A 288,358-nucleotide genomic window follows, 5' to 3' on the forward strand; every position below is an offset into this window, starting at 1 on the left:
ACAGTACCGGCAACACTGAAGGGAGTGCCCGTTTTGCTGCATCTTCACCAGCACTGGGTATTAACAGTAATTTTCGCTTTTTGACGTTGTGCCTGGTGACTAGCGTGTCTGGCGGTGGCTTTAAGTGGGTGTCGCTCACCCGTCCGCTCCCTCCTCTCTCACTCACTCCTCACCGTGTCTTTCAGCCCGGCAGCTCTACCTTGGTCTCCACCATGAACGGGCCCACCTTGCAGTCCTCCTCGGCCTCCTCCGCATCCTCGGCGGCGACGGCCCCATCCCCGCGAGGCTGGAGCGAGTTCTGCGAGCTGCACGCGGTGGCCGCAGCCCGGGAGCTGGCCCGGCAGTACTGGCTTTTCGCCCGCGAGCACCCGCACCACGCGCCGCTGCGCGCCGAGCTCGTGTCGCTGCAGTTCACCGACCTCTTCCAGCGCTACTTCTGCCGCGAGGTGCGCGAGGGCCGGGCGCCCGGGCTGTCGGGCACCCGGGCCGCCGCCCCCGCGCGCGACTACCGTGAGACTGGCCGCGGGACCCCGGCCAAGGCCGAGGCGTCCCCAGCCGAGCCGGGCCCCGCCGCCCCCGCCCCCGCCCCCAGCCTTCCCAAGGCCCGCAGCTCGGAGGAGCTGGCCCCGCCGCGGCCGGCCTGCTCCCTCCAGCACCTGCGCCACAGTCTCCGCCACATCTTCCGCCACCGCTCGGCCGGGGAGCTGCCCGCGGCCCCCAGCGCGGCAGCGGGGGAGGCAGGCGAGGCCCCGGCCAGGCCCGGCCTGGCCAGGAAGCTCCTGCCCTGGAGCCTGGCCCGGGAGCCGCCACCTGAGGCCCTCAAGGAGGCGACGCTGCGGTACAGCCTGGCCGACGAGGCCTCCATGGACAGCGGGGCGCGCTGGCAAAGGGGGCGGCTGGCGCTGCGGCGCGCGGGCCCCGACGGCGCGGACCGCCTGCTGGAGCTCTTCGACCCGCCCAAGGTAAGACCCCGCGCACGTGGTTACGGGGGTACGGGTGGTGATACTTTTCCAGCAGGCGGCCACAAAGTGCCTGGCGGAAAGCGCGCCTTCTTAGAAGTGAACTTTTTCCTCTGAGAATCATTTTCCGTTTACAGGTAGTACAGAGTTCCCTTATACACTGCACCCAGCTTTGCCTCATGTTAACATGCTACAGTACCATGTACATCCGTCTTATAATTAAGGGACAAACATTGGTACATTACTGTTAACTGAACTCCGAGGTTCCTTTGGATTCCACTAGTTTTCCCCTAATGTCCCTCTTCTGCTTCAGGACACCATGTTAGATTTAGCTGTCATGTTTCCCTAGGCACCTCTTGGCTGTGACAGTTTCTCAGGCTTTTCTTGTTTCTGATGGCTTTGACAGTTTTGAGGAGCGCTGGTCAGGGATTTTGTAGAATGTCCAGGGACACCATACATGGGCATCATGTGGGCTAGTGGCAGCCTGGTCCAAGGTCCTTGAAACCCCTGACCCAGATTGACCCTGACAAACAGGAGGGTTTCTCCTAGGGATTTCAAAACGTCGTGGAATTCCTGGGAGCCTCCCATGCTTTGTGGATGTCTTATTTTCTTTCAAGTTTAAATCTTTTTGTCTTTTTCCTTTGCGACCCACTTAATTCCGGCCGTGCAGTTGAGGCTGAAGGTCACTGTGGTCTACACACCTGCCGGACTCCATCTTTGACCAGATGTGTCAAGTTGATGGGACCATGTGGTCTTCCTTTCTCTTCTCTTTGTGGTTCTGTTATGTCCTAGGGCCTTGGTCTAGAGAGTGAGCAAAGCAGATCCCAGCCCTGAGGGGTCACGGTCTGGGTGGAGGAGACCAAATGATTATTCATTCATTCAGAACATACTTGTTGAGCACCTACACTGTACCAGGCACACACTAGGTGCTGGGGGAGCTGGCGTCTTGGTGGGGCTATTGAAGGACTAAACCTACAGATGAACATGGAATCAAGTGTTTTTTGTGCTCTGAAGGAAAGCAGTGAGGCCTCTGGGAGGATAACTGAGGGGCCCTAATTTGGGGGTTGGGATGGGGTGTTGTCAAGGAACCCCCTTATGTGAAGTACCTTTCCTTTTAGACTTCATTGTGGGGTCCCATGCACATGCTGAGGCGTGTGAAGCGTGTCTGAAGCTCCACGAGTGTCCCTGTGTTAGTACACGCGGTGGCCCAGTGCCCCAGGGGCTCCCTCATGCCTCTTCCACGTCAACACTCCCCCCCTCCCACACATCGACTCCCACCCGCGCGGATTGCATTTCTCTGTTTCGAACTTCATATAATGGAATCGTATAGTATATTGTTTTTTGTGTCTGGCTCCCTTCACCCAGCATGTTCTAGAGATTTGTCCATGCTCTTGGGGGCATCAGAGTTTGTTTCTTTTTATCGCTGAGTAAATCCAGCCTGTTGTGTGAATGTACCACAGTTTATTTATCCATTCACCGGTTGATGGATATTTGGGTTGTTTCCACTTTGGTACTTTTGCAGATCATGCTGTAATGAAATTTGCTCTTAGGTCTTTGTATTGACATACGCTTCCATTTCCCTCCGGTAGATTCCTAGAAGTGCTAGGTCATATGGGAAGTGCAAGTTTAATTTTATATGAAACTTCTAAACATTTTCCAAAGTGGCAGCACAATTTTGCATCCCCATCAGCAGTGAATGAGTCTTTTTTCTTTCCAGCCCTTCTAGTGGATGTATACTGGTATCTCAAATCTTGGCTTTAATTTGCATTTCCCTTATGACTCATGAGGTTAAGTACCTTTTCATGTGTTTATTGGCCATTGGGATTGACTCTTTTTTCAAGTGTTTGCCATTTTTATTGAGTTGTCTGTCCTTCCCTTATTGATTTATAAAAGTTTTTATACCTGAATGTACTTCAGCACACTTGAATGCACTTTCTTTGTATCATACATACGACCTCCTGCTCTGTGGTTGTCTTTTTTTGCTTTTTTTTTTGCGGTACGCAGGCCTCTCACTGTTGTGGCCTCTCCCGTTGCAGAGCACAGGCTCCGGACACGCAGGCTCAGTGGCCATGGCTCACGGGCCCAGATGCTCCGTGGCGTGTGGGATCCTCCCGGACCGGGGCACAAACCCGTGTCCCCTGCATCTGCAGGCGGACTTTCAACCACTGCGCCACCAGGGAAGCCCCCTAAGTTCTTTTTTAAAAATATTTTATTTACTAGTTTATTTATTTATTTGGTTGCACCCGGTCTTAGTTGTGGCTCACGGGCTCCTTAGTTGCGGCTCGTGGGCTCCTTAGTTGCAGCATGCGAACTCTCAGTTGTGGCATGCATGCGGGATCTAGTTCCCTGACCAGGGATCGAACCCGGGCCCCCTGCATTGGGAGCGCAGAGTCTTAACCACTGCGCCACCAGGGAAGTCCCATGAACCTAAGTTCTTAACTTTAATGAAGTCCAGTTTATCGGTTGCTTTCCTGTATGGTTAGTGCTTTTTGTGTCCCATTTAAAGAATCTTTGCCTACCCAGGGTCATGAAGATCTTTCTTGTCTTTTCTTTTTTTTTTTTTTTTGCCTGCGTTGGGTCTTTGTTGCTGCACGCAGGCTTTCTCTAGTTGCAGCAAGTGGGGGCTACTTTTTGTTGCGGGGCGCGGGCTTCTCATTGTGGTGGCTTCTCTTGTTGTGGAGCACAGGCTCTAGGTGTGCAGGCTTCATTAGTTGTGGCACGTGGGCTCAGTAGTTGTGGCGCACGGGCTTAGTTGCTCCATGGTGTGTGGGATCTTCCCAGACCAGGGCTTGAACCCATGTCCCCTGCATCAGCAGGCAGATTCTTTTCTTCTTTTCTATTTTTGGCTGCATCGGGTCTTAGTAGCAGCATGCGGGATCTTCGTTGAGGTGTGTGGGATCTTTTGTTATGGCACACGGGCTTCTCTCTAGTTGTGGCCTGAGGGCTCCAGGGCACGTGGGCTCAGTAGTTGTGGCACTTGGGCTTAGTTAGTTGCCCCATGGCATGTGGGATCTTAGTTCCCCAACCAGGAATCGAACCCGCATCCCCTGCATTGGAAGGCAGATTCTTCACCACTGGACCACGAGGGAAGTCCCGGCAGGCAGATTCTTAACCACTGCACCACCAGACACATCCCTTGTCTTTTCTTCTAGAAGCTTTATTGTTTGGGCTGAGTCATATTGATGGGCCTTCACAAGATCCATCCTGAATTAGTTTCTGTGTATGGCGTGAGGTAGGGGTCACACTTCTTTCACTTCTGGCACTACATGCTGATGTGACTCTCTTTTTCCTATTGGATTGCATGCAATGCTACTTTCATCCTAAATCTAGTGTCTATCTGTGTGCTTCTGGACCCTCCTTCTGTTCCACTGGCCTATGTGTCTATTCTTATGTTAACACCACACTCTCTTAATCACTAAAGTTTAACAGTGAGTCTTGCGGAGGTGACTTTTCTTTTTTTTGGCTGCACCACACAACTTATGCGATCTCAGTTCCCCAACCAGGGATTGAACCTGTGCCCTCAGCAGTGAAAGCATGGAGTCCTAACCACTGGACCACCAGGGAATTCCCACTGAGGTGGTGACTTCTGAACTGAGATCTTAATACTGAGATAAGAACCTCTGGGCAGCAGGAACAGCATAGGCAAAGGTGCTGAGATGGGAAGGCATTTTGTATGTTTTTTTAAAAAATGTATTTATTTTTATTTATTTATGTATTTATTTGTTTGCGCCGGGTCTTAGTTGTGGCAGGCAGGCTCCTTAGTTGCGGCTCGCTGGTTCCTTAGTTGTGGCACGTGAACTCTTAGTTGCAGCATGCATGTGGGATTTAGTTCCCTGACCAGGGATTGAACTTGGGCCCCCTGCATTGGGAGCACGGAGTTTTAACCACTGCACCACCAGGGAAGTCCCCAGCATTTTGCATATTTTTAAGAAAGAAAAACAGAAGTGTGTTGGGAGCACAGATGGGGAAGATGGGGCGTGCGGGAGGATGTGTGGGTAGAGGGTCCTGTGAGGAGTCAGTATTTTATCCCAAGTGTAACACGAAGCCTTTGGAAAAACGCAAGTGCAGATAAAAACTCTACTCATTTTTAAAATGTCTCAAGGCTCCGACACCATGAAAGGCAAATAACGTCCCAGACACATGATCTTATCTGCATGATAAGGTGGGGTTCCCTATAAAACTTTAAAAACAACTGCTGCTGCTTAAAATAAACCATCTTGGAAAACCTAGTGTCAGGAGTCGGATGGACCCAGGTTCAAACAATGAATTAGCTTCTTTCTCAGCTCTGGGGCCTTAGGCAAGTGACATCACCTCTCTGGGCCTCAGTTTCCTCCTCTGTACAGTGGAGCTACTCAGAGTTCGCACGTTGTGTGGCTGTTGTGTTAACTGGGAGGGCACATCTGCTGAGCGCCTGGCGCAGGGGAGGCTCACTGTTACTGGCCCGCCTTGTTATTTTGGTTGCCATGGTAGTGAAATGATTTGGGGGCTAAGGATGCAGATTTACTTCTAGTGCTGGTTTGGGCCCTCATTGCCCAGCTGGGATGCATGATCAAGGCTCCTGTTCTTTGGGAACCCTGAGGGTGGGCCCTGGTCAGAGTCCTCAGGGCTCAGAAGTGGTGTCTGGCCTTGGAGAAATGGGACCCGGAGGGGCAGCTGGGTCCCTGAGGCTCGCCCCTCCCTCCAGGCCGCCTGGACCTCTGCCATAGGCTTGGTGGTCGCTGTGTGACCTGGGGTGTCCCCTACCAAGTGAGCAGCCCTGGTGGGGCCTCTCCTGTCCCCTCCACAGAGTGCCTGGCCTGACAGAGCAGGCCCCGGCTCCGTCAGCTTCTGACAGCTTCCCTTTGTGCTTGCAACAGTCTGGGGCTCTTCCTGAATGTTTCCTGGAGTGACTTGGAGCCTCCAGTCTCTGGGCCAAGGATACCTAGACTAGAAGTCCTGAGTGTGCCTGCCTGGAGGGTAGCCTTGACCTCCAACCTCTGACCCTGGAGTTGTCTATGGGAGCAGCTTTAAACATAGGCAAAGGAAGGTTTGACAGCCAGGGCTTGAGCTCTGGGTTCATACCCGAGCTCTGTCACTCGAACGGTACTCAGCACCTGTTTGGAGAAGCCCTTGCTGCCCAGAGTGGGGAGAGGCTTGGAGGACGAGAACTGAGAGTGGGCAGCTGCCCAGGGATATCACTCGGGCCTCAGCCAAGCTAACGCCACCCAGAAGTCTGAGGCCAGGTGGCCAGCTGCTCATGGGTCAGCCTCACCTGGACTTGGGTCACAGCTCCGCCTCTGACCGGAACCTCTGACCTTGGGCCGGTCACTTCCCCACTTGGAGCCTCAGTCTAGTCATCTGTAAAGTAGGGGTGATAGCGGCAGCCAAGGGTCAAGGGTCACCGTGCGGGCTGTGGTGGGAGGGAGCTTGCCACGACAGGCAGAGTGTAAGCGGAGGCCACAGGCTGCTGCAGTGGGTGGCTGGAGGGCGGTTGGAGGAGACATGTGTGACTAGTTCCCAAAGTCTGAAGTCTGGTTTCAGTGGCATCACTGCAGATGGACGGGAGGTGGGGCAACCCTTCCTTGTACTACGCGCTGGCCCTCGGGGGAAGCTAGGGATTGCCTCGGCTGGGGGGTGGTCATCAAAGGTCCCTTGGCAAGAGGTGACATCTGGGATGAGCGCAGGTGACGATCCTGGAAGATCTGGGTGAAGGAGTCCCAGGCTGAGGAAATGGCAAGTGCAAAGGCCCTGGAGTGAACACGAACCGGGAGACTTTGAGGAACAGCCGGGTGGCCAGGGGCTGGAGTAGAAGGAGGAAGGAGGGATGAGGTTGGAAAGGTGATGGGGCTGGATTATTTGGGGCCTTCTGGAGCATGGTGAGGATTTTAGGTTTTACACGAAGAGCAGTGGGAGCACTTGGAGGATTTAGGGCCAGAGGGGCTGGGACACCTATCCAGCAGCAGGAATGGGCTAGAGGAGCCCTCTGGGGCTGCTCTGGTCTTCTGGATTTTGGGAGAGTGTGGCTTGAGTCTTCTCCTAGAAGACCCTCTGGTCCCCATGTCCGCTTGTCCTGTGGCACCTCCCTCTCCTTGGGCATCTCTGAGCCCAGGCTGGGGTGCGGGAACAGCACGTTTACTGCCTTAAGTAGGCACCGACTGTGCGCCCGGCATTGCCCTAAACACTTGGCTTCAAGTCCTTCCCATGAGGCCAAGCTTGCTGGCCCATTTGACAGATGAGAAAACCAAGGCTGGGAGAGGCAAAGAAACTCGCTCAGCATCATGCTGCTAAGGAGATCGGAGCCCCTGATCCAACAGGTCCCTGCTCCCGAGCCCCGAGCCACACTGTGAACGGCCTCCCTCCAGCCACGGGGTGCAGAGTAGTAGCTTCCAGCCGGCCAGGCCTGAGACGTACCATCCCACTCAGCAGTTAAAAACAAGAAAGTTGGGGCTTCCCTGGTGGCGCAGTGGTTGAGAGTCTGCCTGCTGATGCAGGGGACACGGGTTCGTACCCCGGTCCGGGAAGATCCCACATGCCGCAGAGCGGCTGGGCCCGTGAGCCATGGCCTCTGAGCCTGCGTGTCCAGAGCCTGTGCTCCGCAGTGGGAGAGGCCGCAACAGTGAGAGGCCCGCATACCGCAAAAAAAACCAAAAAAACCCCAGAAAAGCAAGAAAGTTGGATTGGTTGCCAATAGTTAAAAACCATAAAATGGAAAGATTTCATATAAGAACCCAGTTTCTGGTTTCTCTTATAAATTGGTGGACTTGGAAGTGCTGGGCCAGGATCACTTGACGTGCATCCCAGCCTGGCCCCTGTGGAGGGAGAGCCTGACTGGGAGGTCAGGGGGTTGTCCCAGGGTCAGGGAGAGATCACAGGACCAGCCACCAGGCCCGGGGTGGCTGGCCTTAGGGCAGAGCTTTGCCGGGAGCTGGGGGTCCATTTTCAAATGGAGCACATCTGGGCTGGCCATGGCCTTGGGGCCAGCCCTTTGCTCTTTTGGGCCTCAGTTTCCCCACATGTCCAAGCCTGGTTTGGCTGAGATGGTCTCAAAGCCCTGCCAGCCCTACTGGGTCCGGGGGCTGAGCCTCAGCTTCTCTCATCTTTAAAGTGGGGGTAATGATGAAATTCTAGTAGCTGTTGTTGAAAAAATGCCTTTTTAGCCAGCATCTGTTTGGCACTTGTTACATACTAGGCACTTTACTGCCTTGGCTTCATTTAATCCTCACAGCAGCCCTGTGAGGGTGCTGTTGTGATTACCCCCATATCACAGATGGGGAAATTGAGTCTAAGAGAAGGTAGGTGACTTGCCCAAGGTCACATAGCTCTGAGCAGCTGAGATGGGGTTGGGACCCAGGTATTCGGGCTGCACCTGGTGCCTAGCAGGTCTCCAGAAGGATTTATTATCATGGGTAGTGGTGCTGGTGGTGTTTAGCCAGTGGCCCTACCTGGGAGTGGGGTGGGGGTGTGCGTCTGTTTTGAGTTCTCAGACCAGGAAAGGCTCCTTTTGGCCATCTTGTCTAGTGCCACCAAAGATGGGGACACTGAGGCCCAGAGGGGGCTGGCCAGTGCCCCTCTCACCCAGCATGTAAGACTTGGTGGACCCAGTGTGCTCTGCTCTTGGTCTCTGCTGCTCAGCCCAGAGAAGAGGTAGAGGAAGGAGGGGGGGACTCACAGGGGATTCAGCCCACATCCCTGAGCTCCCCTCCTGCATCACAGGCCTCTAGTACCCCCAGGAAGAAGTGGTCTGGTTGGCAGTGGCTGGACCTGCTGGTCCTAGGGAGAGCCTGACCTAGGCTGACCTAGGCCGGGGGCCAGTCGGGCAATATGGTTCAGAGCTGTTCCCCCTCTGCTCCTTCTGAGCTGTCCTTGGGCAAGTGACTGGGCCTCAGTTTCCTCATCTGTAAAATGGGGGTGGTCCCAGTGCCTGCACGTGTAAGGGAGGCTGTGGATACAGCATATGCTGACTGGGTAGGTGAGGGGCCTGGGTATGAGTGTGGCCGGGCAGCCTGTGGGCAGTAGGTGCTCCCGGCAGCCCGGCTGATGAAGGGGCTGAGTGTCCTGAGCACTGACCGTGGGCGAGGGCGATGCCGAATTAGCCCCCTCAACGCTCCCCTGACTCTGCAAAGTAGGCATGGCCACTGTGCCTGCCTCACAGATGAGGACACTGAGGCTCTGAGACACAGAAGGAGACACTGCTGGACCCTGGGGGCCCGAGCCTGGAGCCCATGCCCCAAGTGTGGGAAAGAGGAAGCAGAAAGAAAGGGACGTCCGCCGGGGGGCCTGGCGGTTTCCTCTCGGAGGCAGGAGCGTGAGGAGGAAGAGGAGTGCTGGGCAGGAAGCGGCCGGGCGGGCGGGCGGGGCAGCCTCCTGGGGCCCGGACAGAGCTGGGCCTGAGTCCTGCCTCTGCCCCTTCTGAGCTGTGTGACCTTGGGAAAGGCACTTCACCCTCTCTGTGCCTCATTTTCCTCAAGTAAAAAGAGCTGAGTGACGGCACCCACATCAGGGCAATGGTGAACTAGCTGCTGTCCGCATGGTGCCGGGTGCCGGGAGCCGTGCCCAGCGCAGGTGGTCTCAGCAAATCTTAGCTGCTGTGGGGTTTTTTTGTTTTTTTTGGCTGAGCGGCATGTGGGATCTTAGTTCTCCGACCAGGGAGCGAACCCGTGCCCCCTGCAGTGGAAGCGCAGAGTCCTAACCATTGGACCTCCAGGGAAGTCCCATGTAGTTGTTGTTATTTTTATTAGTCATTTTCAGCATGATGGGCACTACATTTGACACATCCCATGCAATTACCACAAACCCTGGGAGGCGGGAACAGTGATGAAGGCATCTTATAGATGAGGAAACAGGCACAGAAAGGTAGAGAGACCTGCCCAAGGCCACACAGCTGGGAGATGGAAGAGCAGGAATGGAGGCCGGTGTGGGCCTGCCAAGGCCAGGGGGTGTGTTTAGCCCCCGAGCAGCCCGAGAAACCGCCCACCTTCTGCCTACAGCCCGGTAGATCTTCGTGGGCTGGCGAGAGCCCTGATGTCCCAGGGGGAGACAGGTGCGTCAGAGGCCAGTGGCTCCCCGATCCCATCCTCTCCCAGGGGGACCAGGGGCTGAAGGCTCCCAGGGTGAGAGTGGGGTTTCAGTCCTCACTCTGCCCGGGGCTGCTTAGTGACCCAGGTTGGTCCCTGCCCCTCTCTGAGCTGTGAAATGGGCAACCAGGGGGCTTGATCCGGGCTTTCCGGGGCTAGTGGGGGGAGGGAGGAAGGGGTGGTGGTGGGCAGGGCTCCCGTGGCTCCTGTGGGGCCCCCAGCTGCGCACACACAGCCGCCCCATCTGCCCCTTATTGGGCTTTTGTGTAAGGTCGTGTTTTGAAAAGTACTTTGCTGCTTAGAAGAAACCCCCAACCATGCTGAAACCACGGGCAGATGATATCGGCGTGCTTCCTTTCAGCTCAAATTCTGTGAATCCAGAGACTGGAAGGTGCCCCCGAATCCAACAGGGGGAGGGTGGCGAACGACAGTCATTTATCATCACACCCTGCCCCCCGCCCCCCCCGGAGCCTCTGGGGGCTGCTTCCACCCCACGCCCTTGCTCCTTGGGGCCTGTTAGCTGTCGCCAGCTTCTTGGAAGTTGCTTTTCTGTTTTCCTTTGTTTGGGGGACTGGGTGTTGGGACATACAGCTGCAGAGTCTGGGCCATGGGCTTGGCGGCCGGGGAGAAGGGCAGATGGACAGGTTTGGGTTCAGATCTTGGCTCTTGTGTCCTTATTACGTGGCTTTGGGCTGAGAACTCAGCCTGTCTCAGCCTCAGTTTCCCATTCTGGAAAGTGGAATGTCAGTACTGGCCTTGCTGGGTGATTGAGTCGAAAATAGGCTCTGGGAGGGCCTGACACGATGTGTTTCCTCCCTGAGAAGCAGAAGAAGGGGCTTGCTGCGTGGGAAGTCACCAGACCCCAGGGGTGGGTCCCCAGATGCCCTCCCTGGGATGGGCAACAACCTAGCCAGCTCTCCCGGTAGCCTGGACTGGGCACCAGCCGCCGGCGGGCTGCCAGGCGGGCCCGCTGGAAATCCCCCACCCACTCCTTTGCGAATATGGAAAAGGAAAGCAAAAGGCACAAGCAGAGGTCTGCGCTCAGAGCGCTGGCCCCCCCGGGGGTGGAGGCGGAGGTAGCTTCCTTCCCCAAGGCTGGAGGGGCCGCCTCAGCTTCCTTTTTGGGGCCCCACACCCTTTTTTCCTCTCTCCCCTCTGGGCTGGGGAAGAGGCCACTGTTTTCCTCAGGCCGTGGACCCCGCTGACCGCTCAGCCTCTGGCACCGGCGGGTGATGGCGTACGGGGGAAGGGGCCCATCACGGCGGCACCTGGCCTCTGGGTTCTCCCTCACCGTGGCTGACCCTCCCCTCCTGGGCCTGACCTGAATCCTGACTGCGCCCCAGTCTGAAGTCCGTGGCGCAGCAGAGAGAGAAACCTCTCTCCAGGGAACCGTCTGGAATGGGAGGCCCCGCTGTGTCTCTTTTCAAATCTTCGTGTAATCTAGGAAACTGTCTACCTTACCGAGGGCCTCCACGTTTGAGTTCCTAGTGTTTCTGGTTTTGATTTTTCAATTAATAAAGCTCATGGCAGAAATTATGGAACAGTAACTGAAAAACCACCCACAATCCTACTACGCAGAGAGAACGAGCATTTCCATTTCACTTAGACGTCTTTGTAATCTTCTGTCTTGTATTTCTTTCTCTAGCTTTTCCCCCAAATTGCAATTCCGTCCACATTCACTAATTCTTCACTCAGCAGTTTAGCTAGGGAGCCCCCTCTGTGTGCCAGGTATGTTGGAAACATAGGCAGAAACTTTTGGACAAAACCCCCAGCCCTTGTGGGACTGACACTCATCCTACCTTTTTGTTACCTGCTTTTTTGTCACTTAACATGTCTTGAACATTTTTCTGTTCTCTTATTTTTCAAGAATGTCTTAAAAATAAATACTGGCTGCACGATATTTCATTTACACAGATAGGCCATGATGTATTTATCTATGCTTATCTAGACTCCTATTTCAATCACTTCTAATTTTTTTGCTCAACTGGACAACCTTGTGACAAACATGTTGTACGTAAATCTTGCTGCCCATCTCTGATTATTTCCTTAGAAGCATATTCCTAGAAGGGAAGTGCTGGGTGGAAGGCTTTGTGAGCACTTCTCATGTTTTCTCTTTCTCTCAAAGCTTTATTGAGATATACTTTACAAATTATAAAATTAACTCGTTTAAAGGGTACAGTGATTTTTGGTATATTTACAGGGCTGTACAACTATCTCCACGATTTAATTTTAGACCACTTTCATCGTCTCAAAGAGACCTTGTGCTCATCAGCAGTCACTCCGCGTTCCTCCTCTCCCCCACCCCCAGGCAACCACTAATCTATCAATACTTTCTGTCTCTCTAGATTTGCCTAGTTTGTTCTTTTCATATAAATGGAATCAGACAATATGTGGTCTTTTGCGACTGTCTTCTTTCACTCAGCATCACATGTTCAAGGTTCGTCCGTGTTGTAGCTTGTGTCAGTATTTTGTTCCTTTTTATTGGAAATAATATTCCATTGTATGAATAGATCACATTTTGTTTATCCATTCCTCAGTGATGGACATTAGGTTGTTTCCACTTTTGGGCGATTGTGAATAGTGCTGCCACGAACATTCGTGAATAAGTTTTTGTGTGGACATACGTTTTCATTTTTCCCTGGGTATATACCTTAGGAGTGGAATTGCTGGATCATATGGTAACTCTACGTTTAACATTTTGAGGAGCTGCCAAACTGTTTTCCAGAGTACCGCACCATTTTATATTCCCATCAGTAATGTATGAGGGTTCCAATTTCTCCACATGCTCACCAACACTTGTTTTTCTTGTTTTATTATTTATTTGGCTACATCGGATCTTAGTTGCAGCATGTGGGATCTTTCATCACGGCACGCGGGCTTCTCTTTAGTTGTGGCGTGTGGGCTCTAGAGCACGCAGGCTTAGTTGCCCCGCGGCATGTAGGATCTTAGTTCCTTGACCAGGGATCAAACCCGCACCCCCTGCATTGGAAGGTGGATTCTTAACCACTGGACCACCAGGGAAGTCCCACCAACACTTGTTACTATCTATCTTTTTGATTGTAGCCACCCTAGCAGGTGTGAATGGCTTTGATTTATGTTTCCCTGATGGCTAATGATGTTGAGCATCTTTTCATGTGCTCACTAGCTATTTCTAATGCTTCTGATATATCCTTTCCAAATAGTCTTCTAGGAAGGTTACACCCATCTATCTTCAAATAGTGGTGCAAACACTGGCTATTATTTTAAAAACCTTTGCCAACTTCTAGGTGAAGTGGTTATCTTGTCCTTTCTGCTTATGAATGGAATGAACCATTTTTCTTTTTTAAAAACAATGAGATATAATTCACATAACATAAAATTCACCATGTTAAAGTGCAGTTCGTTGTTTTTAGTATACTCACTGTGTGTGCAACCATCACCTCTATCCAATTCCAGAACATTTCCATCACCTCAGAAAGAAACCCAGTATCTGTTAGCATCGGTCCCCATTCCCATCCCCGTCCCCGTCCCCTCAGCCTCTGGCAACCACTAATCCTACTTTCTGTCTCTGTGGATTTTGACTCTTTCTCCAGTGTTTCTTGGTCATAGACATTTTCTGTGACTTACAGGCCATTAACTCTGTGTGCTCCTCTCCTGCACTGCCTGCCTCTTTCCTGTTGACTTGCAGCAGCTCTTTACACTGACATTAGCGCTCTGTCACACGTTGCAAATATTTCCCTAGTTTGCCATTTGGCTTTTCGACTGGTCCTGAGTTTCTTGGCCTATGGAGGTTTCTAAGTCTGGGCAGTGAAATACAGTGATCTTTTCCTTTATGATTTTGTTCTTTGCTTTTTCTGCTTAGAAGGGCCTCCCTGACCCTGGGATCAGATAATTATTTAGGTTCTTCTATTCCAGTTTTGTCTTGGTTTTATTTTTCACATTTAGTTATTTAATCCAGCCAGCTTTTATTCTTTGTGGCTGGTACAGTTTCCTGTTGTTTTTTGGTGTCAGTGAGATGCTGTGTGTCAAGGCATATCACTAAACGTGGGCTAAGGATAACGACAACAGCTCACGGCAGATTGAGCTTGGAAGGGTGGAGATTCCTGGGCTCTCGCCCTGGTTTCCCTGTCAGCTCAGCCCAAGGCTCTGCTCAGCCGACTCTGAGCCTCCCTGGCATCCCTGAAGCCCCTTGAGCCCCAGAGGCCCTCGCTTTCACCTCTTCTTCTGAATCATCATTCTTCGAAGGCAGGCGGTGGCCACCATCGGGGCTTTTAGGGATCTTGGTGGTGACGAGACCCCCCTCCCTCCGGTGCACTCCCCTACCGGAGGCCGGTGACAGAGGTTATCTGTTGTTTCTTAACCACATCTTTTTCCACTCTCCCCAGGCGTGGAACAGACACGGGGCCCAGGGTGCAGCTGAGGGCTGTGCTGCAGGGGCAAGGGGCTTCCCCCACTGGGCTGGCTCCACAGAGAGGCCGGGAGGTGGGCCCGCCGCAAAAGGCCCTGGGGGGCCGGCCAGCTCCAGGACCCCTGGCCCTGTGAGACTCAGGTGCTCCTCTGCTTTCCCGTCGAGAGCACTGAGCACACCCTCCCGTGCAGCAGGAGAGCCCAGGGAGCAGTGCCAGGTTCGGGGCCGGTGTGCCCCCTCCTGCTCGGGGCCTGGGCACGTGGCAAGGAGCCATGAATTCCTGTCTTGGGGGCTGACCACAGCCCAGTACGCGAGGCCTGGGGTGTCCTGGCACCGAGGTAGCCGGAGCAGCACTACGAGAGGAAGGCGTAGCCTGCATGAAGGTGGATGGGGACAGGGTGCACGGGCCTTGCAGCTCTTCGGCCACGCGGGGCAGGGAGGATTCCTGGCGCGATACTGGGAGCAGGATGCGGTCGCCCAAGGCGTGGGCTGGTGGCAGCTGCTTTGCAGCCGGCGGGGGGCTGGGGTGGGGGTGGGGTTCTGGCTGGGCCCCGACCCTGCTCCGGACCCACGGTCGGCCCAGGCCCAAGTGCCAGTCAGCGCTCCCAGACAGAGACACCGCTCTGTCCTCAAGACCGTCTCAGGCAGGGCGACGGGTAACTGACTGAAGGGGAGCTGATGGAGGCTGGCTGCTGAGCAGCTCCAGGCCCTGGAAAGTGGTTGATCCTAATTTGCCAAAGGTCTTGGCCCGGAGTGGTGCCCCGCGTGGAGGAAAGGTGTGGCGGGGAGAGGCCTAGGAGGTGTGGACAAGTGGCCTGGCTGGTGAGGGTGGTGGCACTGGCTCCTCTGTTCCCGCCTGTGCAAGGCCCCATCCCAGGACACGCCTCCCCAGGCCGGGCCATGTGGCCTGGACCACTGTCACCCCGAGGGGGGAGGCGAGGTCAGCTAGCGAAGGTGCCGGGGGGTCCGTAAGCTCCTTAGTTTGCCAGTTCATCCACGCCTGTGACGGGGTGCAGGGAGTGGGACTTCCAGGTGTGGTGCCTCTTAAGCCACGGACCCCCCCACCCAGCCGGCCTCAGAGCGGAAGTGCCTGCCCGTCTTCACAGCGGGGTCATCCACACTCAACCACTCGGCGTGAACTAGGACACCCGCGTCTCAGGAGGGGTTTGAGTGGCTGTCAGGGGGTCCCAGACTGGTTGTGTGTGTGTGTTCGGGGCTGTCTCTCTCTATGGGGGGTCTCTGTCTCTGGGAGTTTGTCTCTGAGGGGATGGTTGCTCCAGCATCTGAGAGGGGCTTTGTGTCCCAGTCTCTGTGATTGTGTGTGGGGGGGGGGGGGTCGCCATCTCTCTCAGAAGGGGCTTTGTGTCTGTGTCACTGAGAGTCTGTCTTTCGGACATGTCGGGGTGGGGGGACTTTTACAGGCTTGAGGGGGAGCTCACTGCAGGTGGGGTTCAGACGAGCCCCCAGCCGCTGTCTGTTTCAGCATCTCTGGCTGGTTACCCCTCCTACAGGGCCTCTCTGGGTCCGATAGTGGGGGCACAGGCCCCCACCCTCAGGCTTGGTCGCTCAGGGTGGGATCTGGGGCTGCCACCCAGAGGAGGGAGGCGAAATGCTGGGGACTCCGAGCAGGGTGGTTATGCTTGGGGGATGTCTCACCATGTCAGTGTCGGCTCTGGAGAAGCTCTGCTTCTGGCACTGGCAGGCTCTCACTTGCCAGAAAGGGGAAACTGACTTGATCCATGTGGCTTTTAAGGAAGCTTCTCCCATCCCTTTCCTGCTCCCCCGCGGGGAGAGGGAGCTTGAGGCAACAGGGAGCAGACCAAGGGGGAGACCTGGGAGACTCCTGTGTACTCAGGGCGACAGGCAGGTTCACGTACAGAAGCCCTGAGGTTGCACTCCAACATCACCCCCATTTTACAGATGAGAAAACAAAAGCACAGCGAAGTGAAGTGATTTGCTCAGGCTCACGCGGAGAAAAAGCGGCTGAAGCAGGCACTCGAAGGGCCTGTGTGTGTGTTGCGGGGCTCTGGTTGGGGGCAGAGGAAGGAAGTGACCTGGGGCCTGTAGTTCCAACATTTGTTCAGCCCCTGGAACGGGCTCATTGCCTTCGCTTTGCCCCCTAGGGAGCCGGGGAACAAGGGGGTGAGATAACTCACCACACCCCCTGCATCTGCCCCTGCTCCCGAGACATGAGGGCTGGGGCCCCAGGCACTTAGCAGCTACTCACCCATCCATCTGACAAACCCTTTCCAAGTACCTCCTCTGGGCTGGACCCAGTGCTGGGCCCCAGCTGGGAACAAGGCCTGGTGCCCTGTCCCCACCCCCCGAGGAACTCCCAGGCAGGCGGTGGGGGCAGCTGCACCTTCAGGAAATTATGGCCAGGGCTGATAAGCCCCGTGACGAGGGAGAGGCACAGGAATCGCACTGACCACGACTTGGTGATCAGAGAAGGCTCCCTGGAGGAGGGGAGGTTCTCTCTGCTGAGACCCGCAGTTTGGGTCAGGCCTGGTGGTGGGAGAGAACATGAGCTGGGAGGAATGGGCTGGATGGGGGTGGGTGGTGTGGGCTCTGGGGCTGGGCAGACGAGGGTCCGAGCCCCAGCTCTTCTTGGCTTCTTTCTCCGTGGCCGGGGACAAATGATTTTGCCTCTCAGGGTCCCCGTTCCTCCATCTGTAACACGAGCCTGATGTGTTCCGTGAGGTGTCCAGAGCGTTCCTCTCAGCCAGTCCTCTCCCCTGGCCGGCTCGAGCCCCTGGAGGCCCAACCTCGCGTCCTCCGTCCTCGCCCCGATCACCCTGCTTTGACGTATCCCTGCCACTCCTCCAGAGCCCTCATGGCGATGGGCGGTCTGCAGTGGGGGCCATATCCTGGGCCCTACTTATTATCCCCAGCACTCACAATACTTGGCGAACAAGGGGCCTGTGATGAATATCTGTATAGGAATGAAGTGAGCATCTACAACCTACCAGGCACCGTGGTCGGTACCGGGGATGCCACAAGAACAAGTCCCCACAGAGAGCATTTCACAGGTTGACAAGTGCAGTGAAGGAAGTAAAGGGGTTCTGTGATGGTGACTCTGTATTTAGACACCTGGTCAGGGAGGGCCTTCCTGAGGAGGTGACCCTTGAGCTGAGACCTGAATCCGAGAGGAGCCCGATTTGTGAAAATGTGGGCAAACTGCCTTTCAGACAGAGGGAACAGCAGGCACAAAGGCCCCAAGGTGGGAGTGTGCTTGCTACATCGCAGGAACAGTGGAGGCCAGTGTGGCTGGATCGGAGTGAGAGGAACAGTAGATGAGATTGAGGAGGTAACAAGAACAAGGTCATGCAGCGTCTCATGGGCCACGGCGAGGACCAGCAAGATGGGGCCCACAGGAGAGTTGTGAGCAGAGGAGGGGGATGGGAAGTAGCTGGATTCTGGATGTGTCTGGGAGTAGCAATGGCGGGACTGATGGACAGCAACTCAGTTTCTTTTTTCTTTTTTTTTTTTTTTTTTTTTTGCGGTACGCGGGTCTCTCACTGTTGTGGCCTCTCCTGTTGCGGAGCACAGGCTCCGGACGCGCAGGCTCAGCGGCCATGGCTCACGGGCCCAGCCGCTCCGTGGCATGTGGGATCTTCCCGGACCGGGGCACGAACCCGTGTCCCCTGCATCGGCAGGCGAACTCTCAACCTCTGCGCCACCAGGGAAGCCCAGCAACTCAGTTTTGATGCTGCTCATCTCGCAGGGGGTTCAGGGTGTCACCCTGTTTTCTGACGCCTCATGCTTTGTGGGGGCTCCCTGTGAGCGCCCCCTTTGACCCCAGGCCAGCTGGTTCCAGAGCCCTTGCCCCAGCATCCACCATTCTGCCGCTGTGGGATGGACTGAGCCCTCCCTCCTCCAAGTCTCTTGTGCCTGGGGAAAGGGGGGCAGGGGAGGGAGGTGGGTGTGGCCCCTCTGTCCAGCCTTCCCCTCGGATGCCGTGGGTTCCAGACGCACCCAGGGCCCACGTTAAACACGGATCCCGGGCTGACTTCCAGAGGACCCAGGCCTGCTGGTTGTGCATCCTGTGTTGTGACCAGCCCCTCCAGGAGGTTCCCTTAGCCTTGGCTCCTCATTTGTCAAGTGGGGATAAAAACACCAGCCTCATGGGCTGTTGGGGGGGGTCATGGGAGGCGCCCACCACTGTTCTTCAGACAGGTGCCCCAGAGCAGGGTGGTCTCAAAGTATCACCATAGTCATGTCAAGGATTGCCCTCCACCCTGAAACAGTGACCTTCCTACTTCTTTGGTCCTGGCACCTCCGTTCCTCAATATGATGCTTTTTTCTTTGAAATTTGAATTTTCTGGAAATGGTGCTGGCCTGTGAATTCAGCAGTTCAAAGGGGTCCTGGATGGATAGCCCAGGCCCCAGTGCCTGGTACATAGTAGGTGCTCACTAAAGGGTGGTGTGAGGGGGTCTGTTAGTACCATTTCTAGCCACAGCAAACTCCCCTGCCAGCTTGTGGATTTGGCTGTACTTTCTGGTCTCTGGACGTTAGCTCTTGCTGTACCCTTAGCCTCCAGTGCCTTTTCCTCCACCTTCTCCACTTTGGAGGGTGCTCAGCAAACATTTAAAGCCGCTAACTCTATGCCCTGCAGAGGACACACAAAGATGGAAAGGGAGCAGGGAGGCTGCCTTGGGCTCATGGTCTTGTTGTGGAAAAATAGCTGTGAAAGCTGAAAGCTTCCTCAGGAGGAGCTGTTCGCTTCTGAGCAGATCAGGTATTCCTTCTGTTCACTTCTGAGCAGATCAGGTATTCCTAAGACTGCATTCCTAAGGCCCTGTGCTCATCCCCACCTTGTACCGTGTCCCCAGGGACCTTTCCATACCCTGCACACACTGTATTGCCAAATTCTCACGGAAGGTAGGGGCACTATTACCCCACCTTACAAAAGTGGAGACTGAGGCTAGGAGAGGTGAGTCACTTGTCCATGGAAGATGAGGCAGAGCTGGGACTCAAAGCCAGGACTGTCTAATTCCCAAAAACCAGGATGGCAATGTTGCTTGCGGTGGTTGTGCAGACCCCAGAGAGGCTTCTGAGCAGGACACAGGGTGGCCAAAGTCTGGGGAACACATGGGTTCAGGTTTCTCTGCTTCAGGTCTTCTCAGAGCCTTTAATGTACTACTGTGCACGTGATTCTCCATGCACAAGAGGCTGCCTTCTCTTGGGGAATCCCTCTTTGCACTGGCTGCCAGGAAGCTCAGAATCAAATTGGTGGCAAGTGAAACTCTGGTCTGTGTTCTAGCAGTTGTCTCCCTTCCCACTCTGAGTATCCCTATAACCCGACTAAAATTTTTGGAACAAGACAGAGTATTTTCTTTTTTTTTTTTTAAGGTTGTTTTGATACAATCAGTAAGACATGATTAAGCCTTTCCCATAATGTTTTTTCATCCATTTGTTCATTCATCCATACAGGCAGTATCGATTCTGGGCTGTGGCCTGGGGTTGGGGGACTCAGTTATCCATGACTGGGATCTAGAATTTCTTCTGGGCCTTTAAGTTTTCAGGCCCCCATCAAAGACTGCACTCTCATCCTCCTCCTCCTGGAGTCTGCTTACTGTTCCCACGCTACCAAAGAGAAAACTGAGGCTGCCAGTTAGTGCCACGCCCAAGATCCCAAAGGTAGTAAGTGGTGGAGCTAGGGCTCGTCTAACCTTGCCTCCAGGCCACGGGGATGCTACCTTGAGGGCATGAGGGCCATGGCAGAGGAGTGTGGCTTGGACCTAGACCTTCGGGCTGTATACTATGTCCTACTTCCTGTCCCATTGCTGCTCTTTATAGGACAGGAATGAGGGTCCCAAAACCCTGGGAGAGGCAAGACTTCCAAGGGGCTGGTGTGGCCTGGGGGATTCCAGATGGTGGTGGGAGGCCTCCCCTCAAGGCTTTCCCTTGAAGGATAAAGGCCCCTACAGTGGATGCAATCAGGCCATTGTGAGGGCTCGGCCTGCCATACCACGGGACCCTCCGTGCCAGGCCCTTTACTGCTTGGGTGTGAATTGGATGTTGTCTTCCCCTCCAGCCTCCCACGGAGGCAGCGGGTAAGAGCAGGGTCGGGCCCAACTAGCTGGCCTGCTTCTGCCCAAGTATTTAATGTGAGCGTCAGCTGCCCACCTCCACAGCTCCACCTTAGAATAAGCCGACGGACTCCCACAGCCTCAAGGTCCCGTGGGGACTGCCTCACTGCGTGCCAGTCTCACTGTGCCTTTGTGCTTCCCCACCTCAGGGCCTTTGCCAGGGGTCATCCTGGCACCTACCTGGGAAGCTCACTCACTGCCTTCCCACCCGCCTGTCCTGGCCCTTACCGTCCCCTGCCTGTTGGGTGTCTGTCTCCCTTCTCTGGGAGCGCTCACAGCTCTGTGATCCTGTGTGTATTTTGTTCCTGCTGGGGCACCGGCACCTCTGCCGGGGTCTTGTGGGTATGAATGGCCATGAGTACACGGCAGAGCGGGGTACAGCCCAGTACCCTGGAAGACTCTGGATGGGCCATCCCCGCCCCTGAGCACACAGGGAGCGGCAGCAGGTTTAGGGAAGGCAGGGCCTCCAGAGAAAGGCCAGGTCTGGTCCCAGTCATCCTCTCATCCCCTCCAGGCAGATTCGAGGCCCAAAAGGCCGCCCGCCCCCGGCCCCCTGCCATGGGAGAAAGGAGTCCTTGGACAGTGGGAGCTTAGGAGGACCGGATGAACCCGTGGGCTAGGCAGAGCTGACCAAAACGCCCTCCAAAAGCATGAGAACAAACCTAGGGCCAGAATTTTGCTCTGTCTGTCTTATGTAGAAGCACATGGAACTTCCTGCCATGTCCACTGAACAGACTAATTGTCCTTTCAGGGATCACCCTACCCACCCTCTGGCACCTTCATGTCCTTGATCTCTTCAAACCCAGAAGCACCTGAGTAGTTCACTGTGTGTTATATGCATAGTCACAGTGATATATACATTTTATTTTAGTATCAATTACATTCCATTACTCTCCCCTTTTATCCTACTTAGGGTATGTACGTAGGGAGGGAGATTATAACTTCGTTGCAGGTAGAAAGGGAGCACATTACAAACAGGGTCTGTAAGGTTGAGAGAAAGCAGGTGTGTGCTCAGGGGAAGCTGTAGTCCTGTACGTGACACAGGAGCACTGTAATGCTGCCGTACTGCAGTCCTGTGACACGGGAGCACTGTAACGCAGCAGTCAACCCAAGCAGGCTTTTCCCATCTTGGCTGGCCCCAGCCTGGAAATTTAACAACAGCTGTTTATCAGGTACAGGTATTTCTTTCACTTGCAATATATAGTTCACCCATCACCATACCAACCCTGTGAAAAGAGAGGGACTATTAAATATTTCCACCATACATACATATGACAAGACTAAGGCATGGAGGGCTGAGTTGCTTGTCCAAGGTTATACAAGAAGGGTAGGGTCAAGACTGAACCCTAGTGCCTAGAGGAATAAGAAAAATTAAAAAGCCTGGATAAAGTTAGCTCTAGAAATGCAAGCCCTGCTGTGAGGACAGTGTCAGAGCCGGTCTACAGCTTTGTCTTTACGCTTCCTAGCAGCCAGAGCAAACAAAGAAATGGATTACCACTGGAGGCACAGTGGCCACTGGAGCTAAGAACGAGAGCTCCCCAGGAGGGATGATGCAGGATGTGGTGGGTGACAGTCTACTACCGCCTGTAGGATGTGGCGGGTGACAGTCTACTACCGCCTGTACTGCAAACACTGGGATGGTCTGGTCATTTTGATCACCCAAGCACAGTGTGACTCTGAGGTGGGTCCAGGGAGCAGCTGCTGGCCTGGCTTGCTCTGCATGGCAGGTGGAATAGAGGGTGTGTGAGAGGAGGGGAACCTGAAGCCCCAAGTGTTCCTGCGGCTGCGGTTCGGGCTCGGCTCTCTCCAGCAGAGCTCTGTTCCATCACATTGTTCAGTCAGAAAGGCACCCACTGGTCCATCCACACAGTGACCAGCGCTCACAAGTCCTGCTCTGGACTGTCCAGCTAGGGCTGTGGCCATAGGTGGGGATGTCTGTCCCTGTGCTCTCAATTGCCCCTCCAATCTGGGCAGAGCCCCTCGCATCTCCCCCACCAGGCAGCATGGTAGTTAGATGCACTGGCTCTGGTCCTTGGCAGGCTGGGGTTCAGCCCCCGGCTCAGCCTCTGGGGTTGTGTGAGCCTGGGCCACCATGAAGACACCAAAGAACCCGTATCACGCTCAGCCAGCAGGCAGAGGGGAGCCAGGACGTCTGTGCGGCCAGGGTTGGCTGTGGGGGGAGGAGGGGAATGCTCTCTTCACTGCCTGTCAGGTCAGCAGTTCCTCAGCTGCTGGGGGTGAAGCTGGCATGGAGGGCCCCACTTCCAGAGTGAAACCAGGCTCTGCCAGTAATCTGGGCACTCACACTGGGGGCAGGGCCCAGGACCCAGAGCAGAACTGAAAGGAGGATGAGGCCTGTTACCATCTCGGCCTGGCCCGCTTCCTCCCAGTGATGCTGAGGGCCTAGAGACAGTGGGGAGGCTGGGGGTCCAGGCAGGGCCGACTGCAAAAGCAAGAGAAGGAAGGAGCCCTCTGCACCTAACCCGTTTTGCAGACGGGAAATAGAGACAGAGGGGCTGGCTGACAGTGAAAGCTGCTGGGAGAGCAGAGGCCCTGCTTCCCATGCGCTCCAGCGTGTCCAGTGCTTGTGTAGGTGCCAGGCGAGGCTCCCAGGCTGAGGAACTTGGTCGTGGGGAACATATAAGAACTTGAAGGGTGAAGATGCCCTGGCTAGTGCTGATCACGTAGGGCTGGGATTTACTAGCTGTGCAACCTCTCTGAGCTCGTTCCCAGAGCTGTTCTCCCCAGACTGCTGTGTCCAACAACCAGGGCAGGACTGGCAGCTCCAAGACCTTCTGGGAGTGGGCCTGGACCAGGAAGAGCCCCAGTTTGACCAACCCTCTCTTGCCAGGCTGCCCAGTCCTGGGGTCACCATCCTTCTATCAGAACCCTGGCACCTGTGTGTCTGGAGCATGCTTAAGCGTATGGCTTTAAGGACTGACTCTTGCACCACCTTTTGAAAAGTCAGCCCCTCACGGAGGTCAGGTCTGCCAAAGCCACTGTGCCTGGAACTCACCTTTGTTCCTGCCTCTTGTTTCCTCCTCCCCAGCTGGCACTGCCTTGGTGAGAGCTGTGGTATCTCCAGGTGCGCCTTGCTGTCTGTCTCCTGGCTCTTAGGAAAAGCTGCTGGAGGGAGGAGGGCCCAGTTGGGTCTTCTCTGTCCATTTCCCACATCTTGCTCCTTCCCCCACACTCTTATCTTCTTTTGGCCTCTGCTGGAAGCAGCCATCGATCATCTCATGACCCCAGAGAAACAATCTTACCAGTCTTATCACAGGAGGAAGTGGAGGAGATGGGGGCAGTGAAGGGGTGATCTCCTTTCCGAGAAAACGATGAGAGCTCCTGGGCCCCGGGAACAAGCATCTGCAGGGTCAGCCAGGTTCAGTCAGGACCCTTTTGCTGGCAAAAGGGTAGGGGGTCATCTCCCACCCACTCTGAGCCCCACGTGTGTTGAATGTCATGGGAGACTGCTGGGCCCCAGGTTTTGTGTGGGCTTCTGGCTGGCTGTAATTGAGGCCAGCCATGCCAGGCTTTGCCCCTTTGGGTACATTGGCAAAAGAGCCCCAAGAGCCCATAGCTAAGCTACTCTGCCAACCCCCTCCTTGCCCTAAGACTTGAAGGCAGGACAGATTAGCTAGGTGTGGGGCAAATGACTTTACTTCCAAGATTTGAGGTTCTTTTTAAGATGTGGTGATAGCATCTGCTTCCTAAGGCTGCGGAGGAGCGGAGCTAAAGGTATGATAAAGTCCTGGGCCCCCAGGCAGAGTCAGCCAGCACCATTAGAGGGAACTTGGGTTGGATACCCTCACGTCCACTCTCTGGGTTTACTGCGATGAGGTGGCCAGCAGCCACTGTGACTGGCAAGGGTAGGGGGTTGGGGGGTTTTGCTCCACCAGTGGGAAGAGAAACAGGTGTCAGCCAACAGACATGTCAGAGCTGGAATGTCCACAGGTCCAGGTGAAGCAGAGGTTGGCCCTTAGGCCACATCGGGTGCTGGGGAGCTCAATGTGTGTGTGTGTGTGTGTGTGTGTTGGGGTCGGGGGAGCTGGTGCTGTGGCTACAGGCAGAGGGCCCTCTGCAGGCTCCTGCAAGGCAGAATGCTAGGACGCACTCCAGGCTTGGGGTGCCTGCTCAGCAGCACCACGAGCATGCACTCAGCAAGCTAGCCCCTGGGGAGGCCTGGGTGGGTGAAGGGCCATCAGAGACAGGCCTTGAATGTCTGCCTTGGTCTCCTAGAGTTCAAAGCCCAAGCTACAAGCAGCCTGCTCCAGCATCCAGGAGATTCGGCGATGCACACGTCTCGAGATGCCTGACAACCTCTACACCTTTGTGCTGAAGGTGAGTGACAGCTTTCCACACCTGGGAGGAATAGACACAGACCTCAGGGATCCCACCCAGCTCTCCCCTCCCTCCCTGCCAGGTGAAGGATCGGACAGACATCATCTTTGAGGTGGGAGATGAGCAGCAGCTGAACTCATGGATGGCCGAGCTCCGGGAGTGCGCAGGCCAAGGGTGAGACCCTAGGGCCCCACTCCTGGCACAGCTTTTACTGCTCCTCCTGACCTACCCAGACTCTTAACCCCAACCCTTCTCCAGCAGACTCAGCACAGACCCAGAGATGCATATTCCCTCAGCCTTAGAGCCCGGCACATCTAACTCTCCAAGGGGAAGCACAGATTCCTTGAACCAAGGTGAGGGGTCAGGGCCTTTGTCCTCCGGTGTGTCGGAACTCAGCCCAGGACATAAGGCACACACAAAGGATCACCGTTACCTGTCTCCTTCTCTTATCAGGTGCTTCTCCTGGGGGGTTGCTAGATCCAGCCTGCCAGAAAACAGATCACTTCCTGTCCTGCTACCCCTGGTTCCATGGCCCCATCTCCCGAGTGAAGGCAGCTCAGCTGGTTCAGCTGCAGGGTCCTGACGCTCATGGAGTGTTCCTGGTACGGCAGAGTGAGACTCGGCGTGGGGAGTACGTGCTCACGTTCAACTTCCAGGGCATAGCCAAGGTATGGGGCGAGGCAGGTGGGCTGCACCCTGGCCAGGTTCAAGGCCCTTAGGGGCCAATGCCTGAGCCTACCGTCCTCCTCTCCTGCAGCACCTGCGCCTGTCACTGACTGAGCGGGGCCAGTGTCGCGTGCAACACCTCCACTTCCCCTCGGTTGTGGACATGCTCCACCACTTCCAGCGCTCACCCATCCCACTCGAGTGCGGGGCTGCCTGTGACGTCCGGCTGTCCAGCTATGTGGTAGTCGTCTCCCAGCCGCCAGGTGTGACCCTAATGCCCCTTGATAAAGGGGGTGGTGGCACTGGGAACCGAGACCTCGTGTTGTGTCCTTCCAACACTTGCCTCCACCCCGTTAAGACTGACAGTGTGGTCTCTCTCTTGGTCACTTGTCCCCCAGGTTCCTCCAACACTGTCCTGTTCCCTTTCTCCCTCTCTCGCTGGGATTCAGAGCTGGGCCTTCCCCACCTTAGCGCTTCTGGCTGTCCACGGGGGCTCGGCCCAGAGGGTCTCCCAGGCCGGTCCTCTCCCCCAGAGCAGATCTTCCACCTGGTGCCTTCGCCTGAGGAACTGGCCAACAGCCTGCGGCACCTGGAGCCCGAGCCCACCAGTCGAGCCCGGGACTCGGACTATGAAATGGACTCCTCCTCCCGGAGCCACCTGCGGGCCATAGACAATCAGTACACGCCTCTCTGACAGGCCTCCCAGAGGCCCCTGAGAAGCACAAGCAAGTAGAGATGTGAACTTCTGAATGTAACTTTCTTTCCTTCCTTCCAGAGAGAGATTTAAGGGACACTGTTAACTGTTCATTCCAGTTTGGATGTGACCCTTCAATTAGGCCTGTTAAAGGGCCTCCTAGAAGTTCCATTCTCACCTGGCTTTCTCCTTATTGTTTACAGATGTAGTTCTTGTTCGTGGATGTCGCCAGCTCCTGCCCTGGGTCCCTAGGACCAGGCCCCATCACTCTTAGAGGGGGCAGTGGGGTGAGGGCTGGAGTTGGCAGTGGAAACTTGTTCTCTTTTTCACTGACACTGTCCCAGCTGGCAGACTTTCTACTTGGGGAGGGGGGAGGGGGGCCCATCAGGAAGCCCAAAACACTAACAAGCCCTGGATTCTCCTGTGGTTTTTTTCCCGTTATAGCTTCAGTCCACGTGGCGGGTCTGCTGTACCCAAGCCACAGGTGACCACACCTATCCTGCTTCGACTCTCAACTTTAGGACAAAGTTCTGGCAGATGGACAAGCTAAAGGTCAAAAATGATTTTAAACATTTTTACCTCAGATTAATTTTTCAAAGGATTCAGGTTTCAAAATTAAACCACTGCTTATTTCATTGCACTGTTTGAACTAATACCCATGCGATTTTTGTAGTCAGAGACAGCTATGCAAATCCTACTTGACCAGTTCCTGGTTCGAGCCAGCATGCCTGGCTTCCTTGTCTATTGCATCCTCAGGACAGTCACCTGTTGCTGAGGAGCCACTGTCCTTCCTAAATGTAGAGAAGTGAAGTGTGTCACCCTTTCAGGGAAATTCAGGCAATTACTGAAATAGGAGGGTGGCAAGGAACAATTCCACCCTGGTGCCTTATGAATAAAAAACTGGATTCTGGTTTACAGCAGCTTTATGGTGAGAGTTAAACTGAGGGGTAAGGGAGGGGCAAGGAAAAAGGAATAAAGGGCTGCTGGGCCCTTTCTAGTAAATCCTTCACCAACAGGGCTGGCTCAGAGCCTCCAAGTGTCTAAAGGCTTATTAAATTATCCCACAAGGTTTTAGGCTCATTCTTGAGCCAAAATGGAAGCTAGGAATCTGGTGCCACAGCTAATGAGAAACTCCTTTAATAGCCCACAATCAGTGTTCTGTTCCAGCAGTAACCACTGCTTCATCTGATGAAGCATGTGTGCATGTATACATAGGCACACATAACCTCTACCATGCAGGGAGGTCCTGCAGTCAAATCTCCATCTATACTTGCCTTTCACAAGTGATACAATTCATGGGGGCTGGCTCCTCCCAGAACTTTCATGCAGAGGCTCAGAAACAAGGGAGGCAGTGACCGAGTGGAGTCAGCTGCTTGTGGGTGCGAGCAGAGCCGTTCAGTATAGCCACTGGGCTCCTTGAAGTGGCTTCTAGGAAACTGGGAGTTCAGCACAGCTTAACATTTATACATACATCATCAGTCAAAAGCTAAAATTAAACCTTGGCCTAAACTAACTACTTGCCTGCCTTATCTGGGGTGAGGCGTGTGTCTGTTCCCTCCAGCCGTTCTCCACTCCAAGAGGTCAGAGGTCAGACTTTGGGAGAAGCAGGGAGGTCAGGAGCCACCTCTCTTCCACTTTTAAAACCAACACTCCTGGGACTTCCCTGGTGGTCCAGTGGTAGGGCTCTGTGCTTCCCCTGTAGGGGGCGTGGGTTCCACCCCTGGTCAGGGAACTGAGATCCTGCAAGCTGTGTGGCGTGCCCCTCCCCCCACCTTATATATACAGATAAAACCAACAGTCCTGGGTGTTTTCACAGACGGTAAAGCATAACCAACCCTGATCTAGAGTTGTCTATTTCTAAGGGCCACATTTTCTACACATCAAGCAGGTCTGATTAATGAATGCTAAGCAAAGTGTAGACCAGGAGTAAGCACTGTTTTGGATTTCTCTTTTACAAGAGAAAGCTCATCATAGAAAGTAAATGCTGACAAGTCACTGGTACAGATTTTCCCCTGTCTGCACAGGAAAGGGGCCAAGCAGACAATGAACCAGACAAGTAAGTTCCCCCCCTCCAACCAGAAGGGTAAACAGACATCTGGGATATGATATCCACAAGCCAGGGGCACTCACTTCTTAACAGCCGCTCAACATACAATTCTCAGGTAGTGCCAAGAGGCAAGCCAAGCACAGCAAGTCAGCAGCTCTGACCGACTGGCTACAAAGTACAAGCTCAGAATCTGTGACACAGTCATCCACTTCCAGACTGCATCAGTGTAAAATGTTCAAGAAAAACATTTATTTACTAAATGTGTCTGAGTTACCAGGACAGCTCAAATACATTCCGACAAAAAGGCCCCTCATGGCCTGGGAAGAAGCGACACTAAGTCAATGCCTTTTCTTTCTGCTAGAGCAGGTTGAGCTGGAGGAACGGGGGCAGTGGGTCCCTGGGCTTGATGCTGTCACAGGCAGTGAGGCAGCAACCCTGACGGCTGCAGCCAGCCCACCGCAGTCATAGCACATTCCACCACCCTCTTTCCAGCCTCAATGTGACCACTGCTGGCGGCAAGAGGCCAAGCCAGCAGCCTCTACTGAGAGCCAGACTCTTGAGTGCCAGTTGGACAGTAAGCATCACAAGCCCTCCAGTTATCTCTAATTACAGACAACAAGGATAGCTTAACTGCTCCCAGCATCATCACCTCCTTCGCCTGACTTCAATGAACTTTTACAAACTAACAGTCACCAGCACCAAAGAATTAAGTCAACTAACCTGCCTTGAATTTTAGACCAGCAATCCATATGGCTTTATCTGGTATAAATCTTCTGCCTTTGATCATTTCTGGACCGTGTAGGAGAAAGGAATAGCAATCATTAAAATCTTAAACCAGAGAACACTATTTTTACATAACAGTTTCTTAACTTAAAATCAAGGCCTTGAACCCTTCCCTAAGGGTTGCCTTAGATTCCTTTATGCTATTATTCAGGGCTAAGTCTGTTATCACAAATGTCATGTGAACGCTAACATCTCCCACAGGCTAGAGGAACTTGATAGTTTATTATCCACTGACTCTTAACAAGGACACATCTGACATCCAGTGTTTAGCGGAATAAGCAGCACGTTGTAATGACAACACAGAAAATGGATTCATCTGGTATCATTATAGGCAGAAGGTATTTGGCAAATCTGTATGTATTGTTTATGTACTGTATAAGTAACTTATTCTTGAAGAATGCAAATTTTGCTAAAATGTACAAATTGCTACATGTGAATTAAAACAAAGTTTTCAGAATCTTGATTTGGTACCACAGTATTTAAAGGCTCTATCTATCTATTATGACTGTAGTCTCTGCAAAATACTTGCTTTTCCTGTTTGTCCTGCTCCCACAAACTGAAGACATTAACGAATGCTTAGGGGTCTACAGGAGTATGCTATTTTGTACATCGCTGCACCTTTTCAGCCCTCTGGATTTCTTTATTACAGGTGTGTGTGTGTCTCCTGCCCCCTACTGGTAAAACAGACAGATGCCTGAATCAGGACAACTTCTGACTAACTCATTTGGGTTCAGGAGATATTAAAAAGGAAGCTTACAGAATCAGCGTCAGGGTGAGGATGTGGACTTTCGGCACTGCCCAACTCTGGCCAGCCTTCCTCCTTCTGAAGCAGACCTCTAGCCACCAAAGAGAACATCTCTCAGTCTTGTCTTTTTCTAGAGATACCTTGAACCAGAACTAAAGGTGAAGAAGAAAAGTCATTTGACAGCTAACCTTCGAGGTATTAAGACAGCAGAGTCAGCCCTCCTGCCCTGATATTCAGTATCCTACAATGGAAATAGCTCATACAAACACACATTAACTTGATATCAGTTTTTAAAACTTTTTTTATTTTTTGATTTTTTTAAAGTTTTTATTTTATATTATCTACAAAGTAAAAGTTTTTCCCTTAACTTAAAACTTGAACCACTGTAGACAGTGATTACTTCATCAAACTTGATTTATAAATAATAATCCGTCAGTTTGACGGTAAGAATTTACTGAACCTTTGTCAAGTTTAGTAAAAGGGCGTTCCAAGTCTTGATTTTTTTTTTTTTTAAAGCAGTAATAGCAGCAAGAATCACTCTTGTTACTTCTTTTGCTAGCTGATGTGTTCATGACTTTCAAGGGTCATTAAAAAATAAATAACTTCCAGTTTCAGCAAGCAGAGCTGGGGTACTTGCGGGACTTGGAAACAGCGTATGGAATTATGGAACAGCCCACAAGTTCCTAAATGCCTCTACTCGGTCCAAATATCTTCCACTGCAAGTGAACTGTTAGCATTCCTATTGGATGTTACAAGAAATCAACATATATTTTTTAAAAACAAAATAAATGAAATTCTAGTTTTCTGTGCTTCCAGTTGGTAGAAGCAGTAGAAGGGAGGAGGGAATTTGGCCTTTCGGTTCCTCCAGGGCAGCCTTACAACTGCTGTTGGTGGTGGGCTTGTACTGTAAAAAAGAAAAGTGAATATTTAAACAGAAAACTGGCAACACCGCACATTAGCCTAGTGTCTCTGCAGCACATGTCTGTAAAGCTATCCTTGTGCTACCTGAACAAGACTCAAAATTTAATTCACTCTTTACCCTTCCCACCCCCCCGCATCTGTACCAAAAGGGGGAGAAGGTAGGTGGGTGGGTAGAAACAAACCAGTCAGACATAAAACCATTTCAGATAAAACTCCCAGAAGAGTTGTTGCTCATGGGGTACAAAAAAGGCCTTAACATATCCCCTCCCCAAATAATAGCCAAGCACCAATATTGCTTTCAGAATAACAGGTTAGACTGTGAAATATCGCCATGGCCACCATCAAGTATTAGAGCACAATCACGGGGCACTCTCTACCTGTCAGGGCATAGACTGGAGCTAATACTATACTCGAAACCAATCCATACACAGCACTTATCTCATCAGTGGTAGTCTCCAGAGCTACAATCAAACTCTGCCATGGTAGTAACCCCCCACATGTCAGACTGTTGGGACTCAGGAAGGAAAACACTGCCCTGTCCAACCTATCATAACAAGGAAGGCCAACTGAGTCCTAAGCATGCATCAGCTACACAGAATGCTGCTGCTGCTTCTCATCAAGCCAAATCCTGTATACCATCAGAACACACACACACTAGGCTCCCGGAAGCCTCAGGCCCTGACACTGAACTGATCATCACAGTCCCTACTGTGTACACTCTGACGGGTCTTGCTAGTTCTCAGATGCGGGGCTTGAAGCGCTGGCCCGGCCTGCCATTCGACCTGTGCGAGCAGAATGCTTTGGGGTGCCCGGCGGCCCCTGCACACACACGCCTCACCTGAAGGGTGCGTCATATAGGGGAAATGCGCTGTTGTCGAGACTGGAATGGGCTGTAGTGCACTTTGAGCGAGGGCGGCCTGGGGACCGCCGGGTGGCTGTGTCGTCATTAGCATCATTGGCGCATGGGCAGTTGGATGAGAAGGAACCATTCCTGACTGTACATGAGCCTGAAACAGAGAGCTCTTTTACGCATACAGGCAACATCTCCAGCTTAAACAACATGTCAACTGTGTCCCTTTCACTGGGTTGGGGCTCTCAGGAAAGGGCAACAGTGGGCCCTCAGGGCCCTTTCTTTCCTCTGGGGACATTCCCTAGTGGATCCATCAGTTGACCTATAGACGTGCTTCACCCTCTGGCAGATCCTGCAAGGCTGAGGGAGCAGGCACCCAGCGAGCCTGGGTAAAAGTCAGGGCTGCAGTGTCCTAGCCTTCAACATTTCTGAGGACTGGATTCTATGTATGGGGCAAGGTCTTCACAAAGATCCCTGATCCAAGCGCAGCTTTCTCAAATTAATAGGAGGCTACCTGCAATGATGCTTTAGACTCTGGCTTCCATGTGGGGCCTGAATTAGTTTTACAGATAACATCTCTTTCAAGTAAGAAAGCAGATTATTACATTATAAGCAGGGACTGTTAACTTTGTTCTAGGTTCTCTTTGCCTTTCCCCCTCTGCTTCTTGCCTGCTCACCAGCACACCTCAGTGAACAATGAGTCAAGGCAGTAAGAAAAGCCTCTCAGGCCCCTTTGCTCTGCTGAAAGATCCGCTGATAGAGCAGCAGCAGCAGGAGTTGCAGTTGAATGGCTCCAGTGAGGTGGGAAGGGGTAATCTAAAATTATCTGGTCCAGGCCAGTGTCTCTCTGTACCAGGTGATAATGAGTTCAACCTGGTCTCACTGTCAAGTTGGAAAGGTTTTAGTCAGCCCAAATAGCTGGATCGCAGCTCTGCAGGGAATTGGCAGAGCCAGGAAGAGCTCTCGTTTCCTGCCTCCCATGCTGTGCACTGTTCTAGACCAGGATAAGCCTTGAATGAAATGCTGTTTTGATTCTTACATATTCAAAGGGACCCAGGGCATATCTGGGCTTCCCTGCAAATATTAACCTTGTTGCTCTTTCAGCACAAAAGCACAAAAATGAGGTTTTAAGAACCCCAACTTACATGTAAATTCACATACCTACTTAGCCACCAGCCTCTACTAGACATCTACAGGCCCCCTGGTCTCATGAAGCTCCTGGTTCAGCCAAACCATGCTGCCCCACACCTGACCAAACCGACTCCCCTCCCCACCATCAAAAGCAAATCATCCACTGCAGTGCGCCACACTACAGAACCTACACGTTTGCTGGGGAGAATGCCCGAACTTCCCAGAGCTGTGGAACGCTAGTTACAAGGTCGCCTCTGAGAGTTAGCTCCAACTGAGCACCATCTCCAGCCCCACCACGCCAGAGCCTCAGTGGTGCACTGCTTGACATGAAACAGAGTTCAGTGAAGCAGGCTAACAGACCCAGAAGAGTTCTGTTATGAAAGCAGCAAAAAGAGACAACAAATACAGCCAATTCACCCTTAACAGCTCTAGGGAGGGCCTAAAAGGACAGTGTTGGAGCCCAACTTCGGTGCAGCTCCTTCTCATTAAGACAATCCAAATTGGCCCTGGATTGCATTGGACTTTTGTCAGTAGCTGATGCAGAAAGCAACCACACCTTTCAACCCTTAGAAGCTTTTGCTAGAGGTGAGCTCCAAAGGGCTTCCAGGGCTGCTCTTTAAGAAAAATGGGAACACCTGGGTGCTTCCAGCTTCAAGTTACACTGCACGAATGTACAAGGCCAAGCCCTTTCAAGAAGTACAACATATGGTCAAAGCGGATGTAGGAACAGCCAGGGAAAACAAGTACAGATATTTCTTAGGAACTCATGTGACTAACATTCAAGTGGTCAGGCCCAGTGTAGTCACCTCAGAGTTGAGAATTTGTGAAATCCCATCCTCCTTGCTAGACTCGTGTGTATGTGTGTGTGTCTGTGTGTGTGTCTGTGTTGGGGGGGAATATATGTATGTATACGTATATATAGCAATGAAGCTATATAAACATAGCAAAGCAGATACAGCAAGGAAAGAATTAGGTTGCATTCCAGAGTCAAAGATATTTTTAAGGTCTCAGTTGGGAAACGTTAAAAGACTGACCAATCAGCAACTGCACTGATCCCATTACAAAACCACACAAACATTCATTTAGGGCCAGATCACATGTATTTGAGTGGAAAAAAGGAGACAAGCAAATGGCATCACACACAGGGGTTCCTGGCTCGAAGAGCAGCTGGCTCTTTGCTGCTTATCTGACAACCTTCATTTCCTACTTGGTCTTCACAGAAAGTTGGCTAAAGCGGGTTTACCTGAGGTACATGGGCCATGTGGGGTGGATTGGTATAAGCCGGCTGAACATGAGAAGGATGAATCGTAAAGACGGTCTGTTGTGCTGTTGGAAAACTATTCTGTGGCGACTGTGTATTGGAGGCAGGTGTCATGGAAGGTGGGGTTGGTGCAAGCCCTGCATGGTAAATGGCTGACTGCTGCTGCGGACTGGCCAGGTGGAGAGCCTGGGCGGCCTGATGCTGATGGTGCTGCAAAGTAACAGGAAAGAATTGAGAAAATTTTCTTTAAGGAAGAGCAGTTTAAGGGTCACACACAAAGCTGAGTTTTGCATATGACAACAGGCTCCCTCTGGGCCTATCTAAGATGAGGGGCAATGGCAGGTACCAGAGAATACACAGGGAGTAGGAGCAGGGCTGGGGTGGGGGTGCCTCCTGTTCACAAACATTCCTGTCTGGGCTGCAAGCCTGATTCTCAGCCTACAAGCCCTCAACCAGCAGTGGTAAAACAGGACTACTGCTCCAGGGGCCTGACAGATGTCAAAGAGCTCCTTAAGTGCCTCCTTAACAAACATGATTAAAGAAGCTAATAGGAAAAAAACCAAACACCCTCATCATGTAAACATTAGAAATGAGATTTTTAAAAAGTTCCAAGCCAATTTCTTGCTTTATGTTAGATTTTTCAATATTGGTTAAGTTTCCAGAACTTACCCCATCACCTTATTCTCAATATGTACCTTAAGGTGATTTAAACCTGGGGGCACAGCCTGCAGAGCTGTACACTGGCTCCATGAGGCAGGGCTGCTCGGTGTTTTGATCACGTGGTACCTAGCATCTTGCCTGGCACTGAAGAAAACACTCAATAAATAGAACGATGAAGCAGTTCTGGTGAAGGCCTCTCAGTTCCTCCTTACCTGAACAGGACTGGGTGCAGGATGGCTTCCACCATGTTGGCTTTGCTGCTGTCCAGTGGGGGTGGCTGAAGGCTGAGGATGTGGAGTATGAGGGTGCAAGGTAGCATTAGGGTGCGCATACTGCTGAGCAAGGGAGCCAGTGGAAACTAAAGTGAAAGGAAAAGAAATGTGTATAATTGACAGGTCTCATGCTCTTAATCGCTCCTCTATGCCTCATCAACTTTCAGCTCATCCACAGTCTTCTTGATGCTCAATGGCTAACCAATCTCTGTATTTGACTCCATTTAAACCACCCACTTCTTAAAAAAATAAATGGGAAGTTACTGCTTAACAGTCAGGCTAGCATTTTATTCATATAACATAGCTGTACACATTGTATCAAAATCTAATTAAATTTACTTCTAAAACAGTCACTAGGTTTCCTGAAAAGGCAACTTAAAAGCATAGACAGAAACAATTCAAACAATCCCCCGTCTGCGACCTGTCTCTCTGTCTCTCACACACACACATTTAGCTCAAGGCCATCATCTGGCTAGCCTCACCATGCTACTGTCCTGGACCTGATGCAGTGTCCCGTGGGCACAGACTATATCAGGGCTGTAGTAAGGGGCTGGATAAGGTGTGTGGCAAGGTCAGGGCTCTATCTTCAGGGCCAAATGACCACAATCTCTCTCAGCTGATCACAGAAGCCACTCTGCCACTCAGTTCATTCTCTAGGCCTCCCTGCTCAAGATCTGTCACCTTTGCTTTATAAAATCTAGTAAATGGGATTACCTAAACTATGTAGAAAAACGAATTCCCTTCAAAGCATCCTAGCCTTTAAAAAGAATTTTACTAGCTAGAGTAACCTCAAAGGAAATACGATGAGCTAGTTTAAGTAAAAGTGTGTTCATTAAAGCTAAGAACCCAAAGCCAATTCTTTGTGAATCTCAGCACAGACCATACCTTGGCACAAAACAGGGAGATGAGGTATAAATTCATTTGTTCATGTCATCCCCAAACAGCAACTTGAGAATCAAAAGCACAAGATGGGTTCATTGCTTCCAGTGACTACTGATAGCACACTGATACAAATCTAACCATGATGTGGCAATGAGCTGAGGACAATGTTCTCAAGATGTATCTCCTCTTGGAAGTCAATGTGTCAATTCCAGAATAGTTCTTCACATTCTTCATATGGTGTTACATATAGGGGGCTGATGGGGAGAAGCAAGCACTGCTTTGGGATCAGGTACCCTAACAACAGCAGTCTAATAGGCTGGCTGCTGAGAGTTGCCAGCATAGATGACTCTGGATGAATCCAATGTAAATGTTATGCAGAGGGTTAGGCACATGAAACAATTCTATAATGCTTGACATTGTAGGGCCAAGGACCAACATTCCAGCCCAACTGGTTATCTCCTCAACTGTATATGTATCCTTTAAAGAGAGAAGGGTGAGGCAAAGAGCAGTGCTAGGATCACCTGTGCATCCACTGCCAACACCACAGTGGGCATCTATACTAAGTTAACTCCCAGATTAGATTAAACAAAGCATTTTTCTTTATACACTGGGAAAATCCCCTAGCTATAACAGTTAACATACACTGGAACATATTAACAAGGAAAACTGGCAACGTATTCTTTGGGTGTTTTTCAAGAAGTCAGTGACAGTTTTCTGGGACATGGGAAAAATAATGTGCTAACAGCTTTCTTGAGTTTCACAGTCCCATGAATCTACGAAAGTAGTCATTGTCGTTTTTCTAATTCATTGGTTTTTTAAAAGGCCATTCTTCACCATCATATTCATTAAGTTAAGCTTCTGACCCCCAAAACTGTCTGGGCACTGACTTAGTCTAAAAGACTTGAGATAAATCTTGAACCCTTGTTCTTGTAAAAATCTTACACTTATTTTTCAAATTTATTTTTAAATAATTAGAACAGCTACATGTAGCTAGTGGCTACTGACTGGACATCATTATTTGTAGCACATTTCCTTCAGCACAGAAAGTTTTATTGAATAGTGATATCTAGAGTCATTCATGCTCCCTTATTTTCAAACCACTTGCATTAAAATCCTCCCTACTATAAATTCTTAAATGTTTCATTTGTAACAATTCTAATCTGTCTGGGGGAAAGCAATTCCCGAATCCAAATTCTATTTATGAGGTTTCATAGAGTACAGAATCTCAGAGTTTCTATTTATTTAACCTTATTTATTCAAGAAACTTTTGTACCAAAAGTTTTAAATTTCATTTTTAATTACCTTTTAAGCAAAGTATTAAGGAAATAAAAAGTAACAATAATCAACTCTAGATGGGTGCTATTTTATTAATATTCATACATAAAAAAGCATGGCCATCACAAAGAGAATTACACCCATGAAGTTCCATAATTTATTCATCAATTAGAAAAATGTTAAAATCTTGAAATTACTTGGAGAGAATTAAAGATGGAAGTATTTTTTACTATGTATTTAAAAAAGGCATCTCTGTGATAGTTTACCAATACTGAAAGGTTATAAGATAGAGTATTCTAATCTATATGTCATTTGCATTCATAGCATAAATACTTCAAGTAATCCAAGCTGAATGCATCTACATGGGCTTTTGTTTAAAAAAAACACCCTTTCCCTATCTAAACACCAATAAACTGCAATGCATTATAAGAAAAATTAAGCAGATGTAAACATACATCATAGGCTACAAATAAAATGTGAGGATGTTTGATTAGAAATATCTTCCTTTGTTCATCATCTTGCTTAAAGATGTTTGCTAAAGCAAGTACCTTACCCAGGAATTCTTTTCCCCCTTCAAATATGAAAACTGAGTAGCTAATTGGGGAAAATGTGGAACTTATACACTTTAATAGTAAAAACAACAAAAATATACTTTGGTTCCTTGAAAGGCCAGTTAAGAAGGAGACAAAGACAAGTAGGATAAGAGGGAAATTAAAAGGCTGCGGGGCAGGGGGGAAGGCTGGAAGAGGGGAGGGGGGAGAGAGAGATAAGAGAAAGGAACCAAGATAGAGTAAATGAGGGGAAAAATCTAAGAGAATTAGGGAAAGGGAGAAGTGGAGAGTGAAAGGCAGTAAATTCTGGGCTTTCCTGACCTAAGCCTATCATTTAACTGTTTTTATTATACATGCTCATTAGCTAAAAGATTCCAGAGAGGTTAAAAATAAAGTGATTTTTCTTCAAAATTCTGATTTAGCTATCCATCAGTTAAACTTCTATTTATAAAACCTAAGTTGCCTTCATGAAATCTGGATTACTTCAAGCTAATCAAAGAAATAACTATTTTTGGGGCCAGACCCAGTCCAGAAGTTTCCCGCTCACTGTGTTCCTCGATATAAATGTTTAAAACTCTAATTATGTGATTTGTCAAATCCTCCAAACACTAACCACAATCCAAAAATCATTTCCTAAGCCATGATCTTACTGAAGCCAATGTCCATAGAGATGTGCATTTAATTTAATATAGAAGTTATTAAATTAAACCTAATTTAATAACTAGGTTTTGTCATTTTTGACCTTGGATGCACAAGACATGAGAGAACACCAGCACAGCAAAACTTTAAAAATGAAACAAAACAAAATCTTCCAACTTTTAAATCTGATGTTAAATTCAGAAAAAAGGAAGTAAAGGAACATTGAAAACTCTTTAAAAGGGGAATAAAAGGCAACTAGACCAAACAAACCAGGACAAAATGCTTAGAAGGGGGTGGGGGTGGGGTATGAAACAGCAAATTAAATTACAAATAGCAGCCCCACTGTTAGTTTCTTTTAAAAGTACTGATATTCTCTTTTAGGGAAAGTTGTGCTAAGGCAGTTAATGCTTAGGTGTGATGATTAAGGACCTTTTAGCTACTTACCAGGAAACTGACTCCAAAACTACTAACAGAGACAGTAAGATGGTGAGGATAACTACATTTGAGACCTCAAACTGAGTACATAATAGAATTACTGACAGTCTTTTATATACTATACCACATACATAGTTTCCCTTTAACAGTTATATATACAGCAAGACTCCTTTTTAAAGAGCATCTATTAAAGGATTAAATTTGTTAACATTTCCTAGCACCAAATAAATAGTATGTACGCACTTATTTTTGGATACCAAGTCAAGGCACAATTAATGAAAATTTAAGTCAAAATGTTTTCTAAATGCTTTTTAAAATTTGGCATCTAGTATATTCAGACATTCAGTCATTCTACAATAATTTAAAATTTAGTCTCTAACAAAATTTTAATCCTTAATATCCCCTAGAATATAGTATTTCACATAAAGCGACATATATTATACTGTCATACATTTCTAAAGGATTCCTGCAAGTTAGTGACTTTCCCATCCAAATACCAAAAGCCCATGAATAAGCCTTATTTTAAAATTTCCCTACAAATAGAGAAAACAAACCTTACAAGTTCATTTCCAAAAGCAATCCCTGCTCAGACTTTCTCCATTTAGGAGCAATCATTTACCCTTCCGCTGGTGGTGAGAGGGGGCTGGTGTTGCCAAAGACAATCTCTAGTAGCTGCTAGGTCATGCTTTCCTGCTTAAACTCAAGACATCCATGAGGTGTCTGCTACCTGAATATCATAAACCTGTAGTCATGCAAAGACTGAAAATACAGAAACGTTCCTCCCCTAGTATTTCAACCCTATTCAATTAAAAATCCTTGTAAGGATAAATGTTTTCTTACCAGGATACTAAAAAAAACCCTAATGTTTTAAGCTTGTGGCTTGCTTTGCGCTTTGTTTTAAAAACGTCTGTTCAGGGAAAGTTTCTCTGAACAAGGAGAGTATTAGGCATTTCCAAAACAGTCACATGTTTGCTTGGTATGCAAAAATTAATTTCTGAAACAACTCAATTTTTAAATTAACTCCAGCTTTCTTAAGCTGGGTTATATTTCCTTTTTAAAAACTCTGAATTATTTTCATATATATATATATATATTTTAAATGATTTTGTCTGGCACAAGGAAAAGATTGCTCAACAAGTCTACTCCCTTAACATGTATTCTTTAAAAAGTGTTTTACTGTTCAATTAAAATTAGTATAAAAAACCCAACTCACTGGCAAAGTAGAAAGAAGGGCTTGTCTCCTTGTTGTATGGTAATTTGGGACATGCTGAATTTGGGAAATAGAAAGGTTAATTAGCCTTTTAAGGTGTGCATTTTCCTAATTTTCTGGAAAGGTTGACATATTTAGTAATTTCTTTTTGTATTCATGCATAACTCATTTTTCTTATTTTACAAGAGATGACAAGCACTTTAAACATCACTACAAAATTAAATAAGATAGGGCTGAAGCAAAAGACACTTTTCTTCTGTATTGGGTTGTCAAGTACCACATGCTCACTTAGTTAAATGAAAGGAATAAAGTTATTATCTAATAAAAAGACCAACATTGCATTCCACTGAACACCTTGATATAAATAATGTACCAAAACAAAATAATATTTACCAAGTTTAATTTAAAAGACTAATCCAATTTTGCAAATCATTAATAGAAATGTCACCTTACACCTTATTCTGTAAGATGTTTACTAGGCATCTGGTAATGGATCCAAAAATTCAGAAACAATAATATTAAACAAGGGTACAATATCATTTCTTATTAAACTGTCTACATAAAGGTGTGTGCGTGTGTGTGTGTGTGAGTACACTTGTAAGGATATGCACCAAAATGTTAACTGGTGATTGTAAGGGAGAAGATTAATAGGTGCATTTTAAATCTTTTTGCCTACTGTATTTTCGAATTTATCCGCATTAAACTACCGAAAATAAAGCAAAAAAAGGATTCTGGATTTAACTCTTTCTGAATAGAGAAAACTTCATTATTACTGTTTCTAAAAGGGAAAACAAAGTTAGATGAATGAAACAAAATGAGATGAATTATAAGACCAGATGTTAAGGAAACAAAGAGTAACTTATTAGGAGGAAGAGGGCAGAGGCAATGATGAAAGTGAAGTTAAAGTTAAGGTCAAAGAGATGAAGTTTGTGATCAAAGTCCTTCCTAAGATATCTAGAAAGAGTACAAGGTCAACAATTCTTAGAATGTATCTCCTAATAATTTAAATGTTCAGTGATCTGTTAGCATATTTATATTAAATACATCAAAAAATTAAAAAACAATAACCAGCCTTTCATCTTGTAGTCATTTCTATTCGCAAAGGTTTTTGCTATGACCATAACAATTAATGAATGACAAAAAGGTGACATATAATTGTCATTAACATCTGGGTGCATATTCTTTTGTTTGCATTAAAAGTTTAAAAAAATCTAGATAGAATGTAGCTTAAGAATAAATATAATTCATACTCAAACTATTTGGTTCCTTTTGGAATATAAAATATAAACTGTTCAAGGGAAATGAAAATAAAATTAGCATTTCTATGCAAGTTTTGTCTTACAGTTTAAAATAACGTATTTAAAATTTGTCTATATTCAGCATAATTGTATTTGGAAGATCTAAAATAACTGAAATGAATTATTGAAGAATTAATGAACTTGCTAAAGCAGATTAAATTATGGCTTATTGTGGTAAAGAACAAACCAATTCATTTCCCAGTGTTCTCTTTAGGGTATGAAGTATCCAAAACAGAACCAGCAACAATCATACCAAATCTACAGCTTTGCCCCTAGCTGCCCTCATCAACACACATCAATGAAATATAATGCAATCTGTGTAAACTGCAGGAGAGTAATTCAGATTTGGTTGAGCAACTTTCTCCTGGTATCAAAGAACTAGCTTTGATGACTAATTCATTCCAGATTTCACTGGACATTAGGTCTAGTATTTTGTTTCTTTGCAATATTTACTATTTACCCACACTTGAATGGACTTCAGGGTCCAAGATCAACTGCTTTTCAAATGGAAATATTCTGGGAAGGTAGTTATAAAAACCATTAGTGCCTCAAATACAGTATTTACTGTACTGGCTGTTTCAAACCAATAAACATCCAATCAGCAGACAAAGTCAGATGTTGGTAGTGAGTGAATATACACTGAGGAGAAAGATTCTGCTTGACATCACAGTATTACTACAATGTCTCAAAGGTGTGGGCACACAAAAAAGCAATGGAAATTTTAGCTCAAGTTTCAGATCTTATTCCAAGGGGAGTATCCCAGAAAATGGGAAGAAAGAAATGTTTTTTCCATTTGTTACGTCAAGATGTATTCAGAAATGTATAATATGTACAATAAACAATCATAATAAACTGTGTCACCTAAGACTTTAGCAAACTGGAAAATTATTGCAATGTATACAAATTGCATAAAAGTTAGTGTGATAAATCAGTGGTGCCTTTTCACACATACTTATTCCTGGTTAAGACAACTAAAGACAAGCCAATGATAGGAGATCACAACCAAAATCATAAGCCAAATCAGTATGTCAATCTTTCAATTAAATTATAGATGGGCTTCTTGAAAGAAATGTTTTTCAAAATTGGAGCAATCACATCATTTTAATTTAAAGAGCATAGTCAACAAGAGAAAATTTTAAGTGCGGAAAATTAAGATCTGACAAGTATTTTATTAAAAAAAAAAAGCCTTTAATCATGTAAAATTCCTCTCATTTGTGAACCAGTGGTAAAGGAGCATGCCTCCAGAAAGAAAACATTAGCAGTGGGTTCCCGGTGACAAGAATGATTGTTGCTGCCTGAGTCCTATATTCCTATAAACCTACAAAATGTTATAAACTGTTATCTAAAGTTAAAAAAAAATGAAAGCCTTTATATTCTTATTAGTCACTCAAAAAGTTGAAAGAGGTTTAAAAAATGACATGTCCTTGTAGTTACATGTAATATTAATTTCATTTTCATAGTGGTTCACTTTTCAATTGTATGAATAAACTTAAATTTCTCTCCCTCTCCAAAAAACTGAAATGCCAATGGGAAAACCTAAATGACAGTACAGGAGTTCTCAGAAAAGTTCAAAACAAAATTTAGATCTTAATAAAACTGGTACTAATTAAAGGTGCATTTTGAAAAACATAATACGGGACGACCCATTAATTCTATATTACAAAATATAAGTGGAAATCTTATTTTAAATTCTAACATTGAAAACAATATTATTACTTTAGACAGTTGCAAAGCTGACTTACACAAAGTTCTCCAGCCACAAAACTAAGATGGTAATTTTAGCTTATTACTCAGATATATCGTTTAATTTTATATAGAATACTTTTCATTTTATCACTGTATACTCATTTAAAGTATGAATCTGTCAAAAGCAGATCTAATATTACACAATTCCAACCACCTGAAATACAGCATGATGCAGAAACATAGTAGCATTGTAACAAATAGCAATAAAATATGCAATGTCAGTGACCCCCAGAGTAAGGAGTGAAGCAGAATGTTTTCTTGCTTTCATTACGGTAAAACTTTCTTGCATGCCTTAGGAAGGGTATACCAAATGATGTTACTGATGAGGAAGAGGAGAAAGATACCTTTCTCCACAAAAGATGCTTTTACACACATTATTACATTTTAGTTAAAGAGAGACAATGGAACAGAGAGAAATTTCAAAGTAGAAATGATTTGCCAAGACTTATAGAGCAGGTCGGAGAGAGAAATGGATTCATCTTTTCTTTAGATTCTTGACTCTCAATGTCATAAAAGGCAGAGTTATTCTTAAACAGAGCATCTTTTCAGAGCTTAAAAACACAGTAAGAATAGTCACACACATTGAAAAAGACAAACAAACTGCTTCCTACCATACATCGCATGCGTCTGCTCATGAGCCCCGTATTGAGTTGCTGAAGAAGATACTAAACCAGGCTGGGCATGTGTTGGTGGTGCCATCATTCTAGCATTACCCTGTATTACAGGACTATAGACATGAGGATGCTGTGTTCAAACAAAAAATAAAGAAAAAAACATTAAAGTACCAGATATAGTCAAGTAGATTTTAGTTATGTCTTAATTCCATGGTTTCCAGGTTTCCAGAAACAACTCCTAAATCCTTATTTGGCTAGAAAGGATTTAGCCTTTGAAACACTTACACTGATCAGCAACTTTCTATTAGGTTAAAAAGGACCCCCAAATCCTTAGCTGCCTACCCCACCGTTAACGCATAGCACAAAATATAAAGGAAAAACCCCTTTACCATACTAAAAGTTACTTCAATGGAACAACAATTAAAAGAGTTATTAGGTCATATCAGGCTTACCTGAGACTGATAATGTGGCACATGCTGAACAAGAGGCTGATTTGGAAACTGCTGAGGACTATAGGCAACATACTGTGTGGAATAAGCTGGTGGGGTGGCCACAATTGGTGGGCCTGCTGCTGAGGCTGGGTGCATCATGGTACTCTGATGATGTTGGTCTTGCCGTTGTTGGGGCATATTTGGTACTGCAGGAAAAAACGACGTAATATTAGAACACAGCAGCTCCTTATTAGCATAAAATATACGAACATGGTCCATAAGGCTCTGCATGATTGGGTCAAAGCCTACCTCTCCAATGCCATGTTATACCACACCCATCCCCCTTCAGCCACTATGGGCTGTTTTCCTATCATATATGCTATTCCTCAGCCTCAAACCCCAATCCCCTACTGCCAGGTTGGAAAACTTTTACTTGTCCATCAAGTGTCAGCTTGAAAGCAACATTCTCAGAGAGATACTCTGTGATGACCCCCAGACTTCATCAAGTCCCTGTAATTACAAGACTCTTACAGCACTATGAAACAACATTTCCCTCATACTTCTCATATACACCCTGTTTGAGACACTGAATTATGCCATTGCTAGAGAAGGGCACTGGATTTTATTCAAAGGAAAACGAAAGTACAACAAAAAAGCCAAAACAGACCCAACACTTAACTCCATCTTTCTAAATTTCTTACCACCGAACTCTTGCTTTTTCAAACATAGCATCACACACTACCATGTAGCGCTTTTAAAAAATTGTAATAGCTCTTTTAAAACATTACTCTTTGTCTTGTATTACTCCACACAAATTTCTGCCTGTAATCTGCTCCATTAAAGCTCTAGTTAACAATTTAGCTCAACTGTCATCTCCTCTGTATCGTCTTTCCCAATCGCCCACAAAAGCGCTAGCTGCATGCTCTGTGTACCTTTTCCTCACATGTTTATTACAGCACTGACTGTTGTCTGTGATGGGTTTATGGTGCTATGTTAACCAAGCCACTTGAGGGAAGAAGTTGTGAACCACTGCTTACAGCAAGACACAAAGAATGTTGTAACTTCGTATGTTCACAAAATCATCAAAACTGACTACACAGGTAACTGCTAATGTAGAGACAGAATTTGTCTTTTTTAAAAAAATATTTGAAGGTTTTGCTAAAAATTTAATGACTGCTGCTGATACTTAGGAGAGCTAGTTACACACTGTGTTATCTAGTCAGAAAAGCAAACTTGAAAACAGAAAAAACCAATTAGGTAATATTGTTCTGAATTTAATCTTGAGATTCCCACATATTGAAAAAGCACACCCTTCTAGTAAAGAAAAGCCACCCAAAACTCAAATATCATTTTTATCACATGAAAGTTTGTCTAATTAAGCTAAATAAGCTTAACTTACTATCACTATTTCTTTTCATACTTTACAACCCTCACATATTAAATTTTTTTTTCAAAAAGCCAGTCAAGTTACTGATTTTTAAAAATAAAAAATTCTAGTTATAAAAACAATGCTTGGGACTTCCCTGGGGGCTCAGTAGTTAAGAATTCGCCTGCCAATGCAGGGGACACACGTTTGAGCCCTGGTCCAGGAAGATTCCCACATGCCGCGGAGCAACTAAGCCTGTGCGCCACAACTACTGAGCCTGTGCTCTAGGGCCTGAGAGCCGCAACTACTGAACCCATGTGCTGCAGCTACTGAAGCCTGCACACCTAGAGCCCATGCTCCGCAACAAGAGAAACCACCACAATAAGAAGCCTGCGCGCAGTAACGAAGACACAACACAGCCAAAAACTAAAAATTAAACAAAACAAAACAAACAATGCTTGAACAAAACCTTAAAAGATAAAATATACAGAGATATACCTGGTTTTATGGTTGTATTACCCCCGACCCACCCAAACTGAATCTATCTGAATCTTAAACCACAGTTTAGACTGGCCATACTTCAGCCATTTCTTTACATCAATGGTTTTCAACTGGGAGCAATTTTGCCTTTCAAGGGGCATTTGGCAACATGTAGGAGACATTTTTGGTTGTCACAATTAGAGAAGGGGAGGATACTACTAGCATCTAATGGGTAGAGGCCAGGGATGCTAATAAACATCCTATAATGCACAGACCCCACCCCTAGTCTAACCCCCCACACGAAGAATATCTGTCCCAAATGTTCCTGACTTCAGCATATTTTCAAATACAACTAAATTTTTCTCACAGGACGCAAAAATGGTAATGCTGCATTATGTACCAAGAAGACAAAGAGGTGGTTTTGTGCAAAAAGGCACTACTATCATGAAGGAAAGATATGCCTTATATGATCTACGGCTGCATTTCAGAAGCAAGTCCTTAATTTTCCCTGTTATTTGAAGAGTAAAGCAGCAGGATATAAGATTAACATAAAGACGGCAAATAGCCTTCATATACATAGAAGATGCAATGGAAAAGATGAACCCACTCTACATTAACAATAAAAAAAGAAAATACCTAAGGCAAAAACTGAAGAAACACATAAAACTTTTAAGAGAAACTTAAAAATACTACTGAAGGGGCTTCCCTGGTGGTGCAGTGGTTAAGAATCTGCTTGCCAATGCAGGGAACACGGGTTCAAGCCCTGGCCCGGGAAGATCCCACATGCCGCGGAGCAAGTAAGCCCGTGCGCCACAACTACAGAGCCCACGTGCCACAACTACTGAAGCCCATGTGCCTAGAGCCTGTGCTCCACAATAAGAGAAGCCACAACAATGAGAAGCCTGTGCACCACAATGAAGAGTAGCCCCTGCTTGCTGCAACTAGAAAAAGCCCGTGCACAGCAATGAAGACCCAACACAGCCAAAAATAAAAACAATTAAATTAAAAAAAGAAAGAAACAAACAAAACAACTACTGAAGGTAGAGAAGCAGATTTAAACAAGCAGAAAGGCATCATTTGTTCATGGATAGGAAGACAATATAAAGATAGCAATTCTCCTCTAAGTTAATTTCTAAATTATATATTTATAAATTTAATGTAGTTCTAATGAAAATCCCAATTGGCAAACTGAATATTAAAACCCAGGAGTTCATTCTAATAGAACAACAACAACAAACCCTCACTGGTCAACCTTTAGGGATAATAGAAAACCAACTCATTATTTTGAGAACTGCCTTGAAATGATGGGCAGTTTAGCTGCCTTTCTATCACAAACTGTACCTCATGGTAACCAAATAGTTTGACAAGGTAAAGTTTTTCTTTATAGAAATAGTCCAGCTGATAATTGAAAAAGAGATGACAGAATGAGAATGCCGTTTTTGCAATCCTTAGTGAAATAATGAATCTAGCGCTAGACAGTGATTGTCAGTGCTGCCAAAACAAACAGAGAAGAGCTGGTATGAAACGTTATCCTGGATAGATAAGGCAGCCAAGTTACTCCTACTATCCAGGAAAAAAAAAAAAAAGACAGAGGTAAGACACTGACTCCTAATAAAAGTACACACATCATCTATGAAACATTCCAGGTTAAGTTTTAAAAAATACAAACTAATCTTTCTTATCTACAATCAGTTCACAAGGATTACAGGGGACAGAGGAACACTTTAAACAATATCACAGGGACACAATCCATGAAATTCAGATGGTGGGAAAGAATACAGGACAAAACAAATTAGATTTAAATAAGATAGAAACGGAAAAAACTAAGAAGAAACCTATAAGAGAGTTAACATTAAGAGAGAGAAACCAATCAAATGAAAAGTGTGGATTCTGGACTGTGGCTCAACAAGCCAACTATTAAGAAAAATTCATAAGACAGTAAGAAAAACTTGTGCTCTACACATTTGATAGGAAGAAATAACTGCTATTTTTTTTAGGTGTGAAAAATTGTATTTTAACTATGGTTTAAAAAAAGAGTCCATAACTCTGTGAGGGTATGAATGAACAAAACATGTCTTTAAAACCGTCATAATAAAAATTTACCACAACATAAAACAATTAAAAAAAATGACTTAAACATGATACACAAATGTAATTTGTAAATCTCATTTGGATCCTAACTGGAACAAATTAACCGTAAAAAAATATATACTTTAAAAATAGCCACAGAAATTTGAGGATAAAAGGGAATTACTGTTAAGTCTTTTTGGTGTGGTAACGATATAGTAATGTTTTATGTTTGTTTTTAAAAGACCCCTTATCTTTAAGAATTTTAAGATAAAGTATTTACAAATAAAATGGTGTATCCGGGACATGCTTCAAAACAATCTGAGAGGAGAGAGGTCCTGTAAATGAAACAAACTGGCCATGAGTTTTTTTTTTTTTTAAATAAATTTATTTATTTATTTTCTTTTTGGCTGCATTGGGTCTTCATTGCTGCACGTGGGCATTCTGTGGTTGCAGCAAGGAGGGGCTACACTTCGTTGTGGTGAGCAGGCCTCTCACTGCGGTGGCTTCTCTTGTTGCAGAGCACGGGCTCTAGGCTCATGGGCTTCAGCAGTTGCAACACACAGGCTCAGTAGTTGTGGCTCGTGGGCTCTAGAGCGCAGGCTCAGTAGTTCTGGTGCACAGGCTTAGTTGCTCCACAGCATGTGGGATCTTCCTGGACCAGGGCTCGAACCTGTGTCCCCTGCATTGGCAGACGGATTCTTAACCACTGCACCACCAGGGAAGTCCTGGCCATGAGTTTCTAACTATTAAAGCTGACTGATGAGTACTTTTACATAATTGTACTAGTCTAACTGCTTACTTGTATATGTTTGAAATTTTCAGTAATAAAAACGTTCTTAAATGCCAACTGATTTTATTTTTTTAGTAGTCAACCTGAATATCAAGTTCATATGGAAAAATAAACAAGAAAGAAAAAAGTCAAGAAAACCTGAGGGGGGGAAAAATCAATGTTGGGAGTGGATGGATGGGAAAGTAGTCTTAACAGATAGACAGTTTAACAGAATGGAACAGAAAATCCAGATATAGATTTAACTACACATGGACACTTAATATATGATGAAAATGGCATTTCATATCAGTCTGTTCTCTGATCATAATGGAATGAAAAATAAAAAACAGAAATACCCAAATATTTGGAAATTAAAAACACACTACTACCACAACATAATAAAGGCCATATATGACAAACCCACAGCCAACATTGTTCTCAATGGTGAAAAACTGAAACCATTTCCACTAAGATCAGGAACAAGACAAGGTTGCCACTGTTATTCGACATAGTTTTGGAAGTTTTAGACACAGCAATCAGAGAAGAAAAAGAAATAAAAAGAATCCAAACCGGAAAAGGAGAAGTAAAACTGTCACTGTTTGCAGATGACATGATACTATACATAGAGAATCCTAAAGATGCTACCAGAAAACTACCAGAGCTAATCAATGAATCTGGTAAAGTAGCAGGATACAAAATTAATGCACAGAAATCTCTTCCATTCCTATACACTAACGACAAAAAATCTGAACAAGAAATTAAGGAAACAATTCCATTTAGCATTGCAACAAAAAATAAAATACCTAGGAATAAACATTCCTATGGAGACAAAAGACCGGTATGCAGAAAACTATAAGACACTGATGAAAGAAATCAAAGATGACACAAACAGATGGAGAGATATACCATGTTCTTGGATTGGAAGAATCAATATTGTGAAAATGACAATACTATCCAAAGCAATCTACAGATTCAATGCAATCCCTATCAAATTACCAGTGGCGTTTTTTTTACAGAACTAGAACAAAAAATCTTAAAATTTATATGGAGACACAAAAGACCACAAATAGCCAAAGCAGTGTTGAGGGAAAAAAAACAGAGCTGGTGGAATCAGACTCCCTGACTTCAGACTATACTACAAAGCTACAGTAATCAAGACAATATGGTACTGGCACAAAAACAGAAATATAGATCAATGGAACAGGATAGAAAGCCCAGAGATAAACTCATGCACATATGGTCACCTTATCTTTGATAAAGGAGGCAAGAATATACAATGGAGAAAAGACAGTCTCTTCAATAAGTGGTGCTGGGAAAACTGGACAGCTACACGTAAAAGAATGAAATTAGAACACTCCCTAACACCATACACAAAAATAAACTCAAAATGGATTCGAGACCTTAAATGTAAGACCAGACACTATAAAACTCTTAGAGGAAAATATAGGCAGAACACTCTATGACATAAATCATAGCAAGATCCTTAGTGACCCACCTCCTAGAGAAATGGAAATAAAAACAAAAAAAACCAAATGGGATGTAATGAAACTTAAAAGCTTTTGCACAGCAAAGGAAACCATAAACAAGATGAAAAGACAACCCTCAGAAAGGGAGAAAATATTTGCAAAAGAAACAACTGACAAAGGATTAATCTCCAAAATATATAAGCAACTCATGCAGCTCAATATCAAAAAGACAAACAACCCAATCCAAACATGGGCAGAAGACATTTCTCCAAAGAAGATACACAGATTTCCAACAAACATGTGAAAGGATGCTAAACATCACTAATCATTAGAGAAATGCAAATCAAAACTACAATGAGGTATCACCAGTCAGAATGGCCATCACACCAGTCAGAATGGCCATCATCAAAAAATCTACAAACAATAAATGCTGGAGAGGGTGTGGAGAAAAGGGAACCCTCTTGCACTGTTGATGGGAATGTAAATTGATACAGCCACTATGGAGAACAGTATGGAGGTTCCTTAAAAAACTAAAAATAGAACTACCATGTGACCCAGCAATCCCACTACTGGGCATATAGCCTGAGGAAAACCATAATTCAAAAAGAGTCATGTACCACAATGTTCACTGCAGCACTATTTACAATAGCCAGGACATGGAAGCAACCTAAGTGTCCATCAACAGATGAATGGATAAAGAAGATATGGCACATATATACAATGTAATATTACTCAGCCATAAAAAGAAATGAAACTGAGTTATCTGTAGTGAGGTGGATGGACCTAGAGTCTGTCATACAGAGTGAAGTAAGTCAGAAAGAGAAAAACAAATACCGTACGCTAACACATATATATGGAATCTAAAAAAAAAAAAAAGGTTCTGATGAAACTAAGGGCAGGACAGTAATAAAGACACAAACGTAGAGAGTGGACTTACGGACACGGGGAGGGGGAAGGGTAAGCTGGGATGAAGTGAGAGAGTGGGACTGACATATATACACTACCAAATGTAAAATAGATAGCTAGTGGGAAGCAGCCACATAGCACAGGGAGATCAGCTCGGTGCTTTGTGACCACCTAGAGGGGTGGGATAGGGAGGGTGGGAGGGAGACGCAAGAGGGAGGGGCTATGAGGATATATGTATACATATAGCTGATTCACTTTGTTATACAGCAGCAACTAACAGAACAATGTAAAACAATTATACTCCAATAAAGATGTTAAAAAACAAAACAAAACAAAACACTACTACATAACCCACTGGTCAAAGAAGAAATCATAAGACAGAAAATATTCTGAATGAAATATGAAAATAAAACACATCAAGTTTTAGGGATGTAGCTAAAGCAATGATTAGAAATGTATAGCTTTAAATCTTCTATTCTAATAAAGAAAGTTTTAAAATCAATGATCTAAGCAACTGCCTTAAGAAACTAGAAAAGGAACAGAAAATTAAATCCAAAGAAAACAAAGAAAGGAAATGATAAAGAGAAAAATCAATGAAAGTATTGGATTGGCCAAAAAGTTTGTTTGGTTTTGTTCTATACAATGGCTCTAGTAGTGCTTAGCTGTCTATAACTTCACTCGAAACAATTTTGTTAGATTGTATTGTGGCAGCTGTCACACCAGCGTGCATTTTTAAAAAAACTTATCAAAATTGGTGAATTTTTGTGTAGTCATTTTAATATTGAAGATGGAAGAAAAAAGCAACATTTTCAGCATACTATGCTTTATTACTTCAAGAAAGGTAAAAATGCAAATGAAATGCAAAAAAAAAGATTTCTGTAGTGTACGGAAAAGGTGCTATGACCAATTGAACGTGTCAAAAGTGATTTGCGAAGTTTTGTGCTGGATGATGCTCCACGGTCGGATACATCAGTTGAGGTTGATAGTGATCAAATCGAGACATTAATTGAGAACAATCAACATTCTACCATGTGGGAGATAGCCGATACACTCAAAATGTCCACATCAAGTGATGAAAATCATTTGCACCAGCTTGGTTATGTGAATCGCTTTGATGCTTGGGTTCCATATAGGTTAGGTGAAAAAAACCCTCCTGGACTGTATTTCTGCATGCGATTCTCTACTTGAACATAATGAAAATGTTCTGCTTTTAAAACAAATTGTGACGGGCGATGAAAAGGAGATACTGTACAATAATGTGGAATGGAAGAGATCGCTGGGCAAACAAAATGAACCACCACCAACTACAACAAAGGCCAGTCTTCATCCAAAGAAGGTGATGTTGTGTAAATGATGGGATTGGAAGAGAGTCCTCTATTATGAGCTCCTTCTGGAAAACTAAACGATTAATTCCAACAAGTACTACTCTCAATTAGACCAACTGAAAGCAGCACTCGACGAAAAGCATCTGGAATTAGTCAACAGAAAAAGTGTAATCTTCCATCAGGATAACGCAAGACCACATGTTTCTTTGATGACCAGGCAAAAACTGTTTCAGCTCGGCTGGGAAGTTCTGATTTATCTGTTGTATTCATCAGACATTGCACCTTCGGACGTCCATTTATTTCGGTTTTTACAAAGTTCTCTTAATGGAAAAAAATTTTAATTCCCTCAAAGACTGTAAAAGGCACCTGGTACAGTTCTTTGCTCAAAAAGGTAGTAAGTTTTGGGAAGTTGGAATTATGAAGTTGCCTGAAAAATGGCAGAAGGCAGTGGAACAAAATGGTGAATATGTTGTTCCAATAAAGTTCTTGGTGAAAATGAAAAAATGTGTTTTTTTAAAAAATAAATTTATTTTATTTTATTTATTTTTGGCTGCATTGGGTCCTAGTTGCTGCGTGCTGGCTTTCTCTAGTTGCAGTGAGCGGGGGCTACTCTTCGTTGTGGTGCACGGCCTTCTCATTGTGGTGGCTTCTCTTGTTGCAAACACAGGCTCTAGAGTGCAGGCTCAGTAGTTGTGGCGCACGGGCCCAGCCGCTCCGTGGCACGTGGGATCTTCCCGGACCGGGGCACGAACCCGCGTCCCCTGCATCAGCAGGCAGACTCCCAACCACTGCACCACCAGGGAAGCCCTGAATAATCTTTTTATGTAATTTCCACTTTGAAAATACATATTTCACACATAAAAAATAAGATTAATTTAAAAAACTATCCTTACAAATGATAACGAACTCAATCAGATTAACCTACCTATGTGTCAAACTGTTGACATAACTCAGTAACTATAGAAAATGGTATTTTGGAAGTAACAAGGGTAGCAACTCCTGACTCTGAAAATTGGCACTTAAAGAATTCTTAGTGAAATAGATACTAAAGAAATCTTATATTTTATTCTGTAGTCCAGGAGTTAGACAACAAATAGTTTGGAAACATCTAATACACATTATAGGAAAATGTAAATAAGCCAGCCTCTAAGATGGCCCCCAATGATCCCGCCACCTGGTATTCACACCCTTATGCAGTCCCCTCCCACAAGCACCAGATTCGCTCTGCTTGATCTATATAGCAAATGACAGAAGTTAAGATACGTCACTTCCAAGGTTAGATTGTTAAACAAACTGTAGCTTCCATTTAGGTCAGTTTCTCTCTGAATACTCACTGTGGGAGAAGCCAGCTGTCATGTTATAACCAGAACTATCCTGCCAACAGCTCTGAGTCTGGAAGCAGATCCACCAGCCCCAGTTCAGATAACCACTGCTCTAGCCAACATCTTGTCTGCAACTTCTTAAGAGACTCTAAGGCAGAACCACCTAGCTAAGTAGCTCCTGGATTCCTGACCCTCAGAAACTAAGTGAAATAATATATGTTTGTTGTTTTAGGCAGCTAAGCTTTGTGGTAATTTGTTCAAAGACAGATATTATTAACTCAATAGCAATGAATATATCCAATGACCAGAAAATGGTTTCTAAATACTATTTCCCAGCAAAGAGAATGAGGGTTGCTTGGAGGATTACTGATCCAGGTCTAGAGTCAGAAGAAGATTAGCCTGAGACATCAAATTTGTAGCAGAAAGGAAGCTATCAGAGACAAATGAGTAGTACCCAAAGGACACGGGAGCCAACCTGAAGGGATTACCATCGATCAAAGATGGGACAATGGGAGCAGCAAAAAGAAAATAATTGACTGAAATACAATGAATATATAAAATTATATGAAAATCCATGTATTCATAACTTTCCCATACAAACTATTTCAGGATACCTAAACAGCCCTTGTTAAAAAGAACAGTCCCTTACAGAATGATTCTAGCTAATAAATGGAGAAGAAATACTAGAAACTGAGAAATCGCTGTTTTCAAACTCCTAATTACAGTGATTTCCAAAGTATGGCCCTGTACCAGCAGGATCACTAGGGAATTGGGTTTTTTATAAATTGCACTAGAAAAGTAAATTCTCAGGCTATGCCCCAAACCTACTGTATTAGAAATTCTGGGGATGGGGCCAAGCAATTGGTGTTTTTAACAAACTCTCTAAGTGATTCTAATGTACACTAAAATTTGAGAACCACGCCCAATGAAAAGGTGATGTTACGTATCAATCATTAATGAATTAGATGAAAGACTAATAGAAAACTTTACGATTGGGGAGGGGAGGATCAGGCTATCACCACCTGAGCCCTTAATAAATCTTACCATAACGCAAAGTAGGACCAGATATTGTACAGCTCTCGAATGATCCAATATAGAGTACTCACAAATATCTATCAAGTATTCTTATCTCTTCCCGTAAAAAAGTTAAACCTGAATGTAAACAATGACATCACAAGAAGTAAAGAGACAAATCTAGAATACAGGACATGCTACATAGTAACTGGTTTCTGCCACAAAGCAACAGCAGTGGTAAAAACAGCAGGGGAACTACAAAGACATGTAACAAATATAATAATGTGAAGATCTTATTTTGATCCGTATTCAAAACAAACGGACTGTAAAAATATATTCTTGGCCCAGTCAGGATAATCTGATTATGATGGTTATTAGATGATAAAAAGAATTACTGTTTATTTTTATAAAGTGTGATAACAGACTCTGGCTATCTAACAAAAATGTCCATACTTTTATATATAATACACACGTATGTATGTAGAAATGAAAAAGTATGTAGAAATGAAATGGCAGGTCCTCAGAATAAGATTAACCCTATAACTAGATAACTTTAAATGATCTAAGGTAGAGTTCTTCCAATAGGTTCCAGTGTTCTAAGGAAAGATAAAGGATATCATACTTTTTTTTTGGCTGCACCACACAGCTTGTGGGATCTTAGTTCCCTGACCAGGGACTGAACCTGCGCCCCCTGCATTGGAAGCGCAGAGTCTTAACCACTCGACTGCCAGGGAAGTCCCGGAAGCAACTTAAATTTAAATGTCCATCAACAGATGAATGGATAAGGAAGATGTGGTATATAGATAATGGAATATTACCCAGCCATAAAAAAGAATGAAATAATGCCATTTGCAGCAACATGGATGAACCCAGAGATTATCATACTAATGGTGAAGGAAGTCAGGCAGAGAAAGACAAATATCATACGATATCACGTATATGAGCCTAAAATATGACACAAACGAACTTATTTACAAAACAAATGGACTCACAGACACAGAAAATAAACTATGGTCACCAAAGGGGAATGCGGTGGGGACACATGAGGCGCCTGGGACTGGCTGATACAAACTACCATATATGAGACAGACAACACAGGGAACTCCAGTCAATACCTTGCAATAAACTATAATGGAAAAGAAAAAAAGAAGTGAAATTTGCGTGATGGGGGTAATTAGTGGGCACTGAGAAATGACTTTACTATATAAACCATTCTACTTTCTATTCTCAATAAAATTATAGCAAATAATTGCTCTCAATTACCTAAATGGCAAAAGAGGGGAACCCTTTAGCATTTTTCAACATTAAGAAATTTCCTTTTAAGATAAATATGTGTTTTTTTTCTATGAAGGCTCTTCTACACAGAGAATACTAGATTATACAACACTCTCATTTTAAAGATGAGGAAACATTCCTCTAATAGCATTTTGATGGTTTCTGAAGTGAGCCATCTCTGCTCAAAAAGAAATTCTAAATTTTTGGGAAAAAAATCATATATTATATAAAATAAGAACGTCAGCAGCTAGTTAATTAACGTAGCGAACCCTTTTTCCAAATTTAACATTGAAAACTTCAAAATTAAATCACTTTTTGTGAAGAGGATCCTGAAATTCACGACTGATGGGTATTTTCTCCTCCTGTTTTTATTCATAAAAATGCATCTAAATACCTGATGTAACGTTGAGCAACAGAAGTCAATGAACAGCTTCATTGAAAGTCAAAACTGAACCACAAATATTTATTCATTATAAACTGAGTTATTTAATTCATGCAGCATGCAAACTACAAGCAAATACAGGCAGGATTATTCTCACCTTTACCTGCTCTATATGTCTTGGCTTGATTGACGGGCATGGGCGTCATAGGTATAGGATATAAAGGCTTAAGGGAATAAAAAAAACAAAAACAAAAACTGAAGATTAGGCTCTCAAGATAGTAAGAATGTATTTTATCACTCTCTCTTAGTTGCATATTGCTAGAGAGCTAGCTCTGAGGTTTCCTGATTCTTTATGAGTCATTAAAAAATAAAATCACACCCACAGCTAAAAGGACAAACCCCGAACTACAGTAAATCTGAATCATATTTCTTACCAGAAACATTCTCAGATTTAGGTCCTTAAACTAACAGCACACCACACTGCAAGCTTCCACTTTTTAAATACCTCTGTTATACCATCACTGCCTCAAATCACTGCATACCTACAGAGTGTTTGGTGTCAAATACAAATAACTTAGAGAGGGTAAATGAACACCAAATTCTATGACTTACTTGCACTCCTGGGCTCACTGGGACTGGATACATCATATTTGGTGCAAAACAAACAGGTTGAGTATAAACTGGAGTTGGCTGCTGATGACCCACCATAGATGGGCTAGGTTGTGCTTGAGGACGAGGCGAAGTTGGGGTGGTAGAAGGCTTTGGCTACAAAAACAAAAATCAACTACCTTCAGGTGAAAAGCTAACCATTACTGCAATTTGAGGACTGATTCCCCCCATCTTTCTCAGTTCTACTCACTGTTGATAAGCAGTACCTCTTAATGAAAACACCTCACAGAAAATAAACTTCCACGTTTCAAATAAAAGAAAAAAAATACTTGGTTATGTTACCAATAACCAAGTATTATTGGTTGATTAATGTTACCAATTAATCAACAATGCTATTAAAAACAGCAGTGGTGATTTTTAAGGAACTGGAGACTGTTTTTAAAAATTAAAAAATAAACACATCATCTTACAAAGTCAGTAGAATAATAACTGTATATCTGTGAACCTGAGAGCCTCGTTGGCCAACCATCTTCAAATTCTGAGTCAGAAAGATTAAAAAATTTGCCCCAGACCACATCTAATTGATGACAAAACTAGCATTTATTCCTATGGCTCAAAAATATTCATTAATGACTACAGAACAAAAAAGAACTTAAACTAAAAGTTGTTTTAGCATACTATAACTGAATTTAGATGGCAGGAATGGGAAAGGGAATATTACTACAAATAATTTTTTTTTTTAAGAGGCTAGATTACTTCAAAGAGAGAAAAACTTACCTGAGAAAAGGAACGAGGGTTGAACTCCTTCGCATTGGGATTCAACGTTGATTTCCTCACTTGCCTACACCGGAAAAAAAATAAAGCCCAGTGAAATCTGCATGGAACTTATGCTACTGTAAAGTCTTTTATACCTGACAGTTTTTTTTAAATGGCTAAACATTTAAACAATTCTCACTAGAAGATCACTAACTCTCTTAATTAAAACACACATATACATAATTACTAGCCAAAAAAGGACAAATTTTTAAAAAAGTGCAATACGAATGGTTCTCTCAAAAGCAATCAACAAAACTTAAACTGAAAAGACAGTAGCCCCTTATAAAATATCCATAAAAGCAATCCTTAATATACCAATTCTCTAGCATGCAGTATTTTTTATGTGATAAATTGTTTCCTATATGAAATATCTTGGGAAAAACCATGATTCTAATAAAAAATTTTTGCCTCAAATTAAGAATAAGTGCTCCTTGACTTACCAATATTTGCATTCCAAAAGTTCATCTGTAACTGGGTTGTATGGAACCCAGAACAAATAAATCAATGGTGGTGTGGTTAGGTTCCGAGACTAGCCCACAAAAGCCCATTTAATTGATAATATATTGGATGTGCAGAATTAATTCTATTTTAACAAATCTAACTATTAACTAAAACTTTTTTTTTTTTTGACGGAAAACACGTTGAATTCCAAGTAGGGGCACCAGAGACTTCTCTCTCTTCTTGGCAGTGTAAGTTCTTAGTCGAGTAGCACAGCCAGGAGGTGGGTACTGACTAGCATACAGGGGATATCAGTCCCAAAGCCAGTGATTTTTCAACTCCCATTAAGCCATAATTAAGCCATTCTTAATTTATGCATACGGTTTTTTTGCCACAGGGTGGAAAAACGATGGAGGAGGGAAGAAGAGTATAGGGTGCAATGACCTAAATGACTTAAGACGTCATTTGTTTAGACCAGTTTTTTCTTAAGTTGAGAGCTACTTATAAAGCAGTCTAAAAGTCTAGATAGATTCTTGAGTTGGAAGGCTCTGGACACCTTAAGGAAAAGTTAAGTAAGTAACAGGCGTGCTAAATTCCAGGTTTACTCACTCAGCTGCATCTTTCTTCTCCTCTTTATCATCTTTCTCTTGTTTACATCCTGGACTGGAAGTCTGAACCCCTTGGGATGTGACCTCAGGTCCCCTCTTGTGCTCCGTGTTACTGAGGATTGAAGGTGAAATGCTGGGACTGCTCGGCTTGCTGCTGCCACTGGTGCAGTTGCTGCTATTTTCAATGAAAGAATCCTTAGCATTTGGTTCAATTTTGTCTTTGATCAAATCTCTTGATTTTTCTCCCTCTCTATTTTTGTTTAGCAGTTGATCCATAGATTCAGAAGTAGAACTTGGCTGTAACTAAATAAAGGAAATAATTATACTTAAATATTTTCAATAACTCTAGTAATCAATTTTTTTCCATGAGCACAAACTGAATAAGGCTTTTTTCGAACTTTACGAGTAATGTTTTCATTGTAAGGCAACAATAACAAAATGTCTATACAACACAACTACAGCCATCCAAGCACTAAAATGTCCCAGCCTGAAAAGTTAAATATTTACTGAGTGCATACCATGTGTCAGAAACTGTGTGTGCTAGGAATGGAAATATGAAATAGTTCCTATCCTCCCAAAGCTTTCCATCTGGATGAGATCAAACACTTGACAAACTGGGGTAAATGCTATAGGATCCCACGGCAAAAAGCAACTCACGGAAAGAGAAGGCTTCTCAATGGAAATGTCATCTAGTCTAAAGTGTGAAAGATCTTGGGGGTTTGTGGGGGAGTTTGGAAAAGGGACTAATAGTCTAAGTACAAGAAACAGCATGTTTAAAGACCCATAGGAAAGGGAGAAGATGGCCCCGCTGTGGAACAGAAAAGTACTGGCGGGCACAAGATGAGTCAAGAAATGACAAATTCACCCAGGAGGAGCGAGATGATAAAGGAACTTGAAAGCTAGGTTAAGAACTCTAACTTTTAGTTCTCAGGATAATGAGAAGTCACTGAAGAATTTTAAGCAGGTACAGACTGAGAAGATTTATAGTTCACAAAGATAAGCACAGCAGCTTTGTGGAAAATGAACTGCAGGAAGCCAAGTAAGAGTGTAGAGAGACCATTATGGCGGCTGGACTAAGACCTGGGCTTGACCTTGAGAAGTGGTGAGTTGGAAAGTCTGAAGTAGGTGGATTCAAAGGGAGACCTGGCTAGACATGTAGGTCAGTTAGACCTTGTAACCCATAAAGGAAACCACAAAACAGAAGCACCAACAAGAAGACCAGAAGACAAAAACGTTAGTAAAATAAGTGATGGGGTTTTTAAGTTTGCACACCAGAAGCAGTCAATGCTACTACTGTCTGATGATGATTTAAGATGCCCTACTCCACAGAAGAAAGAAAACAGGAATAGCTGAAGGAAATGACAAGAAAAAGAGAAGAAAAGGGCAGCAAGTAGAAGGAGCCATGGTGGAAATGAGAATAAATCCAAGCAGCAGCCCTAGGCAGTGAGAATAAGCTAAAGAGCAATTGTGCAGCAGAAGGGGCTGCAAGACGAGAGACAAACTACCTCCTCAGCCTCAGGAAAGGCGGACCACTGTCAATTCTCACTACCGGAGCCCTTGGTATCCTGGCAAGCAGCACCACACATCTCAGGGGCTTCTCAAGCTTCACTGCATCACCAATATAGTTATAAAGTAGTTGACGGCAGAAGGTGAAAGCAACATTTGGACACAGTGGGAGTTTAAGTCACAATATAGGTACTTAATGTTTAGTAGAGGCTATATGCGTAACGGACCAATTGTGTATTGCATAAAACTTTAAATATTTGTCACAAGGGTCTTTGAGCGAGGCAAAAATAAGGCTTTTGATGTTGTTATTCATATAATGGCAAACATACCTATAGTACTCACTATGGGTTGGACACTGTTCTAAACTATTTACAAACTCATTCATTCAGTCATTGTAACAGCCCTATTTGATGTACATACTATTAGCGCAATCTTATAAATGAGGAAAATAAGGCACAATTATTCATGCTTTTGAACATTCTTCCGTATTTCCTATCTGCAATATACTAAACAAAAGAAAACTGAGATTATTCTCCTTTTTTTTTTTTTGCGTTACGCGGGCCTCTCACTGTTGTGGCTTCTCCCGTTGCGGAGCACAGGCTCCGGACGTGCAGGCTCAGCGGCCATGGCTCACGGGCCCAGCCGCTCCGTGGCATGTGGGATCTTCCCAGACTGGGGCACGAACCTGTGTCCCCTGCATCGGCAGGCGGACTCCCAACCACTGCACCACTAGGGAAGCCCCTCCTTTTTATTTTTTCAAAATTGAACCACTGTTTTCTTTTATTGAGAAATAATTCACATGTAACATCGTATTAGTTGCAGATGTACAACATTGTGATTCAATATATGTATGTACTGCAAAATGATCAAAATGTCTAGTTAATAGCCATTACCACACAGTTAAAAATTTTTTTCTTATGGTGGGAACTATGTAGACCTACTCTTTTAGCAACTTTCAAATATACCATACAGTATTATTGACTATAGTCACTATGCTGTACATTACTTCCCCATGACTTATTTATAACTGGAAGTTTGTGCCTTTTGACCACCTTCACTCATTTTGCTGCACCCACTGCCTCTGGCAACCACCAATCAGTACTGATGAGTCTGGGTTTTGTTTTGTTTTCTTTCTTTTTTTTAAGATTCCACAAATAAGTGAGAGCATACAATATTTGAACTTCTCTGACTTAGTTCACTTAGCATAATGCCCTCAAGGGCCATCCATGTTGTCAAAAATGGCAATTACTCGTCTTTTTTATGGCTGAAGAGTAATTCCATTGTGTGTGCATATACATGCAGATATCTTGCGAGTTAGTGTTTTCGCTTCCTTTGGATAAATACCCAGAAGTGGAACTGCTGGATCATATGATAGTTCTATTTTTAATTTTTTGAGGAACCTTCATACTGTTTTCCATAGTGGCTGCACCAATTTACCCACCAATAGTGCACAGAGGTTCCCTTTTCTCCACATCCTGGCCAGGACTTTTTATTTCTTGTTTTGTATTTTTGAGAATAGCCATTCTAACAGGTATGAGATACCTCATTGTGGTTTTGTTTTTCTAAAATATTTGTTTATTTATTTGGCTGCATCGGGTCTTAGTTGTGACACGTGGGCTCTTTGTTATAGCGGGCAGGCTTCTCTCTATTTGTGGTGCACAGGCTTCGTTGCCCCGCAGCATATGGGATCTCAGTTCCCTGACCAGGGATTAAACCTACATCCCCTGCATTGGAAGGCAGACTCTTAACCACTGGACCACCAGCGAAGTCCCCTCATTGTGGTTTTGATGTACGTTTCCTTAATAATTTCCTTAATAATTACATTTCCTTAATAATGTCCTTAATAATTAGTGAGGACCTTTTCATGGACCCGTCGGCCATCTTTACATCTTCTTTGGAAAAAATGTCTATTTAGATCCTGTGCTCATTTTAAAATCGATTGTATTTTTGCTATTTAACTTGTATGAGTTCTGTATACATTTTGGATATTAACTCATAAGATATATGACTTACAAATACTTTCCCCATTTGGTAGTTCCCTTTAACTTTGTTGATGGCTTCCTTTGCTATGCAGAAGACTTTTAATCTGATGTAGTCCCAGCTGTTTAGTTTTGCTTTTGTTGCCTTTGTTTCTATTGTCAAATAAGAAAATCACTGCTAAGGCCAACGTCAAGGAGCTCTTGCCTATGTTTTCTTCTAGGAATTTTATCGTTTCAGATCCTACTGTCACATCTTTAATCCATTTTGAGTTGATTTTTGTGTATGGTATAAGGCAGTGGTGCAGGACTTCCCTGGTGGCACAGTGGTTAAAAATCTGTCTGCCAGTGCAGGGGACATGGGTTCAAGCCCTGGCCCTGGAAGATCCCACATGCCACGGAGCAACTAAACCCATGCACCACAACTACTGAGCCTGTGCTCTAGAGCCCGTGGGCCACAACTATTGAAGCCCGCATGCCTAGAGCCCGTGCTCCGCAACACTCCGCAACAAGAGAAGCCACTGCAATAAGAAGCCCACGCACCACAACAAGAGTAGCCCCCGCTTGCCCCAACCAGAAAAAGGCTGCTTGCAGCAACGAAGATCAAACGCAGCCAAAAAATAAATAATTAAAAAAAAAAAAAAAAAAGAGACAGTGGTGCAGTTTCGTTCTTTTGAATGTGGCTGTTCAGTTTTCCCAACACCACTTATTGAAGAGACTGTCCTTTCCCCATAGTATGTTCTTGGCTCTTCTGTCATAAATTAATTGACTGTATATGCATGAGTTTATTTCTGGGCTCTTTGTTGTTTCATTGATCTGTTTCTGTTTTTATGCCAATACCATACTGTTTAGATTACTACCTCTTTGTAATACAGTTTGAAATCAGAGTGTGTGATACATCCAGTTTTGTTCTTTCTCAAGACTGCTTTGGCTATTCAGGTCTTTTATGGTTCCATATAAAATTTTAGGATCGTTTGCGTTATTTCTGTAAAAAAATCCATTGGAATTTTGATAGGATTGCACTGAATCCATAGATTGCTTTGGGTAGAATGGACATTTTTATGGGAAAACTAAAATTCTTATGTGACTCAGAGAAAAAGAAACCTGTGATTGCCAGTACAACTTTGGTTCATCTATGTTTTGGTAATAAAAATTAATATTTATTGAGTATATACTATGTGTCAAGAACTATATTAAACACTTTACAGGCAGTATCTCATTAATTTTCAGAAGAACACGATGAAGTAGTTCTACAATTATCCCATTTTGGCTTGGGAGATGTAGACAACATTCCTCAATGTTGTACAGAGGGCAAGATTTAAACCTAGATCATTGGGACTTCCCTGGTGGCGCAGTGGTTAAGAATCTGCCCGCAATGCGGGGGACACGGGTTCAAGCCCTGGTCTGGAAAGATCCCACATGCCGCGGAGCAACTATGCCCCTGCACCACAACGACTGAGCCCGTGCACCACAACTACCGAAGCCCGCATGCCTAGAGCCTGTGCTCCGCATCAAGAGAAGCCACCACGATGAGAAGCCACCACAATGAGAAGCCTGTGCACTGCAATGAAGGGTAGCCCCCGCTCACCACAACTAGAGAAACCCTGCACGCAGCAACGAAGATCCAATGCAGCCCAAAAAAATATAAATAAATAAATTTATTTTAAAAAAAATAATAAAATTACTCAAAATATAAATTGGCGCAACCACTAAGAACAACAGTATGGAGGTTCCTTAAAAAACTAAAACTAGAGCTACCAAATGATCCAGCAATCCCACTCCTGGGCATATATCTGGAAAAGACAAAAACTCTAATTTGAAAAGATACGTGCACCCCAACGTTCACAGCAGCACTATTTACAACCGCCACAACGTGCAAGCAATCTAAGTGTCCATCGACAGATGAATGGATAAAGAAGATGTGGTGTGATGTGTAGGTATACGTATACACACACACACACACACACATACACACACACAAACTCAGCCATAAAAAAGAATGAAATAATGCCATTTGCAGCAACATGGATGGACCTAGAGATTATCATACAAAGTGAAGTAAGTCAGAGACAAATATATGACATCACTTACATGTGGAATCTAAAAAAATGATACAAATGAACAAAACAGAAACAGACTCACAAACACAGAAAACTTATAGTTACCAAAGGGGAAGGAGCGGGGGCATATACTAGGAGTTTGGGATTAACAGATACACACTATATATAAAATAGAAAAACAACATGGACCTACTGTATAGCACATGGAACTATATTCAGTATCCTGTAATAACCTATAATGGAAAAGAATCTGAAAAAGAATATATACACACACACACACACGTGTTAACTGAATCACTTTGCTATACACCTGAAACTAACACAACACTGTAAATCAACTACACTGAAATTTAAAAAAAAATTACTCAAAATAGATCACAGCCTTAATTGAAACTCTGAGAAGAAAATAAGAGTGAATCTTTGAATCTTTATGAGTATGGATTAGGCAATGGTTTCTTAGATATGACACCAAAAGCACAAGGGACAGAAGAAAAAATCGATACACTAGACTTCATCAAAATTAAAAAATTTTGTGCTTTAGTTGTCAACATCAAGAAAGTGGACAACCCACAGAATGGGAGGAAAAAATTGCAAGCCACACATCTGATGCAAGACTTGTACATAGAATATATACAGAACTCTTACAACTCAATAAAAAGACAACTCAATTTTTAAAATGGGCAAAGATCTGAATAAACATTTCTCCAAAGAAGACATACAAATGGGCAATCAATTATCATGTCTGTATTTTCCTTAATTCATAACTAGAAGTATTTTTTGGCATTTTGCCTGTCCCATTACGTTATAATTAGTTGATTATTTAGTATGTCTAACAGAAGGAAATACAAGGAAAATGACATTCACATAGATATCTAATTATCATTATTTGATAGATGTTGACATTTATGTCCATATTGTGACTATAAATACTGATGTATATTGTGGTAATGTCAGTTCTGTTATATGTAAACATCTTATGTATAAGGCTGAAACTTCTTGTGAAAAATAGCAGGCAATGATCTTCATGAGTGATGGTTTGGGGATACTTTCATCAACATATATCTCCTAATAAAATCAGTAGTTATGAATTACTTCACTAAAATGTGCAGAAAGATAAAAACAAACAAAAAACAAATGGGCAATCAACATATAAAAAGATGCTCAACATCATCGGCCATCAGAGACATGCAAGTCAAAACCACAACATACCACAAGGAAGACTATAATCAAAAAAACAAACAATAACAAGTGCTGGTAAGGATGTGGAGAAGCGGAAACCCTCCCATACTGCTGATGGGAATGTAAAATAGCATAGCTGCTTTGGCAAAGAGTCCAGAAGTTTTCCTCAAAAGGTTAAGGATAGAGTTACCAGATGAACCAGAAATTCCACTCTTAGGTATACACCCAAGAGAAATGAAAACATATGTCCACACAAAACTGTATACTAATATTCATAGCAGCATTATTCATAACAGTCAAAAAGTGGGAACAACCCAGAGGCATCAACTGATGATAAATGGATAAATAAAACATGGTCTATCCATACAGTGGAATATTATTCATCCATAAAAAGGAATGAAGTACTGACACAGGCTACAACATGGATGAATCCTGAAAACATGATGGTAAGTGAAAAAAAGCCACTCACAAAGGGCCATTTATTGTATGGTTCCATTCATATGAAATGTCCAGAACAGGCAATCCATGGAGACAAAAAGCAGATTAATGGTTGTTTAGGATGGGGGTTGGGGGGAGGAGTGTTTGAAAGCTAATAAGCAGTGACTGCTAAGGGCTTATGTGATGACTGTATAACCCTGTGAATATACTAAAAACTGCTAAATTGTACACTTTAAACGGCTAAATTGTATGATATGCAAATTATACCTCAATAAAACTGTTACAAATAACATACTAATATGCTTCAAAGTAAAAAAATTTCTTTTCTTCATAACATAATAAATTCATGCAAGTGTACTATAAGAAGGGAATGAACGACTGTAAAAAATAATGCTGAGGAAATAAAAGTACGGGCAAGAACATGACACTTATATCAAACTGAAGATTATGCAAAATAATACCATCTGTTGCTTAGGGATCTTTTCATCTGCAGTATAAAGAACTGCAAGGAAAGATACCCTTCGCTCTGGCAGGAGGATGCAGCTGAGGCGGGTAAGTACACAGAGACTTTAACTGTGCTGGAGTGCTTGATGTATTAACCTGGTAGTGGGCATCTGGGCATTCAGTCACTGGGCATTCTTTGTATCGTGTCCATGCACTAACTATAGCTTAAAAAATTAAAAATTAAATTTACAACTGCTAATAGCATTAAAGCTGAATAGATAAATGTGCTAAAGTATGAAATAATATTTAATATTTTAAACGGTGCCAAAAAGTCAGGAATGAAGCTACTGGCAAAAACTTATTAATTTTTAGGAAGCTAGAACAACAGGCTAGGAAAAGGCTGCTTTTTGCTTTTGATCCATTCATCTTTTAAGTCTTCTTTCAAAGGCTGATAATCAGATTTTCCTCCATTAAGAAGCTAAGTTTCAGGATGATTTCTTGATTTGGTCTCAAAATATACCTTGATATGCACAATATGTTAACAGTAAATATTGTGCAAAAGGAGAGATCAGAGTACATCCAGCAAGTCTTAAGGGAGAGAAATGATACTATAGAAGGATGTCTACCACAATACATTTGTGCAAATCTGCAACTCTTTTGTAAAACCAGGGTCCAGTACATCTTCCACATGCCACATCAGATAATCAATGCCTTGGCCTTGCTCCACTGTCACTGAATAAAGTAGTCAAATGAATATCAAATAACTTACGTTATGGTGACTTCCAATGTCAGAATTACATTCTCTTTCATTTAATATCTGTATTGTTCTTACCAAATCTCATGATTTTAGTTACTTCACTTAAAGCATATGTAAAGACAACTTTAAGAATACGCAAAGACAACTTTAAGAATGTTTAGGGACTTCCCTGGTGGCACAGTGGTTGGGAATCTGACTGCCAATGCAGGAGATGTGGGTTCGCGGAAAGATCTCACATGGCGCAGAGCAACTAAGCCCGTGCGCCACGACACTGAGCCTGCGCTCTAGAGCCCGCGAGCCACAACTGCTGAGCTGGTGTGCCACAACTACTGAAGACCGCGCACCTAGAGCCTGTGCTCTGCAACAAGAGAAGCCACCGCAATGAGAGAAGCCCGCGCACCTCAACGAAGAGAAGTCCCTGTTCCCAGCAATTAGAGAAAGCCCACGTGCAGCAACGAAGACCCAACGCAGCCAAAAAATAAATAAATTAAAAAGGAAAAAAACAAAAAAGATGTTTAGCTTTCTATACACATGGTTTGATTTTTCTGGGTGTATACATAATGCATTTTTGTAAATGGATGATGTAAGAATTTTTAGTAATGCTTAAAAAAAATTTTTTTTAATTCTAATTCATCAGTCAATACAATACTTACCCTAAAGTCATTCTTAAATTTCTTTAAATCATCAATCTGTTTTCTATGTTCAGAAACAATTGGTGATATACCTGTAAAATTAAGAAGTGTTAGATCCAGATTTATTTCTAATCTTTAACTTAAAATTCTTTTAGGATGGGATGTTAGAAATGAAAATAAACTCTATTATCAAAATAATAAAAATTTCAATATGTTAATTATAGATTTTGACATGTTAAATTATGCATTTAAGTATGCACAATCCTAAGAAAAAGTACTGACCAAAAATACTCTGTATTGGGCATGAGAGTAAGACATATTCCTTCCTATTTCTACAGTTATACCCAAAGACTTTTTAAAGCTCTAACCTTTACTTTCAGCTTTTGAGAAGCTAGGTGATGTCTCATTGGGCTTCATATTTTCTTTATTCCCTGCAGAAGAGGTCTGCCTCTGATCCTGAAGCCTGGAATCTTTAGCTAGAAAATAATATTTTACAAAAACTCAAAGTTAGATAGGAGCTATAGCAGTAAAAGGGGAACATATTCAACAATTTTGATCCCATGTTTTTGGAAAAGAACATTTAAACAGAGGCTTTCCAACTTTGCAGACATATGAAACACTAATAATTTTATTTATATTGACATTTACTACCCAGGAATGTAAACTATCTTAACAACACACATTCAAGAATAACATATGAAATTAGTAGCATTACTTAAACAACTAACTTTATTTGTATAAAATTTTAAATGTACCCTCAAATATTGATACATACCTATGAATAAAACAACATAGCCATTTTTCATAAACTTTTAAACCTCTAACACTCAACTTCACAAATGACATTGTGGATCTGGAAGCCCTTTCTTACATACCCTCAAGAGACGGGGTTACAGCTCTGTTGGATGCAGGACTGGCAGGCGTAGGAGATGCAGCTGGTACAGGCATAGCAACAGCTTCAGCCGGAATAATACCAGCTTGAGGAGAAGCAAGAACTGGCCCACTAGGAGTATTTCCAATACTATTCTGTCTGGGAGACCTGGGTCTGTGAGTTTTAGGAGATAATCTTGGAACTACAAGAAAGAGAAAAGTTACCCATTATATTCTCAGTTCAATGCCACTTCTTCAAAAAGGCTTTTCTGAAGATCTAGGTAAAATAGTTCTATCTGACCTCCTCCCCAATTACTTTTTATCCCATCACCCTGTTTTCTTTTCCAAAGTCTCAGGAATAGCAGTGATGATGGACAATACAAATATCTGAAGAATGAAAGCAATTACTAATACCTATGCCCCACAGTAGTTTTCCCTCCTAACTAATTGTATTAATTCTAAAACGAAGTATTTTAAATGAATTTAGAAACTGGATTTCTAAGGCAGGAAAAATGCTACTTTTTAGGATAAAGATAACATTCTCTACTAAAAAGTGAGACTGTTTCTTTAAAATAGGTGGTGGCAGTGGTTGAGAGTCCGCCTGCTGATGCAGGGGACATGGGTTCGTGCCCCGGTCCGGGAATATCCTACATGCTGCGGAGCAGCTGGGCCCCTGAGCCATGGCCACTGAGCCACAGGCTCAGAGCCTGTGCTCCGCAACGGGGAAGGCCACAACAGTGAGAGGCCCACCAGGGAAGCCCCAGGGAAGCCCCAAAAGCAGTCTTAATTGTAAGATCCTGTCAAAGTGTATTTTTCACACTTTTATAGCTGCCATCAGCATATTCTTCAGACTAATCAGAGATAAAACTCGGGCCCCCGTGTTTGTTATTCCTTAAAAGGGAAATATGGTCAGGAATTAGTGCCATATATTGATGCTAGGAAACACAAGGACCTGCGCCCAGAATACTGCCTGGCATAAAGCAGGATGTCAATAAAAATGTATGGAATGAATGAATGGGGGGGGGGAACACACAGCACTGTAAGTCCAAAATAAATGTTTGTGGAATGAATCAATTAACAAAGTTGCTAAGAAGACACGAAATATGATCCCTCCAAATGTTATGTACTATAATTGCCTTCCCTTTGAGTGATACTTTATAAAACTATGAAGTATATTCTTATTTATGAACCCCACATGAATTTCATCACAAGACCATAAAGTAGATTAGCTAAAGATTACTCACTGAGAAAACTGAAATTCAGAATGATCACATGATTTGCCCTAACATATGGTAAGTGGTAGAGCCCAGAAAAAAAATTGTTTTCCCAATTCCTGGTTACTCCACTATTTTTCATATATATATTTAACATAGCTCAAGCTCAGCCCTTTTTACATCTAGTAGAATAACAAAATGAACTTTGTCATTATGCTCCAAGCCAAGTGTTACCTACCCCCGCTGACCACTGATGACCACGTGCCCCCTGCGGGACTGGTCCTTGCTGCTGGAGGAGCAGTCGCTTCACTTGGTGGGGTGTGGGATACAAATTCTAGGCCACTGGAAATGGAACCCCTCCCAGCAGAAACTCTGTGATTTCGAGGGTGTCGCTGGGCCTTTGGGGACATCCTTGGAGGCCCTAAGAAAGAAACAGTGAACATCACATGAATGCCACAATGTCCATCAGTACTACTGTTTTGCTAAATACACAAAGACCATTCTTTCTCTTTCTTTCTCTCTTTCTCTCTCTCTCTCTCTCTCTCTCTCTCTCACACACACACACACACACACACACACACATTCCCTCTCTCTCATTTCTTCTTGGTTAAGAAAAAGGAAACAAACACCACACATATTTTTGGCCATACTCTTTCAGAATTATTTTGTGGAATGCCATAAAATCTGACAAATAAATTTTATTTTATTTCCCTTTATTTTTTAAAGAAAGGGAGGGATGCAGTTGGTGGTAAGAAATCTAACAATAAGATGTCATTCATATCTCTTCAGAGATCTTAGCAGTTTCTTTAATCTATACCCATTATTTGTAGGCATACAAAAATAAATATAATAAAATATTAACAGAGTTATAGCTACATGAGGCAATAATTTTTATTTTAACACATACTTTTACCTTTTTCCCTCAAATTTTCTACAATATATTACCTCTAAAATTCGGGGAAAAAAATTTTAAACAACGAACTGTTGACCGCGATATGTCTTTGTACTAGTAAAAAGATGCACATTTTCCTTCTTAAATTTCTCCAAAACCTTAATTTATCTACCTCTTCTGCCATGGTGAACAATTTCACGACCCATGTCTTAAAACAGTCCTCACCTGTAGGAAGTGTCTCATACTTAACAGGCTGTGAACTGAAAATTCTACCATTAAGGCATGACTTATAGACTAGAATAACTGACATTTGGGGAAGAAATTTGCACTATACAAATTGTCAAAATTCCACATCAATCAATTCTGTCACCCCATTAGCAATTTCTATTTATAAAGAAGTCTACTGTGCATTCAAACAAAACTGTCAGGCGAAAACAGTGGACACAATGACTCTTACCACAGAAACCTGACAGTGATAACACCTGGCAAAACTCATTCTTAATGCCAAAGCCAAGGCCCCTTACCCTTACCTTGCCAAACTCTTTATTTTTTATTTTATTTTTTTGGCTGCGCCATGCGGCATACAGAATCTTAGTTCCCCGACCAGGGATCGAACCCGTGCCCCCTGCAGTGGACATGTGGAGTCTTAACCACTGGACCGCCAGGGAAGTCCCTTGCCAAACTCTTTAGAATGTCACATTAATTTGTGCCCTGAGTAGGAATTCAATCATGGGCACGATCTTACAAAGAATGTTAATGTTATATAATTTTCAACTGGAGATACAATTTATATTGAAGAATGAGTTAAGAACTGGGTATTTGCATATTTATACATAATTTTTACGTCCCTTTACAGAAAAAGACCAAGAAAGACGGCTGGCATAGCTCAATGAAATCAAACTCTAACTTAAAAAAATTCAGTCTTTGGCAATATGTAAAATACTTTCAGAAACAAAATACAGTCTCCATATTAAACACAGAAAACCACTATATTTAATAGTTTTATTTTGAAGTTCACATTTCAAAAATGCTTCAGTGTCACCTAACTACATGACTAGAAAACATTTTAATTCAAATTATTTAAAAAGAAAAACTGAATAACACAGCATCCCTGAATATGCAGAAGGTGTACTTTTGTGTGAGTCCTTACATCTAACTGTCGTAAACACGCTCACACTCACTAATGAGTTGTATTTTATCTAATATATTCTCACGAACATCACTTATGCAAACAATAGACCACAACAAATATGTCAACAGAATGTAACTTTTCATTTAGAGGGCACCATCACAGGCACTTCTGAGTAAGGAAGTCACCTTGAAAATCATGCCGTTCAACATGCTGTTGATGATGCTGTTCAACAGCTAACAAGGTTAGCTGCTTTAGTCAAGATCACATGACCTCCCTGCCTGGATGACAACAATTTATTAAAAAACAGCCAACTAGTTTTCTCCAGGGAAGCATTTTATGCCAGAAAACTGTGTTAGTCTCAACATAAGCAATATCAACTGCAATTTTAATGAACAAATCAGATTAAAATTTTAACATATCAAATACTCTGAAATAATGTCAAAGGTCATTATCATTCAGAAAAAAGGTTTTTTACTTACGCACGACATTTAGATTAAAATGTGACCTTTCTACAACACATCCATGTATCTGATATGTAGCAATGGTGGATTTAGCATCAATGAATGAGAACTACAGTATTTTATTCTTTTTTATTGACAAGGGAAATAAATAAAACCCTAAAAATTCATACATAGCTTTCTAAGATAAAAATTTTATCTTAGATCAAGAACTTCTTCCACATTAAAGACTTTTACTATGAAATATTACAAAACTATTTTTTTTTAAATTCCCAAAACACAAATTTAAACTCTGTATTGTAATCTAAGAGTAAACACACAAAGGCAGCTACATGTAATGTCCCTCTCAAAAAGGACCCCTAAACCATCACTCCTGCCTATGGCCAACAGGCAAATTCACTAGTACCTTGGCCAAGGAGCTATAAAATGATAGGTTCTACAAAAAGTCCAAGACTGATGAAGAAAGTTCACTGTTTACCATTAACCACTGTACACTGTATGTAAAGTGGAAGGGAGAAGGCCCTGGGCTGTAAAGAGCATCATTACCAGGCAGAGACAAAACCCTCATTCTTACAATTCAGGATAGTTCATAGCTTCACACAGCATTTATCAAATTTCTCTCTAATGAACAAAAGGTTAATAGAAATAGTTTTAATAAACTAAAGTTAAAACACAGAAATTATAGGTTATTAAATAATGAAGAGGAAACTATTTTGTAATTATAAACTCACATAGGAGTTAAACAAAGACAAACAAAAACATGAACAAATTGTGGTATTGTACCTTCTGAAGACATGCGTTTAGGCATAGTAGAGACAGGAGCTGGAGAACCATGAGCAGAGGGGTGAGACGGGGGTCTGGATGGCCGCGAGGGGGGCCTGGAGGGCGGCCGTGTAGGGGTGGCTGCCCGAGGTGGAAGAGAGTTGGGACCTGACTGGTAGCGAGAAGGTGGGCGAGAGGAAGGAGATGGGCAAGGCGATGGCCAGGGAACACCTGACAGAACAAATGATATGAAGGAAAGTATAAAAACTAAAGAAAAAAATGAGGGAAAAAAGTAAACAGAAAAAAAAGTAAAATGACAAAAATGATTTCTTGCACATTTTAACCCTTTGAGGACAGTCATTTGATTTGTGATAAGTTTTAGCATAACTTAACTGACATAAATTCACATTTTACTTTAACCTCCTTAAAATTAAGTCTGTTTAAATGAATACACGTTCCCAAAGGGTTAATTAGGATCTACACATACTACTGAAGAAGACAGTTAAGACTTTGCCTATTAATTCTGCTTCTATAACTGTTTCTTGGTAATCAATTGTTAAAAGGAGTATAACATACACCAGATAATTTCACACAATAAATCACAAAACTCAGGAATAAGATTATTATTAAAAGTTTTAGCTTGACACATCAGCTATTATATCTCATTAAAAATGCTGGTTTCTTATAACTGTCTGTGGTTTTTATCTAGTTTATACTTTAATGTAAGGTTGAGTCTGAAATCTCATTAAGCAGGTACATTTAAGTAGAAATAGAACATTACTTCTACTATTTTCTAGAGTCACAGGAGTGACAGGTTAATATTCATTGCCTTTTCAAAACACATATTTTAATCTTATCAAATTAGAAAAAGGGGACCTTCTAAATAATTTATGCAGTTAAACATTCATCTAAGAGACTGCTTAATAAACAATGCAACTACAAAGCAGTCATCACCAAATAAACCGACACTGAGGGATATGCACAGGTCAAGATACAGCTAACACGTAACATGACATATCACTTACCTTAATCTTAGGAAACAGTCCAGGTCTCCTCTCCATAGGGTTCCACACACTTGAGTATCATACATTTCCCAGCCCCTTTCAGGTTTTTTATTTTGAAAATTCTGTTCATGAACAACTAAAATTCTTTACTCAGTGAGCAAAGAAATTTCACCCCCAATACAAATGTATAGAAAATACTCAAGAGTGTTCATTGGAGAGGAATTCTGGAGAAAGACTCAATGAAAACAAATGAAATTGGAAACTTAGTGTTCTCTATTTTTCTAACTTTCCAAACTTAAATACCTAAAATTGAATGTCCACTGTTAGCCCTGAGTTAGTAACTAACACACCACCAGTATTATTATATTATTATGGCTGTGCTGCACAGCATGTGGGATCTTAGTTCCCCAACCAGGGATTGAATCCACGTCCCCTGCATTGGAGCACTGAGTCTTTTTTTTTTCCATGAGTAATTATAATTTTAATAGTAATATAAATAGAATCCCATGAGTTGGCCTTATAACTACTTTCAAATAATAAGATAAAATTAATTTTAGGCTAATGAATTTTAAAAAGCTTCCCATTTTATTTTTTTTCAGCTATATGTATACATATATCCCCATATGCCCTTCCTCTTGCGTCTCCCTCCCACCCTCCCTATCCCACCCCCCTAGGTGGTCACAAAGCACCAAGCTGATCTCTCTGTGTGATGCAGCTACTTCCCACTAGCTATCTATTTTATATTTTACATTTGGTAGTGTATATATGTCCATGACACTCTCACTTCGTCCCAGCTTACCCTTCCCCCTCTCCGTGTCCTCAAGTCCATTCTCTACATATGCGTCTTTATTCCTGTCCTGCCCCTAGGTTCGTTAGAACCTTTTTTTTTTTTTGATTCCATATATATGTTAGCATACGGTATTTGTTCTTCTCTTTCTGACTTACTTAACTCTGTATGACAGACTCTAGGTCCGTCCACCTAATTACAAATAACTCAATTTTGTTTCTTTTTATGGCTGAGTAATATTCCATTGTATATATGTGCCACATCTTCTTCATCCATTCATCTGTCGATGGACACTTACGTTGCTTCCATGTCCTGGCTACTGTAAATAGTGGAGCACAAGTCTTAACCGCTGGACTGCCAGGGAAGTCCCCCATCAGTATTATTAATTACCATGGTTCCATACAGTCTATGGCACTGCTGTGTCCAATATCCCTGACTTGTATGAGAGATCCATGACCCGTGGGCTATATTTAACCTATATACGGAAGCAGAATAGAAAAAAATATCTTCCTACTAGAGACTCAAGTTTCTGTATTTTACTTAAGCTAAACTACAATATTCACCCTTACACTAAGAGTTGTTTCTATTTTTTTTAAGCACATTTTTTCTTCACCATCTTCACATGACTCTTGATTGTGTCTTGTATTGCAAGTTACCTCAAATCCTTTCTTGAAGTAAGCAGAATATAAATATATAAACAAACAGTTCATAAAAATGAATCTATATTAACCACTCAGTGTCTCACACAGATTGGGATTTTCCATGTAAACTATATCTAAATAATTCTATCATCCAGTATTTTTAAAACTGAGAACCTACCCAAAGTTTCCAATTTCTTCATATATGTGGAGTGTTCTTTTTGCCAAGTGAATGTCTTTGGTTACATTTAGCACTTTATCTTAATACATGAGTATTTCATCATGCTAAATGCTGTATATGCCAATAACATACTAATTTTTACTAGTTTTACTAATTTGATATCCACAAAGGCAAATTTAAATTAAGTGAAAACTACTCCACAGAAATCATTAAAGGTATGCATGTTCTTATCAACGATGTAAAACTAAATATTCAGAAAACTATGTATTTGATCAATGACATTGACAAATTTGGTCAAAATACTTGCCTCCATTAACTACTCTTTGGTCTGAACCAGAATTTGGGTTGAAATCTGAAGTGTGAGAGGTGGATCTCGATGGCATGGAGCCCGATCCAGGCTGGCCCATACGCGGTGAATTCTGTCGCCCACTTCCCCAGGATATGACTTCTCTATTTCTTTGTCCAGGAGGAATATATTTATTTTCCCTGAAAATGAGAGATCCTTTAAATCATTTTATCCTAATAGATACCAGGCCAATGAAACATATCTAAAAGTAATTTAGGCAGAAGGGAATGCTTGTTATTAAAAGGTTAAACACTTAAAACCAAACGGCCCCACTTCCAGACACCCCTATTCTTCCATCTTACTCTAAGCTCTAGCCTCTGGCCTTTCCTTTCCCTCAGATATTCCTGCTAAGGACAAAATATAACAGATGTGTATTCATTCTTATCCACTTGGCCTCTTTATGGCTGTTTCTATCAATCAACATCTGTCTTCTCGAAACTGTTCTTCCTTGGTTTTCTCTACTTTGTTTTCTCTGTGATCTCTTCTCTTGGTGGCTGTTCATTAGTTTTTCATGGCTTCAACATCAATCCCCCAAATCCACACTGTCAGTCTCACAGTCTCAACATCTCTCCCTGAACACTTTAATTCAAATCACGACTCCTAAGCTGTGAGTGCCTTGAAGACAGAATGTGTATCTTATTCTACCAGGTATGTAGCAGCTGTTTCTCAACATGTTTATGAATAAATGCATAAAAGACCTGTGAGCCCCTCAAATGCAGTAAATTGCACAAATGGACTCACTCTATCTCCCCTCAAGATTGCTCCATGTTTTCTACCGCCATTACCAGTACAACCACCAATCTGCTTATCAAATAAAACTCAGGGTCATCCCTGGTTTTTCTAACCTTTCTATCACTGGTTCTGGTCTCACTGGTCACCAAGTTCTCACACTTGAACTACTTCAATACAATAACTGATCTCTATGTCTCAGCCAGTTCTCAATGTCCCATAGTTGGTTCATGCCATCCCCTATCTACAGGGTGCTTTTTAACATGACACAGAAAGAGTTTCACTACCTCAGTTCCTATCACCAGCTGTTACCACTGCAACCTCAACATACACTGTGTATTCCAGACATATGAAACAACTAGGTTTTCCCTGAACTGGACAAGTTCTTTCACCATACAAGGAACTCCTCTGTTTTATGTCTCTCTGAGTGGCAGACAGATCTACTATCCTATCACAAAACATCACCTCCTCTGTTAGACATTCTCTCACCCCACAAAGTTATGCTAGTTCCTCCTCACTTGCATGTTTCTAGTACTCTGACCACCCCTCTAATCTAGGAAATCATAACGAACTGTAATTATATGTACTCCCCCCGCAACCTGTTCATTATTCTTTAACAAGCTCTTCCAGACCTCGACTTGCTCATCACTGTATATCCAACACTTGGCTCCACAGAGGTGATGCTCAAAAAATACTTTCCAAGATGACTGTAATCTTTTCTCTAACAGAACCTGAAACCAACTCCATTTGCATTCTCTACCTAAGCTAGATTAAAGGAAGATGAAATATAATAATAATAATACACCTTCTCACACAGACCTTGAGTTGTGTATCCAAAATACTGCATCATGATTTCCTTTAAATACCTAGTGTTTATGTTGTGGCCCTCACGTTCACTGGAATTTCTCTGAACTGCTGTGTATTTTTCTTCTTCGCTCCTATCATCATTTTCCAGGGCCACCCGGGCTTTATACTGGGCACTTGATTCAATTTCTTCTGCTAACTGGTTTGCCCTTGCTTCTCGTTTTAAAAATTCTTCTGAGTTATCCCTTTCTAAGGGCACCCTGAAACATGAAGAAAAGAAAAAGCAAAGTGAGTATTTTTCAGTCATAGTTTACATATCTGTCACAATCAACTATTAAGAGAGTTCAGAGTTTAAAATGCTGGTAAAACTGTAAGAGAGCTACAGTCATCTATTTATAAATCAAAACTTGATTTTTCTTATTACCTTTTCCCTAGAGGAATATAACATTTCCAAAACTGGTTAAATTGACTATTCCCCCATAACCTCTGCACTTACCAACTTAGAGTTTTTACAGTGTAAAAATGAAACAAAATTTATTTAGAGCAAAAAATTAGGGTATAAGTAAACTATATTTAATCCCTGTTTTAATGGGAATTTATCAGCGTAGGTAGTAAAAGGATAATTCTTTCACATAATCGTTTAACTTAAAATCCAACAGAAACATTTATTCAACATCGTAATTTAGGTTGATGAAAATCAAAGGCAAATATGTATTAAAACAAAAGCAAACTTTTAAAACTTACGTATATGAAGATAGACTGCTATCATATGTAGACACTACACCATAATTTTCTTCATTATATCGAAACATATCATTGGGATCCCATCCATTAGACTAGAAGAAAATGAAGCTCATTTTTCAAAATGACAAAGTATTTGTCTTCTTTAATTCAGTTATAGTCGATATCTACGTTAACAATATCTATTGTACTATTCAAGCAAAATCTAGCAAAATTAAAAAACAGGCAAAAATTTGCTTTAAAAATGTCTTAAGGAAAAACTTTCTTCTACACATCAGCCCCTACAAGTTGGTAAATAACTACAGTCGAACCTTCAACAATTCGGGGGGTGGGGTGTTAGGGTCACTGACTCCAGGCATAGTCGAAAATCTGTAGATTCAACCAATCTTGGATAGTGCATTACTATAGTATTTACTATTGCAAAAAAATGCGTACAAGTGGACCAGTGTGGTTCAAACCTGTGCTGTTCAAAGGTCAACTGTATACGAAACAATTATTTGAGATGTTATTAGTAAAAGTTCAGAACATTTTAGTTACTTCATAAAATATCCTCAGGTCAGGGTTCTCTCCTTTCCCTACTCCCTAACGGTGACCTTTCTACAAGGTATTTACCTGAAACCTTTTTGAGTTGACTGATCATCAGGTCTGACTGATAGAAAGGGGTTATCATTATCCATGTCAGAAGAGGGCACAGCGTCATCTGAGCAATGTTGATGGCAATTTCAAGACTAAAACTTGCCCCTAAGGTCACCCATTAACCTTGGCTCCCTCTGTGCTACTCCAGATAAAACTATAATGTAATTCAATTCCACCACTAAATCAACTACTTCGGCCTAACACATGCGGGTAGGAAATCAGTTACCTATGGAAGCTTTAAAATACGCTCTTTTAGTATATGCTCCATGTAAAAAATTTAAACAGTGCAGAAAGACATCCAGTGAAAAGTAAAATCTGCCAATCCCAGTGTGCACAGATAACCACCATTAACAACTTCTTGGGCATAATTCCAGACATTCTCTGCACATATGTAAGAATATGATTATTATCATCAGCTCTCTTTTTTGAAAATTCTCTGCAACTTGCTTTTTCTTTTTTTTTTTTTGCAGTACGCAGGCCTCTCACTGTTGCGGCCTCTCCCGTTGCGGAGCACAGGCTCCGGACGCACAGGCTCAGCGGCCATGGCTCGTGGGCCCAGCCGCTCCGTGGCACGCGGGATCCTCCCAGACCAGGGCACGAACCCGTGTCCCCTGCATCGGCAGGCGGACTCTCAACCACCATGCCACCAGGGAAGCCCTGCTTTTTCTTTTAGTAAGTTTTAGATATCTTCCCAGAATATCTTTCTTTCCAGTGGACATACAGTACTTCAACTGAACGGAGGTACAATAAATCTATTTAACCCATGCCCTATTGATGGACAGTTAGGATGTTTCCTATTTTTCACTATTAGAATAAAATGCTGTGAAAAACATCCTCATACATAATTATTTTAAAGTCTTATGGATAAATTCTCAGAGGTAGAATTGCTGGACCAAAGTGTATGTGTGGGGACTTCCTTGGTGGTCCAGTGGGTAAGACTCCATGCTCCCAATGCAGAGGGCCCGGCTTTGTTCCCTGGTTGGGGAACTAGATCCCACATGCATGCCGCAACTAAGAGTCCGCATGCCACAACTAAGAAGCCCGCGTGCCGCAACTAAGACCCAGCATAGATTAAATAAAGTGTATGTGTGTTTTAAATTTTGATAAAACATTGCCAGAATACTCTCTAGAAAGCGTCTATCAATTTAACTGCTTTGCTATCAATTAGAAAAAAAAACAAAAAGAGTGCCTGCTTTTCCATATCCTCCACAGAGGTGATGTGCTGCACAAACCTGAGAACCTTCACATTCAGTTATATGTGCTTCTTTAAAAAGTTTGAAAATTAATAATGATGCATTGTCTATGTATTTCCAGTTTTGCAACTAGAAAATGACTTAAACATCAAACGCAGATTTGTTAAATAAGACTTTTCTGTAATATTCAATGAAAGATTCTTCATCCCTTTGAAAATTTTTTTTTTAAAGATTTTTTTGATGTGGACCACTTTTTTACAAGTCTTTATTGAATCTGTTACAATATTGCTTCTGTTTTATGTTTCAGTTTTTTGGCCACGAGGCACATGGGATCCTAGCTCCCCGACCAGGGATCAAACATGCCATCCCCTACATTGGAAGGTGAAGTTTTAATCACTGGACCGCCAGGGAAGTCCCCCATCCCATTCAAATTTTACTATCTAAACACTCATTTTTGGCAAGAAACTTTGCTTCTATCTCCACAGTTTAGAAACAGAATTTACAGAATCCTAATGACAGAGTCATTATTATTTGATTTATAGATGATGTGTTATGGGAAAAGTAAAAATAATATATGCCAAGAGCCTTCTGGAAATAGATTTTTGTTGAGAATGTTCCTAATTTTAAGACAAAGAAATTTACTTATTGCTTTAATTCTAATGTAATCTAACAATATATCTTAATAATGAGTGCCTCTCTGACAGACAAGAAGCCTAAAAGTCACACTTTGACCTCACCGCTAGGTAAAGTCAACAGACAAGACACCACTTTCCTTAGGCTGCCTATTCTGCAGAGTACTCAAAGCAAAACATGCCAGCATTTCTAGTTTCCCATGGTTTCCAATTTAAATTTTTATGTTGCTTATTAGGACTTACTTTAAAAACATACAAATAATTCATAAGCATCCCAAAGAAACATTTTTCTGTATATACTGCATAGGGCAAAGTCTATTTACACAATAAAACTGCTACTTTAAATATATTCACAACAACATACTTAAATTAAAACCAAGTGATAGGATGTCATACCATATCACATGACCATAGCGTTACTAATCGAAAAGATTTTGCTTACAACATCATTTTCCAAAGCCTCCAGTTCCTCACTGGTAGTGAGTTCACCTGCATCCCAGGGCTCCAGGTCCTTCTCTTTGTGTTCACCATTCACTTTAGCACTGATAGCAGAGTCAGTAAAAGCATCTGCAAAGGATGGTTTTGGTTGAAAGATCATACAACCAGACAATGGGCTACGTGAATACATACATGGATTTATCAACAGAGATGTATGCTAAAAAATAATTATGAAAAGTGAATTTCTGATACAGAAAGAATAGCATTCATTAACAGTATGCTTTCAGATGTGTAATGCTTCTAATATTATAACCTTCAAAAAACTTAATTCAGTAAATGGCATCATAGATGATTACTGGTGAAAGTATGTTTTACCCATATAATTTTAAGCCACATGAAATGTTATAATGTAGTCACACAAGTCATAAGTTGTATTAAAAATAATTGCTTTGTGTTTCAGAATTGATCCAGAAATTTTCTATCAATCCATCTAAAACAAGATCTCTTTTGTTTAACAGACCCAGTAATTAGATATGCCCTCAGAGCTCCTTCAGCCAAACGTATGCTGATCTTTTAACTTTCCAAATCCACGTCTACATGCAGAGGTCAGTATCCTAACATACCGTTGCCATTAGTAACTAAAGCCATTCGAAGTGACCCACCCCCACACAGAACCCGTTATTTCCCTAGAGCCACTCCAATACAAAGCTCAGGCCCCACAGTGTTACCTGTCCCCAGAAGGTTCAGGTGGCAGGCCTACCTGGACTTCCTGTCAATACTTTCTCACCTAATGTATCCTCTCCTCCTCTGCTAACGTTACTGAAAAGCACTAGCTTGTGAGAGCAGAATGGCATTAGTATGCTCACATGACAGGAACTATATATATCATAGCTGCTGTCTAGAAAAGAAAATCTCTAGTTGGAAGTTAGGAACCAGCTAAATAAAGGTCTACTTGGGCAATGACAGTGTTCGGAAATGCTTTGGAGATACCGGCTTACATTTAGATGTCCGGACCTATAGGGTATCACCTAGCACAGGGCTGCGGAGTAATACTTCTGCTGATCTGGCTCTCCTAGAGAGTACTGGCTCCCAGTCACCACACCCTCACCCTTACTTCAAGCTGCCATCAAGGAGGAGGAGGAAGGGAAAAAATCAACACCTGCGTCTCCTTCAAAAGAGATAATTCCAGAGGGATTTCTGATTTGGTACTGTTTCTAAAACTGTCATTGGCTCCCCAGTGGGCAAGGTGATGGTGAAATAAGAAACTTGAGCCAGCAAATTTAGGCATGGCACTATAAGCCTAGCTAGCTCTTACCTCCTCTCATCTCAAACTACAGGTGGATAAGTGGATGTGGGTGTGTATTCATGCACACTAGGGAATGAAAGCATAACTGCACCTATGGGCTTAGCTGCCAGCTCTATCAGGCAGCATGGCTCCTGTTGCTAGCAATTATAAGAGCCAAGAGCGTACCAAGGGGGATCCCCAAAGCAGCAGGCCTCAGCTGCGAGTGGGATTAGCATTCACTGGAAGATGACTGCATTTTGGAAAAGCTAAGAGGTTCTAACCACTGATGTTATCTTCATAATGCCATCTTCAGCTGTAAGCCACTGATGGCCCTAAAAACTTGGCTTTATATGATACTTGCCTGAGTCAAGTTCTACTCTACATCATCTTAAAGTCACAGAAATTCTTGGTAAAACTGATTTTGCCATGTGTATTTTCAAGAATGTGAGATGCTCCAAGAAAAACATCAAATAATGACTTACATTAGGTGGCTGAAATTCCCTACTTTAATTCTCACAAAATTAGAACAAAAAACTAGACCACAGAAAAATTACAAACCAGTCATGTTATCTTCTACAACAGGGGTCCTCAACCCCCGGGCCACGGACTGGTACTGGAACCAGGCTGCAGAGCAGGAGGTGAGAGCAAGGCGAGCAACAGAAGCTTCATCTGCATTTACAGCCACTCCGCAACACTCCCATTACCGCCTGAGCTCCGCCTCCTGTCAGATCAGCGGCAGCATTAGGTTCTCACAGGAGCACAAACCTGTGAACTGCGCATGCGAGGGATCTAGGTTGTGTGCTCCTTATGAGAATCTAATGCCTGATGATCTGAGGTGGAGCTGAGGCAGTGATGCTAGCGCTGGGGAGCAGCTGCAAATACAGATTATCATTAGCAGAGAGGTTTGACTGCACAGAGACCATAAGTGCTTGCAGACTCGTATCAATACCCTGCCAGTGAGTGGCAAGTGACAATTAAGCTGCATCCGGTGACAGGCTTTATAGGGGCAAGTGAGTTGTTGTACTTCAATTTACAGCTGTATCTGGTGGCAGGCTTTAAGTCAGAATCCGACACTTATTTTAGTCCGTGCGTGGCCCGCACATTGTTTTAATTACCACTTCTGTCTGCACCTCTTTCCCGCACTGTGCACTTGTCTCAGTCACAGTTTTGGTAAGCCCATAAGCTAACCCTAGCCAAAATGAGTAGAAAACAAACATCACTGGAGAACTTCTTTGAAAAGGGGGAAAGACCCAATGATGAGACAGCAGAAGACTCTGAGACTGCCAACAAAAAGAAAGCTGCACTGAAAAGAAAATACCAAGAGTCCTACTTAAATTACGGGTTCATTGCAACAGGTGATTCACATTCTCCAAGCCCACTTGTATAATATGTGGTGACCAGCTAACCAACAAAGCCATGAAACCTTCAAAACTGCTTTGCCACATGGAGACCAAGCGCCCTGAATTAAAAGACAAGCCTCTGGAGTTTTTCAAAAGAAAAAAATGTGAACACAAAGAACAGAAGCAATTACTGAAGGCCACCACTTCATCAAATGTGTCTGCACTGAGAGCATCATTCTCTTAGCGGCTAACCGCATTGCTAAAGCTAAGAAGCCCTTTACTATTGGTGAAGAGTTGATCCTGCCTGCTGCTAAGGACATTTGTCGTGAACTTTTAGGAGAGGCTGCAGTTCAAAAGGTGGCACGTGTTCCTCTTTCGGCTAGCACTATAACTAGACGAATTGATGAAATAGCAGAGGATACTGAGGCACAATTGTTAGAGAGGATTAATGAGTCGCCGTGGTACACAATCCAGGTTGACGAGTCTACCGATGTTGACAAGGCAACAACGCTTGTTTTTGTGCGATGTAATTTTCAGGAGGATGTGCGTGATGATATGTTATGTGCACTTTTGTTGCCAACCACCACCACAGCTGCAGAACTATTCAAGTCTTTGAATGATTACACATCAGGAAAATTCAACTGGTCATTTTGTGTCGATATATGCACGGACGGAGCGGCTGCCATGACTGGACGTTTTTCTGGTTTCACTAGTCGGGTCAAAGAGGTTTCTTCTGAATGTCAGTCTATACACCGTGTGTCATCCATAAAGAAATGCTGGCTAGCCAAAAAATGTCACCTGAACTTAACAACGTCTTGCAGGATGTGATTAAAATTATCAACCACATTAAAGTACATGCCCTTAACTCACGTCTGCTCAGGCAGCTCTGTGAGGAGATGGACGCAGAGCACACATGTCTTCTCTTACACACAGAAGTGAGATGGCTTTCCAAAGGTAGATCACTGGCCAGAGTTTCTGAGTTACGAGAGCCGCTCCAGAGATTTCTTTTAGAAAAACAGTCACCACTGGCAGCACACTTCAGTGACACAGAATGGGTCGCAAAACTTGCTTACTTGTGTGGCATATTCAACCTGCTCAACAAACTCAATCTGTCACTTGAAGGGAGAATGATAACTGTGTTCAAGTGGGCAGATAAGGTGGCTGCATTCAAAGCTGAATTGGAATTATGGGGGCAACAAGTGAACACTGGGATTTTTGACATGTTTCAAACATTAGCAAAGATTTTGAAAGAAACTGAGCCAGGGCCTTCTTTCTCCTAGCTGATGCATGATCACCTATCTCAGCTTTCAAAAGAGTTTGAGCATTACTTCCCAAACACAAAAGACCCCCGAACTGGGAAGGAATGGATCCGCGACCCATTTGTGAATAAACCAGATGAATCAACTTTGTTCGTGCTAGAAGACGATCAACTGCTTGAGACTGCAAATGACAGTGGCCTTAAAAGTATGTTTGAGACAACTTCAAATCTCCATACATTCTGGATTATTAAAGTCAAGGTGGAATATCCTGAGATTGCCACAAAAGCACTGAAAAGCCTGCTTCCATTTCCAACATCCTATCTTTGTGAAGCAGGGTTTTCTGCAGTGACAGCGACCAAAACGAGATCACAGAGTAGACTGGACATAAGCAACACACTTCAGGTGTCACTGTCTCCCATCACCCCCAGATGGGACCATCTAGTTGCAGGAAAACAAGCTCAGGGCTCCCACTGATTCTGCATTATAGTGAGTTGTATAATTATTTCATAATATATTACAATGTAATAATAATAGAAATAACGTGTACAATAAATGTAATGCGTTTGAATCATCCTAAAACCATCCCCTACCCACCTCCGGAAAAATCGTCTTCCACGAAACTGGCCCCTGGTGCCAAAAAGGTTGGGGACCGCTGTTCTACAAGAAGTAGTGGGATTATTAATTCATATTTAAGATCCTGTTAATGTTTTAATCACACTAGTTTTTGAAAAGCATATATTTAAATGAGTAAAGCATTTACTTAGATGGAAACCCAGCATTAAATATGTTTTTATTCAAGAAATTAAAACCCAGAATAGAAGATTTTTTTTTAACAGATCCACATAAGTGGACTTTTATCATTGTAGGGTACGTGTGCTATGTCAAAGTATTTAGGAAAGACTAGGGACTGAGCCAAGCTGTCCTCAAATTGAAAGACTGAAATATACAATAAAAATAGCTTAAATATATTTCTATCAGTATGATTTTAAACAAAATCAAAAAGAATCCCGAACAGGGAGCCAATGTGAAAAAGCAAGCATTTAAAACTTCACTGAACCAAGTTATACTCTGCTAATTACAATTGAGGTGGTATTAAGAGGCCATTATTAAACAACCTAATTTTTTTAATGCTACATTTTCATGTTAAATCTTCTGTTTACAATACCAACCTTATAAAGGAATTAACTGTTCACAGGTTGTTACTTAGCATCACATTTTCCTTTGAGGGCAGAAAAGCAGGGGAGGGAAAACACAAAAGTATGTATCTATTAGTAAGGAATGATATTCCTTAATTTTAAAATTTCCCCCAAAGAAAGTCCCTTTTTAAAGATGAGCAAATGACTGCTGGTGGGAATGTAAACTGATATAGCCACTATGGAGAACAGTATGGAGGTTCCTTAAAAAACTAAAAATAGAACTACCATGTGACCCAGCAATCCCACTACTGGGCATATACCCTGAGAAAACCATAATTCAAAAAGAGTCATGTACCACAATGTTCACTGCAGCTCTATTTACCACAGCCAGGACATGGAAGCAACCTAAGTGTCCATCAGCAGATGAATGGATAAAGAAGATGTGGCACATATACGATGGAATATTACTCAGCCATAAAAAGAAACGAAATTGAGTTATTTGTAGTGAGGTGGATGGACCTAGAGACTGTCATACAGAGTGAAGTAAGTCAGAAAGAGAACAACAAATACCATATGGTAATACATATATATGGAATCTAAAAAAGGAAAAAAAAAGGTTCTGAAGAACCTAGGGGCAGGACAGGAATAAAGACGCAGACATAGAGAATGGACCTGAGGACACAGGGAGGGGGAAGGGTAAGCTGGGACAAAGTGAGAGAGTGGCATGGACATATATACACTACCAAATGTAAAACAAGATAGTGGGAAGCAGCCACATAGCACAGGGAGATCAGCTTGGTGCTTTGTGTCCACCTAGAGGGGTGGGATAGGGAGGGTGGGAGGGAGACGCAAGAGGGAGGAGATATGGGGATATATGTATATGTATGGCTGATGTACTTTGTTATACAGCAGAAACTAACACACCATTGTAAAGCAATTATACTCCAATAAAGATGTTTAAGAAAAGAGCTTCAGAAGAATCTACCATCATTAGTAAATGTAGTGCTTTGATTCAAGTCTGCTCACAAGAATAAATCAAAGTTAACTGTGAAAAACATGAGGCAGGTTTGAAAGCGATGAAACAATAATGCACATGTCATAAAAAATACGCAAAGTTGAAACAAAGTTGATATAAATCCCCCCCAAAATATAAAGATGAGCAAATGGTTTAGGGAAAGACGTGCATAAGATGTGCAGAAGTAGAGAATCAGCAAAATGAGGCTAAAGTGTCAAGATGGCAGGGAAAAGCCTGATCCTAAATACTGTATTTCAGGTCAACATAGTATCATTAGTTAGAAGGAAGCAAGACCAGGATATTCCATTCTACACTATTACCATTATCTACTACTGTAAATCCTGAATATGTTATTTTATTAACAGCCATGTTTGGATTTTTGAAAAATCATTGTTGGTATTAAATAGTAAAATGTTATTGCCAGGATTTCTGCAAAATTGAGAAAATCAACTGGCTATAATCTAACTGCAACTGTGCGAATTTGTGTGCAGATTTTCCAATGCCATAAAGTCAGAATATATTAATTTTCCATTATCCTCTGCGATAAGAAGCAAAAGCATTATAAAAGCAAGAAGCAAGAATACAATGTGACTGGCAGAAAAACGTTACCTGTTTCTGAAGGAACTACAAGCACAGAAAGAAAAAAAGAAAACAATAAAATGATCAGATAATAAAATATAACGAAGATGTGCTTCATTCCCGGCCTTATGACATCCAATTTAGGGAAAGGGGGAGACAGAGGGAAAGGGCATAATGTTGTCCCCTGCCTCTAAACCTTCCCTTCCTTCTAATTCAGGGCAGAAACCCAGTCGTTCTGAGCCAGTGCTGCCACCTGGTGGTAATCAGAAAGAAATGTCTCAACCAATGCGCAGCCTCTCTCTTAGGCATTCTTCAGCCCCACACCCAGGAAATAAATGTTCTCTGCTCAACTTTTCCTCTTCTATCAATATATCCTCAGTCAATTAGGACTATGAAAAATCAAAGTTGTCTGAGATTTTTTTAAATGGCCAGAATAGTGGTGAAACAACTAATGTGCTAGTGACAGGCTTTAAGTTAATAAAAATAAATTTAAAATTATAACTACAAAATGACATAAAAGTGAATGAAATTAAAAAATCATTATCAGACTTGACATCAGAAGCCCTCAAATGTACTTTCAGAAACGTCTTCACCAAAATCCTCAGCTACCCATTTCATCTCTCAATTAAATCTACTTTTTCTCAAACACTGACATCCCAGATAACTAAAAAAACTTATTTCAATGATATTGTTCTGTTTTGATCAATTATTAATACTGTGACATTTTTCAACAGTTAAAAAAAATATTTTCTCGGGCTTCCCTGGTGGTGCAGTGGTTGGGAATCTGCCTGCCAATGCAGGGGACACGGGTTTGAGCCCTGGTCCGGGAAGATCCCACATGCTGTGGAGCAACTAAGCCCGTGCACCACAACTACTAAGCCTGCGCTTTAGAGCCCATGAGCCACAACTACTGAGCCCCACGCACCACAATTACTGAAGCCCACGCGCCCTAGAGCCCACATGCGGTAACCACTGAGCCCACGTGCTGCAACTACTGAAGCCCACACTCCTAGAGCCCATGCTCCACAACGAGAAGCCTGCACACTGCTACGAAGAGTAGTCCCCGCTCACTGCAACTAGAGAAAGCATGTGTGCAGCAATGAAGACTCAATGCGCCAAAAATAAATAATAAAAAAAATTTTTTAATTTAAAAAAAAAAACACAAAAAACCCAACCAAATCTAGGGACTTCCCTGGTGGCGCAGTGGTTAAGACTCTGCGATCCCAATGCAGGGGGCCCAGGTTCGATCCCTGGTCAGGGAACTAGATCCCACATGTATGCTGCAACTAAAAGTTTGCATGCCATAACTAAGGAGCCCACCTGCCGCAACTAAGATCCAGCGCAACCAAATTAATTAATTAATTTTAAAAATCCAAATCTATACAAGTGATATAAAATTAACTGAATTCTATAGGCGTGGAAGTCACAGATACTGCTAACACTAGTGGTTTGTTGTCTGCATTAATAACAGAAAGAAACACTCCGGGCTTCCCTGGTGGCGCAGTGGTTGAGAGTCTGCCTGCTAATGCTGGGGACACGGGTTCGTGCCCTGGTCTGGGAGGATTCCCACATGCTGCGGAGCAACTAGGCCCGTGAGCCACAACTACTGAGCCTGCGCATCTGGAGACTGTGCTGCGCAATGAGAGGCCGCGATAGTGAGAGGCCCGCGCACCGCAATGAAGAGTGGCCCCCGCTTGCCACAACTCGAGAAAGCCCTCGCACAGAAACGAAGACCTAACACAGCAAAAATAAATTAATTAATTAATAAACTCCTACCCCCAACATCTTAAAAAAAAAAAAAAAAGAAAGGCTCCATTTCAATTAAAGATTAATGAAAATAAAGATGTGATATTTTTTCCCACCCAAGTTCATCAATGCCCTGAATCTGCTCCATGAACCATTTGGAAATCCATGGATCCAGGTTAAGAACACTGGCTATGTGTTCTAAAAAGAAGGAAGAAAGCTGGGCTTCCCTGGTGGTGCAGTGGTTGAGAGTCCGCCTCCCGATGCAGGGGACACGGGTTCGTGCCCCGGTCCGGGAAGATCCCACATGCCGCGGAGCGGCTGGGACCGTGAGCCATGGCCGCTGAGCCTGCGCGTCTGGGGCCTGTGCTCTGCAACGATAGAGGCTACAACGGTGAGAGGCCCGCATACCGCAAAAAAAAAAAAAAAAAAAAAAAAAAAAAAAAAAGAAGGAAGAAAGAGCATTCTGCTGTGGATAAAGGAAATGAGGTAAACAGAGTAAGGAACTGGAGGTGGTACTCATTAATTAGGGTTGCAGAAACAGGCTAGAAAAGGGTCTGGCTGAGCTGAAGCTCCAGCAGGAGCTAGAAACCCTACATTCCTAACTAACCAGCACCACAATGGTATTTTCCCCAGCCACACTCCTTTTTACTTAGCTGAAGGAGTAGACAGAGAGGAGTTTAAAAATGGAAGGCCAGGGAAGGGTCAGAGAGCCCTGTGAGAGGTAACAAGAAAAGGAGTAGAAGAGTAAAGGTCAAGGTGGCTGTGGTCAGAGTAGATCTTGGAGGGCATTCTGGAAGAGAAGCAGTTAGAAGTGATGACAAAATCATGAAAGCAGGCTGCTAAAATAAGATGGAAATGAATGATATTGAAGTAACAGAGCTAAATTTCTGCAGGAATAGTGTTCTGTTCCAAATGATCAACTTGAAAATAAAATTTTGCAAAATCTACCATTTGCAAACTAACATTTGAAGATATTAAGGGTCTTAGCCACAAAACTATGGGAAACTTAAATACATTCCAAATGTATATACCCCTCTGTTCTAAATACCAAGAAGTTATAATTACATTACAATATGAATCAGACAATAGCACTTGCCTATTAAAAAATGCAGAAGTGGATAATGATCGTTTTGAACAACCACAACTATTTTCTAATCATAATTCTGGGCCTATTAAGCAGAACTATTTAACATTTAAAATGTTGGAAGTGGTTTGTTTGATACACCATATGATGACGGTTATGTAACCACACAATTCAAGTCTTTGAGGTTACATCCACAAAACTCAGTTTTTTCTTCAACTTTAAGCTTTAAAGGAGAAAATGAATCAGGAAGAACTAGTATAAAGTGTTGAAAAACAAAACACAGGTCATCCTGACTTCACACATTATAGGGTCAGGACAGAAAATCAGGATCCATCTCTATAGCACATGTCCCCTACAAACAGGCAACAAAGACTTCCCTGCTCATAAAATCTTCTTGTCCCAGCAGCTAGAATTCTTGACCAAACACCTGTCTTTAAAAGTTTCTTGGGGGAATCCCCTGGCAGTCCAGTGGTTAGGATGCCACACTTCCACTGCCAAGGGCATTGGTTCAATCCCTGGTTGGGGAACTAAGATCCTGCAAGCCACAGGGCACAACCAAAAACATTAAATTAAAAAAAAAAGTCTTTTGTGCAAATAAAATAAAAGCAAATAATGGCAAAACCATGACTTTCTAGTAGATGGAGATGTTACAATAAAGAAGAACGCACTGGTGAGCAAATCCATGCAACACCTAACAACATTCCACAGGACAGGACAGACCAACATGACAAAATAAAGAACAATAGGCCAACCACCTGCACCCTGCATTTTACTCAAAATTTTGAAAATTTAAAAAATAATTTCTTATCTTACTAGAAAAGAATGTCATTTTTCCAAACACAGAACTACCTAATCATATCTTTGCCTCTAGGGTACTTGAACAAGGAAAATGAGTTTTGTGACCCATAAGTAGAAAGGGGTTTATTTCTACGCTGGTTAGCACAAAAATAAAATAAGCTAATCTCTAAGGTGTGGGATCTTTTACTCGTATGATTTCAAACTGAACCGAAGTAAAGTTGATTTCATACTGTTCTTCACAAATGAATACATTGTGTCCTTTGACATAAATTCAAGTATGTATGCATTTCTAACATACACAGCAACTAAGGTAAATTAATTACTTTAAAAGACCTTCAAGGGCTTCCCTGGTGGCGCAGTGGTTGAGAGTCCACCTGCTGATGCAGGGGACACGGGTTCGTGCCCCGGTCTGGGAGGATCCCACATGCTGCGGAGCGGCATGGCCGCTGAGCCGTGAACCATGAACCATGGCCGTGAACCATGGCCATGAACCATGGCCGCTGAGCCTGCGCGTCCAGAGCCTGTGCTCCACAACGGGAGAGACCACAATGGTGAGAGGCCCGCGTAACGCAAAAAAAAAAAAAAAAAAAAGAAAAAAAAAAGAAAAAAAAAAGACCTTCAAAATAGCCCGCATGCATGTTCTAATACTTCACACTCCCTTACCTGTGCTTCTGACTTTTCTCACTTGTACCAGAATCATTTGGGTCTTGTTTTCAAAGTTAGCACCTGGGATTTTGTTTTCTGTATTTCAAAAGGGTATTAAAATGCCTACTAGAAGCAACCTTTTGTCAGAAAAATATACTCTGGATATGTCATGTTGTAGGAAAGCTGCTTTTAGTCTGGCTAGGAATAATTGCTTTCTTGAGTTTCCTGGAAATGAGTGGTAATTACCAGTTGTCTATGGCAATGTCTACGTAAGGAAGAAAAAAAAAGAAACACCAAAAACTACTAGTTTTTCCCTGGCTTGGGTGCAGTGTGTGTAAAGACATATAAAACTTTAAAAATATCAATTGAAAGAATCAGTATACATTGAGTACCTACTACATATCTGTAAGGCATTATGCTAGATACCACAGGGTGTACACATCCCTAGGTTCTATAAACATGACGTCTGAACTCCAGAAAATTATAATGCATTGGGAGAGACAAAATACACTCACAAAAAGATATACACTGCTTTGTAAAGCTGAGTGTTCAGTACATGAGGTAAGACAACTGATTTTTCAACTGTGCGCCATGAAATCTGATTTCTTAAGGGTACCTGAGCAGACAGAGCAAAAGCTGAATAAGTAAGGTTCTAGGATAATTCCCAATCCCCTCCCCCACCACTGCCTTATAAGTGGGATTCAGCATGAGATTTCCTTGGGGGTAGGGGGGAACAAACTATTCTGTGCTGAAAATAAAATGTAGTAAAGCTTAGAATACATTGTTATAGGCAATCAAAACAGACCACAGTGAGCTGGGAAGGTCAGGGAAGACTCTAAAGAGGAAAGGAGATTTGAGCTTGGTCTTGAAAAAGTATCTAAAATTCTAGTTAGGAAGGAAGATATTCAGAGTGGAGAATAAATCCAGCAGTAAGATAACCAAGCTCAAAAATGGAGAGAAGAATATCTAGCATGCAGAAAACACCACCTTAGGTCAAGAAGCGGATAAATACTGGGGAATAATGAGAGATGAGGTTGAAAAAGAGAAGTTCCACTGGGGAGGGCCCTGAATGCCAAGGTATGGCATCCCAACTTTATTCCGTAAGCAACAGTCGTCACTGTAGATTTTTTAACAAGGGATGAGATGTCTGACAACAAAATAATATAGCCTAGAGCAATAGTTATTTTGACTGTGATCATTACAGAAAGTTTCTGAGTCCTGTAACTCAAAGTAAATTTACCATTCAAGGAAGAAATGACAGAGCCTTAGCAAGAGAACTGAGATGGAGACTATTGGAACAGCTGAAGTAGGCAAGAGAGCTCAAGGATGTCAGCTTCAAAAGTGCAAATACAGGAGAGGAAAAGCAGCAACAATGAGCTCTAAGAAACACAGTATGCCACATGAAGAAGTTCTTTCCTGAGCAACAAGCAACTTCAAGGAAAAGTACAGTGTATCATGTTAAGAGTCTCTTATTTTCAGTCCAAACATCACTCCTTGTGTTAAAAATAAATTAATTAAAAATTTAAAGAGAGACTCTATGGTTTTCTAGTTAGAATCAAACCAAACCACCCAAATCATTTTCTTTTGTTCTTTTCTGAGATCTGACCTAAGTACCCCTTTGACCAAAGTCTGGAAAGAATCAACTGATGTGGAAAAGCAAATACCTAAGTTCTGTTCTTGTTAAAAATACAATTTACAAATTAATTTGTGTTTCTGTTCCTCTGATGGAAACCAACGGAAAAGCCTAGAATATGACTAAACAACAGGACAGACATCTCGATCAGTGCACCATTCAGCAAGTGCAAAGGATACAGGGCTTCTACAATAAACAACCATACAAATGCTTTTGATGTTACAATATACTTTATCACAAGTTTGAATAAAGTAATTGGACCCAGAAGCTCTATTTAGGCAGCACCAATCTGCACCAGCATGCATCAATAATGAAGAAACCTGATATTCTTCCTATACAAAACGAATTACAAAATTTTATAGTACTATGATAAAATGAGATAACAAAAATATTCCTGAGAGAAAAACATATCCTACTTAAATATTAAAAAGCAGTAGTTCTGGGGACTTCCCTGGCAGTCCAGTGGTTAAGACTCTGCACTTCCACTGTAGGGGGCAAGGGTTCGATCCCTGGTCCGGGAACTAAGATTCCGCATGCATGCATGTGGCGCAGCATGGCCAAAAGTAAATAAATAAATAAATATGCAATAGTTCTTATTTCCCCTACTAATAAACTCTGTTTGTGAGATGTACAAATTGGATTCCCTAGTTAAAACTTTAGGCAAAACATTTTTAAGATAAAATATTTCACCTTAGTTTTACTGGGCCCTTTATGTAACATAAAGGCACTATAATTAGTAATTTAACATCTGAAAAGCAATTTTCTTAAAACCTTAAATTAGCTAAATTAAAAGTTGAGCTGAAATTGTTCAGAAATTTTATCACTTAAAATGCTGCTGGGGGGAGGAGTCAAGATGGTGGTGTGGGAAGACACAGACTTAGCATCTCCCTACAACTAGGGCGCCTGCCGGCCACTGGTGGGGAACTCTGACCCCCAAGAAGACAGGAGGAACCCCAGAGTAAACCAGTGGGATGTAGGGGGACCAAGGGGAGAGAAGTGGAGGCCAAACGAGATTGGTGCCCCTGAGGCCAGGGAGATCAGGAGAGGCAGGTGGGAGGGGCTCTCCAGGAAGAGCAGGAAAGAAGCAGAGGGCGATCACCTGGCCCACTCGGGCAGTGGAGCCTGCTGAGCTCTCAAGCCAGTTCCCCCCGCACAAAGCCCCATCCAGGCCACATGGGTCCTGGGGGCACAGGAGGGAGGCTGGGGAGATCAGGAGTGGCAGGTGGGAGGGGCCGTCCAGGGGGAGCAGGAGAAGGGCAGAGGGCAACTGCCCCGCCCACTGGGGGCAGGGGAACCTGCTGAGCTCCCAGGCCAGTCCCCTGCCCTCCAAGGCCCTCCCCCCACCCCCAGCCAGCCACACTGGTCCTGGGGGCATAGGAGGGAGGCCCAAGAGATCAGGAGAGGCAGGCGGGAGGGGCCCTCCCAGAACTCAGACCAGAGGAGCAGGTGAGAGGAGAGGAGGGCCTTTGCCGTGCCCACTCGAGCCCAGGAAGGCTGCTGGGCTCCCAGGTGAGGTCCCCTGCCCTGAGACCAGGGGTGGGGGGCACACCTGGGCCCCTTCTGTTCCTTCCAGCCCTGTGGGTCCTGAGCATTGGCTCTGCCCACCACCCAAACCTCACCCTTGTTTAGGCCCTGCTCTCCAGGGCCAAGGCCTTCCCCCCCTCCCTTTTTTTTTTCCTTTTCCCTTTCTCTTTTTTACTACTGCGGTACTGATGTACCTTCCGGTTGCTGATTCATCTATATTATTATTTTCACATTCTTTCTAACATCTGTTAGTTTCCTAGTCTAATTTTATTTTTTACTTTGTTATTGTTCTCTTTTTAATTCTTTTTTTTTTTTTTTGCTGCCCCACATGACTTGCGGGATCTTGATTCACGAGCCTGGGTTCAGGCAGAAGCTCCTGCGGTGGAAGCTCCGAGTCCGAACCACTGGACTAACAGAGAACCTCAGACCCCAGGGAATATTCATCAGAGTGAGGTCTCACAGAGTTCCTCATCTCAGCACCAAGACCCACCTCTACCCAATAACCTACCCAGCTCTACCCAATAGTGGTGGAAGCTTCCGGCCAAACAACCAGTAAAACAGGAACACAATCCCACTCATTAAAAAAAAAAAAAAAAAAGAGATGGCAAAAAAACATGTCACAGATGAAGAAGCAAGGTAAAAAACCTACAAGACCAAATAAATAAAGACGAAATAGGCAATCTACCTGAAAAAGAATTCAGAGTAATGATAGTAAAGATGATCCAGAATCTCGAAAATACAACGGAAGCACAGATTGAAAAAATACAAGAAATGTTTAACAAAGATACAGAAGAACTAAAGAACAAACAGAGGTGAACAACACAATAACTGAAATGAAAAATACACTAGAAGGAATCAATAACAGAGGCAGAAGAATGAATAAGTGAGCTGGAAGACAAAATGACAGAAATAACTGCCAAGGAGTGGAATAAGGAAAAAAGAATAAAAAGAATTGAAGACAATTGAAGACAATCTCTGAGACTTCTGGGACAACACTAAACAGACCAACATTCGAATTACAGGCGTCCCAGAAGAAGAAGAGAATAAAGGGTCTGAGAAAATATTTCAAGAGATTATAGTGGAAAACTTCCCTAACATGAGAAAGGAAATAGTCACCCAAAGTCCAGGAAGCACAGAGAGTCCCATACAGGATAAACCCTAGGAAAAACACACCAGGACACATATTAATCAAGCAAAAATTAAATTCAAAGAAAAAACATTAAAAGCAGTAAGGGAAAAACAAAAAATAACATACAAAGGAATCCCCATTAGGTTATCAGCTGATTTTTCAGTGGATACTCTGCAGGCCAGAAGGGAGTGGCAAGATATACTTAAAGTGATGAAAGAGAAAAACCTACAACCAAGATTACTCTACCCAGCAAGGATCTCATTCAGATTCGACAGAGAAGTCAAAAGCTTTTCAGACAAACAAAAGCTAAGAGAATTCAGCACCACCAAACCAGCTTTACAACAAATGCTAAAGAAACTTCTCTAAGCAGGAAACGCCAAGAGAAGGAAAAGACCCATAAAAAACAAACCCAAAACAATTGAGAAAATGGTAATAGGAACATACATATTGGTAACACTGAATGTAAACGGATTAAATGGCCCAACCAAAAGACACAGACTGGCTGAATGGATACAAAAACAAGACCCATATATATGCTGTCTACAAGAGACCCACTTCAGACATAGGGACACATACAGACTGAAAGTGAAGGGATGGAAAAGGATATTCCATGCAGATGGAAATCAAAAGAAAGCTGGAGTAGCAATACTCCTATCAGATAAAATAGACTTTAAAATAAAGACTATTACAAGAGATAAGGAGGGACACTACATAATGATCAAGGGATCAATCCAAGAAGAAGATATAACAATTACAAATGTTTATGCACCCAACACAGGAACACCTCAATACATAAGGCAAATGCTAACAGCCATGAAAGAAGAAATCGACAGTAACACAATAATAGTAGGGGACTTTAACACCCCGCTTACACCAGTGGACAGATCATCCAAACAGAAAATAAATAAGGAAACACAAGCTTTAAATGACACAACAGATCAGATAGATCTAACTGATATTTATAGAACATTCCACCCAAAAGTGGCAGAATACACTTTCTTCTCAAGTGCACACAGAACATTCTCTAGGATAGATCACATCTTGGGTCACAAAGCAAGCCTCGGAAAATTTAAGAAAACTGAAATCGTATCGAGCTTCTTTTCTGACCACAACGCTATAGGACTGTAAATCAATTACAGGAAAAAAACTGTAAAAAAACACAAATACACGGGGGCTAAGCAGTGCGCTACTAAATAACCAAGAGATCACTGAAGAAATCAAAGAAGAAATTTAAAAAATACATTGAAACAAATGACGATGAAAACATGATGACCCAAAACCTATGGGACGCAGCAAAAGCAGTTCTAAGAGGGAAGTTTATAGCAATTCAATCTCACCTCAAGAAACAAGAAAAATCTCAAATAAACAATCTATCCCTACACTTAAAAGAACTAGAGAAAGAAGAACAAAGAAAACCCAAAGTCAGTAGAAGGGAAGAAATCATAAAGATCAGAGCAGAAATAAATGAAACAGAAAACAACAGCAAAGATCAATAAAATTAAAAGCTGGTTCTTTGAGAAGATAAACAAAATTGATAAACCCTTAGCCAGACTCATCAAGAAAAAAAGGGAAAGGACACAAATAAATAAAATTAGAAATGAAAAAGGAGAAATCACAACTGACACTGAAGAAATACAATGACTATTACAAACACCTACATGCCAATAAAATGGACAACCACAAAGAAATGGACAAATTCTTGGAAAGGTACAATTTTCCAAGACTGAACCAGGAAGAATTAGAAAATATAAACAGACCTATCACAAGTAATGAAATTGAAACCGTAATTAAAAATCTTCCAACAAACCAAAGTCCAGGATCAGATGGCTTCACAGGTGAATTCAATCAAACATTTAGAGAAGAGCTAACACAGATCCTTCTCAAACCCTTCCAAAAAACTGCAGAGGGAGAAACCCTCCCAAATTCATTCTACAAAGCCACCATCACCCTGATACCAAAACCAGAAAAAAAAAAAATCACAAAAAAAGAAAATTACAGACCAGTATCACTGATGAACATAGATGCAAAAATCCTGAACAAAATATTAGCAAACAGAATCCAACAGCACTTTAAAAGGATCATACACCATGATCAAGTGGGATTTATCCCAGGGATGCAAGGATTCTTCATATATGCAAATCAATCAATGTGATACACCACATTAATAAATTAAGGAATAAAACCCATATGATCATCTTAATAGATGCAGAAAAAGCTTTTGAACAAAATTCAACACCCATTTATGATAAAGACTCTCCAGAAAATGGGCATAGAGGGAAACTACCTCAACATAATAAAGACCATATATGACAAACCCACAGCAAGCATCATACTCAATGGTGAAAACCTGAAAGCATTTCCACTAGGGTCAGGAATAAGACAAGGATGTCCACTCTCGCCACTCTTTTTTCTTTTTTAATTAATTAATTTATTTATTTTTGGCTGCGTTGGGTCTTCATTGCTGCACGCGGGCTTTCTCTAGTTGCAGCGAGTGAGGGCTACTCTTCATTGCAGTGTGCAGGCTTCTCTTGCTGTGGAGCACAGGCTCTAGGCACACGGGCTTCAGCAGTTGCGGCATGTGGGCTCAGTTGCTCCGCAGCATGTGGGATCCTCCTGGACCAGGGCTCAAACCTGTGTCCCCTGCACTGGCAGGCGGATTCCCATCCACTGCGCCATCAGGGAAGTCCCTCGCCACTCTTTTTCAACATAGTTTTGGAAGCCCTAGCCATGGCAATCAAGAGAAAAATAAATAGAAGGAATACAAATTGGAAAAGAAGAAGTAAAACTGTCACTATTTGCTGATGACATGGTACTATACATAGAAAATCCTAAAGATGCCACCAGAAAACTATTAGATTTGATCACTGAATTTGGTAAGGTTGCAGGATACAAAATTAATGCACAGAAATCTCTGGCATTCCTATACACCAACAATGAAAAATCAGCAAGAGAAATTAAGGAAACACTCCCATTTACCACTGCAACAAAAAGAATAAAATACTTAGGAATAAACCTGCCTAAGGCGGCGAAAGACTTGTACTCAGAAAACTATAAAACACTGATGAAAGAAGTCAAAAATGACATAAACAGATGGAGAAATGTACCATGCTCTTGGATTGGAAGAAATCAATATTGCGAAAATGACTATACTGCCCAAAGCAATCTACAGATTCACTGCAATCCCTATCACACTACCAACGGCATTCTTCACAGAATTAGAACAAAAAAATCTTACAATTCGTATGGAAACACAAAAGACCCCAAATAGCCAAAGCAATCTTGAGGGGAAAAAAAAAAACGGAGGTATCAGGCTCCCCGACTGTAAACTATACCACAAAGCTACAGTAATCAAGACAGTATGGTACTAGCACAAAAAGAGAAATATAGATCAATGGTACAGGGTAGAATGCCCAGAGATAAAACCCATGCACATATGGGCACCTAATTTATGACAAAGGAGGCAAGAACATACAATGGAGAAAAGACAGCCTCTTCAATAAGTGGTGCTGGGAAAACTGGACGGCTACATGTAAAAGAATGAAATTAGAACACTCCTTAACACCATACACAAAAATAAACTCCAAATGGATTAAAGACTTAAATGTAAGACAAGACACTCTTTGACATAAAAAAGTTTCCTATAAAACTTTTAGAGGAAAACATAGGAAAGACACTCTTTGACATAAACCACAGCAAGATCTTTTCTGACCCACCTCTTAGAATAACAGAAATAAAAACAAAAATAAACAAACAGGACTTAATTAAACTTAAAAGCTTTTGCACAGCAAAGGAAACCACAAACAAGACCAAAAGACAACCCTCAGAATGGGAGAAAATATTTGCAAATGAAACAACAGACAAAGGATCAGTCTCCAAAATACACAAACAGTTCATGGAGTTCAATATCAAAAAAACAAACTATCCAGTTAAAACAATGGGCAGAAGACCTAAATAGACTTTTCACTAAGGAAGACATACAGATGGCCAAGAGATACATGAAGAGATGCTCAACATCACTAATTATTAGAAAAATGCAAATCAAAACTACAATGAGGTATCACCTCACGCTGGTCAGAATGGCCATTATCAAAAAAGATAGAAACAATAAATGCTGGAAAGGATGTGGTGAAAAGGGAACCCTCCTACACTGTTGGTGGGAACGTAAATTGATACAACCACTATGGAAAACACTATGGAGGTTCCTTAAAAAACTTAAAATAGAACTACCATATGACTCAGCAATCCCACTACTGGACAATACCCTGAGAAAACCATAATTCAAAAAGAGAAAAAGCCACGGTGGGGTGGGGATGGTGGTGTGCTGAACTGGGCGATTGGGATTGACATGTATACACTGATGTGTATAAAACTGATGACTAATAAGAACCTGCATATAAAAAAACAAACAAACCAAAAAACAACCAATACTAAACTTTCTTTGGTTTATTTGTATGGAAATATGTTAATATAAATGTTTCAGACATTACATGAAATTCCTAAAAATCTTTTATGTTCTGGTATAATGTTATAAGTCATAATTCTAGTTATTACTTTAAAATGTATATCTCAGAAATAACTAAATTTCCTTGTCAATTGCATTATTATGAACTTTCATCAAATCTTTAACCATGGTCATTTTTAAGTCTTTTGTCATTTACAGACAGTTCTGGGTGTACTCTGATGCTTTTGCAAAAATGTTCCTATAAAAGGGTTTCATCTTCAAGGAATTCATGGAAAAGACTCTGACAAGTACAGGTTTCTGGTAACTGACTATACTGCTGAACTGAATGAATAAGCATTTTCAGAACTCTAATGGAAAACTAATGAATTCATAAAAGTGCTAACAAAAGATCAAGAAGAAAAAAAATTAATTACATGGGACTGAGTGAACTGATGAGGATGATTATAGTTTTTGTGACTTTGAATAATAATAATAAAAAAATCCCACAAGGACTCAGAGGCAAAATATATACAAATCAATTTTCACTGCAAAGTAAAGGAGCTGTTACAGTGGAGGATTACTGGACTGAATATCAATATTATGACATAGTACGAGTGTGTTTCATGTTTGGTAATTGCAATCATTGTTGCTTTTGTTGTGGTCATCCATTTAAAATGCTTGGTGTCAGTTTATTTATATCTTGTAAAAATAAGATACTGTGTGTGTGTGTGTGTGTGTGTGTGTGTGTGAAAAAAACAAAAAACAAAAAGAGACATGCACCACAATGTTCACTGCAGCACTATTTACAATAGCCAGGACATGGAACCAACCTAATTGTCCATCGACAGATGAATGAATAAAGAAGATGTGGCACATATATACAATGGAATATTACTCAGCCATAAAAAGGAACAAAACTGAGTTATCTGTAGTGAGGTGAATGGACCTAGAGTCTGTCATACAGAATGAAGTAAGTCAGAAAGAGAAAAACAAATACCGTATGCTAACGCATATATATGGAATCTAAAAAAAAAGGGTACTAATGAACCTAGTTGCAGGGCAGGAATAAAGAGGTAGACATAGAGAATGGACTTGAGGACATGGGGTGGGAGGGTGAAGCCAGAGTAGCACAGACGTATATACACTACCGAATGTAAAATAGTTGGCTGGTGGGAAGCAGCAGCATAGAACAGGGAGATCGGCTTGGTGCTTTGCAATGATTCAAGGGGTGGGATAGGGAGGATGGGAGGGAGGCTCAAGAGGGAGGGGATGTGGGGACATGTGTATGCATATGGCTGATTTGCTTTGTTGTGCAACAGAAACTAACACAGTATTGTGAAGCAATTATACTCCAATATAGATGTATTAATAAATAAATAAAATAAAATAAAATAATTGAAAATATCTTAAAAAAATGCTGCTATATTTGACTTAAAAAATCAACCAAGTACCAGGGAAAAAAATTTAAACCCACAAACCAGATTCCTTTGAAAAATGTGAATGAAGATCAGTAGTCAAGACTCCACACGATCAAATGCACAACCAATTCTACAGCAAAGCCAGATTAATGTAACACAGAAGAACAAGAGAAAAATCGAAGTCCACTTCGCGAGGCCTGCTGTATTTAAAAAACAAGGTGATAGATGCCACAGAACATTAGATTTCTAATTCCTACATTATCTCCAAAATAGGTCAGGCAAAATTCTAACAAAAACCTCAATAGAAAGATACACTTTGTAGAGTGGTATCCGGAGGTGAACATTCTGTTTTCAGCTTCTCCATTAGGCTCCTGGTTCAGAACCCCATTTTGAGGCGGGAGGAGGAGCCTTTAGCCTATGCCATCCGAAAGAATGAAATAGTCTAATTTTGTTTGAGGGTTTTTTTTAATAAAAGGTACTGTTTTCAAGTCAAAAGTTAAGGGAAGACACAGAAGGGAAAGGGGAAAGAAAGTGATTTTATAGAAGATTTAGGGCAAAAAAATCCAAGGTAAATTCAGAAATATTCAGGAATCAGGAAACAGAATGTGGGAAGTGTCTTCCAATACTATTAGCCAATACAGTAGTCTTTTTACAACAACTCTTAAACTTATAGCAAAAGTGTTTGGCAATAGGTTAAGAAAAAGTCAGTAGACAAAATTAATTCCAATCCTTAAACAGCTATACAAACACCATTGTTTCCTCTGAAGATATATAAAACATTTTACAGATTCAGACTGTTGTTCTGGAGTATAAATTAGAAGACCAACTGTTCAAGTGCACATTCTCACTTAAAACTATTTGCCAGGTCTGATCAGAAATTAAGGTGGAGACAATTTATCCACACTCCTTTATTGCCCTGCTGTATTACTAGTTTTTTAATATATCTGGCGTTCATAAGACTCTATTGAGACTCTGCAGAGCAAGAGAAAAAATAAAACTAAAACCAGACAGTAACTGGGTGTACTTGCATTAGACAATACTACCAAGTAAACTGTCTTCCTGAAAATGTCCTGGACTTGTCTGAATTACCTACTAGGGAGTTCAGGAATGCTACCTTTTTTATTGGCACAAAAACAGACATATAGATCAATGGAACAGTATAGAGAGCCCAGAAATAAACCCACACATCTACTGTCAATTAATCTTCAACAAAGGAGGCAAGAATATACAATCGAGAAAAGAGAGTCTCCTCAGCAAGTGGTACTGGGAAAGCTGGACAGCTGCATGTAAATCAGTGAAGTTAGAACACTCCCTCACACCATACACAAAAATAAACTCAAAATGGCTCATAGACTTAAATACAAGACATGACACCATAAAACTCCTAGAAGAGAACACAGGCAAAACATTCTCTGACATAAATTGTAGCCATGTTTTCTTAGGTCAGTCTCCCAAGGCAATAAATAAAAGCAAAAATAAACAAACGGAACCTCATCAAACCTATAAGCTTTTGCACAGCAAAGGAAACCATAAACAAAACGAAAAGACAACCCACAGAATTGGAGAAAATATTTGCAAATGATGAGACCGACAAAGGCTTAATTTCCAAAATATACAAACAGCTCATACAACTCAATATCAAAAAAACAAACAACCCAATCAAAAAATGGGCAGAAGACCTAAACAGACATTTCCCCAAAGAAGACATACAGATGGCCAACAGCATATGAAAATATGCTGAACATCACTAATTATTAGAGAAATGCAAATCAAAACTACCACTTCACACTGGTCAGAATGGCCATCATCAAAAAGTCTGCAAATAATAAATGCTGGAGAGGGTATGGAGAAAAGGGAACTCTCCTATACTGTTGATGGGAATGTAAGCTGGTGCAGCCAGTACGGAGAACAGTATGGAGGTTCCTTGAAAAACTAAAAATAGAAAAGTTATAAACATGAAGAATATAGCAGATAATTTCTGTATGCTCTAAAAACATATAGAGATAAAATTTTAATAAATGAAACCATATATTTTAATAAACATGCAATACTTCCCTATTATGTAGGGAAACTACTACTGCTTAGGTTTCCATCACCTGTTCCACCATACCTGTTTAATTTTTTAAATCTCAATAAACTCTGTGCCACCTCCATACTGGCCTCAGTAAATGCTGATGGATCTCCATTTACTGTTTGGCGCTGGCATGGACATACATCCTTCTCTAACTAGCCCACAGCAAGGCTGAGGTAGTAAACTTTCTAACAGTACAGTTTTAACAGAAGACTATTAGAACATGGACTTACTTAGAAAAGCTACTCCCAAAGCCCACAGGCCCAAGACAACCCCCTGACAGGGCTTTCCTGCTCAGCTTCCTGGACAGACGCAAGCCACAAGACCACCTGCCTATCTATCACCCCACCTGCCTACCTACCACAGGGCCTATCCTACCTCCTGCCCAAAGGGCAGGCTGTCGATCCCAATCACTTCTCCAGCTTTAGAGCTGCCTGCCTGTCCAATGTTAGCACCTCCTGCCCATCTATAGAACCTACTGCACTCCTTGCTCCAAGAATGTGCCTACTCAGCTGCAAGGCTGTGGCCAGCCCCACCATACTAGAGCACCACCCATGAATGAATCTGGAACACAGAATTTAAGGATTCTCAGGCCACATCCTGCTCTGGGATCTGCCTCTTCCTTAGCGACTGACATGGCACTCCTAATGTCATGCCCTTCAGAAAAGATCCCTCTTTGTTACTCATAGGACCCCACCCTATCAGACATACAGGATGACCACATGAAAACAAAACAGTGCAACACCAGAATAAAATAAACTGTACAGTTTTATTTCTCACTGCTCTCTAATCACACATTCACAACCCGACTTCCTCCAACTACTACAACATACACAATTTTTCATGTCTCTGAACTCCATATGGGATTCAATGCCACCAATTTCAACTTTCCATTTTCCTGAATTCTTTCACATGCTTTGGTATCTCCAACTCTGAAAATGCCTACAGCAGAGCTTCTTAACATGGAGTACATGAACTCCCTAGGAAACAGTGAACACCACAGAATTAAATTAGAAGTCTCTGCGTATGTGTTTTGTGTAGGGTGAGGGTATACAGTATCCCTAAGTTCTCAAAAGGGACCCAAAATATATTAGGTCTTCAATTTCTCTGTACTGTCTATAGCAATTAGCATAGCAATGAATACATTACAGAGCTCAGTAAGTATTTGCTGCTTGGCTGTAGACATGAGACCACTTATGGCTTTCTTGTTCTTTGCATGAAACTGCTTCTTTAAAAGTATATGGGGCTTCCCTGGTGGCGCAGTGGTTAAGAATCTGCCTGCCAATGCAGGGGACACGGGTTCAAGCCCTGCTCTGGGAAGATCCCACATGCCACGGAGCAACTAAGCCCGTGTGCCACAACTACTGAGCCTGCGCGTCTAGAGCCCGTGCTCCACAACAAGAGAAGCCACGACAATGAGAAGCCCGCACACCGTGATGAAGAGTAGCCCCCGCTCGCCGCAACTAGAGAAAGCCTGCGCACAGAAACGAAGACCCAACACAGCCATAAATAAATATATTTTAAAAAAAAGTATATGAAGGCCCTAATTTCACACATTCAAAAGACATTTATTGGGACTTCCCTGGTGGCGCAGTGGATAAAAATCCGCCTGCCAATGCAGGGGACACGCGTTAAATCCCTGGTCCAGGAAGATCCCACATGCTGCGGAGTAACTAAGCCCGTGCACCATTAACTATAGAAGCCCATGTGCCATGACTACTGAAGCCTGCACACCTAGAGCCCGTGCTCCACAACAAGAGAAGCCACCGCAATGAGAAGCCCGTACAGAGCAACAAAGAGTAGCTCCCTCTCGCCACAACCGGAGAAAGCCTGCAAGCAGCAACAAAGACCCAACTCAGCACCCCCCCACCCAAAAAAAAAACATTTATATTGAGAGCATATTGTGTGACAAAACACCATACTAGGCTCCAAGGATGAAAAAAATACAGTATACATACACACAGAACTCATAATGGGGGAGACAGAAACATCTAATTATAATACGACATGGTATAAGGGCAATGATGGAGAGATGCTGGAGAGGAGGCTTCTATGTGATAGCTGATATTATGAGAGTATATAAGCGACTGACATGTGGGTAAGAGCAGTGGGCAAAGAAAGAAAGGGAGTTCCCTGGTGGTCTAGTAGTTAGGATTTGGCACTTCCACTACCATGGCCCGGGTTTAATCCCTAGTCAGGGAACTAAGATCCTGCAAGCTGCAAGGTGTGGCAAAAATAAAAAAATAAAATTAAAAAAGAAAGAAAGAAAGAAAGAAAATAAATAAATAAAGTTGTTAAAGAGACTAAACCTTAAAAGCTCGTGTCAGGGAATTCCCTGGTGGTGCACTGGTTAGGACTCTGCTCTTCCACTGCAGGGGGCACAGGTTTGATCCCTGGTCGGGGAGCTAAGATCCCGCCATGTCGCGCAGCATGGCCAAAACAAACAAACAAACAAACAAACAAAAGAGGGGTGGGAAAAAGTGAGAGACACTCAAGCAAATAATTACAATTTAAAAAATTGTTATTATTAAAAAAAAAAGTTCATGTCATAAGAAAAGAAAGAAAAAAAGAAACCCTAGGGGAACACAAACACATTGAAGGGCAGTGTGACAGAAATGAAGCCCAAGAATAAAGCAGGAAAGAACTGATTAATAAGACCCATGAAAAACAGAGGAGCAGCTTCTGAAGGAGGGTGAAATCAACAGTGTCAAATGCAGCAGTAAAGACTGAAACAGTCCAAAAGATCTAGCAACTAGAGGTTACTGGTAGCCTCAGAAGTTTCCAAGTTGTAAGCATAAAAGGCAGACTACTCCTCATGGGAGGAGTCAGTAGAAAATGCGAGTTAAGAAATTTGGATAAGAAAGGAATACAGAACAGTAGTTAGAAGAATTCAAGATAAAAAGGGATCCTTTTTAGAATGAGAAGGACTTGAACCAGTTGTCAGGCTAAAGGGAAAGAGTAAGTGGAAAGGAAGAGGTTGAAGAGTCTGGACACAGAGAGGTGACATAAAAGAGCAAGAACGCAGGAATGGTAAAATGGACAGAGTCAAGGGCATGACTGGAGAAGCTGGTATTAAACAGGAAGTGAGATATCTCCTCTACTAAAGCCAAAGGAAAGAGAACAGTGATGGCAAGGGGGAAGATAAATCTGTAGATGGGGGAGGGGACAGTTGATTATAGAGAGCATTCCCAATAACCAATTTTCTCATGTATGGTTTTTCACTTACTGTGACAAAGGAGTTGGCAAGCAAAAGTGAGTCTTAAGACTAAATCTAACTTGAAATAAGGAATTAGATGAAATTACACTGTACTAGATGAATCTAGAGTCAAAGGATGAGTGTTGAGACAAAATATGTTCTGTGTTATTTCACTAAAGCTGGTACAATATGTATTTTTGAACAACCATAACAGCTGAAATGCAGTAGGGAAAATAATCTAGGTCTAGACTTGGCAAACTTTTCCTATAAAGGGCCAGATGGTAAACATTTTTTGGCTTTGAAAGCCATATAGTCTCTATTACAACTATTCAACTCTATGGCTGTAGCATTAAAGCAGCCACAGACAATGCATAAATGAATGGGCATAACTGTGTTTCAATAAAACTTTATTTATTGATGAGTCGATTTGGTCCACAGGCTTTAAGTCTGCTGATCCCTGTTCTACAGGCTGAGAATAGTACAAAGGAAATGAAGCAGAAGAAGCATGAGAGAGAATGGGATAAGGAAGTACAAAAGAAGAGAAGCCACAGAACTAAAATACAGTTGAGTTGGGGTATTAAATCAAAGAGCAACATATGAATAAAGGAGCAATAGGAAGAGCAGAAAGAGAATAAAGGAAAAAAGGAGATGAGAAAGGGATGTTGGAAAGAGACAGAAAACCAAGTAAAAATCGAGTAGCAACAATATGCCAATTCCAAGGTAGACAGATACAAAGGCAGCTGAATGCCCTAAAAAAAAGATGGCAAAATGAAAAGGGGAAAATGAGAGCATCCCAGATCTGTCTGCACTGGAATTCAAATAAAAGATAACACACACACTAATTTTCCAGTGATAATCTGATGGTCTCTTCTAATTACACATGTGCAAAATGAACCCACGGCTTGCAAGATGTAAAGCTACTTTTCACTTTGCCCATAAATCAAACTGGTATGTGTACAACATTCAAGAGGTCAGATGAAACTTATTCACCATATCCTAAGATATCAATTATTTCTAGGCCTATTATTCATTTGCATATGTATATGAATGACTTTTAAACCTTATTAAAATCAGTGAAGTTAGCATTAAAAACTTAAAAACCACATTGACCTTACTAACTCTAAGCAGTTTTCCCCAAAAGAAAGCCAAACATTTAAAAAGGAAAAGAATTTTTGAACAATATAATAATCTGCATATTTATTCTGCATGAGAATTTTGTTTTTTACTTTTGGCTTTATTTGTGGGGAAATCCTTTAAGGTAAATCCAGATTAATTCTGAACCAGCTCAGCTAAACAATAAATTAGACCACATGATTTATGTCACTATAGGACAATGTTTAAGAGCATGACTTGGGGTTAGACAGCATTTGGGTTTGTGTCCTCACTTTATCAAGTTAATTAATCATGTCTCAGTTCCCTCACCTACAACATGTGGATAATAATCACACCCATTTCAGAAAGAAGGTGTGATGATTAAATGAAAAAATGCACATAAAATGCTTAGCACAGACTCCAACACATAGAATAGGCACTTGATTTTAGTTACGTATGATCAACTTAAGATGTTGACAGTACTATTACAGAACAGAATTATAAGATAAAAGCTCAGAAAGGAAACAAATTTCCCTCTTCTTTTAGGAAGCTACGATGTAATATTAGTTTTTTTGTCCTTATCACTCATTCACTTCCATTAATCCTTAAAAAAAAAGCCCTCAATCCACCTACCCATTTAAAACATAGCAAAGTGGTATCAAACTGATACCAGTGGGGACTATTCAAGATAATCTACAATTCTGAGACAGAAAGGGCACTGTGAGGTAAGGAAAGAAAGTACAAATCCTCATGACCTCCAGAACAGAGCCATTCCTAGGATCTTATCATATGAAACTCACGGCTCACATGCCTGACTACACCTCAGAATCAAATACTCAGACCCTCACCCAGGCTAATTACAATGAAATCAGAATCTCCAAAAGTGAGAACTAGGCAATTTTTAAAACCCATGGAGACTAAAATGTGAAACCAGCACTAAGAATCACTAGTTAAATCCTACCTTCCTTTACTCAAGGAGACTAGAAATATGAGTATGTGTTTAACACAAAATAATATAAATCTAAAAGCAGTACTAAGTGCCTTAATTTTCACAATAAATTATGCCAATTAATTACTCTAAAAATTTTTTCTCTATAGTATTTCCAAACTAATACTTTTATAAAGGCAACTTCTGCCAGGATAGTGTTAAGAATCAGGATTAAGAGAACTGAAATCCTAAACACATGACTTAATACTATTTTCAGGATACTATGCACTGGACAGAATTGTATAATTCACTAAACCACTACAGTCTTTAAATAAAATACCTGAAATTACTCCACTACTAGATGTCCTCATCAAAAAAACTATTTATGTACATAGTAAAATACATCCATCCCCTTACGAGTGTACTGAACACTGTCAAAGCTGTTGCTCTGATTTGCATTTTCTTGGCTTTCTACAATAAACACACATTACCTGAGAAATAAAGATATAATAAAATAATAAAATAAAGTAAAAATTTAAAGACATTAATTTTTAATGGGATCAATGAATGGGATGGATACCATACATGTCTTCAAGCAATATTTACCTTTCCAAACTTGGGAAATGTCAATTACCTTTAAGAACAAAAACCAAAGCATACTGTGAATGGCTTTTAGCTAAATGGCCTGGTACCCAATAGACCAGGGAACATCTGTTGCTGTTGTTGCCAATACTTTTTCCAGAGTGCTAAGTGATAAATTCAACTAAAATTTTATTTTTCCTTTTGACTTATGATCCAAGTCACTTTTTAAATTTAAAACAGTGAAATACTTCAATAGTATAAGTATAAATATAAATAATTTTGTGCTCCTGGACATAAACATAATCAACTCCAAAGGCAGTCGCTAAAAACAGACTTGTTTCCTTGTACAGGCCACTGAAGGACTCTTAGACAAAGAGTTGTGAATTAAAGACACAGACATTTAGGAAAACACAAGATCAAAACACAGTGCTTTCATCAGCAATGCAAAAGCAGCTACAGAGTATCTAGCCTGGCCAGCTTCTGAAAAAGCAATCTAACTAAAAGTGAAACCTTATTAAGAGGTCCAAGAGAAAGACTTTAACTTTCTGGAGGCTTGTAATTTCTAAATAACAGCATAATCAGTGCAACAATGAAAACAACTGTTGGTATAGACTGAATAATGAAAATCAAGAACTGCTGTTATAATTTGCAATAGAAATGACTACAGAATTTGAACCCCACCCCAAAAAAAATCATTTGAGAATTTTAGAACCAATTTCAAAATTGCTCAGGAGAGCCTTTCAATGTGTTATTGAACACTCAATACTGCAGAGTATGTTCTCCAAATGAGTAACAGCAATTCCCATATCTTCCTCCTCAACAGACACCTGAAACAGACTAAATTTTAACATAACTGCATCACCGCTTTTATATTCTTAACACATAGTCCCATACTCTGAATGTTTCTTCCAGTATACATGTTCTACTTCTTTACGTTTTTCAACTTCATTAGACAATCATTTTCTATCCATAGCTCTCTGCCTTTCTCCCTTAGCCCTGTGCTTTGATTTCTTTACAACTTAGAAAACTATTTACAGAACAATAAGCATAGTAAAACTGTAAGTATTATTTATAAACATTATAAAACTAAAAACATATAAGCTAAAACACTAAGTCAAATGGGACAAGAAATTTTTAGTTGAGTATAATCAGCAGCATTCTTGATCATAAAACTTTAGAAAATTCTTTACAAACTATTTTTTAATAGAATACAAACTCTCATTATTCATCCTACCAAAAGTACCAAGGAATCTTCTCCCGAGGTTTTAAATATTTTCCAGCAAAAGTGCATTAAAATTTCCATTTCTCTTAATCAAAAAAGTCCATTAAAATTTCCATTTGTCTTAATCAAAAAAGTTCTTATTTCTTGAAAAAAAAAAAAGAAAGAAAGAAAAAAGAAAAGTCTGTATGATTAGTGCAGAGAGTCTTTGCCTGAATATATCTAATAAACCATGAAGCATATTTAGGAAATCAAAACTCACCTCTTCTTGCATAACTGGAGTCCATATCTTTAAACTGTACCACAACAAAATCTGAACACTTGAACAAAATACTCTCCATTATTTCTTCACGTTTTGGCCCCGAACTGGATTCTGTACTTTTCTCATGCGCAGCATCAAGTACCAAATCACACTAGGAAGAATAACATAAGTAAATATTCAAAACATTTATAAAATAAAATCTGACAAGAATACTTTAGCACATCAAGGTACTATTTCTTATATGCCTTTGGTAAAAAATTATCTCAAGACATCCTTATAATCATACCTTTTCCTCAGAAATATGATCTACTATCTATTCCAATATTCAAAAATCCTCTCATCTAAAAGTTGGTCTTTACTACCATGGTCTGTCTTAAGCACAATAGTGGTAAAGAGGAAAACAATGAAACGCCAGACCACTCTTCTAGTCCATAATACTTGCAAAGGCAAAAATATTTTAATAAGCACAAAGAGCAAGAAGTCTTTTTGAATACACAAACCCGTCTATAAAGTAATCAGTACTTGAAACTGAAGAGCGAAATCATTCAAAGTGGTTTTAAACAGCGCATTAAAAGTAAAGTACTATGCATGAAAATGTGACAAACATACCTGCCTCACAACTATAAATTGCTAAATCAGAAACTAATAAACACTACAAGGAAGTCATACAAACATATACAGTAGTTGATGATTCAAGGGGGTTTACATTTAAAAAAAAGAAAAAAAGTAAAAATTACCTTAGGACTGTATGTTTTAAAAACTCCTTCATATATACCTCCGTTTTTCACTTGTACTTCACATTTGGATCCCTAAAAACATACAATTAATTTATCAAAGAAACACTGTGCTATGAAGTCATGGGGGATAACTGCTTTCATTTTACTTTTTAATAGCTTCATTCAACATATTACGTAACCACTGACAGAATAAAAAATTTTAAAACATTAACAATACACCAAATTCTCAAAATTCTTCAGGAGGCCTTGCTCAGAGTCTGCAGTATAAGGTTAAATAGTGAAATTTAGTATTTTTGACTCCAGTTTTATTAAGCGACAAAATAATGCAGTAAGGACAATCAACTAGTAACATTATTTCGTACACAGCAGGGTTAACAAGAACACTTTTATAGTGAGTTGCAATGGCTTGAATAGAGTTCTCATCTGTTTTCTAGTCATCCTGATTAAACATGACCTAAGAAATGTTACTTTGAGAATCATTCACATTTTAACTTCATGAAATTATTTTATTCCACTCACAAGGCAGTTTCTCCCCAATACTCTGATAACTTACAACAACTGATGTAAGTATATGAACCATCCTCATATTTGCATAGATTCCATCAAAAGAAATCTGGAATATTAAGAAAAAACATTATTGGCACTCATTATTTATCTCTGTATATATATTAAAGTTAACACTTCTTTTGTTACAAAATATTTAGTTAGGTTTATAATATCTTACAGTCATTAAAGGGAGATTTGGTTTACTACAATCTTTTGCCTCCTTATGGAGTGTAAGTTTTCAAAAGTGAAATCAGTCATAACAACTAACAATGTTTTGACTATACATGATACAAAAAATCAAAAGTGAACTTCCATATATGAGGAAAGACAAAACCACAGGAACAGAAGACAGGTCAATGACTGAAGAGTAGGATTCACTACAAACTGGCATGAGGGATTTCTGGAGGTGATAAACTGTTCTATTACCTTGACTGTGGTGGTGGTTACACAATTGTATACATCAAAACTCACAGAACTGTACACTAAATAGGGTTAAATATACCTTAAAAAATAAATGGGGTAGGGACTGCCCTGGTGGCGCAGTGGTTGGGAATCCACCTGTCCATGCAGGGGATACGGGTTCCAGCCCTGGTCCAGGAGGATCCCACATATCACACAACAACTAAGCCCATGTGCCACAACTACTGAGCCTGAGCTCTGGAGACCACAAAACACAACTACTGAAGCCTGCGCACCTACAGCCCGTGTTCCGTAACAAGAGAAGCCACTGCAATGAGAAGCCTGTGCACCGCAACGAAGACCTAATGCAGCCATCAATCAATCAATCAATCCTATGCTTAAAAAAATAAAAAAATAAAATAAATGGGGTAGAAGGGGAACCTCTGTAGAAGACCCTTGACTATCTTCTCTTAGCATATCTGAATCAATGATATTGCTCTAAGGTCTAATAAACCACATCACTCCTTATTACACACTACATAAGCATGTGTCCTGATTCTAAAGAAGAAAATCTGTCCACAATAAAGGTGAAGTCTCAAAAAATAGTGACAGCTTCTCATTTATATTTCTTGCATCTTGTGGAACTTGCACCTTCTGTCCTTTGTGCCCAGCTTAATTTCACTGATAAAATTCCAAAATTTAAAACCAGAAGGCCCTTTTCCAAGGGAGAAAAATGAAATAAATAAAAGCACATTATTTCAAAAACAAAACCCCAAAGTTTTGAAAACTCCAGTCCCAGTGTTCCATTTACCTCATTAATCATTTATATTTGCCTTTAGTCATTTATAAAAGAACAAATGAGTTGTTATGATTAAGCATGAAAAATAAAAATATAATTTACAGATAATTCTGCATTTTACACATAGAGTCATCATTAAAAAACAACAGATAGGACTTCCCTGGTGGCAGGTGGAAGTCCTAAGAATCTGCCTGCCAATGCAGGGGACACGGGTTCGAGCTCTGGTCCGGGAAGATCCCACATGCCGCAGAGCAACTAAGCCCATGTGCCACAACTACTGAGCCTGCACTCTAGAGCCTGCGAGCCACAACTGCTGAGCCCACACGCTGCAACTACTGAAGCCCGCACGCCTAGAGCCCACGCTCTGCAACAACAGAAGCCACCACAACGAGAAGCCCATGCACCACAACGAAGAGTAGCTCCGGCTCACTGCAACTAGAGAAAGCCTGTGAACAGCAACGAAGACCCAACACGGCCATAAATTAATTTATATTTAAAAAAAAAACCAATTGATATAGCTAATGGTCTTACAGCTAACCATATTAATCTGCAAAGGTTATCTGAGATAGAAGACAATTTATTTATTTATTTTTTGGCCTTGGCTTTTGGTCTGTGGTTTAGAAATCACATTTTAGTTATCAATTTTTCCAAACAAGTAACATTAAAGTTACTCACCGTAGATTGAGGCAGTCCTTTGCTACTGTTTCGGCCTCTGAAAAGATTAAATGTTATATTTATGAAATTCAACAGGCTAAACAAGCTAAAAATTTTTTTCAAATTTAAAATATCTTATAATTCCATCCAAAAACACACAGGCTATCTGTGGGGAGGGCTCATCTAATATTAAGTATAAAGGCTACATAAGTATGACTCTCACTGCGCTTTGCTGGCTCAGAGGCCCAGAACAGGTAGGGGTCAAGTGAGGGAGGAAGGAGGAAAGAAATGTGACCACAATCAAAATGAAATAAAGTAAAAATAAAAACAACCTATTTAAAGAAATAACCAATACCAAATATAATAATCTCTACTCCAAAAGTAACCACTCACTCTGTTATAAAAAGCTACCCAGGAGCAAAATATAGATTCTATTCCTGATTTAACTGACATATTTGACTAACATCAAGTTACCGCCCATATTTTTCCCTCACCTCTAAAAATAGGTACTGTGTTTACAACTGCAGATAGATATTTGAAAATAAGTTGAATCATTCAAAGAACTTTCACTTTAAATAATAAGTGCCTCTATCAGGATCTATATAACAAGTGCCTTTCCCTGCCAAACCCCTCCCTCTGAAACAGTGCAGTACACCAACATCAGTTGTCAAGTAATTTCCAGTAACATGAACTCTATTTTCAAGTGAACTTAGAAAACATAATACACTGTAAGGCTTGCTCCAATGGAAAAAATTAGGCCCTTTATGAAATGATAAAAAAATTAATAAAGTAAAATTAGTTACTCTTGAGTAACAGTATTGTAATCTCATTCTAATAAAATAATCACAACACTCAAATAAAGCCACAAACTTCAAACATTCAAAGAGAAGCACAATTCAGGTGAAAAAGCCCAGCAGTATGAATGGTGCCAATTCTCAGAAAAGCGGTACTGATATTAGCAATCCGATGTCAGCTGACTGTCTCCAACTCTCATTTACCTTCTCTCATCTAGAAAGTAATGTCTTTGGACTTCCCTGGTGGTCCAGTGGTTAAGAGTCCGTGCTCCCAAAGCAGGGGGCGCAGGTTCAATCCCTGGTCGGGGAATATCCCACATGCCGTGTGGCACGGCCAAAAGAAAAAAAAGAAGACAGAAAATAATGTCTTCAATCAAATCACCTGAGATTCCTTCCACTTCTAACATTCTACCTCTCACACAGCACAGATAAATTCCTTATTCTTAAGGAATATGACCAATAATTTATCATTTATAAAACATGACAAACCAGACACTATGGTAAGCATTATGTCAAATCTCTCCCCTACTTTACAGGTAAGGAAACTGTACCTTAGCAGCTAAATATCTTGACCAAAATCATCCAGTTCAAGAGCAGCAGAGCTGGTATTTAAACCAGGTGATCCGAAGTATAGACTTTTCATTTCTAGATTATGTTGCCTTTCTGACATTGTATCACAAGGAATGAACTTGACAATAAAGCCTAACCCAATTTCTACATCTTTTAAATACCATTTGAATGTACTGTTTTTCTATTTATTTGTAGTCTGCAGCCAAAGACAAACAGATTTTATTTATTTGTTTGTTTGTTGTTTGGCTGCGCTGGGTCTTAGTTGTGGCGTGTGGGATCTTCGTTGCCGTGTGTGGGATCTTTAGTTGTGGCGTGCGAACTCTTACTTGCGGCATGTGGGATCTAGTTCCCTAACCAGAGATTGAACCCTGGCCCCCTGCATGGGGAGCGTGGAGTCTTAGCCACTGAACCACCAGGGAAGTTCCGTCAAAGACTAAAAAATGGCTAAGTCTTGCCATTTTATCTTATCCTAGTGGTTGCTGTGATGCCACAGTTAAAAGACTTAAAACAAATGACACGAATTAAGTGCCCTTAAACTTATGCAGCATCCCCACAATGCTATTTAAAAGAATTTAAAATACGGGCTTCCCTGGTGGCGCAGTGGTTGAGAGTCCGCCTGCCGATGCAGGGTACATGGGTTCGTGCCCTGGTCCGGGAAGATTCCACATGCCGTGGAGTGGCTAGGGCTGTGAGCCACGGCCGCTGAGCCTGTGCGTCCGGAGCCTGTGCTCCGCAACAGGAGGGCCACAACAGAGAGGCCCGCGAAAAAATTTAAAACATAAAACTCCATTACAGAAGTCACATTATTTTTTAATTGATTGTACAGTTGTATCTTTGAATCAATCCAGTTTACTTAGTAGAACAAACTGGTCAGTAAGGAAAATAAAAGACTCAGAGTGGTATAAACGTACAAAATCAGTATAGAAACCACTGATTTCCACTAATCTACCAGGTGGGTGGACACCCAAAGGGAATGTTAGCATACCACAGTAACATTCTCTGAAACTGGTAAAGCCCACGTTCATTCTTGTTTTTTTCTTTTTTGGATCCACTCAGATTATGCTTGACTTTTACTCTTTTCCTTTAGTATTTCAGGAAAAGCATTCTAATATTTCATACAGTAAAAAAAAAAAAAAAAAGACTCTCAAAAACAGCTAAGGTCATATCCTAGTCCTAAATATACCTATAATGTGACAGATCAGATTTAGCAAAACAACAATATCCAGGATTCTAAATTTCCAATAACCACTGAACATGAGGTTAAAATGTGAATCAAAATGCCAAATTAATATAAAGAAATTTACAAAAATAATAATAAAGAGTTCATATTGCTTCAAAATAATACAGGAGGGAGAAAATAGACGGGGTTATAAATGAAAAAAGACTGGCATGAGTTGGTAACTGCTGAAGCCAGGTGATGGGTGTGCAGGGGTTCATTATATCATTCTTCTTGCTTTTTACAATTTCCTTAAGTCAAAAAAAAAAAAAAAAGCCTTCAGATATGACACAATGGAAGCCTGGATTTAATCAAGTGTATTTATCTACCAGTTTAGAGGGAACATTGGGTAGAAGAGTAAGTTAACTGATACCATAAGGTTACAAGTCCGTAAAATCCAGGATGTGGTAAATTTCACTTAAGAGATGACAGTTCCTTCAACAAATAATGGCATGTGAAGAAAACAAAATGTGCAGGAAAAATTATAACATTTAAAGGTACACAAAAATCAAAAGCAAAGTGTGGCTTCCCAATTTCAAAACTCATCACAAAGCTACAGTAATTGAAACAGTGTGGTCCTGGCCTAAGGACAGACATAAAAACCAACGGCATAGAATACAGAGCCCAGAAATAAACCCTCATATTTACGGGCAATTGATTATTAACAAGGGGGTCAAGATCATTCAAAGGAAGGTCTCTTCAACAAATGATTCTGGGGACTTCTCTGGTGGTCCAGTGGTTAAGAATCCACCATCCAATGCAGGGGCCACAGGTTTGAGCCCTGGTCAGGGAACCAAGATCCCACATGCTGCGGGGCAACATAGCCCATGCACCACAATTACAGAGAAGCCTGCACGCTGCAATGAAAGATCCCACCTGCCGCAGCTAAGACCCAACGCAGCACCCCCCCCCCAAAAAAAGGAGCCAAAGACCTAAATTTAAGAGCTAAAACTATGAAACTCTTAGGGAAAAAAAAAAAGGGAAAATCTTCATGGCCTTGAATTTGGCAATAATTTATTAACTGTGACACCAAAGGCATACAACATAAGAAAAAATATGTATAAAAAGGATTTCATCAAAATTAAAAACTTTTGTGCAAAAAACAGTATCAGAGTGTAAAAAGACAACCCACAGAACAGTAGAAAATACCTGCACATATCTCATAACGGGTTAATATCTAGAATACATAAAGAACTCCTACAGGGCTTTCCCTGGTGGCGCAGTGGTTGAGAGTCCGCCTGCTGATGCAGGGGACATGGGTTCGTGCCCCGGTCCGGAAAGATCCAACATGCCGCAGAGCAGCTAGGCCCGTGAGCCATGGCCGCTGAGCCTGCGCGTCCGGAGCCTGTGCTCCACAACGGGAGAGGCCACAACAGTGAGAGACCCGTGTACCGCAAAAAAAAAAAAAAAAACTCCTATAACTCGACATCAAAAAAAACCATACAACTCAGTTCAAAAATGGGCAAAAGACTTGAACAGACATTTCTCCAAAGAAGTTTATACAGTTGGCCAATAAGTACATGAAAAGATGCTCAAATCACACTAGTAATTAGGAAAATTCAAATCAAAACCACAATGAGCTATGATGGCTATTATAAACAAACAATGGCTATTATAAACAGAAAATAACAAGTGTTGACAAAAATGTGGAGAAACTGGAACTCTTGTACAGTTTCTAGGAATGCAAAACTGTGCAGCTACTGTGAAAAATAGTATGGCAGTTCCTCAAAAAACTAAACATAGAATTACCACATGATCCAGGAATCTCACTTCTGAATGTATACCCAAAATAATTGAAAGCAGAGATTTTAACATATATTTGTACACCAATGTTCATAGCAGCTTTATTCACAAAAGGCAAAAGGTGGGAAAAAAACCAAATGTCCACTGACGAATGTATAAACACAATGTGGTACCATCCATACAATGGAATATTATTCAGTCTTAAATGAAGTTCTGATACATGCTACAACATGAATGAATCTTGAAGACATGCAAAGTGAAATAAGACATACACGAAAGGGCAACTATTACATGATTCTACTTATGTAAGATACACAGAGTACTCAAATTCATAGAAATAGAAAGTAGAATGGTAGATCCCAGGGGCTGGGGGACTGTTGGAATTAGAAGCAAATGCTTAATGTGTATAGGGCTTCCTTTGGGTGTGAAAATGTTTTAGAACTTAATAGAGGTGGTACTAGTACAACAACTGGAATGTACTTAACTACAGTGAACCACACATTTAAAAATGGTTAAAACAGTAACTTTCGCGTTATGTATATTTTACCACAATTAAAAAGAACAGAGAATTCCATGGCGGTCCAGTGGTTAGGACTCTGCACTTTCACTGCCAAGGGCCCGGGTTCGATCCCTGGTCAGGGAACTAAGATCCTGTAAGCCACACAGGGGCCATAAACAAACAAACAAACATAAAAAAATAAAATTTTTTAAAAAAGGTAAGCTCCAAATGAAATTCATTTGCAACAGTGTGTAGAGAAGTTCATGCCTAAGGGTGCTCTCAAAAATAGTGCAGACTGTGGTCAAAGGCAACTGAGAGTAAATTGGTAAAATCATTGCTTAACATAGGCTTACTTGATTTAAAAAAAAAAAAAAGAAGATCCAACTACAAACTGTCTATAAAAGAGATACTTTAGACTGAAAGATATAAATAGATTGAAAGTAAAAAGATGGAAAAAGACATAGCATGCGAACAAGAAAGCTAGAGTGGGTATACTAATATCAGACAACATAGGCTTTAAAACAACAACAAAAAATATCACTAGAGATAAAGAGGGATATTTTAAAATGATAAAAAGGTCAACTCATCAGGAAGAAGGAAGAAGCATTCCAACTGGACTCTGTGTGCCATTTTCACATAAGTCCTGGGCCACTGGAGATGAACTCTTCACAGAAATTATCTGTACCATACTGACCCAGAGCCCTGCTCCTTCACCTAGAGAGTTGTCTCATGCTCCATTTCCTTGTCATACTATCAACCTGACAACTAAACTCCAACTAATAAATGTAGAAGGAATGATGGAATTAGAAGGATACCATTTGGTAACCACCACAGTAATAACTGTTTCAGGCAAAAATCACCAAATGAGGGCTTCCCTGGTGGCGCAGTGGTTGAGAGTCCGCCTGCCGATGCAGGGGACACAGGTTCGTGCCCCGGTCCGGGAAGATCCCACATGCCGTGGAGCGGCTGTACCCGTGAGCCATGGCCGCTGAGCCTGCGCGTCTGGAGCCTGTGCTCCGCAACGGTAGAGGCCACAACAGTGAGGCCCACGTACCGCAAAAAAAAAAAAAAAAAAAAAAAAAAAAAAAAAAATCACCAAATGGATGCTAATCTAGTAAAGTAGAAACAGGGTATTTACATAATCACAAAGCAACTCATCACAAGATACTGATTAATGACAAAGTGAAAAATAATTTTATAGAAAAGGAGCCCAGCACCATCCTAATCAAGTGACCAAAGTTAACAGCATGAGCAATGGGATAAATGTACATCATTCACCTCCTCTCAGGCAATGAGAACACATGCATCACTTCTGCAGTATTCTCGCCAAAAATGTATAAACTGAATCTAATCATGAGGAAACATCAGACAAACCCTAGCTGAGGGACATTCTACAAAACAACCTGCAATATCAGAGTGTCAAATCACAAAAGACTAAGAAACTACTTCAGATTAAAGGAGACCAACAAGACATGACAACTGAATGTAACATATAAACCTGGATTGGTTCTTAGACCAGATTTTTTTTGGGGGGGGGCGGGGGTGTGTAAAGAACATTAGAAGACCAATTAGTAAAATCTGAATAAGGTCAACAGATAATAATTTGGCACAATATTAATTTCCTTATTTTGACAATTGTACTGTGGTTTTGTAAGAGAATATCCTTGTTATTAGGAAATACACTCTGAAGTATTTAGAACTAAGGGGCACCATGTCTCTCATATGTTTAATAAAACTATTTAAATTTTATATTAATTATATACGTATATATTAATTTTAATGAGAGAGAAAATGAAAAAAATGCAGTGAAAAGTTCCTTGGAGAATATACGTGAAGAGTATAGAAGAATTCTTTGCACAATTGTTGCAACTTTTCTATAACTCTAAAGTCATTTATAAACAAAATTTTTTAAAATTAGGAACTGTGAATGATTCATTAACTTCTATCTACTTGTCTAAAGTATCTTTAAATTTTTGTAATAAAAAAACTTGCCCAGCCTTAAATGCCACCTTTTCAAGAAGCCTCCCTTGGATTATGCCATACCAATCAAATACATGGTGCTCTCTTCAACTCTCTAGACTGGAATTTAGCATAATCTGCTCTGCATTATAGTTACCAGTAAACCTATCATATACCCACTACTCAGGGTCATCACCTGACAACATGGTGCTTTTGTGCAAAGCAAATAATGATGGCTCCTCCAGGGAGTCACAGCCCCACACTAGAGAAAACGGTGAGGTCAGCAGCCAACACCTTTGAGAAAATTAGAAGGTACCAGAGCAGATGCCATCCGAAAAGGCATATCACATAGCCAAAGAAACTCCTGGATTTCAAAACCCATTTGTGGCCTCGGTCAGGAGCTCGTGGATGAAATGAAAGCTAAATAACCAAGACTGGCAGACAGGATCTTGTCCATCTTTCTACCATCTACCAAAATTAGCACAGAGGAACTGTGCCTCACATATGATAATACACAATAAATATTTAATGAATTAACAAGCCCAGTCAAAGAAGAAAGAAAAAAATGAACATGAAAGCTTTCAAAGTAAAGATCTTCCTCAACTTATGATGGAATTACGTCCTGATAAACCCATGGTGTAAGCTGAAAGTGGAAAATACATGTATATACCTAACCTACCGATCATCATAGCTTAGCCTAGCCTACCTTAAATGTGCTCAGAGCACTTATATTAGTCTACAGTTGGGTACAACCATCTAACACAAAGCCTATTTTATAATAAAGTGTTGAAGATTCCATGTAACTTACTGAACACTGTCCTGAAAGTGAAAACCATTGTGATTATATGGGTACAGAATGGTTGTAAGTGCTTACCACTCATAATCATGTGGTTGCAGCTCGCTGCCACTGACCAACATCATGAGAGAGTATCATACCACATAAAGCTAATCTGGGAAAAGATCAAAATTCAAAATTCGAAATAGGGTGTCTACTGAACGCTTATTGTTTTCGCACCGTCCTAAGTCAGGGACCATCTGTAATAATTCTCTAAATCAAGCATCAGCAAACTACAGCCCACAAACCTGTTTTTGTCTGGGCTTTGAGTGAATATGGTTTTAAGTTCTTAAAGCGTTAAAAAAAAAAAAAAAAAGCCAAGAACAATATGCAACAGAGAAGTTACATGGCTCATAAAGCCTAAAATATCTGGGTCATTACAAGCAGAATTTGCTGACCTCTGAACTGAAAAAATGTGGCTGCAATGTCAATAAGTGCAAGCTAAAAATAAAGTCTACTGGGGATTTCCCTGGTGGTCCAGTGGTTAAGACCCCGCACTCCCAATGCAGGGGCCCCAGGTTCGATCCCTGGTCGGGGAACTTAGATCCCACGATACCGCAACTAAGCCTGCGAGCTCTGCAGCCGTTGCACTGCAACTGGAGAAGCCCGAGCGCCACAATGAAGACCCAGCACAGCCTAAATTAATTAATTAAAAAAAATAATAAAGTCTACTACTGTTTTACACAAACTTAGTACTTCTACAAGAAACTTACTAGCACTATATACTTTCCACGAAAGTTTAATGTACACATAATTGAGAAATGTCATGAAAGTACTCTTGCTCTCATTTAATTATTTTTAGGTTCTACAATGCAATTCAATTGAGGTTGATTCACCTATTCGGGGGGGAAAAAAAATCAAGGTATTTTACTAATGTACATTTGATGACAATACTATGAGCAAGTTCCAGAAAGACAAGGACTTTGTAGTGACCACCAAATCAAAAGCACCCAGCATAAAATGATGAAGAGGTAAGGTAAACTGTAGATTAAAATAGACCTGAGACATAGCAAACAACTTGTGAACCTCATGTGAGCACTCATTAGAACAAATTGTAAAAGAAAAATAAAATGATAAGACACTCGAACTGGAGTTTCTAGCTTACGTAATAATGTAAGAAAAAGAAATAAAAGGCACAATGTTTGGACAAGAAGGAGGAAAACTGTCTTTAATAAAAGACAACATGATTATTATGCAGAGAATCTACCAAAAAAACCCTACTAGAAGAAAGCTTAGCAAGGCTAACTCGAAATGGATCAATGACCTAATCATAAAAGGTTTAAATAAAAGTTAAAAAAAAAATTTCTCCCACCCCCCCACCCCCTGCCTATGGCCATCATCAATCTGCTCTCTGTATCTATGAGCTTGGTTTTTTAGTTTGTTTTTTTAAAGATAACCACATATATGAGAGATCCTACAATATGTCTTTCTGTGTCTGACTTACTGCACTTAGCAATACACTCTTGAGGTCCATCCATGTTGTTGCAAACGGCAACATTTCGTTCTCTTTTATGACTGAGTAATATTCCATTTTATACGTATATTTCACTTAGATTGTTTCCTTACCTTGGTTATTGTAAATAATGCTGCAATGACCATGTGGTACATATATCTTTTCAAGTGTTTTCATTTTCTTTGGATAAATGCCTAGAAGTGGAACTGTTGGATCATATGGTAGTTGTAAATCTTTATGACCTCAGGTTAGGCAAAGGTTTCAGAGAAGACAGAAAAAATATAAACCATAAAAGCAAAAAACTGACAAATCAGACTTCATCAAATTTTAAAATATTCTGTGCTTTTAAAGACACTGTTAAGTAATGGCCTATATGGGAAAAGAATCTAAAAAAGAGTGGATATATGTATATGTATTCAATATAACTGATTCACTTCGCTGTACACCTGACACTAACACAACATTGTAAATCAACTATACTCCGGGGTACTTCCCTGGTGGTACAGTGGCTAAGACTCCACGCTCCCAATGCAGAGGGCCTGGGTTTGATCCCTGGGCAGGGAACTAGATTCCACATACCGAAACTAAGAGTTTGCAGGCCACAACTAAAGATACCACATGCCACAACTAAAAGATCCCCCATGCAGCAATGAAGATCCCGAGTGCCACAACTAAGACACGGCACAGCCAAATAAATAAATAAATAAATAAATAAATAAATATATTTTTGTAAAAAAATGGTTTGGATGGTAAAATGTATGTTATCGGTATTAAAAAAAACCCTATACTCCAATAAAGAATTTTTTAAAAGACACTGTTAGGAAAATAAAAAGCCAATCCCCAGACAAGGAAGTATTTGCAAAATATGTCTGATAATGGACTTCTACCCAGACTATACAGAAAGCTTATTAATAAGACAAATAGCCCGGACTTCCCTGGTGGCACAGTGGTTAAGAATCCGCCTGCCAATGCAGGGGTCACGGGTTCGATCCCTGGTCCGGGAAGATCCCACATGCCGCAGAGCAACTAAGCACCACAACTACTGAGTCTGTGCTCTAGAGCCCACGAGCCACAACTACCGAAGCCAGTGTGCCTACAGCCCATGCTCTGCATCAAGAGAATAATAAGCCCATGCACCGCAATGAAGAATAGCCCCTGCTCTCCACAACTAGAGGAAGCCCGTATGCAGTGACAAAGACCCAACGCAGCCATAAATAAATAAATAAATAAATATTTTTTAAAAAGACAAATAGCCCAATAAATGGGAAAAAAGTCTTATACAGTCATTTAACCAAATAAGATTTACTGGGTAAAATTAAAGACTGACAATACCAACTGCTAGTGAGGATACCAAGAAGCTGAAACTCTCATACACTGCTGGTGGAAATGGAAAATAGTACAGCCATTTTGGAAAAGAGTTTGGCAGTATGTTATAAAGTTTAACATACTTTTAAAATCCAGCAACCCCATTCCTAGGTAATTATACAAGAGGAATGAATATGAATGTTAGCAGCTAGTTTATTCATAATAACCCAAAACTGAAAACAACCCAAATGTCCACTACCTAGTGAATGAATGCACGAACTGTGGTAGCATATCCTTAACAATGGAATACTTCTTGGTTATAAAGTTACAAATTACTGATACATGCTACACACAACATGGATGAATTTCAAAACGCACTGTGCTTACTGACTAAGCAGAAGCCAGACACCAAAAGCTACATAATCCATGATTCCATCTACATAACATTCTGGAAAGGCACTACAGATGTAGAAATCAGATCAATGATTCTAAGGGCTGAGGGTCAAGGGAGGGGATTTAATTAATATAAAGGCACAAGAGGGAACTTTATAGGGTAGTATATCTTAATTGTGTTATTGACAACATGACTATACACATTTGTCAAAACTAAAAGAACTTTACACTAAACGAGTTTACTGTACGTAAATTATACCTCAAAAAACCTGCCACATCCCCCTCAAACTAAAGGCAGATCCAAAGAAACCGTAAAACTTAAACTTAAAAAAAAAAAAATTGAGGGACTTCCCTGGTGGTGCAGTGGTTAAGAATCCACCTGCCAATGCAGGGGACACAGGTTCGATCCCTGGTCTAGGAAGATCCCACATGCCACAGGGCAACTAAGCCCGTGCACCACAACTACTGAGCCTGTACTCTAGGGCCCACGTGCTGCAACTACAGAGCCTGCAATGCTGCAACTTCTGTACCCTGCGCACCTACAGCCCGTGCTCTGCAACAAGAGAAGCCACTGCAGTGAGAAGCCCACGCACCGCAACGAAGACCCAAACACAGCCAAAAATAAATAAATAAATATAGTATTAAAAAAAATTGAAATTGATGGTATGTAAATTATAACCAAATAAATGTGAAGTTACAAATTCATATTATACACTTAAAATTGGTGAATTTTACTGTGTGTTAATTATACCTCAGTAAAGGAGTTTTGTTTTGTTTTTTTTTCCCAGTACGTAGGCCTCTCACTGTTGTGGTCTCTCCTGCTGCGGGGCACAGGCTCCAGACGTGCAGCCTTAGCAGCCATGGCTCACGGGCCCAGCCGCTCCGTGGCACGTGGGATCCTCCCAGACCGGGGCACGAACCCGTGTCCCCTGCATCGGCAGGCGGACTCTCAACCACTGCGCCACCAGGGAAGCCCTTGTTTTTCTTTTAAGAGACAAAAAAGGGAAAACCTGAACTAATAGGACATTAAAAAATACTAAGGAATTAATGTTAATTTTTAAAAATGTGATAATGGTTTCCATTCTCTTAGATACTATACTGAAATATTTACAGAAGAAATGTCATGATGTCAGGAATTGCTTCAAAATAATCTAGGAAGGCTAGAGTAATCAAGACAGTATGGTAATGGCATAAGGACATACATACAGATCAATGAAATAGCATTAACTGTCCAGAAATAAACTCTTACATTTATGGTCAACTGATTTTTGAGAAAAGTGCCAGGACAATTCAATGGGGAAAGATTAGTTATTTTCACAAATAGTGCTGGGACAACTGGATATCCACCTGCAAAAGAATGTATCTGGACCCCTACTGCATATCATATACAAAAATTAACTCAAAATGGATTAAAGATGTAAATGTAAGAGCTAAAACTATAAAATTCTTAAGGCAAAAAACATGAGAATAAATCTTCAATGGATTTGGCAATGGATTCTTAGATATGACAGTAAAAGCACAAACTACAGATGAAAAAATAGATAAACGGGACTTGAGATCAAGATTTAAAACTTTTTTGCTGCAAAGGACAACATCAATACACCGAGAGCAAAAGAAACAAGTAAGAAGGGACTGTGGATAAATTATAAAGATTTCAGACATTCCCTGACTAAGGGAAACTGAAAGCACTAGGACACCAGAGAGCATACTAAAATGCAAAGGGCATGCAATTTCTACTGGTACTGCCAACAGACAATGTAATTGAAAAACTGTTTACTTTTTCATTTTTCACCATTCTGGTCATTCATCACCACTTTTCAACATGGCACCTATACATGTCATTCACCATTTTCTACAACTATTTGAACAAGCCTGGGTGACAAATGTACACAGTCAAAATACTACATTGATCCAAATTTCTAGAACCAGACTACTTGTACGGATACAACTGATACTCTTCGGCATAGTAAGAATACTACACACCTCAAACTCCCTTCCAATAGAGTTGTAATAATGTTGTTCCCCCAAATATTCACATGGCTGACTGCTTCTTGTTACTTAGATGTCACCTCCTCAGAGCGGCTTACCCAGACCCACCCATCAAAAGTAGCTCCCCAACTACTATTATATCACTCTGTTTTAGTACTTAAGTAACTAATACTTAGTATATTACAGCACTTAATAACTGAAATTTTGGGCTTCCCTGGTGGCGCAGTGGTTGAGAGTCCGCCTGCCGATGCAGGGGACACAGGTTCGTGCCCGGTCCGGGAAGATCCCACGTGCCGCAGAGCGGCTGGGCCCGTGAGCCATGGCCGCTAAGCCTGCGCGTCTGGAGCCTGTGCTCCGCAACGGGAGAGGCTACAACAGTGAGAGGTCCACGTACCGCAAAACAAAAACAAAAAAAAAAAACTGAAATTTTGTTTATTACATGTTCCTTTATTTTCTTTCTGTCTCTGTCCAACCCTCACCTCCAGAATATATACCTCATGAGGGCAAACATTTCTGTCTCATTCACCACTGAGTGCCCAGGGCTTAGAACAGAGCCTGGCACAAAGTAAGTACTCTGAATTGTTGAATAAATTAAGTATGTAGTATAATTTATGTGAATTATGACAAATATTGACTAATTCAATTTCTCTTTATAGTACAGAAAAACTACAGCTGTCAAGAGAAAGGACAATTAACTAAAAACTAGAAATCTAATTCCAGTTCTTAAAGTTAACTCAATTAGGTGAGTCATTTTGTTCTTCCCATTTCAGTCTTTTTATTAGAAAGGGAAATTCTATAACTAATACTTATTGAATACTTCCTCACTGAAAAGATGAGTCAAACAAGATGGCAGTAGGGAGCAGGTCATGACAACCCAAACCTAGTAAAAAGCTAGAGTTTTTTTAGCAAACTGAGGGCTGGCAACTCTAAATTCACACAGAACAACCGCCAAATTAATGCAGTCACATAATCATCTAGAATCAATGTTTCAAGAACCATCCCCACAAGAACTTATTTCAGTTTGCTGCAAACTCCTTGGGTTCAAATTCTGGCCCTATCATTTCCTAGCTCTGTGACCTTAACCTCATGACTTCAGCTCTTTGTGCCTTAATTTCAAGATCTACAAAATGGTGACAAAAATAGTACGTTCTCAAAAAAATAATAATACCTTCTCATTAGGTTGTGAAAATTAAATGATATTCCATATAGACAACCTGGCTTAAGAACAATGCCTGGCACATTATTAACTGCTTAATAATCGTTAGCTAATACAATTACTTTCCTCATATTACAGCACACACTAGAATTGTGCAGCGGGGGGGGGGGGGGCAGGGACAACTCTTCAAATGAAGTTTTACTTCGAGGAAGGGATAAGGGGGCTTGGCCATAAAGTCATGTACAATTAGATGTGACCTAGACATATCAAAAGCTCCAGAAGACTCGGATAAAAAGGAATCCTGGGTGCTCAAGTCCAGTGCTGTCCAACAGAACTTTCTATAATGAATTAAAAAAAAAGTTCTAGGGGCTTCCCTGGTGGCGCAGTGGCTGAGAGTCCGCCTGCCGATGCTGGGGACACGGGTTTGTGCCGCGTTCCGGGAGGATCCCACGTGCCGCAGAGCGGCTGGGCCCGTAAGCCACGGCCGCTGAGCCTGCGCGTCTGGAGCCTGTGCTCCGCAACGGGAGAGGCCACAACAGTGAGAGGCCCGCATACTGCGCAAAAAAAAAAAAAAAAAGTTCTATAATCATGTTGCCCAATATGGTAGCCACTAGGCACATGTGGTGGCTGAGCACTTGAAATATGGCTAGTGTGACTGAGGAGCTGATTTTTTAAAAATTTTAATTAACTTAATTCTAAGTGTAAATAGCAGGACTTCCCTGGAGGTCCAGTAGTTAAGACTCCATGCTTCCACTGCAGGGGGCACGGGTTGGATCCCTGGGGTGGGGGTGGGGGGGACTAAGATCCTGCATGCCGTGTGGTGCAGGCAAAAATAAATTAACCAAATTTAAAATGCGGGCCACATTAAAAAAAATTTTTTTTAATGTAAATAGCCAGATGTGGATGGATAGTGGCTACCATACTGGACAGTGCAGTTCCAGTCCTCTCTTTGAGCTTCTCCAGAAGTAGGTGCTATCTACCTTCCAAAGCATCCATCCCCTCTAATACACCAAGAGTGCTTCCTTATAGTGTACTCTCTCTCCCAGTGGTTTTACCCACTGGTCATTAATCTTTCCTAGGGCCTCAAAACAACTTCACTCCCCTTCAAAAAACTACAAGTGGTAATGGGGAAGAGGGGAATAAGGGGAAACAAGATGAATCACTCAATGATAATGGCTGAAAGTGAGTGACAGATACATAGGCTCATTAAACTGTTCTATTTTTATCTATGTTGAAATTTCTATTAAAAAATTCTTATTAAAAAAATTCTCTTTAGCATTTATTTCAAGCTCACTTCGTTTCTTCTCTAACTACAAGGGCTTCCAAACCTGTCTCCCTGCTTTCAATACTTACTTCCTCCAATTCTTCTACCACACTGTGAAGCAAATTTTTCAACCCACAACCATGTTTACAAGCATCTCTGTAATTTGGCACAAACTTCTCCCTGCCTGGAACCTCCTCTTCTCTTCCATGGCCTCATTGGAAACTGCTTATCATTTCTTAAGATCCATCTCAACACTCACCACTTTCTTCACCACCCACCCAAAGCAGTCACTTACTCGCTTCTCAGTGCTACCAGTTTATACTACCTGCATCCTGCCCTCCCCCACTACACTCACTGGTTAACTTGGAAGCAGAGATGCTTCATTCATCTTTTAACTATCCCATTCTGATAGCTTCAAACGTTTACTGAATTAATCAACAGTATGCATACAAGCTCAACAAAATGCTAAACTGTGTCTACTAATATAGCATTACCCCAAACCCACCAACAAGCAGTTTTCAGCCTTAATTTGCTCAGGTAGTTTTTACTGATTTTCTTTTTTTTAACTTATTTATTTTTGGCTGCATTGGGTCTTCATTGCTGCGCGCGGGCTTTTCTCTAGTTGTGGCGAGCGGGGGTTACTCTTCATTGCAGTGCACAGGCTTCTCACTGCAGTGGCTCCTCTTGTTGCGGAGCACGGGCTCTAGGTACATGGGCTCCAGTAGTTGTGGCACATGTGCTCTGTAGTTGTGGCCCACGGGCTCTAGAGCGCAGGCTCAGTAGTTGAGGGGCACAGGCCTAGTTGCTCCGCAGCATGTGGAATCTTCCCGGACCAGGGATCGAACCCGTGTCCCCTGCATTAGGCAGGCAGATTCTTAACCACTGTGCCACCAGGGAAGCCCTTTACTGATTTTCAAACATGGTAACAGTAACAGCTGAAAGTTACTGAGCACTTACCACATGCCAAACATCGATTTAAGCAATCTACACATATAATTCATTTAATCCTCATCACCCCCATTTCACAGAGGAAGAAACTCAAGCACAAGTGAAATAACCTGCTGTAGGCCACTAAGTAAGAAAAGGCCTAGGGTGCTAAATAAATTGTGTGTGACTCTGGACAAGTCATTTAAAGTTCCTGCTCCTGTCCAAAATAAAGAGGATGAGTCATGATGATCTCAAATGCTAGCTTCCAATTCTAAAATTCAGATTTGGGGGAGGAGTATAGGATGCCACATAGAAGGAACACTGTCTTGTGAAAAGAAATAGTAACTTTAGACATTCACCAGAAAATTGTTTGAGGGAAAATGTGAATCTTTTTATTCTTGTAGTTTATAGCAAGCTACTATGAAAAAACATGGAACATGTTCTCAAATAAGAAAGCTAACATATGGGACAAGCTAAGTTCTACCAAGAGTTAATAAAAAGAAAAATAAATGAGAATTAGCTTCATGGAAGATCTGAACTAGATCTTAGAGGATAAGTATGAGGATGTGGAAAAGGAGAATACTGATGGAAGAGCAGGCAGGCAGGCAGTAGAGGCTGAGTTTGATACCTGCAGAGGCAATGAGAAAAGGAGACCATGTTGATTTAAATGGAGGTCATGTTTTGAAGAGTTGATGGAAAACATGACCGGAAAGATAAAATGGGGTTGGCAAATGTCCATGGTCCTGTGGCCTGTTTTTATACGTCTCAGAGCTAAGAATGCTTTTTACATTTAAAGAGTTGTTTTTTTTTTAAATAGAAGAATATGCAAAAAAACTACATGTGGCCTGCAAGGCCTAAAAGATTTATTATTTGGCTCTTTACAGAAGACATTTGCCAACCCCTGGGTTAGATCATGGAAAGCCTTGAGAGTGAAAAGGACATTAGGCTTGGGAATAGGATGATTTTTGAGCAGAGGGGTTACCCCAAAAAAGTAGAGTTTAAATCTAATAGCAAAAGGAAGGCTAGGTTAAACAGGTGGGCACAATTAATGTGTTGCAAAAATTAAGAATAAAATGGGGACTTCCCTGGTGGCCCAGTGGGTGAGACTCTGCACTCCCAATGCAGGGGGACCAGGTACGATCCCTGGTCAGGGAACTAGATCCCACATGCCGCAACTAAGACCCAGCACAGCCAAAATAATAAAAAAATAAATAAATATTTTAAAAAAACGAATAAAATGTATGATTGCCTAACATGATTGTTTGGCCCATAGAAATAACTGCAGCATAGCCAGGAACTTCCCTAAAGCCACAAAATATAGGAAACATTTCTTCAACTATTTAATCCCTTCTCTTTGGAGGACTAATGTGTGCTGCGTAAGTCTTCTTCAGTGTGTTTTTCTAGCTCCAGGGCTATATAGCCTCCAACTTGACTAAGAAAGGGAGAGTGGAGAAGTGGGTTCTAGCCCTCTAATTCTCCTACAGAAACATCGTTAAGTGGTGTTGGAATTCTTAGATCAAGCCAAAAATGCCTTCTTAACCTACAATATAGTATGCTACTCCTTAGTTCAAATTAATTATGGGTAACAACTATCTGATAAAATAGGTGCAGAAAACTAGCCACCATTTATAACACTGTTTACAAATTTTAAAATAAAAATCTTAAGCTTTTGGAACCAGATTCATTTATAAATAGAACTGCCAGGATTAAGGCATGGGTAGTGGAAGCCATTTTATGGCTCACAATAATGACTGAATTGTTTTCTTCATTGATTTTTATCTGCTTTTGTTTTGCCATAGAGCTTAACTAGAAGCAGTGGAGCACAGTTACTAAAAAGCAAAAGCTCTGAAGTCTTACAGGGTTAGAATCTCAGCTTCATCGCTTCCTAGCCCTTTGACCCTGGGCAAGTTCCTTAATTTCTCTGAAGTGCCATTCCCTCATCTTTAAAATAGATATGGCACTACCAACCTGACAGGCTGGGCTGTTGTAAGGATTAAAGGATATGTAAGTAATGCACTTGGCACAGTTCCTGAAACCTAACAGGCACAAAATAAATGGTAACCATCATTATATAAACAGGAAGCTCTCCATAAACTGTTTTCACATCATACATACATATCTAAACTTTTTTCTTCAGAAAAATGGCTTCTACTTGGCTCAGAAATGCTAGTTTTTTCTAACATGTTTTACACAGGAAAAAAGGTGTTAATAATAAATAAGAATTCTCATTTATTCTCTAACCTTTTAGATTGGGTTAAAACTAATGCAGACTTCCTATATAACATTTACAGACTATGAATAACTAAATTCCTTATCTGTCACAAATGCAAGTTCCTCATTTTCTTTTCCACTTTTCATCCTAAGGAGCCTGTTGACTTACATTCCTTCACCCAGGGAAGCTAGTGACTCAGGTTTCTGGTCAATTAAAGTAAGAAACTAATTGTAACATTCCTTAAATCCATCACCAGTTTTCTTCTGTTCTCACTTGCATACACCTTTTCAGAGATCCTAAATACAACAATAGTAAGTCATTCCATCTCTGCCACCTTCTAGCTGAGTAACGTTAAAACAGGTCACTTATCGTCTGGGCCTTAGCTCCCTCATGGGTAAAATGGGATGGGGCAACAGATTATCTAACAGGACTGTGTGATAATCAAATGAGAAAGAATGTATATATATTATATATATGTAAAATGTATGTATATGCCCTAGCAGAACAAGCTCATGGTGGGTCCACTCAAATACAGTTTTCCCTCTCCCTTTCAATTATGACCCTAGTCAGCTTTCACAAGCTTAGACCAGGAGGCTTCTCAAACATACTGATTTCTGTGACTAGTGAGTAGCTATCCCAAAAGCACTGAAAGGAATAAGAACCTTAGCAACATACTAGACTACTCTCGTCAGAGGACCTATCTTCTGATAAAGCAGTAAGTTTTCTCCCTTCATCTAAAAGATTTGCCATATTGTGTAAGATAGAAGCATGCTAAGCGTTAGTAATAAGGGGAAGCAAAGGTGTGAACTTTCTGCCCTGTCTCCCCTACTAGTACGTAAGCTCCAGGAAGGGAGAGACCTCATCTGGCTTGTTCACCACTGTGTCCCCAGAGCCTGGCAAACAGGAGGTACTCAAAAAGTTTAACTATGGTATGCCTATAAAATAAATGCCATGTTCCATTTGAGATGACAACTTTTCCTTGGCAGGGTAAACTCGTCTGCTTAATAATGAGACCAGTGCTCATGCAGTTAATAAAAAATTTACCACTTACTAAGTATACAAAGTGGTACAAAGCACTCGTCCCTGTCCTCAAGATGTTCTAAATCTAGAAGGCAGGCAATGCAAATACAGAAGCTCCTTTACTTTCAAACAAGTTAGACCCCAAATACTGATAGTTTCTCATCACCAAAGATGATAAACAAATGGCAAACAAGCACATGAAAAGATGTTCAATATCATTAGACATAAGGAAATGCAGATTCAAACCACAATGAAATACCACTGCACAGTCACTAGAACGGCTGAAATTAAAAACTAGCATACTAAGTGTTGCCAAGAAATTAGAGCAATTAGAAATCAGTTACTTTAGCAAAGTTTCGCAATTATTTTTAAATTTAAATAAACATTTGCCATACAACATAGCAATTCCATTTCTAGGTATTTAATCAAGAGAAATGAAATTGTTATGACCACACAAAACCTGTACATCAATATTCACAGCATTATTCTTAATAGTCCAAAACTGCTAACAACTTAAAAGTGCATCACTTGATAAACAATGGTCAGGGAACTAGATCACACGCACACAATGGAATACTACTCAGAAAGAAAAAAAGAAGATACTGTTAACATGCAGTAACATGAATGAATCTCAAAGCATTATGTTACATGAGAGAAGCCAAACACAAAAGGCTGTATACTGTATAATATCATGTATATGACATTCTAGAAAAGACAAAACTATAATGTTAGGAAACAGATCGGTGATTACCAGGTTTGGAGAAAGGGGACTGACTGAAAAGAGGCACAAGGAAAATTTATGGGATGATACTCTGATTGTGGTGGTGATATAAGACTGTACGTTTTTCAAAACTCAAGAACTATACACTAAAAACGGTGAACTTTACTTTTTGTAAATTATATTTCAATACGTCTAATTAAAATACAATCTATCACAGTAACTGTCTAGCAATTTAAGCTAAATCACGGCACACTGAACAATGAAATTTTTAAAGTTTCCTCTGTACATCCATGTGATCCTAAGTCCAAAATGGACAGGAGGAAGTTTGAACGCTTATAGACCCAATATATGAACATTCTATTTGGCATCTTCTCCCAAAAGACAACCTCTTAATAATCTTTTCCAATGTCACTGGAGATTCCTTAGACTCTTTATTCACAGTACTCTGAACCCGTAGCACTGTTTGTAGGTCTTGACAAAAATTTCAGTAATAGCATTTTAACTACTTTAGCCTTCTCCCAAATTAACACCACTAGCTGCAAACTTCCAAGTTTTTCCATTTCATCCACTAATTCTTATCTTTTGTTGATTATTACTGACTAAATATGCATGGTACTTTTTGCTCTCTGTCCTTCAGAATAATTCGTCCCATCCCAAGCCATCATTTTCCTACTACTTATAATTTTTAAAAATCTCTCATTTCTACCATAATTAAGTTGTTTCTTCTGACTGGCACTATCAGTACTCACTGATGCTGCACTTTTTGAAAATGACAGCTTTAACAATGATAAACTAAACTCAAACACAGTAAACACATAGAGAATTTTAAAATGACAAGAATGGTTGGCTGCAAAATGACCATAAACCACCCCAAAAAAGGAAAAAACAAAAAAAAGGCCATCTGTCGGTGGGATGAACCCACTTTTGATCTGTGGTGTAGCTCTGCTCCTAATCTCAGAGTTCATCCTGAGAAAGTTTGTAAGTGGAGGAGCTGCTGCACTTAAATGCAAGCCACTGTACATTGGAGGGACTTCCCTGGTGGCGCAGTGGTTAAGACTTCTCCTGCCTAATGCAGGGGACACGGGTTCGAGCCCTGGTCCGGGAAGATCCCACATGCCACGGAGCATCTAAGCCCGTACGCCACAACTACTGAGCCTGCGCTCTAGAGCCCGTGAGCCACAACTACTGAGCCCACGTGCCACAACTACTGAAGCCCACGCACCTAGAGGCCGTGCTCTGCAACAAGAGAAGCCACCGCAATAAGAAGCCCTGCACTGCAACGAATAGCCCCCGCTCACAGCAACTAGAGAAAGCCCGCGCGCAGCAACAAAAACCCAACACAGCCAAAATAAATAATAAATAATAAATTTATGGGGGAAAAAACACACTGTACATTGAATGCCACAGGAATGATACTTGCCAAAAATCACAGGGGCACAGGAAGAATCCCATTTTCCTAGGGTAAATATGGTGAGGGACTGTGTAAGAAAAGATCTGTGCTAAGCCTTCAAAAACCTATGCTTAAGAGGACAAGATGACTAGATTGACATAATTTGATTTATTCTGGAGAATACAGTATGCACAGTCTGTGGAGGGACTTGACTAAAACTATTCATGAATAGTCTCGATTTGATTCAGCTAGTAATGAAAGCCACTAAAAGTTTCTTAATAGAAACAGTACACAATGAAAGATGTTTGGGGGAGATTTTTTTTTTTGCCAGGGGTGGGGTGGAGGGGAGGATTTTTATGGCTATAGAGTATATAGGAAGTGTCTAGGCATAAAGAGACCAATCAGAAAGTTTGCTAAGCTACAGTCAGCAAATCCCTCCGGTGCCCATGATAAAGAATCAACCCACCCCCTTCTCTATCTACATCTCTTCTCTAAAGCCAGACGAAATCTCAGAATCCTCCAAACAACATGAAATCTCAGAATCCTTCAAACAACACAACAATCAATCATAATTACCAGATAAAGTGAAACCTATTTGCCAGCTAGGTTAAAGATTAAGAAAGGATAGTCACAGAGGAAAGGAATGCCTGGTAGAAACAGAGGAACTTCATTTTGGATTCAAGTTCCTAAGTTAAAAGGACTAAAGAGACACTCTTCCACTTAAATGTGACAGAAAACAAAAAATAGCAGAGTAGGGGACTTCCCTGGTGGCGCAGTGGTTAGGAACCTGCCTGCCAATGCAGGGGACATGGGTTCGAGCCCTGGTCCAGGAAGATCCCACATGCCGCAGAACGGCTAGGCCCATGCGCCACAGCTACTGAGCCTGTGCTCTGGAGCCCATGAGACACAACTACTGAGCCTGAATGCCGCAACTACTGAGCCCTCATGCCATAACTACTGAAGCCCGAGTGCCTAGAGCCCATGCTCCACAACAAGAGAACCACTGCAGTAAGAAGACCGCGCACTGCAACTAGGAGTGTCCCCAGCTCACCGCAACTAGAGAAAGCCCGCGTGCAGCAATGAAGACCCAACACAGCCAAAAATAAATAATAAATAAATAAATTTAAAAAAATAGCAGAGTAGACCCTTTGCTAATTGAAACACTTAGAAAATTTTTTTCTGGACAGGTGGATCTTTTCTTAGATTACTAAATGAGTATCAAATTTTGAAAATAAGTCTTAAGAAACATATTACAAAGAAGAGGGAACAAGATTCCAAAGCCAGCTATGCAGCCAATGATGATGGGAGAACTTTGGCAAATAATCTCTGTGGCCTTAGTTTCCTCATCAGTAAAGAGAATGAGAAGTAAATACTCACCAGAGCCACCTCCAACTCCAGATCTGTATAATTCTAAAACACTGAGGGAATTCCCTGGCGGTCCAGTGGTTACGACTGCGTGCTTTCACTGCCAAGGGCCCAGGCTCGATCCCTGGTCAGAGAACTAAGATCCTGCAAGCCGCGTGGCGTGCCAAAACAAATAAAATACTCAGAGCTTAATATGTGTGGAGAATGACATGTAATAAAAATTTAGTATCTCACTTTTTAAAGAAGGTATTATTTCCCCCTTTTAATAAGTACAGAAACTGAGCCTGAGAGTAACTTGCCCATTCATTCACTCAAACATCTGACCACTTACTAAGTGCCAAGCACTGTTCCAGGAGACTGGGATACAATAGTGAACAAAATGAGGTTCCTGCCCTCACAGAGCTTAAATTTTAGTCACCAGGGGGTGAATCCCAATTCTAGCCCAGACTGGGGTTACCAGATAAAGGATACCCAGTCAAATTTGAAATTCAGATAAATAATAATTTTGTTCCATGCAATTTGGGACCTATTTATACCAAAAAATCAGTCGTCGTTTATCAGAAATGCAAGTTGGGGAGAGGGGGGAATAAATTGCAAGTTTGCGAGTTTTAAACTATATACACTATTATATATAAAATAGATAACCAAAAAGGACCAACTGTACAGCACAGGGAACTATACTCAATATTCTGTAATAACCTATAAGGGAAAAGAATCTGAAAAAGAATATATACGTCTGAATCACTGTGCCATACACCCGAAGCTAACACAACACTGTAAATCAACTATACTTAAAAAAAAAATTTTTTTTAAATTCAAGTTTAACTGGGCATCCTGTATTTTTATTTGCTAAATCTGGCAACCCTAGAGTAGGAAAAAACTCCAAAACCCTTCCTCAATCCTTTTACTGCATCTTGGTGCCTCTAAATCAGTGACTTTGACTACACCAATGAAAAGTTACAGTTTAAATTGCAACACAGTATATATACATTACAGAAGTTCCTTAAAACAATTCTTACCCTTAAAATGCAATGCACTGTAATATCTTCTATTTTTTTCATTTTTTCTAAAAATGCTTGTCATGACCCACTAAAGTGATTTTACAATCTACTAAGGGGTCATCACCTAACCTTTGAGAAATTACTTCTTTGAAAGATATGAAAAACAATTTAACCTTGTCTTACGAGTCACCATTATGAGCACATCAATTAAACATATTATGCCATAAAATAGTAATGCCTCTGGGGTCTACTAAGGCATAGAGCTATACACTTATAGCCCTTGATGGTAAACTTTTGAGCTCTTGTGTGTTTTTTTATAATTTTCCCATCTCTTAACCTTCTATCATACTATTATTACTTCTCATCGCTACCAGTGTGTTTGCCCCTAAAAGTTTTACCTACTTGCTGGCAATCTGTAAATCAAAAAAGCAAGCTAAGCAGAATCACATATAAAGTGAAAAAGGCCCAAAAGCGCTCACCTTTCTGTAATCTGCACAAGCTTCAACCTTAAGTTTTTTCTCTACCTGATTTTCAAGTGTGTTTCAGGATTGAAAAAAAGGTAACTACACAAGGTCCACAAGAAATGTTTATGAGTCCCAAAAGAAGAATGCACGATTTGATTCAAAACCAGCCTTTTCTTTCTTTAAAACTAAAACTGGGACTTCCCTTGTGGTCCAGTGGCTAAGACTCTGCACTCCCAGTGCTGGGGGCCCAGGTTCCATCCCTGGTCAGGGAACTAGATCCCACATGCACGTCGCAACTAAAGATCCCATATGCCACAATGAAGATCCCGCGTGCCACAACTAAGACCCGGCAGAGCCAAATAAGTAAATAAACTTTTAAAAATAAATAAATAAAATTTAAAAATAAATAAAAAAAACTATAATCAAGATACTCTATTTACAACAATTATTGCTAGGAGTATCTTTTAACATATGACTTATAAAAAGCAGTATGAACATAAAGTGGCAATCAAAAATATTTGACATTGACAACCTCTTAAAGTCTCTCAAGGTAATACTTTCAAGAGGACAACATTCTAAAGTTCTGAAACCTTTTTTTTTTTTTTTTTTTTTTTTTTGCGATACGTGGGCCTCTCACCGTTGCGGCCTCTCCCGTTGCAGAGCACAGGCTCCAGACACGCAGGCTCAGCGGCCATGGCTCAGGGGCCTAGCTGCTCCGCGGCATGTGGGATCTTCCCAGACTGGGGCACGAACCCGTGTCCCCTGCATCAGCAGGCGGACTCTCAACCACTGCACCACCAGGGAAGCCCCCAGTTCTGAAACTCTTAATAAAAACAAGCCACATACCACAAACTGGTGAGAATTACAAAGACTCCCTTACAGCATGCCATTTTATCCAGTTCCCAAAATGCATTTAGCTACTAATCATGGCATGAAATTGTTATTGTATGGCCACATGACTAAATTTCGAGGCTTAAAGTACAAGCAATCTACATAAATATTATTTTAAATTAAAGGGAATTTCAAATTTTCACATGAATACAACTGCAAATATTTTTAGCAAATAAAACCTAAGGTTAATAGTTGTGGCAAATTTTCATAAACCCCCCAGATTCACAATACTAAACAATTACAACTAATAAAACCAAGGACTTCACATTTAAGTAGATTTCACACCACATATGTACAAAATTATATATATATTTTTAAAAGGAACTAGACCTTCTATTTTATCCAGCTGAACTCAAGGTTACAAAAGCTATCCTGAAGGGCAAGGACTGTCTGTGGCTGTGTCTTCTTTAAAATACAAAGCATGATCTATTTATTTATTTATTTGGCTGCACTGGGTTTTAGTTGCCATGCGCACGTGGGACCTAGTTCCCTGACAGGGATCAAACCTGGGCACCAGGCATTGGGAGCTCGGGGCCTTAGCCACTGGACTACCGGGGAAGTCCCACACAGTACGATCTTGTTTATCTCTGCGTTTATTTAATGGGAAGGATGTAACAAAATTCTACAAATACGTTGCTTTGAGCAAATACCCTCACCTCTCAAAGCTTAAAATTTTTTCCCTTCTATTTTAAGACTCTGTTATTTTGTTATGCTCTAAAATTCTACAGTTTTAGGGAAAAAATAAATCTTTAAAAAGAAAATATATACTCTTGAATCCAAAACAGTAGGCACCATATGATCTCATTTTCGGAGTCTGAAAAATTGTTCACCAAATTTCTAACAGTGGTTACCTCAAAGGAAAGACTGTGGGAGATTTTAATTTTAAAGGAGTTTGGGCTTTTTTTTTTAAATTCTGTGCACTCTTCTACATTAAATATTTAAAGCATACTGTTTTTCAAATTATAAAAGACAGAACTTTCAAATACAAATAAGGTAATACTTATACAAAGACTTTCTCAATTTATTAATCTGAAGAAAGAATCTGTTTTGGACACTGGTTTAAGTACAGTTCTTATCTCTAATATAAGATAAGCAGTGTGGGCCACATTCTGTACATGTCTGTATGCCCCAAAGTGTTAAATTTCATACACACACACACACACACACACACACACACATATAAAAGAAATTCGTTTTGAGTAGAAAAGCATAGTTTAAAGATATAAAAAAACACATTAAGATATAGGTCAGGGGCTTCCCTGGTGGCGCAGTGGTTGAGAATCTGCCTGCTAATGCAGGGGACACAGGTTCGAGCCCTGGTCTGGGAAGAACCCACATGCCGCAGAGCAACTAGGCCCGTGAGCCACAATTGCTGAGCCTGCACGTCTGGAGCCTGTGCTCCGCAACAAGAGAGGCCGCGATAGTGAGAGGCCCGCGCACCGCGATGAAGAGTGTCCCCCGCTTGCCACAACTAGAGAAAGCCCTCGCACAGAAACGAAGACCCAACACAGCAAAAATAAATTAATTAATTAAACTCCTACCCCCAACATCTTCTAAAAAAAAAAAAATCTGCCTAAGATATAGGTCAACCTGTTTCTAATCATGAGTAATGTTAGTAAAGTTATGGGATCAAAAGTGTCTACATTACAAATTCTAGATTTACGTGCTACAATCTTTCAAAAGCTTGATACCAGCTTCATATTCACTGATGAGTAAATTTTCTGACGAACACTCCCCCCCCCGCTTTTTTTTTTAAAGACTAGTCCTTTGTTTTATTAATTAATTAATTTATTTTTGCTGTGCTGGGTCTTCGTTTCTGTGCGAGGGCTTTCTCTAGTTGTGACAAGCGGGGGCCACTCTTCATTGCGGTGTGCGGGCCTCTCACTATCACGGCTTCTCTTGTTGCGGAGCACAGGCTCCAGACGCGCAGGCTCAGTAGTTGTGGCTCACGGGCCTAGTTGCTCCGCGGTATGTGGGAGCCTCCCAGACCAGGGCTCGAACCCGTGTCCCCTGCATTAGCAGGCAGATTCTCAACCACTGCACCACCAGGGAAGCCCCCCCCCCCGCTTTTTTTCCCTTTTGGCCACCCGCAGCATGCGGGATCCTAGTGCCCCAACCAGGGATAGAACACGTGCCCCCTGCGCTGGAAGCACAGTCTTGACCACTGGACTGCCAGGGAAGTCCCAACACATCCTTATTTTTGAAATCTAACATCTAAGGAGGTAAAAAGACCTCAAGAGGAAAGAGCAATCTACTTTTATTTTAATGACACTCTTGCTAAAATATATGGACCTCTTAAATCTTGGTATGGTTAACACTCACAGATGACCCAGATAGGCTAAAAAAAAAAAAAAGGCAAGTACTTTCAATTAAAAAAATACAGTAGCAGGTAGGCCTGTTAGTAAACTGTATCTCCACTGAAGTCACAATCATTTGAAATAGCTACAAAGAGAGAATTTTGTTTAGGCTTAACTCTTTAAAATGATATCAAAATACTATTATTATCTAGCCAAAATAGAAAATTACAATTCTAGGGAAAAAATCTTATAAAAACTTAAAATCCTTTTCAAGGTAAACACTTTGCAATGGTGAAAATAAGTACTAACACAGCTGTATCTATTTAGACAGAAAAACTCCTTAAAGCTGAAACATATGGCTATTAAATAGCTATAGTTAACATCCCCTGTGTAAAAGTATAGAAACACAGAAAATGCAAGTTTACATTTAACCAAAAAAGAAACACCATGACTGATACCATGCAACGCGTTGACTTTTCAAAATGCAAAATCTTTAAGCAACTATAGGCTTACTTTTACCTTTGTCAAAGATAAGCTATTTGTTGTAGGTTTTTGCCCAATCTTAAACAGCGTATTTTTGCTGTACACCTGAAACTAACACAACATTGTAAATCAACTATATTCCAATAAAATTTTTTTAAAGTATATTTTCTTTAGGTACTTGGGATGAAAATTAAACTGATTAGGTAAAATTAAAAAGCCCAATAGAAACACAAAAAGGTACCTCTTTTAACAACCATCTACAGTTTACCTGTGGATTAATTTGTTAATTAATCCACATAAAAGAATGAATTAGCAAGGGATGATGCAGTTCAAACCTTATAAATTACAACTGGGGCCATATGATTAATTAATTTAGGTTAAAAGCAAATGGCTAACTACCTCACGTTCAAAACTTTGCTCAAATGTTATCTCTTCAAGAGGCTAACCCATTTAAAACTGCAACCCACTCCCTTCCCCCACACTCCCATATCATATCTTTAATCTGCTCTCCTCTAATCCTATGGCTCTTAACTAACATATACAGTTTGCTAATTTAATGTCTCATTTATTGTCTGGTTCCTCACACCGGAATGTAAACAACTGGAGGGCAGCTATCTTTCCTTTTATTCATTAATATATCCCAAGCACCTACCTCTCCATTGTACACAGATTTTCAATAAATTTATGTATTGAATGAATGTAGTTTTTTTAGGCTCTTCTATAAGAAACTTAATTTAAAGAGACAAAAATCTCACCAATATTTAAATGGAAGCATGATGAACAATTACAATGAACTGCAGCATAATTTCTAAGTTGCAATGCCTTAAGAGAAAGAAGCAGTGAAAGTACTAAGCTGAAAATTACTAAGAAAGTTTTCATTCACACTTAATCCTGTATCCAAAGAAATTCTAATACTGTATTATTTTAGGGTCTGGAATACAGTAATAGGATTATAAACCTGTATCTACATCTATCTATCTATGAATACATACACATGCAACACATATATATATATTTTAACAGGGAAGGGAACATGGAAAAGAAAGAGATACGGCTTAACCAGTGATAATTCCCAATAGTGCTATGAAATTACAAAAAAAGGTACTAAAAAATAATTTGATCTTATACTAGCAGCTAATAAAAAATACTTTTAGATGAACGAGGAAGGTTAACCAAAAAACACAAAGTTTTAGAATAAGTTCCTCAGGACTGTCATTCCTCTACGTAGCAGAAGTATCAGCACAATAGATATACCATGTATCCTCATTAATATTAACAGTTACAATTTTCAAACCACCTTCACATTCATTAATTAAATCCTCAGAGAAACCAAAGTGAAAGATAAACAGGTAACTAATAAAAGCACTTAATTATGTATGCACTCGACAGTAAATGCAACTTTCCCCTTCAAAATCCCCCAAAGTGTTTGACAAACTACAAAAAACCATTCTATAAAAGAGCCACCTTTTCAGCCCTGGAAACTAACACAAGTCTTCTGAAGAGTATTATGGCACAGCTAGTAAGAGCCATAAAAAACTTGAAGACCTCTGGCCTAGTAAAACCACTCCTGGGAACTTCTCTAAGGAAATAATTAGACTGAAGCAAAAAGCTCTTAGTATAAAGATGTTTACTGCACCACCATCTATAATAGCAAAAATGTGGAAACCCAAATCCTCACAATAGAATGGTTAAGCAGAAACTTTAAAAAGAAAATTTATAATGCAGTGCTAAGAAGAAAAAAGCTGAACACAAAATAACATACACAATCACTAAAACCACATAAAAATCAAAGCAGCAAAAATAAGAATTGGATTAAGGTAAAATTACGTTCACACTTTAACACTGTGTTTACATTAATCTAAGAGAAAACAGCCACCTTCTAAAGCATATGACAATTAAAGACAATAAATTTTTGAAAGCCATGAAAATCCACTGTTGACAACAAAAAAATTCGAATATGAAATGCTGTATTATTTAAAGCAGACATGTGAGTTTCTAGACTTTCAAGAATATTTTGCTGTCTATAAACATGGCAAACCCAATGCTGCATTTTTTTAATTCACCTTTGGTCCCAGAAACACATTTGAACTGCTGATACACACAAGCATACGTGAAGAAACTCTAGAAACTGTAATTGGTTTATAAAGAACCCAGTAATAGTGATTCAAAATGGAAAGGAATTCCACAAGTACATTAACTAAAGAACATGTACAATAACAAAATTTCACACTATATGAATCCAATACATTAAACGAAACTTCACATATTCATCAAAAAGAGTAAGGGCTACATACAATTTATGACTCAAAAGAACTTAAGGCAAGCAAGAATCTAAATTAATCTTAAATGTTTGTGAAGTCTCAAGGAACAAAAAAGATCTGTGGTATTAAAACATTCCAAATATTTTTGATCACTCAAGCCACTCTGGAACAAATTCTCTAATTTTTAAGCCTAAGGAAAACTGATGCAATCTAAAAACCTTAGTTTTCATTTTTAATTATTTAAACAAGTTGAATATATCTGCCAGATTTCTATCTGATCCCAAAAAGGAAAAAACAGTGCATCCTTCTTTATAAAAATTATACTTAAATTTTTTCCAAATTTTTTTGTTACTATGGATGCCACTGGAAAACGGGAACTGAAGTTACAGAATTGTATGTGGACAGAGCTGGGAAAATAAGCACTTAATTTTAACTAGTTTTGATAGGTAGCAACTGTAGATGCTTCAAAGGCGAAACTGGGAGTGGGGGGCGGGGGTGGGTGGGTAGCGTAGAAGTCAAGAAAACCAGTGTTCCTGACTGTCGCACACTGAAGGCAGAACTCCTTAAAAAACCAGCTCTGGGGCCTTCCTGGTGGCCCAGAGGTTAAGAATAATCTCCCTACCAATGCAGGGGACACGGGTTCGAGCCCTGGTCGGGGAACTAAGATGCCACATGCCGCGGAGCAACTAAGCCCGTGCGCCACAACTACTGAGCCTGCGCTCTAGAGCCCGCGCGCGTGCCACAACTACTGAAGCCCGTGCGCCTAGAGCCCGTGCCCCGCAACAAGCCACCGCAATGGGAAGCCCGGCACCGCAAGGAAGAGTAGCTCCCGCTCACCGCAACTAGAGAAAGCCCGCGCCTGCGCGCTGCAAAAATAAAATTTTTAAATTTATTTTTTAAAAAATCAGCTCTGAATCATCTTGATGGATAAGTTATCCTGCCATAAATGATAATTCTTTGGAAATGGATTGCTAAAAACCTGTTTTCAAAAAGAAAACTGAAAAAAAAAGAAGAAAAAAAGAGAAAACTCTGCATCAAAAAATACCCCCTTATCCCACCACCTGCTAAAGCCAGGAGGTCTACTTAAGGAGGACTCTCATCACCGAGCCTGCCAACCCCGCCTAGGCCTAAGGGGAGGCACGGTGGTGCCGGCAACACGGATGGGCTCGGGGCACAGGGGACGTGGACTGGCCTGCCCTTGGTGATCTCTGGCGGCAATCCCCAAGTTAAGGGCACTGGCCACAACGGAATGCAATCTATTGACATTTGCTGCCCCGTCTGAACACTAAGCATTTTCTTAGTTCGCGAAATGCGAACTGACAACCCCCCCCCCCACGCACCCCGCACCAGGCCTCCAGAGCCGGACCCGGTCGGCTGAGGCGACGTGAGCCCCCAGTCTGTACCACAAACCTGGGTCAAAGTGAAGTGGGGGAGGCGACTCAAGTAAACACCGCATTTCTGCCTTCCGGAACCCCACCGTGCCTCCTGCTGACATCCCTCTCCTCTGCAAATTTATAAATCGGGGCAAGTACTGGGAAAAAACACACAGCGTGCCCGCCCCCTGCCGCCAACGCCCGCTACGTCCCCGGTCCGGCCTGAGCTGCCGCGCCTAGGGCCGGCCTTCGCCCACCACTATTCAAAGGCGCCTTCTCCTCCGCGGCCTCGGAACAGCAATGCGGCTCGGCCGCCACCCGCGCCAGAGAGGCCTTGCGGGGGAAGGAGGGAGGCCGGGAGGGGGTCGGGCACTCCCCCATCCCTTCCGCACGTGGGGGAGGGCGGAACGCTGCGGGAAACTGCACAGAGCCCCACGATTCCCGCGGAGCTCTGGAGCCCCCGCCGCCGCCTCAGACTTAAATGGGAAGGGCTGCGGGGGTCACTGCCCACCCACCTCCACCCGGTCCTTCGATCTCTCTCTGGGCAGAGAAGGGCGTGGGTAAGGAGACTGCACAGACCCTCATGACTCCAGCTGAGGCTGTGGCTGCCCCTTTAACAGGCGGGGGGGGGGGGGGGACACTGCCCTAACCTTACCCCCCTCCCTCGTTATTCCCAAACGGGGGAGTTGGCAAGTTTCGGGAGACAACCTAAACCTAAAGACCCTTCCACGTTAATATTTAAAGGAGGTGGGAGCGCTGCCCAAGCATCCCCCTCACTGGGGGCAGAGAAGCCTTAAAAAAGGTGATCGAGGGCTGACAATCGCCGAGACCTGTAAAGCCTCCCGAACACTTAAATGGAGAGGGGGAGGCTGCCGAGTCCTTCCATCTTGACCGTTTGAGAGAGGGGGTGGGGATGTTGCAGGAGGATGGACACCGCCTGACATTCCCAGAGGGATTCCGCGGCGCCCCCTCACCCTACCGCACCAGGCTCTAGACGCGAGCGCCACCCCCACTGAAGGCCCCCAGCCCACCCCGCCCCCCCAGCCCAGGCAGTCACGGGGCGGGGACCGCGGTGCGGGCCGCGGGGGAGGGGACGCGAGGCCCGGGCTGGTCCAGGCCCCTAAGCGTAGGGGGCAGGGGCGCGACACCCACCTGCCCAGGCCCGGCCGCCCGCCGCCTGCGCTCGCCGCCGCCACCGAGGAGGAGGAGGAGGAGGAAGCCGCGGCCGAGGACGACGAGACTGAGGAAGAGGACGGCGACGGCGCGGCGGCGGGCGACGTGAGGAGGCCGCCGCCGCCGCCGCCAGGCTTGCGGGCATTGGCGGCCGCGGGCTGCTGCTGCTGCTGCTGCTGCTGGGGCTTCAGCGACATGGTGAGGGGCCCATACACCGGCCCGCACGCCGGGCGGGGACAGCCGGGAGCCGGGCGCGCCGAAGAGACGCCGGAGCGCGGCGGGGAGGCGCGGGTCGGCGCGGCGGGGGGGGCACCCGGGCCGGCGAGGGGGAGAAGGAGGACGACGAAGGGGCGGGGAGGCCCGCCGAAACCGAGGAGCCGCCGGGAGCCGGGCCGGGGCGCGCCACCGCCGTTGCCGTTGCTACCAAAACAGTCTGAGGCGGAGGGAGGCGAGCGTTGCCCGGAGGGAGGGGGGCCGGGGCCGGGCGGGGGAGGGGCGGCGGAGGGATACGGTGTCGGAGCCCCGCCGCTGCCGCCTCCCCGCCGCGCCGGCCGCGGGAGCGAGCGCCGCCCGGGCCACCTGGCCGCGGCGAAGCGACGAGGCTCGATGGCCGCCGCGGGGCCCCGAGGAGCTGCGGCCGCCGAGTGCATCGGGGGTCGGGCACACAGAGGTGCCGCGTGGCGACGCTGGGTGGGCGCGGAGGTGCGGAATGGGGACTCTTTACCGGAAGTCGGAAGGGTCGGGCGGAAGCAGAACGTGAGGCGGCACCGGGGCAGGGAGGGACACGTGAGGAGCGGGTGCCGCGCAGGGCCGCGTTCGCTGGGGTCGGGTGAGGGCCCGGCGCCGGCCGGCCCTGCCCGGATCCGCCCTCTTCGAGGCGGGTCTGCCCTTCGGAGAGGGAGTGTCTATGTTCGCCTGCAGGGCCAGCCTAGTGTAGCGAACCCAAACGCAGTGGTTCTGGGCGCCCCTCACCCGCGCAGCGTTCACCGTTCTCAGGCAGCTAGGAGAATCCGTGTTTGCCCCACCTGATGCAACTTCGAAAATGGACTGCAAGTGTCTTCAGGGCGGAGACTGTCTTGCTATATATAAAGCACCTGGAACACAAGCCTCCCATAGTTTTCTTTGTATCCCCGGCACCTGGCACACAGTAGGCTCTCACTGTGTCAGCCGGGTGTCAAAGACAGTCCGTCCTGTCTTCCCTTGCCAAGACCAACAGGGTAGGAATCGAACAACCTCCCGGGGCCACCCACATCTGATTACGTTTTCCCCGCTTTTCCAACCCCGGCACCACTGACCAGAAAACTCTTTTGGGTATCTGACCTTCATTTGAACCCATGTTCCTTCACTTTGAACTTCTTTTTCCTCCTTCATGAGACTCAAAAAGAAGTACATGATTGGTAGAGCTATTGGTAATGGGGTTTCCTTCGGTGGAGACAGATCTCACAAGAATGTGCGAACTTTAGACCTTGGCCCCTTTAGAAGTTTTACTTTAACTTAGCTTGGTAGCCAGCACAGTAATCCGTGTTTCTTTTCTTTCTTTCTTTTTCTTTTTTTACTGTGTTGCAATTAAATTGGAAGCGATTAGGTAACTTTTGTTTCCCTTGGTGAAGAATCTAGTTTTTTAAAGAGTGAAATTACTTCAGGAAATGATAGGGAGGAAACACCAACATGTACCTCAGTCTCCCAGAACTATCAAATAAAGGTAAAGACATAGAGAAACTTAGAAAATGATTAAGCCATGAGCCTCCAGTAGCCAAATTGAAAATCTCCTAGATAGTTGGGCAAAAATGATTATCATATTCTGCAAACAGTTGAAAAGTGGGATATCAACTTTATCTTCCATCTGAGGTAGAAAGGAGGTTGAGGAGGGAAAGAGCATTCTTTGAAGCCAACAGTTGCAAACTCCTTGAAAAATTAACCCAAAGGAAACTGAGACTAAAAAACTGGATGAGGAAAAAAAAAAAAATAGAAGGACCATAATAGAAATACAATCAACTTTCTCTCGTTTAATGATTTGACAGTTAGCCATATCTGGGACCAAGGTCCCAAAATTCAATGCTAGGACCAAATTCCACAGATAGAAGGAAAAAAGAAAGTGGAATAAGAAGACCTGAAGCTGACATAGCTGAACTTGATTTCATTTATGCTGAGAAAGCTGAAGTTTTCACCTATTATTATTGAAACTATATTTTAACAGCTTTATTGAAATATATCTTACATACTATGAAATTCACCCATTTTGTGTACAATTCAGTGATGCTCCGTAAATTTGCACAGTTGTGCAACCATCACAACTAATTTCTGAACATCTCCATCACCCCAAAAGAATCATTTTTACCCATTTGCAGTTACTCCCAGAACATCCTCAGTCCCAGCAGCCACTAATCTACCTGTCTCAGTGGATTTATCTGCTGTGTACATTTCATATAAATGGGATTTTACAATGTGTTCTTTGCCTTCTTTCACTTGACATGTTTTTGAGGTTTATCCATGTCATAGCATGTATCAGGGTTTCATTCCTTATTATCACTGAATAGTATTCCATTGTATGGATATACTTGGATTCAACCAACCATGGATCGAAACAGAAATTTTTTTAAAAATTTTATTTATTTTATTTTTGGCTGCGTTGGGTCTTCGCTGCTGCGCGCGGGCTTTCTCTAGTTGCGGTGAGAGAGGGCTACTCTTTGTTGCGATGCGCAGGTTTCTCATTGCGGTGGCTTCTCTTGTTGCAGAGCACAGGCTCTAGGTGCGCAGGCTCAGTAGTTGTGGCACACGGTCTTAGTTGTTCCGCGGCATGTGGGATCTTCCCGGACCAGGGCTCGACCCTGTGTTCCCTGCATTGGCAGGAGGATTCTTAACCACTGTGCCACCAGGGAAGCCCGAAAAAAAATTTTTTTCTTACAGGTTTTTTTGGTTTGTTTTTGTCTTTTGTTTTGTTTGTTTTGGCCACACTGTGCGGCTTGTTGGATCTTAGTTCTCCCGCCAGGGATCGAACCCAGGCGCCTGGCAGTGGAAGTGCTGAGTCCTAACCACTAGACCGCCGGGGAGTTTCCCCCCCAAAAATTTTAATTCCCAAAAGTTCCAAAAAGCAAAACTTGAATTGGCTAAGCTCTGGCAACTATTTATATAGCATTTACGTTGTATTAGTTATTATAAGTAATCTAGAGGTGATTTAAAGTATACGGGAGAATGTATATAGTTTATGTGCAAATACTACACCATTTTATACAGAGAACTTGAGCATACTCGGATTTTGGTATCCATGGGGTTCCTGGAACCAATCCCCTGAGGATACTGAGGGATGACTATACCACATTTTGTGTATCTACTCACCAGTTGGTGGACATTTTGATTGTTTCAAGTTTTGGGCTATTATGAATAATGCTGCTATGAACATTTGTAAACATATGTCTTCATGTAGACATATATTTTTATTTCTTTTGGGCAGATGCCTAGTAATGGAATGTTGGGTGATATGGTAAATTTAAATTTAACTTTTTAAAGATACTGTCAAACTCTTTTCCAAAGTGACTGTGCCATTTCATAATACATCCACACCTGGAATGTTTGAGAGTTTATCATTAAAATTTGATTTCTCAGGAGTTCCCTGGTGGCCTAGTGGTTAGGATTCTGGGCTTTCACTGCCATGCCCGGGTGCAATCCCTGGTCAGGGAACTGAGATCCCACAAGCTATGCGGTGTGGCCAAAAAAAAAAAAAAATTTTTTTTGATTTCTGTTTTTATATTAAAATAGAAACCAAGGGAGCCTCTACTGTTGATTCTATTCTATACAGCCCCCTTTTTTCTTTGTGGAAGGAGGATCACCACCCAAAATGAAGTAATATCACTTATTGCAAACCCTTCATCTGAATTCTGGATCTCTGAAGACATGGTTAACAACAACTGTGATGTCAGAGGGCTTTAGCTTTAGATGAAAATGCCGGGATAATGCACCGTAAGACAGAATGGTGTGTGGGAATTCCCTGGCAGTCCAGTGGTTAGGACTCAGAGCTTCCACTTCTGGCGGCCTGGGTTTGATCCCTGGTCGGGGAACTAATCCAGCCCCCTCCAAAAAAAAGACAAAATAGCGTGGAAGGCAGCCGTTAAAGTGACCCCCTATGATCCTGTTCTCCTGGTGTTCAGACCCTGTGAAATCCCCTCCACTTGAATATGAGCAAGACCTAGTGGCTTCCTTCTAACAAAAAGTTGGAAAAAATTATGGGTTTTCACTCCAGAATTAGGTTACAAAAACTGTGCCTTTTGTATTGGATTGCACATTCTCACTTGCTTTGAAGAAGGCTAGCTGCCATGTTGTGAGCTGCCCTATGGAGAGGCCTGCATGGCAAGGAACTGATGTCTCCAACCACAGTGAGAACCTGATGGACAGCAACAAGCCATGTGAGTGAGCTTGGAAGAGGATCATCCTCTAATCAAGCCTTGATATGACTCTAGCCCTGGTCAATGTACCTTATTAGGCTTTCTTAGAAACCCCGTGCCTGAGACACTCAGCTAAACTGTACCAGACTCCTAATTCTGTTGTTTAAGTCATTACGTTTTGCAATAATTTGTTATGCAGCAATAGATAACATGGGCTTCCCCGGTGGTGCAGGGGTTGAGAATCTGCCTGCCAGTGCAGGAGACACGGGTTCGAGCCCTGGTCTGGGAAGATCCCACATGCCGCGGAGTAACTGGGCCCGTGAGCCACAAGTACTGAGCCTGCGCATCTGGGGCCTGTGCTCCGCAGCAAGAGAGGCCGCGACAGTGAGAGGCCCGCGCACTGCGATGAAGAGTGGCCCCCGCTCGCCGCAACTAGAGAAAGCCCTCGCACAGAAACGAAGACCCAACACAGCCATAAATAAATAAATAAATAGATAGATAGATAACTAATACACACAACCCCCAAAAAAGTGCATTTCCTATGATTTCTGTGTGCATTCAGAATTCTTTAAAGACAAATGCTGAAGTCAGGAACTAACATTGTATCCAATAGAAGTTGAATCTTTGAATGCTTCCCCCACCCCAAATGATTTTCAGGTAGCCGTTTAAACAAAACCAGCAAGTGTCATTGGGGAGTTGTCATTGAAGACAGTGAAGAACATTGTTCTGAAAGAGTTCAGATATAGAAAAGTATTGCTTAAATACTTCAAAAATAGCTGTGGCCACTTCAACCACTATTTCAGCAATGAAAGAAGTATCAAGTGAGAAACCATATAGAGAAAGACTTTCAAACTTGGGAATCCAGTCCTGTGGATTCTATACTTGCTTTCTGATTTTCAGTGACCCTTCAATGAGCCACACGGCCCTTTAATTTTCATCATAGCAATGAGTAATCAAGTCTGAGGATTTGGAGATGAAAAAGTGATGTAGCCATGCAAAACAGAAATGGGAAGAGTGATTTGTGATCACTCAGTACAGCAGCACACATCAGATGATCCAGTATTTCCAGCAATTCACTTTTCTGCAATCATTTCTTTTCAGCTCTCTTCATTTGAACATGCTTAATGTATGATGATACATTATTCACTCAATACTCTTGATTTCTCTTTCAAAAGCATGAAAATTAATTCAAATCAAAACTAACGTGCACCCCCCCCAAACCCATCCTCTTCAAGTTTTTGCATAGACTTGAAAAAAGAAAAAAGAGCAGATGTAATTTCAAAAATAGGACCATCGCTAATTAAACCAGTGTTTTTTTTCTAACCATGGTTACTCAGAATTCTTAGAGGCTAATCTATTTGTAGACACTCCAGGAATCCCAAAAGACTAAAGGCGATAAAAAAAAAAAGAGAAAGAAAGAAAAAAGGAAGGAAGGAAGGAAAGGAAGGAAGGAAGGAAGGAAGGAAGGAAGGAAGGAAGGAAGAAAGAGTGTGGTATGATGCTACCAGGAGGGCATTATTTACACACCTTGTGTGCAAAGTAACGACATTCCCATAGGTTTGAAAAAACTGAGGAGGGTGTGACAAAATAGGGAACACAGCAACATTATTTGAAAAGCTTTTAAATGAGCCATTTCCTCCACACAAGCACACTTCTGGTTGTTAAGTTGCTCGTTTTGTTTTACCTTGTGGGACAGAATAATAATGCAGTGACATTATTCACAAGGCAAAAGCTGGATGCCGGCTGAAATAGACACAAAAGAAAGAATTCTTTATTTTTCACTGGAAATGCTTGTGCTGTGCAGAGCCAGAAATTTAAAGAAACTCGGCCATTTGTTTTTCCTGGTTCTCCCTTTCTGTTTTCATTCACCCTCTTTTTGGGAGGTGAATTTCCTGGGCAGCCTGTTATTTCAGGGTTCACAGGTTTATGGAAAGCCAAAGATGTGAGGTATGCACCATTTGGAGAATGCAAGATGGGATTTAAAATGGATGCGTGCAGCACCGGTGACAGCTGAGCTGGCCTTTAGCATGTGATCTTGTTAGTTTGCTACAGGATACTGTGAGCCCTACAGTGGAACCCCAGAGGGATCAGACTATAATTAATACTGACATTGCGGACCTATGATCTTAGAAGAGGGACTTAGATTCTTATTTGGAAGTGGAACACATACAGACTTAACAATACCCACTGTCTTACTTAAGCTCCCATATTATCAAAACTAATTCTTTTCTATAAGGTAAGCCAGGACTTGAGAATGTTAATGATGAAAATAATTGTAGTTCCTTCTATAGCAGGTACCGTGTGCCAGTTCTGTTCTATGTTCTTTCTGCATAATAACTCATTTAATCCTCACAACAATCCATTGACTCTTGTCAGGAGGGGAGAATTTTGCCTCGCCCTAAAGGACATTAGCAATCTTGAGAGACATTTTTGGATGTCACAATTGAAGGGGAAATGCTACTGGCATCCTGTGGGTAATGACCAGGGATGCTACTAAACACCCTACAATGCACAAGACAGCCCCCACCAGAGACTTTTCCAGCCCTAAATGTCAGTGGTGCTGAGGTTGGTTGAGAAACCCTGCATTCACCCTATGAAGTAGACAGGATTATTATATTTCCATTTGATAGATGGGGAGACTGAGGCACAGAGAGTGTAAGTCACCTTGCCTAAACTTAGACTCATTAAATGACAGAGCTGGGATTTGAGGCCAGGCAGTCTGTCTACAACATCTGGACTCTAAACCACTTTGCTATTTGAAATAGTGATGGCCCAAGCTGGCTCTCTGGGAAAATAAACTAATCTCCTTGGTTTCATCAAATGCAATCTTCTAGGGAGCTGGCACCACAGATTACTGCCTGTTTCCTGATTAGAGAAATAACTGACTATTGTAAAAGTCACCATCTGCAAGAGACAAGCTGGCACTGCCTATCAAAAGTGACACTGCACCTTCCCCTTGGCCCAATAAGGGTGAAAAGATGAATGTACAAGGATAATCACTGCAGTGTTGTTTGGAACAAAGAATAGAAACTCCATCAGCGGCAGACAGATAAATGCCTTGTAGGGTGTCCCAAATACAATGGAATATGGAATATTCTCAGCTGTTCAGTGAGAAAGACGTAGATCTTTACATTGATCTGAAAGGATCTTTAAAACCTGTTGTTAAAAAAAAGAAAAAAGGTAACTATGTGAGGTGACGGATGTGTTAATTCACTGGATTGCAGTAATCACTTTGGAAAGTCTACAAATATCAAACCATCACGTTGTACACTTTAAATATACACAATTTTATTTGTCAATTGTACCTCAAAAAAGCTGAGGAGAAGAAAGACCTGTTGGTAAGCCAAAAAGCAGAAAATTAAAAAATGAAACAAAACAACAAAACATAAATGTGTAGAATATTTTGTGTGGTATACACGCACTTGTGTTAAACGAAAGGGAAGTATGTGTGAGCGTGTGTGTGTGTGTTTGTGTGTGGGGTTTTTTTTTACTGTGTATATATGCATACATCTAGAATATCTCTAAATGAGGCACTAAAAATTGACACTAGGGGACTAGGGACCCCTTACACTGTTTGAAAACTTATTTTACCATGCCTTTTATACCTTGTATATTACCTTTTCCAAAAAAACAAAACAAAACATGTTAGGACATCAGTAGGAATAACTAATATTTGTATAGCACCTTGTGGTTTACAAAGCACTTTTTTTTTTTTTTTTTTTTTTTTTGCCATGCCTCGTGGCTTGTGGGAGGCCTATGGGATTGAACCCAGGGCCATAGCAGTGAAAGCACTGAGTCCTAACCACTGCACCACCAGGGAACTCCCACAAAGCCCTTTTATTTGCATTGTTTCCTTTGGCACTGACCCCGTTATAGGGATGGCAACACCAGAACAGAAAAGTGGCATGAGCTATCCAAGGTCACTCGCTGCTAACCTGCCCTTTCTCATTTCCCAAAGTAAGATCAATTACTATCTCTACCACTTGAATTTTGTTTTATTCAGCCACAAACTGCCATTCTCAAACTCTAAGCAGTCAATCCTGGGTCACATAGAAATGGAAAAGAAAGGCTTGTTTCAGGAACTTTTCACCCCTGCATCCCTTTCTGCCACCTTTGTATTGTTTTCTGCTGAAATGCCATATTGGTCAAATATAGGAGCTGCAGAAACAGGTAGAACCCTTCACTCCCACCACCCAAACAGAGTCCATCTGTATGTGGTAAGCACTTAATAAACTTCAGTTGATTTGATTTGACAGAGACTAATTCTCAGTTTATACACATTTGCTTCTTTGAGCTTGAAATGGCATATGCTTCCTATTCAGACCTGCTGATGACTACCAGCCATGGGCCACAATGATGGGGCCAACATCAAGGTCACCCCCTAATGACCCAAGCATTTCCAGGCAGTGATGCGGACGGTTGAACAGCTAGCCTTCCTTACGCACATGTCTCCATCATATGTGATTTGCCCAGTTTGCATTCACCCACTGGATAAAGCTTCCTTCTCTTACAGTTAATAGCTTGTGATGCGGTCTTGTAGGCATTGGAGCCAAGAAACCACGAGGGGCATTTTGGGGAACTATTCTAAGTCACCAGCCTTCTGCAGGCCTGAAGGAGGTCGCAGCTGAGTCCCTATGAGAGTTGGTTTCACTCTCCTTTGATCAGGGTTCTCTTCCATTGCACATGTGGCTCATTTCTGTCCTCAGAGGGTCAATGCAGGACAAGTCTTCATGCAGCAGTAAGCAATTGACAGGCTTCTAGTATCCTGGAAATGACTCAGAAATCCTATTACTGCAATTTCTAATGATCTAGACACATGATTTTTTTTTTTAAGTTACACGAGCCTTTTAAAGAACATTCTGAGTATTTGTGTATCAGCATTCCCTGTGTAACAAACCACCCCCAACATAGTGGCTTAAAACAATTAACTTTTTAAAATTTCTTAAAATTCTGTGGGTTGACTGAATAATTCTTCCATTCTGGGCTGGCTCGACTGGGGTTGGATGGTCTAGGATGGTCTCATTGACATGTCTGGCAGTTGGCTCTATGTCAATTGCAGATGGTAAGGACAACTTGACCACATGTCTATCAACTGTACTCCAATTTAAAAAAGAGAAGTGAGAAATGCAAATCAAAACTACATGAGGTATCACCTCACATCGGTCCAAAAGGCCATCATCAAAAAATCTACAAACAATAAATGCTGGAGAGGATGTGGAGAAAAGGGAACCCTCTTACACTGTTGGTGGGAATACAGATTGGTACAGTCACTATGGAGAACAGTATGGAGGTTCCTTAAAAAAAGAAAAATAGAACTACCATATAACCCAGCAATCCCACTCCTGGGTGTATACCCAGAGAAAACCATAATTCAAAAAGATACATGCACCTCAATGTTCATTGCAGCACTATTTACAATAGCCAGGACATGGAAGCAACCTAAATGTCCGTCAACAGAGGAATGGATAAAGATGATGTGGTACATATCTACAATGGAATATTACTCAGCTATAAAAAAATGAAAGTGCGCCATTTGCAGAGTCGTAGGTGGACCTAGAGACTGTTATACAGAGTGAAGTAAGTCAGAAAGAGAAAAACAAATATCGTATATTAACACATGTATGTGGAATCTAGAAAAGTGGTATAGATGAACTTATTTACAAAGCAGAAATAGAGACAGACACAGAAGTAGAGAACAAACATGGATACCAAGAGGGGAGGAGGGGGTGGGATTGATTGGGAGATTGGGATTGACATATATACACTACTACGTATAAAATAGATAACTAATGAGAACAGACTGTATAGCACAGAGAACTCTACTTGGTGCTCTGTGGTGACCTAAATGGTAAGGAAACCCAAAAAAGAGGGGCTATATGTATACATATGGCTGCTTAACTGTGCTGTACAGCAGAAACTAACACAACATTGTAAAGCAACTATACTCCAATTAAAAAAAAAGTGGAATCATACAGATAAGTAAATGTGTACAATTCACTGGTTTTTAGCATATATAGAGTTGTGCAACTATCACCAGAGTATAATTTTAGAACATTTCATTGTCCCCCAAAGAAATCCAATACCCATTAGCAATCTCTCCCCATTACCTCCTTTCCCCAGCCCCTAGCGACCACTAATCTACTTTCTGACATTTGGGCTATTTCTTTTTATTGTGGTAAAATATACATAGCATAAAATTTACCATTTTAACCATTTTTAAGTGTACAGTTCAGTGGCATCAAGTACATTCACATTATTGTGCAACCATCACTGCCATTTCCCTCCAGGACTTTTTCATCATCCCAAACTGAACTCTCTGCCCATTAAACACTAACTCCCCATTTCCCCCTCCCCCGGCCCTTGGTAACCAGCAGTCTACTTTCCGTCTCTGACTTCGACTGCCTTAATACCGCATATAGATGGAATCATACAGTATTTGTCCTTTTGTGTCTGGTTTCTTTCAGTTACTATAACGTCTTCAAGGTTCATCTGTGTTGTAGCAGGTGTCAGAATTTCCTTCTCTTTTGAGGCTGAATCATTCCCCAAAGTGTGGATAAACTACATTTTAACTCGGGCTATATTATGCCAAGGTTTTCTTTGTTTGTTTTGTTTCTTTGCTTTTTTTATTTTGAGGCAATTGTAAATTCACATGCAGTTGTAAGAAAGAATACAGAGATCTCATGTACCTTTGCTCATTTTCCCCAATGGTAACATCTTGTAAAACTATAGTACGAAATCACAACTAGGATGTTGGCATTGATACAGTCGAGATACAGAACTTTACCATCACCACAATGATGCCTAATGCTGCCCTTTTTAGCCACACCTCCTTTTATCTCACCCATGGTCCCCTTACCCCTGACAGCTACTAGTCTGTTCCCCATGTCTACAAGCCTGTCATTTCATACATACATACTGTAAATCATATAGTATGTAACCCTTTGGAGTTATACCAAGGTTTGAGAGTGATTTTTTTCTAGATTGACCTCTAGTAATTGAGTAATGGACTCATTCACACTCATCTCCATCTCCTTCCAAACGAAAACTAAGAGTTAGGCTGAGCTTACGCCTCTGTATCCTACACGGCCCGGGGAGAGAGTAACACAGGAGAGGCTGTGGGGAAGGGAGAGATGACGGGGGTGGGGGGGGGGTGGGGGGGTGGGGGGGGGTGGAGCGGCCTGTGCCTGCATGTCTCCCTCAGGGCCAAGCCCTTCTGACCTTACCCACCTCAGGCCTAAGGAGGCTTTGGGTATCCTGGCATTCAGAGCGCTGAGTGTTCTGTTCCATGTTCTGCAGGCAGACAGGAGTGACTCAGGTGAAACTGACCTGTTGGGAAAGCCCCACATAGCCAGGACTGAGGAGGCGGGTTCAAAAATCTCAACCCCCATCCAAAGCCTGGTGTTCGAGAGCTGCTCCAGCTTGGGGAGCAGCCTCTGTGGACTGCTTTTGAATAGGCTGACCTGAGCATTGTGCAAGGAGGTTCACATATTGTCGGTTGTTCTTTGTAATAGTGACACCCTCATTCGCTTCCACTGGGTGCTCCCCACTACCACCTCTACCCCCTTTATCTATTCTGCACTAATGTTGGAGTAGAATGACCAAAAATATACAGAAATTGGAACCGGCCTTTTTCATTGCAAAGGATAAGGGAGCACAAAATAACACAACCATCGTCCACTAGGAATTCATCCAACAAATAACAAGCGTTGATCTTTTGATCTATATTGATATGCTCTGCCAAGCTCTCTTCTAAGTACTTCAGATAGATGATGTCATTTATTTATTTTTATTGATTTATTCGTTTCTTTATTTTTCGCTGCAATGGGTCTTCGCTACTGCACGCGGGCTTTTTCTAGTTGCGGCGAGCGGGGGCTACTCTTCATCGCTGCGCGCCGGCTTCTCACTGCAGTGGCTTCTCTTGTTGCGGAGCACGGGCTCTAGGTACGCGAGCTTCAGTAGTTGTGGCACGTGGGCTCAGTAGTTGTGGCGCATGGACTTAGTTGCTCTGTGGCATGTGGGATCTTCCTGGACCAGGGATCAAACCCGCGCCCCCTGCAGTGGAAGCGCAGAGTCTTAACCACTGGTCTGCCAGGGAAGTCCCCAAAAATGACCATTTTAACCATATTTAAGTGTCCAGTTCAGTGACATTAAGTACATTCACATTGTTGTGCAACCATCAATACTATCTGTTTCCAGGACTTTTTCATCATCCCAAACTGACACCTGGTACCCATTTCCCCCTCCCCCAAGCTCCTAACACCCATCATTCTACTTTCTGTCTCTATGAATTTGACTACTTTAGGGACCTCATATAAGTGGAATCATACAGTATGTGACCTTCATGCTTCTTTCACTTAGCATGATGTCTTCAAGGTTCTTCCATGTTGTAGCATGTGTCAGAATTTCATTCCTTTTTAAGGCTGAATAAAATTCCATTGTGTATAATATCACAACCCACTATTTCCCTGTATTTCAGAGGAGAAAACTCAGTCGCAGAAAGGTTATGGGATGCTGAGTGTCAGATCTGAACTCCTCTGTACCCATGGACAGAGAGACATTTGCACCAAGATATTCCCTGCAGCACTGCAATAACCAAAACCAGGAACTACCTCAGTGCCCATCAGCAGGGGACCAGTTAGACACAGTGTAAGACACCCAAACAGCCGAATAGGATGCACACGTGGCAAATAATGCAGCAGCTGTATTTAGATAAATAAGGAAGGGTCTCTAGGATGTTATCAAGAGGAAAAAACAAGGTACAAAACAGTGAGTGTGGGCTGCTAACGTTAAGGTTTTCGAAAAGGTAGGGCAGGAAATAACATAAACATAAGGTCACGTGTGCCTAGGCTACCTTTGGAAGGCCACAAACTGCGAACATTGGTTGCTCCCTGGGAAGGAGGATTGGAGATTAGAAAAAAGGAGACCTGTCATTTACTGGGTACCTTTTGGCACTATTTGAATTAATTAAATACTGCCTTTTCTTACAGCTTTATTGAGGTATAACTGACATACAACAGACTGCATATATTTAAAGTGTTTCATTTGATGACCTCTGACATATATACATCTATAAAACATTGCCACAATCCAGATATGAACATATTCATCACCCTCTAAAGTTTCCTTGTGCCCTTTTGTAATCCATCCCACAGCCCAAGTATTGATTTTTTTTTAAGTGAAAAAAGTAGCAATAACAACCCAAATGTCCATCAGTGGATGAATGGATAGACACAACATGGTCTACCCATGCAATGGAATAGCATTCAGCCTTAAAAAGGAAGGCTATTCTGACACAGGCCACAACATGGATGAAATTTTTTTTTAGTTTATGGATCACTCCTCATTCTGGAGACACTTTGGTCACCTGGCTCCCTGGCCTTGACTCTCCCATGGTTCTCCCCATTCCCCCACTGGTGGCTCCTTCACTAGTCCCTCCTCACCTCCCTGACCTCTCAGCATGGACACACCCTCGGGTCAGCCCCTCCACACACCCTAGATGGTTTCTTATCCAATCACACTTAAGGCCTCAAGTACCACAAAGTCCCCGAACATTCCCGCGTTGTTTCTTCCAGCCCCGACCCCTCATGAACTCCAGGCTGCTTCCTTGACATCTCCCACTGAGATTTCTCACAGACTTCTCATACTCAGCATGTCTCCAGAGCTCAACTCTGCACGTCCCGGTTCCCCCACCTCAGGAAGCTCTACCACCACTCTTCAGCCGCTCAGGTGCACCACTACCACCACCACCAATGGACTGTCCTTGGCCCCTCTTTTGCTCACTCCCCACCCCCAGTGCCTCAGCAGATCCTGCTGGCTCCACCTTCACACATGCCCAGGATCTGCCATTTCTCCCACCTCCATCACTCACACCCTAGTCCAAGCCACCATTATCTCCCAACCTTATGGTTGCTGGGGTCTCCTGACGTGTTTCCTTGCTTCCACTCCTACCCTCATTAAGTCTCTTTTCCAAATAATGTCCAGAGCAATCCTTTAAAAGCACAAGCCATGGCGCGTGGCTCCCCTGCTAAAAATCTTCAGATGGCTCCCGTGTCACAGTAAATGCCGCATGCCTCACCTTGACTTCCAAGGTCTTAAATATCTGAACATTCACTACCTCCTCGATCTTCCACTCCTTCCACTCTTCCTCTTGCTCACCCAAGCCCAGACACACTGGCCTCCTTGAGTGTCTTTCAACCTGCCAAGGCCACCCCCGCCTCAGGGCCTGTGCATGCGCCGCTCCCTCTGGCTGGAATGTCCTTCCCTCGGGTATACATATGGCCATGCCCTTCATTCAGATCTTTGACCTCATTTTGGGTTCTTCTTACTGGAAAAGTCTTCCCTGAGCACCCTATTATATACAATTGCACCCATCTCATCACTCTGTACCCGCTTAACCTGCTACATTTTTCTTCATACCACTTATCACTACTAAATATATATTAGGTCTTTTCTTTATCATTTGTTGCCTCCCACTAGAAAGCAGGAACTTTACTGCTTGTAGTGCCTGGAACACTGCCTGACACTTAATAGATGCTCAACAAATTTTATTAAAAATAGATTTATTTTATTTATTTATTTTTGGCTGCGTTGGGTCTTCGTGGCTGCATGCGGGGTTTTTTCTAGTTGCGGCGAGCGGTGGCCACTCTTCGATGCGGTGTGCAGGCTTCTCATTGCAGTGGCTTCTCTTGTTGCGGAGCACAGGCTCTAGGCATGCGGGCTTCAGTAGTTGTGGCACGTGGACTCAGTAGTTGTGGGTCGCAGGCTCTAGAACGCAGGCTCAGTAGTTGTGGCACACAGGCTTACCTGCTCTGCGGCATGTGGGATCTACCTGGACCAGGGATTGAACCCATGTCCCCTGCATTGGCAGGCGGATTCTTAACCACTGTGCCACCAGGGAAGTCCCCTCAACAAATATTTTACTGAGTTAATGAATACTTAAATTAATGGATTTTAAATGAAGTTCTGTGTGTGTGTTTGTGGGTTGTGCTTTTTGAATGCACTCCTAGAGAACCAGGAAAATGATTGGCAAGGTAAAAAAGATATATTCATTTATCTATATCTATCTGTATAAATACAGACAACATACAGGGATTAATGGAAATGGACCCAGATATAGCTATATCTGTATGTGCATCTATATTTGTATATATCCATATTTATATAGATAGGCAGATAAATATATGCTTTAGATAAATATTTGAGTCCATTTCCATTAAATTCTTCTGATCATGTCAAATTAATACAAATATATGTAGCAGGTTGGCTTCTGGATTTTTTCTTTTCTTTTCTGCTTTGTTCAGTTGTAACAAGTATATCACAATTCTTTCCACTATTCTGATAGTTATTTAGGAGCCGGGTTCAAAGTTGTCAGTATAGGTTTCCACTGTTCTTCTTTTGTTGGTTTTTGTTTTTAAGCACATCTCAGTGAATTTAACCTCATAAGGGCATTTATGAGGGTATTTCCAACCTCAAATTGTTCAAAATCCAAGCCTTATTGGAATGGATGAAAGGTAGAAGCCTAGTTTTTTTTCCTTGCATACTTTTTTCTTTTTAGAAAACTCAAATGCAAGATTTTGACCCTGTTGAAATAAATATTTAGGAAATTGATGGGCACCTCTAAAATCTGTCTTGTCACTTTGCACTCACTAGGGTGGCCACATTGAAAACAATGGAAAATAACAAGTGTTGGCAAGGATGTAGAGAAATTGGGACTCTTGTACATTGCTGGTGGGAATGTAAAATGGTGGAGATGTTTTAGAAGACAGTTAGGCAGTTCCTCAAAAAGTTAAACATGGAAGTACCATATGACCCAACAATTTCATTCCTAGGTATAAACCCCCAACATTGAAAGCAGGTATTCAAAGTAATATATGTACACGCATGTTCATAACAGCACTATTCACAATAACCAAAATGTGGAAACATCTCAAATGTTCATAACTGGGTTAATGGATAAACGAAATGTAATATTCCATACCATGGAATATTATTCTGTCATAAAAAGAATCAAGTTCTGAAACATACCACCATGAATGAACCTCAAAAACATTATGCGGGGCTTCCTTGGTGGCTCAGTGGTTAAGAATCCGCCTGCCAACACAGGGGACACAGGTTCGAGCCCTGGTCCAGGAAGATCCCACATGCTGTGGAGCAACTAAGCCCGTGTGCCACAACTGTTGAGTCTGTGCTCTAGAACCCTTGAGCCACAATTCAAGAGAAGCCACCGCAATGAGAAGCCCATGCACCGCAACGAAGAGTAGCCCCTGCTCAACACAATTAGAGAAAGCCCACGCACAGCAACAAAGACCCAACACAGCCATAAATAAATAGATAGATAGACAGATAAATAAAATACCTTCCTTTAAAAAAAAAAACAGTATGCTATGTGAAAGAATCGAGACACAAGAGGCCACGTATTGGGAATTCCCTTGCGGTCCAGTGGTTAGGACTCCTAGCTTTAACTGCTGAGGGCCTGGGTTCGATCCCTGTTTGGGGAACTAAGATCCCACAAGCCACTCAGCACGGCCAAAAAAAAAAAAAAAAAAAGAGGCCACATATTATATGATTCCATTTCTAGGAAATATACAGAATAGGCAGATCCATAGAGGCAGAAAGCAGATTGGTGGTTGTCAGGGGCTGGGGGAAGGGGAGGTTGGGGAGTGACAGCTAGTGGGTACGGGGTTTCCTTTTGAGGTGATGAAAATGGGTTGGAACTAGACAGAGGTGGTAGTTGCACAACATTGTAAATGTACTAAATGCCTCTGAACTGTTCACTTTAAAATGGTTAATTTTATGTTATGTGAATTTCACTTCAATTAAAAGAAAAAAACCCTGTCTTTGCTTCATGTTAGATCCTTTAATTTGCATAACCTTGACTTCCATTATGAAATAGTTAGCATTTTTGCAACGACCCAGTGATAAAAAGGATTGTGTGTCTCTGTAGAGAACACAAATTACAAAATTTCTAGGGCAGAGGGGACAAAACAGAGTTCCAAGTCAGAAAGGAAACTCCATTCATCTTATTCTCCTTCTGGTAAATATATACTACTAAAGAATCTGGGACTTAATTAAGTATTAAATTTAGCTCCTCTTTCTTTGAAACATCTTCCCTATCACAGTTACTCACTCCCAGCAGACTGCCTGCAACACTCACTGTTGGTTCCTCACCAGCATCTATTCTTTTCTTTCTCCCAGATTTCATTCATGCATCTCCCTTCCCCCACACAGCTCTACGCTTCCAGGAAGCTGTCCCCAGCCCCAGAAGTGACTAATCTTAGAATAATCTATTCCCCTTACCAGTGACTGATTCAAGTATAACCATGTGACCCAAATCTCATGAATGGTATGTTAGGGGAAAGCTTGACCAGTGGTATGGTGGTTTGAAAAATATGCCCACAGATTCTCCGATATGTCTCCCTTTAAGAAGTGGAGCTTAATTCTACTCCTCTTGTGACTGGGCTGGACTTGGTGACTAGCTTCAAACAAATTGGATATGATGGAAGTGACGGTATGTTACTTCCTAGATTAGGTTATTAAAAAGACTGTGGCTTCCATCTTGGGTTGTCTCTTCCTCAGAAAACTCACTCAGGGGAAAGCCAGCTGCCATGTCATGAGGGCACTCAGACAACTTGTGGACATACCCACATGGCAAGGAGCCAAAGCCGCCTGCGACAGCCAGTGAGGAAATGAGGCCAACAAACGTGAGCTTGAGAACAGGTGTCACCCCTATCCAGTACAACTCATACCCCTCTTCCCGAATTTAAGCCAGGACTCTCTGTTTTAAGTGGCACAAAAACCTAGCACAAACTGGTTGAGGAATGTTTTAGACTTGGGGACTCAAACGATGTCATTGGGACTTAAGTTCCTCTCCATTTCTCAGCTCTGTTATCGTCTTTGTTGACTTCATTCCCAGGTAGGTCCTCCTTCCGTGGTAGCAAAGATGGCCCCTTAAAGATCCAGGCTTCCATTCTGACCAGCTTGGCAATCCCAGAAGACAAGATTCCAGCAAAAGTCCTGGGGCCGGCACCATCACTCTGATACCAAAACCAGACAAGGATACTACAAAAAAAGAAAATTACAGACCAATATCACTGATGAATATAGATGCAAAAATCCTCAACAAAATACTAAGCAAACAATCCAACAACACATTAAAAGGATCATACACCACGATCAAGTGGGATTTATCCCAGGGATGCAAAGATTCTTCAATATGTGCAAATCATCCAATGTGATACACCATATTAACAAATTGAAGAATAAAAACCATATGATCATCTCAATAGATGCAGAAAAATCTTTTGACAACATTCAACACCGATTTATCATAAAAACTCTCCAGAAAGTGGGCATAGAGGGAACCTACCTCAACATAATAAAGACCATATACGACAAAGCCACAGCCAACATCATTCTCAATGGTGAAAAACTGAAAGCATTTCCTCTAAGATCAGGAGCAAGACAAGGATGTCCACTCTCGCCACTATTATTCAACATAGTTTTGGAAGTCCTAGCAATGGCAATCAGAGAAGAAAAAGAAATAAAAGGAATACAGATTGGAAAAGAAGAAGTAAAACTGTCATTGTTTGCAGGTGACATGATACTATACATAGAGAATCCTAAAGATGCCACCAGAAAACTACTAGAGCTGATCAATGAATTTGGTAAAGTTGCAGGATACAAAATTAATGCACAGAAATCTCTTGCATTCCTATATACTAACAATGAAACATCAGAAAGAGAAATTAAGGAAACAATCCCATGCACCATTGCAACAAAAAGAATAAAATACCTAGGAATAAACCTACCTAAGGAGGTAAAAGACCTGTACTCAGAAAACTATAAGACACTGATGAAAGAAATCAAAGATGACACAAACAGATGGAGAGATATACCATGTTCTTGGACTGGAAGAATCAATCTTGTGAAAATGACTATACTACCCAAAGCAATCTACAGATTCAATGCAATCCCTATCAAATTACCAGTGGCATTTTTTACAGAACTAGAACAAAAAAATCTTAAAATTTATATGGAGACACAAAAGACCACAAATAGCCAAAGCAGTCTTGAGGGAAAAAAATGGAGCTGGTGGAATCAGACTCCCTGACTTCAGATTATACTACAAAGCTACAGTAATCAAGACAATATGGTACTGGCACAAAAACAGAAATATAGATCAATGGAACAGGATAGAAAGCCCAGAGATAAACCCACACACCTATGGTCACCTTATCTTTGATAAAGGAGGCAAGAATATACAATGGAGAAAAGACAGCCTCTTCAAGAAGTGGTGCTGGGAAAACTGGACAGCTACAGGTAAAAGAATGAAATTAGAACACTCCCTAACACCATACACAAAAATAAACTCAAAATGGATTCGAGACCTTAAATGTAAGACCAGACACTATAAAACTCTTAGGGGAAAACATAGGAAGAATACCCTTTGACATAAATCACAGCAAGATCTTTTTTGATCCACCTCCTAGAGTAATGGAAATAAAACCAAAAATAGACAAATGGGGCCTAATGAAACTTAAAAGCTTTTGCAAAGCAAAGGAAACTACAAACTAGACGAAAAGACAACCCTCAGACAAATCTCGAAAATATATAAACAGCTCATGCAGCTCAATATTAAAAAAACAAACAACCCAATCCAAAAATGGGCAGAAGACCTAAATAGACATTTCTCCAAAGAAGACATACAGATGGCCAAGAGGCACATGAAAAGCTGCTCAACATCGCCAATTATTAGAGAAATGCAAATCAAAACTACAGTGAGGTATCACCTCACACCAGTTAGCATGGGCACCATCAGAAAATCTACAAACAACAAATGCTGGAGAGGGTGTGGAGAAAAGGGAACCCTCTTGCACTGTTGGTGGGAATGTAAATTTATACAGCCACTATGGAGAACAGCATGGAGGTTCCTTAAAAAACTAAAATAGAATTACCATATGACCCGGCAATCCCACTACTGGGCATATACCCAGAGAAAACCACAATTCAAAAATACACATGCACCCCATTGTTCATTGCAGCACTATTTACAATAGCTAGGTCATGGAAGCAACCTAAATGCCCATTGACAGACGAATGGATAAAGAAGATGTGGTACATATATACAATGGAATATTACTCAGCCATAAAAAGGAACGAAATTGGGTCATTTGTAGAGACGTGGATGGATCTAGAGACTGTCATACAGAGTGAAGTAAGTCAGAAAGAGAAAAACAAATATTGTATATTAACGCATATATGTGGAACCTAGAAAAATGGTACAGATGAACCCGTTTGCAGGGCAGAAATAGAGACACACATGTAGAGAACAAATGTATGGACACCAATGGGGGAAAGCGGCGGGGGTGGTGGTGGTGGTGGGATGAATTAGGAGATTGGGATTGACATATATAAACGAATATGTATAAAATAGATAACTAACAAGAGCCTGCTGTATAAAAAAATAAATAAAATTAAATTAAAAAAAAAAAGTCCTGGGGCCGGGACTTCCCTGTTGGTCCAGTGGGCGCTCCCAATGCAGGGGACCCGGGTTTGATCCCTGGTCATGGAACTAGAGCCCACATGCTGCAACTAAGAGCCCGCATGCCACAACTAAAAGATCCTGCACGAGGCAACGAAGATCCTGTGTGCTGCAACTGAGACGCGGCGCAGCCAAATAAGTCAATAAATATTTTTTAGTAAGTCCTGGGGCCAATGCTCTTTTGGCAGAACTGTCCCATGTTGTTTCATGAACCTATCACTGTGGCTGGGGAGTCAATGTCCCAATTGGCCAGGCCTGAGTCACATGACTACTTCCAGAGTAGAGGCAGGCTATAGATCAAGGACTGGGGGAAAGACAGTTTCCCAAAGGAAAACTGTGCTTAGAAGAACGAGAAAGTGAAAACAACATCTTTTACTGCTCCCTGTAAACATGTCCAAGTCTCCTCCAACCTACAAATACAACAGAACAATAGCATCTCCCCTGAGCTTCTACAGATCGCTCTCCTTCCTTTTGCTGCCAAACTTCTAGTCTACACAGGCTGCTCCATTTCCCAACTTTTTGTGCCCTCCTCAGTCCTGGATAACCAGGCTTCCAGCCCCACCAGTCCACTCAAAGTGCTCCAGCAGTGGCCATCAGTGACCCAACACCCAGTGCAGTGGCCTTCCTTCTGTCCCTATCCTGCTTGGCCTCTTGTCTACATGCTAAACCACTAACCACCATTTCCTGTTCCCCTGATAAGAGTGGTTTCTGGACATCTTCCCAACTGGCCCTCCTCTGACCTCTCAGGATGCTCTTTTTCTGTTTCTTTCACTCCTGCCCAACTGCCATTGTTCTCCAGGCTCTGTCTTAAGCCTTCATGTCGTCTTACATCTACACTTTCTTCCAGGCATTCTTTCTTACACCTATAGCCTTGGCCACACATGTACAATGATGAATCCCCCAGTCTTTCCTGCTCTGAGCTCTGGACCCATCCCATCAGTTGCCTGCTATTCATGTCCACCTAGAAGTCCTGCAGAACCTTCAGACCTGCATGTCCAAGAGCACAGGCATTACCCTTCCTGCTGGCCAGCATCACTTCACTCCCAAGTCTAGGTTGCCTGGGTTGAACGCCAGTTCTACTCTTTGCTAGCTGGGCGATCATGGGCAAGTTATCTCACTTTTCTTTTTCTTTTCTTTTTTTTTTTGGTCACACCATGCGGCATGTGGGATCTTAGTTCCCCGACCAGGGATCAAACCCGTGCCTCCTGCATTGGAAGCATGGAGTCTTAACCACTGGACCACCAGGGAAGTCCTCACTTTTCTTTCTGTCTCAGTTTCCTCATCTATAAAATGGAGTTGATAACAGTACCTAGCAAATAAGGTAATTCACACAGGTTCAGAGGGTTAGGCCGTGGACATCTTTGAGGGCCCATCACCCTACATGTCACTCAAACAGGTGACACCGCTGCTCTAGGCAGCTGGGCATCCCCTGCCACTCTCAGGATCCACGAGGCACTTCCTCAAGGCTTAGCTCAAATTGCACTTCTCTTTCATAGCTTCCCTTAACCCCCAAATCAGGTAGAATGATGCACACCCTTTCTCCTGTTCCCAGAGCCTAGCATTTTATGACACTGAATCACAGTAGCTGGTTTACATTATCTGATCACTTGTTTGATCACTTGATCTGATCACTTGAAGTCTTTAGAATAGGGGCTTTTTTGTTTGATCATCTTTATTGCCCCAGGCTCCCAACACATAGCTCGTGGCATTTAATAGAGTGCAAAAAAATATTTGCTGAATCCAACAACTGTTAGTGAAATGCATTAAGATTTCTTAAGTTCCAGTTTGTAGAGGGATGGCTTTACGGTGGATGTCAGCTGTGTCACCTTGCCCGGTGGACATTCCTGACCCCCTTGTTTGCATAACAGCTCCCGTCCATCCTTCCGCTGGGGATTCCCCTTCCCCACACAAGGTGGTTACGCGGCCCTATAGGCCACAGTGCTCTGGGACATGGCATAGGCCTGGCGAGTCAGAGCCAGAGTGATCATCCCAGATAAGGGTGTGTAGCCCAGACCGGGCTAAAGAGAATGAAGTCCTGGGATATTCCACAGAGGCTGGAGAGAGAAGGAGCCCCCCAGCTCGTGTGAGCAGCGCCTGGGGCTCTCTAGAGCCCTGCGGCTCCCATCCCCCTCCACCTGGAGGAAGCTCTCCAGCAGTCAGAGAGCTCTGGGCAGTGAGTGAGATGGTAGATGTGGGACAACAGTCCTGAAGGCCAGCTCCACCCCTGAAGTTGGCCTTGGTAAGAGCTAAGCAATTCTCTTTTCTGCTTCTATCGGTTGGGGTTGGATTTCTGACACCTGTACCTGAATGAATCTTGACTAATACAGCTTTTACCTTTGTAAGGATTCATGGTGTAACGCTCTGCACGCTATGGAAACCCAGCAACGGTGCCTTCCCACTGCCCTGAAGTGCCAGGCGTCTCCTCCTTTCACCTCTCCTGCCCTTCTCTTGAGGGAGTGATACTGACGACACTGACAGAGGTAGCATTCAAAAGTCTGGGAAGCAGGAATGAGGAGGGAAAGTAGTGAGTTCATCTCCTATACAAATACTTTATGATGATCTGTGATGTGAGGGAAGGCCCTGAAGTGGCACTCTGGGGCACAGTATATTAATCAAGACTCTTTCAGTAACAGAAAATCAAGAGAACCTGGATTAAGAGAATAAATAAATGAGGGAATGGAATGTATTGGCTTATGTAACTGCAAAGTCCAGGAGTAGGTCTGACTTCAGGCATAGCTGGATCCAGAAGCTCAGACAATGACATGAGGGATTGGCCCCTTTCTATCTCTCTCCTCTGCATTTTTCTGCGTTGATTTTATTCTCGGGTGGTCTCTTCCCACATAGGAGAAAAGATGGTCACCAGCAGCCCCAAATGTATTTGTTACCAGCAAAGAAGGAATGTGTGGTATGTAGAGAGCAGTAAGGTTAGATAGAGAGTTGGAGACCCTATCAATGAGAAATGCTTTAGGACTTCCCTGGCGGTCCAGTGGTTGGGACTTTGCCTTCCAATGCAGGGGGTGCGGGTTCAATCCCTGGTCAGAGAGCTAAGATCCCACATGTCTCGTGGCCAAATAAACCAAAACATAAAACAGAAGCAATATTATAACAAATTCAATAAAGACTTTAAAAATGGTCCACATCAAAAAAAAAAAAGAAAAAGAAAGAAAAAAACATAGAAATGCTTTAGGGTATAAGTAATAGAACACCCTACTGATGGGACTTAAATGATAAAGGTTTATTTATTGCATATATTAGTTGTCTGGAGATAAGTAATTCCAAGCGTGGCTCTCCCTGCATGCCAGGGGCCCAAGTTCTTTTTCTCTTTCTTCTCTGCCATCCTTAGCATTGTCAGCAGCATTGTCCCTCTGGATCACAAAGTAGCTGCTGTGACACCAAGCATCATATCCTCACAATGCCTAGAGGCATTCTGAGAAGGAAGGAAGGAAAGAAGGAAGGAAGGGGCCAGGAGCAAAAACAGCTTTCTCATTTTCGTGTTTTTCATTTCAGGGGGTAAAACCTTTTCCAGAAATCCCCAGCAGACTTCCTTCTCCATCTCATTGGACAAAATAAAGTCACCTGACCATCTCTGACCGATCTCTTGCACAGGGGAATAGGATTGACATGATCAACTATGACCAATCATGATTCACCTCTTTGCTGAGAGAGCAGCACAGCTGTCCAGATATTCACCCTCTCTGAGTTTCTGGGCTGGTGAGTCCCATCCCCAGTCTTGGGAGGTGAGTCATGATCACCCTCATGGAATGTGGGGGAAAGTCTCTGGGAGGGCTTCTGTACCAGGTCTTTGGTGAGGTTGTTGAGCTGCTCATTTAACCAATCCAGAACTTGACCTAACTCCATTCTTGTTTTGTGAAATAATCAATCCCCTTATTGTATGAGTCATTTTGAGTTGGGATTCTGTTACTTGCAGCTGGAGGCATCCTCACTATCCTCTAACTCAGGCAGAATTTGCTCGAGGCAATACTTTGCACACTTGCCTTAGGGCTCCAAAGACAGAGGGCACATGGCGGGCCAGCCGGTTCTGTCCTTCCAAGGTCCATCTCAACTGCAGCCTTGTCCCTAGAGACTTTCCTGGCATGCCCAGTCACAGTCATCCTGCCCTCTTCTGAATCCCACGGCATTTTTGTGCCTTCTTCTCATTGCCCGTCCCGGATTCTTAAAGCACTGTACCTTCCTGGGGAGGAGCTAGATGCCAGCATCATATGGGTGAACATGCCCAGTGCCTGCCTTCAGCTGTGCGAAGTCTGCTTGGGTTTACTCTGCCTGGCCTTTGTTCATTCACTCCTTCATTTATTGCTCCCAACAGTCCTGTGTTGAGGGGCTTCTCTGGGCCAGGCCTTGTGCAGATGAAGGAAAATGGTCCCCACCTGCAAAATGCATGCTGTCTAGCCTGGCCACCAGGGAGCAGGATAGGGGCCCCTAACACAGGCTTCAGGAGAATAGGGGTAGGGAAAGCTCTAACACAGAGACCACAGAAAGTGCCCACTGAGAACTTCCCTGGTGGTGCAGTGGTTAAGAATCTGCCTGCCAAAAAAAAAAAAAAAAAAAAGAATCTGCCTGCCAATGCAGGGAACACGGGTTCGATCCCTGGTCCAGGAAGATCCCACATGCCGAGGAGCAACTAAGCCTGTGCGCCACAACTACTGAGCCTGTACTCTACAGCCCATGAGCCACAACTACTGAGCCCACGCACTGCAACTAGTGAAGCCCACATGCTTTAGGGCCCGTGCTCTGCAACAAGAGAAGCCACCGCAATGAGAAGCCCGTGCACTGAAACGAAGAGTAGCCCCCGCTCACCGCAACTGGAGAAAGCTCGCGCGCAGCAACGAATACCCAACGCAGCCAAAAAAGAAAAAAAAAAGTGCCCACTGAGCTAAGACCTACTTCCTTTAATCCTCCCAAAAGTCATGTAAGGGGCAGACACTATTATCCATTTTGCAGGGGATGAAATCACTGTTCAGAGATGTCAAGTAACTTCCCCTAGATCACACAGCTAGACAGTAGCTGAGCTAGGACTTGAACCCAGACAGGCTAACTCCAGGCCCATGCACATAAGCTCTGCACCACACCGCCTCTTCAGGCTCGGTGGCCTATTTGCCAGATCTCTGCTTATCCACAGTGAGCTCCTTGAAGGCAGGGACCCCGTGCTGCTCGTCTGTGTTCCCCAGAGCACCTTGCACTTAGAGAGCACTAGCTGAATATTCAAGGAGATAATATTATTTCCTGAATGTTAATATTGACTCGAGATCTCCTGTTTCTTCTGACATTTACTGAACTCACGCTAGGGACTTTACAGACTTTAACTCAATCTTCATACTGGCCCTAACAGGTGTGTATTATTACCTGCCTTTTACAGAGATGGAAGTGAAGCACAGAGAGGGTAAGGAATTGAACCAATTCCTTACCACACAGCTGGTAAGGGGAGAAGCTGGGATTTGAACCCAGGTAGCATAGATGCTTAATAACTTATTTGTAATGATTATGCAAAACAGCTTCTTTGGAGGCTCACTTCATAGTAATGCTCAATTGGAAAGGGACTTTCTTAGGCAGGGAATGTGGGAAGCCATGGAAATTTGGAGGTGAGAGATCTGGGTTCTGATTCTAGCTCTGTGGTGTGATGAGGTAAAGTTTACTTTTATTCAGTCATTTTCTCCAGAAAACTAGGGACATAGTGAGGAGAGAGCATGAAGCCTGGCTTCAGGGAGTTTCCAGTCACTGGAAAGAGACAGGAAAAATGTATATACAGACAGAGAAATAAAACTATGGCAGGTTGTCTTACATGTTATGAAGGAAACAGAGTTGAGACAAAGAATAAAGCAAATGGCTGGGCCCAGGGTAGCTCGGGAGCACTCATTACCCAGCAGGAGGCAAGGGTCGGGGATGGCCTCTCCGAGGAAGGGGACAGGAAGGGATGGCCCCAGTCCTTCGAAGGTGTGGGGAGGGCCTTCTGCACAGTGAGAACAGCACATGCAGAGGTGGGAAAATGCTGGGCAAGTCAAAACCACGCGCTATGGGTTGAAGTGTGTCCCTTTCAAACTCGTATGTTGAAATTCTAACCCCCAGTACCTCAAAATGTAGCCTGGTTTGACATAAGGTTTCTATAGAGGTGATCAAGTTATTATTTTTTTTTAAGGTTTTTTAAAATAAATAATTAATTAATTATTTTATTTATTGGCTGCATTGGGTCTTTGTTGCTGCGCACAGGCCTTCTCTAGTTGCGGCGAGCGGGGGCTACTCTTCATTGCAGTGCACGGGCTTCTCATTGCGGTGGCTTCTCTTGTTGCGGAGCACGTGCTCTAGGCGCGCGGGCTTCAGGAGTTGTGGCTCGTGGGCTCTGGAGCACAGGCTCAGTAGTTGTGGCGCACGGGCTTAGTTGCTCTGCAGCATGTGGGATCTTCCTGAACCAGGGTTCGAACCCATGTCCCCTGCATTGGCAGGCGGATTCTTAACCACTGTGCCACCAGGGAAGCCTGAGGTGGTCAAGTTAAAATCAGCTCATTAGGGTGGATCCTAAACCGATTTATGACTAGTGTCTTTTTTTTTCCTCGGCTGCATTGGGTCTTTGTTGCTGCACGCGGGCTTTCTCTACTTGCAGTGAGTGGGGGCTACTCTTCATTGCGGTGTGCAGGCTTCTCCTTGCAGTCGTTTCTCTTATTGAGGAGCACGGGCTCTAGGTGCGCAGGCTTCAGTAGTTGTGGCGCACGTACTTAGTTGCTCCACGACATGTGGGATCTTCCTGGACCAGGGATCGATCCCATGTCCCCTGCATTGGTGGGGGGATTCTTAACCACTGCGCCACCAGGAAAGTCCCATGACTAGTGTCCTTAAAAAAGGAAATTTGCAAACAGAGAAGCACCCAGAAGATGGGGGTAGGGCAAGAGCAGGATGATGCTTCTATCAGCCATGAACGCCCAAGACTGGCAGCAACACCAAGATAGGAGGGAATCCTGGAACCGAGCCTTCCCTCACAGCCTGCAGAAGGAACCGACCCTGTAGACACCTTGATCTCAGACTTTTGCTTCCAGACTGTGAGCCAATACATTTCTGTTGTCTAAGCCATTCATTTTGTGGCACTTTGTTGCTGTGGCCCCAGCAAAGCAATACACCATGTACGTCTCACAGTAGCTGGGACGACAGAAAGGAGAGGGAATGTGGTAGAAGGTGAGATGGGAAAGGCAGGTCAGGGCCAGATCACACAAGGCCTTTCAGGCTCGGGTAAGACTTCGGATTTTACTCTAAGACCCAGGAAAACCATGGATTGGTTTTCAAACTGTCATAAGCAGAGAAGTGATGCTGTGTAGAGAATGATTTGGAAGGGAGCAAAATAACAGCGGAAAGACCAGAAAGGAAGCCACTGCAATTATCCCAGTGAGAGAGGATGGTGGCTTGGATCAGGTGGTGGCCACAGGGGTGGAGAAGACAGAAGAGGTTCCATAGGGACTTCCCTGGTGGTCCAGTGGTTAGGACTCCGTGCTTTCATTGCCGAGGGCCCGAGTTCGATCCCTGGTCGGGGAACTGGGATCCCATAGGCTGTGCGGCACAGCCAAAAAAAAAGAAGAGACATCTGAGGGCCAGGTCCATCTGGACGGTTAGTGAGGGGGAAAGAGAAGGGAGGAATCAATGGCGACGCCTGGATGGATGAAGATGGTTTTTTGTTTGCTTGTTTGGGCCACGCCTCATGGCTTGCGGGATCTTTGTTCCGGATCAGGGATCAAACCCAGGCCCTTGGCAGAGAGTGTGGAGTCCTAACCACTGGACCGCCAGGGAATTCCCGGGGATGGTTCTTATTCTGAGTCAAAGACCAGATGTGGGAGTCGGGGGGAGATTTGTGGAGGAGAATGAATTCCTTTCAAACACGTGAAGTTTGAGATAACGAATGCAACATCGCAACAGAGATATAAAGCAAGCAGGTGGATCTGTGAGTTCTGAGCTCAGAGCAGGGTCTAGGCTGGGGATTTGACTGCATCAAGGTAGTCTTCCACATGACAGGAGTTGGTGAGCTCACCTAGAGAGAGAGGAGAAAGAATAGGAAGGCCAGGATTGAGCCCTGAGAATCCCCTACTTCGGGGGGCTGGTGTGACTGAGGAGGAGGCCTGATTGCTGATGTGAGGGAGAAATTAAGGCCTGGGGCTGCCAGGCCAGCCCAGGAGACCAGGGAGGGCCTTCCTGAGGAGGCGGCAGTTAAAGTCGGTTGACTGCACACATAGGGGCTGGCCGGGGGAAGGTGTAGCTGCTGGAGGAAACAGAAGCACAGAGCAGGGGGTTAGTTTCATGAAGTATCACAGACTGAGGGGCTTGAAACAACAGAAGTTGATTCTCGCATGGCTCTGGAGGCCAGAGGTCTGAATCAAGCATTTTTGGCACACAGTAAATCATGAGGCATTCTCCAGTGATCCAACCTAAAACGGCCCTTCCCTCCTATCTCCTTATACGCTTTCATTTTTTATCCTAGCACTTACTGTTTTGTTTTGTTTTGGCCACTCTGCACAGCTTGTGGGATCTTAGTTCCCCAACCAGGGATTGAACCCGGGCCCTTCGCAGTGAAAGCGTGGAGTCCAAACCACTAGACCACCAGGGAACTCCCATCCTAGCACTTACTGTTATCTGAAACTTTGCCCAACTTTGTTTGTTTTTAGGGTGGCAATGCCTGGGACTGTTGTATTCACCGTCATATCCTCAGAACCTAGACAGTATTGGGCACTTAGTAGGCCCTCTAATTACTGAAAGAACAAATAAACCATAAAAAAAGAATATGTATAGAAAATCTTGGAAGAAACAATGACTTCCTGTGTTGAGATAAGGGTACTTTTAATTTTCCTCTTTCTATTTTTCTGCTTTAAAAGTAAAACATCCTATTTGGGGGTAGATGGAAATGTTCTACATGTTGATTTGGGTGGCAGTTACACAGATGTATACAATTGTCAAAACTCATCCAACTGAATGCCTAAAGGCTGCATTCTGTTATATGTTAATTACATCTCAATAAAAAATAAACATACAAACAATATACTCATGTATTTTAATAATTTTTTTTATTTTATTTATTTTTGGCTGCATTGGGTCTTCATTGCTGCGCGTGGGCTCTCTCTAGTTGCGGTGAACAAGACTACTTTTCGTTGCAGTGCGCAGGCTTCTTATTGCGGTGGCTTCTCTTGTTGCGGAGCACGGGCTCTAGGCACACAAGCTTCAGTAGTTGCGGCACGCAGGCTCAGTAGTTGTGGCTCTCGGGCTCTAGAGCGCAGTCTCAGTAGTTGTGGTGCACGGGCTTAGTTGCTCCGTGGCATGTGGGATCTTCCTAGACCAGGGCTTGAACCCGTGTCCCCTGCATTGGCAGGCGGATTCTTAACCACTGTGCCACCAGGGAAGTCCCCTACTCATGTGTTTTAGAAGAGAAAGCTCCTACTATTGTTGTACAGCAGTTAGAATATATAATTGTAAATAGGATAAGTAGAAATAAGTGGAGATGTGAGTTACATAACAAAAATTGGTATTGAATCTCTATCATAAATTAAGTTTGGGGACTTCCCTGGTGGTCCAGTGGGTAAGACTCTGCACTCCCAATGCAGGGGGCCCGGGTTTGATCCCCGGTCAGGGAACTAGATCCCACATACATGCTGCAACTAAGAGTTCACATGCCACAACTAAGGAGCCCATGTGCCACAACTAAAGATCCTGCAACCCGCAACAAAGATCCCACGTGCCACAACTAAGACCCGGTACAGCCAAAATAAATTAAAAAATAAATAAATAAACTAAGTTTGACTTGTGATAAAAGAAGAAATAAAGAAAAAGCTCTTATAGAATATAAGAATATAGAATGGATAAACAAGGTCCTATTGTATAGCACATGGAACTATATTCAATATCCTGAGATAAACCATAATGGAGGGACTCGCTTGGTGACACAGTGGTTAAGAATCTGCCTGCCAATGCAGGGGACATGGGTTCAATCCCTGGTCCAGGAAGATCCCACATGCTGTGGAGCAACTAAGCCCACGCACCACAACTACTGAGCCTGTGCTCTAGAGCCTGCGAGCCACAACTACTGAGCCCATGTGCTGCAACTACCGAAACCCACGTGCCTAGAGCCCGTGCTCTGCAACGAGAAGCCACCACAATAAGAAGCCTGCGCATCACGATGAAGAGTAGCCCCCGCTCGCCACAACAAGAGAAAGCCCTCACGCAGCAATGAAGACCCAACACAGCCAAAAATAAATAAATAAAATAAATAAATTTATTTAAAAAACATAATGGAAAAGAATATTTTAAAAATGTATATATGTGTATAACTGAATCACTTTGCTGTACACCAGAAATTAACACAACATTGTAAATCAACTATACTTCAATTAAAACAAAACAGAAAAAACTCTTGGAAATATTTGTGCACAGACACATATACCAGTCTATACCTGCCAAATTAACACTGCTTTATAATATCCCTCAGTAGTTTATAAAAATCTTGTTCTAGGCTTTCTCTTTCCCCTATTTATTCTGTAATAAATTGAAGCCACAAATTAAGCTGATCCCTCCAGAATCTAAAGTTTCCAGTTAGCCTGTTTATGCCTGTTTGACTGTGCCTTTGGGGGCAGTTACTGAGTCTACACGCTCAAAGAAAGGACTCTTTAGGGTCTAGATAGTTTTGTTCCAGAAGCACCTTTTCCAGCTGGGGAAGCACCTCGGCTCCCATGAAGCTGCATATAAAAGAACTGAGATGTCAGCTTACTTACTTGGTGTGGCCTGGACCCCGAGTCCCCCAGGGTGAAGGGCCGTGACAGGCAATTTCCCAGAGCCAGCCCTCAGGTGTAGCAGGGGAAGCAGTGGCATTGTTTTCTTCGTCCTTCTTTATTAGCTCTGGCTCAGGCCCCGCTAAAGTGGGAGAGAGCCAGGGAGAAGTCAGAAAGTTCCATGAGGAGAGGGGAAGGCTTGCAGGGGGTGGGCGTGCAGAACTGCTGTCCTCACACAAAAGTAATCTCAACTCAGTACTCTGCTCTTTTCCCAAAGCGATCACAAAACAGGAACTGGGGGCTGTGTCCGTTGTTCCCAAGTTCCAATGTTAGGGGAGCGGAGTGGTGAGGAGACCAGATTTTGGGGTCAGACAATGCTGAGATGGGGCGCTACTCTTTTCACATGTTTCAGCTATGTGACCTCAAGTCAATGCTGAAATATCCCCCACTGAGCCTTGGTTTCCTGATTTGTAAAATGGGATAACTCTACCTACCTTACAGACTGGTGTTGAGTACAAGGAAAGCACACTCAACGCAGCAACTGTAGTTTGGTACGTGGTTGGGAATTCAACAAATGCCAGCTTGCCTTGGAATCAAACGCCTCAACAAAAACAGGACTTGCTTCCGCTTCTAATTCTTGGCAAGAGCAAGGTGACTCTATCAGCTCTGGGTCCTACCAAAGAAAACAGAGATCTGGGGTCTGCCCCTCTGGACTGTGTACTTGAGGCAACCAGGGCTGGAAAAGAGGTCTCTCAAGGGGATGTTCTTTTAGGTTTTTTCTAGTCTGCTTGGGCTCACACAAGCAAACAATAATCCAATCAGGGTTCTCTGGCATCAGTTACCTCCCTTCCCACAAGAATGTTCTCTCAGAAGGTGAAAGAAAAGTGTTTTTAAGAGTTCACCAAAAAGGCAGCCCTTTCCTGCAGGCTAACGGAGAAGAGAGACGCTGCTTAGTGGGGCTTATCTTTCTGGGATTATTCTGGTTCTGAAAAGCAGCAGAACATCCTTATTTACAACTGTGAGGGGCAGTGGGGCCCCAGGGAGAGGAGATCCCGGCATACAGGAAAAAAAAGGAACAGGAGAGAGCTTTAGCCTGACTGTGGCCAAGCAGAGCCAGGAATCTCGCCAAAGAGAAAGTGCAGCATTGGCAGCAACCAAGAGGTCCTGTATAGACTTTTAGGAAAGATTCTGGGCCACAGCACGGGGCCTCCTCAACCGGGCCAGGAGAATCTGGCGGCAGCCCCCAGCCTGGGCCTGTTCCCACGTAATTGAAGTTGAATGTGCTGGGGGGAGGGCGCCGGAGGCTGCAGAATCTCGGCGTCCGCAGTTGGCCCTGTTTGGGATCAAAGCCAGTCAGTGTTGATTTTGCGCAGCCTGGAAACAAATGAAACGAAGGCTGTTTTCCTGAGGTGTGCGTTTTGAAAGGAGGCTTTTCATTTGTTTCCCCAAGGACAGGTGGAGCAGGGAGGGGGGAAGTTGTGACGTGGCTCTTCTGTTGCGGTCCCTTTGGCAAACGGTTTTGGGCTCATAGTTTCCGAGTGAGCATAAACTCATCAGAATGTGTGAGTGGGCACAGCTACGTTGAGGGCTAGGTCCTTCACAAAAGATAGTTCCTGGAAAATGCTGCTGGAGGACCCGCTGGCTGTGTGTAATAAGTCCCAATTCACTCTCCACTGGAGTGTTTCCAAGCGAGCAACTCTCCTGATTCCTTCTGAAATTTTCCATTTCTTCTTCAGTTATAGGTCTTTCTCCGTGATTTGTTCTTCTGCCCAGAAATTAGTTTGCGTTCTCTCTTTTTCAGTTAGCGCCGCAGCCTTTTGGTGTGAAGCACGATGGTAATGATGTAAAGTGATACAAGCACGTATCTCAAGTGGTGGAAACGCCTCCTTCTTTTAATGGCACTCGCCTTCTCCCAGCCCTCTAGCGAAAGTCTGAATTTTTGGCCCATCAGGCCATAACCAAGGGACTGAGAATTTAGAATTAAAAATCGATATAGCTGGAGGGATCTCAGTTGCTTTTTTTTTTTTTTTTTTTTGCGGTACGTGGGCCTCTCACTGCTGTGGCCTCTCCCGTTGCAGAGCACAGGCTCTGGACGCGCAGGCTCAGCGGCTATGGCTCACGGGCCCAGCCGCTCCGCGGCGCGTCGGATCTTCCCGGACCGGGGCACGAACCCGTGTCCCCTGCATCGGCAGGCGGACTCTCAACCACTGCGCCACCAGGGAAGCCCGCTCTTTCTTTTTAAGTGAGGAAACAACTGAACAAGGAAGTTTGGTCTGGGACTTGCTGCTTCTTCCAGGCAGAAGATGGCAAAAGACATCTCCAGAGAGGCCAAGTCAGAACTGTTTTTCCTATTCAACCATTTATGCTTAGTGTGCCATAGGCTCACTTTGATCTTTTGGAAAGAATCGCACCGTCAGTAGTGTTGTACTAGGGTAGATTCATTCTGGGTGTCGTACACCTTCATGGTCCAAGACCTTGCAGGTGATTGCACTCTTGGATGGACCCCTCCTCCCACTCCCTACTGGACAAACTTCTCTGCATTTACTTCGAGAGGCTGCATCTGAAAGGAGTTTTGGGTCAGGGGATTTAGAACAGGGTCTGAAAAGAAGCAAAGCTTCTTTAGTTCACGTCGTGTGCTTGGTAATTAGCCTTGGAGTAACAAATGTTATCTGCACCAGTGCAGCTCCGTGCCAAGTACCAGAACTACATTTTGCAGCTGATTCCAGTGAGAAGTTTCTGACCCGAAGCAGTTCAATGTTAGGCCCCAAAGACCACAGTCATCCTGTATAAGACAACGGATTGTTCATCTCTTCCTGGGCTTCTTTAATGCAGTAAGAATTCAAAATCCAGATTAAAAAACCAACTGCAGAGCCCCTTTCGGGCTCTTGTAAGCTTTCAGAATCACAGTGAGAGAACACTCAATGTTCATGAAGAGCATACTAGCTAAAATGATGCTAAAATAGTTTTGGCCTCTGGAAGTACAGCTTTCAAAATTCATGTCTGATAGAAACTGCTATCGTAAATGACAGCATTCCGGGGAGGGCACGTGAGTTTCAGGGATGCAAGAAGAAGGGTTACCATCAAGTGGTAAACCCATCAAGAAGAAGGGTTACCATCAAGGGTTACCATCAAGGGTTACCACTACCTTTAAAAAATACAAAGAGGATGTAAAGGAGTTGATCATGACATTGATCAGGATAAAGAGGCCACACTCCCCGTCCCCCACAAAAAAAGTAAAAGATAAGTCTTATATAACTTCCCTGAAGTCTCCTAATGCACAAATGCGAAGAATGTTTTTTGCATGCCGCAGGCTGACTGCAGTACTGCATTTGCGGGGAGGAAATCAACTTCACATCACAGAGGAGACACTCGGCTTTGGCTCTGGGGTAAAACTCAGGGTTCCTAAAGGGAAAGCCTTTTCTCCCTATTACGACTTCACTCTGTCATTTAAAAATTTTAACTTTAAAAGCCACATCTGTTGGTGTAGCCACTGCACAGAATTCTAGGACTCCCGTTTCAGGAATTTTCACGAGCAAGAATGAAGACTGGCCAGCAGCAGAGGCCTGCCAGAGAACACTTGGTGCCTTCCTAAACTTGCTTCAGGTGTTGGCCAGGTCTCTGGGTAGTTGAGATGTCCCCCAGCACCACTGAAGAGCAGGAGCTGAGTCTTAAGAAATTCCTGAGAAATTTCCCTTCTACTGCCAACAAGTAACACAGTAGAATGACCACGGCATAAATCAGCTTTATCTTGGAGAAAACAAAATAGCTTTCCTCAAATGTTTTAAAAGTGACTTTCCATTTTTAGATAAGCCCATGGACTTTATCACAACAAACTAAAATCTGCCACCAGCCCAAGCAACGTGGCATCGTGCAGAGCAGCCAAATCTTATGGATAGTATTTGTAGCTTGTGTATCCCGACTGCACTAGGAGAGGGGTTTCCAAGTGATGACAGAAGGTTGTTCATTTGTGATTTGCCAAGTTCTCCATATTCTACTGGCTGACTGTTTAAATCACTTTCTCAGCCCTTCTGATGAGGACAACTTCACTGCGCAAGCAGGAGCGGGGAGTTGCTTCAGTGCTTTTTCTTACATGGTGGATCCTTAACAAGTCACATTTATGACAGTTTCCAAAAATAAAACAACCTCAGCTCGGTGTAGGGCCTGGAAAAAAGTCTTAGGCGTAGAAATTGACTGCTTTTAGTTTGCAAAAGAATTGTGTGCCTGGGTCTTCTCCTAACCCAAGCTTCCAAATTCAGAGGATTTTCCCTATTCTGTACCTGGTTCAGCTACTTTTTCTTAGATTATTCAGGTACAAGCTCCAAGCAAATGTCAACCAGAGAGACAGATTTCACACGGGGCAGAATCATTTCAAAGTTTGGTTATTTTAATGCGATTTCATTGTTCAAGGTAGTATGGATACGTTAAGTGGTTCACTTCCATCTAGGAAACACTAACAGCTTCTACCTTATGTAATTCTGTCAAATTCAAACATGACTCGTTGACCGGTTTAATAAAACATTTTCTTTACATAGCTTGACAAGTTTTTCTGGAACATTTTTTTTAAACCTTCAAGTAGTTTGGAAACATTTGCCTATTTGCTCATTCCTCTGGGCACAGCCTTTCAGAGCATTTATCCCATCTATACTGAAAATCTCTGTTCTCCCAGCTGGTGGTAGGCTGCTTGGTGGAGGTGATCGCAGAGAAATGAGCAAGCAAGCTTTGTCAACTACTTCTAATTCTCTTAATTAGTATGCTGCGATCCACCCCAGCTTCTGCAAGGTCAGACATGCAAGACGAGTACTTGGCCAAAAAAAGCAGGATTCTAACTAGTGTAAAAATAGATTTTAAATAAAATAGAATCTCTATAGGAAAGAGAATTAAGTTAGCTTCCCATTCCCACTCTTGCTTTAGGATATCTGTATATATAAGTGCAAGGGGGACTTATGGAGTTGGTTTGCCCTAAGAAAAAATTGAGAATGTCTGAGTACATTCATGTTGCAAAGTTACCGGGAAGGTTCTTTGGGAAATGCTGCGGCACGTCCCACAGAAGTGGATGGTGATTAGCGAGACAGTTGGTGTGCGAACAAATAACGTGCAAAATGTTTAGGTCAAAGAGGATGAGGCCTAATCGTAGGCTAAGAACCAATTCTGAAGTGTGATAATTTGAAAACCTTGGCTAATTATAAACACAGGAAAGAAAACCCATCATTTAACACTATGTCTTGTTAACCTACCCAGCTACCTCTTTTGGAAGCGAAATTCCAACACGGGTCTTACTTTAATTTTGCTTAATTTCCACACATTACGATTTTTTTTTGGACATTTCTGTTTCTAGAAAAAGTACACAGCCCCTCTGTTGGCCCACACAAGCATTACATGACTGTTTTAAAGGGGCCTCTGTTAAAATTCTAATTTTTGGATTTAGCCGCAGCCTTTTGGATATGCCTTGAAGGCATAACTGAAAATCTGCCCAAGCTCCCTTTAGCCGCAACCTGAACACGCAGCCCAATCTTTTGTAAACACTCAGAAAATACTGATCCCAGCAAAATACAGTCAGCCAGTCAGAGGCCTCACTCTGCCTTTTCACATGGATGATAAATCTGCCTGCTTATTCTTGCTGGATGCTAGGAAATCCATTCTGAGATTTGAGTCTCAGAGCAAACATTTAGCCTCCTTCTCTGAGGTACATAATGAGCTGTGGAGGCATCAAAAATAAACAAAGTGGGGACATCACCATTTTTCCTACACTGGGTCCACTCAGTCTGCTCGGGGCTGTTTGTTTTTCCTGGCTAGGCCTGGAGCAAGAGGAGATGGCTGCTGGTGACAAGCCAGTGCCAGGTTTACAGACCCAGCCTCTTTTCATGTAACATTTGACCAATTATTCAATTCCCTGGAGGCAGGGGGGGATGCCAATGCTAATGCTAGGGAATTTTCATAAATCCTCAGTGGCCATGGAGAACCTCTCTCTCAAGCAGCTGTGATGACCTCAGGCAGGTTTGGTGCTTTAAGGATAGTTACCTTTGAGGGGACACAAAAAAATTCTACCTCTTAAAGTGATTCCAGAACTGAACGTCTAATACACCAACTCAATAAATACAACAGAAATATGCACAGCAGAGTTGGGGCATCTATCAAGTAGGAAGGCAAAATGGTCATTAGAACGTCTGAGGTCAGTGAACTATTACGGTTGAAAAAAGCAGCCACCTTTGAAAACACTGCCCGTTTCCCTCAGCTCTACTAGCTGTCAGCCCTCTAACGTTCGTTACACCACACGGTAGCAAATGAAAGATCCGAACAACTGCGGCTTGATCTTCACTTATACTTATTCAGGGTCCACCCTACATTTAGCTGAAGGCCCCAGCACACCCTTGCTGTGCCAGGGAGAACAGTCTCAAGGACATGTGTTTTTCTGAAGGTCACTTGCCCCTCTTGCTGCGGCCCTTCCTGGAGGACAGCTTCCCGCTGCCCCCCGAAGACGGGGGGCTTGAGGCCGAGGCCATGGCAATGTTGATCTGTCCCTCCTGGATTTCCTGCCGGGTCTCAGCGGGCAGGTGGTTGATCTTCTGCTGCGTCTCCAGGTAGAACATGACGTCCCGCAGCTGCTCCTGGATCTCAGTGATCTGCAGGTCCTTCTGGTCGCAGGTCTCCTTTAACACCCTCTCCTCTTCCTTCAGCTTGTTCTGCAGGAGGACTTGGTTGGCTCGCAAACACTTGTTCATTTCCTGCTCCTCTTTGAGCTCTGTGGTGAGTTTGGCCACTTTCGTGTTTAGCTGAGTGCACCTTTTACAAAACAAAGGAAAACAAAGCACGTTTTTCATTTGCTGACATAGTCCCCTTTCTGCTCTGGGATTGAACAGAGGAGCCATGACCTCAGAAGCCATTTAGGGCAGACCCCGCCCTCCCATGGCCAGGGGGACTGGTTTGCTGCCATTGCAACAGCTACCTAAAACAAGAATTTTGCTCTAGTTAACTAAAGTGTAGCCTCAGGACATTTTTTTTTTTTTTTAAAGGATCAGAAAATTTTCAATAGCAGAAACTATTCTGTGATTCATGGTAAAATTTCTACTGCTTCTCTGTTTTGTTTACATGGGTGGCTTAAGAGATGATAGCTATGATAAAGAAGTTATGAAGAAAAGTGACATTCTTAAAGAGTCAAGTATTCTGATCTCAACTGCATTTGCTGGAGAAGAGTTTGCAAGAATAGGGAGTGCCTTACTGATGCTCAATCTTACTCACAAGAATGACAAAACACCACTTGAGATACCATTTTTATGTATCAGAATGCCAAAGAGCTCAGATGTGGGAAAAGGGGGTACTCCCACACGCTGCTACTACAGTGTGAACTGGCACAAACTCCTTGGAAGTCAACTTGACACCATCTATGAAAATCAAAATTTCACCTGCCCTTTCACATAGCTATTCTACTTCCAGGAATTTATCCTATAAAGTAAATATACTCAGGACTGCACTAAATGACAAATGCAGAAAGATGCTTATTGCAACATTGTTCATAGTAGTGTGAGACTTGAAACAACTTACATGTCCTTCAAGGGGAACTGGTTAAAATTGTTATGGGACCTTCATATGATGTTACAAAGATCAGAATAGATCTAGATATGCCAGTACAAAAAAACCCAAAAAACAAAAAAAACTCCAAAACAGAATATTTTACCAAATAGAATACCTAATATTATTCAAGTTTTGTAGAAAAAAGATGTATATGAGAGGTTTACACAGGTACTGCAAAAGACCGAGAACAACAAAGATTCACTGGTACCATTAATAATGGTTACCTCTAGATAGCCGGATTTGGGGATGAAAGAAAACTTCCAGTTTTAACTTTTAAATTCTTTGGAACAGTTCAATTTGTTAGGGTGCTGAAAGCATAGGAGAATTTTTGATTTGTATTTCTATTAATGTAGTGTTGTTTTCACAGCAGTTAAAAAACACCTTTGCAGGGGGCTCCCCTGGTGGCGCAGTGGTTGAGAGTCCGCCTACCGATGCAGGGGACATGGGTTTGTGCCCCGGTCCGGGAAGACCCCACATGCCGCGGAGCGGCTAGGCCCGTGAGCCATGGCCTCTGAGCCTGCGAGTCTGGAGCCTGTGCTCCGCAATGGGAGAGGCCACAACAGTGAGAGGCCCGCACAATGCAAAAAAAAAAAACCCAAAAACAAACAAAAAAACACCTTTGCTGAAGAGTTTCTTTTGGGGTGATAAAAAATTCTGGAACCACACAGTGGTCATAGCTGCACAACACTGTGAGCTGCATACTTAAAACGGCAGAATCTACGTTACATAGATTTTACCCCCCAATCCCCCCACACAAATGACTAAAAATATCCACCTATTTGCAATGAAGGAGAACAGGTGAAAGGTATACAGGAATTCTTTGCACTATCTTTGCAACCTTTTTGTAAAACTAAATTTATCCCAAGATTAAAAAAAAAAAACTTAAGGGACAATTATCCCCCTTAAATTTATTTTTTATCCATTTGTCTGGAGTAAAAAAATCCAATTATTTTTGTGAGTATAACTTAAACTAGAAAGGTAGTTTCAATCAGTAGCAATTATCTTCCCAAATAACACTAGTAGAGTCTGTTCTTGCCATGTTGTTGATGAGTTTTTTGCTCCATGTTCAACATCTTTGGCCTGTAATTCCCGACCAAGGCCAGAACACATGCCATCTTCAGCTTAAATGTAAATCTCTTTCCTAACTGCCATTTCTCAGCCACCATGGCTCAGAGATGCTCTGGGCACAAGGAAGTTGCTTTCTACAGGCCAAAATGGAAGATACTTGCATGTAGCATGAGCACAGACATCAGGAGAGCGTCCTGCATTCCACATGGCATCCATCTGGCATGAAACACTGAATTTTTTAGTAAACAGAAGTCACAGTAGGTTTGCTCCATATATGGGGAGAGCCCTGAAAACCTGGTGATACACACTTGACAATGAGAGTGTGTCCATGGGTATAAAGGAGATTATCTGTTTATGGAACCTCTTAGAATAAAAAAGCTAATTAAAAGAACAGGCCAGTTATACCTACTTTCTTTCCACAGACTGCTTTTCTTTCAGGAGATCATTTAGTCTGTGCTCCAAATTATCACATTTCTCAATTGTTTCTTTAAATTTGGTCTTCATGTTGTTAATCTGAAAGAGCAAACAGAGATCAGTTTCACTTCACAAAGACAAAGCTGTGTGGCCTTTGGGGCTAATATCACAATTTTTTTTCCCAATTACCTGTCTTTAACTTTGATAAACCAAATTTGGAAAAGGTGAGACCATTATCTGAAAGAATTTCTGCAATAGGAATAAAAATTTTGAGAAATCCTTTTTTTCTTACCATTTCTCTAAACCAGGATCAAGAGGGTCAAGAGCTACTGAATGTTGAGTGAAACTGCCAGAAGGTAAAGAAAGAGCTTCAGGCTGTAAAGCATGAGATGATTTATCAGAGGCCAGACCAGAACTCCCCATTCTTTGTTTTTAAATTGAAGCGTAGTTGATGATATTGTGTAATATTGTGTTAGTTTCAGGTGTACAGCAAAGTGATTCATATATATATATATTTCAGATTATTTCCATTATAGGTTATTACAAGACATTGAGTATTGTTCCCTGTGTTATACAGTAAATATTGTTCCCTGTGTTATACAGTAAATCCTTGTTGCTTTCTACTTCATATATAGTAATATCTGTTAATCTCATACTGCCCTTCCTTTCCCCTTTGGTAAACATAAGTTTGTTTTCTATGTCTGTGAGTGTTTCTGTTTTGTAAATAGATTCATTTGTATTATTTTTTAGATTTGGATATAAGTGATATCATGTAATATTTGTCTTTCTGTCTGACTTACTTCATTTAGTTTGATAATCTCTAGGTCCATCCATGTTGCTGCAAATGGCATTATTTCATTCTTTTTTACGGCTGAGTAATATTCCATTGCATATATATACCACATCTTCTTTACCCATTTATCTGTGGATGGACATTTAGGTTTCTTCCATGTCTTAGCTACTGTAAACAGTGCTGCTATGAACACCCGGGTGCATTTTTCTTTTCAAATTAGTTTTCATCTTTTCTGAATATATGCCCAGGAGTGGGATTGCAGGATCATATGGCAGTTCTGTTTTTAGTTTTTTAAGGAACCTCCATACTGTTCTCCGTAGTGACTGCACCAATTTACATTCCCATCAACAGTGTAGGAGGGCAGAATCTCCAATTCTTAACTGACCAGTTTTTTAACTCTTGAGATCATATTCTAAAAGTTACACTTGACCCTTGAACAATGTGTGGTCTCGACCCTCCTTGAAGTCGAAAATCTGAGTATAACTTTATTGTCGGCCCTCCGTATCCATGGTTCTGCATCTGTGGATGCAACCATTTGCAGATCCTGCAGTACTGTAGCAGGTATCCACTGAAAACAATCCACATATAAGTGGATCTGTGCAGTTCAAATCCATGCTTTTAAGTGACAATTGTATTATCCAAATAATCTGAAGTTACTTGTAACAGGTGATTCTGTTTGGTGCTTTTTTCCGTCCAATTTCACTATTAATTTACTCATGTACTGTGAAGCCATATGGAACATAAGCAGTTTTTATTTTGAGTTTATATAAAGGCAATTTACAGAGAGAATTCAAATTACATTGTCTTAAAAACTTAAGAGAAATTAAAAATTCTGGTGTATTATGTGTCAGATGGCAGCAATCCTAGCAAGGAGTCTGTGGAAGTCTAGTTATGTAGACACTGGATTCACACAGGTGTTAAGATCTACAGACTTGGGAAACACCTCCACTCCACTTGTCTAAGGACACAGGAAGACAGGTGGATCGTGATATAATAATAATAATAGGAACAGAAGTGACTGAGAATTTAAATCCTATGGCCCAGGTCCTGGCTAGGTGTTTTATAGGTAGTATCTCATTTATTGTTTATAACAAGCCTATGACTTAGGCATGTAAACTTTTTACAGAAACTGAGGCTTAGAGAAAGGTGAGGCAATACACTCCAAGGTCACCCAGCTCGAGTGACATGGGTTCAAGATTGGACCCCCAAGTCTGGGTCCAAAGCCAATTTCTAAAACTCTCTCTGCACTATACGGGAGGCCAAAGCTCTACAGCAAAGGAAAACTGACCTCTTGGCAAGATTTAAACTCTTAGCAGAGATCCGTGATGCATGCAACATCCATCACGCCAGAAAAAGGGCCACTACTTTTAACGCTTTCTTTTTTTTTTTTTTTTTGCGGTATGTGGGCCTCTCACTGTTGTGGCCTCTCCCATTGCGGAGCACAGGCTCTGGACGCGCAGGCTCAGCGGCCATGGCTCACAGGCCCAGCCGCTCCGCGGCATGTGGGATCTTCCCAGACTGGGGCACGAACCCGCGTCCCCTGCATCGGCAGGCGGACTCTCAACCACTGCGCCACCAGGGAAGCCCTTAACGCTTTCTTTTTAAACATTTGCTACGGCTCGCCTAGCAGGTCTCTAACAGCACTGCTCCCTCTTTTTTTAAATAAGAAATTAACTGTTTTGTAGAAATTAACTTTAGAGCCAACGTCATTAAGTTGGAAGAACATGCAATTAAAGAGAGATTTCTAAAAGTTCCTCTATGTCATAAAAATAAAAATAGCTTTCAAATTGCTCTCATTCTATTTGGTATTAATTTTCTCCTCAATATTGTTTTAAAATAAGACCACTAGATCCTTCTGACATTTTCTCTTAAACTGACTCCTGTCAGTTTAGGGAAATTGGAAAGGACAGAAATGACCATCAAAAGGAACCAAACTGTTTTGGTCACTAAAGACAATAAGCTAAACACATTTAAATCAAGATAAAAAATATCTAGTAACCTCAAAAAGGTTTCTGATATTGCTAGAGACAAATGTTACAATGGCTTAAATTAGTGTTTGTTTTTTTAAAATTTATTTTTGGCTGCACTGGGTCTTTTGCTGCGTGCGGGCTTCTCTAGTTGTGGCGAGCGGGGGCTACTCTTCGTTGCGGTGTGCGAGCTTCTCATTGCAGTGGCTTCTCTCGTTGCGAAGCATGGGCTCTAGGCACGCAGGCTTCAGTAGCTGTGGCACACAGGCTCAGTAGTTGTGGCTCGCAAGCTCTAGAGCGCAGGCTCAGCAGTTGTGGCACACAAGCTTAGTTGCTCCGCAGTATGTGGGATCTTCTCGGACCAGGGCTTGAACCCGTGTCCCCTGCATTGGCAGGCGGGTTCTTAACTACTGCGCCACCAGGGAAGTCCTAAATTAGTGGTTTTAAAAGCACTTCTGACCATTAGCCCTCAGTAAGAAACACTTAGTACGTACACACACACACACACACACACACACACACACACACACACACCCTGATACAAAAGTTTCACAAAACAATATTAAATGTGATACACTCTGACATCTACCCTATGCTAATAAAAATGCCAGTTGTAGCCACCAAACTCAGTTCACAATCCACACCTGGAGAAAGAGCAATTTCTCTATGGAGCTAGAGGTTTAAAAAGAAAAGAGGTATCTTTAGGGGAATGCACCTGTACTGATGGCCTACTCTATGCTCTTATACATGGCCCCACTAAAACTATGAACCTTCAAGTGGGTATGAGCTTCATTTTCCAGAACAGACTCTGCTCACATACTACAGCAATTGTACTACCTAAGGCATCGGGGGACTGCAATAGTATTATAATTGAAGTCCGCAGTGAATTTCAATCTGCAGCTCCTCTCCTCCCCCACATTACCTTTATATGAGGCCCATGACCAAGAATCTCTGCCAGTGAAATGCACGGTTACTGTTTTCTCCCTGCATGTGCTCTACTGCTGAAGGTGCCAACGGACAGAGGACTGGTCAAAAGGAGGACAGCAGCAGGAACAAAAGGCTTGCATCACCAATTAACTTACGGATAAGTGACATTTTTTACTAGAAAACAAAATATCCTTTTCGAGCTTTTTATTTAGGGCTGCCCTTGCCTCTACCTTATCCCTACCTAAAAGTAGACACAAGTTTCACATTTTTAGCTTCCCTGCCCCTTGACTTGCTTTCCATGGGCATGTGTTAGGGAATGCAGTTAATTCTAAAGAGTCTTAAAGGGCAGAGAGAATCCTGAGCTTAGCTCTCAAGGGTCTGCACAAAGCACTTTAGGTGCTCACGCTGGTACAGCCCATAGAAAAACCCATTAGTGAGGCTGCATGGAGTTGCCAGTGCTCCTCCCTGGGAGCCCCAAACCTGACACCAAGTGGCAGCGACCTCTGCTCTGCCTTGTGAGTGCCATCAGACGCACCTCCTTCCCACGTGGACTCCAATCAAGCCCTACTCAGAACAGTATGTCAAGTGACCTGAAGCCCCTCTGGAAAGGCACTTCCATTGCTTAGAAGGTTTCTGTAAGAATTTCATCATGAACTTTTCACCAAAGATCATTTTAAAGCTGGTGTTAAGCCTTAATGAAAAAACCTGATTTCTCCTCATTTGTAGGCATACTCAGAAACTTGGGCCCATGGGCCTGGCATAAAGTGAAAGCTTGGCCCTGCCTGCTAAGCTCCACGATAACACCAGCTACCACTGAGGTGAGCCCCAAACCCAGCTCTGCAGTCCCCCCATCTGAGGGCCCAGTTGCTGGTGAGGATTCGCAAAGTTATTAAAATAATCACTTTAAAAATAATCATTTAAGTCAATCATTTAAAAACATTTAAAAGCCTTTACTTAACACTAAGAGAATGACTGAATTATGAACAGTCTCTAGGTCCTGATAACGGTTCCCAGAGCCCTAGTTATACACGAACACTCAGGCGCTCACTGGTTTTCAAAGTCCCTGGTCTGGAACCCTCAGGGTTCCTTGTATATGCTGGAGCCAAAGGGCAAACCAAGCAGGTGGAGCTCTGGGCCACTCTGGGCCGGGTTTCCACCAAAATCACATCACTTTTCTCTTCTATCCATCCGAGTAGTGAATGGCCTTTTCTTTAAAGCATTATTTTGTTAAATTTTCAAGACTACTGCCCTAGACTAATAAGGTGCCATGGTGACCACTTCAGCATCTCTGCCTAATTTTATTCCCTTCATTTTCAAAGCACCATCTTGTTGCCTCAGGAGCGCATATTCAGCTCCCCAAAGCAGCTGTTCCCAAGGTGACAAACCAACTGGCTGACTGAAAGTACAAACCCTCATGCACATACTTCTATTTTTTAAATGGAATTGCACAAGGCACTAGAAAACCTGATTGAAGTTAACAAACAAACAACATCCGAACCCCAAAATACCAAGCCTTTAAGTCCAAGGTTTCTTTGGTTTCAGGTATGTAGCAAGTATTTTATTTCTTCCTTAACTTAGTATAGGGCTCAGCACAAAATAAAATTGTGTATAGGGCTCAGCACACAATAAAATCTTCTTGATTTACTAATCCTAGGTGAGAATATATGTCTGCTTCCCTTCTCCTTTTAAATTATGCTTAGTTGATTACATTTGCAATAGCGTATTTCTGTCTCTTCCTTTTCCTCTTTTTGACTAACTTCATTCTCATTGTGGTCTACAATTTCTTGTTCCCTGATACGACCTTCTGGGGCTAAGTCTCTAGCATAATGACAAGTCAGGTGTTTACTACTTCTCCCTGGAAACTTGATGTAGAGTTAGGTTACTGGGGTGAGCCAACTGATTCCAAATCTTTTCTTTTTCCTACCCCTTACTAGCCCCCAGCTTTGTTGAGATTTAACTGACATGTAACAAAGGTTTCTTTTTAGAGGTAAACCAGTTCTCTACCTATAGATGAGACTGAGAAGGAAGACTCTGAGACCCCTTTTTCCCTGTACTCTTCCTTCTCCCCCCAACATCAGGCTATCCTGGCATGTGGCATTTCAGCAGTCACCAGACCAGAAACTTACTTCCTCTGCTGTGTCCTTCTCTATCCGAACTATCTTGTTTTCCCAGTAGATTCGTTGAGACTCCAGCTGGCTTGTTAGTAAATATGAATACTACAAAAACAGAGAATGAACACCAAAACATAAGTCACAGTTGTCAGTCTCTGAAATTCAATTAAAACCTGACTTTTAGTGACCTGCAGAAGATTAAGAAGAACATACAGAATGCATATTACACCTTGGTTCCACTCTACTCAATAAACTAGGGGAACACAGAGATGACAATTACACTTTGGTCCTCTGGGGGCTTACAATCTATAGGGACAAACAGAGAAATGTACAATTTAAAAAACCCTTAGATTTCTGTTTAAGCTGACTTCAAGAAGAACTACATGGTTTTGGGGTTTTTTTTCCCTTCATTTCTTTCTTTTTTTTTTTTTTTTACATCTTTATTGGGGTATAATTGCTTTACAATGGGGTGTTAGTTTCTGCTTTGTAACAAAGTGTATCAGTTATACATATACATATGTTCCCATATCTCTTCCCTCTTGTGTCTCCCTCCCTCCCACCCTCCCTATCCTACCCCTCCAGGCGGTTTGGTAGTGTATATATGTCCATGCCTCTCTCTCGCTTTGTCACAGCTCACCCTTCCCCCTCCCCATATCCTCAAGTCCATTCTCTAGTAGGTCTGTGTCTTTATTCCTGTCTTACCCCTAGGTTCTTCATGACATTTTTTTTTCTTAAATTCCATATATATGTGTTAGCATACGGTATTTGTCTTTCTCTTTCTGACTTACTTCACTCTGTATTACAGACTCTAGGTCTATCCACCTCATTACAAATAGCTCAATTTCGTTTCTTTTTATGGCTGAGTAATATTCCATTGTATATATGTGCCACATCTTCTTTATCCATTCATCCGATGATGGACACGTAGGTTGTTTCCATCTCTGGGCTATTGTAAATAGAGCTGCAATGAACATTTTGGTACAAGACTCTTTTTGAATTATGGTTTTCTCAGGGTATATGCCCAGTAGTGGGATTGCTGGGTCATATGGTAGTTCTATTTGTAGTCTTTTAAGGAACCTCCATACTGTTCTCCATAGTGGCTGTACCAATTCACATTCCCACCAGCAGTGCAAGAGTGTTCCCTTTTCTCCACACCCTCTCCAGCATTTATTGTTTCTATATTTTTTGATGATGGCCATTCTGACTGGTGTGAGATGATATCTCATTGTAGTTTTGATTTGCATTTCTCTAATGATTAATAATGCTGAGCATTCTTTCATGTGTTTGTTGGCAGTCTGTATATCTTCTTTGGAGAAATGTCTATTTAGGTCTTCTGCCCATTTTTGGATTGGGTTGTTTGTTTTTTTGTTATTGAGCTGCATGAGCTGCTTGTAAATTTTGGAAATTAATCCTTTGTCAGTTGCTTCATTTTCAAATATATTCTCCCATTCTGAGGGCTGTCTTTTGGTCTTGTTTATGGTTTCCTTTGCTGTGCAAAGGCTTTTAAGTTTCATTAGGTCCCATTTGTTTATTTTTGTTTTTATTTCCATTTCTCTAGGAGGTGGGTCAAAAAGGATCTTGCTGTGATTTATGTCATAGAGTGTTCTGCCTATGTTTTCCTCTAAGAGTTTGACAGTTTCTGGCCTTACATTTAGGTCTTTAATCCATTTTGAGCTTATTTTGGTGTATGGTGTTAGGGAGTGACCTAATCTCGTACTTTTACATGTACCCATCCAGTTTTCCTAGCACCACTTATTGAAGAGGCTGTCCTTTCTCCACTGTACATTCCTGCCTCCTTTATCAAAGATAAGGTGACCATATGTGTGTGGGTTTATCTCTGGGCTTTCTATCCTGTCCCACTGATCTATCTTTCTGTTTTTGTGCCAGTACCATACTGTCTTGATTACTGTAGTTTTGTAGTATAGTGTGAAGTCAGGGAGCCTGATTCCTCCAGCTCCGTTTTTCGTTCTCAAAATTGCTTTGGCTATTTGGGGTCTTTTGTGTTTCCATACAAATTGTGAAATTTTTTGTTCCAGTTCTGTGAAAAATGCCAGTGGTCGTTTCATAGGGATTGCATTGAATCTGTAGATTGCTTTGGGTAGTAGAGTCATTTTCACAATGTTGATTCTTTCAATCCAAGAACATGGTATATCTCTCCATCTATTTGTATCATCTTTAATTTCTTTCATCAGTGTCTTATAATTTTCTGCATATAGGCCTTTTGTCTCCTTAGGTAGGTTTATTCCTAGATATTTTATTCTTTTTGTTGCAATGATAAATGGGAGTGTTTTCTTGATTTCACTTTCAGATTTTTCATCATTAGTGTATAGGAATGCCAGAGATTTCTGTGCATTAATTTTGTATCCTGCTACTTTACCAAATTCATTGATTAGCTCTAGTAGTTTTCTGGTAGCATCTTTAGGATTCTCTATGTATAGTATCATGTCATCTGCAAACAGTGACAGCTTTACTTCTTCTTTTCCGATTTGGATTCCTTTTATTTCCTTTTCTTCTCTGATTGCTGTAGCTAAAACTTCCAAAACTATGTTGAATAAGAGTGGTGAGAGTGGGCAACCTTGTCTTGTTCCTGATCTTAGTGGAAATGCTTTCAGTTTTTCACCATTGAGGATGATGCTGGCTGTGGATTTGTCATATGTGGCCTTTATTACGTTGAGGAAAGTTCCCTCTATGCCTACTTTCTGCAGGGTTTTTATCATAAATGGGTGCTGAATTTTGTCGAAAGCTTTCTCTGCATCTATTGAGATGATCATATGGTTTTTCTCCTTCAACTTGTTAATATGGTTTATCACATTGATTGATTTGAGTATATTGAAGAATCCTTGCATTCCTGGAATAAACCCCGCTTGTTCATGGTGTATGATCCTTTTAATGTGCTGTTGGATTCTGTTTGCTAGTATTTTGTTGAGGATTTTTGCATCTATGTTCATCAGTGATATTGGCCTGTAGTTTTCTTTCTTTGTGACATCCTTGTCTGGTTTTGGTATCAAGGTGATGGTGGCCTTGTAGAATGAATTTGGAAGTGTTCCTCCCTCTGCTGTATTTTGGAAGAGTCTGAGAAGGATAGGTGTTAGCTCTTCTCTAAATGTCTGATAGAATTCACCTGTGAAGCCATCTGGTCCTGGGCTTTTGTTTGTTGGAAGATTTTTAACCACAGTTTCAATTTCAGTGCTTCTGATTGGCCTGTTCATATTTTGTATTTCTTCCTGATTCAGTCTCGGCAGGTTGTGCATTTCTAAGAATTTGTCCATTTCTTCCAGGTTGTCCATTTTATTAGCATAGAGTTGCTTGTAGTAATCTCTCATGATTCTTTGTATTTCTGCAGTGTCAGTTGTTACTTCTCCTTTTTCATTTCTAATTCTATTGATTTGAGTCTTCTCCCTTTTTTTCTTGATGAGTCTGGCTAATGGTTTATCAATTTTGTTTATTTTCTCAAAGAACCAGCTTTTAGTTTTATTGATCTTTTTTATCATTTCCTTCATTTCTTTTTCATTTATTTCTGATCCGATTTTTATGATTTCTTTCCTTCTGCTAACTTTGGGTTTTTTTTTTTTCTTCTTTCTCTAATTGCTTTAGGTGCAAGGTTAGGTTGTTTATTCGAGATGTTTCCTGTTTCTTAAGGTGGGCTTGTATTGCTATAAACTTCCCTCTTAGAACTGCTTTTGCTGCATCCCATAGGTTTTGGGTTGTCGTGTCTCCATTGTCATTTGTTTCTAGGTATTTTTTGATTTCCTCTTTGATTTCTTCAGTTATCACTTCGTTATTAAGTAGTGTATTGTTTAGCCTCCATGTGTTTGTATTTTTTACAGATCTTTTCCTGTAATTGATATCTAGTCTCATAGCGTTGTGGTCGGAAAAGATACCTGATACGATTTCAATTTTCTTAAATTTACCAAGGCTTGATTTGTGACCCAAGATATGATCTATCCTGGAGAATGTTCCATGAGCACTTGAGAAAAATGTTTATTCTGCTGTTTTTGGATGGAATGTCCTATAAATATCAATTAAGTCCATCTTGTTTAATGCATCACTTAAAGCTTGTGTTTTCTTTTTTATTTTCATTTTGGATGATCTGTCCATTGGTGAAAGTGGGGTGTTAAAGTCCCCTACTATGAATGTGTTACTGTCGATTTCCCCTTTTATGGCTCTTAGTATTTGCCTTATGTACTGAGGTGCTCCTATGTTGGATGTATAAATATTTACAATTGTTATATCTTCTTCTTGGATCGATCGCTTGATCATTATGTAGTGTCCTTCTTTGTCTCTTCTAATAGTCTTTATTTTAAAGTCTATTTTGTCTGATATGAGAATTGCTACTCCAGCTTTCTTTTGGTTTCCATTTGCATGAAATATCTTTTTCCATCCCCTTACTTTCAGTCTGTATGTGTCTCTAGGTCTGAAGTGGGTCTCTTGTAGACAGCATATATATGGGTCTTGTTTTCGTATCCATTCAGCCAATCTGTGTCTTTTGGTGGGAGCATTTAGTCCATTTACATTTAAGGTAATTATCGATATGTATGTTCCTATTCCCATTTTGTAAATTGTTTTGGGTTCGTTATTGTAGGTCTTTTCCCTGTCTTGTGTTTCTTGCCTAGAGAAGTTCCCTTAGCATTTGTTGTAAAGCTAGTTTGGTGGTGCTGAACTCTCTCAGCTTTTGCTTATCTGTAAAGGTTTTAATTTCTCCATCAAATCTGAATGAGATCCTTGCTGGGTAGAGTAATCTTGGTTGCAAGTTTTTCTCCTTCATCACTTTAAATATGTCCTGCCACCCCCTTCTGGCTTGCAGAGTTTCTGCTGAAAGATCAGCTGTTAACCTTATGGGTATTCCCTTATGTGTTATTTGCTGTTTTTTTTGTTTTGTTTTGTTTTTTTGCGCTACAGGGGCCTCTCACTGTGTGGCCTCTCCCGTTGCGGAGCACAGGCTCCGGACGCACAGGCTCAGCAGCCATGGCTCACGGGCCCAGCCGCTCTGTGGCATGTGGGATCTTCCCGGACCGGGGCACGAACCCCTGTCCCCTGCATCGGCAGGTGGACTCTCAACCACTGCGCCGCCAGGGAAGCCCTCCCTTGCTGCTTTTAATATGTTTTCTTTGTATTTAATTTTTGACAGTTTGATTAATATGTGTCTTGGCATATTTCTCCTTGGATTTATCCTGTATGGGACTCTCTGTGCTTCCTGGACTTGATTAACTATTTCCTTTCCCATATTAGGGAAGTTTTCAACTATAATCTCTTCAAATATTTTCTCAGTCCCTTTCTTTTTCTCTTCTTCTTTTGGAACCCCTATAATTCGAATGTTGGTGCATTTAATGTTGTCCCAGAGGTCTCTGAGACTGTCCTCAGTTCTTTTCATTCTTTTCTCTTTATTCTGCTCTGCAGTAGTTATTTCCACTATTTTATCTTCCAGGTCACTTATCCGTTCTTCTGCCTCAGTTATTCTGCTATTGATCCCATCTAGAGTATTTTTAATTTCATTTATTGTGTTGTTCATCATTGTTTGTTTCATCTTTAGTTCTTCTAGGTCCTTGTTAAATGTTTCTTGCATTTTGTCTATTCTATTTCCAAGATTTTGGATCATCTTTACTATCATTATTCTGAATTCTTTTTCAGGTAGACTGCCTATTTCCTCTTCATTTGTTTGGTCTGGTGGGTTTTCACCTTGCTCCTTCATCTGCTGTGTATTTCTCCGTCTTCTCATTTTGCTTATCTTACTGTGTTTTGGGTCTCCTTTTTGCAGGCTGCAGGTTCGTAGTTCCCGTTGTTTTTGGTGTCTGTCCCCAGTGGCTAAGGTTGGTTTAGTGGGTTGTGTCGGCTTCCTGGTGGAGGGGACTATTGCCTGTGTTCTGGTGGATGAGGCTGGATCAGCTTGGTGGTCGTTGAGTGAAGCTGGGTGCTGGCGTTGAGATGGAGATCTCTGGGAGATTTTCGCCGTTTGATATTATGTGGAGCTGGGAGGTCTCTTGTTGACCAGTGTCCTGAAGTTGGCTCTCCCATCTCAGAGGCACAGCACTGACTCCTGGCTGCAGCACCAAGAGCCTTTCATCCACACGGCTGGCACAAGGTGGCCATCCCCGGTTTCACATCAACATGATCTCAGGCACAAACCTCCTTGTTTTTCCATTTTGTCTTTAAGTTACTTGTTGAAACAACGGCCCGCCGTCCTCACGACTGTCGCGGCTTTGGCCGCCAGGGCCCCTCCGGAGCCGGCAGCCTCAGTGAGGCCGCTCTCCCCTCGGGCTCCGGGGCAGTTCCGTGACGGTGGAGGGAATAGACCCCAAGCCGCCGGGAGTTCCCTACATGGTTTTAAATCAAAGTGTAACTCAAATCAGCTCATCCATCTGCCCCCTACAGGAAGCTGTCCCTGTCACTCCCAGCCCTGGGTTAATTGCCTCTCTCGGCTCCCACGACACTGTGCCTATCATTACCAGCATTTATGACATGAGCACTTAATCACCGGTTTGCCTGCCTCTCTCCTTGACTGGACTGAACTCTTTGAAAGCAAGGATTATATCTTCATTTTTGTACCCCCAGTGCCTGGCACATTCTGGATGTCAAGAAATGTTTGCTGCCTGAATGCATGAATGAATGAACAGTGCTGTGTAACTACAGAGAAAGGAGAGGATCCGGTAGGACTTCTGAGAGAAGGTGAGATTTGAGAGGACTCTTGACAGACAGACAGGAGGAGGAGACAGATTCCAGAGAACTAACAAGATGTGAGCTGCGGATGTTCAGAATTGCTTCAGAGATGAAGTGAGACCAATGAGGCTGGGGTGTAGGGTATGGAGATGGGGCCTATGGAAGGCTCTGGGGTATGATATTGAGAAATAAGAGCCAAGGAGTGGCAAGATCACATCTGCATTCTGGAAAGACCATTCCAGGAGACTGGAAGAGATCTAATCATGTTTGCAGGCCAGAGAAGAGAATGAAAGAGCAACAGAAAGAAAGGACAATTGGAAGACTGTATGTGTGTGTGTCACTAGAATGTATGCTCCATGAGGGCAGGGAGTCTATTTAATGCTGAGCTCCCAGCAGCACATGGAAGAGTGGCTAACAGATGGCAACCCTCAATAAGTATTCACTGAGTGAACATACTTAATTTGGAAGAGTTACTACAAACTTAACATTAAAAATTTGAATTTTTGGGGGGGACTTCCCTGGTGGTCCAGTGGTTAAGAGTCCGCCTCCCAATGCCGGGGACGCGGGTTCGATCCCTGGTCGGGGAACTAAGATCCCACATGCCGCAGAGCAACTAAGCCCACAAGTGCTGCAACTACTGAGCCCGCGCACTCTGGAGCCCAAGCACCACAACTGGAGAGAAGCCCTCCCGCCGTGACGAAAGATCCTGCATGCCACAACTGAGACCTGATGCAGCCAAAAATAAAAATAAATATTAAAAAAAAAAGATTTGTATTTTTTTCACATCAATACAATTTATTAATGGTAACATCAGCTCTATTTTAGGCCATCCCACTGACCTTAAGAGTCTAGAGATAAGCAAGTTTTCAAATGTCCACCTCCTCCCAAGGTTAAGGTATTTGTTTTTAAATTAATCATTTTGAAATTTATAAAATAGGACTCATGTTAAACTTTTCCTTCCTTAATATAAAATTTACACATCAATTTTATAGTAGATGGGGTTTACTGCTATGAGAAAAATAAGACTGTGGTAATTTTATTGCTTCCTTAATTATATGAAAACCCTAAAAATGGCTTTATCTATATAAGGGTCCAATTATAAAAGCCAGCCCAATATATGGGAAAAAGCTTCTCAGCATGGAAAGATGCTATTGGGGTTAACTTATCCTGACCAAGTTTGCTCAATTTCCAACAGCTACTGTGATGCCAACAGGAAGAATTTTTTTTTTATAACTTTTTTTTCCAAGAATATATTTTATTTTTTGGCCACACCATGCAGCATGTGGGATCTTAGTTCCCCGACGAGGGATCGAACCCGTGCCCCCTGCAGTGGAAGCATGGAGTCCTAACCACTGGACCACCAGGGAATCCCCCCCAACAGGAAGATTCTTAAACATTTTTTTTTTTTTTTTGCTGTACGTGGGCCTCTCACTGTTGTGGCCTCTCCCGTTGCGGAGCACAGGCTCCAGATGCGTAGGCTCAGTGGCCACGGCTCACGGGCCCAGCCGCTCCGCGGCATGTGGGATCTTCCCGGACCGGGGCACGAACCCGTGTCCCCTGCATCGGCAGGCAGACTCTCAACCACTGCACCACCAGGGAAGCCCAGGAAAATTCTTAACTTCCACCTTTATCACAGCTATAGAGGACAACACTAATACTGAACTTGAGACAACCAGGAACATGACACTGAAGGTAATAAGGCTCAGTGAAACTTATTAGATTTTCAAAGAAGAAAATCAGATGGAATAAAAATATTTTTATAATCCTTCAGAGCAATACAGATCTTTAAAACAAAAGCTAACATGCAGGGCATATGGCAAAATTAAAAGCCCAAACAACCTTTCAAGTTAGAGTAGTAAAAAGCAGTAGACATAGGTATTCAGTAATTATTAATAAAATATCTTACCTCTAACTGTAAGGCATCTATTTTCTCCTCCTGGCAAGTATCACCCTCACATTCATACTGTACTATCTTTCCATCTGTTTTACTTGCGACCAGTCGATGGACATAATTATCTAAAGAAAAGAATGAGTCAACTAAGGCATGTTTCTTCAGAATGAAAAGGGTCTCCATAAGCCTTTAACTTTGACAAAATTATGTTTTTACAGATCCAAATTAAATGCCTTGCAATATTTCTTTAAAAGTGGGTTAAATCATTTGAATTAAAAAAAAAAAAGAGAGGGCAGAGTGTAAGTATTAACTCTCTTTATCCTCTGCAGTGCAGGCCATTCACAGGAAATAGTGCCCTATGGGGCACCATGAGAACTGGAGTTTGCCACAGCTGTCAGGAAGACTTCAAGCTGTGAGAGCAAGGGGAGAGGTTCTAACGGAGACGTTTTCAGAAAGAATGAATCCAAATTAGAAAATGGGAGTGGTGTTCACCTCCAGCATAGTCCCAGACTCGATGGTTGGTGAGCTGCATGGCATATGTGTGCTGGGTCTCCTCGAAGTGCTTATAGGCATGTCGACTCACATACCGTCCACATCCTATGTGGCCACATATTAAACAAATCCACAGGTTCTGCCGAGAAGGAGGTAAGATCTTAATTAGTTACATAAAAACACATGACCTGGTCCACTGGGGTGGAAAGAGGAGAGCCTGACACAGGATGAGGTTTAGAGTTGTTTCTACAGGAGTTCTGAATAAATATGTTTAAAACCCAACAAGCAAGGATGCTTTTAGGGGTCAATTAGTTTTTCGCTCTGGATTCTATGGAACTCTATGTAAATAGCAAGAAAAAATAATCACAATTATCAACAAAAGTCTAGGTGTTTTCAAAGGACAAAGAATGAAACCATAAAGTATTCTGTGTATGAGTAAAATAGTTTGTGTATTTTTATTTTTTGCCTGACCCTGGACAAAAAGAAAAAAAAAAAATCAGTCTCAAAAAGAATTGAAAAGAATTTACACCACACTGGGTAGAAGAAAATCCCAGATGATTAAAGCCGCGTGCGTTACTCTTCCCCACCACTCGTTACTTACTTCCTGAACGCCACACTCGAAACACTTATTTTCTTCTACTGGCTCTGGTGTTTGACAATATCGGCAAACAGGGCACCTATAAAGGACACCAAAAAATAATAATACAGATTAAATATAAAAGACAGCTGTCACAGAACCCAAAAGTCAAAAATGTAATTGTATATCCTCCCTCTCTTATATAATAGTTTTAAGTTTATCGTAATTAAGGACATCATTCAAAAGACAAATGCTTTCAAGCTATTCTCAAATGAAATGAAAACCACAAAATTTTTAAAAATTAATTAATTTATTTATTTTTGGCTGCATTGGGTCTTCGTTGCTGCATGAGGGCTTTCTCTAGTTGCTACAAGTGGGGGCTACTCTTTTTTTTGTTTATTTTTTTGTGGTACGCGGGCCTCTCACTGCTGTGGCCTCTCCCGTTGCGGAGCACAGGCTCCGGACGCGCAGGCTCAGCAGCCATGGCTCACGGGCCCAGCCACTCCATGGCATGTGGGATCTTCCCAGACCGGGGCACGAACCCGTGTCCCCTGCATCGGCAGGCAGACTCTCAACCACTGCACCACCAGGGAAGCCCGGGGGCTACTCTTTGTTACAGTGCACGGGCTTCTCATTGCAGTGGCTTCTCTTGTTGTGGACCATGGGCTCTAGGCACGTGGGCTTCAGTAGTTGTGGCACGCGGGCTCAGTAGTTATGGCTCACGGGCTTAGTTGCTCCGTGGCATGTGGGATCTTCCCAGACCAGGGCTTGAACTCGTGTCCCCTGCAATGGCAGGCATATTCTTCACCACTGCACTACCAGGGAAGTCCCACAAAATATTGATAAAGCTGAGGATAAGGGAAAAATCTTGATCTGCCTCATATCTTTCTCCACTCTTCTGTCTAAAGCTTAGGTAATCAAAGAACTAAATATTTATAGGTTAGAATTAGAGACTTGAGACTAGTTGTTAATTTTGTTTCATGTCTGGCTACCCACAATGTATTTTTACTTCAATCTACCTTATCCCCACTTCTCAAGGTTTTAAATCATCCAAAATGTACCCTGTCCTCTCAAGGTTGCTCCTAAGAGTTGAAACTAAATTCTGTAGTAAACTTCACTAAAAAAAAAAGTTAATGGCCTTCATGAAACACATACAACATTTTGTCATACAATGAATTTCATCTGGAAAAAGACACCAGTGCTCGGTGAGTACTAAAGTTTCAATTTACAAAAAGCCAATAAAAATGGCACAGAAGCCAAACTCATAGATACATAGAGCAGAAAGGTGGCTACCAGGGGCTGGGAAAAGGGGGAAACGGAGATGTTGGTCGAGAGGTACAAACTTTCAGTTACGCAAGATGAGTAAGTTCTAGAGAACTGGTACACATCAATGTTGACTATAATTGACAATATTGTACTGTGTTCTTCCAGGGGCTGGGAAAAGGGGGAAACAGGGAGATGTTGGTCGAGAGGTACAAACTTTCAGTTATGCAAGATGAGTAAGTTCTAGAGAACTGGTACACATCAATGTTGACTATAATTGACAATATTGTACTGTGTTCTTAAAATTTAGTAAGAGGGTGGAGCTTCGTTGTTCTCACAACAAAAAAAAAAGAAAAGTAAAAACAAAAAGGGAAAACGGTAAAAGTGTGAAGTGATGGATATGCTGACTTGCTTGGCTGTGGTGAGCATTTTACAGTGTTGATGTATATCGGGTCATCTAGTTGTACACCTTAAATATATACAATTTTTGATTGTCAATTATACTTCAATAAAAATGAAAAAAAATTGAAAAAATCCATTAACCTCTTATACTCAAGACAAAGTAATGCTAAGTACCAGTCACGAATATTTGTGTCCAATGGGCAAAAATGATAGAAAGTAGGTGATAGTTGAGGCTAAGTGAACTGGCACCAAGAAGAAAGAATGCTCAAGATATAACTAGTATCAGTTTGTTACCCTACTGAATAGATAAAACCAAGGAATGGAAATAAGCAGGAAGAACACTAAGTTCTTATCACAGATAAGGACTATGTTTCCCAAGAGAAAGCTAAAGGATTTAGTCTGTCTCTTTCTTTAGTACCAAAAGAGAAGACAGGACAAACTTGAAGAAGTAACAAAAGTGGCAGCTAGGGACTTCCCGGGTGGCCCAGTGGTTAAGAATCCACCTGCCAATGCAAGGGACACGGGTTTGAGCCCTGGCCGGGGAAGATCCCACATGCCGCAGAGCAACTAAGCCCGTGCACCACAACTACTGAGCCTGTGCTCTAGAGCCCACAAGCTACAACTACTGAAGCCCGTGTGCCACAACTACTGAAGCCCACGTGCCTAGAGCCCGTGCTCCGCAACAAGAGAAGCCACTGCAATGAGAAGCCCACGCACCATAACAAAGAGTAGCCCCCACTCACCACAACTAGAGAAAGCCCGCGCACAGCAACGAAGACCCAATGCGGCCAAAAATAAATAATAAATAAATTTATTAAAAAAAAAAAGAAGTGGCAGCTAGGACTCCACAAGCAGTCTTGTCAAATGTAGGAACTAGCTCTGTGTCATCACTTCAGTCTTTGTGGCAGCTGTGGTAGTGGTGGGATAAGAAAACAGCAAACGAATTCTGAAATCTAATTTTCTACACTGTGCCAAAATGATCTTTCCGAAATGTATGATCCTGAGAATAAAAAGGAAAAAGGGGGGAAAATTATAAAAATAAACTTATCTGTATTATACAATTAGCCCTCTATGATATACCATCTCACCTGTCTATTAAAAAATAACAGTTCATTCAATTCTTCCTGCCTTCCCTTCAAAAATAATTTTGAGTTGTAATCTTATTTTCCTGAGGAGATATTTGGGGAAATCCTCTCAGAATGTCCTTCCCTGACAAAAAACCACCCTTCGTGACCTGGTACCAATACCGCCTTCTGTAAGCAACCCTTCCAGACCACCCCAGCGGGGCAGCTGGCTCTCTCTCATATCTACCTCGAATTGTAAGCATACATGTATGTGTGACTCTCCCTTAGCAGATCAATGTTCCCGAGGAGGGTCTGTGTTTGTTTCTCTCCCCCTCGGCACACAGCACTGTAGTTGCACACAGAGAGGCTCAAAACCCACTTGCTGAAGGCACGGCATGGTTTTGAGGGCAGCTGCCCGGTGGGTTGAATTCTGGACCCAGTTCTGGCATTCGTTCTCTGTCATGACACTTTGAGCATGCTAATTTTCACCTCTGGGCCTCTGTCTCCTCTTCTATAAAATGAGGAGGTTGGACAAGATGGTCCCTGAGGAAACTTCCAACTTGAAAATGCTATGGTTTTACAAAACTTAACTTGTACGGAAAGTAAAATTGGAGTGGCAGGAAACAAAGAAGCATCCAGAACTTAAATGGTATAGCAGATGGACATAAGATACAGACAGACCCTTTATGGAACACAAACATCTCAGCGTGGCTTTATTCAAGGCAAATTTAAACCTGGACAATTCTCTGAAGAACCCTCAAATGATACCCCAGAATTGACCAAGGACTCTACAGAACTGGGGCAAGATTCTTCTCCAGGTAAACAAGCCACGGAAAAGCCAGGGTCTATTTGCTCAAAGATATTTACTGAGCTCCTACGCACCACGTCTCCTGCTAAGTGTGAGCGGCATAGCAGAGAACAGCCAGACAGGGTCCCTGCTCTGTAAAGCTGACCATGTGGGGGCAGAGAACAGAGACTCCTGTGGACTTTCGCCCCTCCTTATTCCTGGGCTTTGGAACGTGATTTCCCCCTTCCCGTGCACACCCCCTCCCCTACACTGCCTTCTCGCCGGTTCCACTGTTCAGCTGGCTAACTCCTGTTCATCCTCCCTGAGAGGCTGCCTCTCAGACAGCCCTGGCTGTGTCAGGGCCCTATTCTCGAGTCACAATGCTGCAACGCTGCTCCTTTGTAACACTTGCAATGGCTGTAATTTCACATTTATTCGTGTGATTATTTGATTCTGCACCTTCCTCTCTGTACTGGGAAACCCATGAGGCCAGCGTCTGAAGGCCACAAGGCCTTTCTAGCTAAGACCCACAATGCAGTTTGCAAAGGGAGCAGCAACCTCTGACTGAAAAAAAAAAAAAGGTACAGGTTACACCTCAGTTCTTTGCACAATGCCACCCTACAAATAGGGCCTCTGTTGCACTGGGAAACAGGAGAACATAGGTGTGTGTGTGCCTCATACTTAGTGACTACTGTTACTACTGGCCACCAAGCCATCAACAACATGGTAAATCCAAAATGTCAGATTGCTGTAGCCCAGCAATCTGGGCTTTGATAAGAAAGCCCAGTAAAGATAAGAAAGCCAAAGTAAAGAGTAGACATAAAGTGCAGGTGATAAACAAGATTTTAGACCTGGATGTCATTTTAGCATGAGAGCCTCAAAGCTAAACTTCCCCCCACCCCCTCATTTTCTGGCTCTTCAAAGGAAAGAACAATTCATGCTGCTTTGGGACATTCCATAAGCATTCAGAACTGGCACACTAAAAGGGACTTGGTCTAGGAATGCTGATCCTCACGTGAACTGAGGAAAGCAAAGAAGAAACACGGAAGGCCCTTCTATGTGACCTCTTCACCATCGTGGTACCCAGGTTTATAAAGTCAAATACTTGGAGTGATTCATTTTGGGGGGGCGGCTGTTCTTAATTCTGGGAAAGGGTAATAATGAGCTTTGACAGGGTAGGGGGGTAACCTCCTGCACTCACGTTGTGTCATCCCAGCGCTGCAGACACTGGCTGTGGAAGCTGTGGTTACATAAGGTGGTGAGAATGCCGTTCACGGACTCGTCCATGCGCTCCAGACACACTGTGCACTTGGGGAGCTCCGTCAGGTCCATCACAGGGAGGCTGGCCCCCTACAGGGAAACACCTCGAATAAGCCTCACTTGTCATCCACGGGTTCTAATTTTTTTTTTCTTTTAAAGCAACAGTTTTCCTGTTACTTTTTGACTCCTCGCAGGATGTTCTCAGTATTATTGATTTGTGAAAATAAATTGGTAAGATTTTCATCCATGCAACAAATATTACTTAAGCACCTCCTACAGTCCCAGCACTGTGCTAGGCACTATGGATACAGTGGCAAACAAAGCAGACAAGGATGCCTGCCCTCACAGAGCTGACATTCTAGGAGGGGAAACTGCTGCCAGAATCTTCTGTTACCAGACTCCTTGCTCTAACTCTGAATGGCCATGACTATACTAGAACACAAAGGAATAAAAGCAGGAGAACAGGAGTGTATCTGAATGATTTTTCCACAGAGTAAATTAAAACTTGACACTTTCCACTAAGTGATAACAGTATCAACAACAGTGATTTTATTTATTTATTCGTTTAGCACATACTTATTAATTCTCTGCTATGTGTGCCAGACACTGTTCTAGGTGTGGGGCAATGGTGAGCAAAAACAGATTCAGTAAGTCCCAGAAAACAAAGTCTGTCCCTGTCCTCACACAGCTTAGACTCTAGTAGAGAGACATACGAAATTCAAAATTTTAAAAAGTATAATTACCTATGGTTATAAATGCTATGAAAGAACAGGGTGTGAAATACGGGGCATAACAATCTAGGTGGTCAAGAAAGGCACCTCTAACACAGCGGTGTCTGACCCAAGCCCTGCCAACTGTGGGACTATTGAGGCAAAGGTAAGGCGTACAAATGAGGACACACTGAGAAAACTCACATTAATCTGTGGTCCCTGAAGAGAAGATATTTACAGGAAATCTCTCAAGAAGCCGTGTTCATTTAGAGAAAGGAATTTCTAAAACTGAGGCCTTGCCCAGCAACTGGCAAAAGGGAAGACTGATTTTATCCTTTGCCAATTTTTATCTTACCTAATCTAATGACAGAACAATCTAATCAGAACTTATTCCTATCAAGCTGAATTCAAGGTAAAAAGACCTTTAGGGCTACTTTAAAAGAAAGGAAATATTAAAAGCATAACTGAGCTAGACCTACTACTTTATAAAATGATTCAAACAGCACGTATTATAGGAAAGCTTCCCATGGAGGGTGGGAGATCAGGGGAATCATAAATTGCTATCAAAACAGAATCAAAAATCAGGACGAGGATTAAGGGTTAACATTTCAAACAAAAACATTTCTTTTAGGCTCTAGGCAACGTTTCATCCATCTGGAATAGATACATACTCATTTTCAACAACACAGATAATACCCTTTTTTTTAAAAAATACTTTGGACAATTTTTAAAACTTGAGATAAAATTCACATATGTAAAATTTGCCATTTTAAAGTGGTTTTTAGTATATTCACAAGGCTGTGCACCCATCACACCACCACCTAATTCTAGAACATTTCTATCACCCCCAAAAGAAACTTTGTTCTTGTTAGCAGTCACTCCTCACTTCTCTCTCCCCCAGCCTCTAGCAACTAATCTATTTTCTGTCTCTATGGACTGGCCTATTCTGGACATTTCTGCAGATATCTTAACTTCCAACTTTATACCATTCTGATATGTTTATATCAAATATAAGAATTATTCACACTTACATCTTCAGATTTCAGTACTTCAGCCCTCTCCACATAGACCAGCTGGCAAACATCATCTTCTATTGAGTTGAACTGGCGGCCATTGCATGCCATGTAAAAACTATCTGCATCGGCCTAGGTGAACCAGTGGGGAAAAGGAAAAAGTTAAGAGAGAGATCCTGAAAACGTGCTTTCTATTCAAGATGCATGGCTTCAATTATTCTGTTCTTCAGCTTTTAAAAGTTATACTTAGGAGAGAAAGCAACTGCCAAAAGTAACATCTATGGCAGCAGGTTCACAGGCTAACTGAACCCTGCAGGTCAATATCCTACATCTCTACAATTTTTCCTGATACGTGATAGTCTTACTGGAACTAGCAGAAGCTACTGAAGTGCAATAAACTGACAGCTACTACAATTTTAATACATATTCAGCCAACAATGGTCAACGTTTCCCGTGATATCATTTTTCTTCTTTCTTCTTTTTTTTTTTGCCTCTAGTCAGCACTTTCACAGCCACTGAAGTCAAGCCTATTTGGAACCAAATCATAAGCAATGATTGTTACAGAAGAGCTTTTTTCTTTTCCCCAGCCACACCACATGGCCTGCGGGACCTTAGTTCCCCACCCAGGGATTGAACCCGGGCCCCTGGGAGTGAAAGCGCTGAGTCTTAACCACTGGACTGCCAGGGAATTCCCTACAGGAGAGCTTTTTAAAACAAATGTCAGCATCTATGTGAGGAAAAATAGAGGACCAGTGGAACTGGTATGGAGTGAAAAGCCAATTCCTTCTTTTCAATAAACCCAATAATAATAATAATAATACACGATAGATAAGAATCCTATCAGGAGGTTTTAAGCAACTAGTGTGTAACACCAAAAGCAAAACTTCTGGCCAAGGTCAAGAGGTCCAAGATGAACCAGCCTTTAAAATACTAACAACTTGTTCCCTTGGAGTGGAAGACAGATAAAATCAGGGGAAACAGTCCCCTGTAGGTAAAGCTGCAAAGGCACACGTGCATTTGTGAATATGGACACAAGTAAATCAAATCTTCCAGGCTAGCCTTAGTAGAAAGTAACAAAGAGACAATTCCAGCTTTTAAAACTCATTAAGTTTTAGAGGCAGCTGAGAGGCCAAGGCTTATCTGGGTTTCACTCTCACACAGGCATTAGCCCAAAGATAGGAAGTTGTGTGCTTTGGCCTCACCAGTGTAGACAAGCTGCCTGAAGAGAGGAAGGGTGTTCTGCGAAAGGAAATGCCGCACTATCAACCTCAAGGACGAGATTCAAGCTGTACCAGGCAAAACCAGTCCTGGCTGTCTACCCTCATAGGGTCTGAACCTTACAGCCACTTTTAAGCTTTTCAGCAGCTTTTCACTGCACTCTGATGATGTAATTCAAGTGTGGATTCTTAATTACCTATGCTTTCTTAATCTGACCAAGCAAGCTAAGCCACTAAGGAAGGATGACCAATTCTGAACACAGATTTTGCAAGGACTTTTTTGGGGGTGGGGTGAGGAGGCTTTCCTTCAGGAAACAACCTGTGTATTTGAACTTCAAAATGTTAAAAGCCAGTTCTTGGACAATAAGTCTCTTTAACGCTAAGAAGTAGCAGCCCCAAATGGCTTCTCCCATTTTTCAAGAGCAGTAGATGTGTCTTGAAAGGCTTCTGGATGAGTAAGCAGCACAGTGAGCAACTGGACTCACGCACCGAGGGAAATGAGGGCCACGGCTGGCTCTTCAGGGCCCCCGGCACCACCAGGAACTGCTGCAGATGTGGCTGCTGAGAACAGCAGACCCAACCAAAGACCTCCAGCTCTGTAGATGCTCCCTAAGTGCCCAAGCCTCCTCAGAGGAAGGGACAAGGTTTGTGATACTGGGGATGTGACAAAATCTACTCAACATGAGATAAATTATTTCTTTCTTGGGGGAATTATCTATACCAAAGAAGTATACTTTTTGAACACATTGTTATCTTCTTTAAAATCTTGGTATTGGAAATGTCGCTTCACTGGCTGGAATATTTACTGAGTACCAAGCACATGCTGGGCACTGTGCTATGCAAAGGACAAGAGCAGGGAACAAAATCCATGTGGTTCCTGCTTCAACTCAGCACTGAAATGCACAAAAGCCTGAAGCTAACTGCCAAAAAAAACCACAGAAGAAACAACTCTTGTTTAAAATGCCTGCCTGCACTGTATAGAGCCCCCAATTTATTTATTTATTTATTTATAACTTTATTTATTTATTTTTGGCTGTGTTGGGTCTTCGTTGCCGAGCACAGGCTTTCTCTAATTGTGGCGAGCGGGGGCTGCTCTTTGTTGCGGTGCACGGGCTTCTCATTGCGGTGGCTTCTCTTGTTGTGGAGCATAGGCTCTAGGTGTGCGGGCTTCAGTAGTTGTGGTGCCGGGCTTAGTTGCTCCGCAGCATGTGGGATCTTCTCAGACCAGGGTTTGAACCCGTGTCCCCTGCACTGGCAGGCAGATTCTTAACCACCGCACCAGCAGGGAAGCCCTAGAGCCCCAAATTTCAAGAAACCCAGCTTTTGGTTTTTTCCTAGTCCTTTGATTTTACTGTTCTTTTCTCACCATAAACTCAGAAAAAGAAAAACCTATTATGATCAAGGTTCCTTTACTGTCACAGTGATCACATTTTTACTTCTGAGAACACATTTTTACTTTTCAAAAGAGCTATCTCCTGCGCTGGCCCAAGCATATTAAGTGAAAATGAGTCAACATACTCCATTGAGAGGTTATCTGTTCTTTTTTGTCCCAAGGAACTACAAAACTGAATCCCCTTCTATTTCCCTGTATCCTGAACTACAAATTCCTTACCCAAAGACTAAATTTCCTAAGGGGCACAGTACAACTCTGTAGGCACATCTAACACCTCCAGCAATAAAGAAAGATGAGGCCAACAGAAATTCAAGAAATGATAAAAGACATAGAGAAGGCCTATTAGTTCTTAATAAAATTCTATGATGAGAAAAAGAAAGGAGTAAGAATATAGTTACGTGCCCAGGCCATGGAGTCAGGGTGCCTGTGTTTGAATCATAACTTGGACACTTACTAGCTATGTAGCCTTGGGCAAGTGTCTCACCCATGTCTGTTTCCTCAATTATAAAATATGAAAATAATGACACCTACCTTATGGCATAACTGAGAGGACTCGAGGAGCTAATGCATGAAAAGCAATTAGCACAGGCTTGACATCTAGTAAGTTACTCAGGAGTTGGTGATATTGAGTCTATTCTCATTAGGGCCCAGTATTAATTTAACAACTTCAAGTCTTATACCAGGAGGGTAATTTTAGGCATTAGAAAATCCCTGATAGGATGAGCCTTAGACCCTAAGATCTAGCATTACAGATAAACAATACAACTCACGATACCAAGGTCAAGGGTTCTATCCTCACAGAGCACTCAGAAAGCTGTATCACAGTCTCAGAAAACATGTGTCAACTTAAGCAACCTGCACTTGGTCCAAAGACAGAGGTGGAGAGACAATGCACAAGTACAAAGAAAATCCATTAACAGTAGCAGAAAATTTCCACAGCACTAACTGCAGACTGTGAAGGGCAGCATGTGCTACAGAGAAGTTTGTGGGTTTATTAGACAAGTTAGTGCTGTGGGCTTAATTACACTTCAGACTAAATAAAAAGTCTAATATGTTCTTAAACATTTTTCCCCAGTCTCTTTCTGTGACTTTCCCTGTGTTACTTATCACCCTTGCTTGTTCGATAGAAGCTATAAGTAAAATACTGCCATTACACAATTTTTTTGGCAAACAGTGAATATCTTCCCTTCCCCACACTTTCATCCCACTCCTGCTGGAAGAGGACTACACCCTAGGGATTAAAAGTGAGGGCTCAAATCCCAGCTCAGTCACTTATTTCTAGCTGTATAACCCTGGCCAAATCACTAACCTCTCTCCGTAGTCAGTTTCCTCACTTGTAAAACTAGGATAACAACAGCAGGGCTGTAGTGAGGATTACATCAGCTAGTGCACATCAAGCACTTAGCAGAGTGAATGGTACAGAATAAGCAGTCAGTAAAGGTTGCATGTTATCATCAATACCCTTATTATTAGATTCAAAAAGATTTAAAATACCACTTGCCCATTATTTGGAAAGTTCTTCAGCAACCTTGGAAGGTCTTCTGACAGTCAGTGAAAACAGCTGTGAGGTGCTTTTCAGTTCTCAATGTCAACTTGTGAACTCTAAGCTTACAGAACCATTGAAACACGTTTTAAATGTCTCTCTCAAATGTGTGGTGCTTTGTAAAGGTTAAAGATAACAACTGTGTACCCTCTTGTACACGGAATTCCACACTAAGCGTTCTTTCTCGGTGGCCTGCTGAACAGGTACAAATATAATCCAACTCATTTCTCTCTTTTTTGTGTGTGTGTCCATGTGGCATGCGGGATCTTAGTTCCCCAACCAGGGATTGAACCTGCACCCCCTGTAGTGGAAGTGTGGAGGCTTAACTACTGGACCGTCAGGGAAGCCCCGAACTCTTATTTCTCTTAATTCTGTTCCCACGGCCAATGAATGGCTGCTACTGCTGTCAACTCTGCGTTTTTGAAATGAGGAGATGACAAGTGGGCCTTGTGTCATGGGCTTCCTATTACCCACAAATCTTGGTGATTGGTCAGAGGCAATGGCAAGTGACCCTACAGGCACACTCATTTCTTTGCCAATCTGCAAGTTGGAACTGTCTATCTGGGGCAAATTCAGGAAGACTGTTTATCAATGAGGTGAGAAAGAAGTAACTTGGACAGAGCTGCATTTCAAAACCTAATGAGGGCTTCCCTGGTGGCGCAGTGGTTGAGAGTCCGCCTGCCGATGCAGGGGACACGGGTTTGTGCCCCGGTTTGGGAAGATCCCACATGCCGCGGAGCGGCTGGGCCTGTGAGCCACATTTACTGAGCCTGCGTGTCTGGAGCCTGTGCTCCGCAACGAGAGAGGCCGCGATAGTGAGAGGTCCGCGCACTGTGATGAAGAGTGGCCCCCGCTTGCCACAACTAGAGAAAGCCCTCGCACAGAAACAAAGACCCAACACAGCCATAAATAAACAAATAAAGCCAACTGTCAACAAGTAAAAATAAACACTATTATAAAAAAAAAAAATAAAACCAAATTGAATGAAACCTATGGATAAGGTAGCCAGCCCTTTAATAACCTGGATAACACCTAAAGCTTACCTCATTTTTCTATTCACATAGAAACATGAATACTCCTAAGAATAAAAACCAAGAGAATATCTTTCTAACATCTTTAGAACTGAGGTGCATGCAAAATGATGCTTAATGCAACAAGTGAAACGGACTGGATGGCAAAACCTTCCTAAGTCAAAAACTCTGTTATAACGTGCAAATACTTTTAAAAGCTGAAAATATCACCATTCTTTCAGTGTTTGTCTCTCTATCGCAGTGATTTCCAATTAGAACTCTAAAGCATCTTTTGCGACTTCCTTGGTGGTGCAGTGGTTAAGAATCCACCTGCCAATGCAGCGGACACAGATTCAAGCCCTGGTCCAGGAAGATCCCACATGCCGAGGAGCAACTAAGCCCACGAGCCACAACTACTGAGCCTGCACTCTAGAGCCTGTGAGCCACAACTACTGAGCCCACGTGCCACAACTAACGAAGCCTGCGCATCTAGAGCCCGTGCTCCGCAACAAGAGAAGCCACTGCAACGAGAAGTCTGCGCACCACAAAGGAGAGTAGCCCCAGTTTGCTGCAACTAGAGAAAGCACGTGTGCAGCTACAAAGACCTTACACCTTACGCACCAAAAATAAATAAATAGATAAAATACATTTTAAAAAAAAGATCTCTAAAGCATCTTTAACGATGCAAGGAGTGTCACAAAACCCCTCCTGTCACCAAAATTTTTTTTTAATTGATTTTATTTTCTAAAATGTTCCAAAGAATATCTACTAAAAAGAGGATGATACAAGCAGGGGCACAGTTTTATAAAGGCAAATAATAATACAGGATTAACTTCAGAAAGTTTGGGAACTCTTGTTCTACTGGAATGGTTACTACTGGATAAACAAACACACACAACCCTAGATTTCATACTCAATCCGGTTTATAAAAAATAGCAGGTATGAATTAGAACAGCGTGTCTGCTGATGAATTTAGAAATATTTCTAGAATTACAACAATACTCTAGAACATATCAAGACTCTGAAGTGCAAAATGCAGTAAATCACACACGGCTAGTATCAAACAGTTTCAAAAACACAGTTTCTGTGGCAAAGAGACTTTTAATATCTTAACTTTTACCTGTGCACTAAACTTTATCAGCACCATATACTGATTTGGAGTAGAGTCTCTGATGATTTTCATTTGTTCAATTACTTCATTAAATGGGGCGACAAACTTCATAAGGTCATGACTGGTCATTGTAGCAGGGACTGTGAGAATACACAGCATGGCACTGCGCCTCACATCTTCTTTTAAGGAGGTCATCTTACTAATAAGACAATAATTAGACTGTCTTGAATAGATGAGGTATAGTTAGTGCAAACAACACTAAGCACACAACTTTTATGTCCAAGAAAAATTGTAATGCTTTATAAATCAAGTTAAACAGCTTGTTATTTTACCTGAAAATACACACTACATGGGTAAATGCAGAATCCCTTAAACATACCTGCAGTGGAGTTTAAGGTAAGCTTTGAAATGTTCTACATTATACCCAGCACTGATATTTTTAATCTTCAGTTAAAGGCTTGTTATGGTTATAAATCTCCATCAGGCAAATCTGCAGTTTGTGTTTTGCTCTCATTAGTTTTCTAGTAAGAACTATCCTTAGATAATGTAGAAGCACAACTCAAACTACGGTCTTCTCTCAAAGGGTCTCAAAGAGAGAAGAGCTCAAAATATAGGAAGGAAAATTCTGAACCATAAGAATGTGACTCTGAAGATTACAGAAAGTGTTGCTGGGTTGGAATAGCTGGAATAGAGGGGAAAGAAAAACCTCCCACAATGCTATTTGCTTTTGAAATGCTGCAAACTCACTTCAATAGCTGTGATCTAAAATGGCTCCCCGAGTATTCTGCTTCCCAGTGGGAACCTAGCAGACAAGTTAGGACAAGGACAGCCTTTAAAGAGATCAGCTACCAATTATCCAAGGAGCTGGTGGCCCAGCTTGTAGACTAGCAAAACCCTTCCTTTCCTTTGGCCTCCAGCAAGCCTTGTTTGGACCACAGAAAGGGGTAAAATGACGTGATGAAATTGCAACCCATTATGTGACTTCTTAGCAGCTTCTTTAGTAAAGACTTGGTGGGAACATGAGTCTACAATGATGTTATGGATCATTTAGAATTTTTCTTTTCTTTTCTTTTATATCTTCCTTCCTTTCAATTTTCCAATCACCTGCATGCCTACCTTCTCAGGGAATATTTTCCTAGGTATTTTCTCAAGTGAATCTACACAATTCTTTCCTAAGAAGCTTTGACCCAATGTACGAGATTTAACCATATATAAAACATCTAAGAATTCTTTAACACACAGTATATGAAAGTACTATCCCTTTGAAGCTTAAAATACCCACTTCCCTTCAGGGCAAGAGATTTTTCTCTGCCCTGTGGCAAAAAAACAGACAAACTCAAAAGAGAAAAGGATTTTCTTACTTCGTCTTGTATAGATGCATAATACCGTGAACTATTTCAACGGAGGGGTTTCCACTGAAGAACGAAATCTGGTCTGGAAGCTGTTTGGATGGAGAATCAGGAGCAGTGTTTACGCCTTCTTTACTTTGATCTTTACTTCTCTGTGCAGTGGGGGATGCTTCTGAAGACTTCCTGTCTTCCATTGTAGCTTTCAGCTCATCTTTCACAAACCAAAAATTGGATCATAAACTGATAGGAAATATGCTGAAGGACTCTAACCAGATGGAAACTTTGAGTAGAAGAAACTTTGCAAGAGAAATTGTGACGTACTGCACTAAGAACTGCATGCACAGAACAGCAGAACTGGCGGCAACTCAGCTAGGAAGTGCTCTTCACCCGCCCCAAACGTCATTAACACCCTCAGAGACTCAACGGTAGCCTTTACATTTAGAAGTACCATAATAAGGCAGGTGTCTTCCATCGTGCACTCCTAAGTGGGATAAATATTCAGGGCTGTGAAGTTCAAAAACCAAACCTACCAGTTCTCCACTCTGGAGATGCAATACACTTCCATTCCCCTGGATGGAATGAGCTGGCAGAGCAGGGAGAGTCACAACACGTTTACCTGATTTCAACATGATCTGCCCCTGACCTATGTGGTAAGTAGCTCTCCTCACTGAGCAGAGCTGTCAACCTAGCTTGTTAGGATTGATTTAGGAGAAATATTTAGAGAAGCTGAAATGCGGCCTAATGACCACATGTAAGGCACAAAGGCAGTAAAAGATAAAAGTAGGTTTCATTGAACACTGCGTATAAAACAGGCAACCGTGGGTTTAGGTTACAAAAGATAGTCTTCTCGGGTTTTAGGAAGCATACCTGGGTTGGCCTTCATGGTCTCAATGATCATATCTGTCATTTCTCGATGGCCAAGATGCTGATGTATGATCGCTGCTTTCTCCCCTGGTGATTTCCCTTCTAAACAGGCTACAGCTGAAGCTAGTGTCTTCTTTTTGATCTCCTCATCAGACATTTCCCCGACTAAAGAACACATGAATGATTAATACCTGATAATGAAACAAGCTCCTTTCTACTCTCAATGTATCCATCCATAGGTTTTCCTTTTCTCTCTGCTGCCCTCCCCCAAGACTGTAAGATGCCTTTGCAGTGGCCATCTCACTCACCTCCGGGGCTCCTGCAGTGCCTGACAGTCAATTAATGCCCGGTGCAATAAACGCAGCAATGCAGGACTGCTCTAGTGAAAACCATGCGCTTTAAAGCAAATGAACGAGATAAAAGCTTTGAGAGTGATTATGCTCAGATGAACCAACATTTTAGTAACACTCGTAGAGTGAAACTGTGTGTTCAGCCCCAAATGAAGGCATCAAGTCCACTAATAAAACTTTTAAAAACTTTTGGGGGTAGTCTTCTTAAACACCCTTATGCTATCATGCCCTGGAAATCCATGATCATTGTCTTAAATCACTAAAACACACAAAAATGGAAAAGGAATTTGGAAACTCGACTGGAATATCCTTAATATAGGCTCTATCAGAGCAGAGATCAGGCCTGTTTTGCCCGTCACTGTATCCCTTGCACTTACAGTGCCTACCACACATTGGAAGCTCTTTAAAGATCTGTTGAATAAATTAATGAATCAATGACTGACCCATGTAGAAGTGTATATGTGGCCTATGTCAATTTAGTTGACTTTCAGAACTCAGTAGCCTATTAAATCACATTCAATCTTTAATTTGCAGCTTCAAAACTCACATACTCAGGGAAGTTTCCAATGACACCATCCCTACCAGCCCCAGGCCCCTTCCCCAAACCAAACACATACTCTCGTAGTAGCTTTCCAAACTCTTTTTTCTTTTCATTCACCACATTTGTCACAGCTATAATTCTACATTTATTATTATTTTTTAAATTAGTTAATTAATTAATTTTTGGCTGCGCTGGGTCTTTGTTGCTGCGTGCAGGCTTTCTGTAGTTGTGGCGGGGGGGGGGCTGCGGGTGTCTCATCGCGGTGGCTTCTCTTGCTGAGGCGCACAGGCTCTAGGGCGCAGGCTCAGTAGTTGTGGCGCACGGGCTTAGCTGGTCCACGGCATGTGGGATCTTTAACGACCAGAGCTCGAACCCGTGTCCCCTGCACTGGCAGGCGGATTCTTAACCACTGCGCCACCAGGGAAGTCCCTACATTTATTTTGTAATTATTTACTTCATCTGTCTCCATGAACTGAACTGCTGGTGCCATTAAAGCAAGGACCACATCCCTTTCCGCACACAACTAAAGCTCCAACAGAGAGTGAACATTCAGAAACTATTTCTTGAACGAATGTTGTTGTTAGGTAATTGTTGGAGGTCCAAAGAGCAGAGCCACACCTGCATTCCCCACTGAGGCGGCTGTGTGGCTGGGAATGAAGAGCTCAGACTCTCAAGTCCAGCTCTCCGAGGTAGAATACCCGTTTTGCCACTGACAGATGATCGTGGGCAAGTCACTTAATCCCTGGGCTTCAGCTTCCCAGTTCTGTAAAAGGGTCATACACCCATCTAACTAATAGAGTTATATGAAGATAATTAGAAACAGTGCACATGAAGTGTTTAGCACAGTGCTCGGACACCAGAAGTGTACACGTTTTAATTACAAGTATAACTCTTGCTACAGGGCGCTTAAATAAAGTCTTTCAAAGAGGAACGATTTAATTAAACCACGGGCCATCAGCGAGCTGGGGATTCCGTCTTTGCCTTCACAAAACGTAGAGGAAACCAACTCGCACAACTCGGCCCCAACCCAGGGCGGAGAAAGCGACGCGCCAAATATAAACAGAGTCCCGATGAGGAGGCACCAGGAAGGAGGGACCGGGAAAGGCTTCCCAGAGGTGACATCTGGGAATACCTCTTAAGGATGGAGGAAATGAGAGGGATCCCAACCACCTCTCGGCTTCCTCCTGAGGCGAAAGCCCTCGTCGCGGCCCTTCCTCGGACTCGGACTCTTGGAGGACGAGCCCCCGGGGCCCAGGCGCGGGCTACGGGGGAGGCGGCAAGGCCGCGGACTCACCAGCGGCGCTGAAGCCGAAGCCGGCGGGGACCGGCGAGTGTTCTGCGAGCTCCAGGCGGATGACAACCAGTGACACACTCATAGGGCAGGCGCTGGTCGGCGCGAGCCCCGGCGGGCTCAGGCGAGGCTGGGAGACGAGCCTTGAGGCCGAGCGGCCTGGGGCGGGCAGCGCCGCCGCCGCGCCTCAGCTCCGCCGCAACCGCCTCAACAGCAGCAAGTCCGGGTGCCACCCTCAGAGCCACAACACCCTCCGCTTCCGCCTCCCGGCCGCCGTCCCTGACCCGTGAGGTTACGCATGCTCGAATCAGCGCGCGCTCTGATTGGGTGCGGAGGCAGGCACGTGACTGGCAGGTCTGCGGGGAGGTGCGCCTGCGCCCTGAGAGACGGAATCTCAAAGAGTTCGTGGAGGTGGCACGTCACTGGGATACCGGAAGCTGGGCCCCCAGTAGGGGAATCGGTGGGTGTGCGACCAGACCCGAGTTAGCCTATCTGAGAGACCTCGCCCTCATCCCAGCTCATCTGACGGCGAGGGGTCTTTGGCTCCCCGAGGTCTCCGAATTGTCCGCGGAACCCGCGCCCTGCAGAGAGCTCTAGCCTCTTTTTGTCCTGTTTGATCTCTCGCTCTAGCTGTAGGCAGGGTTGCTTTGTGTCAGCCACCCTTTACAGACATGTGCGCTGAGGCTCAGAGAGGTGAATACGCTTCTCTGAGGACCCATCGGGAGTCGGGATTCGATTGCAGGGTTTCTGATTCTGTTAAGGTAGGGCGGTGGACTGGTTAAGCGCCCAGAGCTGGAGATACACCTGGGGGTGAATGAGATGAACACGCAGTTCCTGTTATTATTGAGTAGACCCTGTTCACCTGTTTTGTGACCTTGAGTTAGATTTTGCGTAAAATTGGGATAATATCCCTATACAGCGGTGATGATGAAATGAGTAGAGCCTGTGGCTCTATTTACATCAGTTTTTCTGAGAGCATTCTTTCCAGTACCTCAGACTGCCTTTAGCATGTAGACATGGAGAGCCACAGTCAATACATATATGGCACATATGTGACAGAACGCTGTTCTAGGTATATGCTACCATTACATGTAAGGTGTGTTACAGCACGTCGTGGACGTGTAGGTGTGTGGACTGTATATGCATATAATGTGACCAAATGATATTTATAGCTTGTGACTGCACCCTATGAATTAGTTTCAGTATACACTGTTTATATCAGTGTTTCTCAACCTCTGCACTATTAACATTATTGGACTCGATAATTCTTTGGGGTGTGTGTATGTCCTATACTTTATAGGATATTTAGCAGTATCCCTGCCCTGACCCACTAGATACCAGTAGCATGTCCCAAGTGGTGACTACCAAAAATGTCTCCAGACATTCCCAAACGTCCCGTTGGAGCCAAAATTGCCCCCACTGACTGTCTGATTTTTGTGAAACTGCATATGCCATTTGCACCTGCTATATGCACATAATATATGAGACCTCATGAAGTTTTTTTAGATTATTATTATTTAAAAATTTTTTTGGCCACGCCACTTGGCATGTGGGATCATAGTTCCCCAACCAGGGATCAAACCCATGCCCCCTGCAGTGGAAGTGTGGAGTCTTAACCACTGGACCTCCAGGGAAGTCCCTTATGTGAACTTTTTAATAGTATATTACAGTAGTAGATAACATTTAATGGTGTGCCAGGTACTAGCTTGAGTGCTTTACATACTTTATCTTATGTAATCGTAACAGCTACTTCATGAGACAGGTAGTATAATTGTTCCCATTTTAACGGAAGAGGAACCTGAGGCTCAGAGAGAGCCACTTGCTCAGGATCTCACACTTAGCAAGTGGCAGAGCTAGACTTTGAACCCAGGCAATCTGATTGCAGAGCCAACACTCAATCTCTACTAAACTATCTCTTTAATATGTGGAAACATACACTATGTGTGCATATTTATGAAAGCATAATTTAGATAGCAAATCTGCATCGTCATACTGATCTCATTCTGAGAGACAGAGAGAAGACATATTCTTTACGGTAGAGGAGGAAAATGCCAGTTGCAGAGAACTAGAATTATTCTCTAGAGATGGGAAAATTGGGCTTGTTACACTTCTTTGTAGCTGCCAATCACTATGCCTGCCCCCTATGTTCCCCTATTTTCTTTTTTTTTTAATCTTTAAATTTTATTTATTTATTTTTGGCTGCGTTGGGTCTTCGTTGCTGCGCGCGGGCTTTCTCTAGTTGTGGCGAGCGGGGGCTACTCTTCTTTGTGGGGCACGGGCTTCTCATTGCAGTGGCTTCTCTTCTTGCGGAGCATGGGCTCTAGGCACGTGGGCTTCAGTAGTTGTGGTACGTGGGCTCAGTAGTTGTGGCTCTCGGGCTCTAGAGTGCAGGCTAAGTAGTTGTGGCACACAGGCTTAGTTGCTCTGCGCCGTGTGGGATCTTCCCGGACCAGGGCTGAACCCGTGTCCCCTGCATTGGCAGGCGGATTCTTAACCACTGTGCCACCAAGCAAGGTTATCCCCTACTTTCTGAATCATCCAGTTTATTCATCCTTCCAACTCATGTTTCTACTGAGCATGTGTTATGTGTCTAGACACCATGCTAGGTCCTAGGGGATGGATATACAAAGATGAAGTAAGATAGGCCTTTCCTTAAGGAGCTGATAAGTAGAGGAGCATATAGAGTTGAAAACAGGAACTGTGTGATGGGGTAAGTGCCCTAGTGAAGGTATGGAGAAGAAGCAATGAGAGTGAAAAAAAAAAAAAAGTAGTTTCAGAATCTTCCAGGAAAAAGAAAGACTAGCCTCTCTAGAGGAGGTAAACCTGAGGCTGTGATGTAAAAAAGAGTGTAAATTTACCAGCAGATAAACAGGTGAAGACATTCCAGTCAGTGGGCATGTACCACGGAGGTACCAGGAGGTATGAGAAATCACAGCGCTAACCTGCTCCAAAGAGAGCATTGGGAAGTGGCTAGAACAGAACTATCATCTCTAGTTGGAAGGAAGAAGCAAGGTAGTTGTGGGAGCGTTGCCCACTTATCCATTAGCAGAATTATGAGGAGGACAGTGTCCTCAATGAGGATGAAAGTCAGCCTTTTAGGTCCAGAGACAGATTTCATCTCTGTTAAGCCCTCACAGAGAATGTGTTGACACTTTCAGGAGCCTATAAATAAATTTCTCCTTCCACCACTAACTTTGGCCATGGCGTAGGAACGTAGGTAAAACCCAAAATGCAAATCAGTCTTTACATTTTTAATTTCAGCATTCATGCCCCAATCCAGCAAATTTCCAATTACATAAGAAGCACATTATATTATCTTGAACATTTGCTTCTTAAGAATCCTTTCTTTAGGTGGCTGTCTGGCCAGATACAGTTATTTGATACCTTAATAAAGAATGGCGTTACAAATACTTCTAAAAAAAAGAAAAAGAATCCTTTCTTTAGGGACTTCCCTGGTGGTCCAGTGGTTAAGACTCGGTGCTCCCAATACAGGGGGCCATGTTGGATCCCTGGTCAGGGAACTAGATCCCGCATGCCGGCGCTAAAAATTCTGCATGTCGCAACGAAGACCCCACATGCAGCGCAGCCAAATAAATAAATAGTTTTTAAAAATGAATCCTTTCTTTAGAATCTTACAGAGTTTATTTAGTCCTTATGGTGGCACTGAAGTGACTCCCATGAACAGGCAGGCTGTCTTACCAACCTGTTTTGCTCTAACTTGCTTCTTAGTAAGCTTTTTAACCATAGACATCGCATGAGAAGCTTCAAGATTTTCAAGTGGAACTGACTGCAAATAGAATTTGGTTTAATTCTTTTGTTTTTTTCCCCAGGTTTTTATTTCAGACTTACAGAAAAGTTGAAGAATAGTACAGTGATCTCTCATATACCCTTCATCGTGTACCCTTCACCAAGATTGATTAATTATTAACATTTTGCCACATTTGATTTATGTCTATACATGTTTATATATCTATATACACGTGTACCTGTTATGTGTATTTTGGTTTTTTCCCGAACTTTTTGAAAGTAAGTTTAGAAAAGAGGCAATGGAGAACAATCAGGAGGACATTGCCCTGCTCTGTAGGAGGGGTGATGGTGTGGTGGCATCGCGAGCGCTAGGAGGAGGTGGGTACAGGGCATCCTGCTCATTGGTCTCTTCTGGTAGCCAGAAGAGGTTTCATGAAGGAAGTGACAGGTAAACTACAGCCTAAAGGACAATTTGCAATTAGCCACGTAACAGATGGAAGGGAGCATTCAGGCCAAGGAAACACCATACCCGAAGGCCTGGCAGCAGGAGGAGAGCATCATGTGTTTGAGGAAGCTGCCGTGGACCTGAGTGTCCCGATCACCCAGGTTAAGGTGAAATACAAGGGAGAGCTGCAGCCGAAAGGGGAGAGGCAGAACTCAGAGGGCCTTTTCAGGCAGGTTAAGGAACTGAGAGTTTATCTTGAGGACAGTGGGGGGCCACTGGAGGTTTTAAATGGGGTTAGGATATGATCAAATTTGCAATCTTGAATGATAACTGGTTGAAGTGCGAAGAAAGAATGAGGTTTGAGAAGAGGCAGGGGGACCAGTTAAGGGGCCGTTGCAAAGGTCCGTGGTTGAGATCACGCAGTGAGAGTGGAGAGAGGTAGATGGAGAGCTTCGGGAGGAAGGATGGGCCGCGCACAGCACCCGGAGCGGAGGTGTCTGGCTGGAGGACTGAGGGAAGTCGGGGTGAATCCAGTTTTCCAGCTTGGGCGGCTGGGAGAATGGTGGAGCCCTTTCCTGAGCCAAGGAACTTAGGCAAGGAGTGGTCAGGGAGGGCGGAGATCCTGCGTTCCTCTCTGGTGGTGTCTGAAGCGCTGGTTGGAGGTCAGAGGAGGTGTGCAGGTGCCACCTGAGCACCAGGGTGGAGGTCTGCTTGGAGGCAGTGACGGCAAACTATGTCCTGTGCCTTCTCCGCAGCCTCGGCCCCAACATGTGCCTAAGGCGGCTTTTGCAGTCTGCACAGCTCCAGCGGGCTTGGAGGGCAGTCTTCGTGAAACATGGCCAGGGCAGGCACCAGGGAGCCTGGCGATGGACACATTCTGGAGGCGGCACCTACAAAGCAGTGATTTTTGACATGGGCGGAGTTCTCATTCCTTCTCCAGGGAGAGTGGCTGCAGGTGAGCTCTTCATTCTACTTCACCTTTGGAGACTGCGGTGGGTAGGGGTGGGGGAAAGGAGGGTGGTGAGGGGAGATGGCAGTGTGTCCCAGTGGGAGCTATACTTGCTCTTCATCAAATTCCAAGCAACAGTTAGTGGCTGAGTATCTTGGGCAAATTATTTAACTGCTCTGAGTCTTAGTTTCCTCATCATTAAATTACGGCTGATGATAGTACCTACATCTTTGGGGTTGGAGGAGGGTTAAATGAGATTATTCATGGAGGGCACTTGATTAGCAGGGTGTGTGCTTGGCTCATCTGAAATTCTCAATAAATGATGAGCTGCTATTGTTGTTAATGTTATTGGTGGAATTTAACTACCTTTCCCTGAGAACTACTTCTGAATCCTGACATCCTCTCTGCCCGCCCCCCCACCCCCACCCCGTCCCCGCTTTGATCATAGCCTTTCCTTTTCCACCAACCTCCCTTCTAAACCTGCTTTTGCTACTACAAGATCAAATCGCTAGGCTCTGATCCTTCCTTTTTCAGCCCCTCCTGGTATTACCTTTTTACCCACTCAGTTCAACTGACTTAAGTGTGATTTGTTTGGCTTGAAGTGTTAGAAAACCTAACAAAACAGTGACTGAACCAAGACTGAAGTTAATTTCTTTTGCACGTGAAAGTCCAGGTATGTGGTCTGGGCCAGTGTGTTGCTCTGTGATGTCAGCGCCCTGGGCTCTTTTCATTGTGTTGCTGTGCTGTGAGTGCACTTCATTTCCACTTTCACCGCATGGGTCAGGCTTGGCTGCCTCACTTTCTGCCTTCACATCCCATTCCCAATCAGCAGGAAGGAAAAAGGACCAAACAGCTGTCCCTGTTCTTTTGACTTACTGTGGTTGCTGACTGGGCAGTTTTCTATGCTAAATCAACCCAGCTTCAGGTTTTCTGTGCCCCTGGCTGCAAAATTACCCAGCTCTGCTAACTGGTTAGGTGAGCTATTTTTTTTTTTTTTTTTAGCTCCAGCTGCAGTTGAGCCCTTAGCCTCTCTATTCCTCCACTCATATTCCTCTTGCATTCACTACAGGGCTGTTCCAAACTCCCCCCAGAGCCATCATACTTCCCCAGACCAAACCTTCATACTTGGCAGACAGCCAAGTCTCCTTTTACAGAGAACATAAAGATTACTTGGCAGGAATTTTCTCAGCTTTCTCCAGAACATCTTGAGAACCTATTCACTCCTTCCCACTGCCACTGCCTCTACACAAATTAGATTCCTAAATTCTCCCGCCTGTACTGGCACATCAGCCTCCTAACTCCTAACTCTACCTCTGGCCTTCTGGGTTTTGCACACAGTGCCTGGAACTGCCCTTCTGAAACACACATCTTATCCCTTCCCTCTCTTGCTTCAAATCCTTGAGTGCCTGCATTTTTTCACTTAGATTAAAACCGGAAGCTTTACCTGGTTCCAGGGCCTCTCACAACCAGCTCTCATGTCCTCTTGTCACACCATTTCCTATGTATGCCCACATTTCAGCTACCTTGGACTACCTGATGCTCTTTAAACTTGTCAAATGTATTTATACTCCTGTGCCTTTGCAAGTTCTGTTCTCTCTGATCAGAGCTACCCTTCCCTGCCTCCTCTGCCTTTTCAAATCCTGCTCATACTTTTAAATGGTATGTTATTCAGCAGTGCCTGGAATCTTTGGAGCACTTATTATTGACTTGTGTTTTTATTTTATATTTATAATGTTTTTGCCATGCCAAAATTTTCACTTTTGATGTCATCAAAATCATCTGTGTTTTTCTTTATGGCTTGCATGTTATGAGACTAGGCTAAGGAAGTCTTTGTTTTCTTCACATTCATAAAGACATTGCATATTGTTTTCTAACTTTTAGAGGGTTTTTTTTTCTGATTTGGGTATTTAGTCTGTTGGGAATTCATTTTTGTGATGGTGAGAAACAGGGATTTAATTAAATTTTTTCTATACAGAAACTCAGTTATGCCAACCTCATTATTAAATAGTTGGTGCTGAAAGGATATTTTTAAAAATACAAAGATACGCTGTATAGCACAGGGAACTCTCCTTCACTTTGCTGTATAGTAAAAACTGGGAACTCTCCTTCACTTTGCTGTATAGTAGAAACTAACACAACATTGTAAAACAACTTACCCCAATAAAAAATAAATAAATAAATAAAAGTGCACCTAAAAAAAAAATAATAATACAAAGACAAATTTCTTACTGTCACCTCCACGCCTCCCTGGTCAGTCCTAGGCTTCATTGGTTATCATTGTGAAAAGTTTGTTTATCCTTCCAAAAATTGCCTATATATACATGAGTGTGTGTGTGTGTGTGTGTGTGTGTGTGTGTGTGTGTGTGTAAACTGTGTCTACACAGATTGGGCCACACTGTACACACTGTTATGTACCTTTCCTTTTTTCTGACCCAGTAGAATATCTTGCCAAATTTTCCACATCAGTAGGCATAGGTCTAGTTAAGGGATTAGCAAACTATTTCTGTCAAGGGCACTAGATGGGCTTCACGAGCCATACAGTCTCTGTATGACTTTACTATTGGAGCCAGCAACAGCCATAGACAATAGTAAACAAGTAGGTGTGGTTGTGTTCCAATAAAACTTTATTTACAAAAACAGATGGGAGACAGATTTGGCCCCCAGGCCATAATTTGCCAACCGTTGGCCTAGTTTATACATTTTAACATCTACGAGGTGTTCCGTCATATGGATGTACCATGGTTGATTTAACAAGCCCTTTAGTAACGTGCATGTAAGTTTCTAGTTTTTATTGTGAGCAGTTCTGCACAACAGCCGTGTACATAATCTTTGCTTACTTTTATAAATATATCTGTGGGAGAAATTCCTGGAAGCAGAATTACTACATCAAATGTAAATGTGTATTTAAAATGTTGCGCTGCATAGAGGTTGTATTTGTTTACACCCCCATCAACAGCATAGGAGAGTGCCCCTTTCCTTGCATGCTTGCCAGCTCTAAGATCCTAAAAAATGCTCTAACTTTAGTTCTAAAATTAAAGATGTATTATTATTATTATTTGGATTCAGTTTTAAAAGTCCTGTTATTCTCAAAAGACGTACTGAATTGGTCACATTGGCGATTTCTGAAGAATGGGATTGCTTTGTCATTTAACTTTCTTTTTTATACCTTTCTATATTGTCTGAAATATTTTCAATGCACAGGTACTACATTAAACAAAAGATATGTGCTAATGTATATTATTGATATATCTTAGATATAATTATGAATGCTGTATATATTTTTGCCCCATAGCAGGTATATTATACAAAGAGAAAACACCCTTGTACAAGAAAAAGTAACCCCTGTCCCAGTGTTCCCAGTATACACAATAATAATCCATCCACTGCCTTAGCTCTTTATGGACAGAATTTTGTTCTTTATTTCTCAAAGACAGCGCCCCCACAGGTGAATGTCTCAGTGTGCCAGCTACACTGCTCTGAAGGATTACTATGGTTTACAAAATGAAGGGCTTGTCTTGGAGTGCTGTCAGAATCTGCTTTATTCCCTAATGCACTTCCTTACCATGTGCCATGACTGTGTGAGTGACCTAATATATATGAACCAGCCAATGAGAGACCAGGGAAGAAAATTCGTACTGCAGCGTCCAGAGTCATCTCAAAGTGGTGGTACGGACCTGACGCTTGGCACCAATGTCCCCTCAGTTACACAGATTATTATTGCTGTTCCTTTGGAGGTCCAAGCTGAGATTTTCCATTTCCTGAATTTGTCTGAATTCCCAATGGAACCCACTTGGCACCACAGTGATGCCACAGGAACTTGTATGGTCCTTCCCCTGCTCCCCAAACCCCAGCTGTTTGTCCATACATTACTGTTTCACTTACCATATGTTTTACTTCCGGTAGAATGGGAGGTACAGAATCATATCCCTTCCGGAACTATATTGAAGGCCTTGATCTCAGGTGGTGAAAATGGGCCCTGGATGAAATTTATGAGAGCAGAGATAACAACAGAGGATTTCCTACAAGAATTTGGGAGACTTTGCTCTGAAATTGTGAGTGATAAACATACTTGAATTTCCATATTCTTTTTGCCTAGAATAGTGGATGCAACACTTATCCATTAAGTTGGTTAAACTAAAAATAAAGAAGGGAAAACCTAATTACCTGTTATAAGATTTTAAGCTATTTCTTCCATCCCCAGGTACTCAATTTTAACTACACGAATGAAAAAGTAAAAATATTACATACTAGGCCTCTCCATCAGTTACTGTTCATCTGAAGCTGGAGTTGTATAATGGCTTTGATCAGAAAGCTTGTTTAATGCAGTAATAACATTGAGCCTTTCTCTGGAAAGGCTCTGCATTCTAAGCTCTTTATTTGTATTAACTCATGTACCTTCACAATAACCCTGCTAACATATAATTTAAGATATAATAAAGTTCTGTGGATAGATGGTGGTTTTGGTTACATAACAGTGAATGTACTTAATGTCACCCAAAGTGGTTAAAATAGTAAATTTGATGTTATGTGTTTTTACCTCAATTTTAAATAAATGAATAAATATTTAAATATATGTATAGAAAACATTCTGCTAAGTGACAGAAAGAAGCCAACCCAAAAGACCACATATTGTATGATTCCACTTATTTGAAATGTCTAGAACAGGTAAATCTATAGAAACAGAAAATAGAGTTGTTATTTTCTAGGACTGGGAGTATTGGGGTGTCGGGGGGGAATGGGTAACGACTGCTAATGGGTATGGGATTTCTTTTCAGGGTGACGAAAATGTTCTAAAACGGATTGTGTTGATAGTTGCACAACTTTGTGAATATATTAAAAAGCGTTGAATTTTACAGTTTGAATGGGTCAGTTGGGTGGTATGTGAATTGCATTTCAATAAAGCTGTTGTAAAATGTGCATGTATATCAGAATAGCAGACCTGGCCTTGCAGATTTTGAAACGTGATAAAATAAGAGTTTTCAAAACCCACAGAGATTGAATTTAAAAACACAAAAATTGATCAGAAACTGACACTCAGTTCGTAATGGTGAAGTTGAGGCAATGCAGAATCATCAAATGTCTCTGGATCATTAAAAATTAAGTTACATCTGCTTAATACACTTATAGAGTTTAATGTACCTCTTAGGGTCTTCTGAATCTTTTTAAAATTGACAATGAGTGAGTGAAATAAAGAACTCATTTAACTGGAATACTGATATAAATAGCTCCATTCCCTAACCACTCTAACTCTAATTCTAAGCCACTTTTTACAACCTTATATACAAAGTTCTGCACAAGGGCTGAGGGAGGGAATTCCTTTTGGCAGCAAGCCAAAGGCCTGGGGTCCTACACCAGGTAGTGGTAGGAAGCCAGGAATATGTGTTTTTCTGTGTCGGTGACAAGCTGTTCTTACTCTTAATGATGGCTGGTTCTCCTCTCCCCTCCCCCATTCTTAGTCAAAGACCTCCGTGCCCCTGGACTCCTTTTTCTCTCTGCTGACCAGTGAGCGAGTGGCAAAGCCGTTCCCAGTGATGACTGAGGCCATAACTCAGATTCGGGCTAAAGGCCTTCAGACTGCAGTCTTGAGCAATAATTTTTATCTTCCCAATGGGAAGAGCTTTCTGCCCCTGGACCGGAAACAGTTTGATGTGGTAAGTGATCCGGAATAATCTGAATCAAGTCTGTGTCCTTGCTTCAGGATGCAGCATTAGTGCTGCCTCTCAGCAGATCTGGAGTGAATGGGTTTTTTATTCACACACTTGACTCAGTTAGGACTAAACATAACAGGTGGGAAACAAGACTTGTAAAATATCACTGAGCTCTCAGCAAGGTCAGTCATTTATGGGCTTTGATAACTGATTGAAACCTCAGCTTTCAAGACTCCCTTTCATTCTGGAGTTGAACCTTAGTCATCAGATAACACATGCACTTTCGTCAGCCCTCACCTCTTAACGGGCCCTTTGACCTTTTCTCTTCAAAGACCAACCCCATTGCCCTCTATTTCTGTGGCATTAATCCTTAGACCAGTGCTGTGCAAACAAACCCACTGCAGTAAGGGAAATGTCCAGTATGGTTGCTACTAGTCACATACAGCTATTAAACACTTGAAATGTGGCTAATGGCTCTGAGGAATTCTATTTCATTTCAACTTAAATGTAAATAATCACATATGGCTAGTGGCTACCGTATGGGACAGCACATGAAGGGCTAGACTATGAAAGTACCTGAGAAGATTCCGAGTCAGGAGATGGTCTTCTGTGCCAGGAGGTTACTTCTGTGAAAGACTCCCCATTTCCCTAAGAGAAAGTATATCGTTATCCTGGGGCAGATATGAATTACTGAATTATTGACTTGCCTAAACTTCATTCGGTTGGAAAACTCTTTCTCATTAAGCAGTGACTGTGCCAGGCACTGGCTAGGCATGAGGGGATACTGTGTTCAGTGTGACGGACACAAGCCCTGCCCTCTGGAATATGCATTTGCCATATTTCAGGTTGTCAGTCGCTACATGTGGCTAGTGGCTACTGTGTCGGACAGGACAGTATAGCATTTCCATCATTGTAGAAAGTCCTATTGGATAGTGCTATTTTAGAATGTCAAATCTAGTTGGATTGACAGGCAGAAAATTCAGAGCACAAATATGGGAAATTAACGACCCAACCTAATGCTCTTTTCACCTCCCACCTCCTCATTCCTCCTGTACAAAGCCAGTCAGAGATAGAGTTCTCTTCCCTCTGCACAGCTGCCTGGCTCCTTGCCCACTTTAATTGTTGGTTTCCCCGCTTGTCCACAGCACAGCCCTCCTCCAAGCATCCTCCCCTTCTGGTGCTCAGGGACCTCAGCCGGATTTGAATCCTGTCTTGCAGCTTGCTATAAGCAGTAGCTTTGATTCTCTGAACCTCGGTTTCCTCACCTGTAGTTCAGGAGTAGGAATTTTCTTTGTTTAGGGTAGCTGTGTGGATCCCAGAGTATAATGCATGCAAAGCACTTTACAGAGTGCCTGGCAGATAGGTAAGTATGCAATACGTTGTAATTATTTTCAGAAATTCCTTCCCTCCAGTGTGGCTATGGGGATATATCTTCATCTGGACAAAATCAGTTGGCCAGGCTCGTATTGGGCCCTTCAACTATGTAGGGACTTGTGAGCTTCTTTAAAACAATGGACTTGTTTATTCAGGCTTCACAGGCTCTCTGGCGTGTGCTTTTCAGATCCATTTTCATATTCTATGTCTGCAGGAGACCTGGAGTTTTGAAAATCTGTTTCCTCAAGAGCAAGGGTTTACATTTTTGTTCTCTAAAGCTATAAGGAAAAAAATTATTTTGGTAGAAGTAAAGCTAATGGAACCATTCCTGTGATCCCCATCATCCCTGGAGGCTGTTCCTGAACTTTTCAATGTCACAGAAATCTGTTTCTTCTGACGTGTATGTGGCTTTTAAATTTTGTTCATCTACTTTGTTTTTGGTTTTTTTTTTTCAGTATGGATGTTTTATATCTGAAATTTTGCTTGTGTCCAGGTGTAAGCAATGGGTAATGTCTTTTTTTGTGGTTTTTTTGGCTGTGTTGGGTCTTAATTGTGGCACGCGGGTTTCTCTCTAGTTGTGGCACGTGGACTCCAGAGAGCACGGGCTCAGTAGCTGCCACACGCGGGCTCTCTAGTTGTGGCGCACAGGCTTAGTTGCCCCGTGGCATGTGGGATCTTAGTTCCCCGACCAGGAATCAAACCCATGTCCCCTGCATTGAGAAGCGGATTCTTAACCACTGGACCACCAGGGAAGTCCCCATCTACTTTGTTTTTTAAGTAAAAACTTTTACATTATTATTATTTTTTTTTGTAAAGAACACATGATGTAAGATTTACCATCCTAGGGGTTTCCCTGGTGGCGCAGTGGTTAAGAATCTGCCTGCCAGTGCGGGGGACACAGGTTCGAGCTCTGGTCCAGGCAGATCCCACATGCCACGGAGCAACTAAGCCCGTGTGCCACAACTACTGAGCCGGCGTTCTAGAGCCCGTGAGCCACACTACTGAGCCTGCGCACCACAACTACTGAAGCCTGCGTACCTAGAGCCCGTGCTCCACAACAAGAGAAGCCACTGCAGTGAGAAGCCCGTGCACCACAGCGAAGAGTAGCCCCTGCTCACCGCATCTAGAGAACGCCCGTGTGCAGCAACAAAGACCCAACACAGTCAAAAATAAATCAATAAATAAATTTATTTTTTAAAAAAAGTAAATAAAAAATGCTAATGTAGTACAATGAAAAAGAAAAGATTTACCATCCTAGCCATTTTTAATTATACAGGACAGTAATTTTAGGTATATTCACATTGTTGTGAAACACAACCCCAGAAATTTTTCATCTGGCAAAATAGAACACAAGAAGTCCAGGGATCTTATCCAGTTTAAATCTCAGGAATTTTTTCACGTCTGCAAATGTACTCACCTATGAGAGGAGGTGTCTGCTTGGCAGACTTGGCCCTGACCCCCAGGGTTTGCTCCCCCTCTCCTCTTGTCTCGGCTGGTACAGCTGTGCTGCTTTCCTGTCGCATGATGCCTTTATTGGTGTCTGAAACACCTGGCTTCTCTGCTACCCACTGTTGACGTTTTCTTTAGAAGGAGCTTCTTTGTCTTTTAGCTCATTCAGGTCCTTAGGAGACCAGGAAGAGTCAGTAACTTATTCAGAACATTTATTTGTCTGAAAAGGCAGTTCTCCTCTAACCTTGAACAATGGGAGTTTGGAGGAGAGGGAGGGGCCCTCAGGTTTGTCCTTGGTCTTGGAGAGCGAGGGTCAATTCAGGAGTGACTGAGGGAGTTAGTTCTATTCTTTGGGCAGACCAGAGGGTATTGGTTACAGGCCTCTATGGACGTTTTAGGCCTGCTCACAGGAGATCAAGCCATGGGGACAGTGTCAGAGGACTTGGGGTTGCTGGATCAGAGGTAGCCTGACACTGAGACAGCTGTTTCAGGGTTCTCCTGAACACTCAGCAGCACCCCACCGGTTCTGGATCAGATACAGGTTGAAGCAAGGCTGTCAGGATACAGGAGGCTCTTTGCATGAAAGGGAACCATGTCTTTGCCACTGACGATCTCTTTGGTGTTAGCCCTCCTGTGGGATTTATCTGTCTAGGCTGAGTACAGCTGTTTGTTTTTTAGCTTCTGAAGTATGGACATTAAAGTCATGTTTCTTTTATAACGGTAAACAGCGCCTTCTTTCTGAGAAAATGGTGAAATACTTTCCCTAAAACTGAAACGTGCAGCTTTTCTGTGCATTCACAATACCCAACATTAGCAAACTGCTATGTCATTTCGGAGCACACTGAAGTTCACTAAGTTTCCCAGCTACCGTTAAGATAGGTAAGATGGGGCTTCCCTGGTGGCGCAGTGGTTGAGAGTCCGTCTGCCGATGCAGGGGACACGGGTTCGTGCCCCGGTCCGGGAAGATCCCACGTGCCGTGGAGTGGCTGGGCCCGTGAGCCATGGCCGCTGAGCCTGCGCGTCCGGAGCCTGTGCTCCGCAACGGGAGAGGCCACAACAGTGAGAGGCCCATGTACTGCAAAGAAAAAAAAAAAAAAAAAGATAGGTAAGATGACTGTTAGTGTTTCCTGACTACGAACCTGAAGCCCATAGTGCCTTCGCTGTTTGCACAAGGTCACTCACTGTGTCTGAACCAGAACTTTGGTTTTCTGAATCTTCCCTCAGGTTGTAACCCAGTATTTCCAAATCACTCCTCTTAAAAAAGCAACATCATTTTATATCATGACACTCTTAAGTTACTTGTTATAACGAATCTCCACTGCCTTCCTTCTGCTCTGCTTTTCAGAAAATATACTGGGTGTACGTGGGAACACCACTTTTAGGGACATTCATCTCTCCTTCCTGTCCCTCCCTCTCAGGTTGTGGAATCCTGCCTGGAAGGTGTCTGCAAGCCAGACGCCAGGATGTACAAGCTGTGCTTGGAGCGGCTAGGCCGGCAGCCTTCTGAGTCCATCTTTCTGGATGATCTTGGGCCGAATCTAAAAGCAGCTGCCAGCCTTGGTATTCACATCATTAAGGTAAAGGTCACTGTTTTTTGAACCCCTGTTGTGCCCCAGGCACTAGTGTAAGCATCTCTACGCAGTCCTCTTACACTCATAGTTGCAGTTGCCTCTGGTGGTTTTCACCCATGCTGCCATAGTCTTTTTAGTTTTTATTGATTATGAAATCTAGGTGACTAGCCACTTGTATTTTCAATAGGAAGTAATAAGGCAGAATGAGAAAAGAGTTACACAGGGAGGTGAATGGCAGGCTTAAGACATTTCGGGTGACAGCTCTGCTGGCCTGGTGATGCTGCTCTGGGTGGGGACCCAGCAGCTACCAGACACACGGGCCACCCCAATGCTTTGAAGCAGGAGAAGCCACGTTGGCGGTGGGGGTCTCTGTCTAGCTTTCTGCATTTGGGTTTTTGTTATTAGCTGACAGGCCCGTAGGGACAGAGTGGACACTACACACAATATTCTGCCCTCCTGGCACAAGGGAGTATCATTCAGTCTTAACCGGCACTCTTCCCAGCAGATAAGAAAGTTTAATGTGGTTAGGAATTAAATGGGAGGAGGAAACTCATTCTGGGGCTTTCTCATGAGCTGACTCCCCTGGCTGCAAAGTCCTTGCTCAGAGAACTGACTTCTTCTATATTTCCCTCTAAGAAAGTACCCTCTCAGAGAACAGGCAGGAGGGTGGGGCAGGGTTGACTGGGTGTCCATGATCAGTATTCTCTGTGAAACCAGGTTCATGACCCAGAGACTGCAGTAAAGGAACTGGAAACTCTTCTGGGTTTTCCGTTGAGAATGGCTGTTCCAAACACTCGCCCTGTGAGAAAGACGATGGAAATTCCCAAGGACTCCTTGGAGAAGCACCTCAAAGACTTACTGGGGACCCAAGCCACAGGTAGTTAAGCTTCTGCATTTTGGTAAAGGCTAGGCTTTCAGTCTGGTTCTCACTTTCAGTCCTTAGTGGAATATGCTGGAGACAAAGACGCCATGTGGTGAAGCAAATAGCCAGTGGGCTCAGTGAGCCCATGGACCTGAGTGCTGCTCTGTTTTGCTTGGGAAAAAGCACTGACTTCCTTTTTTACGGATCCCCAAAGTGTACTTGGCCCTTGTTCCATGTGAGAGTGTGGTGTGGCAGCAATCGCCTGCAAAGGGCTGTCCCGGAGGAGAGGAACTTGCAGTATGTGCCCAGGGGTGTTTGAGTGTTTCTAATATTTTTGAGATGACAGCCTGTTTTGTGAAGGTGACTTAAAAGTTGCACGAATTTAAAATGTGACAAGCCGTCTCTATCTCTTCAAAGGAACCTCTAGCTCCTTCTTCACATTCCATCCTCAGAAAAACAGGTGCCTCATGACCTTTTTCTTTTTAAATTTATTTTATTAAAGTATAGTTGCATGAACTTTTGAAGAAATTTCTACCTGGTGATAAAGTTTGATCCTTGAAAGTACTTTTTTTAATTTAATTTATTTTTTTATACAGCAGGTTCTTATTAGTCATCCATTTTATACATATTTGTCCATCCCAATCTCCCAATTCATCCCACCACCACCACCCCCCGCCACTTTCCCCCCTTGGTGTCCATACGTTTGTTCTCTACATCTGTGTCTCTATTTCTGCCCTGCAAACCGGTTCATCTGTACCATTTGAAAGTACTCTTTGTATGTAGCTTCGCATGAGGATTTTTTTCCAGTGATGGGATTGTTCTTAGAGCCTCTGCAAAGCTGAGGGACCCTTTCTGATGAGACCAGCTAAGTCAGGCAAACTCCCATTTCCTGCGAATCTGTGTGTAGAGTTCATCTCATTGTGAAGACTAGGGTTAACTAGGCTGTTTCTGCAAGGGAGCCTCAGAGTTTAGCCTGCTGGGGTGGGAAACGCATCTCCTGAAAGCAGCTTTGGCTCGAGCTGCAGGCCTCTGCATAGCTCCTTTCAGCTGTCACGTCATTGTCAGGCGTGGTGTGGCCGGGTATGGGGTGAGGGGCACACTTTTCAAGTGAGGGCACTTTTCATCCTCGGCTTAAAGCATTCCATTTAGCAAGATGGGTTTCCATGACTGTGCTTGTGTTTTACAAACAGAACTAAAAGACTTTTCTTTACGGAGCAGGAGTTGGCAAGAAGGACAAAATTGGACACCTGCACAAAGTGAAAATTGTCATGGTGTAAATCCAGTGGCCTTTGCCACACCATAGTGTGATATTCTGGACTCGAGCTGGAGGTGGGGGGTATGCCTGGGACGCAGTCACGTCTGGTACCCCGGGAGGAGCTGCTTTCCTGACAGATCATTCCAAATCAGGGCGCTCCGCATCCACATGCAGTACTCGTTAGAAAGAAAGAATGTCTGTCCACATTTGTCCTCCAGAGCTGGTCTGAGTTTTCCTTGCTTTCAAACTTGCAGGCCCATTGGAACTCCTTCAGTTTGATCACGGGCAGTCAAATCCCACCTACTACATCAGGCTGGCTAAACATCAGCTGGTTCTGAGGAAGAAACCGCCAGGGACACTGCTCCCGTCCGCACATGCAATAGAGAGGGAGTTCAGGTAAATTCTCAGAGCTGGGGGCGTGCTTGCCATCTCCAGCCATCCCCGGCCTCCGCAGCCCAGCCCCTGAGCTGGCCTATCAGCACTCCATTAAAGTGCCTTGAGACATTTAAAATTACAAGTGTGACTCTCCAAAATTATTTCTGATAAGAACATGTCACCTAATTTTATTCGGGAGCTTGTTTTCTCTTTTCTCTACCTAAACCTCTAGGAGACTAGACTTTTTTTGAGCCTCTATTAAGTGCGGTCATAGCCCAAGGAGGCATGGCCGTGAGTTGATAGTTATTGAAACCTGGGGTTCCTTATATGAATCCCTCTACTTTTATGTATGTTTGATATTTTTCATAATAAAATGTTTAAAACGATAAATGTATTACAACCCATCCAAAATAAAATCTTTTGCTTTGTGAATAGGAAAATTTAAACATAGTAGATTGAAAAACACTAGCTCCAGACTCTTGGACGGTGAGTGGCCATGCGATGACTGGACTCCAGAGTGGGGCTTCCGCTCCTGGACGGCTTTCTCTTCCTCTTCCGCCTTCCTTCCAGCCTATCATGTTCTGCAGAAGGAAAGTTGCAGGGAGTAGAAGGAAAATGTGATTGCGGCTCCTGGCCTCTTCTTTCTCACCATTTACTGTCTCCCCTCTGACTTTTTGGTTCCTTGAATCTGACTTAAGTGTTACAGGGACTGATGACTGACATTTATGAAGCCTTCAGGGTTCGTTTATGAAGCCTACAGGAAGAAACCTGTAGCTATTTGTGAGCATTCCTAAATGTGCCCATGTGATAGTGAGTGTGTGCTTGTAGAAGAGAAACCCTGAAATGCAAAACTCCCACTGTCTCTGTGCCTCCTGCTTGTGAACTCTCACCAACTTCCTAGCGTACTGAGGAATTCTGGAGTGTTAGAAGGACATCGAAAAATCCAAGAATGCACAGAATTTCCGTTTTAGTAAAGGAATAAAATGTGCATTTGAAGATGAAATGTGTATGGTATCTGCTTATAAAATGCCAAATCAAATTTGGAAAACTGGGAAAACAGTATAACATAATTTATAAAAACCTCAGGGTAGTCATACTTTTATACCTATTAATTCCAATAGGGGATCTCTCTTTAAAAAAATAGTTCTAAATAGGGAGAGAAGCTTTATGCATTAATATGCTCACTGCAGTGTAGTTTATAATAAAAAAATTGGAAACCTACAGGTACAATAAATGAGTAATGATTATGCAAACCTTGGTATTTCTGCTTGTTGGAACAATAACAATAATAGCTAACATTTACTGAGTGTTTAGTATGTGTCAGGCACTAAATAAATGCTTTGAATATACTGTTAATTCAAACCATTCTCACAACTCCCTGATATGGTCCTAATATGATCTCCATTTTATAGATGAGGACAGTGAAGCTTAAAGAAGTTAAGCAACATGCCTAGTGACACACATCTAGTATGTGAGTGATGGAGTCTGGCTTCACACCCAGGGCTGGTAGGGTCACACCCAGGGTATGATTCCATACCCCAGTCTTAATGATTATGTTGTTATTGCAGCCAATAAAAGGATGTCTATAATAAAATTAAAATGTGTATAATAAAATTTTTTTCCTTTTTGGCCACCCATTGTGCCTTGGGGGATCTTAGTTCTCCAACCAGGGACTGAACCCAGGCCATGGCAGTGAAAGTGCGGAGTCCTAACCACTGGACCACCAGGGGACTCTGCCGAAAATAAAATTTTAATGTAGCAAAAACAGATAGAAACTATATATATCTTAACTATGTTTTTTGTAAAGACTTGTACATTGAAACAAAAATATTGGAAAGGAACACACCAAAATGTTTACCCTGGTCATGTTTGGGTAGTTTGTTAGTACAAATTGTAAGTGACAGAAATCCACCTAGCCTTACTTAAGCATTCAAAAAAAAGAAAGGAGGAGAAGTGGTAAAATGTATTGGCTTCATTATCTAAACCTTTCAGGTATGGCTGGATCCAGGGGCCCAAATAATGTCACCAGGACCCATTCATTCTCTGTCTCCATCTCTCAACACTTCCCTCCTTGATAACCACAGTGAACATTCCAGCATATCTCCTGAGATTGACTCGTTGGCCCAATGTGGGTCACAGCTTTGTTCCTGAACCAGTCTCTGTGGTCAGGAGGATGCATTATTCAGATTGGCCAAATCTGGGTCTTGTGCTCAACCCTGGAATCAGGATTGAGTCACTCTCACCCAAACCATGTGAACCTACAGTGGGGGAGAGCTGTTTCCCAAAGGAATGTCTAGGTATTACTATCAGAACATGAAAAGGGGAAAGGACAGCAGGCAGCCAAAAGCAGGAGCCAGTTATTGGTGATAAGACCGACTCATTATTTTTCTATTTAAAAAAATTCCTTCCTTAATGTTTCATAGAATTTATCAGTAAACCCATCGGGCCTGGAGGTTTTTTAGGAAAAGTTTTTGGATTATGGGTTTGATGTAATAGATATTGGGTTATTCAGGTATTTTATTTCGTCTTGCCTTAGTTTTGGTAAATTGTAATTTGCAAGGAATTTGTACATTTATTAAAATATATAAAATTATATTATAAAATATATAAAGTTATATATGTCCATTTCATGTTAACAGTTGAATTTATTGTTCAAAATATTCCCTTACTGTTTTGTTTTTTTTTTAATTTATTTTTGGCTGTGTTGGGTCTTCGTTGTTGTGCGTGGGCTTTCTCTAGTCGCGGCGAGCGGGGACTACTCTTCGTTGCAGTGCGCATGCTTCTTATTGAGGTGGCTTCTCTTGTTGCGGAGCATGGGCTCTGGGCACACAGGCTCAATAGTTGTGGCTCGCGGGCTCTTGAGCAGAGGCTCAGTAGTTGTGGCGCACGGGCTTATTTGCTCCACGGCATGTGGGATCTTCCTGGACCAGGGCTTGAACCCATGTCCCCTGCATTGGCAGGTGGATTCTTAACCACTGCACCACCAGGGAAGTCCTCCCTTACTGTCCTTTTAATGTATGTAGGATCTGTAGTGACTTCCCATCTTTGCCATTCCTGCTGTGGATTGATAGTATTTTCTCTCTCTTTCTTTCATCAGTCTACCTAGGGATTTATCATTGTGTTGATAATTTAAAAGAACAAATGTTTAGTTTTGTTAATTTTTCTGTTGTTTATTTTCTATTTCATTTAGTTCTGCTCTGAGCTTTATTTCTTTCCATCTTCTTACTGTGGGTGTATTTTTACCTTCTTAGGTGTAACCTGAGGCCATTGATTTAACATCTTCCTTTTCTAATATGAGCTTTCAAAGTTATGTTACTTTGTAAGCACATATGCATCCCACAAATTTTGACATGTGTTTTTATTATTATTATTACAGTTTGAAATATTTTCTAATGTCCCTTGTGATTTCTTCTTTGACCCATGGCTTATATGGAACTGTGTTATTTAACTTCCAAATATTTGGGCTTTTTCTAGCTATCACATAGCAACAAGTTCTTGTTTAATTCTATTGAGGTCTTAGAAATACTCTGTAAGATTTTGATACTTGGGGCTTCCCTGGTGGTGCAGTGGTTAAGAATCTACCTGCCTAATGCAGGAGACATGGGTTCAAGCCCTGGTCTGGGAAGATCCCACATGCCACGGAGCAGCTAAGCCCATGCACCACAACAACTGAGCCTGTGTTCCTAGAGCCCGTGAGCCACAACTACTGAGCCTGTGCACCCAGAGCCCGAGCTCTGCAACAAGAGAAGCCACCGCAATGAGAAGCCTGCACACCACGACGAAGAGTAGCCCCCGCTCGCCACAACTAGAGAAAGCCGCACGCAGCAACGAAGACCCAATGCAGCCAAAAATAAATAAATAAATAAATTTATTTTTAAAAAAAGATTTTGATACTTGGAAATTTATTAGGACTTATATTATGGACCAGTACGTGATATATCTTGGTGAATATACTGTGTGCACTCTAAAAGAATGTGTATCCTGCAGTGTCTGTGTGAGTGTTATAGAAATGTCCATCAGGTCAAGTTGGCTGGTGGTGGTGTTCAGATCTGTGTCTTACTTTTTCTAGTTAGTGTAGTTTTGATAAAGTCAGTTACTGATAAAGGCATTTTACAGTCTCAGCTATGATTGTGAGTTTGTCCGTTTCTATCTTTCATTCTGATAATTTTTACTTTAGGTATTTTTGAAGCTCTTTTATTAGGCACATACACATTTTTTATTTACTTTTGTAATTTGAAGTATAGTTGATTTAATGTTGTGTTTTAATTTCTGCTATGCAGCAAAGTGACTCAGTTATAAATATATATATTCTTTTTTATGCTGTATTTTTTTATATATATATTCTTTTTCATATTCTTTTCCATAATGGTTTATCACAGGATATTGAATACACTTCCCTGTGCTATACAGTAGGACCTTGTTGTTTAAGGCACATACACATTTATGATTGTAATATCTCCCTGGTGAATTAACTCTTGTATTGTTTTGAAATGTCCCTTTTTATCTCTGGTAGTCCTCTTTGCCTTAAGGTCTCTTTTTCTAATATTGATATAGCTATACCAGCTTTCTTATGCTTACCAATTGCATGGAACTTCCCTTTCCATCCTTTCATATTTTATTTTATTTATTTATTTCTATCTATGTTTTTATATTTAAAGCATGTCCCTTATAGACAGTATATTAAGTCTTGCTTTTGAACCCAGTAGGACAACTTCTGTCTTTTAATTGGAATGTTTACTCTATTAACTTTAGTGTAATTATCAGTATGTTTGACTCAGGTCTATAATTTTGCTGTTTGATCTTTGTCCCATTTGTCTTTTGTTCTCCTTGCCTTTTTGCCTTCTTGGGTCAATTGAAATTTTTAAATTTTAGCATTCCATTTTAATTTCTGCATGTAAAATTTTTAAATCAAAAAATAATTTCAGGGCTTCCCTGGTGGCACAGTGGTTGAGAGTCCGCCTGCCGATGCAGGGGACACGGGTTCGTGCCCCGGTCCGGGAAGATCCCACATGCCGCGGAGTGGCTGGGCCCGTGAGCCATGGCCGCTGAGCCTGCGCATCCGGAGCCTGTGCTCCGCAACGGGAGAGGCCACAACAGTGAGAGGCCCGCGTATTGCAAAAAAAAACAAAAACAAAAACAAACAAACAAAATAATAATAATTTCAAGAAAATCCAGTCATCTCATTCAGCAGTATCTCTCAGTTTTCTTTGTTCTGGCAGGATAATGAAAGCCCTTGCGAATGCTGGAGTCCCTGTCCCCAAAGTTCTTGACCTCTGTGAGGATCCAAGGTAATGTTCAGATTTATTTTTTCTATTGTGTATTCAAGCTACAGAAGAGAAAAGTTCTTATACTAACTCACATTTCAGTTTGCTAGAGTAAAGACAAGTAAAATTTGGGTAGAAGAGAAAAGAGATTTTATAGTTACCTCCCCTAGAAGTTCACAGATCTTTAAGTTATCCTGAAAGATAAATGCCTGCTTTCGTGAGAATTGGTAGGAAACATCTTTTCTAACATTAAAAAAATATATGTCCATCTAGCTTCATGTTGCTTGTTTTAATTAATTTTTTATTGTGGGCTTTCTAAACTGTTTTTGAATTGCTTTATAATATGCTTTCTGAGTCTGTCTCTTTTTTCCCGATTTTTTACTTATGAAAATTTCGAAACATACACAGAAGTTGAAAGAAGAAAAAATAGTACGATGAGCACCCATTTACACTTCATCTAGATGAAAACATTTGTTAACATTTTGCCACATTTGCTTTCTATGTATATGTATATATGTGTATGCGTATATATGTGAATAGGTGTACTATATAGATAAAATAATTTTATAGACATAGTTAATTATATATAACATTTTTCTAAAAATGTTTTATAACATAATTTAATAAGTTTTATTAAATAATTATATAATTATTTTGTAAGTTAATAAGTATATCTTATATGTATGTATATAAATTATTATTCACAAACTTTTGAAGTAAGTTTCAGGCAGCCTACGTCTTCTAAGAATAAAGACATTTTCTATCATAACCACAGCAATATTACATTTAAGATAATTAAAAATAATTTAATAATATAATTTAATATCTAGGCCATGTTCAAGTCAGGATGAATAGTTATAATAGTAGAATTTTCAAAACAACTTTTCGGAGTACTAAACTGATTTCTAGTAGTGACAAAAGATGGATTAATGACATTTTGGTGTGTCACCTTAATACTTTGGGGTGTTGTATATGCCATTCATACCACTGGATAATGATGAAAATAACATCAATAACAAGAAGGGATACTTATCCAACCCTCAGTGAAGCCAGAAACATATGCCAGGCATTCCCTATGTATTTGCTCCCTTAATTCTTATAACTATCCTTTGAAGCGTTATAGATTAAAAAAAAACAAAGCTCAGAGAGCTTTAATATGTTTCTCAGGATCACACTGCTAGGAAGGGCAGAGGTGGCACTTAAGCCTGGTTCTCTGACTCCAAATCCCCCTCTCAACATGCTGCTTTCCTGTATTATCACACTTAATCCCATTCCGATGGCTTCTACAAGTGGACCAAAGAGAAGAGAGGCATGCTGGCAAGGAAGTGTAGACAGGGATGTGTGTGTGTGGATTGCTTTGGGGAGGGAGTACTTCTAACCCCTGTGCTTATGTGCAAAGGAAAAAGGAAGTTTCCATTACTCTGGATCCAAACTCCCACCCAGCACTCAAAGCTTACACACAGGACAGAGCAGTGCCTGCCACATCATGGGCCACTGAAACACCCTGTCTGTGCCCCTGCTAGGGTCATCGGCACTCCCTTCTATCTGATGGAGTACTGCCCAGGCCTCATCTACAAAGACCCCTCTCTGCCAGGCTTGGAGCCCAGCCAGAGGCGGGCCATCTACACTGCCATGAACAGAGTCTTGTGCAAGATTCACAGTGTGGACCTCAAGGCCGCAGGCCTAGAAGACTATGGGAAACATGGTGAGCACGGGGCCGCTTGTCTTCTGTGCTGCTGTTTCCTCACTGGTGCCTCTGCTTTCATGATTTCCATGGTACCAAGGTTTTAAGGCACCACTGGTAAATGTGAGGTGGGCTTGTTAGCTTCCTACTTGGAAATCCACTTTCATTTTAGTATAAGTGTCACTTACCTAGATGCTTTGTCCTGAGATAAATCCCTTCATGGACTACAGAATCTCTCTTCCCTGAAACCTCTATCTCACTGTATCATTTAAATCTTGTTTTTTTTTCGATACTGGCCAAAAGTACTTAAGATACATATTTTCTTCTCCATTTTTCACCATTTCCTCTAAATATTCTTTTCAATATTTAGAGGAAAGATTTAGGGATATATTTTTAAAATGCCATTATGCCAAGGTATTTGTTTGTATAATTTGTTTCTGTTTTCTTCTTTCTTTTTTTTAAAAAATGTCTGAGAGTTCTAGTTGGTCCTCATCCTTGGAAGCACTTGGTATTGTCAGGTTTTCCCTTTTCTTTTTTTCTGGAAGTCAGTTGTATTGAAATGTAGCATTTTATGAATGTTGACAAATGCACACACTTTTATAACCACCATCACCATTGTCTTCATGCTTTTGCATGCAGAAACTTTAGCATGAGCCAAAGAGTTTCATTTTGTCTGCCCTGCAGCATTCAAGACTACCTGACTCTCAACCAGTGTGCCTTGTTGACCATGGTCAAAAAGAATCTCTCAAATAAGCTGTATTTTGTTCTTTCTCTGCTTTTAACCAAAATGTGCCTGTTTTGTCTAGGACCATATCAAAGGCTGCAGTATGTGTCCAAAGTACATCAACTTCCTGACACATTTCTACCAAGTTACCTAAAATTCTGTCATTCCGTAGGCACATGATCTGAGGTCTCAAAACTAACCATTTGAGAAACTTTGCTACCACAGAGCAGGCTTGCTGACTTCACAGCCCCAACTGAGGGAGTTCTTCACCCCTTCCATACGCAGCCTGATCCCTATCATACACTAACTAACTAACCTGTTGACCAGAGTTACCAGCTTAGTGGGGTTCCCCTCCATCTTGGTGGTCTCATTGGGAAACACTTACAGTAAAAATTTGTTTGTTGTTTATCCAAAATTCCAGTTTAACTGAGCATCCTCTATTTTATCTGGGAGCCCTAGTTACCAGTAAAAGGGTCAGCAGGCAAAGACCATAGATGTTGCCTATATTGAGCCATTGTTTCAAAGTGCAAAGAGCCCTAGACTAGAAGTCAGGTGCTGATTTGTGGGGTGACCTTGGGCAAGTCCCATTACTTTGTTATAGTTTTCTCAACAGTAAAGGTTCAGTAAAAAACAAAACAAAACAAAAAAACCCTTCCCTGCCCCCCTCACAGTGCTGATGTGAAAAGCAAAGGAGATGGCACCTGTCCTAGTGTTTTGAATGGAGATAAAGCCTCTGTCACATGAAGCAACGGGCAATGTGACATCCCATCCTGCAGTGGAGAGAGAGCAGCCTAAGGAGGCCTCTCCCATGTGCTGAGTGGATCCTTTGCCTTTTATTTTTAAAGTGGACTGTTTTGATGCACTTTCCACTGGCCCATTAGTTTGACAAAGAGACAAAGCAGAAATCTGGTGTGATTTTATATGAATCAGGGTCAGCCTCCTGGGCCGCAGGCAGTATGTGGAGCCTTATCGCATGAAGCAGCTTCCTCAAATTTCACATTCACTGATCCAGTTTACCCGGGCATCAGATCTTCCTTTCCTTCTCAAGTTATGTCAGGAACCCAGCTGCTGCGTGGGGCATTGGCTATATATAGATAGTACACCATTTGTGTAAAATTGGTATATTTGAATAAATTTAAATGTTTATTTGCACACGTGAAGATATCTCCAAAAGGATGCCTAAGAAATTGGTCACATGGGTTGCCTTTGGGGAATAACGGCTGAGTGGCTGGGCAGGGGGATGGGAGAAAATCTTTATTGCACTCCTTTTTGCCACTTTAATTTAGAGCCATGTGAATATATGATTTATCGAAGAGAACAAATTTAAATTTGTAAGGAAAAGAAACAGCACACCAACATGATTTCTGATCAAAAGGGACTTTTGACCAGATCCTTTAGGTCCAGTCTAGTTATCACAAAGAACCTTTCCATCAAGGACCTGCAGGGAACCATAATTCTCTTTTCTCATCCCAGAGGGGAGGCTGCTTTGGGGAGGAAGGGCGTTAGTGCCTTGGCAGGCCTGCTCGGGACCAGTGGCCAACAGAGCCAGAGCTGCAGGGACAGCTGCATCTGCTTCCCATGAGAAGGGAGTGTGTACAGCACTGGGGTGGTGTGTATGCGTGGGGGGCAGGGCGACATCCTAAATCCATATAGGAGATTTTCCTGAGGGGCTCCTTCTGCAAAGGCTCAGTTCCTGGTGGCCTTTGTATTCAATTTATTATGATAATTTTAAAACTCTAGAAATGTGAAATAGTACAGTGAATAATATATGCCCACGAGTGATTTTAACAATGGTTAACTTTTGCCATATTCCTTTATATAGCTCTTTCTGTTTCTATCTGCACAACTAACAAAGTTGTAGAGATCCTGGCGCTTGACTCCTAACAGCTTCAGTACGCATTTCCTACATTTCCTAATAGTAAGGACATCTCCCAGCACCATTATCACATCCAAGGAAATTTACCATCTTCCCAGAATCTATAAAACCCAGTCCATATTCACATTTCCTCATTACCCCCCTTACATCTTTTATAAGTGAGTTTTTTTGGTTGGTTTTCCAAATCGGGATCCGATCAAAGAATCTAGAACAGTCCCCTCACTGTTTTTTTTTTTTTTAATGAATTTTTTAAGGGACCAGGCAAGTATATTATAGATTTGTTTTGATTGTTACCTGATGATTTCATTTACTGCTGTCTGCTACTTCCTGTAATTCTGAAAACTGGAAGTTAGTTCTAAAGGCTTGATTTGTTTGGGGTTAAATTCCTGTGGATTTTGATCTCACCTCTCATCCAGCCCTGCTGGATCCTCCCAAGGACAGGTGTCTGGGTGCTCTGAGTGTGCAGTGGACTCCACAGAAGGAGCCCAATCTCTCTGTCCTTGTCTTCAAGCTTCTGGGGAACATTTTTCTCTCAGATGAGGGGTGAGGGCTTGACTTAGAGCTAGTGGTGTGATGTGTTATTAATTATGAATTGTTTTAATAGTGACAATAATTGTCAACTAATAACAGGGACAGTAATAATGGTCATTATTCATTGAGCAGCCTTCTGTGTTTGGCATATTACATATGGACTTCATTTGGCCTTCACAGTGGTCCTAGGGAATACAGGTGGCAGTACACTCATTGTACAGATGAAGCAATGGAGGCTTAGAGAGGTTAAATTAGTTGAAAAGCTTAACTGTGAGCCAGGCAACTCCAGAGCTCCCTCCAGTTTGTGGTCCCAGATATAACTTGCAAGTTCCTCAACTGTGGTAACTCTGGTAGCAAACAACTGAATAATAGCAAATACTCATGCAGTACTTACTGCATGCCAGGAACATTTGCAGGGGCTTTACATATTGTGTCCTCCCAGCAACTCTCTGAGGGCCATCTCATCAATGAGGAAACAAAGGCATAGAAAGGTAAAGTAACCTGCCTGAGATCACACAGAGAATGGCAGAGCTGGGAACCAAACCCAGACCATGCATCCACCCCAGAGCCTATGCTCTTAGCCAATCACTGTCCTGTAGCCAAGAAGGGATTTAGTAAAGGCTGTTAGGAAGCTCATAGGATCTGAGAGGGCCAGGGATCAGGCTCGGAGGCTATGTGGCTGGGAACAATGCCCAGATCACACAGATCCAGCCAAGATAAAACAGCAGTGGCTTCCAGGTTGAGGGGGCAGGAACATCATGTGGGAAATTCTCTAGTCATGGGAAGAAGATGCCTCAGACGTTACAAAGGGTTTCATCGCACTGCTTGATTTTCGAAACCTCTGGAGGTTGCTGAGATGGCACACCATGTTCTAATCCTCTTTCCCTCAGGGGACTATGTTGCACGCCAGGTACAAACATGGATCAAGCAGTATCGAGCCTCGGAAACCAGCACCATCCCGCCAATGGAGAGGCTCATCGAGTGGCTGCCCCTCCACCTTCCCAGGCAGCAGCAGACCACAGTGGTGCATGGGGACTTCAGGTCGACTGGGCATGAGGAGGGCTGATACTTAGTTGTGGAAAGTGATGGGAAGGGTATTTGAAGGGGAAATTAAGCAGCTGGTCTTGCCCCAGTTTACAGTTGACAATTATCCACTACATGGGCTCTCCCTCTACGTGGCCTTTAAGGCAGGGTTTCTCAGCTTTGGCACTATTGACGTTTGGGGCCAGATTATTCTCTGTGATGGGGGGCCTGGCCTGTGCAACAGCAGGAGTTAGTACCACCCCCCGAGTCTGAAGGTACAAGCACGGGCTTCAGCTGTAACGACAACTCCAAAGCTGCGTGGCTGTCAACAGCCACAGCAATGATCTTACTCATGAGTCTGCAGTCTGGGACGGGATGGCTTGCTTGAGCCATTGACGTGGGTCTCAGGCGGGGGACTGGAATCACCTGAAGGCTCACTCACACCTGCACCAGGGCAGAGGAGAGCTGGGCTCCCTGAGCCTCTCTCTGTGTCTCTGTGGTTTCCCACCTGGTCTTTCCAGTATGGCAGCTTCCAGCTGGACTTCCTACCTAGTGGCTCACGGTCGCAAAGGTGTGTGTTCCGAGGGGAGAGGGCCAGGGGGGAGCTGATCACCTTTTCTGTCCCTGTCTCAGGAGTCACTCAGCACCACTTCCACCTGTATTATAATTGTTAGAAGTGAGCTGCTTCCAGGGGTGAAGGATTAGACTCTTTCTTTTGTGGTAGGAGTGTCAAAAAATTGCAGACCTGTTTTAAAACCATCTCGGGAAGGAGTAATTACCAGAACCCCGACATGGTCTCTATGTGGCGAGGGCCACCTGACCAAAGCTGTGGCCCTCAGGAGAGGAGTACAGCTGTCCCTCAGCTATCTGCTGAGAGGGGGGTGGGGAATTAATGTGCAGGCCCCCTTCCCATTGTCTGCTGGTGTCCCGTTGGCTGCTCCCAGCTGAGCCAAAGGGCAAGGGAGCTGGTGGATGCAGCCCATGCAGGCTCCCGGGCACATGGGAGGGGTGGGGAGTGCTTCTGAAGGGGTCAGCAGAAGACGCCCAGCACAGAATACACCCTAGCGGTCAGTGTTCTTAGCGCTGTCTCCATCCCTTCTGTGGCTCCTGCAGGCTGGACAACGTGCTGTTCCATCCGGAAACGGCCGAGGTGCTTGCCGTCCTTGACTGGGAACTCTCTACCTTAGGCGACCCCCTTGCCGATGTGGCCCACAGCTGCCTGGCTCACTACCTGCCATCCAGCTTTCCCGTTCAGCCAGGTAGGAACTGCCGCTGGGGGAGTGAGGGATGGAGCCAGCGCTCTTCTCAAAGCTTTGGGGCAAACTCTGCTGAAACAGTTTGTGATTGGGCTGCTTCGTGAAATTCAGGTATTGAGTATTTCTCCTACAGCATCATTTTTAATGACAGTATAGGATTTCATTGTTATAGAATTAACTTAATAAGGCATTTGGTTTGATTCCTATTTGGATATTTGTTTCCAGTTTTTGTTTTTTTGAAAGTATTACCTTCCCTGTGCTTCCACAAAAAAAGGCAGTGAATATCTGTGTAGTAATATCTTTGCCTGTATATAAGTTATACTCCTAGGATAAATTCTTGGAACAGAACATATTACATGCTTCTAAACCATCAAAATGTTACAAATGAAGGAAATAGGTAAGATTTTTTATTTGTTGCAGTTATCTTTTTCATAATTTGGCGAGATCTTCTTTGAATACCATTTTTTTAATCAAATGACTGGTAGAAAATAATATGCATCCACCCTGAACTGTGGCCCAGATGAAATTGGAGGCCCCTCATTCCTTCCTTTACTGCCAATTTAGTCTGAAACTTTTAAGAGCCAAATTGTGAATAACAGCTTCATGCCTGGATTCCAGACATCTTGAAATGATGAGCTATAACCCTTTGAACTAGTTGTGAAGCTGATTTCCAAGGGACGAAGTGATTTTCAGAATTCAAATACTTGGAGCCACAGGACAGCATGGGGTTTTTGCCTAGTCCTGGGTCTGTCTGTCGCTTCAGGTTTGAGTGACAGTGATCTGTCTGAGCTGGGAATCCCTACTGCAGAGGAGTATTTCAGGATGTACTGTCTTCACATGGGGATCCGTCCCACTGAGAACTGGAACTTCTACATGGCTTTCTCCTTTTTCCGCATTGCTGCAATCCTGCAGGGAGTCTACAAGCACTCACTCACAGGTAATGGGGGCCTGGGAGAGCTGGCCTCGGGCTGTGAGTCACAGCCAAGGGGCTTCTATCCCTGAAACCCTCTCGTAACCGAACTACAAGATTCAGTTAATTCAACCATTTGTCATTAAGTGTATATCATATATATATATATTTTTTAAATCAATATTTAAAATTTTTTAAGTTATTAAAATAAGGCACAAAAATTTTTAGAGTAAAAACATACATGATAAGAATTCAACCATATAGAAGAATATAAAATTATTTTCCGGGCTTCCCTGGTGGCGCAGTGGTTGGGAGTCTGCCTGCCAATGCGGGGGACGCAGGTTCGTGCCCTGGTCTGGGAAGATCCCACATGCCGCGGAGTGGCTGGGCCCGTGAGCCATGGCCACTGAGCCTGCGCGTCCGGAGCCTGTGCTCCGCAACGGGAGAGGCCACAGTGGTGAGAGGCCCGTGTACCGCAAAAAAAAAAAAAAAAAATATATATATATATATATATATACATATATACACATATGATAAAATACTTTATTTAACCAGTGTTTTCTAGACTGTATCTTTTAAGTTTGAACTTTTGAGAAGAAAAGTTAAGTATGGCTATTTAGAACTGATGGTTTGATATATACATATGTCACCTATGGAGTGTTCATATATATATGCGAGGATGGCACAATGTTATTAGTTTTAATTCTAAATTCTACAGGGTAGAAATGGAAATAATCTATACCCTAAATTATTTAAGAAAGTAGAAAGACAGATTAAAGTTTGTTTCCTATGTAGAAGGAAGGCAAGTAGAAAGCAAGCAGTTAGAATCTACCCAAAAGACCTAGAAGTAGTGACTAAGCCAATAGCATTAAGTACCCCTAATTACCCACATTATAATCTATAAATTCCATTCTCACCAAAAGGAACCAGGACTCCTTGGAGAAAGTGGCTGATTTCAGGTCTAGGGCAGAATATCCACAAGATGAACCTGGAACATCTTGCCGTACCAGAAAGCAAGGAGGTTGTTGAAGATTAAGAGGGTCATATCTAAAGGTCTCAGGAGTCAACCTGAATAGGCTCCCACTTGCTAATGACAGGAAACTTTGAGCACCAGTATGATGATAGCTGAAATGGATGAAACACATCAAATATATTTAAATCCATGAGTAAAGAATGATACTGAAACAAAGACACAGTGTCTCACTGGTGACTTTGGAGGTTGGCAGGAAAGCAACCCATTACTCTGAAAATTGGTAAATAAAGGGAAGAGAGTCAAACATTTATCCTGCCTTTCCTATACAAATTACGTATCAGGCTAACCAAATGATTGATGAGAGAAAGTTTCTCTTTAGAGAAGCATCCTGGACCCAATGATAGAATTAGCGTGTCACCAATTTGCCACCCCTACTACATGAATGCATCTGGAAAATAAGCATTAATGGTGCTGAAATCGAGAGAGGCAGCCAGACATTACATACCTCCTGATGCTGCCCTCAAAAGTCGAACCTGGATCTGACCAAGCCTCGAGTGCCAACCACCAACTTACAGGGAACAGAGGGTTCAGCGGAGCACATTCAACAGCACCGTTGAGGCAGAGCCATTCACAAAAATCCAGATTCTGGGAAACTTCACAGAGCAAACAATTTAGTTTCTTCAGCAGATAAAAAAGGGGAACAGATGTTGAAAAGGGAACCTATAGAGTGAACGGGACTTAAAAGGTGCATTAGCCAAAAATAGTATTTGGACCTTATTCAGATCCCTGTTTGAAAAAAGAAATTTTCTGAAAAAAAATATTTGAGACAGTCAGTGAAAAATGAATTCTGACTGGAGAGTTGATGATATTAAGGCATCATAGTTAACTGTTGTTTAAGTGTGATAATGGTATTGTTGTGGGTGTTTTTAAGTCTTTGTTTTTAGACATAAATGAAATGTTTATAAATAAAATGATGTGGTGTTTGGGATTTACTTTAGCAAAATCCAGGGCAGTGGGGGTGGGGAGGGCAGAGGGTGAAATAGGATTGGCCATGCTTTGACAATTGTTGAAGCTGAGTGGTAGAAACCTGTAGGTTCGTTATATTCTTCTGTCTAGTTTTGTTTGTCTTTGAAATTTTCCGAGATGAAAACTTAAAAGGCACGTAGAAAGAAGCCCAGCAGTGGGTTTGCTAGTACTGTGGGGACACCTTAGCTTCGTGGTCATCAATACCCGAGGCTTTCTGGCAGCATGTCGCTCTCAGCCAGGGTGCCAGAATCTTCTGAGAAAGGCAGTTGCAATAGGGGAATTGGTCATCCATTCACTCACAAGAGCCTCTCCTAGGCCAGGTACTGTGCCAGGTGTTAGTGGCAATAGAAGGTTGTGATTTTTCCAGAGAAGGATCAGCATCCAGAGAATTTCTAGTTTAACCCTCCGTGACCTCAAGCAGTAATCCCTGGAAATGGTATTTTCTCTTCTTTTGGAGAGTCTCAGCTCTAAGCCAGTATTTCCCAATTTTTGTTTTGGTTTTACAGTGAAAGGTAACCAGAAACATTCAATTAAACAGAATGGCTGCTAAGTCCAAAGAGTGATGTGTAGGCCTGATTGCCTGTGGGCATTTTCTAGTGGGCAGCCAAGTTCTCACTGGGTTCTGCTCCAGTGACTGGGGATAGCTGGATAGATTTTGCCCATTATGTCAATTATATTCTCAGTTTTTAAAACAGAATTATTCATTCTAGAATCTCTACACCAATAAACTTCGCCAGGTTGTCCTCAAGTTGCCTATCAGGAAGCCCTTTGACAGTTTCCAAGATCCTGTGAGCCGCTGGCTTGGCCTCAAGCTTGTCTTGGCCTCAGAGGCAAAACACGCCAGTGTTTGCCACCACATGGAAAAACAGATGTGCTGTCCTTTCAGGCCTGTTCCTCTGATCTTGGTTGTGCTCTCCCTTCCCTCCTACCTGGAAAGCCAGCAGACATTCTGAGGAAGTGCCTTAGTTTTCTTACGTAAAAACAGTGAAGTCAGTTTTTTTAAAGAATAGGATAAAATCATTTGATTAGGGAAACAAAAAACTCAACTCTCTGAACACAAGTATTATTTCTGCGCATTTGTCTTCTTAATTAGCTGTTAAAGTCTTTTTTTTTTTTTAAACAGTTGAGATACTTGGTATCACCCTGGGAAAGGGGGTTTTGGAGAAGAACAGTGTGTTTCAAAGGCATTCTCTCTGTGATGTCATCACAGGAGATTTGGGCTCATCCTTAGGCTGGCAGAGGGACCACAGTGACCAGAGCCTGGGGGCTGATTTACTGTCTGTACCAGCTGACCCCAAGTATCACTTTCCTTCATTAAGAAGTGGTTACTGAAGTTTAGGTTTCTTGTAGATGGCTGCTGAAATTCTAGAAAGGAAAAAGTGCTGGTGGCTGCAATTTAGGAAGACGTCAGTCATGGATGTGGTCTTTTCTGCTGGGATTACATTTGGGAAAATATATAGGAAGTGATAGTTTTAAATCAACCCAAGCTCATACAAGTGACCTTCAAAGAGACAAAGCAGTACTCTGAGAGCAAGATCCTACTAAGGAAATGAAAATTAAGGAAACACTTTGTACCCTCTGTTAGAAAAAAAAATCGAGGATTGGTTCAAGGTGGCGGAGAAGGACGCGCGCTCACTCCCTCTTGTGAGAGCACCGAAATCACAACTAACTGCTGAACAATCATCGATTGGAAGACATTGGAACTCACCAAAAAAGATACCCCACATCCAAAGACAAAGGAGAAGCTGAAGTGAGATGGTAGGAGGGGTGCAATCACAAAAAAATCAAATCCCATAACTGCTGGGTGAGTGACTCACAAACCGGAGAACATTTATACCACAGAAGTCCACCCACTGGAGTGAAGGTTCTGAGCCCCACGTCAGGCTTCCCAACCTGGGGGTCTGGCAACGGAAGGAGGAATTCCCAGAGAGTCAGACTTTGAAGGCTAGCGGGATTTGATTGCAGGACTTCAACAGGACTGAGGGAAACAGAGACTCCACTCTTGGAGGGCACACACAAAGTAGTGTGCGCCTCAGGACCCAGGGGAAGGAGCAGTGACCCCATAGGAGACTGAACCAGATCTACCTGCTAGGGTTGGAGGGTCCCCTGCAGAGGCGGGGGGCGGCTGTGGCTCACCATGGGGACAAGGACACTGGCAGCAGAAGTTCTGGGAAATACTCCTTGGCTGAGCCCTCCCCGAGTCCACCCTTAGCCCCACCAAAGTGCCTGTAGGCGCCAGTGCTGGGTCACCTCAGGCCAAACAACCAACAGGGAAGGAACTCAGCCCCACCCATCAGCAGACAACAGGATTAAAGTTTTACTGAGCTCTGCCCACTAGAGCAACACCCAGCTCTACCCACCACCACTCTCTCCCATCAGGAAGCTGGCACAAGCCTCTTAGATAGCCTCATCCACCAGAGGGCAGACAGCAGAAGCAAGAACTATAATTCTGCAGCCTGTGGAACGAAAACCACATTCACAGAAAAATAGACAAAGTGAAAAGGCAGAGGACTATGTACCAGGTGAAGGAATAAGATAAAACCCCAGAAAAACAACTAAATGAAGTGGAGATAGGCAACCTTCCAGAAAAAGAATTCAGAATAATGATAGTGAAGATGATACAGGACCTTGGAAAAAGAATGGAGGCAAAGAGCAAGAAGATGTGAGAAATGTTCAACAAAGACCCAGAAGAATTAAAGAACAAACAAACAGAGATGAACAATACAATAACTGAAATGAAAAATACACTAGAAGGGATCAATAGCAGAATAACTGAGGCAGAAGAACAGATAAGTGATCTGGAAGATGGAATGGTGGAATTCACTGTCATGGAACAGAATAAAGAAAAAAGAATGCAAAGAAATGAAGGCAGCCTAAGAGACCTCTGGAACAACATTAAACACCAACATTCACATTATAGGGGTCCCAGAAGGAGAAGAGAGGGAGAAAGGACCCTAGAAAATATTTGAAGAGATTATAGTCAAAACCTTCCTAACATGGGAAAGGAAATAGCCACCAAGTCCAGGAAGCACAGAGAGTCCCAGGCAGGATAAACCCAAGGAGAAACACACCAAGACACATAGTAATCAAATTGACAAAAATTAAAGACAAAGAAAAATTATTGAAAGCAACAAGAGAAAAATGACAAATAACATACAAGGGAACTCCCATTAGGTTAACCATTGATTTCTCAGCAGAAACTCTACAAGCCAGAAGGGAGTGACACAATATATTTAAAGTGATGAAAGGGAAGAACCTACAACCAAGGTTACTCTACCTGGCAAGGATCTCATTCAGATTCGATGGAGAAATCAAAAGCTTTACAGACAAGCAAAAGCTAAGAGAATTCAGCACCACCAAACCAGCTCTACAACAAATGCTAAAGGAACTTCTCTAAGTGGGAAACATAAGAGAAGAAAAGGACCTACAAAAACAAACCCAAAACAATTAAGAGAATGGTAACAGGAACATACATATCGATAATTACCTTAAATGTGAATGGATTAAATGCTCCAACTAAAAGACACAGGCTCACTGAATGGATACAAAAACAAGACCAATATCTATGCTGTCTATAAGAGACCCACTTCAGACCTAGGGACACATACAGACTGAAAGTGAGGGAATGGAAAAAGATATTCCATGCAAATGGAAATGAAAAGAAAGCTGGAGTAGCAATACTCATATCAGACAAAATAGACTTTAAAATAAAGAATGTTACAAGAGACAAGGAAGGACACTACATAATGATCAAGGGATCAATCCAAGAAGATATAACAATTATAAATACATATGCACCCAACATAGGAGCACCTTAATTCATAAGGCAAATGCTAACAGCTATAAAAGAGGAAATCGACAGTAACACAATAATAGTGGGGGACTTTAACACCTCACTTACACCAATGGACAGATCATCCAGACAGAAAATTAATAAGGAAACACAAGCTTTAAATGACACAAAGACCAGATAGATTTAATTGATATTTATAGAACATTCCACCTAAAAGTAGCAGAATACACTTTCTTCTCAAGTGCACACGGAACATTCTCCAGGATAGATCACATCTTGGGTCACAAATCAAGCCTTGGTAAATTTAAGAAAATTGAAATCATATCAAGCACCTTTTCTGACTACAATGCTATGAGATTAAAAATCAATTACAGGGGGAAAAACGTAGAAAACACAAACACATGGAGGCTGAACAGTATGTTACTAAATAACCAAGAGATCACTGAAGAAATCAAAGGGGAAATAAAAAAATACCTAGAGACAAATGACAATGAAAAGATGACAATCCAAATCCTGTGGGATGCAGCAAAAGCAGTTCTAAGAGGGAATTTTATAGCAATAAAATCCTACCTCAAGAAACAAGAAAAATGTCAAATAATCTAATCTTACACCTAAAGGAACTAGAGAAAGAAGAACAAACAAAACCCAAAGTTAGTAGAAGGAAAGAAATCATAAAGATGAGAGCAGAAATAAATGAAATGGAAACAAAACAATAGAAAAAAATCATTATGAATAACAATGAATGTTAAGGAGGGGATATCTTTCCCTTCGATGAGACCTGTACAGTCTGAGTTAGGAGGGGAAAATGTAGCCTAGCCCACTCATGCTCAGTGGCCCTCGCTGTAAGTCTGTGACTCAGGGAAGGGGGTTACCTGATTCCCAACTGGTCCCCCAGGGCCTGGGTCCATAGCCAGTACCCAGAAGGTGCCAAGCAAAGACTTGCTGAAGTCCAGTGGGCTGCATTCTCTGCTGTGTAGCAGATGGATCTGGTTCCCAACTTGTAAGGAATAGCATAATATCTTTAAAACCAAAGCTGCATGAGAATGGTTCTTTTGAGGACTAGCCCTTGACCATTGGCAGGAGCCAGAAGTAAAATAGGCCTCGGCAAAGATCCATTTATTGATACAAAGCAAATGAGGAAAACAGTCTCTTTAGAACATGGAAATGCTAAAAACAATCCAGGTGAGCTGACTGAAAAATCCCACTATAAAAAGGCAATGTTCACATTGCCTAAGGAGACACATGGATGGATCCCAGATATACTGAGTGAAAGAAGCCACACTGAAAAGAATATGACATATGTATTTGTGTGACGTTCTGGAAAAGACAAACTACAGGAACATAGATCAGTGTTGTTCCCCAGGGGCAAGGGGAAAGGTCTGACTACAGAGGGACCCCATGGAAGTTTGGGGATGATGGGAATATGTGTACTGACCTTGATGGTGGCAGTGGTTGCCTGGCTACGCTCACGGAACTGTACACTTTCTAAAGAGGATGTATGTACGCTACATCTTAATTTAAATTTTTTCAAAAATCTTTTCTTAAAAAAGTCTTGATATGTGTATTAAGCAAAGAAAAAAACAGAGCATGAGTAGAGTGACTTCTGTGATGCTGATGACAGTGTTGATCTAGACAAAATGGTGCCCAGGAACTAGCCATTAATCCAGTCCCCTGTGACTATTATTATGAATTTCATGGCTTCCTATAGCCCAAGGTGACAGCAGAAGTGATTTGGGGAATTCCCAATTTAATTTCGCTTCTTTAGGAAAAGAAGAGATAAAGAGCAGGGAGCAGGCCAACTGAGTCCAACTTCTGCTCCCAGCCCACTGATGTAAGCTTGGGCATGTCTCCTCCTTAAAACCTGGATCCTTGTCTGTAAAGTGGGGATTAAAACAGTTGTGTAGCTCCAGGAATTCAATTAGCTATAATAATGCATGTCAAGCACTTAGCGCTGAGTCTGGTGCAGGTCAAGTGCTCCGCAAGTGGTAGTAGCGGCTGATGGATCAATACTGTCACATGTTAGCATCACTATTAAGGGTTATTTGGGGGGTACTCACTGGTTTTCTTTGCCTCTGCTTAGGGCATGCAAGCTCGGCTACTGGGGAACAAACTGGAAAGCTGACTGAATTTACGTCTAACCTGGCGTGGGATTTTGCAGTCAAAGAAGGGTTCCGGGTTTTCAAGGAGATGCCAGCCACCAAACCGTTAACAAGGTCCCAACACACACGGGCCAGGCCACAGTCCCTGCCGAGGACCCCAGGCATGAGGAGTTATGTCACCTCGACAGACTCTTCCCCAGCTCATATCTCAAAGGGAGCTCTGGTCTTCTCTCCAGAAGGCCTTTCCCCACCAGTCAGGGAGCTGTATCAATGGCTGAAGCAGGTTATGGAGCGGCACGTGTACCCCGCTGAGCCAGAGCTGCAGCATCACCAGACCTCAGCCGAGAAGTGGACCCCTTCCCCACTGCTCGAAGATCTCAAGGTAAAGCAGCGTTTCGAGATGTGGGGAGACCTCGTTAGCAAGGCCCAACCTCAGCTCGTACGCCGGCCACATCTGTTCCCTCCCAGTCAGTGAAGAGATGGGGGGGCCGAGTTGAATGATCTCTGCTTTCCACCATCATTAGAAAGAGCCAGCTCTAGATCACTCAGTTTCACTTCATTTCTCTTTCTGTGTGACCGCGTCTCGGCCTCATACTCAGCCAGGCAGAGGAATGCCGTGTCTGTGGTTTATAACTCTGAGGCAGGTGGGCTCATTTTATGCATATCTGAATCTCGTAAATTTGAAACAAAATGATATAAATTGCATCAATTAAATAAGGCTCTCTTTAAAGAGTCCCTAACATCAAAGTTAAAGGGCCAGTATAAACTGTGTTTATGCTCTTGACACACAGTGACACCACTTTAGCTGATAACGGAAATACCTGCTGTTCTTTTTCAGGATTAGTCTTGGCTTGCGTTAGTTCTTAAGTTATTTGAGGTCTTCAGGAGCACATATTCTGCCTGTGATGCAACCATCACCTACTTTAAAAAGAAATAGCGTTATCTCTTTTTTCCTAGTTACAAACCTATCGCAAAGTAACCAGAGCTCAAACATGGCAAGAGTAGAAAGAGTTCATGACATAGAAAGAGTTCATGACATAGAAAGAGTTCTCTAGAATTCCCTGCCCTCTGAGCTAATCAATGTCAACAATTTGGTTTATTAGCCTCCCAGCTCTGTTCTCCTATGACATATTAATATATATTATTATTATTCCTATTGTAATGAAATTGTTTTATACATTTGAATCTCCGACTTGCTTATGTTATTTGATGATGTATCACCTTCCCACATCAGCTCCTGGAGATGGACCCCCGAGAGGACCACACTGCAGGTGCACCATAATTTGTCTACCCTGCCCCTGGCTGAAGGACACTGTGGGGATCTCAGTCTAGGTCACTCTGGGTCACTTAAGCAGCAGAGTTAGCAGCTAGCTGCTAACATGGACAGGGGGGCTGAAGAGCCACCTGAAGGAGACAGTAGAAGCCAAGGGAAGGCTGGCTGCAGGGAGCGTGGCCAAGGCTGTCACTAGGGCAGCAACCGGGAGGTCTCTGCTGGATGCTTCCTCAGGACTCCAGGATTGAGGTGGGAATTTTCAGCCAGTCGGGTGTAGGTCCCATGCTCGTGCCTTGATGCCACCGAAATTTATACAGTGAGAGAGCACCCCAGAATAAGAAGGTGTTGGGGGACTTCCCTGGCGGTCCAGTGGTTAAGACTTTGCCTTCCAATGCAGGGGGTGTGAGTTCGATCCCTGGTCAGGGAGCTAGGATCCAACATGCCTCCTGACCAAAAACCAAAACATAAAGAAAACACCAGAAGCAATATTGTAACAAATTCAATAAAGACTTTAAGAATGGTCCACATCAAAAAAATCTTAAAAAAAAAAAAAAAAGAAAGTGGTTTGGATCCTGTGCAAGGAAGGTACATTGAATGCTCTTACATGCTTCTGTGTCCATTTACTGTTTCTACAGCATCATTTATTTGAAGTAAAAATACTGGTCTAAGAATGAGGCCATTTTGAGTTTCGATAAATATTGCCAAATTTTCATCAGAAAGGTGCTTACCGATCTGTGCTCCCATTGTTACTGCGTGAAATGCCCTATCCCCCACCTACTGGCCTGCACACTTAATCCTCGCCTGTATGATGTACCTATGGAGTGCACAGAAGCATCGGAAAAGCAGACGCTCATGTCGCAAACATCTCTAGTCTCTAAAATGAATGCATAGGAAAAACCTAGATTAGGGTACATTCTACTTGTGGTCGTACCTAAATGGGAATCATAAGGACAACTAAGATTTTGGGGGAGTGTGGTGAAATTATGTCTCGTGGCTTTTATCCAAAGTGTCATTACTACCCATAAATGAGAAGTATTTGACTTTTACACAGCACCTCACAAATCCTGTGAGGTAAGCATTAAGAACCTCAATTTAAAGATAAGGAATTGAATTTGTCCAGGGACACAGCTAGAAATAATAGCACCTGGACTCAATCCAGATCTTCTGGGCCCAAATCTGTGGGTTTTTCCCCTCCCACAAGGAGATGATTATATTTATTCCCTTATTCTTCCTCCTCTCAGAACTCCCTTGCTTCCCTTCCTACTTTTTCCTTCCCTTCCTGATTCATTTGTTCCAGTTAATCTGTCCTTCTTTTCTCCTTGGTTGCTGCACTCTGAGCTAATTAGCTTAACACAGCAATGAGTGTATGTGCTGATTCTAGAAGTACATGTCCTAGAGCCCAGGCCCAATGTAATGGAAAAGTCAGCCAGCTGGTCACCTCCCAGTGCGAAGACTATCCATCATCACTAATATTCAGTACAGCCCCCAGCTTCTGAGTCCAGCACTTTATATTATGTGTGTTACCTCATTTCATCTCCCCAGCCACCTAGTGAGGTGGGTGTTGTGGGCACTCATTGGCTGCCTAGAGACTCTTCCCCTTTCTTTGGGTAGCAGCACCCCAGTTTCATTTGGGGGCCTCCCTCCCCACCTTTGGACACAGTCTGGCAGAGCTGTCAGTCCAGGTGCCAACCCAACCCCGCCGGCCAGGAAGTGGGCATGTTGAGCCAGCTAGGCCAGCCGGCTGGCCCTTCCTGCAACTGAAAGAGTAAACGGTGTTTTCAAGAGAGAAAACAGCTGGCCTCACTCATTGCACAGCAGGAGTGCAGAGTGTCTGTCCTAAGCTGTGCTGCCTGGGCTACTGTCCATTTCTGAGCCTCCTCTAATCTGAGCTCCTGATAACCTTCCCATGCGGTTCCTTTTTCCCATCAGTTAGTCACCATCCACTCCTACTGCTCACTCAGTAGCCGTGACTGATAGCGAGGGCGGTGACATCCCGTTTCACGGGTGAGGAAACTGCCACGTGGAGCTCTCCAGTATCTTGCCCAAGGTCTCCCAGCAGCTGTGGTGGGGCACGGTCTGAACCAAGCAGTGTGACTCAGGGCCTGGGCTCCCGACCCCCAAGCTAGACTTCCTAGTTTCCATGTTGGGAGCTACGTTCAGAAACCCAGAGTTACTTTCCCAGGAACAAAGTTGTGCCTCATAAAGGAAGCTGGATCAGGGGATGTCCTTAGGCACCTCATCAAAGCAGCTGAGGCTGCCGCCAACTGTCCTAGGCTGGTTCCCCGCAGGCTCACTAAAGGACCCTTCACTCTCTTGTGCTCATGGAGTGAGTTCTAAGCTGCGTCGTGGCGACAGTAGTGATGCTAACAGTGATGGAGGTGGTGTACGTAGGGCGCCTGGGATGCGGGTACCAGGGAAGTGAACTGATTGCCACGGTCACTGTTAGGACTGGGCTGTCTCCAGGCGCCCTCATATTCTCCTCCCACAGATCTGCAGGGTTTGTATCCAGCCCGATGGTTTGGACTGGCCTCGTTATTTTCCGCGGGACAAAATAAAATGAAATCACCGTCTGTGGATCCCTGACTTCTTTTTCCTGTGATAGGAGAAAGCCAAGGCCGAAGGACTTTGGAACGTTTTTCTACCGGTGGAGACTGATCCCGAGAAAAAATACGGAGCAGGGCTGACCAACGTAGAGTACGCACATTTGTGTGAGGTCATGGGCACATCTCTGTATGCTCCTGAGGTACCTTCTTTAATGTCCTTCTCAGTGTGGGAGGAAATCCTCGTCTTCCACACGAGTTCAGCCACCCTCCTGGGCCGATGGGGTTCCCTGCAGCTGTACTGGACCCAGGAGCACTGATGCAAACTCAGACTTCTTATGGGGGAGGACACTGTGAGCAGGTGGCTGGAGCCACAGCAAGAAAGCAGCTTGGGGTGGGCATCTACCCGGGAAGTTAGGGCCCAGGTGAGCACGGCCTGGCTGGCTTCCATGGGCCCCAGCCCACCAGCTCCAGTCTCCTTTCTCTCCCCCAAGGAGCTCCGTGGTTGAGCTTCAGGGGCTCTGAGCTGCTATATTCAGAATGTCGTGGGTCTTTGCATTTCCTTGGGGAGAGGAAGGACTTTCACGAGGGTGTCAGAGGGCCTGTGACTTGGAAGGAGCCCGGGTCCATGCTTCTGGGGTGTTTGAAGTTTTGAATATGGATGTGGGAGTCACCCTTCTGCTTTTTCTCCTTTCCAGATCTTTAACTGTTCTGCTCCAGACACAGGGAACGTGGAGCTTCTGGTGCGATACGGCACCGAGGAGCAGAAGGCCCGCTGGCTGATTCCGTTGCTGGAGGGAAAGGCCCGCTCCTGTTTTGCTATGACCGAGCCCCAGGTACCTTGCTTGGGTCACCCACAGGTACCCCTTCTCATCAGGCCAGACCCTCGCCCGAGCCCATCTGCACTCTGCCATCAGGGACTGCAGGACCAGCTGTAGTCAGAATGTGCTGTCGTTCAGGTTGCCTCCTCAGATGCCACCAACATTGAGTCTTCCATCCAAGAGGAGGATGGCTTCTATGTCATAAATGGTCACAAGTGGTGGATCTCAGGTATTTGGCCTGAAATTCATTTTTCAATCACACTTATGTGGGTCTGCATTGATAAGCATGTCTTCTCTGCCTGGCTGTTGTCTGAGAAACTGTGGGAGGGACTAGCTTCATTTCCATTTGATGCAAAGGAGATTCTGTGTCTGTTCTCAGAAAAGGCAGCAAACCCTGGGGGAACCAGAGGTTCTACGTGGGTTACCAGGTGACCCCACGTGACAGTTCCAGGAACCTCTGCTTCACTCCCCTCTATTGGTTCTGCTGTGGGCATCTCCCTTTGGAAAGGCAGGAGGTCACTTCCTTGGTGGCTTCTCCGTGCTGTGAGGTCAGGTGTGCCTCAGCAGAAGGGCTGGTCATAATCCTGTTGTTCACCAGGCGTTAACTCTGCAGGGCTCTCCATACGTGCTGAGTCCGCACCCCTCCCCGGAAGGTCCGTGTTATTATCCCCATGTTACAGAGAAGGAAACTAGGACGGAGAAGTGACTTGAGTCACTTGCCTAAGGTACTTGCCCCCCACTAGCAAGTAGGGAAGGCTGGCCTGATTCTGAAGCCTGTGTCCAAAGCCATCATGTTTCCACTGCCTGTGGGAACAAAGCAGAACAGGCTGCCAGTAATAAAGTAGCAGTTTTCAGCTTCTTGTCTCCAAACTATATTTTCAACTTGACTTGGTGCTTTAAAAAAAAAACCGCTCTTAGGATGTTGGATTCCTTCCTCACTGGGACAGAAACCAATTGCTTTTACTGCTGGTCAAGGGCCTGCACGTCCTCATCTGATCATGTGAAGTCTTAAAGGGCCCTCTCTCTTCACCGGCTTCAGCTTCCCTGGGCCAGGACTGCGTGTGTAAGGAAATCTGATGGCCCTCGCGCCAGATGATGGGGTCTCTCTCTTTTCCTGGCAGGCATCCTGGATCCTCGCTGCCAACTCTGCGTGTTTATGGGAAAAACAGACCCACATGCCCCACGCCACCAGCAGCAGTCCATGCTCTCGGTTCCCATGGATACCCCGGGGATAAAAATCATCCGGCCTCTGACAGTATATGGGCTGGAGGACGCACCAGGTTGGCCCCCCAGGAGCAGCTCGCCTCTCTGTGTGGGTCTGGGTCTGGGCCTGAGGAGAAGGCTTTGGGCAGCACTTCCACTGCAGGAAGTAACACCTGTAAGGGTATGATGACATTTGGAAGGCCATGTGCTCCTGCATTTCAATTCCATCCATGAGTATCAACCATGCAGGCAAATTTCAGACAGGCATTTATCCCTTTATTTTTTTTCTCTTCCATCCTTAGAAGATAAGCCAGACTCTGTGAGGTAAGGAGGCCACAGAGGACAGAGCAGGAGGCAGGAAGTGCCCTCCAGACCTTCTCTTCTAGACCCCAGGGTGGACAGCCGACCTCCAGGCCTGGAAGTCCTCTCACAGAGGCTCTTTCCCTCTGCTGATGATGTTCACGTTCTGCCTTGGGTGTTTCTGTGGGATCACTACATTGTTAGAGTCACATACCGCTAAGGAGATTCAGCTTCAGTTAGAGTCATGTTTTATAAAAGGAATGCCAGACTATTCATTTGATATTATAAATCAGTGATTTATTTCCCATCTTTAATAGACTCCTTCCTTCCCTCCCTGTTCAACATGTTCAACCACGTTCCAGTTAGAAGGCTACAAAAGGGCAGGAGATGAGATAAACTCATTGCCAGCAGATGAGATAAACACATCTGAGGAAAACAAGTTAGGCAGATGGCTCGGGGGTACCCTTTGGGTCTTTCAGGTGGCCACGGCGAAGTCCTGTTTGAGCAGGTGTGCGTGCCCAAGGAGAACATGGTCCTGGGCCCTGGCAGGGGCTTCGAGATCGCCCAGGGCCGACTGGGTCCTGGCAGGATCCATCACTGCATGTGGCTGATCGGGTACTCCAAGAGAGCGCTGGCGCTCACGAAGGCCCGAGTGAGTACTTCCCTTTGCGACTGTCTCTGTACCAGAACGACCCATCTGTTTTCCTATCAAACTTCAAATCCTGTTTTCTGAGAGCAGACTTAGCAGGTGAAGCAAGGTGATATTCTTTACAAGAAGCTGTGTCCCTGTCTTTGCTTTGCATCTGCTACTTTGCTAAAGTTTCAAATTCAGAGCAGAATGGGCCTCACTCTGTCGAGGTGACCAGAAGGAAAAGGCCAGGCTCTGTAGCAGCAGTGGGCAAGGTTCCAAGGTCCACAGGGTCATGGTCTACTGATGACCATTCCTGCTACCAGGTCATCTTTAAAAATCAGATACCAGGGAGAACCTAGGGTTCTAGCGTTCAGCCTTGCGCCATCCTCCTCCCCAAGCACATCCAAAACTTTATTCTTCTTTGACCCCCTCAAGGGTTGCAAGCCCACACAAAAGAAAGCTGTTGCTGGCAGTGGTAATTCAGATTGGTGATATCAATTTCACAAAGATGAAGCAAACCCAAGCCTCCAAAATATCTCACAAAACACTGTCCAAAAAACAGAGATGGTCCGGTGTGCACAGATTACTGAGCAAACCTGAGATTCAAGCTTTTTAGTTGAGACTGACTAGTTTTTTGGGTTTTGGGTTTTTTTTTTTTTTTTAAAGAAAATGCTCCTTTCTTAAGAGCTCAGGTATAGTCTCCAGTCCCATCCTGCAGAGCAGTTTGACTGTACGTGTCAGAAGTCTTAGAAGGTACCATAGTATTGACGTGGCCATTCCACTCATAGGACTTGGTCTCAAGAGAGTAATTAGATTTAATACTAGGAGGTTCACCACAGCCATGACTATAATACGTTGGAAACAACCTATAAGGCTAACAGCTGGGGCCTGGTCAGATAATCCTTGTTATGGGCATGCAGTGAAATTCCAAAATGATGCTGTAGAAATCTATTTCTTGATATATAGAGAGATACTCTTAATGAAAAAAAAAAAAGGCAGGCTACAAAGCATTATAAAGAGTATGACTCCCTATTTTTGTAAAAACTGCATATGTATGTTTATGCATACAAAAAGGTATCCACCAAATATTAAGTGTGACTAGATGATGGAATACCAGGTGTTTATGTTTTTTCTTTTTTTTGTGTGTCTGAAAATGGATACATTTTCTGCCATGAGTAATATTATTTGTGTCATTAACTGTTTTTAGTTAAAAAAAAGGGGGGGTGGGGGATAGGTACCTTATAAGTTTTTCTGATTGCTTGTAACTTTCAAAGACTGTAGAATCCCCACTGCAATAACAGTTGCCTGAGGGGGGGTCTGGCACCCAGACTTTGCTCCTGAGGACACCCCAGGACATGAAGCAGGCCCTGCTGTCAGCAGAGGGCGCCCTCCCCTGCCTGTGTGAGGTGCCCACAGTCACTGCCTAGTTCCCAGAGTAGCCCTGGGCCAGAGGCAGCTCAGATCAAGCACTGTCCCTGCCTGGCAGCCGAGCCTGCCCAGAAGGAGCGGAATGGATCGAGTAAAGGGGTTCCTGGAGGTAATTTGTGCAGCCACCACGTTGACTAGCTCCACGGTGCCCACGAACGTTGTCTGCTTCTGGCTTTTCTCCCTGGGAGTTTCCAGTGGCTGGAGAGCTGGCAAAGTGGCACCTGAACTGCACAGTCCCGCTTCTGCCCCCCTTCCCCTCCAGCCCACTCCTGTGTGCTTCCACCCACCTCTTCTGCAGGGCACAGCCCCGTGCCTCCCATCCTGTCTCCTGTGTCCACAGGCGAAGTCCCGCATGGCCTTCGGGAAGCCCCTGGTAGAGCAGGGCACGGTCCTGGCAGACATTGCCCAGTCCCGAGTGGAGATCGAGCAGGCCCAGCTGCTGGTGCTGAAAGCTGCCCATGTCATGGACGTGGCGGGAAGTAAGGTAGAGGGCCGAGGGGCCTCACAGAGGTCCTGAGGTCGCAGTGAGGGACGCAGGCCCGGGAATCTCTAGATGCTGACTCTTCCCTCCCCACTCAGCAAACCATGGAGAAAGCACTTGGCTCCTTGACATAAATAAGTTTGCTTCAACTCTCCTTGGGACTACTTGGGCAGCTTTTCAAAAATGGAAAACGTACAATAAAAGAGGACTGAACTTTCTGTCTTACTGACCCAGTGACCTTCTGGGTTCAAGACAGTGGACCTGACAGGGCCCCAGGGCCCCAGCCTGAGCTACGGCCCCACCCGGACTTCCGGGCATCCAGCAAACTAAGAGTAAGCCATGGAGTTAGCCAGAGGAGAAGCTTTATTTTCAAGTGTGACATTATTCTTTAAATGGCTCTTTTTGAGGGCCTCTAACAGCCAGGTACAATGCCATGCTGACCCCTGCCTTCTCCATCTCTCCATGGGGCCTCCACCCCTTAGCCGAGAGGCCTCGGTAGCAGTGGGTTGACCCAGGCTCAAGTTTCCTGTTTCTTGGCAATCTAGTGCCGGGTATGAGGGCTCTCGGGGGCTTCGATTAAAATCCCAGACCGAGGGCAGATCGTTGCTGCTCAATTCCCCAGAGTCCTGGCTGGCCTTGTTCCACTTACCCTTTGGAAACAGAGCTGGCCGTGACCCTGAATGAGGCACAAGCCACTCACTACCCTGCCCTGTGTGTGTGCTGGCGATGCTGCCCGTCACCTGGGAAGACGCCCTGAGTCTTTCCTTGACCAGACAGCCACTCACACCGCACAACATCCCGAGGCCCTTCCTAGTCACCCCGCTGCCCCCTCCACCCCCGTCAGTGCTGGGCAGGGACCACGCACCAGGCAAGGCCTGTGGTCCAGCGGGACCTCAGCTCTCTGTTCTGAGCTATTGTTTCTACTCCTCCCTGTGAAACTGATCGTCCTTCCAAGTGTTCAGCCCTCGGGTCTGCCCTCCTAACCACACCTCGTCTTCCTTGCAGGCTGCAGCTTTGGATATTGCCATGATTAAAATGGGGGCCCCGCCCATGGCCTACCGAGTGACTGATCGTGCTATTCAGGTGCGCACAGATGATGGATCACTGATTCGTCTGAATCATTTACAACAGATGCAAAACTCCCTCTCCTTCAGCTGCCCAACCTTCTGTAAACTCATAGCCGCCCTTTGTCGCACACTCACCACATGTGACTTTCCTTTTCCTCCTCAGAACAACCCTATGAGGGGTTCTATTCCTACCTTCATTTTGAATATGTGGAAACAGAAGCAGAGGAAAGTGAAGTGACTTGTCCAGGGTCACTCAGCTTGAAAGGAGCTGAGCTCAGATTTGGGGAACCTAGGTCCTTCTTTCAGCAGGCCCAGCCTCCTAACCATGCAGGGATGCCTCCTTCCCAAATCTCAATCCCTGGCCCCAACAGAGGGATTTCCCAATGGCAGAAGTCACCTAGCAGAGCAGACCTGGGAGTCTGGCATCCCTGGGATGGCAAGTGCGGCCCCACCTGAAGTCTTCCAGAACCTTGTTATCACACAGGTGTCAGGGGACAAGCTTGGGAAGGAGGCTGTTATGAGCCGTTCTGAGATCTTAGGAGCAGGCACTTGTTCCTGGGGCTCTCAGAGACAAGGGCTCACCCAGGGCTCCCTCCCCTCCCGCTCTGTGTCTGCCAGGCCTTCGGAGCAGCAGGGCCGAGCAGCGACTACCCGCTGGCTCAGTTCTTCACCAGGGCTCGAGCCCTGCGCTTTGCCGACGGCCCTGATGAGGTGCACAGGGCGGCAATGGCCAAGATGGAGCTGAAGCGCTGCAGTTAGACCTGTGGGACTGCAAGAGCCAGATCATCCCTGTCAGGCCTGTGGTGCCCAAAACTTTAAATGATGTGCTTTGAAAGACCTGGTATGTGTGATTCTTGCACCCTGCCCGGCAGCTCTGTCCTTCCATCCTTATTGTGAACTCAGCCTCGGTGGGTGCCCACAGAAGACACTTCTGTAAGAAGCCTGGAGTTGCCTGTTTCAGACAAGGAAGGAGGGGATTAGCTGAGAGCTGAGTGGGTTTCAGGATAGAGGGTGGAGAGCTGGTCTTCAGTCCAGGCACCCGGCTGGGCAGCCAGGCCCCCTTCTCTCTGGCTGTGGCGCATAAGGGCTGTGGGACTCTGCACGAACGTTAGGAGTCCTGCTGGGGGGGGGGGTGCCCGTGCTCGCTCGCTGCTCTGTGCCTCCGTACCCCCGCTCCCAGCTGATGGCTGCAGCCAACAGACCCAGGGCGGGAGTGCTCCTGGGAAAAAGGAATGAAACCCCAGCCATGAAGCCACTGCCATCTGATTTTCTTCCTTTGAATGTCCAAAACACAGAACACTGAGGTGTTATTTTGGAAAGGGACTTTGGAAACATGAAAGAACAAGAAAATATACCTCAGAGACATCACAAATGTTCTATGTCATACAAAGAGAATGGAGAATGAAGGCTCACACCTTAGCTCCCCTGTCTCAGTACGTCAGGTGCCTCCTCATACTTGAGTTTACACAAGATCCTGCCCAGTGCATCGGCCCACCCAAATGCATGGGGGACACAGACACGGTGACCCCGGTCGGTCCCGAATCAGCCACCTCACAACTGCTCATGTAAAGGTCAGCAAAGGACGACGGCTTTCTGGTGTGTGAGGCCCACTCCTCCCTCTGCTCTATAGTCAGAATGTTTGCGGGGAGGGGAGGTGGTGGGCAACATGCAATTACAATTCAGAGGGCAGTACTCTCCCTGCAGAGAAAGGTGGACATACTCACTTGAGGTCTGAGCTCTTCAAGGAATGGGTGTCCCATGAGCCCAGGTGGCAGTCAGAGATAAGCCACTGGCTGTTAGGACCTGGACTGCTAATGTCATGATCTGGGATGATGTGGCCGTCAGCTGCCCATTTCAGGTCAGACCAGATGGGCAGGGACCGTCGTCCCAGCGTCTGCTGCACTGCAGACTTGACCCCCTTGAGGGGACTGCTTTAATGGAGAGAGCGCCCATTAAATTCAGACCCCCCCAGTGAATTGCTGTCACACCAACTACACGGGCAAACAACTTTTTGCAAACTCGGGCAGGGTTCTAGCATCCTGACTTGTTTCAAGCCTTAGGAAGGAGGAGGTTTGAAAAAGGAAGTGCTCGGCTGGTGGCCTGCTGTATCACGTGGCCCTCAGCTTTGTCAACCTTGCTTGTTAAGTAGTGCAGCGGCAGGGATGAAAATAGAAGCCATGCAGTGGAGCAACCCCACGTCTCCCTCAGATACTGTGCTGCAAAGTGGGGAGGCCCTGGGGCGGCAGAGTGGACACTGCCTGAAGGATGCGAGTCATAGAGATGTGGCCTCCAGCAGCCCCTCATCCAGGGTCTCCCATTCGGTGAAATAATTCCACTCCCCACTGTCAACTGCACCCGAATTCTGGGCCAGGCACTGGTCTCGGCCTTGGGGAATGTGCAAAAAAACAGGTCAAGTTGCCATTATAAAGGAGCCCACATCTCAAGTGGGGGATGGTGGTGAGTGTCTGAGACCGTGGTGAGTGACTTGGGTGCTGTGCTGGGTGATTGGTGAGTGACGAGGGTGCTGTGGTGGGTGACTGATGACTGACAAGGGTGCTGTGCTGGGTGACTGATGAGTGATGAGGGGACTGTGGTGGGTGACTGATGAGTGACGAGGGTGCTGTGCTGGGTGACTGATGAGTGACGAGGGTGCTGTGCTGGGTGACTGATGAGTGATGAGGGGACTGTGGTGGGTGACTGATGAGTAACGTGGGTGCTGTGGTGGGTGACTGATGAGTGACAAGGGGACTGTGGAGGGTGACTGATGAGTGACGAGGGTGCTGTGGTGGCTGACTGATGAGTGACGAGGGTGCTGTGCTGGGTGACTGATGAGTGACGAGGGGGCTGTGGTGGCTGACTGATGAGTGACGAGGGTGCTGTGCTGGGTGACTGAAGAGTGACGAGGGGGCTGTGCTGGGTGACTGATGAGTGACGTGGGTGCTGTGCTGGGTGACTGATGAGTGACATGGGTGCTGTGCTGGGTAACTGATGAGTGATGAGGGTGCTGTGCTGGGTGATTGATGAGTGACGAGGGTGCTGTGCTGGGCGACTGCTGGGTGACAAGGGGGCTGTGCTGGGTGACTGCTGAGTGACGAGGGGGCTGTGGTGGGTGACTGATGAGTGACGTGGGTGCTGTGCTGGGTGCTGTGCTGGGTGATGAGTGACGTGGGTACTATGCTGGGTGACTGATGAATGACATTGGTGTTGGGATGGGTGATGAGTGACGTGGGTGCTGTGCTGGGTGATTGATGAGTGACAAGGGTGCTGTGCTGGGTGATTGATGAGTGACGAGGGTGCTGTGGTGGATGATTGATGAGTGACGAGGGTGCTGTGCTGGGTGATTGATGAGGATGCTGTGCTGGGTGACTCATGAGTGATGTGGGTGCTGTGCTGGGTGACTGATGAGTGACGAGGGTGCTGTGGTGAGTGCTGTGGTGGGTGATGTGATAGGCACTGCTGGGGGTGCGGAGCTGGGGGCTCAGGAGGGAGGACTTGTGCCAGAAGAGGCATTTGAGCCAGACCTGCACGACGAGAATGGGCAAGGGTGCTTCAGAAGAAGGAGCAGCAGATGCAGAGGCCCTGTGGGGCAGCCCAGTATGTCTGGGTACAGAGCAGAGAGAGTAGGAGGTGGTGGATCATATTAGGCCTCAGGGGCCTTGGTGAGGAGTTTGGTGTTGGTTCTAAATGTGACAAAACGGTGAGTTTAGGTGGCAGCGCGATATGCTTTGATTTGAGTTTCTAAAAGCTCCTTCTGCTCTCCAGAGTTCACCAGGATGAAGAAGGAATAAAGGAAGACTAGAGCGGGTTCAAAGTTCCCTAAAGCTGTAGAGGGCTCCAAAAGAACCACCCACAAAATTAAAATTAAAGAAAAAAAAGTGGAGGAAAGGCAGGGGGATGAGGGGCAGGGCCTTAACAAGATATGAGCAAAAAATCCAAAGGATAAAGGAAGTTGAACCTGGTCCTTATCCGGCTTTTTCCCCACCTTCAGCAGACAGTTGGCATTTCTGGTGGGCCGACGCAGTAGCTAGTGTGGTGACGCCCAGCACCGTGCTCCTCTGGAGTGGGGTCAGCGTGTGGTGTGGGTGCCCGCTGGGCGTGGACAGGCCTGGCATGGTGATGAGCGTGCCTGACCAGTTTTATCTGTGGCACACTTACATCTTGCCACCAGCCCTGTGTGGCTGGGCCTGCCTTCCTATCAGCCTGCCTTGGGAATGGGAACAAAATGTCCTCATAACATACTAGTGATTGTTTTTTCTCACAGTAATTTGCTATCCCAAAGCAATTGAACACACATTCCTCTGCTCATCTCTTGACATCAGGGGCTAGATTCCCGTAGGGCTGAGTCCTCCCCAGCGGTCCCATGACAGTCCCCGGGCCTCAGGGTTCCAGCCCTCCCTTCCCATTCTCCCCCACCTCATGCTCCCTGTAGCGACTTGGGGTCTTGGCATCCACAGCTGCCTGTGCTCCTCCAAGCCCTGATTTCAGATATTGTCAGATCATTCCAGAATAATCCCAGAGAGGCTGTAAGAAAGAGACTGGATTCCAGGTAATTCGCCTGGGTGGGGTGCCTTCAGGACATCACTGGGGGTGATGTTGAAAGAACAGGCTCCAGTGTTCTCCACCAGCATTCCCCTGCTAGAGTCCCCAGTGGTCATCTAAGAGACAGCTCCTGTCTGTCACCGCCCGGGACTTAGAGTTCCCCAGGGATGCCTTGGGGATGCCAGGGCTGTGCTGCAGCTCACCTCTTTGCAGTCACAGGGAAACTGGATGCAAGTCCAGGGCCGAAGCACTGGTTGAGCATCTCTGGGGCATCTGTATCAGTATTTATACTGATATTTATATATCAGTATAATAATATATATAAATATATTATTTATATATATATATAAATATAAATATATTTATATTTATATATATTTATACCCCCATGGTGCCCTGCGGCTACAGCCCTCTCCCCTCCATCGACCTCACTAATGTGTGTAAGCGTCAGAGCAGAAAGACGGAGGAAAGACAGAGGTTTGGACCCGGGGTCCAAACCTGTGATCACCTATTGGACAAGTACTCTGGGAGCAGAGTTCTTTTAATCAAGTTGGCTGAATGGAGAAATGATTTCAGGGAATTCTCCATCTTATCAGCATTAGATAGATAACCTAGTGGTAAAGAGGTGTCACAGATAAACACAGACAGACACTAAAGTGTTAAGGACAAATATTAATCAGTAATATGCTATTGCAGTAGGAAAGAGGGCCCAGCATGAACTGACCTCAACTTCCATTTGTACAGAGGGCATTTTAAAGGGAGAATGAGAGAGCAGGGAGGGGCAATGGTGGGGTTTGCACGTGGAAATTCCTGCTAAATGTACAAAAAGCGGGAAGGTGGAGGGCTCCACATGAAACTTATCTGGGTTATCTAACTTCAGGCGCTCAAGGAAGTTAGGCTCCTAGCCTCTCACAGAGACCCTAAATCATTCGTGCTGAGAGTCTGCTGTTTTTATAGGCTGAGGTTGAGGCCCAGTCGGGAAGAGAGCTTAGAGGAGCCCAGCAAGAGTCTAGTCAAGGAGAGGCTTTGTCAGCCACACTTCTGGATTCAAATGACCCTGGGTTTCAACCTGCCTCTGTGACAGATGAGCTGGGTGATGACAGGGAAGCGATTTTTCATCATGTAGGGTTAGTTTTCTCATTTGGAAAATGGAGAGAACAGCATTCCCTCCGAGGATTGTTTGAAGATTAAATGAGCTGACCCACGAAGATTAAAGACGAAGCCTGCGGTACATGCCAGTGTTTCACGTGGCTGGAGTCCGGAGGGGGCTAAAGAGGAGGCTGTGTTCCAGTTGGGATACAGTCCTGCGGGGGCCCCACCAGGGCCTGGCACAGCTGAGGCTGCAGCCTCTCACAGGCTGACGTGCAGAGGAATGAACCCAGGGATCTGGTTACACTGCCAAGCGTGACTCAGCAGGTCTGCCTTCCTAACGCGCTCACAGTTAATGCTGCTGGTTTGGGGACCCCATCTGGAGAAGTGAGGGTGAGGAGAATGGCTAGACTCCCCTCACTTCGTCACCTGGATGGAGTAATAGCTCCTAGATATTTAGTACCTACCAGGTGCCAAGAACTGCACATGTATTATTTTGAACCCTTAAAACAACTGGCAGATACTTTTTCTAGCTATTTTAGAGGTGAGGAGACGGAGGTTCAAAGAGGTTTCATGACTTGCCTAAGATCACACAGCTAGTCAGTGAATTCAAACCTAAACTACGAGACTGTAAGAGCTCTTTCCACTCGGAAGCATGGATTTTTACCATCTCTGAGGGGCTTCCTGAGAGGTGCTGGCTGCCTCACCTGGAAAAGGAGGAAGAAGAAAAAGAAGTCCCAGCTAGCCAAGGAGAGGCATGTCCTGCCATGAAGAAAGTATGTGAGTGTGTTTCCAAAGCCGGGGAATCTCCGGGGTACCTACTCACTGCCTTAGGGGGCCAGGCTGCAGGTGGGGCGTGGTGAGCCTGCCACGAGTTTCTTTGCATGTGCAAATAAGGAGGGCAGCCCTTGCTGGACCGCACTTTTTCCTCCTGCTCCTGAGAGAGAATGTCTTTCCGTTTAAATGTTGCTTTGAATTACACCCCCCCCCCCACCCCCACACACTGTTTGCAAAAACAAACCAAAAAACACCTTTCATTTGATAGTGTCAGTGTCCCAGCACTGGGACTAAACAACCAAATATTTAAAATCTCACGGTTCGGGGACCCTAAAGGACACCTCAGTTACCACTGTTTTTAGAGAGCAGGTGGAACTAGATTTTTTTCGACCTGAAAACACACTGTTGGGCCCTAACAATGAAATGCTTTGGAATATTTCAAGGCTAAGACTTTGTATAACTTCTTAGAGGAAGTGAATGGCTGTTTCTTACCCAATTCGGTGCTTCTCCCAATGATCTCAGCACAGTGGGAGGACAATGTTTATTCATGTCGAAGTGTTCACATCTCTTCCCTCTGCAGCATCCTGAAAAGACATTACATTTTGCTTGCTTAGTTCCTCTCCCAGCTTCATTCTTCTTCCATCTAAGGATACTTTGCTTTTGTCAGTTCCATTCCTGGCACTGAGTCCACAGACAAGGGGCAATGGAGAGAATAAGAGAGAAAGTTGGACCTAGAGAAAAAGAGATTAAACAACAACAACAAAAAATCAGAACAAAGATTTACATAAGAACAAGAAAACAGATTGAAAGAAATGTGGAAGAGCCAACATAGATTGTCAGGGAGAAATCTAGGTTGAGAGTTAAATTGTGCTTAATGCCTTGGGCAGACTGAGCCACGTGGAGCCACAAATATATTAGGATTTCAGCACATGCAGTTAATCTTGGGCTGCAGTGTTTGGTTGACCTTGAACTGAAAATTGTGTGAAAGCAGCTAAAGGAAGCTAGTGTGGTTACAGAAGACTTCCCCAGAAGATGGAATTTGGGCTGAATCCTGGTAGGTAAGATTTCTTTAAGCAGAGTCAGTAGGATGGGCATGGGGAAGAGGGGCCCCCAAAACTAGGGGACCAGGGGTGAGAAAGCTGCTGGTGAGGTATGGTGAGCACTACAGATGAACAAACCAGAATAAATGAACCTGTGAACCAACACGTGTGCTAAACAGATACACACAACTGTGCACACAAGTGGGGACCCAAGCACGTTGCCACACAAGCCTGTGATATGACTTGAGTGAGTGAAAGTAAGGGTCCTGCCTAAGATCACACGGCTGGTTAGCACTTGATTCCCATTTTCAGTTTCTTTCCATTTTAATACTACTTTTCTTCTTTTAGACAAAATCAAATAGCCACATATTAGATGATTTTCAGGGATGCTAAAAACTCATACTCTGGAATGAGGAAAGTCTGATGCCACCAACAATGCTTATTACTCATGGAAGGTAATGCCTGCTTTTTTTTTTTTTTTTTAAATAAATTTATTTATTTATTTTTGGCTGTGTTGGGTCTTCATTGCGGGCTTTCTCTGGTTGCTGCGAGTGGGGGCTACTCTTCATTGCGGTGTACGGGCTTCTCATTGTGGTGGCTTCTGTTGTTGCGGAGCACGGGCTCTAGGGATGTGGGCTTCATTAGTTGTTGCACGCGGGCTCAGTAGTTGTGGCATGCCGGCTCTAGAGCGCAGGCTCAGTAGTTGTGGTGCACGGGCTTAGTTGCTCCGTGGCATGTGGGATCTTCCCAGACCAGGGCTCGAACCCATGTCCACTGCATTGGCAGGTGGATTCTTAACCACTGCACCACCAGGGAAGCCCCTGGGAATGCCTGCTTATATGGGATATGTGAAAAGCTGCTCTTAGGGGCCATGTCTAATTTTGTTTCATTTGAACTAACTTTAAAATCAGAGCACAATAACAGTTTTATTATCATCTTTTAAATTATTGTCCCAATCGTAATCCCTCAGCATCAAAGACCAGCAACTCTGGCAGCACAGGCTTTTAACTGAAAAAGAAAAAAGGACAAATGTTAATCCGTTTTTGTTTCTGGAGGAGGGCCATTATTCAGTGTCAGATCCCTACTAATAGTTAAATAAAAAAATATTTCCGAAGAAGTCAGAGAGAATAGATTTTTTAAACTTTTATTTTTAAATGTCCTATGAGGACTCATATAATAAAATAGGCCCCAGATATTGCCAATATACTGTATTCACAGTCAGAGCTTTTGATTCACTTAGTCTTTTATTTTTCCTTTTTTTTTTTAAACCACAATGACACAATCCTCTGTGTACACTTGATGGCCTGGCACTCTGCACTAACTCCAACATGGGTGGAACACTTGCTTTGTATGCTTTTAATTGAGGATACAGAGGTAAATAAAACTCTTGTGGGAAAACTGTCTTCCAAACTCAAGCTCTGAAAAGAACAGTGTTTCTTCTCTACCAGTTACAGCATTGTGTAACCTCAGGCAAAACTGCGAGACTCTGTGTGCCTTAGTTTCCTCACTTGTAAAATGAGGATAAAGTGGTAGCTACCCCAAAAGGCCGTTGTGAGGATGAAATAAATTAATCTATGTAAAGTGCTGAGAAGAGCATCTGGTAAGTACTGTGTGAGCTGTCTGTTGCTATTGTTGTCTCTGCCACTATTAATGCTCTAATAACCTCAAAGATTAACTGGATTGAAGATCTGATGTTCAAGTCATTGGCACAGAAAGTCTAAAGATTAAATACAAAAGAGGGCAGATCTTAAAGAGCCTAAGAAAATTTGGTATAGAGATTGATTGGAGAGAATGACAGCCCTCACTGAGGCCGAGCTGCAGAGAATCTAGGCACTCTCTTTTATCCGTGGATGTGGTGTGGTGATCATAGAGGAAACTTGGAAGGTCTCAGGGGTAAAAAGGGGAGTGGACATGGAATTAGCGCCAAGCTAAAAGAATTACTATCCAGCTAAGCTGAGGAACTGCATTGTCTGCAAGAACGTGTCTGTCTTGGAACAGGCCTCCCTGTTCCCTCAGGGTTGAAAATACCATGAACACTGCAGACTTCCCAGAAAATGTTTATATTTTCAAAAGATTACACGGAGATACTTAGAAAAGAAAACTGAGAACCTTTTCATAAAAAACAGGAAGGCTAAGGGGGAAATGACATTCTACTTAACAAATTTTAATTTAGGTCAGTGATGGGAATGGGCTGGGGTAAGTAAACACTTAGGAGTCCTTCACAGGAAGACGAATGGTGTCCTAGGGACACACTCAGGATTCCCTCAGAAAATAATTGTCATGTCTAATCCCAATAAAGAAAGAAAATTCTAGTATTTTTAATGCTTTTAATTTCTCTTGGTCATATAGTTCACCAGGGGACTCATCTAGACCTTAAAAGAAGGTTAGAAAGTTCAAATGTTCCTGTTTGGAGCTGAAGAAGGGTTAAGGAAAAATTGCTTTCCAAACCGGTGGTCACACTTTGTTCTTCCCACCACCTTAAAAACAAACTATTGTGCCTTTTTCTTTTTTCCCTGAACATGACTCTATGATTTTGCTTATGGTGTGCTCCTTTTTTAGAATATCTTTCCCCGAAAATTTTTACCTGATAAATTCTTAACCTTAACAGCCCAGTTCAGAGGTGACCACTATACTGTTTTTATAATCTCCTAGGGTAAAATGACTACCTTATTTGCAGTCCTGTAGTAATACTCTATTTTGAGTATCATATACTCTATTTTGTTTGTTTACCACATTGTTCTGTGTATTTGTTTACATGTCTGTTTTCTCTTGTACACTGTGAAGGACCTAAGGACAGGAATCATTTGCCTAAAAATGTACACAGCACCTAGTAGGTGCATAAATGTAAACATTTGTATGAGCTAAAATCTGAGCACCTTAAGTGAGTACTGATTCTCAAGCTAAGACTGTAGAAAATAGAAGTGGGATTAAGTTTAACCCCAGGAGTGTCCCTTTAGCAAATTTCCAGCAGGATCATCAGGTAATTAATAAGATAAAATTCCCTTTGATTTAAACAGCCCATCACTAGGAAGGGGCACTATTTTCTCCTAGAGGTCATCACCATGACGCAGGTGGATTTACTTATGCTTTCATGTAAATTACCTATGACTGATCTTCGGATTTGCTGCTTGGTGCTTCTACCTATACCTTCACTCTGCTTTGGCGTGTGGAATATCTTAATACTCAGAACCCACAACTTCTTCCCCTGTGCCTTCTATAAGCCTCACAAAAGTCCCTTCTTTTATAAGGTCATTACTGTTTGACAGGAAATAGATTTGAATGAAATCCTTTCTGGAGCTTGTCATTAAGTAGGCACCCCCGAAAGTATATGTGGGAGTAGGCTTTCAATTCAGATTTATTTTATCCTGGAAGAGAAGCTCATGTTTTGTTAGTATGGGTCGAATGCAGCAAACCAAATCTGAGGAAAAGGAAGATAATGAATATTTATTAAGCACTTTCCACGTCCAAGCACTGCTGTAGGTAACATACGTTATTTCATTTTATCTTAACAATGCTATGGGATGTGTCCTGTTAACCCGTTTTATAGATGAAGAAAGTGAAGCTAAATGAGATTAAATCACATGGTTGAGGTCACTTAATTAGTAAACGATACAGCTAGTATTCAAATGCAGATCTGATCCAAATCCAATGAAAATGCCACTCTACAACCACACCCACGGGAAAAGACTCCTCCTACCTACCTCTGGTTAGGTCTACCAGCAACAACCAGACCTCCAGTGGGCACTTCTTCCTGAATGCTTTCAGACCGCTTTTGTAAGTTATCTCCAGCCCTGACCTCTTCCCTGACTTCAGGCTCCTCTATCTAACTGCCTACTCAACACGTCCAGTTGGCTAGCTGCTGTGCATCTCAAACTCAACGCGCATGAAAACCGAACTTCTGATTCTGGACTTCCACCCAAACATGCTTCTCCTGCATCTTTCCTTTTTCAGGAGATGGCAAGTCCATTCTTAGGAATTTTAGGTCCACACAAAGGAATTATCCCAGACTCCTTCTTTTCCCTCTTCTACCCACATCCAATCCATCTACAAATCCCGTGGGCTGTACCTTTGAAGTTTACCTCAGAGGGTTGTTATGAGCAGGAATGAGTTGATGTTTATAAAGTTGTTAGAACAGTGTCTGGCATATATAATGAGCACTATGAGTATTTATTGAGCAAAAAGAACATCCAGCATACTACTGCTACTCTCTGTCCCCACTCTCCCACCCTAGGTCCGGCCAGCATCATCGCTCACCTAGACTACTGACTGCAGTAAGTCATCACCTAAGTGGTCTCCCTGCTTCCAGCCTTGTCCTCCTAGAGCCTACTCTCCAAGCAGCAGAGCAATCCTTTAAAAACCCAAGACATATCGTGTCACTGCTCTAAACCATCCAGAAGTTTTCCATCTTACTCAGAATAAAATATAACAAAGTCCTTATCACGGCTTATAGCCTCGATAGCTAATCTACAAGATTCCTGCCCCCACCTGCCCTCACCTCTGATCTGCTCTTTTATCCACTGTGTTCTCTCTGTTCCACTCATCCTGGCCTCCCTGCTGTCCTCAGCCCTGTCGAGCATACTCTTCATCACCATCTGTGCATTTGCTATCCCGCTGTCTGGAACACTCTTCCCTTAGATATTCCCAAGGCCTGCTCCCTCACTCACTCAGGTCTCTTCCCAAATGTCATCTCATCAGAGAGGCCTCCTTTGTTCACCCGACCCTTACATGTGTCAATCTCTAGTACCGCCCTGTTTAATTTTAATCTAGAGCACTTATCACACTTGACACTTAGCTCTTTGTTAATTGAGTTATTGCTTCTCTCTCTGCCCCTGATGTCAGTTCTAAAAGGGCAGGGCCTTTGTTTCATTTGTCACTATAACCCCAGTACTCAGAACTATGCCAGGCACACAGTAGACAAATTTGTTGAATACAGGGGAAACATGTATATATTCACTCATTTTCAACTTACGGTTGTCTGTAACATATTCCTAAAATGTCACAGAGAATGAAACAAATTCTATAAAATCCCCCGTATTACAGAATGAGTTCAGTTTTCAGCAGGAAAATTTTATTTTTAAATATTAAGAATTTTATTTTTAAATCTTTCCTTTCATTTGCGTAAAACTGACAAAAGATGAGTCAAGCCAGTTTTACCTTTGTACCTAATTACTTATCAGTAGTCACAAAACTCTATCAATAGTCACAAAAATATCTATAAATGAGATATATAAAGACTTTTTCCCCTCTCAAATTTACCTTACTGGTTACGTCCAAGACTTTTTTTTCTCAAAAAATATCTCCCACTAAATGTTCAAACACAGAAATGTGGAAGAGCAGGGTTTAGATTTTGGTGACAGCAGCTAAGTGATCGGGTAATCTCCCATGGGACATTCTACCAGTAAATTTGGGCATTTGTTTAAAAAAACAAGAATTGGGGCATTTGTTGATGAAAATTCTTCTCATGTCTTGCCTCACTAAGATTTTATATCATCTGATGGTTGCCATGGAAATAGCAGTAATGCTAACAAGGGTTAGCCCCATAGGGTTTTACCACTGGGTACAGAATTATTTTCTGTGAAGCCACTGGGGAAGCAATACAGATACTATGTGGGGATAAAAAGCTGGTGAGACTTAAGTAGTGGACCCCAAACTCTTCCTCCAAATCAGAGGCGATCCATTCTTTACCCTGATAATACCTACAGCTTCATCATCTAAGTTCTGAGCCTCTTTAAACCCTACATCCTCCACAGAGCATTTCCTAATAAACCCTAGCTCTCAGTTCCTGCTTCTGTCTCTCAATTCATATTTTTTAAATGGCCTTCATATCATACTTTAATTATCTAATGATAGTGTCTTGCATGGCTCTCCAGATGCAAACTGAATGAACAGTCCTTGAGTGCCTACCCTGCACCAGGCACCGGTGCTAAGTGCTGTCACGTGAATTATTCCCTGAAGTCCTCATAATGATACCTGTTAGGCAGGTATTATGAACCCACTATTTAGATGAGGAAATTGAACGTTGGAGAGGTTAAGTTACTTTCCCAGTACAATAAGTTAAATGTTTCCTCAAAGCAGTCACAGGTGTTTGACTGTAGGCTCCTGGAGGAAAGGGTGGCTCGCCTTCTGCCACTTCTCCAGGATTCAGAAAGGGCTTGGCTCACAACAGGCAATCAATTGACAAAAACATGACTTAAAGAAAACCAACAGTGAAAAAAATAAAAAGAACTATACTTGATATAAGCAGACAGGGAGGCAGAGCCTGCTGGGGTTTTTGTTTGTTTGTTTTGTTTTTGTTTAAGAAATCAAATGTACTGAAAGACGTAACAATGGTCATTTACTATTTTGGAAAAAATTAATTAAATCTTATGTAAAGCTTTAACTATGAACATACTGTTTGGTCATGATCAGTTGTGAGATATGCTGGCAAGTCATTTGTTATTACTAATAAAGTAATGAAGTATTAATAAATATTTCATTTCTTCAAAAAATTTCAATGTAACAAACTCAGAATGTTCACTCACTATATTTTCTTGACAAGAAGAGAAAAGGTTGTATTATAGTTAGAGCTAGCCCTCTGGGCAAACTAAACATGTATCTCGATGAAAAAAAAGATTAACTACCAAAAAATATTGGGACAGGGATAACCTGTCACCGGACTCCATTCCTAACTGGGTGAACATAAGCAATTCATGTAAGCAATCTGGCCTCTGTCTCCTCAAGCTTCAAACACATGGGACAAACTAACCCTACCCACGGCGAGACCACCCTTCAGGGGCAATCAGACGTTACTTTGTGTTCTGAGTTGGCATCTGTTCTATTTTCCTGTTTCTCCAAGGATGGCGAGGGAGCAAGAGGCGCTTACTGCTTCTGGAAACTGTCTAGTGTGTTGGCTTCGTGAAAATAAAACCCATAAATTTTGAAGCTGACTCAGTTTCCGCCTTCTGAGAAAAATGAAAGGTCAAGGGATGAGTCTCTTAAAAAATTCAGATTAAAAAAATAGAAATTTATTATGTAAGCCTGGCAACAAAAAATGTCTTCATGATTTTAAACAAAGTAAGTTGTTTCCAAGTGAATGTCCACTTCTCAGGAAGAGTTAAGATATTAAAAACATATCTTGCCTTCTCAGCCATTAAATACGTAATAAAAACCCATTTCCTACTTCTCCAGTGGGTTGGAAAATCGATTAAGGTCTGCCAAGGATTTCAGGTATACAGTGTTATCTCACTGTTAAGCGCTATTCTATTTAAACTTGTTTCTGCTTCCTTTCTGTCAACCCCCATGTCTATCTGGGATGCAATGATGGAGATTATTAATTAACTGCAGTCTTATAAGCCTGAAAATTCACGGGAGCAGGGAAGCTTAACAAGATAGAAATGAAAGTTTGGGCACATCCAGACAGAGCCTAATTTAAATCTTAGAATAATTATTCCAAATCAAAAAGAATCCAAATAACTTGTCACCTCAGAGCTCCTAGGTGGAAAAGAAGGTGCTGTGTAAGTCAAAATGATCATTCATTAATACACCTAACATACTAAGGAAGAGCAAAAATGCAAAAAGGCAACAATTTCAAATAATGTGGTAATCCAATACTGTTTCAACACACAGTTACTGAACATCCATCACAGGCAAGGCAAGATTTTAGGCATTGATTAGGATGCAGCCCTGCATTCAAGAAGGACATGAAACAGGTAAATGAACAAACAGATTTCACATTTGCTAAAGTGAAAACAACAACATAGAAGCACATATTTTAAAACATTCAGTTGACAGAATTTAAGTTCTGGAAAGTGAATCTTCAAATAAAGCATACTGAAACAATGTCTTTATTTATTAATTTGATCATGTTTAATTGATATTTCTATACAAAGAGATTCAACATTTCTAAGCTTTCCAGCCAATTGGCCATAATCACTATATAAACCCACATGAATAGGTATTAGGCAGCATGAAAGAAATACATTTCCAGATGAACTTCAGAAAAAAACAAGGAAATTGCTTACTGATTCTATAGTTTGTTCCCACACTGAACAACGTGTAGCTAGTTTACACTGTAGAAAAGTTAAACTAGAATAAAGGCTATGATGCTGATTATGGAGTAAATTCATAGAAGTCCTGAATCATCTTCCATGCTTAGACCTTCTGATCCATTAATTTTACTGCTAGGAATCTATCTTTAGGAATAATCATCAGAGAAGCTGTCAAAGCTTTATGTACCCAGCAATTCCCTATGTGTATATCCTACAGAAATGTGTGTTCAGGTCTATCAGAATAGATGTCCAAGATTGTTTATAACAGCATGATTTGTTAATAGCTAAAACGTATAAACAACCATTACCAGAAAAATAGGTAAGTTATATATTCACACAATGGAATACAATACACCAAAGCAAATGAATTACCTAAGCTACAAATATCAACATGGATGAACTATAAAAACAAAATGTTAAGCAAAAGAAGTGAGATAAAATAATTCACACTGTATAATTCCATTGATGCAAAATTCCAAAACAGGCCAAAAAACAGTATTATTTACAGATACATACTTAGCAAGTAAAACTCACTAGAAAGCAAAAGAAAGGAATGATTACCATAAAAGTCTGGATAGTGGTTCCTCTGGAAGAAGGCGGTTGTACTGTCACTATTTGCAGATGACATGATATTATATATAGAAAACCCTAAAGACTCCACCAAAAAACCATTAGAATAAACTAGTTCTGTAAAATTGAAGGATATAAAATCAATATATAAAAATGTGTTGCATTTCTATATACTAATAATGAATTATCAGAAAGAGAAACTTAACAAACAATCCCATTTATGATTACATAAAAAAGACTAAAATAGCTAGGAATAAATTTAACCAAGGAGGTGAAAAACCTGTACATTGAAAACTATAAGATATTAATGAAAGAAACTGAAGAAGACACAAATAAACAGAAAGATATTTCATAATTGTGGATTGGAAGAATTATACTGTTTAAATGTCCATACTACTCAAAGCAATCAACAGATTCAATGCAATCCATATCAAATTACCAATGGCATTTTTTACAGAACTAGAACAAAAAAATCTTAAAATTTGTATGGAAACACAAAAGACCCCGAATAGTAAAGCAGTCTTGAGGAAAAAAAATGGTGCTGGAGGAATCAGACTCCCTGACTTCAGACTATATTACAAAGCTACAGTAATCAAGACAATATGATACTGGCACAAAAACAGTAACATAGATCAATGGAATAAGATAGAAAGCCCAGAGGTAAACCCACGCACCTATGGTCAACTAATCTATGACAAAGGAGGCAAGGATATACAATGGAGAAAAGACAGTCTCTTCAATAAATGGTGCTGGGAAAACTGGACAGCTACATGTAAAAGAATGAAATTAGAACACTCCCTAACACCATACACAAAAATAAACTCAAAATGGATTCGAGACCTAAAGGTAAGACTGGACACTATAAAACTCTTAGAGGAAAACATAGGAAGAACACTCTTTGACATAAATCACAGCAAGATCTTTTTTGATCCACCTCCTAGAGTAATGGAAATAAAAACAAAAATAAACAAATGGGACCTAATGAAACTTAAAAGCTTTTGCACAGCAAAGGAAACCATAAACAAGACAAAAAGACAACCCTCGGAATGGGAGAAAATATTTGCAAACGACTCAACGGACAAAGGATTAATCTCCAAAATATATAAACAGCTCATGCAGCTCGATATTAAAAAAACAAACAACCCAATCCAAAAATGGGCAGAAGACCTAAATAGACATTTCTCCAAAGAAGACGTACAATGGCCAAGAAGCACATGAAAAGCTGCTCAACGTGGCTAATTATTAGAGAAATGCAAATCAAAACTACAGTGAGGTATCACCTCACACCAGTTAGAATGGGCTTCATCAGAAAATCTACAAACAACAAATGCTGGGGAGGGTCTGGAGAAAAGGGAACCCTCTTGCACTGTTGGTGGCAATGTAAACTGATACAGCCACTACAGAGAACAGTATAGAGGTTCCTTAAAAAACTAAAAATAGAATCACCATATGACCCGGCAATCCCACTACTGGGCATATACCCAGAGAAAACCACAATTCAAAAATACACATGCCCCCCAATATTCATTGCAGCACTATTTACAATAGCCAGGTCATGGAAGCAACCTAAATGCCCATCGACAGATGAATGGATAAAGAAGATGTGGTACATATATACAATGGAATATTACTCAGCCATAAAAAGGAACGAAATTGGGTCATTTGTTGAGACATGGGTGGATCTAGAGACTGTCATACAGAGTGAAGCAAGTCAGAAAGAGAAAAACAAATATCGTGTATTAAAGCATATATGTGGAACCTAGAAAAATGGTACAGATGAACCGGTTTGCAGGGCAGAAATTGAGACACAGAGGTAGAGAACAAACGTATGGACACCAAGGGGGGGAAAGCCGTGGGGGGCTGGGGGTGGTGGTGTGATGAATTGGGCGATTGGGATTGACATGTATAAACTGATGTGTATAAAATTGATGACTAATAAGAACCTGCTGTATAAAAAAAGAAGAAGAAGAAGAAAGACTTAAGTTTCTCAGATCTGTGGGTTTATACTTTCCAGCAAGTTTGGATAATTTTCAGCCATTACTTCTTCAAATATTTTTTTCCATACTCCCCTCTCTTTTGGGAATCCAATTACACATGTATTAGGCCACTTGAAGTTGTCCTACAGCTAACTGATGATCTTTTCATGTTTCAATGTAGATAATTTCTACTACTGGTTTCAAATTCCCTAATCTTTTCCCCTGCGATGTCTAATCAGCAATTAATCCTGCCAGTGTATTTTTCATCTTGGACATTGTAGTTTGCATTTCTAGAAGCTCTATTTGGATCTATTTTATATATTCCAAGTCTCTATGTAACTTCTGAACATACAGAATACAAGTTATAATCACTCCTTTAATGTTCTTCTCTGCTAATTCTAGTGTGTGTCAACTTTGGGTCAGTTTCAATGGATTGATTTTTCTGCTTGTGGATCATGTCTTCTTGTCTCTTTGTATCCTGATAATCTTTGATTGGATGTCAGACATTGTAAATTTTACCTTATAAGGTGTTGGATATATTTGAATTCCTAAAACTGCTTTTCCCCCCCTGTAACTCTTTTCGAGTTTTGTTCTGGGAAACAGTTAAGTTACTTGGACATGGTTTGATCCTTTTGAATCTTGCTTTTAAGACTGTCAGGCAGGTCCAGAGCAGTGCTCAGTCTAAAGCTAATTATTTCCTACTATGAAACCAAGACCTTCCTGAGTAATCCACTCAGTGCCTAATGAAGTATGAAATTTTCGTGTCTGACTGGTTCCTGTTCCTATCACTGTGTGAGCACTGGACATCATTGCTTCTAATTTCTTCAAATTCCCAGTCTTGACTAGTTTGTTCACATGCTTGTGCTGGTCAGTCTGCTGAGTATTCAAGGGAGAACTTCTGTAGATCTCTGCAGTTCTCTCCATGTATCTCTTCTTTCTGATACTCTGTCCCATGAACTG

The 288,358-nt window shown here is 42.8% G+C and overlaps 5 protein-coding genes across 23 annotated transcripts; 2 read left to right on the top strand and 3 right to left on the bottom strand.

Annotated features, from left to right (window-relative positions):
- Positions 1-212: 212 nt before the first annotated feature.
- Positions 213-26,211, top strand: SH2B3 (SH2B adaptor protein 3; the record flags this gene model as incomplete). Its single annotated transcript, XM_082667382.1, has 7 exons — positions 213-962; positions 24,729-24,830; positions 24,913-25,004; positions 25,089-25,183; positions 25,284-25,498; positions 25,588-25,759; positions 25,895-26,211. 7 exons carry the CDS (start codon positions 213-215, stop codon positions 26,188-26,190), a joined length of 1,722 nt encoding a protein of 573 aa, XP_082523508.1. The 3' UTR covers positions 26,191-26,211.
- ATXN2 (ataxin 2) lies at positions 21,354-147,557 on the bottom strand. Of its 17 annotated transcripts, none has more exons than XR_014297515.1 (29): positions 147,487-147,551; positions 114,775-114,811; positions 112,909-112,968; positions 112,356-112,427; positions 111,619-111,769; positions 81,241-81,365; positions 78,341-78,432; positions 77,659-77,856; positions 76,025-76,203; positions 73,129-73,338; positions 70,102-70,284; positions 68,655-68,852; positions 68,148-68,255; positions 67,801-67,871; positions 58,789-59,090; positions 57,703-57,766; positions 56,929-57,081; positions 56,474-56,540; positions 43,963-44,147; positions 43,508-43,640; positions 39,856-39,909; positions 34,801-34,946; positions 33,911-34,138; positions 31,525-31,693; positions 29,778-29,917; positions 28,958-29,026; positions 23,756-23,855; positions 23,509-23,615; positions 21,354-21,718 (listed from the first exon to the last, which is right to left on the bottom strand). XR_014297515.1 is itself a non-coding variant. In XM_082667375.1 (26 exons), the coding sequence occupies exons 3-25, from the start codon at positions 112,939-112,941 to the stop codon at positions 28,993-28,995; spliced, it is 3,126 nt and encodes a 1,041-aa protein (XP_082523501.1). In that variant the 5' UTR covers positions 112,942-112,968; positions 114,775-114,811; positions 147,487-147,553; the 3' UTR covers positions 24,833-24,851; positions 28,958-28,992. The 17 variants fall into 17 exon arrangements, 9 of the variants coding, with proteins under 9 accessions (XP_082523501.1, XP_082523500.1, XP_082523507.1 ...); XR_014297516.1 differs by having other exon boundaries at positions 23,509-23,618; XR_014297514.1 differs by lacking the exon at positions 31,525-31,693 and having other exon boundaries at positions 23,509-23,618; positions 147,487-147,553.
- LOC309830989 (uncharacterized protein) lies at positions 146,539-147,704 on the bottom strand (the record flags this gene model as incomplete). The annotated part of the gene is made up of 2 exons (XM_082667919.1): positions 146,539-146,667; positions 147,366-147,704. The coding sequence occupies 2 exons, from the start codon at positions 147,702-147,704 to the stop codon at positions 146,539-146,541; spliced, it is 468 nt and encodes a 155-aa protein (XP_082524045.1).
- Positions 147,705-183,554: 35,850 nt separating this feature from the next.
- BRAP (BRCA1 associated protein) lies at positions 183,555-221,042 on the bottom strand. 2 transcript variants are annotated; one of them, XM_082668161.1, is made up of 12 exons: positions 220,806-221,042; positions 218,624-218,785; positions 217,769-217,967; positions 216,417-216,606; positions 210,152-210,265; positions 208,352-208,500; positions 203,659-203,734; positions 203,058-203,196; positions 202,581-202,690; positions 194,036-194,125; positions 188,218-188,321; positions 183,555-185,951 (listed from the first exon to the last, which is right to left on the bottom strand). In XM_082668161.1, the coding sequence occupies exons 1-12, from the start codon at positions 220,885-220,887 to the stop codon at positions 185,588-185,590; spliced, it is 1,779 nt and encodes a 592-aa protein (XP_082524287.1). In that variant the 5' UTR covers positions 220,888-221,042; the 3' UTR covers positions 183,555-185,587. The 2 variants fall into 2 exon arrangements, with proteins under 2 accessions (XP_082524287.1, XP_082524288.1); XM_082668162.1 differs by lacking the exon at positions 220,806-221,042 and having other exon boundaries at positions 217,769-217,848; positions 218,624-218,720.
- A 137-nt stretch (positions 221,043-221,179) lies between these two features.
- ACAD10 (acyl-CoA dehydrogenase family member 10) lies at positions 221,180-270,182 on the top strand. 2 transcript variants are annotated; one of them, XM_082668401.1, is made up of 21 exons: positions 221,180-221,262; positions 225,750-225,949; positions 229,847-229,995; positions 231,400-231,594; positions 235,833-235,991; positions 236,703-236,862; positions 238,357-238,498; positions 243,697-243,765; positions 245,265-245,446; positions 249,447-249,597; positions 250,693-250,838; positions 251,599-251,772; positions 259,618-260,018; positions 263,512-263,652; positions 264,148-264,285; positions 264,409-264,499; positions 265,392-265,550; positions 266,253-266,425; positions 268,173-268,316; positions 269,319-269,396; positions 269,999-270,182. In XM_082668401.1, the coding sequence occupies exons 2-21, from the start codon at positions 225,763-225,765 to the stop codon at positions 270,137-270,139; spliced, it is 3,180 nt and encodes a 1,059-aa protein (XP_082524527.1). In that variant the 5' UTR covers positions 221,180-221,262; positions 225,750-225,762; the 3' UTR covers positions 270,140-270,182. The 2 variants fall into 2 exon arrangements, with proteins under 2 accessions (XP_082524527.1, XP_082524526.1); XM_082668400.1 differs by lacking the exon at positions 269,999-270,182 and having other exon boundaries at positions 269,319-269,896.
- Positions 270,183-288,358: the final 18,176 nt, after the last annotated feature.

The sequence above is a fragment of the Grampus griseus genome, assembly GCF_964374135.1.
Source record: "Grampus griseus genome assembly, chromosome: 12".
NCBI classification, from domain to species: domain Eukaryota; kingdom Metazoa; phylum Chordata; class Mammalia; order Artiodactyla; family Delphinidae; genus Grampus; species Grampus griseus.

Coding starts and splice junctions, on each gene's coding strand:
- ATXN2 (XM_082667378.1), bottom strand. CDS start 112,941: ATGAGGATGGTTCATATACTTACATCAGTTGTT. Junction 68,853..70,101: donor GTCATCAGTGGTCAGCGGGG/GTAGGTAACACT, acceptor TCTTTCTTGTAG/TTCCAAGATTATCTCCTAAA. Junction 59,091..67,800: donor AATTTAAGAATGACTTTAGG/GTAAGTATTGTA, acceptor TCCTTTATTTAG/TTACAGCCAAGTTCTACTTC.
- BRAP (XM_082668161.1), bottom strand. CDS start 220,887: ATGAGTGTGTCACTGGTTGTCATCCGCCTGGAGCTCGCAGAACACTCG. Junction 217,968..218,623: donor GACCATGAAGGCCAACCCAG/GTATGCTTCCTA, acceptor GGTTTGTGAAAG/ATGAGCTGAAAGCTACAATG. Junction 194,126..202,580: donor TAGATGCCTTACAGTTAGAG/GTAAGATATTTT, acceptor CTGTTTTTGTAG/TATTCATATTTACTAACAAG.
- ACAD10 (XM_082668400.1), top strand. CDS start 225,763: ATGTGCCTAAGGCGGCTTTTGCAGTCTGCACAGCTCCAGCGGGCTTGG. Junction 236,863..238,356: donor ACTGGGGACCCAAGCCACAG/GTAGTTAAGCTT, acceptor TCAAACTTGCAG/GCCCATTGGAACTCCTTCAG. Junction 265,551..266,252: donor TGGGCTGGAGGACGCACCAG/GTTGGCCCCCCA, acceptor TGGGTCTTTCAG/GTGGCCACGGCGAAGTCCTG.